The following is a 261,472-nucleotide window of genomic DNA, read 5'->3' on the forward strand; positions in this document are numbered from 1 at the left end:
CAACGAACCAGGGTACAGAGAGGAGGAACACGATGCCACACCCTTCACTCCCTTCCACTAGTTGTTACCACCCGATCACGTATTCCCTCACATCAGACTACCAATCACACAGACTCCTCACAATCTGTGCCCTACTTCTCCTCCCTCCCCCCCCCCCCCGGACGTAACTTGTGTGAGGACATCGGGTAAGGACAGGATGGGGCGTGGGTGCCTCATAGCTTCCTTAAGAAGGAAGTTCAGGATCTGGTGGAACGATGAGAGTCAGAGGAACTGAGGAAGGAAGTCAGCTCCTGCCGGATGACAGATTAGGGCTATATCTGGTGGTTGGATGGAATAGAAGTGGGGGAGGAATATTATTAGTGTGGGAGTTCTTGAGCTGAATTTTCATCTCCAAATCCTGATGGATTGAAGAAAGATGTGAGACTGAAGTTCTTCACAGATTTAGCTAGAAGATCGTTTGTCTTTAAAGTTAAGATCACACAGAATTGTGGAAAATTCTTAAATTCAGTCTTAATTTGGGAGCTGGTTATTATCTGTAGCTCTTAAAAAGAAACTAGCTTTCAAGTTCATAATAAAAATAGTTATATTTGATGCAGCTCCCTTAATGTCAATATATCATAGTAATCACTGTTGTTTGGTGACTATTTTGAGACAAATATTTAAAGGATTGGTCTCGCAAGCAAGAGGACCTGGGTTCAATTTCCAGGGAGGGCGAAGCATTAGGCAAGTTTCCTTACTGCAAATGCAAGGATTATTATTATTATTATTATTATTAAATGCGGCAGCCAATTTGCACACAGCAATCCTACAACCAGCCAGGAGGTGAATGCTCAATTTTTCAGAGAGATTGTTGGCCAGGATATCAGGAGAAACTTCCTTATCTTTTTGAATAGTGCCATGACATTTTAACATCCACCTGAAAAGGTAGATGTGGCCTCAGTTTAACATATCATCTAAAGGATGATACCTGTGTCAATACAGCACTCCTTCCTCTTCCCCCACCCCTCCCCGCCCTCAACACTGCACCAGATTGTTACTGTAAACCAGGGTAGTCCAACCTTTTTGCTGCTGAGGGCTGGACACCCTATTTGACAAACGTTTAGTGGGCCGGATATGCAATCTTTTTGTGTTTCCCTTCCAGAAACATAACATAACATGTTTGGGTTATGAAGGGAGCGGTTGGGCCAGATTATATGGAGGGAGTGGAAGGGAAGCGGACGCGATTTGCCTGGGAACCACCAGTTGAGTTTAAAGGTCACAACAGAGAGCTTGACCTCACAACTTTACAATCCAGAGATGAGAGTGCTGCAAACTGACCCAGGTTCACAATCTAAATTGAGACTGAATAGAGATCTAAAATTTTAAGACAAAATGATCTTATAGGTTAACCCTAGATGGAATTGTGGATCTCCATTATCTAACCAGTGACATCCTGTGCCTCAAATTACTTTTTATACTTATATTCGGTGTCAGCCTGGCTCAGTTGGTAACACTTTTGCTTCTGATTCAGGAGGTTGTGGGTTTAAGCCTCATATCGTCTCATTTGACACTTGAACGCAACACTGCACTGCTGTTCTTCAGAGGAGACGTTAAACAGCGGTCCAGTCTGCCTATGCAGGTGCACATTAAACATCCCATGGCACTATTTCAAATAGGAGGAAGTTTCTCTTGGTGCCCTGGTCAACAATCCTCCGGATAAAAATTGAACATTCGCTTGAAGGCTGTTTGTGTGCAAATTGGCTGCTGTGTTCACCTGTAAAATCCACAGCCATTACACTTTATACTAAAGTGTTATAAAGTGCCTTTTAGACTTCCTCCTGATGCGAAAGGCTCTATATCAAATACAAGGGTCAATATTTTATTTATATCTATCCCACTGAATAGAGTCTGGTGTTAAACAAGTAGCAGGTGGAGCTGGCACCATCAGTGATGAAATCATTGAGTGAGGTAGGGAGGTGGGGTTGCGAGGAGCATCAATTTGACAAGAAAATGTTACATGTGGAACTGGGTTTGCTCATTACAGCACTTGTCAGAATTTAAATTGTTTTGTTTCGGTAATGCTCAGGCTGGGAATTTTGCTTCCCAGCAAATAAATAATTGGATCTCAGATGGCTCAGGTGCTTTTGGCATCAGGCTTGGCAAGAGTAAATATCGGCCATATTCGTGCTATCCATTGCATAGTCAGTAGCACTCTTGCCTCTGAGTCAGATTGGTTGTAGGTATGTTATAGTAACATCTCCTATAGTCCTGTAGTCCTGTGGAGTCCTATAGCTCAGTGGTTAGAGCACTCACTTCGCAAGCGAGAGACCTGCATTCGATTCCTGGCAGGGCAAAATGTTGAGCAAGTTTCCTTACTTACACCTCACAAGTTTCCTTGTTTACGCCCCTGTTTACCTAGCAGTAAGTAGGAACCCAGTTGTTAGTAGATCGGTAGATCGCTTTTCTGAGGTAATAAATTCTTCAAAAAATAATAATAATAATAATAAATTGGTCACTTCAATCCATGACTGTTTGTGGGACACTGCTGTACGCAATTGGCTGATGCATTTCGCCCACAAAATATACAGTCAATTCACTTTACAGTATATTTTGTGAAGCGCTTTGAGACATCTTAAAGATGTGATAAGGCACTATATCAAATGTAAGGACTATTAAGGTAGGTAAGGTGGATAAGTTGCCCGGTCCAGACGGAATGCAACCAAGGTTACTATGGGAGGCACGGGTACAAATAGCGGAGGCTTTGGCTACAATTTTTCAATCTTCGTTGGACACAGGAGTGATGCCAGAGGACTGGAGAGTGGCCAATGTGACTCCCCTGTACAAAAAGAGAGTTGTCGTGAACGGCTGCTTTTCTGACTGGAAAGAAGTGTACAGTGGCGTCCCCCAGGGATCGTTATTAGGACCACTGCTCTTCTTAATATACATAAATGATCTGGACTTGGGTATAGCAAGCACCATTTCCAAGTTTGCGGACAACACAACGTTAGGTAGGGTGGTAAACAGTGAGAAGGATAGGAGCCAACTGCAGGAAGACATAGACAGAATGGTAAAATGGGCAGACACATGGCAGATGAGTTTCAATGTAGAGAAATACGAAGTAATGCATTTTGGTAGAAAGAATGAAGGGAGGCAATACAGTCTAGGTAATACAATCTTAAGGGGGGTAAAAGAACAGAGAGACCTGGGGGTGCAGGTAAATTAATCCTTGAAGGTGGCCGGACAGGTAGATAAGGCTCTAAAAAGGGCAAATGGGATTCAAGGCTTTATAAATAGGGGCATAGAGTACAAGAATCAGGAGGTTATGATTAACCTTTATGAAACACTGGTTAGGCCTCAATTAGAATACTGCGCCCAGTTCTGGGCACCACACTATAGGAAGGATGTTAATGCATTGGAAAGGGTGCAGAGGAGATTTACGAGGATGGTACCAGGAATGAGGGACCTTGATTATGAGGAAAGGCTGGAGAGGCTGGGATTATTCTCATTGGAGCAGAGAAGGTTACGAGGAGACCTAATAGAGGTCTTCAAAATCATGAAGGGATTTGATAGGTTAGAAAGGGAAAAACTGTTTCCACTGGTGGGTGTGTCGGTGACTCGAGGTCACAGATTCAAAATAGTATCTAAAAGAAGCAGAAGGGAAGTGAGAAGAAATTTTTTTCACGCAGCGAGTTGTTCGAATCTGGAACGCATTGCCTGAAAGGGCGGTCGAGGCCGATTCGATAACTACTTTAAAAGCGCGGTGGACGGGTATTTGAGGAGGATGGGTTTGCAGGGTTATGGGGAAAGGGCTGGGGAGTGGGATTGACATTAATTGCTCTATTCAAAGAGCCGGCACAAACTCGATGGGCCGAATGGCCTCTTTTTGTGCTGTACAATTCTATGATTCTATGATTCTCCCGAGGTCCTTTCCTGCTTATTGAGGTGGATGTTAAACACAAGAAAAGGAAAAAATAACTCGTCAGTGCGTGCATTTTAATGGACTCTTTTAAAAGGTTACAACAATTTGCATCCATCAGCTTGTGAGGGGGGTGAGAAGAAGGGAGTGAAAGATTTTTAAAAAAAACCTTTGAAGCCCAAAGTAATGAATGAATGAGATGCTCTGACATTTGCATCTCTCGCCAAGTTCTGAATTGCTGCGGAAAAAAATCATTTTAAAAGCCATTGATTTTAATATCAAAAGGGAATAAAAAGTGACTTCAAGCAATTCATCAAATGCTCTGTGTTCTGGGGAGAAAATTGAATAAGCCATAGTAGTTTAAGATAGGAACATGTAAGCACTTAGAAACTGCACTTTAATTTGATTGTAAAGACGAACCGGGGCGCATTGTTTAACAACAAATGCTCAAGATACAACACTTAATAGCTTTAATGTGCAAGGCACAACGTTCACACTTTCTCACATTTTTATCCTCCGTGGACATACTAACAAAATTATAATAAATAATAATAATCCTCGCTTTTGATATAGGGCCTTATCACGTCGTTGATACGTCTCAAAGCACTTCACAGAATATATTGTAAAGTGAATTGATTATATTTTGTGGAATGAAACACGAGGATTTTGCTTAGTAACTTGCATGTTCATCTGGAATTAGCGTTAAGGTACCCACTGCCAAAACATTCATCAATGGGTGGACTTTTACAAGAAGTGATCATTCAATTCAATGATAGGACCCTAACTGTGGAAAATCTATTGGAAAAATCAATGCAAAATTCACACCGCAGAATGTGAAGCACAAAATAAAGAGCTAAAGGTCAAAGGAGAAGATTAGTCATGGCAAGTGATGAGGCATTCAGCAGTCTTAAGGCTCTATATTGAGTTGTGAGCTCTGGGCTGTGTCCATATGCAGCATTGATGTTTGTGTCACTGACCCCTTATGAAGCAATTGGACTTTGAAATACCCCATCCTCTAATGATGATTTATAATGGAGAAATTCCCACTGAAAGAGCAGTGGTCAAAGTCACTGGATTTCAGGGCAAAAGGACCTTGTCATTTACGTTCAGCCTTTGGGTGTCAGTCTGGCTCAGTTAGCAGCACTCTTGCCTCTGACTGTGGTAGGCTGTGCTTTCAAGCCCATTGTTAGGGACTTTGAACTAACACATCTAGGCAGAGCCCACCAGAAAGCTCGGAGGGTGTTCCTGGTATCTGCCATCCACCTAGTGAGGGCACAAACCTGCACTTCTCGGATGTCAAATAACCTACTTCTGATTATCCTCCTTGTGGGAGGTAAGCAAGGTCGTCTTGGAGCTGAACTGATTCGAAGGTGAAATATTTGGCGATGGAATGACAGAATTGAGCCAGCTCTCTGTGACGGTCTCAGATGTCCAGTCCCTAAGCCAGGAAGTTCCATACTACTCCAGAACAGTGCTGATAGCACAGCCAGCCTGGCTCATCAGCAGGACCTGGAAGGGCAGACCAGGGGCAGATATTCTTCCCACTCAGCTCCTGTTAACCCTGCAAGCCAAAGCTCTAATGGGTAGGGTGGTCCTAGCTGGACAAGCAGCAGGAAAGCTTGGCAGATGGTACCTTGGTTTATTGTCTCAGCCGAAGGGATGACACCACCAACAAAGAAGCGCTCCCCCAGCACTTCAGTATAGTGTCAGCTGAGACAGCATGAGCTCAAAGTTCTGATGTAGCTCTGGAATCCGCAACCTTCTGATTCAGAGGCAAGAGCTCTCCCAACTGAGCTAGGTTGACACTTAAAAGCACAAAGATCTCAATGTATAATGGTAAAGCAAATGAGATTTATTTTCCAAAAAGCTTTTGTTGGATAATTTTCCGTTTCTACCTTCTTTGTATACTTCTGCAATTGGATGTTAGTTCATTCAAGCAATAAACACAGTCACACAGTTCAATCACTAAGAGTACATTTATTCAACTAACTCAGGACCAGTCAGTTCAGTCTGGTACAGAGTTAGGGTCGTAGCTTCACCAAGCTGACGACCCCGTTGTGGGATTCAACAATGGCATTTATACAAGTATGGGGAGGATCCTTCTCCTCCAATCGTTAGATTTGGTCATAGGTGACAATGTGGTCGAGACATAGGATGTGTATTGGGCAACTATCCATTGTCTCATACTCCAAGGCTGCGGTTAGTCTGCGCATATATCTGTTGATTCGGGCCTACTTCCTTCATGGAACCAGTCGTAACTGGCTCCATGCAGTTGAGCTGTACGTTTATAACACAGCCTGCCAAGCTTCTCATTGCAGGGTTTACTAAAGGTTATAACTTTGTGCCTTTTTATCCATCAGCTTTACCTCTGCCTGAAAAGCGACTGCATGATTGGAGCATTAAACAATAGCTGATCTAAGTATTCTTGTATTTTTTAAAATTTCAGTAATATTCTTGAGCTAAACTCTCAGCTTAGTGTTTCACTGCGCTATTATTGGACAGCCAGGTTCATTGACATGCGCTGGCAGGATAGAGCATTGCAGCACAGCTAGCCTTTGATTTACGAGAAGCTGAATTGTCAATCACTAGACCAGTGAGTGGGATCCAGCTCTTTCAACGAGGCTGTTCTCTGCACATAATATAGCTAAAGAGCTTCCATTAATACAATCGGCAATGCACCAAATGTGGGAGAAGCGAAGTCGTGGATTTCTGTACCAAGGCATGGGAGTCTAGGCTGACCCTCCAGTACAGTACTGGGAGAGCGCTGCTTTGTTGGAGATGCTGTCCTTCGGATGAGACATTTGGGTGAGATAAGTTCCTGTTCACTTGTTCAAGTGGCTTGGCTTGCAAGCCGGAAAATTCTTCTTTGCAAACCATCCCTGCCTATTCGTAGTTCAGTATATGACACAGTGGAACGAGATTTTGGAAAGGTTGCTCCAGTGAAAAATATGCCAGGTGTGATTATCAATCTCTATGTAAGAGATTATAACATATCACCACTTCAAAAAAACATGGCAGGAGTCTGGACAACTGTGGTTTTAGACTAAATGAGTATCTCAGGACTAGTGACAGGTCTGCCCTTCATCCGACCTATACTATGCTTGACCAGGAAGTGCTTGCTACTTACTGCTGGGTGCAAACAGCAGGTAAAATGATTTGCTCCCCAGTGCTGACATTCCCTCAATGTAATGAGCATGAGATTGAGGAAACAGAAGCAAACAAAATAACGGGTTTAATTGGCAGTGTTTCTTCTGAGGTTTCTTAACAAGAAATGTGTAATTTCCAAAACATCAAATGTGCTGAATAATAATAATAATAATCCTTGCATTTGATATAGTGCCTTATTGGATCATTGAGATGTCTCAAAGCACTTCACAGAATATACTGTAAAGTGAATTGACTGTAAAGTATATTTTGTGGGTGAAACACGGCAGCCAATTGTGCACAATGAAGATGCATTGGATGTTTCAGAAACTGTATGATCATACTATACATTTCTTATTAAGAAATACTCTAAATTAAATGTTATTTCTTTGATAAAGCAAAATCTGCTTGAACTAAATACTAGCGTATCCCATTTTGACGCTGTTAAAGTTATATATTTGATAACTAATGGTAGATTTAATAGGGAACTTAACAACAACAAATTATATTTGTATAGCGCCTTTCACGTCAGGAGGATGTCCCAAGGTGCTGACATTTTAGGAGTTTAGGAGGAACTTCTACACACAGCAAGTGGTGAGAATATGGATTTCGCTGCTGAGGAGGAGGAGCATCGATCTATGCAAAAGGAATCTTGATGTATACATGAGAGAGAAGGGATTAGAGGGTAAAGGTGAGGAGAATAGGAGGGGTGGGGGCTTCTGTGGTCATGATGTAGGGCTGAAATACACAACCTTCTATTCAGAGGCGTGTATAATTCTGTGTAACTCTGTAGCTCTTCTGTATAGTTTTGATCTATATGTAGCACAGATTCATAGTGGACCTGAAGTGCAATGCACTTTCGATGCTAACTGAATGGCTACGTGCACGTAGTGCCCAAGCACCGGTTCAATTCCCAAGCAGGGCAAAACCTTAGGCAAGTTTCCTTACTCCACACGGCTCTGTTTACCTAGCAGTAAGTAGGAACCCGTTTGTCAGTCAATTCACAAATCATTTTCCAGGGGTAAAAAAACATTTGGGCACTCAATGCACAGCTCTTTGTGGCATACTGCTATGTGAAATTGACTGCCATGTTTCCCCCACAAATACAGAGTCAATTCACTTTACAATATAATCTGTGATGAGGTGCTATACCAAATGTAAGGATTATTATTATCTATTGGTAAAAGCCTTAAAACGGAAGGCAGAGTGTCTGCCGCTGAACATCATTTGCAATGAAGGGGCCGGCCAGTGTAACAATGTGATAGGGCCAGGATGAACCTGTTGCTACCTTAACAAAAAATATATGTGATCGGAAGCAGTGTTGGTGGTTGTGAGTGAGTGAGGAAGGTGGGGATTCTGGTCCGGCTCCGTGAAATGAATCTTTTCAAGTTAATAACAAAGAGCATAAACATGTTAGCCGTGCAGGTACCAAAAGACCATTCCTTACTGCAATATATTGTATGGTACTTAGCCAACTCTGCTCGATCACAGTCACGTTTCAGCTTAGAACACATCCAATTTAGGTATTTGAGTCCCATTAGGTTTCAGGGGTCTTTTCTTTTCTATTTATAATTAGAAAAAACTTTCATTTATTTTTATAATGCTTTTATAATGAGGCCTTGAGGTCCCACAGATAGCCACGAAGTGAGGAATGGGTATTAAACTGGGAGAAATGCCCTTTTTTTTCGAATAATGTCACTATAATAATAATAATTCTTGCGTTTGATATAGCATCTCACGTTGTTGAGATGTCTCAAAGCGTTTCACAGAACATGCTGTAAAGTGAATTGACTGTATTTTGTGGGCGATGTCCAACTGAGGACAGATGAGAGCTTGATTTAATGCCTCAGCTGAAAACTGGAATCTTCGACAATGCTACATTCCCCCAACACTGTGATGATCCTAATAAGTCAAGACCAACTTGGGCTCAGCACCCAGGACTTGTATGTACAGCCCCCCCACCTATCTAAAACACCTGCCCTTGTCCGACAATACAAATGTCTTTAATTTTCTTATAAAGTCCCTTATGTAAAAGCCATTAAGAAAAAAAGATGTATGGTTATAATACAGTTTAATATTGGTCTAAGTACACTACTGCAGACAGGCAGAATGACAGCCTGTCTTATCCTTCCCACTTTGTTTAAATTGTGATGGATGAGTGCATTAAATTTTGAATTTCAATGCACAATCCCAATAACTCTTATTCAATGCAATTACAAATGCACATCCTATCAACAAATGTTCCGAATTTATCTCAATCCAAAACAATTTGACATTTCACATTTAAGATAAAGCACAGACTGTCTCAGACAATTTGTAGCAAGTTCCCCCACGTCCCATTGTACAATTTTGCAGTATTCGTTTCAGATTAACCGGTGATAATTTTTTTCTGCGCATGGAGAGCTCAGGGTGGGGAGGAGGGGGGCACTTGGGGTAAAACCCCAGCTACCTTAGCATTGGGCACAGCACAGGGGTTTCTTTGGTTTCCCTCCACTCCCTTGCCCAACTTTTCCAACCTGCTTTCCCCCCACTCAACTACCCACCACCTCCGAGATGCTACCCATGTGAAGGGCGGTATATAAGTGCTAGTTCTAGCATTGCTCTTCCTCAGAGCTGGCACAGGCACGGAACCAACTGTTCATCTCTTGTGCTGTAAAACTCGATTGTGTGTAGCATTGATTGAGAGTATGTAAACTGTGGATCAGGGAATCACCTGGTGCAGCAAGGATACATGTTTGTGCCGGATTATCTGATCTTAGCAGAAGGAGGACTTGCTTTGGGTGCTAGCCTGTCTCAGTTGGTGGCACCCATTCCTCTGATTTACAATATTGTGGGGCCAAGCCCCATTTTGGGACTTTGAGCTCACAATCTCGGCTGACGGTCCATTGCAATGCTGGGGAGAACGCTGCATGGTTGGAGTTGCCAACACTGGTCCTTCGGATGAGATGTTAAACTGAAGTCCAGTCTGCCTGCTCAGGTGGACGTTAAAGACCTCATTGCTCAATACAACCCTATGCACCTTGCAGAATTCTGTAAGGGCAAAATCATTCGCACAGTTAAACCTTCTTTATCTGGACTTTTGATAAATTCCCCCCTTTATGTTTGTATCTCCCTCTGTTTCGGGTGCCAATTCCTGAGCCCTCCCGTGACAGGATGAACAGCACTGAACATATCCCATGCTCAGCAGACACTGCTGTTTTGTAGACAAGGTGCTCAAGCCATACATCCTCAAACACCCAAACCTTTAACTAGCAACTTACAAGTCACATATCAGCTTTCTAACCATAGTCAGCACACTGTGTTGCGTGTATTTAACAATCAGAGATTGTGGATCTTAAATCTTCTTAAGAAACCTTAAGCATTGGCTTCACATTTAACATTTAAGATTGTAGAATTTGGAAAATTCTTAAATTCAGTTTTAATGTAGAAACCACTTGTCCGCCAGTCTTTAAAAGAGATTGATTTTAGCCCCAACTACTCAGATCAGTTAAACAAGAGACTCAAACCCACAGCTTGCATGGCCTTGTGATGCACTGGCATTGCCTTTACTCACTACCAAATACACAGTCACTACACGTTAATGTAAATCTGTGAAGCATTTTGAGACATCCTTCAGATGTAAACGTCAGATCAAATCCAAGGATTATTATTTTAGTTTTATTAGCACTCTCCAATAGTGGGTCAGTGATAAGGTGTGACATCAAATGTAATTAATTTGTTATTATTCCCTCACTCTTGTCCAGGAAAAGGGAACTGCCCCAACTCCCACTGTGGCCAAGATCAAGCTTTTCACTGCACACCCTCTAGTGTGTACGCTTTTGCAGGCTGGTCCAAACTTTTGGCTGCTGAGGGCCGGATGTCCTATTTGAGAAATGTCTGTGGGTCTCATTAGCAATATTTTTGCCTTTCCCTTCCAGAAACATAACATCATTTACGGGTTATAGAGGGAGTGGGTGGGCCAGGTGAAGGGTGGGGGGTTGGGTGGGGCTGGATGAAAATAGCTTGAGGTGAAGGATTCGATTGTGGAATAGGGGCCATCTGAGAACTTGCCTCTCCCAGCTGGCACTAGCTTAGTACTTCCCTCGTGGAGGGATTGTCGGCTGGAAGATCCTGCATTAAACAAGCCCAGTGGGAGTGCATATTTGGGACTAATTGTGGTGGCAATGAGCCTGGAGTTCATGTTGATCGTTGCCACCTGTGTGGCACAGAATGTGATTTGACAAAAACAAGTGAGAGCCCGAACTGCTGCCTGTGATCAGTCAGCCTTTGTGCGGTGCTAACTTTAGACTGTACTTCCTCCAACCAATGTGATTTCTTATATTAACGCAATTACTCAATGCTGAGAGAAGCTATGCCTGGTGCGGAAAGGTAATTGATTCAGCGTTCAGACTTAATGTCAAGTCATTTAAGCAGTGGCAATTTAAACCAGTATAGTTTAATTCTGCGGATGTCAACCAAAGGACAAGGAAATGGGTGGCAACCTTTTCTTACTATTGTTTTGGAACCTGAGAACCTCTCTCCTGCCACAGTTGTTGAAAGCAGTTGTTGAAAGCAACTATCTATCACAACGTCACTGTTTATTTGTAGGTAAAAGTGTGCCAGAAAATGCAGTCATATACTCCAGCAACTGGGTGTGGATGAACTTTGCTTTCTAAACTCTTTTCCCCCCCATGTATGTTTCTTCAGATTTATTTTAATAGAGTCTCCTTACACCTCACCCCCACCGCTCCCCCCTCGCCTTGGATTATAAATTATAAAGTTTCTTTCCCCTGTTTCTCGTCAAAATTTTCTCCTTTCAAGGCCCGTAACCCCACCTACCTTTAGCCTCAAAGACCACTTCATATTAAAATTAAGATTGTCAGAATTTGGGAGGAATCCTTGCACTCAGTGTCTAACTCCTACCAACGAGCCAAGCTGGCTCGTCTGTCATCAGCAATGCCCTGGAGTACTGTGGACCTGCTTAGCTCAGGAACCAGACTACTGAGACCGCAACAGAGGGTTAATTTGATTTCACCAGCTCATCCACGAGGTGACCCTGCTTACTCCCACACATTCCCTTCCCTCCCTTCCTCCCTCCCCAAGTGTAGTGAAAGTTACTTAGAGCATAAACATGGGTGCAGATCTGACTCTCTCGTCTGCAACACACATGCTTCAGTTGCATTGTAATCATGTTACACGCCAATGACATGCGTTTCAAGGGATTTGCATCTTCACAGTATGGGTTAGTGAAGATGAAAGTGGTTTGCCAAGTGCTACCCCTTTAAGCTCAGAGACTGAGAATGAACCAAAGAATAATTCATTTTCAAGGCTGCAACTGACGTGCTTATTTATAGCCAGCTTCTTTTTTTTAAAGATATCTTCAGCTGAACAAGGCCAGAACAAATTGATGTGATACTGCTGAAATCACTGTCTCTCTTTCCCTGGACCAAACTCCGTACCCACGTCTCACCAAGTCTGGCCCAGCTCCACAGGGTCCCCGTGACCGAACGGATCGACTTCAAGATCCACAACTCATTCAAATCCCTTCACTCTCTGGCACTCCCTACCTCTCCGACCTCCTCACTCCCCAATCCACCACCCAGCACTCCGCTCAACTGGCAGTGGCCTCCTGCGTGAACCTCGCACCCACCGCTCCACCATCAGAGGTTGCACTTTCAGTCACTACCCCCCGAAACTCTGGAACACTCTCCCTTAATCTCTCTGCTTTGCCCCCTCCCCTTTTTTAAGTCCCACCTTCCTCTTCGACCATGCTTACGCCCAACTCCCCAACCCCCCCGGCTTAGGAGTCATGCTCCGCCACTGTTAAGTACTCTGAGATGCTACCCTGTGTGGAGGGTGCTATATAATTGCAAGTTGTTGTTGTACCCTGCGAAATAAACAAACAAACTCGTGAATAACGGCCCACGAGTTGCCAATTGGCAAAATGACAATTGATGGGGTTGGCTGTAACCTACAGCTGTTTTACCAACAGGATTGATTGTCAACATCTCCGAGGTCATGAATCGACTTTACAGTGTATCCTGTGAAGCGCTTTGAGACTTATAGGGATGGGATGGACACTGAGCAAGGGAAGGGGAGTAGGGGGACTACAGGCATGGTTAAAGAGATAGGTTTCAACAACAACACCTTGCATTTATATCGTGCCCTTCATGTGGGCAGCATCTCAGAGCGCTTAATATTATAACTTAGACCCTAATATTATTACGAAAATTCCTGTGAGTCTCTAAGATATCTCGACGATGTTGATAAGGCACCATATCAAATGCAAGTATTATTATTATTAGCATTATTATCTTATTTGACTTCAATTCTGCATTCCTTAGGTCTACAGTTTAATATTTCCTCTGAGGACTGCGGTACCCATTATGATACAAGCCACCATTTAATAATGCACATCTTACAAAGAAAGCCTGACATTTGATATTTTCCAGAAACGTCCATGTTCCTGACGCTTATTGAGAACATTTAATTTTCTTTTTTGAAATTGCACACTGTGCGGTCGAGTTACTACAGAAGCCCTCCTCTGCAATCACACTCAAATTCACTTGCCAACCTTTGAGTGCTGACATTTTTTTTGTTTCTGCGACTTTCACAATACGCCCTGATTTTCTGTCACAACAATTACCTGAGCTGCTGTTGCTTTGAATTGGTAGTGTGGTCTTAGAAATATGGTGAAGCAACAGTCTTATTAATAAGCTGAGAAATGATAATCTTCAGCCTCTTTTAACATTTGCGTGTGCACAATATCTCTTGTCATGGCCAAAGAACACAGTAAGTGCATCTGTGAGCCACCTTCCTTTCATAGCTATACTTTGGCTTCAGTTGCAATACAAGTAGGAACAAATCTTCTGTGTGGTTCCCTCTGTCAGTCAGGGTTATGTCTGCTCAGCTTTGTGGATGGAAGCTCTTTCTTATATTATTTGACTGAAACCAATCGTCACTGCAGCAAAGTGGATTGGTTTATCAGTGACACTCCACTGGCGTAGTGGAAATACACCATGCTCCAATAAGCATTTTAAAAGTACTCTAAGGATGAATCTCAACAAGGAAACCAGGACTGAGGTGAGCGATAGGGGAGCTGAATATTAGTTTTTGCTCTCGGACATGATTTAAGGATGAATTTAGGATTACCAGCAACACAGCTTGCTTGGCCACAGTCACTAGGACAACATCCAATGGGAGCCAAAGCCCTGAAAGATTTGCTCATTATAATGGAGGCCTCCTGGAAAGCTTTTCACTTTAAATGTCAGGGGAGAAAATGTGCCCATTGCTAAATGGTTCGGTCTACATTTATTAGAAGTGGAAGAATCAAACGGAATCATATCAAGTGAAAGTTGGAAAGCCTTTTAGCACACTCCAAGATGTTCCCACTGTAAATGTTTCTTTGCTTGCCAACGAAGTTACTATTAAACTTAAAATCCTTCCAAGCAGGCAGTGTGACATCTGAATATGGTTCACCATGCAAATTCAGATGTGGGACAACAACAACAAAATTACATTTGTATAGCACCTTTCACATCGGGAGGACATCCTAAGGTGCTGGACAGTCAGTGTTTCAGACCCGAGCAGGGAGTCAGGATTGAGGAGGGTGGGGGGGGGCTGAAAAAAGGAAGTGAGGACCAGGATCTTGAACTGTATCCTCTGTGTGATGGGAAGTCAGTAAAGTCGGGCAAGGATGGGGGTGATAGGGTCATGAAGCCTGGTGTGGGAATGGACATGGGCTGCAGAGTTCTGGATGATCTGCAGCCTGGGAGGAAGGAGTTGGAGAGATCAACAAGCAAGGAGTTTACAATAGTCAAGCCTCGATGTTATAAATGATATATATGAGGGTTTCGGCAGCCTGCGTTGTGAGACAGTGGTGGAGCCAGGCGATTTTATGGAGGTGGGGAAGGCAGAGCGGGTCATGGCATGGATGTGGGATAGAAAGGATAATTGAGGGTCAAACAAGACACCAAGATTCCAGACAAAGACGGATGGATACAGAGTGTTCACTCTTTCACACGTAGAGTTACTCCCAAATGCAATTGTGGCTTATTGGGCGATTCTATTGTTCTTGAGATTATCCACAATAGGGGAGGGCTTGGTGCGGGCTGTGGAAAGAGCGGGATTCATGGACTCACGTGAATTGTTCCTTGTGTTTTTTTGCTGGGCTCAGTTGGTAGTTCATTTAGGTTGAAGCCCAACATAGGGACTTTGAGCTCACAGTCTAGGCTGACACTCCAATACAATTTTGCCGGGAGCACTCCATTGTCAGAGGTGCGTCCTTCAGAGGAGACGTTAAACTGAGATCTCGTCTGCCTGTTCAGGTGGATGTTAAAGATCCCATGGCACTGTTCAAAGACAGAAGGGAGTTTTTCCCAGTGTCCAGACCAATAATCCCTCAAATAAAAGTGGCCATTCACTTGTTGGCTGTTTGTGGAACATTGCTGTGTGCAAATTGGCTGATGTGTTGCCCTACAGATATAGCGTTAACCTTATTTCATTGTACTTCACAGTGAAATCTTGTGAAGTGCTTTGAGTTAACTTAATTTAACTTTGAGTGACGTCTCGTTGATGTGATAATGCACTGTATAAAATACAAGGATGACAATTATTAAGTAGATGTACTGTGCTCCGGAAGGGATTATAGTCTTCCGAGTGAGTTGCTCATTTCAGGCAGTGTCTCGAAAGTGTTTGTGCAGATGCACTTCATATTTTAGTCGTTCAGTCATCTTGGGGTAAAGAACAGGACAGCCCAATCATTCAGTTATGAGGATTTATAAATTCTGAATGATGAGATACATAGATTTGAAGCAATGCTTGGGTGGAGTTCCAAAGCATAGTGGCATGCTCGCCTAATGAGCGAGAGGACCTGGATTTGATTCCTGGGCAGGTCGAAACCTTAGGAAGATTTCCTTACTCAACACGCCTCTGCTTACCTCGCAGTAAGTAGGAGCCCAGTTGCTAGTCGGTTGGCAGATCGCTTTCCGGGGGTAAGAATCCCTACCCCACACCACCTCCCCCTCAAAAAAAAAAAATTTGGTTACTCAGTTCATGATTGTTTGTGGGACACTGCTGTGCAAAATTGGCTGCTGCCCTTCGCCCACAAAATACCCAGTCAATTCACCTTACAACATATTCTGTGAAGCGCTTTGAGATGCCTAAACGATGTGAAAAGGTGTTATATCAAAAGGAAGGATTATTATGATTAATTATTATCTCCCTCTTCTGACTCTGCAGGTAGCTGTACCTTTGATACATCTTTCAATGAATGTGGTTACAGTCAGGCAACCGAAGACGATGACCTTGACTGGGACCAGATCAACATGGTTTTGAAACCTTCCACGGACCTATGGCTACCAAAAGGTGTGTTCTGTTACCATAAGAAGCAGTGTTGACCAACTAATGACTGTGCGGGCTTATATTCTTTGCACTATGAAGCCATTCTGTGTACTTTGCTTGTGGTTTGCCTGCTCCCCTCACGACGCTGCCCTTGACACTCAAATCACATGAGTATTGTTACCCAAACACAGGCTGTCACATACACAGTCTCTCTCTCACACACACATAGTCTCTCGCCAGGGAGTGGGGAGTGCTTGACAAGTACAATAACCTGTGTCTGGTGATTCGCTCCTGGAAATAAACAAAGAGATTTTGCCAGGGAAACCCCTGTACACGTGCTTTATCAAAAATATCCTTCTCTGAGCTTGTGAAGAAAAAGGAAAGCACTTCTGACTATGTCCTATAGGGTGTCAGCCTGGCTCAGTTGATGGCACTCTCACCTCTGAGTCAAAAATTTGTTGGTTCAAGCCCCATGTTGGGACTTTGAATTCATAGTCAAGGCTAACACTTCAGTGCAATTCTGGGGGAAAGTTACATTGTCAATGATGCCTTCCTTAGGATGAAGAGTTAAAGCACTGCCCTGTCCAGATGGATGTTAAAGATCCCGCAGGGATGTTTTTGAAAAGAGAAAGGAGTTTCTCCTGGTGTCCTGGCCAACAATCCCCCATGCATCAATCACTTCATGGCTGTTTGGGGGACATTGCTATGCGTAAATTGTCCGCTGCCTTCCTCTACAAATACAGCTGTGAAATGCTTTGAAATGTTTGGTTGATGTGATAAAGGGCTATATCAAATGCAAGAATTACTGGTATTATGACTATCCATCACCAGGTAGAATAAAAACCTTTTGGTATTGCAATGACTTCTATACAGCCACTGCTATGAATCACAATAGCATTCCCAAAACCACCCAAGGACAAATACAAGGCAGTACATTATTGTCTTTAAGCTTACACCCTGAGTTTTGACAGGTATGTGTTTGCAATGCACTTATGTGTGTGTCTGTGGGGTGGGGGATAGTGGGAAGATCAGAAATATTTCCATAATACCTTTTGCAACTTCTTAGCAACACTGTCTCTGGAAACTATGCAAAACTCCACTTGGAGTGAGGTTGTGTTATGAAGAACCTGTGTTACATTATTTATTAGTAATGGGGCTATTAGCAAAGTGTCGCTTGACACACTAGATCATCCCATGGCAAGCCATGTTCTAAGGAGCATTCCACTGCACCTGGACCAGCGAGATAGTTTTATAAGTACAGATCAGCTGCCAAACAATCTGCAATGTTTAAAAGCCAGGATGTTTTGTTAATTCTTTTGCCGCCATTCTCTCTGTTAAGTGCAGGACAATAAATGCAGTATTCTGTCCCTCTTAATGCATGGGTTTAAAGTACTGCAGCACAACACATCGTATTCAACTCACATTGGTAATTCCTAATCTCACAATCATTTATCTAAAGTGGTCATTTTTACACTTTATTTATGTTAAGCACCAGTCACTTTAAACCCTCTCACCTAGTAGTGAAATGCTGCTGTCGCCTTTGTTAAGAAGTGAATTTCTCAGGTGATCTGTGCCAGCAACAATGCAATAATATGATAATGTATGCATTTGCCTGCAAATACACAGTCCCTCCATTTCGCAGAAATTCCTGTGAAGCACTTTGAGACGTCCTTATGACATGATATAGTGCTATGCCAAATGCAAGGATTATTATAAAATATTCAGTTAATTCGATTTTGAGGGCAAATTTAATAATATAGTAATCCTTACATTTGATGCAGAGCCTTATTACGTCGTTGAGACATCTCAAAATGCTGCACAGAATATATTATCAAGTGATTTGACTGTAATTTGATTAAGAGGGGAATCTAACACAGGTTACCTGGGAGAAAGGCTTCATGTTTCTTTGAAATAGTAAAGGCAGGTTGGTCATTTCATGTCCACCTCAATTTAAGATCTGAAATTCTTGTCCTCGCATTCAACTCTCTCCATAGCCTTGCCCCCACTCTACCACCAGCAGTGAGTGAGCTTTCATCCACTATGCCCCCGCTCCTTGAAATTCCATCCCTCCACCTCACCCTCTCCCTCCCCATCTTCAAACCCTCCTGGAGACTTATCTTCTCGATAGCCCTTTTGGCCATTGCCCCCCCCCCCCCCAACTCAGCTCCACTCCCACTTAGTTATATGAAAAATTTTGAGACATCCACTCAACATGAAAAGACTACAGAAATATAAATTGTTGTTGCTGCTGTTTGAATAGCAATAACAGATGGAGTCCGCATTAACCATAATTAAAGAAAATAGGAAGATGATCTGGACATAATTCATAAAATTAGATGTGATCTAGAATTTTCTAATGTGGACAAACACGGCAGATAAATCCCACAAGCAACAAGTCAAATGACTTGAGTAATGACCCAATCTGCCAGATCTCAATTCATTAAACCTCGATGTAGCTCAATGGCCTGGAATAAGTCATTAATGAAACCTAGTCAGTGCGTCAATGTTTTAAGCTCCCTTAATGTTGTAAACATAAACCAGATTTTGTTTAAACAGGATTGTGCACCAGAGCACAACTCCTGCATGTAGACTGTTAGTTCCTTCATTGACACTGACTTACCTCTAGGCCTATACTGTACCTTTTGACGCAAAATGTCCTCCCCTAGGTTTCTGTTTACACTGTTATTTGTTTAAAGGATGAAAAGTGTAATTGTTTGGTGTTTTGTGAAAGAATTGATGCGACTGAATAAATGAAACAGACAGAATCAGTATTCAGAGGTGGAATGTGCAGCAGATGCTTTTTTGTCTCTGGCCATTTTCTTCTCCTCCACCATCCTCCTCATGGTGTTTTTTCTTCATCCACTTTTCCTTCCAATTCACCACAGTTCCTCAGGCTTCTTCCAATGCCTTGTCCAAGCAATGTTTATTAATGTGTGAGTCTTGAGGAGAGTGAGGGCTATGGAGGTGAGGTATCGCAGCCAAATCCGATCCTGTTCTCACTCAGTCTCCCAGCACAGGTTTCTAGATGGTGATCAGGGCCCCACAAAGCCTTGTGTTCTTAGGGCTAAAGATCATTGCCTTAAAATTTAAGATTGAGGGAAATTGTCAAACACGCTTTAAATTTAACCTTAAATTACGAACTGCAGAAACTTGGCTTCCAAATCAAACCTGAATATTAGACTATGTTCAAACATTTCACACACTCTGAAATATTAATCTAGTGATCTCGAGGCTAAGATCTTGAGCAATTTCAGCCCCAGCAGGAGCCGGAAATCTGGCTGTTTTACCCTCTTCAGCCTGGGTGGCATTGAGACCAATTGTCAATTCAACTGCTGGCCAAGCTGATATCAGGGGGTCTGAAATTCCTCCTCATCTTAAAAGGATCATTTTATCTTCAAATATATCATCGCATAGAATTGTGGAAAATCAACAACAAGTTGCATTTATTCAATCCGCTTCGAGGTAGCTTCTCAGAACGCTTAAGTTCAACCAGAAATCAGAAGCCAGATCTTCTTTTTCTAAGAACTGCAGCAAAATGCATTCAAACTGTGGACTGTTTTGTTGTGTGAGTTAGTGCTGCCTTGGGCAGAGTGTATACCTGCAGGCAGCTTGGCGACAATTCCCCTACATATTAGGCTTTACTCATTCTCTTAATTGTTATTTTAGGTGATTGAGGATCCCAAAGACCAATGTTGACATTCCATTTTGCATTTTTCACGCTGAATTCATTTCTCCAGCCAATTCCTCGTGTGTAACTGATTCGATACTATTACACATTGGACTGGAACAAGAGTCTCACACTCACTCATCATCAGTCACAAAATCATCTCCGCAGCTGCGGGAAGCACAGGCCACACCATCATTGCAAACGCAGCACAGGACAAGTTAATTCAGCTCGGCTCCTCGTTGTGTTACACGGGCAGGTGTCAGTCCGGCTCAATCAGTAACGTTCTCGTCTTCACTCTCAGATCAGAAAGTTGTGGATTCCAGGCCTCATATGTGGGACTTTGAGCTTACAATCTAGGCCAATGTTCTGTTCAGTGTTGCTGTTTCTATGATAGATATCACTTCACGACTGTGTGGGACATTGCTGTGCTGCTACCAAAGTGCCTACAAACCCAAAGTCACGCTTTACAGTAAAATGCTGTGAAGCGCTTTGAGATGTTTCAACAATGCGTTAGTTTTATCAAATCCAGCTATTACATTAGTAAATAACAGGTCACCTTTATAATCAATTTTTAATGTTTTTCGCACTGCACACTTAGATTTATTTTGGTGAAAGTTGACCGTGTAAAACATAAATTTCTCCAAAGCCTCCCTGAATTCTCTGACTCATTTTTCATGCTCCAGAATGTACGCACATTGAGGTCCTGTTGACTTGTGCCCAAATCGAGCTCACCAATGTAATCTGCTTCAGGACGAGTGAGTTACTAGTGTAGTGTTTGTTGCTAGTTATCTGAGAGTGAAAGAGCTGTGGGTAGGCTTGCTGTGAAAACCACAGAGTTGTTCAGTCATTCAGCGCTCCAAGACGCTACCCAACTCGCATTTATACTGGAACGGCATGAAGGGTGCTATATATACGCAACTTGTTGTTGCTGGAAAACTGTTGTAGTGTTCTATGACTGCCTTTAACATGGGCATAAATCTGTGGTGATGTTTTTCTGATTTTTCCCAATTTCCTCAATTGTTTTGCATCACGTTCTTTCCCCCTCAGTTTTTCTCCCTCATATTCCCCCACACGATAAATATACATTGAAAACGCTCCAAGTTCCCTGTTTTATATTTTGTGGATTGAAAACAAAACAATGGTGAAGGTCCTTAATTGTAACTTCCTTTTCCTGAGTGATGGCATGTTGTAATTATAATAATAATTGATAACAACACTTGCATTTGATAGTCCATATATGAGCAAAATATCTCAAAGAACGTCACAGATAATTGCTGTCAAGCGTAGTGACTGTATTTGCAAGTGACAACAACAGCAAATTACATTTGTATAATGCCTTTCATGTCAGGAGGACGTCACAAGGCGCTGTACAGACAGGGATTTGGATCGAAGAAGGAGGTGTGAAGGGTAGTGAGGGTAGCGGTAGGAGGGTGGTTGAAGGAGCGGTCGAAGAAGAGTGTTTTCTTGAGACGTGCCTTGAAGGAGGCATGGGAGGAAACAAGCCTATTGCATACAAACAGCCATGAAGTTGAATAACCATTTTATCAGGCGAATTGTCAAAAAATCTTCTCTATTTGTGTCATATCACAGATTCTTTAACATCCTAGGAATCTCGGTTTAAATTCTAATCTGAAATGGCACGTCTGACAGTGCAGGGCTTCCCCACATTAAGATTCCAATGTGGGTCTTGAATCCGCAACTTTCTGGCTCAAACGCAACTACTGAGTGTCATTAACTAAGCCAGGTTGAGGAGAGAGTGGTTTTATACAATATATGGTCATAGTACTGACAAAATATAACAAAACCTTATTTTTGTTATAGCAGCTTATCCTGTCATTGAAACTTCTCAAAGCGCTTTACAGATTTCTTTTAAGAGTAAACTACAAGGACTGTGTATTTGGTAGGCAAAATTGGCAGGCAATTTTGGCCAAACAATGATCCACAAACAACCGTGCAGTGAATGACCAATTTTATCTGGGGTTTGTTGGCTAGGAGCAGCCTCTTTTTAAATAATGCTATGGGATCTATAACATTCAACTGAATAGGCAGAATTTTCATTGCTTGCGCTTGCCTTACTTTGGAAAGATAATGTGCATGTTTTACCTCTGTCAACCTATAAACAAATGAATTGCTTTAAATTGGCCAATTTCCTGACAACGTGGTTTGAAGGCTATTTGACTTCACAGCGACTGAATATGAAGCACATCAATGAAGCTGTGAGAGAGTTTTGACTGTCAGGATTAATTAACTTCCCACCGAGCGGTTATTGTGGTTGATAGATTGAGCTTCATTCCTTGCCCTACTGCCTGGCTGATCATTTGGATTCCATAGATTGTTCAGCACTCCACTTAAGCAAGCTGCATTCTGAGCTGCAACTCTCTAAAAGGTGATGAGGAATATTAACAACTTCCCAGACAACAACCATGAATTTACATTTATATAGAGCTTTTCATGTCGGGAGCACGTCCCAAGGTGCTGGACAGTTGAGGGTTTGCACCTGAGCTGGGGGTGGGAGCTAAGGTGGGTGACCACTAAGGGGTGAAAGATAACCAAAGTCATGGTCTAAGAGGAAGCTCTTGAGGTGGACCTCAAAGGAGGCAAGGGAATACGCGAGCAGTAGGGATTCCGGATGGAGCTTCAGAGAGTGTGGGCAGGTAGGCTGAAAGCCTGAGCACCGATGGTAGGGCAGGTAGGGTGGGGGACATGAAGCAGACTGGGGCTTGCTGAGCATAGGGAACGGGAGGGTTTGTAAGGTTTGAGCCGAGGTAGGACAGGGCAAGACTATGGAGATGAGAAGAGGGAGGGAGGGGGATATTCCACCTGAGACTAGGCTAGACTTTTTTTTAATGAGAGGACATTTGGAAAGATACAGCACCTGGATCTAGATTTCTCTATTCTTTTGGTGTTTTAGATTGTGCAGAATCTCGCAAACTGTTGAACTCAGTCCAAACAGAATCGGCGTTTTGTAGTTGTTGAAAGAAACATGCAGAAAATTAGCTTCAAAATTAAGGCTGAATTTAAGAATTTGCCAAGTTCCAGATCCTCTGGAATGCTGCCTAAATAGAGTACATTTAGCAAGAGGACTTTGATTCCCAGGCAGGGTGAAACTTAGGCAAGTTTCCTTACTCCACATGCCCCTGTTTACCTTGCAGTGAGTAGGAACCCGGTTGTTAGTCGATTGACCGATCACTTTTCCAGGGGTAATAATTCCTTAAAAAAGATTTTTTTTTTTGGCCATTTGGTCACTCAATCCACGACTGTTTGTGGGACACCGCTGTGCTCAATTGGTTGCTGAGTTTCACCCACAAAATACAGTCGATTCCCTTTATAGTTTATTCTGTAGCTTTGAGACGTCTCGAAGACATGATAAGGTGCTATATCAAATACAAGGATTATTATTATTATGTTATTGTTAAATGTAGACCTGGGCGGAATATTTCTCCCAATGCTCTTCTGTCAGGGAAAGATGTCAGAGACTGGGGAAACCCATTGTCATTCTTAAGCGATTAATCAAACCAGACTGAGTGTTTCACCTACATGTGCAAATTTCCCCGCGCCTGGCATGGAGTGCCCACTCTCTCCCCAGGTGAAATTTCTCCCTGATAGTGGCACAAGTGAAATGCGGGTGAGGAAGCAGCTCAAAGAAAAGCATCCAGTCACAGTGAGCAGGAAAGGGAATGGGTGGTGAACTTTTCAGAGTAAAAACACTTGAACTTGGGGTACAACGATAATTTCACCCAGAAAATATACAGTCAATTCACTTTACAGTATGTTCTGTGAAGCGCTTTGCGATGTCTTGACGATGAGATAAGGCGCTCTATCAAATGCAAGGCTTAGAATAATGATAACATTTATTTCTTTGTGCTCTTCACACAGGATAGTGTCTCAGAGCTTTTGTTCTTGGGGAACAAGTGAAGGCTGCAAATGTCAGGATCTGGGGAGGTTGATTCACAATGTATTAGCCTACGTTTCTTTATCAATCACAGTTTGCTTTAAGCTAGCCATGTTTTTGGTGGATTTTTTTCATTTTGCAGGCGCACCCTATATATGTGGTTGTAAAGTTTCATAACTAATTGAACATTCTAAGTGCTTCTGAAGGGTTGTTTGGGGGATTATCTTTTACAACGCTGTAGCTCTTATTTTTTAATATATATTTTTCATATATGTCCACTGCCATATTGCTTTGCACTGAAGTACTCTCAAGGCATTGCGGATCGAACATAACAGGTTGAATTTGAGCAGCAATTTCCTGCAGCTTAAAGTTACCCATTGTCACATGTGTGTTCCACCACAGGAGGAAGAAAGAGTCTGTTCAATAATTAGCCACTGAGCTTATTGTGATTTTACCTTACAAGCTCACACAGGATATACATTACAATTTACAATAACAACTTGTATTTATATGGCGCCAATTACTCAGGATAGTGTCTCGTAGCGCTTAATAATGGTGTAGATTGACGCTGAGCCTGGGAGAGAAGAAAGTCTTGAGGTGTGATCTAAATACCGGCAAGGTGGAGGCATTGAGACAGGCAGTGCTAGAGATTTAAGACTGAAATTTACCTTTGTACAACATCTCTTGAGATGTGCCTTTCCTGAGAATTGATGATCATACTGAGAAAATAAATCAAAACAGAGTTTCTCAGTTTTGTTTGGATCACGCTCTAAAGTTTCCCCTTGTCTTTCAAGCACATCTTAGTAATGTTAGGTAAGTGATATTGTACAAATAAATATATGTTAAAAACAAAGGTGGAAGAGTACAGCTGTTAACCTGTGATATTTTAATTAACAGATTGTTGAAAAACGTGGCCAGTTGATATCTTAATGTAATGACATTAAAGTCCTCGAAGGTGACCCCTCCCCCATGATTCTGTAACAACGATTGGATTAAGCCAGACATGGCATATATTGGGATGCTGATTAGGGGGGATATCCTCTCAAACAGCCAGTTTAAAGAACAAAAGTAAAGAGTTAAAATGATTTGTTGCCAACCGACACTCCAATACACTTCACAATTAGTTTTGAGCCCAACCAGTGTGACAGAGTTGTGTGTGTGTATGTGGGAGAGGAGAGTGGGCTCACACTCAAGGACCAGTTGATAATTAAGACATTGGCTGGCCTCATTTCTCAGTGGAATTTCAGTTACAGTCCTTGCCACACCCTCTCATGGCTCCTGTCTCTATCTTTCAAAGGATGGTACTTGTGACAATGCAAGGCTCCACCAGCATTGCGCTGGAGCATTAGCCAAGAGCGTGAGTTGAAGCCACGCGACATGGAGCTTGAACCCACAACCCTTTTGACCCAAAGACAACATCAATTTAGCCGGGATGACAAGGAAGCAAAATGTGGCACCAATTATTACCCTATGTGCTTCGGGAGTGTGCTGTGAAGCTTTCCAGAGGAAACCTTCTGGCTTGTACAAAGAGTCTTGGAAAGGTTTAGCCCAAAGCGCTGTAGAGGTTTATTTAGTTTTTCTAAACGTAAACATCTGATTCCTCCCACGTACTTTTGTTCGGATCTACAGGCACAAACAATTACCTGGAAATGGAAAGACACATTGTTAAGAAACGGTACGGGGATGAATCTCTGCTTGTCAATAAGTTTGGAGGCGTTGGAGAAGTGTAGGCTTTAACTTTTACTCTTCCCGTTGCAAGCTGACACTAACTGCTAAGGTCAGCAAATTTATCGACAATGGGAAAACTGCCTCAGAATGTCTCCACAACAAAGGATTGTGCAGCCCAGATCACTTGGCGAGGCATTTTGATTCACAAGCCAAGAATTTACATTGGATTTTTAAAAGTGGCCGGGTTCCCATTTTAAATTATTCGCTTTGTCAAAAAAATTGTTCTCTTGTTCATTTATAATTAATTTCCAAGGCTTGCACAAAGCTCATCTCGGAAACTTCTGCCTTTCTGTAACAAATGAAGTAAGTTGAATTAAACAATGCGGTGCCAAGCAGTTCACCCATCGCCTTCAACACTCTTGTCAATTACTTACATTAATAATAGCATTTGAAGGTTACTTCAGAAGAATCAGCAAACAATAAGACTTTTGTGGCTGAAGCGCATTGCTAAATAAATACATCACCAACAGCAATGATCAGAAGCGATTTGAAGAAATATTTTATCCGTTACCACCTCTTTCAAAGCAGCACCAGTGAATGTTTGGGCCATAACAAGTGGGTGTTGGGGCATTCAAATGTAAAGGAAAGGGGGTGAGCGGGATTGGTAATGGAATTAGGGAGAGAGCCTGAGAGTGGGATTAAAAATAAATGTTAAGAAAAAGGGAGGTGGACATACTGGTTGCATGTCTTCCTGTGCTGAAGATGTGACATTGCGGGGTAGAGGGAGGGAATTGGTATCTCTTTGCAAGTGCTAATCTTGTCACAATGTAACTTGCGGAATAAATGTGAACTTCTTCAACTGTGCCTATCCGCCACTGTTAATCGTTCCGAGACGCTAGCCCGCGTGAACTTCTACAGAGGTTTTGGGCTAAACTTTGCTATATAAATGAAAGTTGTTATTGTTGTAATTCTAACATTGGCACAGCCCCTTTCAGGTCAGGAGGATGTCTCAAAGAGCTTCACAGGATATGCTGTAAAGTATAGTAACTGTGTATTTTGTAGGGGAACGCGACGACCAGTTTGCACACAGCAATGTCTCACAAACAACCGTGAAGAGAATGACTGATTTTATCTGGGGGATTGTTGGTCAGGACACCGGGAGAGAAACATCCTTCGTGGCCTTCTTGCTGAAGAGAGCAGGAGAAGGTTGACAGACTTAACCTTTGCTCTATCTCTTCAGCACTCCCAGTCTTGTTCTCATCTCAGTGAAGCTGCTTCCTCCGTGCAGCCACCATTGTTTGAAATGACAGAACCGCTCTGAGGAAAGTGGGTAGTCACTGAAGGGCTTGGAGCTAAAAACTGTGTTTAACTGCTGATAATTAACAGCTGTCATAATTCTAAAGCATTACTTCAAACAATAATGGTAACAGCAGGAGTCCCTTTAAATACTGTACTGCGGCTCACCAGTGTTTTATTTCCACATTTTATGGAGCTTGACCAAGGCAGAACGCAGTGAAGAGGACAGCGATTTTTTTTGTGGAAGGTTATTATAATAATAATATTGTTTGCATGTGATACAATGCTTTATCACAGTGTCAAGACATCTCAAAGCACCTCAAAGGGTTTTACTGTGAGGCCTTAGTCACTGTGCATTTTGTAGGTGAACAGAGCAGCCAATTTGCGCACAGTAATGTCCCACAAACAACCATGAAGTGAATGACCAATTTTATCTGGGGAATTGTTGGCCAGGGCACTGGGAGAAACTCACTTCCCATTTCGAATGGTGCTATGAGATCTCTAACATCTACCTGAACTGGTAGATGGGACTTTATTTATTATTTTGTCCAAGAATGACTCCTCTGACAATACAGCGATTCCCCAACTCCGGCCCCCATTGCATTGGAGTGTCAGCCTGGACTGTGTGAGCTCAAAGCCCAAATTGTGGCTTGAACCCACAACCTCTGACTCCAAAATAAAAGCGTTTCTGTTTCGCAGAAGTAATATATTATAGTCTCAGTTTTGAATCCAGGTTTGCTGATAGCGTAAATAAATAATAATTTGGTCACGGGATCTACAATTGTTTGTGGGACACTGTTGTGCATAATTGGCTACCGCATTTCGCCTACAAAATACACTGTCAATCCACTTAATCGTATATTCTGTGAAATGCTTTGAGACGCCTCAACAACTTGAGAAGGTGCTACATCAAATGCAAGGATTATTATTATTATGCATTTTCAACAAAATCGCTTGGATATTTTTGAAGAAAAAATATAAACTCCCTTTTTGTAGCTGTTTGTCAGACAAATGCCAACAAATACAGTCTCTACATTTGACAGTAAAATGCCTGCAAAGCCCTTTCAGATGTTGCCATGTGAGTTATAGGTGCTATAAGTTTGTTATGAACAAGAGCACTCCATCAGCAAGCAGGAGGAGGCGACTGGCAACACACTCATTTGATTAGCTTCAGATCTGCCTCAAAATAAGTTACGAGTTTAATTTTTATGAGGAAGATTTGGAGCCGGTACATGGGAGCAGTACCGAGAAATTGTAAATTGAAAGCATTTTTTTTAAAAAGGGCAGTTTCTGCGATCAGATCGGAGTTGGGGGTGGAGTGGCTGCAGGGCTGATGACTGAGATACGAGTGGAGATTATTGCCAATTGCAGGCCAGCGAGGAACAAGTAAACATAGCGACTGATAATGTGGTGACTGAGCGCATGAGAGATACGACAGCATCTCGTTGCTGATAGAGAAATAAACAAAGAATGAATTGCTAATTTAGGAGGATCACGCGCTGGAGAGTCCATTCATGCCCAACATGAACTACTGCTTCAGTCAATTTATGTCAATTAATTGACGGTGTCAGAGAAACTGCGGAGCGTTTCAGAGGCATTTAATTCTTTTCTCTCGTCTATTTGATTCATGATCTTCCCCTGCAATAAAAGTCACTGGAGGCTCGAGCATTCGCCTGGGTCTGGGCCATTGAACTGGTCGGCCTGGAATGAAGTGAGGTTCAAACGTTCTGTGTGGTACACTACTGCAAGCTAATAGTGTAACAAGGGCTCAATTTGTAATGTGATGAAATGTTCCATTTTTTCACCTCATGTGTGTTTTTTTGAAAACGTGTTTGTTTTGGATCAGCATTTGGGTCTCTATCTTTCCCTTTTTCTCTCTTTTCCTCCCTTTCAGTCTCTCTCTCTCTCTTGGGCTGTCTCTCCCTGATTCGGTTTAAAGTGTCATCCAAAGGACGGGACCTACAACAATATGCAATGTAGCACTCCCCCAGTGCTACACTGGATTATCAGCCTAGATTTAGGGATTCAAAAACTCAAATATGGAGCTTGAACTCACAGCCTTCTGACCGAGAAGTGTGAGTGGTGCCAACTGAGCTAAAATAACACACAGCTGGATAGTGTAGCAACGGAGCAAGTGTGTCATTGTTTTACAAGGATGTTATCAGGGCTGAGTGGATACAGCTATTAAGAAATATTGAACAGGTTAGAGGTTTGAATTGAGAGGTGAGTTGATAGAGGTGTTTCAAATTAGAGTAGCATATTTGTTAGAGGACTCACCTCGCAAGGAGGAGATCCGAGTTCGATTCCCGGGCAGGGTAAAATCATGGGCAAGTTTCTTTACTCCCTCTGTTTATCTAGTAGCAAGTAGGAACCCGGTTGTTTGTCGATTGGCGGATCGCTTTCTGGCATAATAATCCCTTCAAATCAAATAAATAAATATTTGGTCACTCAATCCCCAGTTGTTTGTGGGACACTGCTGTGTGCAACTAGCTGCCGCATTTCGCCTACAAAATATACAGTCAATTTACTGTACAGTATATTCTGTGAAGCGCTTTGAGATGTCTCAACAACATGATAAGGTGCTACATCAAATGCAAGATAATTATGAAAGAACTTGATAAGGTGGACGTTAATAAGTTGTTTCCACTTGTTGGTGAGTCCAAAACAAGGGACATAAATAGGATAGTCAGTAATTCCAGTCGGGGAGTTAGCAAATGGACCAAATCCATAAACTCTCATAAGAGATCACAAGAAAGGTTTGGATGAGGAAGGCTGTTGGTCCCATCTGATCTCTTCGTAACAGAATTCCCATTCTATCTTCCTCCCATCACCCTATTTTTAAAATAAATCCATTATCCTGGACTTGACCCTCCCTCACCATTCTTCCTGGTAATCAGTTCCAGGTAACGTAAATAACCTCTTGGTCAAAAAAACACTTCCTGGCCTAATATTGTAACCCAAAATAAACCTGCGTCCTATTTTTCTGTTGTCTCATTCCATCTAAAAGTACTGTATTGTTCTGGCTGTGTTTTCTTCCATGTTTTTATTCGAACCACGGCTGGAGCTCAGAAAGTTGGCTTACTTTATATTTTAAAATAAATTGAAATAAGATGGACTGATCTGTGCAGTCTGTTGAGATTTCACAGGCGTCCAGAGCCTGCGTTTCCTGGCTGACTTGTGTCTCTGTTGCAGGTAATTTTGATAAGTTTACATTGACCTTAGGCACAAAGCATGCTCTGGCACTGAAAATACACAGAGATCTTTTGATGAATTTCTTTATACAGACTTGTCTCCTCTATCCACAAAGGCATCATTGATGCTCATATGTGCTCAGTCGAGATCAACCCATTCCTCACTTGGTGTCCATGTACATGTGACCTCCAGCTGGGGTAAAGGGCTCTGAACATCAATCCTGGGGTCCCGGAGTTTCGCATGTTCTTAGCCTTAAGACCATTTTTTTGAAACATAGGATGATTCAGAACTTTGGGAAATTATTGAATTCAGTCTCAATTTCAAAGCCAAGTTTGATTATAGTGTTTTAAAAAGATCTGAGGAAAACTGGCTTCCAAATAAGGCTTTTAAAATTCCAAAGAATTTTCCAAAATATCTCACACCTACAAAATACACAGTCACTAAGCTTTACTGGAAATCCAGTGAAGTATTTTGTAGTGAAAGACACTGTGTCAAATGCAGAGAAAGTAAGTGGAGTTTTTTCAGGACTGAGCAACATCTTAAAGCATTTCATAGGATATGCTGTGTAGTGAATTGACTGTAAAATTTTATGGGAATTGAGTTGATCTTCTGTGATGGTCTCATTTGTGAGCCAGACGGGTCCACAGTACTCCAAAGGCACTTTGGATGACAGAATTGGCGGTTTAGCTCATCTGCAGGACGTGGAGGAACAGACTAGTCACTGAGAGCAAGGATTCTTCCCACTCGATTCTGTTAATCATGGAAGCCAAAGCCCTAGGGTGGTCCTGGCTGGACAACCAGCAGGAAGCTTTCCTGGGTTTGCAACAGTAAATTAAAAGAATTTACAGAAAACTGACTTCAAAATTAAGACTGTATTGAGGAATTTGACACATTCTTGATACTCTAAAATGCTACATAAATAGTGTATATCCAGACCCAGGTGAAATTTCTCCATACTGTTTTTTTAATACACTGAGGTACCAGGATTATGGTAAATAGTTGTTCAAGCCGAGTCTATAATGTATTTAAAAGGCAATTGGATAATTCATTGAAAAATAACACTGGTGGAATTTGGAAAGTAGCAGATGAATGTGATTAGAGTCGATAGCTTCAGTGGAGTGTGCTGACACCAGCACAGACACGATGTGCTGAATGGCCTCTTTCTTTGCTGTAAGCTCTCTGTGATGCTGTGAATACTGCAGACACTGGAATGATGCCTGACTGTGAAGTTTACATGGGCCTCTGGTAGTAAAAGTTTATTATTCTTCGAGTTGGAGTCCCTCCAAGTTAAACATCCAACCGCTGCCAAAGTCTCAATGTGGAACAAAGTGCTGGACTGAATAGTGCTAAGCCTCACAGTGACACATCACAGAGATAAAGTTAATTAGAAATCCACTGATTACATTTAACTGTAAACATCATTAATACAGGTGGAAATCTCCAACACAGATTATTGTGCATGGGGAAGTAAATGTCTGTCAAGTGTCTGAAATCATCGAAATGCTGAACTTTATTTGAAGAACCAGCATGAATAATTGGGTCATCCTTTTGATTCAGAGGTAAGACTGCCAGTGATTTTGCTTTAGGATCAGAAGGAAGTGGGTTCTAGCCCACACTTAATACCTTGAGCTCACAGCCCAGGCTGTCTCCCAGCTCCACTTTCTTGCCCCACATATCACTGACATCATCAACCTGTCCCTCTCCTCTGGCTCTGTCCCCATTCCATTAAAAACTGCCATCATCACGCCCACCCTGAAAAAACCCTCCCTTGATGCGTCGCAGCTATCAAGCTACCGGCCCATCTCCAACCTCCCCTTTCTCTCCAAGGTCTTGGAAAGAGTTGTCGCCTCCCAACTGCGCTCTTTCCTTTCCACCCATTCTCTTTTCGAACCCCTTCAGTCAGGTTTCCATGCTGCCCATAGCACAGAAACTGCCCTGGTCAAGGTCACCAATGATATCCTGACCATTTGTGACCAGGGCTCCCTCTGTCTCCTCGTCCTCCTCGACCTATCGGCAGCATTCGATACGGTCGACCACGCTATCCTACTCCACCGCTTGTCCTCCCACCTCAACCTTCAAGGCACTGTCCTTGAATGGTTTAGGTCGTACCTTTCTCACCGTCTTCACTTTGTCTCGACGAATGGCTTCTCCTCCACCCCCCGCACTGTCTCATGTGGTGTCCCTCAGGGCTCTGTCCTCGGTCCCCTCCTCTTCACCCTCTATATGCTCCCCCTTGGTGACATCATCCGCAGACATGGAGTTAACTTCCACATGTATGCGGATGACACCCAACTCTACCTTTCCTCCTCTACTCTCAACTCCACGACCACCGATGTCCTGACAGCTGCCTGTCCGACATCGAGTCCTGGACGAGAGACAACTTTCTTCAGCTCAACGTGCGAAAAACCGAGGCCCTCCTGATTGGCTCACGTCAGCGCCTCCGCACCTCAGGCGCTGACACCATCAGCATCCAAGGCTGCACTCTCCACCTCTCAAAGCCAGTCAGGAACCTCGGCGTTTTGTTCGACCCTGAGCTGTCCTTTCTCCCTCACATCCGCACCACAACTGGCACCGCCTTCCATCACCTCCGGAACATCGCCAGACTACGGCATTACCTCACCCCTCACGCTGCTGAAACCCTGGTTCACGCCTTTGTCACCTCAAGGCTGGACTATGGGAACTCTCTCCTCGCCGGCCTTCCCGCCACCTCCCTCCACAAGCTGCAGGTCATTCAGAACTCTGCAGCTCGTGTACTGTCCCGCACCAGGCTTCGGGACCACATCACTCCCACCCTCGCTCGCCTCCACTGGCTCCCCATCCCCCAGAGGATTGATTTCAAGATCCTCATCCTCACCTACAAGGCCATTCACGGCCTTGCTCCCTCCTACCTCTCCAACCTACTATCCCCCTACCTACCTGCCCGTACCCTCCGTTCCTCTGGCTCCGGTCTGCTCCACGTCCCCCGCCCCAACCGCCCTACCATCGGTGGTCGGGCCTTCAGCCTCTCAGCCCCCAGGCTCTGGAACTCCATCCCCCAGTGCCTTCGCCTTGCTTCCTCCCTTTCCTCCTTCAAGGCCGGTCTCAAAACCTTTCTCTTTGACCGTGCCTTCAGCTCCCCTCTCGACTCTCTTCCCCCTCCTTGCTCCCTCCCTTCCCTCCCCTCACCCTGACCATTTCCCCCCTCCTTGCTCCCTCCCTTCCCTCCCCTCACCCTGACCATTTCCCCCCTGCTCGGGTCATGACCCAACCGTGCAGCGCCTTGGGACGTCCTCCTGACGTCAAAGGCGCTTTATAAATGGAATGTTGTTGTTGTTGTTGTTGACACTCCATCACAGCACTGACAGGAGTGCTGCAGTGAAAGAGGTGGTGCCTTTAATATTAGATGTTGTATTGAGGTCCTTTGAAGCTACACATTCAGGTGGATGTCATGTGGCACTATTTTGGAAAAGCGCTATTTAGAAGAGCTGGGAGTTTCTCTGTGTGTCATGACCCAATATTCTTCTCTCATCCAAATGTTCACAAGATAATTAGTCATTCATCTATTCACTATTTGTGTCATGTTACTGGTGCACATTAGCTGCTACATTTGCTTATGTAACGATCACTCGACTTCCAAGCCGCTATCACACAACAAAATGTACTGTACTGTTTACCCTCACAAACCTTTCTTCCCAAACAAACATAAACTGGTTCTTGCATTTGATGAAGCACTTATAATGTCAGATAATGTCTCAAAGTGTATCACAAAGTGAACTGGAGTGACTGGGTTTTGAATGCGCACAGAACAGAAGGTTTGCTGGCATTAATGAGAAGCACATCCAGAACTCTGCAGCTCGTGTACTGTCCCGCACCAGGCTTCGGGACCACATCACACCCACCCTCGCTTGCCTCCACTGGCTCCCCATCCCCCAGAGGATCGAATTCAAGATCCTCATCCTCACCTACAAGGCCATTCACGGCCTTGCTCCCTCCTACCTCTCCGACCTACTATCCCCCTACCTACCTGCCCGTACCCTCCGTTCCTCCGGCTCCGGTCTGCTCCACGTCCCCCGCCCAAATCGCCCTACATTCGGTGGTCGGGCCTTCAGCCTCTCAGCCCCCAGGCTCTGGAACTCCATCCCCCAGTGCCTTCGCCGTTCTTCCTCCCTCTCCTCCTTCAAGGCCGGTCTCAAAACCTTTCTCTTTGACCGAGCCTTCAGCTCCCCTCTCGACTCTCTTCCCCCTCCTCGCTCCCTCCCTTCCCTCCCCTCACCCTGACCATTTCCCCCCTCCTCGCTCCCTCCCTCCCTTCCCTCCCCTCACCCTGACCATTTCCCCAATGCTCGGGTCCTGACCCAACTGTGCAGCGCCTTGGGACGTCCTCCTGACGTGAAAGGCGCTTTATAAATGGAATCTTGTTGTTGTTATTGTGTGAAATGCTTTGTAATGTTTTGATGCGCTCAGGTGCTATTCCAGATTACTGAGCGGAAACTGTAACCACGCTGCTCACTGATGTCAGGTCTATTACAATAACGATGATAATATTTCTTGCATTTCATATAGCACCTTATCAGGATTTTATTGTGAAGTGCAGTGACTGTGTATTTTGTAGACGAACGCAGCAGCCAATTTATACACAGCCATGAAGCGAATGACCAATTTTGCAGGTTTTAAATGCATGACAGGTTTTCATAAGGTAAATGGAGAGAGAGAATTTTCCACTTATCGGGGAGTCAGTCACATGAGGGTATGAATTGAGGATTATCACTGGAAGAAAGAAAGCAGGAAATTTGTGCACAGAGGGTGGGCAGGGTATGGAATCCATTAGCACAAATAGCTTTTTAAAGCTGAGTCCACAGCAGTACTGTACTTAACAAGGAATTAGAAACATAATATTAAGGGAGCGCAGAAAAAGAGCAGGTGAACATGATTAGCGTGGATAGGTCCACTAATAGTGCCAGAACTGGCAAAGACTGAATGGCCTCCTTCTGTGCTGTTAATGTTCTATGACTCTATGAACACAAACCTAACGATCCTTGAACTACGATGGAATATTGTACAAGTATTGAATACATTTGGGGCTGCAGCAGTAAGTTATTTAACAGAGGATTTCAGAGACGACTGAGTGTGATAACAATGTTTGAAACTGAGGACTGTGACCATTATACTTGTTCTGTTCTGCAATCACTCAAAGAACAGTGGTTTATCGTAAAGTCTGCAATTAATATTTGGTTTATTATATCTCTTGCTTCAAATTTATCAAGGTCATTTTTCATTCTGTTTTGTGGGGAAGTGGAAAGTTTGTGTGCCTGTGCAGAGTTTTGTAAGGCTGCTCGCATAATCTACAGATTAATTATCTTTTGGCTGAACACGTGGCCAGACTGTGATATCTCATGAAAATGGGCCTCAGTTAATAAGTAACGTCAGGAGCAGATATGCCGACCATTTGGCTTTGTTGCTGATACTTTTTTTTAACACTCATATCTCCGGTACAATGAAAAGTAGAAAACAGTTTAGAAATCTTATAAGGCTCATCAGTTATTCTGACTGCAAGCTAGGTTTGATGACTGAGAAGACATTCTCCATCTACACCTTTGTTTGCCTACAGTCACTCTACTTTACAGTTTAAACTCTCAAGCGCTTTGAGATATCCTTCCCTGCTGAATGGCCCAAAATAAAAAGCAAGGATGATAATAATCCTTTTTTTCAATGAGGGTACTCTTAAAATTCTGTGAAACACAAACAAACAGCTTCACTGAGAGGAGCCATGACTGCCTGAAGTCTGCGCTCAGTTTTGTGTGATTCTTAGATTAAGGTGTTCCTTGTCTCCTGTTGGTAGATTTGCTTTACATCATCAGGTGCTCTGTTGTACCTTGAAGTAATATGATAGTGGTTATTAGTCATTGTGCCCACAAAAATGTACAGACAATTCATTTTACAGTATACTCTGTGAAGCGCTTTGAGACGTGATAAGGCGCGGTCAAATTCAAGGATTATTGTTAGTAGTAATTTCAGATAGAGGTACTGTTAGCGGCAAGTATGTAAGAACAGAACACATGACTGCTTAACAGTCAACATTAAAAGCAACAGACCAATCATGTGTACTTGACAATTTTATAATCATCTTTTTTTAATAAAAAGCTTTTATTGTAAATTCTTTTGAAACCAGTTTAGAAGTTTTTCTTATACAATGAAATAACTCCTTACCTTGTACGTTAACCTATTTCAAATCTTTTGTTCAGCCCACAAAGCCTGTTCGGACAGTTTATTAGACCATGGCGTATGTTGTACTCATTTCCTGGCCTTTTCCCCATACCCCTTGCTCACAGGTATCTGTCCATCTGTCTCCATCCATCATTTTCCTATGACTGTGTGGGAGATGCAGATGTGTTCCTGTGTGTACTCTCTCTCTCTGTATAGTTAACATTGGCTACACTGCTCCTGCTGCCCAATGCTGCTTCATGAAGGTGAGTCATTACTACAATCTAATCAAACCAGATTTGATTTTGCAGCCAAGACCAGCTATGCAGCCTGGCACATAGCTGAGATTGCATGGAAATGTCTGCATCCCAATGGTTGTAGGAATTATTGACTTACCCACGCTTGAGAGTCTAGCTTTAACAATTGTTTGCCGGAGCTTCTCAGTTAATGCGGATCTGTCAGAAGTCAATTTACCTCATCAAGGAACTGCCCAGTGACTGAAAACTATGTATTTGCATGGATTAATACCCAACACGGAGCAGCTGCCACAACTGCATACTAACCCTGTTAGTATGTGCTCAGGTTGGGTATTAGGTTGTGAAGCACGTGCAGATGCTCAGCCAAGATTTTATGCGCAAGTTAGTTCTGTGATTGTGTATATGTGTGTGTGTGTAATGTGTGTGTATTTGTGTGCATGTGTGTTTGTGTGCATGTATGTTTGTGTGTTTGTGTGCATGTGTGTCCGTGTGTGTATGTGTGTGTGCGTGTGTGGGGTTTGGATGAGAAAAATACAACACTTAGCCATCTGGGACAGTAAGAAGGAACTTGCATTTTTATAGCGACCTAACACATTGAAAAGTCTCAAAGTGTTCCACAGTAAATGCTGTCAAAATGCTATCTTTGAATACATCATAAGGTGCCACAGACAGCCATGAAGTGAATGACCAATTATATGTGGGAGATTGTTGACCTGGTCTCTTTTTGAATAGTGCATGAGAATTTTAATATTCACCTGAAGTAATTGCAGATGACAGCTTGTTTTAACATCTCATCCAAAAGATGGCACCTCTTCATTCCTCTTCCCTCCTCTCTCCGAGTTGTGCACTAGAATAGACTGCAAGCTCAAAGTGCCAGCTTTTGACCTAAAAGGCAATGTCGGTACGTTACCAACTGAGCCAAGCTGCTGTCCGACACCAGAATGAAGAGTACACAGGTAGTCAGAATTAAGAGAACATGTAAAGTTAGTAAGAAGTGCTGTTGGTGATGAGAGCTGATGAGAGATGAGAGGTGGTCAGATCTCTGACTGATTAATCTGGGAATTACAGCCATATGGAGAGGTGAAACTCTCAGGGCAAAGGACCTGCTTACTTCACTTTGGTGGTAGATTATAGCATTAAGCTATACAGACTGAAATGTCACTGGTTCTATTCCCAGTCTGTAAAATCTTACCTGTGATATAACAATAATAACAATCCTTGTATTTGATATAGCACCTTATCACATCTTCGAGGCGTCTCAAAGCGCTTCACACAATATACTGTAAAGTGAATTGACTGTTTAACTTCTGGGTGAAACGTGGCAGCAAATTGCGCACTGCAGTGTCCCACAAGCAGTTGTAGATTGAGTGACCAGATTATTATTATTTATTTGTTTGTTTGTTTGTTTATTTATTTATCTGTTTGTCTGTTCGTTTATTTATTTATTTATTTATTTATTTATTTATTTATTTATTTATTTATTTATTTAAAGCGATTATTACCCCCGGAAAATCGATCCGCCAATCGACTAACAACCAATTTCCTACTTACTGCTAGGTAAACAGTGGCGTGTGGGGTAAGGAAACTTGCCCAACGTTTCGTCCTGCCTGGGAATTGAGGATTTCTATGCAATATGGTGTGTCGGGAGGACGTCCTCCCGACGTGAAAGGCGCTCTATAAATGGAATCTTGTTGTTGTTGTTTATTTAACCCTTTCCCACATCAGCAGGAATGCTGATATAATGTAACTTCTTTCTTTCCTCTAACCCTTCACCTAATGAAAAGAACACAACTGTCCTTGTTCAAATGCAAAGGAAAACAAAATCACACTCTGTGCACTGACCGAGCAAACCAACACAACTGTCCCTGAAGACACCAACAACACCCAATACAGCCAGCAATGTTACATTACCCTATTAATTGAGCATTTTCGGTTGCCTCTGTCAAAGAAGCTAAGAGGCTACATTAGAAAAATCGTTACTCAACGTATTTTACAGATTCACAAAGAAAAAAACAATCTTGGGATTCAAACGGATAAATAATGACAATGAGAGACTCAGAGTGTTCTGTTCTTAGCAACCTTGAAGGTTACTTGGCTTTCTGGCATTTTAACTTCCACTTGGTAGTGCTCAGACGGCTTGCTCTCAAAAACCTCTTTAATGATAACTGTTCTCAGCTTTGGAAGAGTTCAAACAGGTCATTTATTTCTTCACACTGTGCCTGATCGCTTAAATGCTTATCCTTGCCTGCTGGAGCTCTCTCCCAGTATCCCTTTCCATTGGCGTCCTCACTCCCTGTCTGCAAATTCATCCTAAAATTCTACCTCAGTTTCACCTCCCTCTACCTACCTTGCTCTGGGATGCACACTTTCCCTTTGATGCACTCTGAGGTGTTATCCTATGTGAAAGATCTATATTCATGCAAATTGTCATTGACCCATGTTGAGGGGTGTCAAAGTGTTTCACACACAACGTAAAGGCAAGTCTATCTGTACGTCCAGTGATCTGTAAGAATGTTGGGAAAAACGTTGTTCATTATGCCCATGTGAACAAATATGTGATTTGATATATGTGCGCGTATATAAGGGTTAGACTCACAAACACAAGTAGTTGGTCACTGAAGCGTATTGAGATGTTTCAATGTTACAGGCATTGCAACAAATTCCAGGATTATTTACTTGAATCAAGCAGTTGCTGTTGGAAAGCAATCAATAACCTCAGCCCATAAATTGATCTATGTCAGTGGTTGCTTTCCATTCTCTCAATGCCTGAACTTTGTTCATTTTTTTCTTTAATTTTTGCCGTCAATAGGAAAGCAGCACTTGAGTGTTTAATGGGCGGTGGGGGGTGGGGTGCAGGAAGAGAGAGAGGAATGAAGAGGGAGTAAGTATGGTTTTGACGTTCGCCTGTTGCACAATCTATTTCTGGAATTGTTTCACGGCCCAGGCTGTGATCAAATAACGAAGGCACTTCCATGGCACAAAAAGACTGCAGCGAAATCACACTGTAAATGAGCTGAAACCACCCTGAGCACCATAGGACAACACATGACGAATGGCAGAGTCAGAGTACGGGGGTGATAAAGAACACAGAGTGTGAGAACTCTGCTTGTGTCGTGAAATTCAGGTTATGCCTTTCGCTCGTCCCCGTTGCGGATATAGTTTCGCTTTTTTTAAAATTTAGACTAATAATATCCCAATGTTTAATTGTTTGTTTTACCTCGATTCCCCGCCACGCCCCCCCACCACCGATTGTTTCGATAGTTACAGAGCTTCACGCTGTATGGAGGAAGTGATATTTATGGTGACACTTAGTGGCGTTTTTGCAGTTTGAAATTATTTTCCAAAAGACAGTGACGATGCATCTCAGTGAGGGTGATTCTGGTGCAGTACTAAACAGTCAAACAGATCGTGTCCAAACTAAAGCAAGAGCTGAACCGTATAGCTTGCCATAAAAAGTACTGTCTGGCAAGCTTTTACACTGCTTGTCCAGCTAGGAACATCCTACCCATTAGGGCTTTGACTTGGAGGGTTAACAGGATCTGAGTAGGAAGATTCCCTGCTCCCAGTGACTAGTCTGCCCTTTCAAATCATGCTGATGAGCCAGGCTGGCTGTGCAGTACCCTGGAATACTGCAGACCCACTTGGCTTAGGAAGAGGATTGCTGAGACTGCCACAGAGGGCCGGCTCGATTCTGACATTCCATTGTCAAACATGTCACCTTGTAGTCAGTTCATCTCCAAGGAGACCTTGCGTACACCTCCTTCGCCCCAGGGATAGTTGATAGCGCTCCCACCTCTGAGTCAGTAGGTTGTGGGTCCATGCCCCAAGCCAAGATCTGAGCTCACAGTCTGACCGGGCAATAAGGTGCAGCAGTAGGTAAATGCTGCATTGCCAGAGGTGCTATGCTTCAGATGAGAATATCCCATCCGCCTGTTCAGGTGTATATTAATAATAATCCATACATTTTTGGTATAGCGTCCTTCACATCAGGAGAACGTTTCAAAATAATAATAATCCTTGCATTTGATATAGCGTCTTATCACATTGTTGAGGCATCTCAAAGCACCTCACAGAATATATTGTAAAATACAGGATTTCACTGTGAAGTGTAGTTACTGTGTATTTGTAGGCAAACTCCATCCCAAGACACTGTTCCAGAAAAGCAACAACAACTTGCATTTATATAGCGCATTTATATAACCTTTATGCCGGACGGTATCTTGCTTATCAGCAAGGATTTTCATCCTGGTCAACAATGATCTGGATAAATGGTGCATTCATTTCACGGTTGTCCGTTGGACTTGCTGTGTGCAAATTGGTTGCTGCGTTCACCCACAAATACACAGTTCCTACACTTGACTGCAATTCCCTGTGAAGCACTTTGAAATGTTTTGACATTATAGGTGAGGAATCGGATGTAACTGTAATTATTAGTATTTATAATGCTTTGCAGCCGCTATTGTCACTGCTTTCTTATTGTGTGTAGCGAGTACAGATTTGATATCTGTCTGGCATTGTGCGAATGCAATTCAAACAAAACGAATTGCACATCAATAGGGTTTGAATGAATAACAAAAAGTGCACTTCAAATGTCATTTCGCATCAAGCCAGAAATTGGTGGTTTCATCAGAAGCTTCTCAACAACCTCAGTGAGTGAGAAAATACCAAGAGTAAAGTGGTAAAGGATCTTGAATTGGAACTGAAGTAAATTCACTAGGTAGCACAACATTATTTGGACTTTCAGCCACTCGCTCGTTCCAGTCTTGGAGCGAATGCCACCTACATTGGGTAGACTTTGCTGCCGAGGTTGCGGGAAATTACATTAGTGACATATTTGTTGGTGAATTGTGTTCGCAACGGTTCTGTTTCTTAGTAACCTGCAGATTCTGCCATTATTTGCAGATGTGTGTGTGTGTGTGCGGGGGCGGTGGGGAGAGGAAAGAGAAAGAGGTCAGGATTGCTTGCACAGACTTGTCTGCTATGAATTTATTGAAAACAATTGTGGCGCTAACGTTCTTGCTTTGTGGTCCTGTACAGTCTTGGATAAGAAATTGCCAGATTAATTTGGCAACAGGCCACAGATGGAGCCTGATCTCATTCATCAGTCTCTGGGCAGCTTTTACTTATAGGAATTGACGAGTTTCTAGCATAACCGATATAGGCGAATTATCAGTGGGGAGCATCGTGAGCTGAGCGGTTGCCATTATCAGGAGGCTGCTAAGCAGGGACACGATCCACAACAGATGTTCACTTAAGTGCCTTGACAGCATGTCAGTAGGGGTCAACCCAGGGGAAATAGTCTGGTCAGCAGCAGGCCTGCAAAGTTAAAGAAAGATTCAAGTCCTAACGAAAGAAGTACACTGTGTGCAGCGTTTTTATCAAGTCGGCAAAGGTGCTGGCCAGAGAATCTAAGGAGGAGGAAAGAGTGATTCACTCATGCTCTCCACTCCCATAGGAAGACATACACCGAGCACAGTTTACGGTCAGACCATATTATTGTATAATGTGCAACCCGTACCTCCATCACCCGATAAGTGTCTACGTGGCCCAGTGCATATCTGCACGGCCCAATGTGTATCTACCAGAACACCGGGAGAAAATCCTCTTTTCGAATAGCGACATTGAATCTTTAACGTCCACCTGAACAGCTCGGCAAGACCTTGGTTTCACATCTGATCTGAAGGACAGTGCATCCAAAAATACAGCACATCCGAAGCAGTGCATTGGAGTGTCAGCTTAGACATGGGGCTTGAACCCACAACCTTCTGATTCAGAGTTAAGAGTGCCACCAACTGAGCTAGCCTGGCACCTCATTCATATAACTGTGTATAAATGCAGGTTGTTTGATGTTGGTGTTTTTCATGGCAAGTCACAACAAGCTGAGCAAAAATAACACATTAATTTGTTGAGCATGATTGAATCGGGCAGTATTCTGGTACAAGCCTGTGCTCGCTTTGCCTGGTAGGTCAAGGATTCTTGGACTGTCAGACTCTGAGCCCCGTCACTTGGCATGTTTTAATTCTGGTAATAATTTCCTCCAAATTCGACAGAGCGTTTCTCAGTTATTACCACCTTGACTCGTATATCTTTTTTAAAAAAAACGAAAATCGAAGTAAATTACTCTTGTAAGTGTGTGTTGCCCGAGGCTATGGTGCTCTCTGAGTTATTGATGTGTCACACAAGCTTTTCACAGAGTTGTGTATCATTTCATGTTTTGTGCCATGGGCTATAAAGGTGTTTTGTTTTCCTCCAACACAAGTCTATGGAACTGCCTGTCAGATGATACATGATAGTGTTGGCCCAAGCTAAAGAGATAAATGCTGTTTTTGCTCGGCGGCTTTAAGAAGCCATCATTGAAAGGCCATCTCTGCCCTCTCCCACTGTGACACTTACCCAATTTATGTGCAGTCTATTATGCTGCCTTTCCTACTCTTATAACACCCAAGGCCCGAAATTCATCCTAGTCTTTAGCCAGTTCAGCCTTTATGTCTAAAAATTTAAGACCGTACAAAACTCTGGAAATCCAACTTGAAAAAATAATCCTTGCATTTGGTACTGCTTTTACTTTGGGAAGCGGTGTCAATGTGCTTTGTAGGATATGCTGTAGAGTGCAATGACTGTGGAATTTGTAGGTAGATAACTTTCATTGTCCCATACACAGCCATGAATTAAATGATCAATTTTATCTGGGGATTGTTGGCCAAGCGCTGAGAGAGAACCTCTCTTCTCTTTTGGAGTAGTGCCAAGGGATCTTTAATGCCCACTTGAACAGGTAGAAGAGACTTCATTTTAACATCGCATCCAAAGGATGGTGTCTATAACCAATGAAGCACTCTCGAGTGTCAGCCTAAACTGTGTGAATTCAAAGTCCCGACATGGAACTTGAACTGTCAGCTTCTGATCCAGAGGCAAGAGTGATACCAACTGAGCAGGGTTGACATTATAAAGAACAAGTAGGTACAAAACAATGCAATCATTTTCCCAAAAGGGATATCAGTTTCCTAGCTGACGTGGATATCATCTGTGGCTTATACTGTATTTCCATTTTGTAAATAAAATAAAGGGTTCTTTAATCTTTAAAGATCCTTTTCTTTAATCTTTCATTCGAAACATCATTTATTAAATTGAGATTGTTTTCCTGTTTCTTGGAAAGCGAATTTCAATGGGATGTTCCCTCATTTTATGATGGAATACTTGACGGATGAATTGCAGATGGGTCATGGGAAGATTATGGAGGGGGCAGGATGGAGAGAGAAAACACAAGCAATTCATTATTGGATATCAAAAATCATACATTCCTCACAATGAACAACAGTTGCAACAAACTGCACACCAGTAAGTGTGAATATTGATTATATAGATATCATTTTAGATCTAATGCCATCCCTGGTGCTTGTGTTGACAATAGTTTTTGGGACATCCTCCTGACGTGAAAGGCGCTTTATAAATGGAATCTTGTTGTTGTTGTTTTTCCATAAAAACAGTAATTTACCCAGTGACTTTCACCTCAGGAACATGTCTCAAAGTGTTTCACACAGCTGACTGGCAGCTTGAACTGGGTTTGGGAACCCAAGGTGGGAGATTGGGAACCCTAGCTGTGTCACTGGGAATCTGAGCTGGGACACTGGGAGCAGAAGTATTTTAAATTCTATTGAAGAGAAACACCTACACACACATGCACACATGCGTGTTTACCCACACAACAGAACAGACTGAGGTGGATTATAATATTAATCCAAATAGAACTCTTAAAGACAGAAATCTGTAAAATAAATTACCAACAATTCTAATAAAACCATGAGTTATTAAAAAATATCTCTAATACATTGCATTAGTCTAATATTGCTGTCAATACCAGACTTAATGCCGCATTGAGCAGCTTAAAAATCATTAGGATGGATCGCAGATGAGCACAGAGGCTTGAACCTTCTTTGCACTATAAGCCTATGTCCGTGTGGGAACAATATGCCTGCTGGACAGCATTAACCTATATTTCCAGTTTTACATATGGTCTTACCTTTATGCAATCAATGAAAATATTCCATTGCGTGACTACCAGCTTAAGTCAGTGCATGCTCTATGACACTATCCTGCATGAAGAGTGCTATATAAATGTAAGTTGTTGTTGTCCGTGCTGGTTACCGGGTGAAAGTTGTCATCTTCTTATAATGGACGATTTAATTGTTACCAAAGGATGGTTTTCACTCCACAGGTTTTCTTCATTAGTAAATGTGACAGATGAGCTGATGAAGGGAAGTTAAGGGAGCAGTTGAGAAGCATTGATGATCTTTGTGAACCAGTGTATGCTCTTGGCTGTGTGGCACCAACCAAAGCCATTTATTAAATTCGTGGCCTCACAAATTGCTTTGACCTGAGCACGGGGCCAATATCCAGCTGAAGTATTGGGAGGACTGGTCCGAATTGGAAGATCATAAACTCACTGTTCAAATCTGCTTCCAATCTGACAGGGTTATTTGAAAGGATGTCCTATAGATCTGCACTTCAGACAAATCACAAGTTGCCTCCTTTGACTCAGGTTTAATCGGCATCTAAAGTTAGACGCGTGTTTCATTTTTTTCATGCAAGTTATTTTTCCAAGTGTCTCTTAGGTCAGAGAAGGCATGTTGGAATCAAGTCATTTATCGCTTCCACTGGTTACACAGCAGAATACCGTTGCTGTGGACTTGTTCACAAATATTTCCTGTAGTTTGGCTTTGTGTTTTGTGATCTTTGCCTGTGCTGCTCCACAGGAACACCATTCAAACTACTCTCAAATAACTTTTCATAAAAGGAAACAAAGAAGGTTGAGAGGTTACAGGATACCATAGTTGTTTTGAATTATGAGGAGCTTCCAGGGTAGTGTAGCAAATAGAGCTGCAGCATACAGATCAGAAACTTTCTGGTTTGAATCCAGGTCCGTGCTGAGTTTGAGGGTCTCAGCTGAGCTGCATGGGAGGTTAAATAAGCCTTCCCAGGCATTTGCTGTGCGCAAATGACTGCTGAGTTTTGCCCACAAAATACCATCAATTCACTTTACAATATATTCTGTACAGCGATTTGAGATGTCTCAACAGAGTAATAAGGCACTAAATCAAATACAAAGATTGGTATTGTTATAAGGAGGAAATAAACAGACAGGATTCCCTCTTCAGCATCCTCTGCTGATAGGGTATATTGGGTGGGAAGAGGTCAGCTCTGATGTACCCTGCGGTTGAGTGACTTGCCAACATTCGCTGCCAAAGGTCACACATGTACAATGATCACATGGGCAGGGCAGGATGAGTCCGGTGGCATCAGGGCCAATTGGTGACCACTCCATGAATAACCCACAATGAGGGAGAGTCTGATTTTACAGACCCCAACAACAGGGTTCATCTGTAGCTTTCTAATTCCTTTCTTAAAATTGAGAGGTTGTGAATGCAATTGCCCCTCAATACGACTTGTCTTCCCGCCACCTCCCTGTGTTACTTATTCCACATATTTACTACTCTCTGTGTAATGCAATTAAATCTTAACTGTCTATTTTTTAACATGAGTGCGTGTCTCTTGTTATTTGAGCCTAATTGACAGCTGGAATTAAGCACCTGAGATCTGAGAAATTTTATAATTTTATCTAAACCACTTAGGATCATGAATACTTCAATACGATTTCCTGCGAGTCTTTCCTTCTCCAATGTGAACATTCCCAACTTCCACAGGCGTTTCTCAGAACTCAGGTGCTTAATTCCAGCTGTCAATTACTTGCCCTAGCAACTATCCTCTCGGGGAGGGAGGTAAGTGAAGTCTCTTTGGGGCTGAGTTTATACTCGGTAGTCTCGCTCCTGAGCCAGACTGCTCCGTAATACTCCAGGGCAGTATTGACTAGGTCTTGGTAGAGCAGTTATTATTTACACTTAGCTCCTGTTAACCCTGGAAGCAAAAACCCAATGAATAAGGTGATCCTAGCTCGAGAAGCAGCAGGAACCTTGATAATGCTCTCAGTAGCAAACCTTGAGATTTTAGTTGGTCAAAATTCATCATTACTTAGATGCATACTCTGGAGGCCCCAACCCTTGGCTCGAGCCAACCTGTATCCTTTACTCTCCAGAATGAGGTGAGCAGGGTACATGTCTTGGGGGAGAGAGTTTAAAAGAGTTTCAATTTCAATCATTTGCCGAATTCTGGATTTTCTGAGATGCTAAGAAAATAGAATAAATGTAGACCCAACAGAATCAACTGAGATGTTTCTAAGTGCTATGATAGTTTTCCTGGTCTTATAGCAAATTCATATTGAGTAAAAGGAGTGTAGTCCTGAGTGCCTAATGTGTATTTACTTCTACACTTAAACAGGGTCATTTATGATGGTGAACACATCTGGACGATATGCGGGGCAGAAAGCACATCTGTTACTGCCGAAGCTAAAGGAAAACGACACGCACTGCATTAACTTCCACTATTCCCTGTCTGCCAAGGAAGGGGTCAAACCAGGCACGCTGAATGTTTACGTGAAGGTCAATGAGGGACTGCTCGGGAACCCGATCTGGAATGTGTCTGGATTGGTCACCACAGGCTGGGCTGAGCTGGCTATAAGTACTTTCTGGCCAAGTCTGTACCAGGTATGGCATGATTAATGCTTATACATCATCAAATAATGGCTTGCATTTGATATGGATACCTTTCACGTCGGAAGGATGTCTCAAACCCCTCACAGGAGTTCAATGTATATGTGCATTTTGTAAGTGAATGCAGTAGCCAATTTGCACAAAGTAATGTTCTACAAACAGCAATGAAGTGAGTGACCAATTTTAGCTGGAGGATTGTTGCCAGGACACCAGGAGTAACTGCTGTTTTTGAATAATGCCTATAATAATAATAATCTAATGCCCACCTGAACAGGCAGATGGCTTTTTGGTTTCATCTGAAGGACGCCATCTCTGACAATGCAGCTCTTCCCCCAACAATGTATTGAAGTATCAACCTGGCTTATGAGTTCAATGTGCCATAACCTTCTGAATGCCATCAAAACAATCTAACCATTTCCTACCCAACATTCAATTGTTGTTAAGTGGGAAAGTTTGGTCATTGAATTAGGTATTTTCAATTGTCTCACTGGATGAAGCTCTATTTATTTAGCTGGCATCTGTCCGTCTTTTTGTCACAGGTTAGTAAGATGACCTCCTCTAGTAGAATGAAAGGTCTCCAAGGAATAGCTCTTACATTTGATGTAGCGGTTTAAGATGTCAAAACTTCCCACAGTACTTTTCGCACAGTGAGTTACTTTGAAGTGTAGTGACTATTATTATCTCAGCAAAAGCAGCAGCTGGTTTGTGCCAGTGACGTTCCACAAACTGCAGGGTGGTGAGTGACCAACATTAATCTGTGTTTCTCTTAGGCTTTGGGATTAGGGAGGAATATAATATAATAATAAAAATAATCCTTGCATTTGATATGGAGCCTTATCACCTCTTTGAGTCGTCTCAAAGGGCTTCACAGAATATACTGTAAAGTGAATTGATTGTATATTTTGTGGGCATTATAAACTGGACCCTGGGAGAAACTCTCTTCCCTTTGAACTTGTGCCATGGGATCCTATAATCAAAGGCCTAACTGCCCATTCAGAGATAGCAATGTTTAATATCTCACTCTAAAGGAGATGAAATGCTCTCCTCCCCAGTATTGCAGTGGACATGTTAGCGTGGACAGGATTTCTGAGCTGAGGGGCTATCCCAGCTTCATCAGTGACTATATCATTGCCTGGTAGAGCCAAGGTCACCCAATGCTTTTGCACCAATTTATCACACACCTGAGACCTAATGTGAAACCATTTTACTGTCTGCAATTTAATTTGCTAACAGTCAAAGATGTTGGCAACAAAAAGAATAGAGTTTGACATTCTCATCAAATCCAGGAAAAATTCAATTCCAAATTGTGAGATAAATGCGGTTTCTGAAGTCTCCAAACTGGAAATAAATTGTGAAATGGTTAGTATAAATAAATCAGCCCTGTGAGTGGCTTTTGGCACCGAATCACAGATCAGGTACATCAGTGTCCACATGAACATTCATTGCCATCGACTGGCGAGGATTGAACCACTTTCAATTAAAGATGATTTGTTCTTTTGAAACAACACTTTATAATAATAAAAAATAATCCTTGCATTTGATACAGCGCCTTTCATGTTGGGAGCATGTCTCAAAGCGTTTACTGTAAGGTGTAATAGCTGTGTCTTGTGCCAATTTACTTACAGCAGAGTCCCACAAACAGCCATGAAGTCAATGACCAATTTACACAGGCGATTGTTAGCCAGGACCCAAAACAGCTACGATCGCAAGCACTTGACAGCAATTACCCATGAGGTGCTTTCAGATGTTTTGATGCAAGGGGTGTGACAAGAGAACATTATTGGGAACTAACGCTATATCACAAAGTTTTTTTTAGATATCTTATCACTACTCAGAAGAAAAAGTACTAATTCTGCTCAATCCTCCAGTCTTTCACTCTGGTATTTTGTAATTTAGCCCATCTCAAGACTTACCCCTTTGATGGCACTTTTGATCATGTTTTCCCCACCACTCTCTCCCCAAAAGCCAATAGTGTAAAGCGCTTTGTGATATCCTTCCAGTGATATATAAATGTATGTTTCATTGTAATTACGCTCTAAGAAGCTTCAGTGCCTGTGTTGTTAAATTACGGGGTGGGCAATTTTTTCCATCGGATTTCTAAGTAGATGCCACAAACCGCTACAAATGCCGGCGATTCATTGGAAGGACGTGCCTGATCAATTGTCATTTAACATGGGGAAGGGGAGGACAAATGGATAACTTTCCAGGCAGTTGGTTCAAATCAATCTGTGAGTGATTTTCCTGCTGCAAAACACAGCAATGCATTGCGGTTGGTCAGTGCCTGGTTGCCGAATTCTTGCTCGCAGCGTCAGCACTGAACAACCCCAAACCAGGTGCAGCTGAATTAACCACGTAAAGTGAGATGATAGAATTACAAATCGTTACATTGTTAAATTGGGAACGTTGGCAGGTCTGAATTTTGTTGGAAATAGCAAGGAAACTCGACTGCGATTAATTATGTTCAGGGGATTTAGGCTAACCAGTTAAAGGATAATAGTGCTACTATTTGATGAAGTGTCTTATTACATTACATCAGTGTCTTGCACACAACTGAATCTCTGTGACAGTGCCGCTTACACACAAACAAATCTCTGTGACTGTGCCTTAATACACACTCACACACACACACACAATTGAATCTGTGTAATAGTGTATCACATACACAGTACTGAATATCTGTGACAGCGTCCCTTACACACACATACACAACTGAATCCCTGTGACGGTGTCACACACACCCAGCTGGATCGCTGACAGTGTCACACACACACACAGCTGGATCGCTGACAGTGTCACACACACACAGCTGGATCGCTGACAGTGTCACACACACACAGCTGGATCGCTGACAGAGCCACACACAAATACACACAACTGGAATCCACATAATCGTCCTGCCCAACGATCCTCCCAAATAAAATTGGTCACTCACTCCATGGTTGTTTGTGGGACACTGCTGTGTGCAACTGGCTGATGCCACAAAATACACGGTTAATCTACTTTTCTGTGAAGCGCTTTGAGACATCTCACCAGCATGAAGGTGCTATATCAAATGCAAGGGTTATTATTATTAACTCCAGTCTGCTACGTGCGTCCATCCCTTGATGGCCAAGTTTTCTGCAGCTACACTCCTAACTTCTGGAATGCTGTCCTTCTATTCTTCCATCTCCCCTAACCCCATCTGTCTGTCTTTGAATCCACCTAAAAATCTAGCACATTGACCCTGCATAACGTCAGCTCCCTTCTCCTGTGGTCGGTATCTCCCTATCTGTGTGAAACACTATGAGACATTATCCTAAGGGCGCTATATAAATGCAAGTTGTTGTTGTTGTCGTCGTTGCAACTCTCCCTGCTCTAATAATACTAAGCACAAGCCATTCTCAGCCCTGTTACCTGCATTGTGTGTTACATTGTGTACATGGCTTGCACACACATTGCAGGTTGACGAGTGGCAAGGAAATCAAATTGCAGGGTCCAGCTTTCGGCATATAAATCCCATCACTTTCACTGGAGCATTGCGACACGGCGTGTTCCTGTACAGGGTATTAATAGCAGAGGAAACATGGCCAATGGGAATAGTGAGTAATAGCAGATCAAAGGTGAGAAGTGGGCCACAAAAAAGCTATTAACCTGCCAAAACCTCGTATTTTTCGACATGAGCTCGGGGTCAGCCTGCTGCATAAAGTCTGGTGTTAAACCTCGGGTCTGAGTTCCAGGCTGTTAGGAAGTATTTATTAACACCAATTTCCTGTTGAATTAATACCCTGTGGCTAGCGAACCTCCGTGAGATGTTAGTAAAACTTCATCTAAGCCATTAGCAGCGTTACAGATGCGAACGTACAATTGGGACTTCATGTTTCCCTCCAACTTCTTCCCCACCACACCTCTCCTTTTTCTCCTACTTCCCTTCACTCCCATCCCCCTCCTCTCCCCCCCCCCCCCACCACTCCACTCCCCCCCCACCCTCCTCTCCCCGCCTCCGCCTCCTCTTGCTCCCTCCTCCCTCCCTCCCCCCATCATCTCCCTCTTCCTCTCACCCCTCCTCCCCCCCCCTTTTCTCTAACCTGTGTGAGGGGGTGCTATATAAATACAAGTTGAAATAAATGAAAAAAAAATTGGGGGTCAGCATGTTTGAAACATGCGGAAACGCATCACCATGCTTAAGAGTATCCAAACCAAACTGAGAATGAAATGGGAATGGGAGATAGGAATAATGGGCAGTTTGGACTATACCAGGGCTCCCAGCCAATCTGATTTGAGTAGCCGGCTCACGTAGCAGGTAGCTGGCACCACAGAGTGCATATTGTACAGAAACAGGCTATTCCACGCCAGAATTCAAACTCTTCTCCCTTATGTATACATATGATAACCAAAGGGGGAAACTAGGCAAAGACCCTTGGGAGAGTTAGGAAGGGGAGAAATAATGGAAGAGGTGAATTTGGTTTATTTTTCAAAAAAAACATAGTTTTGCTTTACAGTGAAGATTGAGGAGTCTGCAATGTGATGTGGAACTGGTTTCCTGTTAGGAAGGGACTTGATGTAAACCAACTCTTGGGCAAATATCCAATGCATTTTCATGAGTAGCTGCAAAGCCTGGAGTTGCTCTGTTGTTTCCTGGCTGATAAACATTGCCAAACATTTCCCCAAAATTGCTTTAACTAACAAAGAGCTATTACAGTGGTCATTTTGAGGGGAAGTGAGGGTGGTGGGGGGTTTGCTGCTTTGAAGGTTTGAATCCTGGAGAAATCAAGCTCCTCGCATGCGTTCTCCAGATGTTGTTGCAGCTGGAAGCTTCAGGTCTGACAGGTCCGGACCTTGGCGCATTTCCTTACGAAATGTAAAACCCTTGGATGTTTCTCAGGCTCCCAAAGGCAATCGACTTTACAAAATGTAACAATAAGATACCACAGCACTGAAATTCCAACCTTTTTTTTAAGCCTGTGAGATGTTCTTCTGCAAAATACTCTTTCTCCTACTAATAATAATCCTTACATTTGATGTAGCACCCTTCACATCAGGAGGATGTTGCAGAGCGTTTCGCAGGACTTGCTACAAGGTATAAAGACTTTGTATTTTGTGGGCAAACATGGCAGCCAATTTACGCACAACAATGTTCCACAAACAGCCATGAAGTGAATGACTAAATGCCCAGCCAGCAGTGTGAAGTGCTTTGGAATGTCTTTCCGACATGTAAGATGCAATATAAATGTAAATTATATTGTATTGTACAATTTGCTTCAACACATAAGTTAGGAGTGCCTGGATGACAACCAGATCAATTCAATACAATATGCAATACAAATTTACATTTATATAGCGCCTTTCATGTCAGGAGGATGTCCCGAGGATCAGGCTCAGCTCAGATGACCCATGAACCCCTTTTCTCCCTTCCACAAGGTGCTCATGCATTTCAAGGCTTGAATCACCATCCCCGCGGGAGATATTTGCGGACAGAGATGCTTGTGAAAACTTTATCCTAGTCGTCAAATTGCAGAGAGAAAAGAATAGAGGATTGTCAGATAGAATGATCAGAAATGTCACGTTAACCTACAAAACAAACAGTCATTACAATTTACAGTAAATCCTTTGAAGCGCTTTGAGACGTCCTCCCAAAGGTATTATTTGTATTATAATTTTATTATTATGTTTAAAAAAAAGTGTTTCTAGTTTTACTGCCTGCAATGACTTATTGAAACAGGATTTTGCTTATTGCAGGTTGTGTTTGAAGCAGTTACCTCAGGCCAGCCAGGGTACGTTGCCATCAGTGAAGTGAAAATCCAGAGACATCCATGCAGTAAGTAGCCAACATATCAACTCACCCAGCATCAACATATCCTAGTGTCAGCCTGACTCAGTTGGTAGCAGTCTGGCCTCTCAGGCAAAAGGTTGCGAATCCCACATCGGGATGATGAATTCATATAGTTTATGCTGACACTCCAATGCAGTGTCCAATGCAGTCTGTGCGCTGTTTTGTCAGAGGTGTCATCCTTCAATGAGATGTTAAACCAAGCTTCCGGCTTCCTGTCTAATTGAACGTGAAAGATTCCATGACACTGTTTCAATAACAACAACAAATTGCATTTCTGTGGTGTCTTTCATGTCAGGATGACGTCCCAATGCGCTGAAATTTGAGAAAGGGAAGGGAGTTTCCAGTGGCTTGGTACCTGGCCACCAATTCTCTTCTCCCTGTGTAGCTAAGACTCAGAGGTTTGGAGAAAGGAGAAGTGGGAGAATTTCCTGTTTAAAAAAAAAAGGTGGAACATTACTTTTAAAACAAGAAACAATTGGCAATAAATTTGTATTATATTGCATTTCCCCTTTCTAACCCAGACGAAAGGGGAATACCTGCTGCAATTGTCTGCTTACCTCAACACTTCCTTCCATTACCCACTTATCCTCCACCAACACTAGTACTCAGCTTTCTCCTCAAACTCTGTGGAAGTCAGCGATTACAGTCCTGTGTGTTTATCTTGTAATAATAATAATAATCCTTGCATTTGATATAGCGCTTTTCACGTCTTCTTGACGTCTCAAAGTATTTCACAGAATATGCTGTAAAGTGAATTGACCGTATATTTGTGGGCGAAACGCAGCAGCCAATTGTGCACAACAGTGTCCCACAAACAGTCGTGGATTGAAAATGACCGATTTATTATTGTTTTGTTTTGGAGGGATTATTATTAGAAAGGGCTTTGGCACCCACATAGCACAAAGCAATTTGAGATGAGTCGACAGCAAGTTTGCAACTCTTCACAATCCAAATTTTGGATGTATCAATAAAGCCCTGTTATATCTACTGCTGCCAGCTCTTTTTTTTGGCAGCCGGGTGTCTGACACTCGCGAAAACCCATCATTCATGCTCAAGAGTATCCAAACCAGACTGAGAGTCCCCACATGTGCAGTGCAATTTCCAGTTGTCTAGAGTGGAGTGTGCAGACTACTGTAAACTGAGGACTTGTTTTCCTTAAATTCTGTTTTCAATGGATGCCCTTTCATTGTGCAAATATATAAATTCACAGCATAGAAAAAGGCCATTTGGACCATTTTGTCTATGCTGCTGCTAGCTCCACACACCCTTAAAATAGTCTTGAAGCTATCTCACTCTTATCTCAGTCCTCTGCTGTGTCACCATATCTATTAATATTATTTGTCCTCAAGTATCAATGAGACCTCACACTCTGGGGTTCCCGATCCTTGCCAACCTGCGTCTAATTCTTTTCGGGATTAGGTGAGCAAGGTGCATCTCTTCAGGGAGTGAGTGCTAAATTCACTTCCAGACAGGAGAACATTTCCATGTGTTATGTGGAACTCTCAGTATCATGGTTTGGGGACTCTTAAGCAAGGCAAAGAGATTCTGATTTCAGACACCCGGCTAACCAAAAAAAGCAATTCCCTTTCAAATGTTGTCATGAATCCACCTACATTCATTTCTGGATATATGTTTTCAGCAAGCAACTTCTGACAATCCTCTGTGTAAAATTAAATTCTTCTAAACTCCCCCCTTTTTTATATTGGTGTTAATCCTTGGTTCATGCTCTCCTGTTACATCAATCTTTTGAAATACTCTCTCATGAGATGATATGATTGCTGTTCCTTGTTCCAGTGTGTATCTATCTGTGGTTACAATCCATTTGTCACTCCCCAGATCATACACACATTGTGTTTGACTGCTTGGGAGATTGCTTGCATGCTTATACATAACTCCACTGGGGGAGGGAGTGGGGGAGCTAGTACCAGCACAGGCATGATGGGTTGAATGGCTTTCTTCCAAACTGTAAACTTTCTGTGATTATTTGGTGCCTCTGAGAGGTCCTACCCTGGAACCCTGGGGAGATAGGAAGTGTGCATCCAGCTAGATTGAATGCATGCCTCTTGTTAGACAATTTGGGAGAATGGACTTGCATATCCATGTGACCACCAGGGAAATCAGATGTGGATATTTTGCTGTACCTCTGGGGAAATCAGACACACACTCACATCTCACTGGGCGGCTCCACATCCATGAGCCATTCTCTGAGGTAATTACAGCAAATGATAAAGAAAGCTGCCCATTCCAGAGGCATAACATGTCTCATGGTCTCAGCCTTCAGACCACAGGCTTAATACAATAATAATAATCCTTAAATTTAAATTTGATACATAGGGAGAATGTTTAAAAGCACTTCACCCGATTTACAGTAAAGTGTAGTTACTCTTATTTTTTAGGTGAATGTGGCAGCTAGTTTGCACACAGCTATGTCTTACAAACAGCCATGAATTGAATGAGCAACTTTATTTGTGAGATTGTTGGCCAGGACACCAGCAGAAATGCCCTTCTCTTTTTGAATAGTGCCACTGAATCTTTAACGTCCACTTGAACAGGTGGACAAGACCTTGGTTTAACATCTTATCCAATGGATGGCACCTCGAACAATGCAGCGCATCCCCAACACTGCACTGGAGCATCAGCCTAGATGGCCTGCATCTTAGGGTTTTAAAAGAGGAGGCTGCTGAGATAATGGATGCCTTGTTTGTAATCTTCCAAAATTCTCTGGATTCTGGAACAGTTCCCATTGATTAGAAGATCGCAAACATAACACTACTATTTAAGAAGGGTGGGAGAGAGAAGATGGGGAACTATAGACCAGTCAGTCTGACATCGGTGGTAGGGAAAATTCTAAAATCCTTAATTAGGGACGTCATAGTAGTGTGCTTAGAAGCCCATAACATGATTAGGCAGAGTCAAAATGACTTTACAAAAGGGAAGTCATGCTTAACAATTCTTTCAGAGTTTTTTTGAGGATGTAACTAGCAGGTTAGATAGGAGGGAACCAGTAGATGTAGTGTATTTAGATTTTCAGAAGGCATTTGACAAGGTGCCACATAAGATTAGGGCCCATGGAATTAAAAGCAATATATTAGCATGGATCGAAAAATGGCTAACAGGAAGAAAACAGAGAGTAGGGATAAACGGGTCCTTCTCAGATTGGCGGGATGTGACTAATGGAGTGCCACAAGAATCAGTGCTTCGGCCTCAGCTATTTACAATCTATATCAATGATCTAGATGAAGACATAGAACTTAAAATATCTAAATTGCGAATGATACTAAGCTAGGTGGGAGAGTAAGCTCTGAGGATGACATAAAAAGATTCCAAAGGGATATAGATAGGCTAGGTGAGTGGATAAGAAGGTGGCAGATGGAATATAATGTGGGGAAGTGTGAAGTTATTCACCAAGGTAGTAAAAACAGAAAAACAGATTATTTTCTGGAAGGGGAGAGATTAGATAGTGTTAGTGTTCAGAGGGATTTGGGTGTCTTTTTACACCAGTCACAAAAAGTTAGCATGCAGGTACAGCAAGCAACTAGGAAGGCTAATGGCATGTTGGTGTTTATTGCAAAAGGGTTAGAATACAAGAGTAGGGAAGTCTTGCTGCAAGTGTATGAGGCCTTGGTGAGACCGCACCTGGAATGTTGTGTGCAGTTTTGGTCTCCTTGTTTAAGAAAGAACATACTCGCCTTAGAGGGGGTGCAGCATAGATTCACTAGGTTAGTTCCTGGGATGAGGGGGTTGACCTATGAGGATAGGTTGAGTAAACTAGGCCTATATTCTCTGGAATATAGAAGAATTATGGGTGATCTTATAGAAACATATAAGATTCTTATGTGGCTTGACAGAGTAGACAGTGTGAGACTGTTTCCGCTGGTAGGAGAATCTATAACTAGGGGTCACAGTCTTAAGATTAAGGGTCAGCCTTTTTGAACAGAGTTGAGGAAACACGTCTTCACTCAGAGGATAGTGAATTTATGGAATTCTCTATCCCAGAAGGCTGCAGATACTCAGTTCTTGAACATATTCAAGACTGAGTATGATATATTTCTAAAGGATAGAAGGATTAAGGGATATGGGGATAAGGCGGGCGAATGCAGTTAGGTTAGAAGATCAGCCATAATCCTATTGAATGGGGGGGCAGGCTCGAGCGGCTGAATGGCCTACTCCTGCTCCTAATTCCTATGTTCCTATAGACATTCCTGACGTCCTGACGAGGGGCTTGAACCCAGAACCTTCTGACTTTAGAGGTGAAAGTACTGCCAACTGAGCAAAGCAGACACCTTGAGAAGGCTTGCTCTACTGTAGCCATTATCTGTGGTGGCGAGACATATGTTGTCTTCAATCAGCATTTATCTTGACAGAGCTTAGAATCATAGAATATTACAGCACAGAAGGAGACCATTCAGCCCATCATGCCTGTGCTGGTCCTTTGGAAGAGCTACCCAATCAGTCCCTTTCCCCTACTCTTTCCTCAAATTTTTCCTCTTAAAACACCTATCTAATTCCTTTTTGAAAATTGTTATTGAATCTGTTTCCACCGTCCTTTCACCCAGCACATTCCAGACTGTAACAACTCTCTGTGTAAAAAAGTGGGCACAGAAATGAAGAGTGCAGCAGGTTTTAGTCATATTTTGTGTTCAGAGCCAATATAATTTGACCTTTGTTTCATAGAAAGCATCCCTTCCGTTTCATCTTTATTTTAGTGAAATCTAAAGAGGCTGACGTTTTCACTCATCTTCATGCAGTATTTCGGCAAAAGTGACAAAGGCTGTAACATTATCCCACTCGCTGTAAGCTTGGTGAATGGATTCTCCCATGCTTTGTGCCTTACAATGGCACTAATATCAATGCCAATGGCTAATCACAAATAGTTTCTTTTATGATTACTCCTCGGACACATTCGTGATTATCCCTCAGTCATACTCCCACCTGTGGTGCTGTAAGTTCTGGCAAAGGGCACTCTTCCAATCTGCAAACCATTCACACAATCTACTGAGTGCACTCAGCACTAAGTCGATTACTGGCAGGGCACTTACTTACTATAAGAACAGATGAAAGCACAGAATGAGAAAAGGGTGTTTAACCCTGGCTCCCCACATCTCTCTTCAGGGAAATGCTCGTCTTCTACCAGGCAATGCAGTTGTGTTGGATTCTTCCATCTCAAGATTCCTACAACACACATCTGAGAGATGCAGTGGAAGGAATAGAGCATTTTGGGAAAGACTGGCGTGGCTCAAACCTACGTTCTACCAACTGTGCTAACTTGGCACCTGAACGACTTGAAATGCACTAAGCTATTCACAAGAAGGTTGCAGGTTGGAATCCCATTTGGCAAGTACTCTTGCATCTGAGTTAGATTATTGTGAGTTCCAACAACAACAACGACTTAGAGTTATATAGCGCTCTCCACTCCGGATGGCATCTCAGAGCGCTTCACAGTAACTGATCCCGGGGCCGAGCCAGGGGGAGGGGGAGGAAGGTGACCAAAGGCGCGGTCGAAAAGAAAGGTCTTCAGCAGAGACCTGAAAATAGGAAGAGAGAGAGCGAGGCGAAGGGAGTGAGGAAGGGAGTTCCAGAACCTCGGAGCATAGTGGCTGAAGGCACAGCCACCGAGGGTGAGGATCTTAAAGTTGATCTTCAAGTCGATCCTCTCGTCTGGCAAGGACTGGGGTGATCAGGGAGCAGAGTTTCGTGCAGGTGAGAATGCGGACGGCAGAGTTTTGAATAATCTGGATTTTGTGGATGGTATTGGATTGGAGACCGGCGAGGAGGGCATTACAATAGTCCAGCTGAGAGATGACAAAGGCATGGACCAGGGTTTCAGCGGCTTTCGGAGAGAGGTATTGGCGGACACGGGTGATCCGTCGGAGGTGGAAGAAAGCGGTGCTGGTGAGGGACCGAATGTGGGGGAGGAAGGATAATTGGGGGTCAAACCTGACACCTAGGTTGCGTACGGGTTTGGAGAGTTTCAGGGGGAGGTCGGGTAGGTGGAGGAGGTGAGAACCGTGAGATTTTAGATGTTGACAAGAGCCAAAGAGTATGGCTTCCGTCTTGTCAACGTTCAGCTGAAGGAAATTTGCGCTCATCCAGCCCCTGAGGTCTGACAGGCAGGCTGACAGAACATCAGGGGACTGGGGGTCGCAAAGAGAGGTGGAAAAATAGAGTTGGGTGTCGTCCGCGTACATGTGGAAATGTACCCCATGTCTGCGGATGACATCCCCAAGAGGGAGCATATAGATCAGAAAGAGGAGGGGGCCAAGGATGGATCCTCAGGATACCCCGCAGGTGACCGGGTGCGACCAGGAGGAAAAGCCGTTTGTGCAGATGTACTGCTGGCAGTTTGTGAGGTAGAACTCGAACCAGGCGAGTGCAGTCCCACTGAGGTGGATGACAGAGGAAAGACGGTGGAGGAGGATGGCATGATCGACTGTGTCAAACGCGGCTGAGAGGTATAGGAGGACAAGAAGGCAGAGGGAGCCCTGGTCACAGATAGAGAGGATGTCGTTTGTGACTTTCACAAGTGCAGTCTCTGTACTGTGGGCAGGGCGGAAACCGGACTGGAGGGGTTCGAAGATGGAGTGGGAGGAGAGGTGTGCATGAAGTTGATTGGCAACGATGCGTTCTAGAACTTTTGAGAGGAAGGGCAGGTTAGATATAGGGTGATAGTGGCTGGGGTTTGAGGGATCTAAGGAGGGTTTTTTCAGGAAGGGGGTGATGGCAGCAGTTTTGAGGGAGGCAGGGACTGATCCGGAGGAGAGGGACTGGTTGATGATGTCAGCCAGTAGTGGGCAGATGAGGGGGAGCTGGGTGACCAGCAAGTTGGTGGGGATGTGGTCAAGGCAGCAGGTGGTGGGTTTCATGGAGGTGATGGTGGGTGAGAGGGAGGAGGGAGAGATGGGGAGGAAGGAATGTAGGATGGGGGTGGTGGTAGGAACAGATGATGGGGAGGGTGAGGGGGACAGAGAGGGTGCGGTGGTGGGTGACAAGCGGCAGGTGATGAGGCTGCCTGGCGGATGTTAAGTATTTTAGAAGAGAAGAAGTCCATGACCTCCTTGTACTTGGCATTTGATATGAAGATTGAGGAGGCCAGAGGGGGGGCACGGAGGAGGTAGTGGGTGGTGGGAAAAAAAGATTTTAGGCTTGTGTTTAGCCTCCAAAATGATGTTGGAGTAGAAGGCTGGTATTGCGCGTGTCAAAGAACGACGGTAACTATGGAGATGCTCGAGCCACCGTTGGCGGTGAACTGTCAGGCCAGTTTTCCGCCATCTGCGCTCGAGCAGCCAGGTTTGGGTTTTTTGGCGGTGGAGATGATTGTTGTACCAGGGGGATCGGGTGGGTTTGGAGCTGGTCCTGGATTACATGGGGACGAGGGAGTTGAAGGTGGAGGAGAGGCGATCGTGGAGCATGTGGAGCAGATGATCAGGAGGATGAGGGGGACAGACAGGGCGTGGTGGTGGGTGACAAGAAGCAGGTGCATGAGGCTGCCTGGCGGCCTTTGTGATGTGAGATGATGTGAGGGCCTTTGTGAGGGTCTCAGGGGGAAGCCTTTTCCAAGGGGGTAGAGGATTGTTGAGGGCTTGGTGGAGGAGAGAGGGATGTGAGAGGAGAAGGAGATGAGGAAGTGGTCCGAGATGGCTTTGTCCACTATGATGTCCACTATCCAGGCCCCACCCCCCAATCTCTGATCTTCTGCTACCCCATTCCTCTGTCCTTCCACTCGACTAACTCAGGAATTGTGTAACCCGCCCCCCACCCACTCAGCAGCCAAACTTTCAGATTCTATGCCCCTAACCTCTGGAATTCCCTCCATCAATCACCTTGCAAGACTCATTTATCTTTTTCTGCCTTTAAGTCCCGCCTTAAAACGTACTTCTTCGAGGGCACTTATTGTCACATCGGCCTTCCCCGCATCCTGCTCAGTCATTGTAAAGCACTCCAAGACATTATGTGCATTTTGGAGTGCATTACAATGACTGTACATAATGACGCTATATAAATGCACATTGTTGTTGTTGCATTGAGGTCTATAAAAAGGGCCCTGATATACCAAATAAGTGACAAGAATGCTGGAAGTTTACAGAATAGTAACTTCACCAGCAATGTCTGTATCACAGTAGTTATGACGGTGGCAGTGGGGTTGACTGGGCAGGTGACCCTCTGAAATGATTCTCATCCGGAATAGGGTGACTAGGCGACTCCAGCTCCACTTCCCTTGCACTTATACAACACCTTTCATATGCGAGAACATCTCAAAATGCTTTACAGAGATTGAGTGAGAGAATGAGCAAAGCAGGACATGGTTGTGATAGGTGCAGATAGGTGCAGTCAAAGAGAGGATTTTTCAATAGGTCTGAAAGCATGTACACATAGGGAAGGAGCAAGGCAGAGAGATTTAGGGAGAGAGAGACAAATAGGGAACTCAAAGTCTCTGAAAGGCTTGTCACCCCCACCGTCCCCTGTCCCCCCACCCTTCCACAAAACAGGTCCGAGTTTGAGGCAGTGGTTGGGGGCAGGGGAGTGGGACCATAGAAGATAGGAGAGCAGCAAGGCATGGAGGGGTTTGAAGATACGGACAAGGGTCTGGAAGTCAATCTGTAAAAATCATCAATTCTCACATTTTTTTCTTAAAAACAAAACTGACAGCAAAAAAATCATATTTAATCTGGAGGCCAATGTAGACATCAATAAAAACCTACAAGCGAGTGGATGAGACCTCCTAGAGTTCAACGGAATATAGATACTGTGCAATGTTGATATATTTGTAAAAATCAATCATCAGTTTGCTGAACAATGCTTCAGTTGGCGGCGACTGTTTGTTATAAAGGGAAAGGTCCTGAGACTAGAAATTAACTTTTTATGTACTGATCTTAATGAAAAACGCATTGATTTCACATTGAACTGAAGAGCAAGCTGAAAGAGAATGTCACTGAAGCATAGTGAGTGATGGCAGATATAATTACCTGCTCCATCAGCAACATAGGGGGACGCATCAGAATGCAGGGCTGGATTTAATCCGTGTGATATGAGAGATGAAAATAAATAATAACCCTCGCCATTTCATGTAGCGCCTTTCATGTCAGGAGGATGTCTCAAAGCGTTTCGCAGGTTTACCGTTACGTGGTGCAGTGGCTGTATTTTGCAGGTGAATGTGGCAGCCAGCCACGTAATGACACGTGACCTCTCCAAGGTCCTGGAACGAGTTGTTGCTTCTCAACTTTGCTCCTTCCTCTCCCGTTACTTCCCTCCTCAAACCCCTCCAATCGGGCTTCCGTGCCGTCCACAGGACAGAAACCGCCCTGGTCAAAGTGACAAATGACATTCTGTCCATCTGCGACCAGGGCTCCCTCTGCCTCCTCACCCTGCTTGACCTCTCTGCTGCTTTCGACACCGTCAACAACAACAACAACAATACAATTACATTTACATTTACAGAGCGCCTTTCATATCGGGAGGATATCCCAAAGCGCTGAACAGTCAGGTGTTGGGGCCTGAGCATGGGGGAGGGATGGTGTAGGGGTGAGGGAAGGCAGAGAGATGGGAGGGTGACCGAAGGCACGATCGAAGAGAAGGGTCTTGAGACCGTCCTTGAAGGAGGCAAGGGAGGAAGCAAGGCAAAGGGACTGTGGGATGGAGTTCTAGAGTGTGGGGGCAAAGAAGCTGAAAGCCCGGCCGATGGTAGGGCGGATCGGGCAGGAGACATGGAGCAGACCGGAGCCCGCTGAGCGGAGGGAGCAGGCAGGTTGGTAGAGAGTTAGCAGGTCAGAGAGGTAGGAGGGGGCAAGGCCATAGATGGCCTTAAAGGTGAGGATGAGGACCTTGAACGCGATCCTCTGGGGGATGGGGAGCCAGTGGAGTCAGGCGAGGATGGGAGTGATGGAGTCACGGAGCCTGTTGCGTGAGAGTACACGAGCTCAGAGTTTTGGATGATCTGCACCTTGTGAAGGGAAGAGTTGGGAAGGCCGATGAGGAGGGAGTTTCCATAATGGAGCCTTGATGTGACGAATGCGTGGGTGAGGGTTTCGGCGATCTGAGGGGTGAGGTAGTGGCGGAGTCTGGTAATGTTGCGGAGATCGTGGTAGGCAGTGCTGGTCATGGCGCAGATGTGGGGGAGAAAGGACAGTTCAGGGTCGAACAAGATACCCAGGTTCCTGACTGGCTTAGTGAGTTTGAGCGTGCAGCCGTGGAGGCCGATGCTGCCAGCGCCTGAGGTGCGGAGGCGCTGGCGCGAGCCAATCAGGGTAGTCAACCACTCTGTCCTCATCCACCACCTCTCCTCTCACCTCAACCTCCATGGCGCTGTCCTTGATTGGTTCAGATCGTACCTCTGACACCGCCTGTGCTGCAACTCCTCAAACGGCTTTTCCTCTAGTCCCTGGACCATCTCGTGTGGCGTTCCTCAGGGCTCTGTCCTTGTTCCCCTCCTCTTCAACATCTGTATGCTTCCTCTCGATGATGTCATCCATGGACATGGGGTCAACTTCCACATGTATGCGGATGATACCTAACTCTACCCCTCTGCCTCCACCCTTGACTCCAGCACCATTGCTGTCCTGACAGAATGTCTGTCAGACATCAAGTTCTGGATGAGAGCTAACTTTCTTCGGTTGAACGTCAACAAGACCGAGGCTCTCCTGATTGGCTGCCGTCAGCGCCTCCTCACCTCAGGCACTGACAGCATCACCATCCATGGTTGCACACTTCACCTTGCTAAGCCAGTCTGGAACCTTGGGGTCTTGTTAGACCCTCAACTATCCTTTCTACCCCACATCTGCACCATGACCCGCTCTGCCTTCCCCCACCTCCGCAACGTCACCCATCTCCGACACTGTCTTATACCACAGGCCGCCGAAACCCTTATGCACGCCTTCATTGCATCGAGGCTCGACTATGCAAACTCACTGCTTGTCGGCCTCCCCAACTTCTCCCTCCACAGGCTGCAGATCATCCAGAACTCTGCAGCCTGTGTCCTCTCCTGCACAAGGCTCTGCGACCCCATCCTTGCCCAACTCCACTGGCTTCCCATCACACAGAGGATACAGTTCAAGATCCTGGTCCTCACCTTCAAAATCCTCACCGACCTCCTAACTCTGTCCGCTCAGCAGGCTCCGGCCTGCTTTACGGCCCCGCCTTGCTTGCCCCACTATCAGCAAGCAGGCCTTCCGCCACTCTGCACCCACCCTTTGGAACTCCGTCCCGCAGTCCCTCTGTCTCGTCCCCTGCCTCGCCACCTTCGAGACCCACCTCAAGACCTTCCTCTTCGACCGTGCTTTTGATCTCCCTGCTTCCCCCCCTTCCCTACCCCGACCCTCAGCTCGGGTCCATAACTCTGTCTGTCCAGCACCTTTGGACGTCCTCCCGATGTGAAAGGCGCTACACAAATGTAATTTTGTTGTTGTTGACACAGTAATGTCAGTGAAGTGAATGACCAATTATTATTGGGGCGATTGTTGGCCAGGACACCGGGGGAAACTGCTTTCTCTTTTCAGGTGGTACCATAGGACCTTTAACATTCACCTGAATAGGTAGACAAGACCTTGGTAATGTCTCATCTGAAAAACGCCACCTGACATGACATTGCATTCACCCACTTGGCCATTCATGGATGGGGGAGCAGCAGTTCTTCAATGAACTGTTAATCCCAGACGACATCTAAGTGTTACAGGTTGAAGCTCAATATAGTTGATTCCTATTTAGTAAATGAGTCACTAGACAATGATTATTATCATTTCCATTCTCCATTATTATTCTCAAGCACTGTAAAAGCTTTTAATGAAATGTCATGATAAAAATGATCAACATAACAAGCAGTACTCCCATCCCCTAGTTGATGTTAGTGCCACAAGCATGCGTGATTTATGCAAATTCTACAAAATGCACAGTAACCAAACTTTAGAGTACATCCTGTGAAGCGTTGTGGGACGTGCTCTTGACGTGAAGGGTACTACGTCAAATGCAAGGATGATTATTATGATTATTATTCTCCATTATTATTCTCAAGCACTGTAAAAGCTTTCAGTGAAATGTCACGATAAAAATGAACAAGATAACCAGCAATACTGTTACTTGCATCCCCAATTTCTGGAATCCTCGAACCTGCCCTTAAAAGCGATTTGCCTGTCTGTCTTTCTTTTGCCTGAGTGTGTGCTTAAGTCTTTTGTATGCCTCTCACCTTTTTTGATTAATTTTTCAAGCCTCCTGTGTGTCTTCAATGTATATTCTATCTTCTGCCTTTCCTGCCTTCTGTCATTCATTTTTGGTTTGTGTCATTTCTGTCTTGCATCTCTATTTCACCCTCACCTTTATCACTTGATGTTTTGCCTTCTATGTCTCAGTTTAACTCAGTTGGTAGCCCTCTCACTTTTGAGTCAAAAGGTTGTGGCTTCAAATCCCATATTGGGCCTTGAGCTGACTAGGGTAACAGTGTTGTGAGAACAACAACAACAAGATTCCATTTATTGAGCTCCTTTCACGTCGGGAGGACGTCCCAAGGCGCTGTACAGTTGGGTCAGGACCCGAGCAGGGGGGAAATGGTCAGGGTGAGGGGAGGGAAGGGAGGGAGTGAGCAGGGGGGAAATAGTCAGGGTGAGGGGAGGGAAGGGAGGGAGCGAAGAGGGGGTAGAGAGTCGAGAGGGGAGCTGAAGGCACGGTCAAAGAGAAAGGTCTTGAGACCGGCCTTGAAGGAGGAAAGGGAGGAGGTGGCGAAGGCACTGGGGGATAGAGTTCCAGAGCCAAGGGGCTGAGAGGCTGAAGGCCCGGCCACCGATAGTAGGGCGGTTGGGGCGGGGGATGTGGAGCAGACCGGAGCCAGAGGAACGGAGGGTACGGGCGGGTAAGTAGGGGGATAGTAGGTCGGAGAGGTAGGAGGGAGCAAGGCCGTGAATGGCCTTGTAGGTGAGGATGAGGATCTTGAATTCGATCCTCTGGGGGATGGGGAGCCAGTGGAGGCGAGCGAGGGTGGGAGTGATGTGGTCCCGAAGCCTGGTGCGGGACAGTACATGAGCTGCAGAGTTCTGAATGACCTGCAGTGTGGAGGGAGGTGCCGGGAAGGCCGGCGAGGAGAGAGTTCCCATAGTCCGGCCTTGAGGTGATGAAGGCGTGGACCAGAGTTTCAGCAGCGTGAGGGGTGAGGTAGTGCCGTAGTCTGGCGATGTTCCGGAGGTGATGGAAGGCGGTGCCAGTTGTGGCGCGGATATGGGGGAGAAAGGACAGCTCAGGGTCGAACAAAACCCCGAGGTTCCTGATTGGCTTTGAGAGGTGGAGAGTGCAGCCTTGGATGCTGATGGTGTCAGCGCCTGATGCTGTCAGAACACTGCATTGCCTGAGATGCCAGCCATCCTTCAGGTGAGAAGTCCAACCAAAGGTCCTGTCTACCTGTTTAGGTGGATGTTAAAGATCCCATTGCACTTTTCAAGGGAAACAAAGTTACTCCCAGTATTCTGGCCAACAATCCTCCAAGTTAATTAGTTATTCACTTCATGGCTGTTGGTGGGATTTGGCTGTCGCAAAATGGCTGCTGAGTCTGTCTCTAAATTACAAGATGTTAAAGGCACGAACATTCTTTCTTATAGAGGGACAGTGGGTACATTACACTTTAAATGAAAAGCACACTTCCAATTGCTCCTGGATTTAATTTCCCCACCATTACTAGAATACGGCTTGCGGATGTGAAATGTTTGACAATGCTGAAATCCCTCCAGTTATTCCAGAATTCTGAGCTTTCGGCGAGATCAACCATCCGAGCCATTGAGAACTGTGGTACTCAATGTTTGTTATCCACCAGACTGCTACTGTGCGTTAGCTGATTAGTAAAAGAATGAATGCTACAAGTGTTTGCCTGATCAGCGAGAATTAGTTTAAATCCTGGAAATGTGGAATCAGCAAGTCCAAAGACAAATTATACATTTGTGTGCAGATTTATTGCAATGTTAAATTAGCAACGTTTTGTCACTTGTGCCATCCTGGCTCAGTTGGTAGTACTTCTCTCCTCTGAGTCTGAAGGTTGCGAGTTCTAGCCCCACCTTCATCTTTAAGCTCACAGGCTGAGTCTTGGCTGACACTCCAATGTACCTCATTGTCGGAGGTGCAGTCATTCAAATGTGATGTTAAACTGGGACCCCATCTACCTTTGGTCTTCAAATTGAAGGTAGTGCAGAACGGTGGTAAATTCTTAAGTATGGTATTGATTTGATTGTCGCTTTCTTATCTTTAAAACTATGGAAAATGATGGCTTCCAAAATTAAAGCTGATTTGAAGAGTTTTTCGCAATCCTGCAGGATGTTAAATTTTAAGACAAAATAAGACACAGGCTGAGATTAGGTGGAATTTCGTGCCTATATCTGTTACTCCAACAGTGATTATTATTGTTAGTCTTTTGGGAGTTTTTTGACTTTGTTTAAGCTACTCGTCCAAAGCGTTTGATTGACTGATGATTGTGGTGCCCACGTAATACTCAATGGAGAAGCATAGATATATTGCCGGACACCTCAGTAATCAGCCCATTCAAGTCTGTTCCACGCCTGTCTTGGTCTGGCCGCTGAAGCTTATTATTATGCACCGAGCTCTGATTCTGTGCTCCTGTCTCTGGATGGCCACATTGCAATTTCTACTGAAGCACTTTGGATGCAACAACAGTAGCAATTGTCAATTACTAAATGGTCCTTCAACCTATCACTGGTTTGAAATTACATTCGGGGTGACAAAAACTAAGTACTGGGAAAGTGGATTTGCATTTAACTTAGTGTTGCTACCTCTTCTCAATCTGCTTTACACTGAGGTGAATGACATGCAGGTGAATAAAGGGAGAATGAGAGAAACTGGGGGATGGGGATAGGGGTGGTGGGGAGAGAGAGCGAGGGGAGATGGTGTGAAGGCAAATAAAATGAATAATAGACAATATCTGGATTTTACCTCCTCCTGAATCCAGATAAGTTAAGGCCAATTATAGAGCCCAAACTATTACCCTAGGGTTGATATTAGATAACTCAGCACAGAACTGGATTCAAATCTGCAGCCATACAGTCAGTGTGACCTTAACATAATAATAAAAATCCTTGTATTTGATACAGCACCTATAATGTCGAAATATCTCAAAGAGCTTTCTGGTAATTGCAGTGACAGTGTATTTTTGTGGGCGAATGAGGCAGCCAATTTGCACACAGCATCGTCCCACACAACAGCCACAAAGTGAATGATTAGTTTTATCTGGGGGATTGTTGGCCAGGATACGGGGAGAAACTCCATTCTCATTTTGACAGGACTCTTAATGTCCACCTGGACAGACAGGTGTATCTCAGTTTAACATCCCATTTAAAGAACAGCACCTCTGACAATTTACTCACCCACCCCTACTCTCTGACACTGAACTGGAATCGACAGTGCTACAAGACCATTGATGCGTAATACAACTTATAATGGTAAAATGTAGATAAAAGTCTCCTATGATTGTTTAATTCTGTCCTGTTCATTTTTCTTCTTTTCTCTTCCAGTCAAAACCCCTCATTTTCTACGCCTCCAGAATGTGGAGGTTAATGCTGGGCAGAACGCCACGTTCCATTGCACGGCCAATGGGCAGACATCGCCGAACGATAAACTCTGGCTGCAGGTAACCAGATAGAGCAATTCACTGAGAATTACCCTGATAACATTATCTCAAAAGAACCTCACAGCTCACCTTATAGACATAGATAAGTTGCTAAATAAGAAAGAAAGCCGAGAACAATGCTTTCAGATACGCCAAGACAACAGGACATAAGACATAGGTCATAATAATAATAATAATCCTTGCATTTGATATAGTGTCTTACCTTATATAGTGCCTCTACAGCTTCACAAGATTTGCTGTAAAGTACAGTGAATCTGTATTTTGTAGGATCAGGTTGCAGGACAGACACTAGGAAATATTTCTTCATAAACAACGTATTAAAAGTTGGGAACGGGATACAAGGACAGTTGAGGACAGGAACGCTGTACTCATTTAAGCTGCTTGATGTTGTAGCGGGAAGATGGTAGGGTGGGATTGAATGGGCCAAAAGATTGTCTGAACCTTTCTTGTGATATTGTAGCTGATTCCAATCAACTATGCATGAAAATCTATGGAAATGTTGCAAAAAATGGCATCTCAAGAGTAGTAACTCTCAGCCCTGCTACATGACTGCATTTGGAGGCCTGTATGTAGCTTAGTGGTTAGAGCACTCGCCTCGCAAGCGAAAGGACCTGGGTTCGATTCCCGGCAGGGCGAAACATTGGGCAAGTTTCTTTACTCCACATGCCTCTGTTTACCTAACAATAAGTAGGAAACTAGTTGTTAGTCGATTGGCAGTTTGCTTTTCCAGGAGTAATCCCATCAAAAAAAAATTTGATCACTTGATTCAGGACTGTTTGTGAGATACTGCTGTGCGAAATTGGCTGCCGTGTTTCACTCACAAAACATAGTCAATTCATTTTACAATATATTTTGTGAAGCCCTTTAAGACGTCTGGAAGACGTGAAAAGCGCTATATCAAATGCAAGGATTATTACTATTATAAGATTTATTGGAAGATTGCTAAGGTTACAACTTATCTTTAGGAGTCTCTGCTCAAAGTGTTAGAGTTCTAAGAACATTTTAATTCACAGACAAAGGAAAGTTTGTGAAAGCGTCCTTTGCCGCATATATACAATGATTGACTGGCTGCCAATTGTTAAAAATCACCACCTGAATCGGGTTCGCAACATTGCTGATTTAAGTAGCTGTTGCTGTTCGGTCCATTAGTGGCACCACAAGCCATCAATCAGGCACTATTCTACAACTGCTGGCAACGTGGCAAGTTTGTCTCCAATAAGAAAGTACAGAAAGCAATGAAGATGTTGGGACTGAGACATACTCGGTGCCTGCCTGTTAAAATAATCTGTCACCCATTACCACTGTGGTTTAGATAGATATTAGCCTTAAAGTTCCTCTTGGTGATCTTCAATGCTCTCCCTGTCCCTTTTCCTGTCCAATCTCCTCAAGCCCCACTCTCTCTCTCCCCCCAGCACTCTGCAAGCTCAGGCCTGTTGATGTTCCCCGCCCCCTCGATTCCACTGCTGGAGGCCAATCTTCAGGTTTTCAGCCACGATTTCCCCTGCTTTGTGAAACTTCCTCCCCAAAGTCTCATCACCTCAAATCCTCTCACCATGCCTTCAAAAATCTTCTAAAACAAAAATATGTTTTTGATCATGTCTTCGGACACTGTCCTCCTACCTCACTTTCCCCCACCTCGGTGGCCCTCACTATCCATGTGAAATGGCAACATCTGATGCTGAGGAGAAAGGGAGAAAGGGGAAATGACAGGAGGCACGGGGGTTGAAGAGGAAAGTCTTCAGGTGCAATAAATCGTGTGTATCTTGGTCTTCTTTCCCCCAGAAAATTGTTATATTCTTATCGGCAAAGATGGAGCTAGGTGAAGGGATTGAGGTAGGGAATTCCAGAGGGTGTGGGCATAGTGGCTGAAAGCACGGATGCTGATTGTGGAACAGAGGGGCGGGGTTGAGATACGTGCAGAAGGCCTTAGCCAGATGAGCAAAAGGAGCGTGTGGAGGAGTGGGGTATGAGCAGGTCAAATAGACATTTGATTTTATTTGCACTATGATATTCTCCCCCTTCCCTGTCCCCCCTCCCTCTCCCTTTCACTCTCAGGGACGTAAAGGAAAGGACACCCCCATAAAAGAGACCAAAGTGTCCAACTCCCGTCGATTTATAGCCACCTTCAATGTGGCTCAGACGGTACGAAGTGATGCTGACCACTACCGCTGTGTGACTCATTCCATCACTGGCTCCGGAGTCTCCAACTATGCAGAGTTAGTAGTGAAAGGTGAGTTTTGCATTCATTCCTTTGCGCTTTTGTATTCCATTCTTCTTTACCTTCCATGTGAATAATGTGATTTTGTCGCTGTCGCCAAAGATTTGACCTTGAGATCTGGCTGTTTGATGGAAACCATGCCACAGTTAATGCTTCTCACAGACTCTGCCCGAGCCTCTCTCTGAGAGGGAAATAAAAACTTTTGTTGTAAGGTAGGAAGAGTGACTCCAACAGATCGCAGTAGTAATTCTATCGTTGCTCTAACCCTCAACCAAGGCTCACTGATGTTTGTGGGACGTTGCTGGGACGCATTAGCAGCACGTTTTACAGAGCAGTCACTAGACCTGGAACAAACTCTTTGTGTCGAGTGTTCTGAGACATTTCAAAGCAATAAGTTGCAATGTCAACATAAGAACATAAGAATTTTCTAGATGAAAGAAGATCAAGGTCCATCCAATTCACCTTCCACCAACCTGGCAGCCACATGCACATGTCACATCCCAAACTATATACTGTATCCCAAGATATTATTTCCTAAAAGAAATCTATCTAATTTGCTTTTGAAAGGATTTGATGATTTGCTTGTCGAGTGCAACAATACAGCAACTTATCAATTCCTCTGCTCCCAGTATTAAAAAAAGGGAGTTTCTCCCAGTGTTCCAGCCAACAATCTTTAAATAAAAACTGGTCATTTACTTCAGGGATTTTTGTGAACATCACTGTTTGCAAATTAGCTGCCGAGTTCACCAACAAAACACAAACTTTACCAAAAATGCTGTGACGCACTTTAAGATATCCTCCTGACATGATAGGTATGATATGAAATGCAATGATTATTATTATTGTTATTATTGATGGAGCTTGAATAATGTAATTCCAGTTAGAGAGCTGTGGGTAATTAGATGAATGTAGAAAGCTTACGAGTTTTGGTGTTGTAATTCTTCCTGAACTTGGCAACTCTCAGCTAGATGCAGAATGAGGGTAGGAACTTTATCTGTTTTGAAGGGCCTGTATTTTATATATTTATGGCAAACGTAACAGTGAATAAACTAACATAAAAATAGCTGTCCTGGCATCATCAAACTTTAGTTGAAGCATACAGAAATGAGAGTGGTATAGGAGGAATAGACTAGTTAGGCTGAATGGTTTGGTTCTGTGCTGTATCAGTTATGCAATATGTAACTTCACTCCCTCCTTTTCCTCTCCCCCAAAACCCCTGCACCTTGCACACACACACTTGCACACTCTCACACATGTGAGTGCAAACACACACATGTGCACTCTTAACAAGTCGCAAACATGAACTCCCATATAACCGCCAGTGTACTCAGGTGGACTCTCTCAGATAATAATAATAATAATCCTTGCATTTGATATAGCGCTTTTCACGTCGGGAGGACGTCCCAAAGCGCTTCACAGAACACACTGTAAAGTGAATTGACTGTATATTTGTGGGCGAACGCGGCAGCCAATTGCGCACAGCAATGTCCCACAAACAGTCGTAGATTGAAAATGAACAATTTTTTTTTATTATTGTTTTTTGGTTTTTTTGGAGGGATTATTATTATCTTGTTGATACTCGTCAACAAGGTGATGACTCACCACTGTAATCATAGACAGACTGCAGACATGGTTGGGAAGAGAGACTGCAGACATGGATGCAATGGGCATGGAGAGAAGGAATAACATGACCAAACCCAGTGGCAGCCGGTTTCATAGCCAAGACCAATAATTTATATTTTGAAATAGACTGAGAACAGGAGAACTGTCTGCCTTCATGCAGATGGGCCTCTTTGTCAAATGCCCTTGCCTAGTTGCGTGCCCACTCGCAACAAGTACAAGCATTTTTCTTTCACAAACAAGCCAGTCAATTGACTGGATTTCAGTCATCATTCGATCCCTGTCATTTGAAAGTTACGTGCTGAAAAGCCTGCCAACATTCAGTGTTAAAGCTGCGCAAAGTGATTTGCTGATTGACAGGGCTAGTCCTAAATGCCATGCTTCATAGACAGGAAACTGACTAGGAGAAGTTTTTAGGAGATGGGATACAATTGGGTAAGGGGATTCTAGGCTCAGGGGCAGATGAATTGTTGGAAGGAAAATATTCTTGACAATGAGCATCTAGGTCCTGCTGCTCCATTAGCCGAGGCAGAGCTGCTCTCTGAAATGCACGCAGCCTTGTACAAAGTGCTCAATTCTCTTTGTTCCCTTTATATTTTTATCCCGGTTCCCCGCCTCCTCCAGTGCTCTGTGCGACCCCTCTCACAGTCAGCCATGCAAGGCTCTTTCAGTGTGAAAGCTAGGACAGCTCCACAGTGTAATTAGCTGACAGGGCAAACGCTTAAAGCCACGGTAGCTTCTATTCACAAAGCTTTTTCCAAGGCCTGGAAACAGTTTTTTACATTACATGTTGTGCAAGGTAGTGATTTGTTGTGAAAAAAAGCAAGCGGAAAGAATGCATTTTTTTCACCTACAGATCCCAAAAGGCTTTGATAACTAAGGATCTATTATCTCCCTTCTCCTCTTTATTCAAGGTGAAAGCCCGACCTTATTTTACTTCATGTACATTCCTCTCACTCATCTACAAATCCGTTTGTGCCTTTGCACCTCCAGAACTCTGCAGCTACCTTTCTGACCTGCTTTTTCCCACTCCACTACCCAGTGTCTCTGCTCGGCTGGCTCTGGCCTCCTGCTTGTCCCTCGTCCCTTCCACTTCATCGTCGGCAACCTCACTTTTGGAGCTCTCTCCCCCAATCACTCCGCCTTTCCTCCCATCTTTTAGATCACGACTGAAGACCTTCCTCTTTGACTGTGCTTACGGTCATCTCCACCCTCCCACCAGCTCAGCATCAGGTTCCATCAAGATGTTCCGAGATACTGCCCTGCGTGAAGGGCACTATTTAAAAACAAATTGTTGTTGTTGTACTATCAGTCAAAAAATATTAGCAGAATAAAACAGTGGGACAGCAGTGGTACAGATTGAGGCAGTGCACCTATTAGATTGACCACGGATAAGATTTTGAAGAAAAAGAACACAGAGGGTGCGGGGAAAGAGGAGGAAATTGGGATTAGTGTAAATTAACTCCTAGTCGGGGCACTTGCACCAGTTTTCATACCTGATGGGCCAAATGACTTCCACCAAACATGCTCTAACTTCAGTGATTCTAAAAACTTTTCCCTGAGTAAAACTTGTCATTATCTCAGGCCTTTGTATTCAAAGCAGGGGAGAAACCAGTGCAAGTTTGGATCACACCTTTCTCCCAGGCACATACGCATTTACCTTTCTGCAACAGGTTCAGAGAGGTGTGAATAACGCATGTTAATCAGCGTGGATCACACGTTCTGCGAGCACTTTCCTTTTTGATAAGTTTCAAGTCTAGCCTTTGCCAGCCCCCTTGTACAATGCTTTATAGATGCCCTGGAAGAAGTCAGCTGAGTGGGGGGGAACGGGTGAGAGAGAAAGTGTTGGTAATTGTGTAACCTTTGCTCATTAGTTTCTGAATTGCTAAACAGCAATCGCTGATCAGCACAGATTAGACTGCTCTGATTTTGCTCGGCTCATTTCCACTCTTGTGCCAAGCAGCACTCGCCCTTCTGTGGAGAGGCCACATGTTGATCTCTTGGTTGCTACGGAGCTTTGTGACTGGATGGCGGTGTATAATTACAGCCTTCAGGAATATCTCCTGGAATTGGTCAAAACATTTGCGCTGGGTGCCTCCACTGATGGAACAGCCCAAGGGTATAATTCCATTAGCGCTTAATGGGACAGCAATATAATTAGCATAATTCCTGCTGGGCCTGCTAGACAGATCCCAAGGCACGAGCCTGCCCTGAGGTGTCCTGTCCCGACTTTAATTTCTTTCCTCAAAGTCTCACGCTGACGGAATCGTTTTTTTCCCCTTCACCCCCCAACCCCCTCAACTCCCCTACTCCCATCACCTCCATTTTTGAATTAATTCTGTACCAAAGGAAGCCAAACAGAAGCAACAACAACTTGCTTCTTTATAGCACCCTTCATGCAGCGCTTAACGGCAGTTTGGTTTGAAAGCAGTGTTTTAACACAGAATGACACAGAATTATTAATAATAATAATCTTTGCATTTGCATTACCCACAGAAAGCGATCCGCCAATCGACTAACAAACGGGTTCCTACTTACTGCTCGGTAAACAGAGGCGGGTAGAGTAAAGGAGACTTGCTTAAGGTTTCGCCCTTAATTACAGTTGATTCACTTTACAGCATAATCTGTGAAGCGCTTTGACGTGATAAGGCGCTATATCAAATGCAAGGTTTATTATTATTAGTACCAAGGAGTTTTCACTAAACATAAAAGATAGATTGTCACTGCTTAATGGCATTAGCACTGGAGAGGTTTTTAGTGTGGGAATCAATCTGCCCCTCTCCAGCCCTCGTAGTATCTGGTTTAAACCCCGAAGGATTAAAACCCAAACTGCTATTAGAAATTCATGCCTCTGCTCAATCCCATAGCTCAGCTAAGTTTGTCCACTGGGTATCAGCACTGCTGTGCTAACTCCTCAATGGAGCCCTCTATTTAATTCTATTTCCCTCCCCTTTTCCTCAACGGAATTGTAGAAGTTCACAGAATAGTTGAACCGCACGTTAGAGCTGTGCTGAGTTTGTTGGCCTCAGCTTTGGCAGGATAGTCCCAGTCGTGCATCAGCCTGGCTCAGTTTATAGAACTCTCATCTCCTGAGTCAGAAGGTTGTGGGTTCAAACTCCACATCAGGGATTTGAACTCACAGTCTTGGCTGACGCTCCAATGCGGTGCTGGAGGTGAAGTGCATTGTTAGCGCTTGGGAAGCACTGCATTGTTGGAGATGCCATCTTTCGGATCAGACATTAAACTGAGGTCCCGTCTGCCTATTTGGGTCGACGTTAAAAATCTAATGCTGCCGTTCAAAAAGAGAAGGGAGTTCCTCCTAGTGTCCTGGCTAACAATCCTCCAGATAAAATTGGCCATGCACTTGTGGCTGTTTGTGGGACATTGCTATGCACAAAACTATCTGCTGCATTGGCCGACAAAACACAGTCGCTGCACTTAACAATATATCCAGTGAAGCACTTTGAGACATATTCCTGACATAAAAGACGCTGTACAAAATTCAAGGATTATTATTACATTTATGAGAGGGGCTACAAATGGCCTCAACACCTCGAGGGTAAGGAAAGGGAACCATTAAATTAAGGTTCCTGCTCCTTATCCCCACTCAGAAACGTTCTTTCTGCAAGGTGCTCGCTCATGAGTTCAGGTTGGGTGATGGCCAGATCGGGCTCGGCTGCACTAAATGACCTGCCAGCCCTTGCAACCAAGGCTCACATGCTTGGGAAAGATACCGAAGGCAATTGGTGTCTGTGGAACCGTATCCCAGTGGGAGGAGGAAAGCGATCAGAGACCTGAAATTCCAGTTCCTCTTCATCCTATAAAACTGGTTTGTCTTCAAGTTGTTCGCTTCACTTTACAGCAAATCCTGTAGTCGAAGAAGCACTTTGGGGCATCCTCCTGATGTGAAAAATGCTATATCAAAATCAAGGATTATTACATTTGAAATTGCGTGGAATTGTGGAAAATTCTTAAACTCAGTATAAATTTGGAAGCTGCTTTTCAGGGGGCTTTCAGGGGCCGAGATGAAGGGTTAATGGAGGTGGGAGGGGGTCAGGTTTTGGGGGTTGGGAGCGCAGTGACTGAAGGCTTGGCCACTAGGGCAGAAGGGATGAGATACAAGAAACAAGGATGAGTTTGCCGAATAGAGGGAGGGTGGTGACCAAGATAGTCAAGCTGGAGAAGGTCACAGCTATGTGAGCGAATGTGAGGATGTTGACATTGATCTGCTGGGAGCCAGGGAGCCAGTGCAGCCTGGAGTGACTGGAGGTGATATGCAAGAGAAGAGGTTAGTACTAGTAAGGGTGCTAGCAATGGAATTGTGGATGAGCTGTAGCCTGTGGATAATAATACTAATTCTTGCATTTGATATAACACCTTATCATCATTCAGACGTCTCAAAGCGCTTCACAGAATATATTGTAAAGTTAATTGACTGTATTTTGTGGGCGAAACACGGCAGCCAATTGCACACAACAACAACACATTACATGTGTATAACGCCTTTCATGTTGGGAGGACATCCCAAGGTGCTGGACAGTCAGGGATTTGGACCTGAGCAGGAGGTTGGGATCGGGAGGGGTGGAAGGTAGGGAGTGTAGGGGTAGGAAAGTGACCGAAGGCACCCTTTTTTTTTACTGTTAACAACCTACTCACTCCAAGGAAAACGAGGTGTGCAGACTAAGGAAACTTGCCTAAGGTTTTGCTCCACCTGGGAATTGAACCCAGGTCCTCTCATTTGTTAGGAGAGTGCACTAACCACTACACTATGGGACTCCAGGGGGATTGAGGGATGATGGAGCTGGGAGGCCAGGGAGAAAGGCGTTGGAGAAGAGTCTGGAGATAATAATGGTTTTACCCACTTTATACGTAAAGCTATCGAAAATAACTTCCCTATTTGTGCGACTCAGATTCCTTATCAAGGAATTTTATAAAGCAATTAGATTCTACAGCACATTCCCCAACCCGGTGAGCAGAGCAAAGCAGATTAGACTCACATTGTTATTGTAAGGTTCTGTTGTCTGCCCACCAACCAGTTTAACCTTTTGTTCGGATCTTGGTAGGAAATTCTTATCTGCTTAAGAATAAAACATTTTATTTCTTAGCCGATCGGGCTGGGAGATTTAGCTGTTTGGTCTGAGATCTGCAGCGAAGATACAGTCAGAATGATTGAATTACCCCTCTGTGGCCTTTCAACGTGACATTTGTGCCTGTCACAATCTTACATCTGAAAAGATGTTTCAGATATTTCTCTCCATTTTTTAACTTATCTCTTGCCACCTCCCATGCTTTCGGTGTATGTTTTTTCACTGCTTTCACTCCCTCTGTTCCTCTCCCACCCCCATCTCTCTGGCCAATTAATTAATAATATAATAATAATAAAATAATAATATCAAATTATATATCAAATAATAATATGAAATAAAATCCTTGCATTTGATGTAGCACTTCTCCGATTGGGAAGACATCTCAAAATGCGTTGCAGGATTCACTGTAAAGTGCAGTGATTGTGTGTTTTGTAGGTGAACGCAGCAAACAATATGCACAAAGCAATGTCCCTCAAACAGCCATGAAATAAGTAACCGACTTTAGCTGGGAGATTGTTGTCCAAGGCACTAGGAAAAACAGCCTTCGCTTTTCCGCATAGTGCATGTAATCTTTAATGTTAATGCACACACACCCCTACAGCACTGTCTTGGAGTCTTAACCTAGAGTATGAGTTCAAAGTCCCTACCTTTAGGCATTGTTTACGCACTGTTAAAAAAACAAGTGTAAAGACATGCTGTAAAGTATGGGCAGTCCATTTTCAGGCATCGCAACCCCAATCAACAGGGAACGAAAAGAAAACCAAGGCAGAAAGACATTGCTGCCAAATATAGCGCTTTTTGTTTTTCTATTACGGCAAGCAAACAGCAGCTGGAACACTCTGTCCATCTTCAGTCTATTCATCGGATATGATTGTCTATAATGTATCTGCCATTCCCATCTCTCCTGCCTAAGTGTTTAATGGGCCGTAAAACTCCCTGCTGAACTGCCTGGATCCCGATATACATGTGCATGTACATCACTGAGATATCACAGTGTTACGTGATTCAGAATTCAAATTGTAGATCTTTAGTTCTCTTGCTCTCTCTCCATTTACAGCTCCTCTTCAGAATAGGAAAATAAAGGATAATCCTTGCATTTGAATACAGCATCTTCAGGCTGAAACTTCTCTAAGTACTTCACGGTTAATTCCTACCAAGTGTAGTGACTGTGTATTTGTAGGCGAATGTGGCAGCCAGTTTGGCTGATAGCATAGTTCTGCAGACAGCCATGAAGTGAATGTATGATTCCGAATGAGTTTGGTTTAGCATCTGATCTGAAGGGTGGCAGGTTTGACCCTGCTGCACTCCCCATGTCCTGCACTGGAGTGTCAGATGAGACTGACACCACAACCACCTAATCCAGGATTGCGCTATCCAATTGAGTCAGGCTAACATCTGGCTTCTCTGTCTAAATTCAATCCAGCTAAATTTATATTTCACTCACAAAATATACAGTCAATTCACTTTGCTGTATCGTGTGTGCAGTGCTTTGAGACGTCTCGAATATGTGATGAGGCGCTATATCAAATGCCAGAGATATTATTAGTGGAGTCCTGTAGCTCAGCGCTTAGAGCGCTCGCCTTGCAAGCGAGAGACCTGAGTTCAATTCCAGGCAGGGCGAAACCTTGGGCAAGTTTCCTTACTCCACACGCCTAATAATAATCCCTCCAAAAAAACAAAAACAGGAATAGATTGGTCATTTTCAATCCACGACTGTTTGTGGGACACTGCTGTGCGCAATTGGCTGCCGCGTTTTGCCCACAAATATACAGTCACTTCACTTTACAGTTTATTCTGTGAAGCGCTTTGAGACGTCTGGAAGACGTGAAAAGCGCTATATCAAATGCAAGGATTATTATCATTATATTTCTTTCAGTTTTTATTTCTTCCTCCATCTGTCACTCTTCATGACATTTCCTGCTCGTCTCTGACTGTCTATATTGCTGTCCACCTTTTTCTCTCTGCTTGTTTGACATTTCCAATGCCCTGCTCGTCAGCCTCCCCAGCTCCATCATCTTCAAACTCCCAATCAACCAGAACATTAAAACAGGGCCCCGTCTGCCTGTTCAGGTGGACGTTAAAAATCCCATAGCACTATTCAAAAAGAGAAGGGAAACTCTCCCTGTGTCCTTGCCAATAATCCCCTAAATAAAATTGTTTACTCACGCCAAGGCTGTTTGTGGGACACTGCTACGTGCAAATTAGCTGCTGAATTCACCCCCAAAAATACAGTCACTCCATTTTACAGTATATTCTGTGAAGAACTTTGAGACGTTTCATACGGATTCCTGTTATAAAACTCCGCATCCTCTCTCACACTAGGCTCCACGAGCCTGTCACTCCCCTTCTTTTCCCAGCTCCCCCCATTTCCTATTCCCTAGCAGATCAGCTTTAAGATCCTCATCCTCACCCTCAAATACCTCCACCGCCTCGGGGGTCTTCATATTTTGTATCTAACTGGAGCCGAGACCAACAGGCACTGCTTTGTGATTAATTGATTGGAATTGGCCACACGCACTATAACTGGAGCTCGGGGAGATCGACTGGCATTTTGTTCTGTTCACAAAATGAACAGTGACTTTGTCTTGACTTTAGACTCAATGGAGCAACAGGAGATCAATGCCCACAAACGCTTGTTTGGCTGAGAGCAGTGTAACTTGTCTGAAAGCAAAACATCAATTTGGAACAGAGAAAGAAAGGGATGATTTCTGATTTTAGTAATATTCTTTCACCCTCTTCCCTCTTCCTCCCCCAATTCTTGCCCAGTTTTCTCCCCCCCCCCCCCCGGAAATCATTCACTGAAGCCTCACTGGGCTATGGAGCCATGGAGCCAGCTGCCCTCTGATACCTACACCAAACGTAATCTTTTTCAATGTTTGTAGTTGGACTGAACATTGACTCTCGCCTTCCAGCTTTGCTGCTTTCTCTGCCACCACTCTCTTCGAGATCCCCCTCCAATCTATTTTCTGTCCCACCCGTAGCACTGAGACTGTTCAAGTCAATGTTACAAATGACATTCTCTCCATCTGCGACCAGGGCTCCCCCTTTGCCTCCTTGTTCTCCATGACCTCTCTGCCACCTTCATTGCCTTTGACCACTTCATTCTTCTCTACCTTGCCCCTCCTCCCCCCACACCTTCAAAACCCATTTTACAACCAATCTTTTCAACCGCATTTCAGTCATCTTTCCCCCACCCTGATCAGTGTCCTCCTGGCATGAAAGGGGCTGTGTGACTCTAAATCACAATTGTTTTCCTGGGTAGTGGGGAGAAGGAGAATGGGGGTGGGGATAACAGGCAGTGGGGCACAGCTGAGACAGATCCTCACACACGTTCCCTTTCCAGGAGGATTTTCTGGACAGCGATTGGAAGCTAGAATGTTAGTTGTGTGTTTTTCTTGTTATTGTTGTTGTTTGTACAAAAATGAGGCATAACTGAGAACTGAAATTCCACTTAGTCTTAGCCTGCAAATCCATTTTGTCTAAAAAATGATGATTGCACAGAATTGTGGAAAGAAACAAAATTGAGTCTTAATTTTGATCACCCTGCTTCGCCCCCTGCCCTCCAGCCTCCGCGATCCTGATCCCCAGCTCGGGTCCGAAACTCTGTCTGTCCAATGCCTTGGGACATCCTCACGACGTGAAAGGCTCTATACAAATATAATTTTGTTGTTGTTTCCTATTTCCCCCCTTCCTTCCCCTCTCACACCCTCCAAGCTCAGGGGACCCTGAGACAAATTTCTGTGTGTAAACTGCAATAAGCTGACTCAGTGTGGGGGTGGGGTGGTAGGGTGGATGAGATCAGATGGGCCAAAGTGTCTTCTTTATCCAAACCGATTTTGGGTTCTTATGACCACAGGATGTTCCAGCCTGGAACCTTCTACAGGTCTGCACGGCTGAACGCAGCCCCAGCTGGTGCCTTTACCCACCAGATTGTCAGAGGAGCAATGTTTCAATTGCTTTTTAATGAGAACTTTAAAATAAAGGACCGAATTGTCCCACAAGCGTAATTGATTCCCCTTTCAAGGTAATGAGTCAAGATACTGGATTTCCTACAGTTACACAATGAAGGAGCAAGCGGAGCAGTGGATTATATAGAGCAGGTGTCGATGTGACAGTAAATCCACAGCAGATTAGGGAACCATTAAGTGTGCTTTTTTTAAAAAAAACTTTTTTTTCCATGGGGATATTTAATCAAGTGTCATTTTACAATATGGTGCTCATCCCAATTAAAAGAGCTTCGGTAAAGATTTCCAACCAGCTGAGAGGCTGGATGGCACAGAGCAAACATCTGGCTTGTTAAAGTTGTGACACCGATCCACCTCTTCAATGCTCCTGTTTCTCTATACTGTGAAGCTCATTGATCTTGTTCAAAGCCTGTGCAATTATTGCTCTTCAGTCTCCAATCCTTTACAGATGTTTTGTTGTTGCTAGAAGCTCAGGTAAGGAAATCTGTTATTGTTTTAATACCTAAAAGAATTGTTTCAGGCTGATAGAGCCTGCTCGGAAGGTAAGTTTAAGGAATGGAATTAGGTAAGCGTTGGTGGGTCCCTCCAGGGAGAGAGGGTGCATTCCATTCCAGACACAGAGAAGTGTCCAGGTGTAGGTGGCGTGCGTACGTGGAATTCTCAGCTTGGTTCGGATGCTCTTAAGCGTGGTGAGGGGTTTCTGTGGATGTCAAATCCCAGAAGATTAAAGAAAAATTAAGAGTGGGTTATCTGGTCTTTCCACCCTCGGCTCCTCAACCTGCAAGGTGTTACTTATTGCAGAATTGCAATGCAGGGTCAAAGTCCAGATGTCACCTGAGTATGGTACAGTATAATGTGTGTTCCTGAGATTGGATTTAATAACAATAATCTTTGCATTTGATATAGCGTCTTATCACATCTTTGAGACGTCTCAAAGCGCTTCACAGGATATACTGCAAAGTGAATTGACTGTATATTTTGTGGGCGAAATTTCACTCCAAAACTTAACAGGGCTGATACTGGGATGAGAGTATAGGCAGTTTGATGGTGAGAGGTCAGAAATTGTCAAGTTTAAAGTCAGAGGTCAGTTTGCAGGTAGATTTGGGGTGAGGGTGTAAATAGGTAGGTTTAGGATCAGATCTACATAACTCACATGTCCATGTCATTCAGTGTCCCCTGTTGGGAAGATTTCGGTATTGCTGACCTGCAAAAGCTTTTACCAAAGAGCAGGCAAGATCTGCAGCTAAAGTAAAGAAAACATAGTCACACATCGCCATCTGGAAACGAGCATACATCAGCCCTGGCTGTGTGGCCTCCACACTCTGGAATTCCTCCCCGAAAAGTAAATGAGGCGGACACCAGCAACCTCAGACTGACTGAGAACTGGAGAGTTGTGCAATCTATCAGTTAAATGGCATCAAATACCCATTAGTGCAACAGATCATTGTGTGTTAACACAAGTTAGCAAGCGCATCACTGTGCAAGGGGTAAGGAACCAGTCAAGCTGTTGTATAATGGGGATTTCTGCAACGTTATCGAATGAGCCTCGATATATTAAGCAGTGAATTATACAGAATTTAGTGGATTGCTGTGTTATAAACGGAATGCAAAGTACAGACTCAGCTTGACAATTGTGCTCTTTCATTTATTTGACTACTGAATTCTTGCCTTTCTGCTGAGCTCAAAGGTTACTCCGGCTCCTTTATCATGCGCATCTCTTGTCAAAAATGCAGAGCGAGTCATTTCATGACTAAACTGCACAATGAGGATGATGCTTAGGCAAGTCACAGTTTAGTAATCTTTGTAATAAGAATCCTTACGTTTGATATAGTGCCTTTCATGTCGGGAGGACGTCTCAAAGCTCCTCCCAGGATTAATTGTAAATTGTAGTGATTGTGTATTTCATAAGTGAATGCGGCAAACAATTTGCATACAGCAATGTGCTACTAAATTTTATCTGGGAGATTGTTGTCCAGGCTACCAGGAGAAACTCCCTTCTCTTTTTGAGTAATGCAATGAGATCTTTAATGTCCACCTGAATGGGCAGGAGGGACTTTGATTTAACTTCTCATCCAAAGAACGGCACCTCCAGCAATACCGCAGTGTTGTGCATTCCAACTCCTGACTTGGGGCTTGAACCCACAACTTCTGATTCGGAGGCAAGAGTGCTCCCAATTGTGCCAGGCTGACACCTATTCATTAGATTTGCTCTATTTGCTTGATGGTCTGGTATATTTATCTGCATTTGGTTTTGTGTGCAAGATTAACTTACAAATAAATAAGTTGTATTTATTGTAAATAATTTATAAATAAATCACCGGGGAGGGGGGAGATAGGATGGGAGTTGGGTAACCAGGAGCGATACACGGCACAGAGGAATTCTTCCAATAATGGAAAAGACAGAAAGGTTTCTTTGAGTTGAAAATTTTTCTACAGTCGTTCCTGCATGTCAGGTAACAAGATTGAAATGTCACTTTATGTTCAATTAAGCTGAGGTATATAATATGATTGAGCTGCCAGTTTAATCATTCATTTCCTGGTAGTGTCTTTTGTCCAATGTGTGCCTACCGCTTTGAGGACTGAGTTTCTGGCCGGCATATTGCGTAGCGACTGTGTACGTTATGTGCTATTTTTGAGGCTGGAATGGAAAATCATCAATAAGGCTTCGAAATAGATCTGCTCTATCTAGCAAGGGGAAAGGTGGGGGTGGAGGAGGGAGAGAATGGAAAAATAAATTGGTCAGTTTGGCTCCTTTGCGTTTATTCCATTTGACAACTTTTGGAAGAATATTTGAAACGCTGGGAGATTATCCACCCTTCAGGGAAACAGAATGGTCTGTCTGAGAAGGGAGCAGATTATTAGACTGATCAGGCTACTTACTGGGTTCACAAGAGGTAAAGTTCGGGATCACACTGTGTAGTCTGGCATTAAAGAAATATTGATGGGGTCAGCTGGGTGGGAACGACTGGTTTGCCATCTGTACTGCTGAGTGACCTCAATTACATCCGTCACTCCAACAGGAGTCTTAACATAAGGAAAGGTGGGAAAGCAGTGAGCTCTGAATTGTGGCTGCCTTATTTGGACAACGAGTCTGGTGACATAGCTTGCGATTGGAGGCCTGATGGCTGAGAGAATAAATGCCTTGCCCAGAGCGCAGAAGAAATTATAACGCTGGCTTGTGCTGAGACGCTGGTTTTGCAGTGAGCTACTCCATATAATAATAATTAATATAAATCTTGCACTTGATATGGCACCTCATGACATCTTCGAAACGTCTCAAAATACTTCCCAGGACTTTACTGTAAAGTATAATAATAATAATCTTTGCATTTGATATAGTGCTTTTCACGTCTTCTAGACGTCTCAAAGCGCTTCACAGAATATGCTGTAATATGTGTAGTCGCTGTGTATTAGTGGGCGATCGATACTTTCATTGCAGCAATGAACTTTTTTATATAGATACATTTAAACCCCAAATAGATTGACAAATGAGGGTGGGATCCGATCTGGTGAGATGGAATTTCTGGCTAAGTGTAATTACTGGTGTTTACCAGGATTTTTCTAAAATGCCAGTTCATGTATTGTAATTTTTTGAATCCCACAAGCAGAATAGAGCGAGTGCTCACATTTTGTGCTCACAGGATTCAGACAATCTGAGTCAAAGACGATATTCCTGGCCGCAGGAATGGAGAGACTGCTCAGTGGGGCATTAACGGGCACTAAGAGAGTTGGGGCTATCAGGAAAATGTAACTCTTCCAGGATATTTTTTTCCTGGCCCCAATTCTACTGGCATCCAATGTAATTAGAGCAGCCTCGGATAATAAATATGTGAATTTCAATATTAATAGTGCAAAAATATACATATTAAAAAAAATTTAATTATTTCAAAAACCATTCTCCGCCAAGCTTTTAAAGCCTGCAGTCACTGGAGCAAGAAGGGATAGTTAATAAAATATTTTCATTAACAGCACCTATTTCCTCGCTCTCTCTGTCTCTCTCTTTCATGGCAAAAGATATCACATTGAAACTGAATTCCTGGAACGTAAATCACTTTATATTTAAGCGAATTTAAACATAATTAGGGATTTGAGAGAGAGAACTAATAATAATAAACAATAGCCCTTGGTATTTAATATAGCTCCATTCACATCAACCAGACGTCTCAAAGCACTTCACAGGATTTACTATAAAGTGTAGTGACTGTGTATTTTGATCAGCAGGAGGTTTGCAGTGTGAGAACCCTGGAATGATCTGAGGCAGAGCAGGGATCGATGGGATAACTGACCTTCTGATACCTTCTAATACTCCTGAGTTCCTACATTGCAAACCTGACTAATTTGGATATGAAGTGCTTCACCTTAATGTGGATTTTACTGTTGTCATCTCTGTGGGTCATTGTGCTGTCACAGTCATCTGTCTCAAAGCAGAGTGGGTTCTCAGGTGCCACATAAAATTTCCCTCCCCATTAAAAAATTATTCCTTCACATCATGGCTGTTTGTAGGACATAGCTTTTCGCAAATTGGTTGCTGTTTTTGCTTATGGTAATGTTACTACCATTTACAGTATATCTCATTAAGTGCTTCGAGGCATTTTCCCGACATGAAAGGCACTAAACCCAAACACAAGGGTTATTGTTATTCTCTCTAATCCCTGTTGCCACAACTCTTTTCCATAACCATTAATGCTATTCGGCCTCAAGCATTTATTTAACTGCCTTCTGAGGGCCACCTGTAGCAAGTTTGGATGCCCAAACTAGCAGTGCCAAGCATTTACATTTACATGGAGTCCTTCCATGATGAAGGGCTCCATGTCAATGTAAATTTGTATTGTATGTTTGCAATGTAAGTGTAGGTTTGTCATTAACATGGTCTCGTCTTTAATGTCACAGACCCACCAACTCCGATTGCACCCCCTCAGCTGAATTCGGTTGGTGCCACGTACCTGTGGGTCCAGCTGAACGCAAATTCCATCAGCGGCGACGGCCCCATCGTCCAGCGAGACATCAACTATCGCAGCACAACCGGGAGCTGGACGGACATCCAGCCAGTGGACAATCACCAGTACAAGATCGGCCACCTGGACCCAGACACAGAGTACGAGATCCGGGTACTGCTCACACGCCCTGGAGAAGGTGGCCGGGGGGCGCCGGGACCTCCACTCATCACAAAAACAAAGTGTGGAGGTAGGACCGAGGCCAAAGCCTGTGCCTGAACTCAAGTCATTTAAAGCGGAGGTGAAAATGCACCAGATATTGCGTGTGTGTGTGTATCTGTCTGTCTGTCTCATTGGGTCCATGGGCTTCAGAAAAGCAGTAGAGCCCGATGCTCCCCCACCTCATCAACGGCAAAGAATTTCAGGTTCCCATCTTGCTCAATAGTCGCAATCACGATCAGTGCTATTGTTATTGGGGTTGGGGAGCTCCCTGTTATTGGGATATGGGAGTTCCTCTGTTATTGGGGTATGAGAGCTCCCTGTTATTGGGGTATGAGAGCTCCCTGTTATTGGGGTATGGGAGTTCCCTGTTATTGGGGTATGGGAGCTCCCTGTTATTGGGGTTTGGTAGATCCCTGTTATTGGGGTATGGCAGATCTTCTACAGAACTTCTATTACTGAAACATCCTAACTTCAAGCAAAGTCTTGGGATTATTTGAAGCCAGGAAAATCACGGCCACTTTAAAGTCCTAGTTACTTCTGGAAACAAGATGAATGCGTTAAAAATGGTGCTGGACACTGAGTATTAATGACTTACACAAAAGACAAGACGAGATCAAACGGGTTGGAAGTCTTCCTTCAATCAAACCTTTCTTGTGATCTAAAGGAAAGTGGGTCAACCCTTCATTTGCAGGGAGTGAACTACTTTAAAACGGTGTGTTAACTGTAGTGGCAAAGGGAAGCATTTCTAGCTCCTAGAGACATTTATTTCTATTCTTTAGTATAGAGTCTGGTCAAACTGTCATGAGTTTGGCTCGAAGACATGTTCCACACAGACAACGAGCTTGAGCCTCGATCGTCCACATCAGTACATAATAATATTATTTAATAATAACAATCATAATAAACCTTGCACTTGTTATTGCCCATTTTCATGTCGTCAAGATGTACTAAAGTGCTGCACAAGATAAAATTGGTCATTCATTTTATGGCTGTTTGTGGGACATTGCTGTGCGTAAATTGGCTCTGACATTTGCTTTCAAAGTACACAGTCACTGCACTTTACAGTAAATCCTGTGAAGCATATTGAGACTTTGCGATGACATAAAAGACACCACATCAGATGCAAGGATTCTTATTTATTGTAAGTCATATTCCCAGTTAAAGGATATGGGCTTTGCACTGAAGGAAGAATGTTTGCTCCCTGTGCGCACATAGCAGTGCCCGTTTCTTGGGTAAAGCAAGAGGTGGGATAATGTTGTGCTTACTGATTCGACAATGATATATGTTGTATTGTTAACCTTGTGAGTTAAATTCAAATCATCGGGGAAAAAATTGAGCAGAACGCAATTTAGAAAGCCCTCTGGTAATGCGAGGAGATTGCTTCGCCGACACTGCTCCACAATTCATTTGGCTTCCAAACTCGAGCCCGTCCGTTGGCACTCATTGGAGGTTGCGGGGGTAGCACATGACGCCTGTTAATAGCTGGCTTGAGGGGGTGATGCACAACGCTGATAAAGTAAAGGCAAAGCAATTATGCTGGGCAGGTGTAAGGCACTGCTTTTATGAATAGCAGCATTTGGAATTTGTGTCAAGTCATTTACAGAGAGAATCATTGCACCTGTTTAATTACCAGCCTAATGGTATGCTGTGAGCCAATTGCTCAAGGGCTCCACACACCCGCTTAGAACCGAAGGCGACCGATCAGACGGTTAATGATCTTAATCTTTCTTGGCAGAGCTGAAATAATCTGCCATTTGCGGCTGGCAATGGTACCCACACACACAATCAGCGCTGTGCAGGTGCTCTGGCAACCTCTCCCTCACCAACCGCCACTCCCCATTCCCCCCCCCCCCCCCACTCTGCCTCCCCCGTCGCCTCCTCTAAATAAGCCTCAATAATTGTGATGCAAGAAAATTACACCAAATTGGTTGCAAATTACGGAAGATGTGTAATAACATGTTGGGATCTAATGGATTGTATTGTCTCGTCGGTATCACAGTCAATGGCACAAGCTTCCTTCTCTGATAATTGTAGTTGGCAGCGTAGCAATTAACCACTTAGTGATTCAGAAAAGGGAACTTTAATGTGTTACAACAGGAATTTGTTCTTTTACCTGAAGTACAAGGAAAGATTGACTGCACAGACATCCAGAACAAGACAGTGAAGCGCAATTTTCAGTTTGGCTTTAGTGGTGACATTTCAGTTCCGGGACGGGTGTTATATAAATGCAAGTTGTTGCAGTTGTTGTTGACTCTATTGGTACAGCGGCCAGATTACACATGCAATGTCCCACAAAAAGTTATGAAATGATCGACCAATGTTACCTGAGGAGGAGGATTGTTGGCCAGGACACTAGGAGTAACTTTTTTCTAGTGCCATGGGATCTTTTGTGGAAGCCTGTAACACAGTGGTTAGAGCACTCGCCTCACAAGTGAGAAACCTGGGTTCGATTCCCAGCAGGGCGAAAAGTTTCCTTACATGCCTCCGTTTACCTAGCAATAAGTAGGAACCGGTTGTTAATCGATTGGCGGATCAAATTTCTGGGGATAATAATCCCTCAAAAAAACAATAAGAATTTGGTCACTCAATCCACGACTGTTTGTTGGACACTGCTGTGCGCAATTCGCTGCCATGTTTCACCCACAAATATACAGTCAAGTCACTTTAGAGCATATTCTGTGAATCACTTTGAGACATCTTGAAGACGTGAAAAGCGCTACAACAAATGCAAAGATTATTATTTATATTATATTAAGGTCTACCAGAATAACAGGCCAACCAAATCTTGGTTTAACATACTTTACTATCCCGGAGTCCCTCTGCCTCACCCCCTCCCTCACCGGCTTAAAACCCGATCTTTTTAACCATCTTTCCCCCACGCTCCTTGACTAGGGTCCACCCCCACACACACCCACACACGCCCCCTGCCAACTCCAGCTTTCAGTCAGTTGTGTGAAGCACTTTGCGATGTGATAGGTGCTGTATACATGTAACTTGTTATCATTGTATACGGAGCCGCAGTTTAAAGTGGTCGAGCAAGGAGCAAGGCAGGAGTCAGGTCTGATAGCTAGGGGGCTATCAGCATGCACGGAGGTGGGGGGGGGGGTGGGTTTCCTCCCCGGCTCTGGCCGCTGTGCAAGGCTGAACAACGTCCCAAAGTGCTGGACAGTTGGGTCAGGACCCAAGCAGGGGGAAAATGGTGAGGGTGAGGGAAGGGAGGGAGCGAGGAGGGGGGAAATGGTCAGGGTGAGGGGAGGGAAGGGAAGGGGTGAGGAAGGGGTAGAGAGTCGAGTGGGGAGCTGAAGGCACGGTCAAAGAGAAAGGTCTTGAGACCGGCCTTGAAGGAGGAAAGGGAGGAGGCGGCGAAGGCACTGGGGGATGGAGTTCCAGAGCCTAGGGGCTGAGAGGCTGAAGGCCCGGCCACCGATGGTAGGGTAGTTGGGGCGGGGGATGTGGAGCAGACCGGAGCCAGGGGAACGGAGGGTACGGGCAGGTAGATAGGGGGATAGTAGGTCGGAGAGGTAAGAGGGAGCAAGGCCGGTAATGGCCTTGTAGGCGAGGATGAGGATCTTAAATTCGATCCTCTGGGGGATGGGGAGCCAGTGGAGGCGAGCGAGGGTGGGAGTGATGTGGGTGGAGCAGTACACAGCAACGCGCTCGGTATGTGTAATCACAGCAGTGTGCGCAGAGATGGGACCGGGGAGAACATGCCAGGATTTATTAGCAGCTGCGATAAATAGCGAGCACTGACCATATGCAGAGAATTAGAAAATATTATAGTTGAAGCAATTTAGACACGCTGTGCTTGTGATAAATCGCAGCCCAGCTACTGACGATCATTAAATTGAACGCCTCGCATAAAATCAACGAAATGGGAAAGCAGAGAAAGTTTATTAAAATGTCTTGTGTAAAAAAAACATGTGTGGTATATAATGCTGGAAATCCCCAGGAGGTCAACCAGCTACTGAAGGCATTTTTGCCCAGCTACCCACTCGTTCTCCAGCCCACCTTTTCAGCCCTAGTTATCCTGTCAAAACCTTTTTGAAGACATCCACTGGATCTCTTCTTAACCCTCTGCACTTCAACGGAAAGAGTTCTGATGGTTTGATCTTATCCTCATAACAAACTCAGTATCCCTTGCACAGTATTCTCTGTGTGAACCTACATTCTAATGTCTCCCATTTTGCTTTTCAAGACCTTTCAGATATTTTTAAGCAATCTATTAAATCCTTCGAGTATAAAAAATGATCATTGCGTTTAATGTAGTGCCTGAACGTCAGTTGTCTCAGTGTTTTTGTGACGAACAGTGACTATGTATTTAGTAGGCAAACTGATGGCCAACTTTACGCACAGCAATGACCCACAAGTAGCCATGAATTGACGGATCAATTTTACCTGGAGGATACTCCTTCCACGTTTCAAATAGTTCCATGAGATCTTTTAAGTTCAGGTGAAACCTCAGTTCTGCATTGAAGTGTTATCCTAGACTAGCAGCTCAAAGACCTCACATGTGACTTGAGCCCACAATCTCTGACCCAGGGTTGACACTTCAAATGAAAAGAGCCCCAATGTTTTCAGTCTGTGCTCATAACCATAAACAACATCAACTTCCATTTATATAGTGCCCTTCAGGCAGGGTAGTGTCTCAGAGTGCTGACAAACCTCTCTCATTCCTGGCCCTATGTTAACTCTAAATGTAAATCCCTAAATGGCCTACAAATACACACAGTGACTCCATTTCACAGTAAATCCTGTGAAGAGCTTTGAGACATCCTTCCAACACGAAGGCTCTATACTAAATGCAAGGATTATTATCATATGCTGTGCTCTCTCCATGGCTCTGATGTGCTTTCTGTAACAGGACACTCAGAACAACACATACTATTCCACCTGCAGCCTCATCAAGGTCTTGTATAAATTCAACAACACTTCCCTGGATTAATTTACCAAGCACAGAAATAGAGGCAATAACACCGGGATGTTGAATTCAATATTCAATCAGATGTGAGAATTAATGTGCTGTAGGGATCAGCCTTTGTAGCTGAATGGCCATTGCCTGACATCTCATGGTCTTATGTCTGTCTGAACTGAAGAATGATTGAAGTGCTTCAAAGGAACACAAAGACAATTCCTGTGTCATTAGCAATTGCCAGCCTTTTTGTCTGTTGGACAACAGGAATTTATTTGCCAGGTCATGTAATTTATGTATATGAATGTTTCATATGGAACAGCTCTAGCTGACCAGGATTCACATCTTACAGCTTGCAACTGGTAAACACATGCCCACTAGTCTTAGCTGCCAGCGAGCCACGAAACAGAGTTGACAGAGCACATCATATCCCTCATTCCTCTCCCCTCCCCCACTCAATGAAAGAAGTGGTGAAGGATGGTAGGAGGCCATGATGGAAGTAAGAGAGGATACACAGTAAAATACTACCTGCCCACCCCTCCCACCAACGACATTTTAAAACACTCATTCTTTGCATGAGCTGGAAAGAAAGAAATTACAGATTTACTGCACCTTCTCACGTCTCTAGCATTTCACAAGCAATTACTGTCAAATGCAGTGACTGATTTTTTGGGGCAAATTCAAAGGCCATTTTGCACCAGCCGGTGTGAAGTGAATGACCAATTCATCTTTTTGGAAGAATATTAATGATATGAATTACATTAGCTATATAGACAGCACACAGAAGCTTTCTGTAAGGGTACCGGGACATATACACACAGCAAGCAGAAGTTTACAGATCCTGTACTATTATAATAATAATAATCCTTGCATTTGACACAAGCGCCTTATCACATCATGGAGATGTCTCAAAGCGCTTCACAGGATATACTGTAAAGTGGATTGACTGTGTGTATGTTGTGGGTTAAATGTGGCAGCCAGTTGCGCACAGCAAAGACCCACAAACAGTTATGGAGTGAGTGACTGATTTTATTTGGGGGACTGTTGGTTAGCTCACCAGGAGAAACTGCCTTTTCTTTTCAAATAGTGCAGTGGGAGCTTTAATGTCCACCTGGACAGCCAGACGAGACCTCGGTTTAACATCTCATCCAAAGGACAGCACCTTCGACAATGCAACACACCCCCAGCACTGCATTGGAGTGTCAGCTTAGAATAGGTGACAGCTTAGTAACTAGTGGTGGAGAGGCCCAGTTGTACCCTAAGAAAAAGAAAAAGGAGTCAAAACATCTTTAGAAGAGAAGCGAAATAAGAAACCTGAATTTGAGCCCTGAAGACAAAATTGTTGACACGGTTGCGGCGTATTTATCAGCGGTGCTTGTTGTACATTGTATTTCCCGTTCATTTAGCAAATCAGACATAAGCTTCAGTCATTTGATGCGGTTGGATCAATGTATTTATTCGAGCATACAAATCAGTTGCTGTAAATGCTGCTCTTGGCGACCGCACTACATTTAAACCCCAAAACCACCCAAGTATCACAAATGTGTTTGACCCAGCACAAAAACAGAAAGTAACCATTTACAACCTCCTCACCTGAAAGATGGTGGCACAAGATTGGATGTTTAACTGTTTGAGGCCCTAGGCGCACTTCTATTACTAAAGCCCCCAAATAAGATAGCAACAAAATCAGGAGCAGAACGTTTGAAAGGGACACAGATAATACAGAGTGGGGTCAATGGCCCAGATTGTCTACTCCTTGCTGAATGTGTTACTATATTAAATAGTGTTTGCTTGATACAATTAAAATATTTCTCGGTGTTCCGGGAGTACCCTGTCCAGAGCAACAACAACAACAAAATTACATTTGTATAGGGCCTTTCACATCGGGAGGACGTCCCAAGGCGCTGGACATATACAAAGCATATAATACATGGGTCTGCTATTCACCTTCCCCTTCAATTTAGACAACGTTACTAAGCAAAGTAAGTCGAAATGGATCTCACCTGGTAGGTAAATTCAGGGCGCTTGTGTAACTAATTGTTAGTTGTCTGCGACTGGTGAATTTCATTCTGGAATCAGATTGCGAAATCTATCAGGTTGGGGACTTCTCTTCGTTTCACAGGAAGACCTGTCAGGTCCCTGCGTATGGGAAGAATCTCCCCGAGCCTTGCAATTAAGGTCAACATAGCTAGTGAACTAGCATACAATAATCCTCCTCTTCGATATAGGACCTTGTCATGTCATCGAGGCATCTCAAAGCGCTTCAGGGTTCTTTCTCCTCATGCTCTCTACCCACCCACTCCAGCAGATCGACAAAATAATAATAATAATAATCCTTGCATTTGATATAGCGCTTTTCACGTCAGGAGAATGTCCCAAAACGCTTCACAGAACACACTGTAAAGTGAATTGACTGTATATTTGTGGACGAACGCGGCAGCCAATTGCGCACAGCAATGTCCCACAAACAGTTGCAGATTGAAAATGACCAATTTATTATTGGTTTTGGTTTTGGAGGGATTATTATTAGGCTCTGTGTGGAGTAAGGAAACTTGCCCAAGGTTTCGCCCTCTGCCTGGAATTGAACTCAGGTCTCTCGCTTGCAAAGCGAGTGCTCTAACCACTGAGGTACAGGACTCCACAAAATACATGACGTTCACACAGTCATCTAGTCACTGATCTACGAGTAACAGGATTCTGTGCAGAAGCGTGGCTTTCTTCCAAATGGTGCGTGTGAAATTAGTCCTGAGTCATTAGAGGTGCAGTCATATTTGTTACTGAGTAATTGTGAATAAAGCATCAATACCTGACTGAGCAATCGCCAGAGCAACTGTTGCAATTCTGGACTGGTTTATAATATGAATGATTCAAATTCATATGGCTTAATTCTGCTTTGTGGTGATTCCCCCCTTCTCTCTCTCTCTCTCTCTCTTGCTATCTCACTCTGGCAAGTATTTTGTGTTTTTTTATTAATGGGGAGTCCTATGAAGTCTTATGAAAAATCCTGGGGAGATGAATTATTGAACAACAACAAGATTCCATTTATAGAGCGCCTTTCACGTCGGGAGGAGGTCCCAAGGCGCTGGACAGTTGGATCAAGTCGGTGACAGACATTTGTTTAACCCTTTGGAGAAACCGTAGAGCTTTGATCAAGTGATCTTCTGACAATGGTGTTTACTCTTCAAAAACATGGCTCAAAAACAAGGGTTTGAGGTTAGAGAACCTCTCATTCCAAAGCTGTTGATTCACGAGGAGCTTGCGCTGAAAAGACTGTGAGCAATACTTGGTTTCAAATCCAGCCCTGACGCGTACATGTATGGCTCAGGCAACGTGGATTCAGGTGTTGACCTAGCTCAGTTAGTAGTGCTCTTGCTTTTGAGTCACAATGTTGTGGGTTCAAGCCTCACATTAGGACTTTGAACTCACACCTTACACTTCAGTACAATGCTGATTGAGTGCTGCATTGTTGGAGCTGTTGCCTTTCGGATGAAATGTTAAACCCATCTGCCTGTTCAGGTAGACTTAAGGATCCCACAGTACCATTTGAAAAGAACAAAGGAGTTTTCTCCCAGGTGTCCTGGCCCAAAATACCCAGAAAAAATTGATCATTCACTTCATGGCTGTTTGTGGGAAATTGCTGTGCCCAAATTGGCTGCCATGTTTGCCACAAGGATTATAGTCACTTCCCAATAAATCCTGCAAAGCGCTTTGAGATATCCTCCTCGATATAAAAGGTGCTATTTCAAATCAACAACAACAACAATTTTACATTAATGTAGCACCTTCTTCAACTCCAAGTGTGAGGGATTTAAAGGTGAGAACAAGGAGCTTGAATTTGAGCTGCTGGTGGAATGGGGAGCCAGTGGAGGGATTACTATTATTATTAGTCCCATGAGTTTGGGATTCATTTGAAAAGCAGGGAAAAGAGTCCCATTGCAGTTTACTCTTTACACTTAGACCACAGAGGCTGGCTGTTTCTGGTGATCCAGAGCATTTATTATTTCAGCTGGGAATGAGGAGCTTGGCTGACATTCTGGAACAGCAATCGGAATCCAGCTGCAGCTCCCAGGTTAACTCTCGACAACGGGATCATTGTTGGACGTGTCAGCCTCACTCAATTGCTAGCATTCTCGCCATTGGGTAACAAACCTGTGGGTTCAAGCCCCACCCCGGGGCTTTGAGCTCTCAGTCTGACATCTGACCTGTACAATGGGAAGATGAAGGGATTGAGGTGCTTTATCCAGTCAATGCAAGTGATTTCTTTCCATCTAATAACACATCTCACCTAAGAGGACTCTGGTCCAGTGCAGGGGAATGGGGAGAATGAGAACTCCTGCACTCTCAGATGTGCTGTGTTTCCAGTCCCACCTGCCTGTTCAGCTGGAAATATAAGATCCCCTTGGCACTATTTGGAAAGAAAGGGGAGTTTGTCCTGATGTCCTGGGTAATAAAATATTGAGTCGTTCACTATATGGTTGCCACACTGCCTACAAATCACTACAATTTTAGCAGCAATGAGCATGTTTTGGCACTACAGGCTCTAAACCTAATGCAAGGCTTAATATTTCCTATTTCTGAGAAAATCTGTTAAAAACAGTCTCAGTACATTCCTAAATTTGTCAGTCTTCTCCAGTGATACCATGAGACTAGAGAGCTGGAAATCAAATAACAATCCTCTAATTCTTACATCTGATACAGCACCTGAGCATGTTGTTGAAACATCTGAAAATGCTTCACTGGATTTACTCTAAGGTACAGTAACTATGTAATTTGCAGGTGAACACGCCAACCTATAAGAACATAGCATTGCCCCCACAAGCAGCCATGAATTGAATGATCAATGTTACCTGTCGTCCAGGACTCATGGAGAAAATCCCTTCTTTTTTCCAATATCCAATAGGGCCTAATGTCCATCTGAGCAGGCAGATGGGACTTCAGTTTAACATCTCATCAAAAGGTTGGCACTCCCGACAATGCAATAGAGTGCAGTTTGCATTTATGTAGTGTGTTTCATGTTGGTTGGATGTCTCAAAGGCCTCAAAACTGCTGTCTGGGCACCAAGCTCAGCACTGGAGTATCGGCTGAGACTGAGCTCAAAGTGGGGCTTGAACTCACAACCTTCTGATGTAGAGGCGAATGTGCTCCCAACTGAGCCAGACTGACATCTGACTTGTACAATGAAGGGGTTGAGATGCTTTATCGAGGCAATGCAAGTGATCTCTTTCCATCTGTTTAATAACCTGACCTAAAAGCACTTGATTCTATTGCCTTCATGCTGTGATGATTACATGAATATATAAAGGACCATCTAAAAAATTGCTTAATATGATATGCAGGTTTGTTAATAACTTTGACCATTAACAAATTCAGACAATCCTTTTTATTGTCTTTAATTCTCTCAAATACCCGGAAGACCCGCGGTTCATTCATCTTAGTGACTTTTTGTTTCATTTTAATTTAATTTATATTTTTAAAACCTCATTACAATTATTTGTAGACATTTTCAGTGAATTTATCAAAAAGCCCAGCAAATGTCAACAAATTGCTTATGTTAAACAAGCAGGACAAGTCAACCTCCTGTCTCACTTGTATCTGTGTGCTTCCTTACTCTCTGTGTCTCTTAGTCTCTCTTCAACTGAGCCACTCTGAAATTTCAGCAGAGCTTATCTTACAAGTCTGATTCCTTGCTTGGCAAATGCGTTTTGTAAGGTATATTTTTTCATCTTCCATTCAGAGTATAAATTGCACAATGAATTATTAAATGGGCCGTTTGCTGCAAACATTTACAAATTGGCTAATTTATCCCTACTTTACATTGAAAAGAATTATGCTCCGAGCATCCTTGTGATTCAAAGGATGAACCTTGCCTTTCAGAACTTAATGTGTATCTATATGAGGTGAACTCATCAGAAAACATCACCTGTTATCACAGTCAAGCCCATTCCTGACCTTACACAGGCTCCATACATCAGGGCAGAACAGGGGGATAGGCCTGTGGACAAGCCTGAGATTTCTCATGACCTGAAATACTGTCTTAAAATGTAGGACCATGTGAGGATTCTTTTTGGAAAAATTCCTAAATTTAGCCTTAAGTCAGGAGCTGGCAATTTCAAAATTCTAAGCATAATCAACAACAACGTGCATTTATTTAGCGCCCTTCACTCGGGCAGCGTATCGGACCGTTAAATAGGGGTGCAGGCTAACACCAAGCCAGGGAGAGCGAGGAAGTGACTGTAAGCAATAAGCAATGTGGATTCAAGCCCTATTTTGGGACTTTGAAATCATGTAGTCTAGGCTGACACTCCAGTGCAGTGCTGGGGAAGCGTTTCATTGGAAGAGATTTGCGTGCTTCTTTGCGTGATACTGAGGGCCCATTTGCCCATTCAGGTGGACGTTAAAGATCCCACAGCACTATTTGAAAAGAGAAGGGAGTTTCTCTCGGAGTCCTGGCCAACAGATAAAATTGGTCATTCACTTCATGCCTGTTTGCAAATTGGTTGTCCCGATCGACTACAAAATACACTGTCACTACACTTTACAATAAATCCTGTGAAGCGCTTGAAACATCCTCCCAACATTAAAGGTACTGTATCAAATGGAAGAATTCTTAATATTATCAAATGAATTTTCATTATTTTGACGTGTTCTGTGTCATTCAAGTCTGATAGTCGGTCAGTTTTGCTCATATGCTTCCCTGTATATTACCATAACATCATGACTCATTACAGTAAATAGATTAAAGTATTATCCACAATCACACACTCTGGAGGCTGGAATACTTTGCAGCTCAAAATAGTGTGTCAAGTGCTGACAATGCTTGTACTTGTATTGATAGGAGATAGGTTTTGTGTTCAATGGGATGGCACTGATGGTGGTTACGGCAAATATACCATAAAGTGCAGTTTCCCATTATTTCTGTTAAGCAGCCTTTACTTTATAGAGCAGGGGCGGCTGCATTTTGTGACTTTGCTAGCGCTTGAAATTAGGCTCTGATGGGACATCTCCAAGTAACCCCGGTTTCACTAACGGATATGATGGCAACAAAACCTTTTGCAACTGGGATCCGAAATCTTTTGAGTGTTCACTTTGGCTACACCAGCGTAGGCTTCACAAAGTGAATCAACAACAGCAACTTGGATTTATATAGCGCCCTTCATGCTATCTCGGCGTTTCGGAGCCAATGTGACCTTAATGGGAAGATCGCAGAGCATATAGACAAGATTGATGGAGTGCAGGACAATAGTATGCAAGCTTGATATCTGCGTGTCTATGCGCAATATCATGCGTTTGATCTACTGTGGAAAATAAATGTCATGCACTCTTGACTATTCATCACTTACATGAAATCATAGTAATTTATTGGTACAAATCAGGAGGAATTTTGTCAGCAGCAGAGCTTCCTGCAATGCTTCTGCTGTCAGACAGCAGGTTGCTCACCTATGTCAGGCTCTTTAGATGCACACCAGGCATTTTTTTTCCTCAATGAGTAGAAGTGATGAGTAAAACTGTTTGTTGTCGGCTCACTGACCTGCAAAGCCCATCTCCTCTCAACCAGTTTGTTGCAGATGTTCTGCTGAGCGGGCAGCAACCAGCAGGCAGATGGGAAAGCCCAAAGGGTGTAAAATTCATCATGATACTCCTCAGCCCTTTTTTTTTAACAACACTGACCCTGATTGTTGCCGTAAGGTGTAATACTAGCCTGATACGTTATGCTTTCAAGAGAAATGGAAAGCCTTACAGCTTGCAGAAAGAGCTATTTTATTTTCTCTTTCTCTCTCTCTCTCGCTCAATTTAATTTTGTACCCTTTATGGGCGCGGAGATTGAGCTAACGGCCAGCTGGGTGAACGTCTATAATAGTCAACTAGCTGTTACAAGCTCCATGTCTGGACTTGGAACTCATATAGTCTAAGCTGACACTCCAGTGTAGTACGTGGAAGCACTGCATTGCAGGAGATGCCGTCCTTCCGATGAGACATTAAACAGAGGGCCTGACAGCCTCTTCAGGTGGACGTTTAAGATCTCATCTTAGAAAAGAGAACAGAGTTTCTTGTGGTGTCCTTGATTGTTCACTTCATGGCTGTTTGGGGAACATTTCAGTGTGTAAATAGACTGCCACGTTTGCCTACAAATACAGTAACTACACATTGAGATGTCATCAACATTATAGGCATTATATCAAATGCAAGGATTATTATTGTGGTATTGCATCCAGAATTTGCTGAATGACAATGATGTTGGAATGTCTAGTGTTGTTTTGTATTGTCCTGTTGTACCGGATTGCCCCTCTATTGCACTGAGCCTGAATATCTCTTCTTTGTTATATCGACAGTCTTTTACCTTAGTTACCTTTCTAGAACATTCCTATATTGTGTAAATATACGTTGCTGTACTGGGTATGGAGTCACGTGTATGGCATCCATCCAAACGTACTGTGGAGCAGCAGCCTGGAGTGTAATCATGAAGGGCCTGAAATCACCACCCACTGAATCAGCGGAGTGACTCCAATGCTGAGCCAGGCTGATACAATATAAAATTACATTTGTATTGCGCCTTTCACGTCGGGAAGATGATACACAGCAAGTTCCTCTTCTGATGCTCCCCTTTCATCTCATCTCCTTTCCAGAGGTGATGCTGAGCACCAATCACTGACGTTGAAGAGAGCATGGGGAGAGGTTTGGGTATGTCAGGGACAGTGCACAGAGCAGCATGTGGGCTCCAATGTGTAGTTATAGTATACAATTATTCTTTAAAAGCCAATACGGTGTATAATGGCTGGTGTAACACAGAGAACCCCCATGCCTAATACTGCAGTGAATGATAATCTACTTCAGTCAGAACCAGCATGGATCCTGGCAGTCGGTGGTAGTGAGGAAACATCGGTTGCTTTAGTTTTCCTTTGTCACAGATCATTGAGCTATCCCCGTGCCTCAGGCAAACTGTACATCTGCCGCAGCACAAGACGCAGATGTACGTTCGTTTATTCATTCATTCATTTATTCGTTCATTTCTTCGTTCGTTCTTTCTGGGCTTTGTTTCCATAGCAAAGAGATTGCTTTTTACCAAACCGGCATAAATGGTTGCTTTACCAATTTTGTACAGAAATGGCTATACGTTCCCTACCCCCCACCACCCTCCATCCCTTTTGCAAGGGATGTGGATGGGGTCAGGCAAGTGGTGGAGAGTAGCGATTGCTGGGGAAGGGGAGGAGTGGGAAAGAGGCAAATGGCATCCAACCAAAGTAAGATACCATCCTCCTCTTACCCAGTGATGATTGTTCAAGAGGATTGAAGGCCCCAGAATTTCGCATGGTCTCAGCTGTAAGACCATCAACTTTTAGATTTAAGATTTTTGTGTGTAATCCTTATATTAAAAAAAAGCTTCCTAAACAAGACCGAATTGAAGGGTTTTCATGAATTCAACATAACGTTAAATTTTGAGACAAAATTACGTGAAATTACGGCCTCACAAAGTCTTGGCCGTGATTCCAGAGCAGTGCAAAGGGAGGTGGTTCTGCATCATTGTGTGATGGATGCTCTCGATCAGGGAATCAAAGCAACAAACAGCTCCAATATTTCACTCAACAGCAACAACTTGCACTTATATAGCGCCCTCCATCCAGGCTAGTGTCATGGAGCAACTTAACAGGGGCAGAGCCTGACTCTGCCTGTTCAGGTGGCTGATAAAAATCCCCGAGCCCGGGGGGAGGTGGCTGTAAGCACGGTCGAAGAGCAAAGCTTATGGCGGTACTTGCAAGAGGGGGCAAGGCGGAGGGATTAAGGAAGAGTGTTCCAGAGTTTTAGGGGCCAGTGCCAGTCGAGCGAAGGCGCCAGGTGATGGACTGAGGAGTGAGAAGGACAGAGAGGTAGGGAGGTGCCAGGGGGTGAATGGATTTGAACACGAGTGTGAGGAAATTGAAGTCGAATTTCCACCCACCGTGGAAGTGTCCAGCCTAGCTCAGTTGATAGCACGCTCACCTCTGAGTCAGAAGTTTGTTGGTTCAAGCACCACACTGGGACTTTGAGCTCATATATTCTAGCCTGATCCTCCAATGCAGTGCTGGGGTTGTGTTTCATTGTCAGACTGCGGTCCTTCGAATGAGATGTTAAACCGAGGTCTGCCGGTTCAGGTGGCTGATAAAGATCCCCGTGGCATTATTCAAAAAGAGAAGGGAATTTCTCCCAGTCTCATAGCCAACAATCCCCCAGATATAATTGGTCATTCCCTTGATGGCTGTTTGCAGGGCATTGTTGTGTGCAAATTGGCTGCCACATTGACCTACAAAATACATGGTCACTACACTTTACATTGAGTCCTTTGCGACATCCTCCTGACGTGAAAGGCGCAATATCAAGCACAAGAATTGTTATTATTATTGAAAGGATTAGCCGCAGCTCATCCCTGGTTCTGCTGCTCCCCAAGGTGCCGGGACTTGAAAGGGAAGGGCAGCTGAGGAAGCGGAAACTCTGCCCGCTTTGTGTTTACTGGATCTTTGCTCTCACAGCTACGCCCAATTTACTGTACCTCACCCGCGATTAATGCCTTTTATCTCTTTCCCTCTGCTGAGCATCTCTGAGTGTGTTCCCTGGTGGGTTATGTAGCCACATGGAGTTCACAGCCTGTAACCCGAGATCCAGCGCAGTGAGCCGTGGCTGTGATAACACTTGGAATACTCGACATTGTTTGGGTACTTTTGTCACAGATCATAGGAAGTTTATAGCACAAATAATTTCCCTTCAGACCATTGTGTTTGTGCTGATGGTGACTCTTGAACGGGAGCTCTCTTCTCTAAACCCATTCCCTTGCTCTTTCTTGATCATGTCTGTGCTGGAGCAATCTACTCTTATGACCTACTCCTGTTCTTTCTCGATCATCTCTGTGTTTGGAGCTTTCTTCTCTCGTCCCATTCATCTAGTCTTTCCCAATTATGAACTGAAATCTGATTTGCTCACTTGTACTCCTTCTCCCTCCTACCTACCTACCACCTCCTACCCAAAGATACTATCTCCTTCCTTCCAATTCCTATTCCCACTACCTCCCTCCTATTCGCATTTCTCCTCCAACCAACGCTATAACCAATAGAGTCTAGATTTCACCCTCTACTCAGCAGATCAACCCCAGGAAAAAAAACGGATAACATTTTACAATTACTCTCACCTCCACCTTCGCTTTGACACAAATGGGAGCAAACCAGGTCTGAAGAGTAACAGGCCACTTCCCGGGAAGAGAGCTCTGCCATCTAGTGGCTGTTTACATGTAAATGAACACAACATTGGGTATTTAAAACACTGCAAACTTTACTCCAATATAATAATACTAACTATAATACTTTGATATTTGCGTTTGATATAGCACCTTATCATGTCGTTGAGACGTCTCAAAGCACTTCACAGAATATATTGTAGAGTGGAGTGACTGGGTATTTTGTGGGCAAAAATATAACAGCTTCAGGCATGGGTAAGCCCTTGATATAATAATAATCATAACAATAATAATAATAATAATTCTTGCATTTGATATAGCATCTTATTTTGTTGTTGAGACACCTCAAAGTGCATCACAGGATACACTGTAAAGTGTTGTATCTGGTGTATTTTGATCCCTCTAAGTTTACCCATCTAACATTCCAAAAATTCATTCAGCGCATCCATCCATTTCATCACTTAATAGCTACAAATCCACTCAACTTCCAGGAATGTGTTTGTTTCCTTTTCAAAACCCTTTGTAGTTCCTTAAATGAGATTAAGCTGAAGCAAAGTGACTGCTCGATTGGTGGAGTGGAATGGGAGGGCTCTCAACACTCCCCACTGCTAACAATGGGACACGTCAGGGAGAAAGGATGCACCTGCCCCCATTCAATACACGCAGTGGATGCAGGACCACATCTCTTTCTTCAATTCAAATAAACAGATGTATTTTTAGATTGAATAGGCTGCTTTGTCTCGGTCCACTGTATGCTCGGGGGAGAGAATCCAACCAGGGTTCCAGCGTTTCAGCCGAGAGGTACAATCCAGGCATTTTACTGACAGGACTGAGATTTCTTTAGATTCAACGGTAACGAAGCTCTGAGCCAAGAAGTAGAAAAGGCTTGAGAGCAGTGCCTTTAAGCCTTACTATCTGGTGAGAATAATAATAACAATAATAATAATAATAAAACTTGAATTTGGTATAGTGGCTTTCTTGTAAGGAGGGATGTCCCAAAGCGCTTCATAGGATTCACTCTAAAGTGTAGTGACTCTGTATTTTGTTGGCGAACACAGCAGCCGTTTTGTGTATAGCAAATGTCCCATAAAACAGACATGAAGTGAAGCACCAATTGTTGGCCAGGATGTTGAGAGAAACTCCCTTCTCTGTTCATCCACTTGAAAAGATCTTAGTTTAACATCTTGTCTGAAGACAAAGGAAAAGAAGCATTGAGTTCATAGAAATTTATAACACATCAGCACCTGATCTCAGAGCAAGGTGTTGATTCAATCCCACTGCCTTGCCCTATCCCCATACCCTTCAAGCCCCTAACTTTCACATACCTGTCTACTTTCTCCTTTACTATCCACAAAAGCCTCCTCCCCCGTCCAGCCCGCCCCACCATCAGCAGTCAGGCCTTCAACTTTTCTGCCCCCACCCTATGGAACTCAATCCCATATTCCCTTTGCCTTGCTCCCTCACTTGCCACCTTCAAGCCACGTCTCAAAACCCTCCTCTTCAACTGAGCCTTCAGGCACCTCCTACCCTCCCTGTCCTCCACCCTCCCCGATCCTGACCCCCAACTAGAATCCCTGACTATCCAGCACCTTGGGACGTCCTCCCGACGTGAAAGAAGCTATACAAATGTAATTTTGTATTGTATTATACCACCTTACGTGTCAAGCCATTCCACCTCTTAACAACTGCTAAGCTCTCCTTTTATTCTTCTTGCAACCACTTATAACTATATCCCGAAGTCAGTGACTCCCTGACTGAGGTTTTGTTTGGTGGGGAAAGGGAAGGAAGTGAGTGGCTGAGTCTCTGGTGACACAAGTTGATCCCTGGCTTGGAAGTGAGGATGTCAGTCACCAGCACTCTGGGCCAAGGATGTAGCGTCTACAGTAGCAGGAAGTCTATCACTCTGAGGCCCTGTGTCAGTGCCCTGATCAGTGCTATTTTTATGCTGCGTGAACCTGAACCCCCGGTGCATTGTTGTGCAGAAACACCAGTCCGATTGTCTACAGCGAGTTAATAACCTGCTGCTTTCCCCTCGCAACCCGGCTCACATGGGCAACTGCGTCATGGGAAACAGATGGGGAAGATGGCTATTGTGAGGAGAGCAGGATTAAAGCCCCAGAAATGCCCTGCTCTGAGGTCAGGGTTAAGTCTCACAACAACACTCACCATGGTTTCTTCACACAATCAAGCATCTGAGGTCCTCCTAAAAATCCTCACTATTTTACAAATATATATAAATTAATAAACAATCCTTGCACTTGATAGAGCACCTTTCACATTTGGAGGAAATCTCAAAGTGCTTCACAGGGTTTTACTGTAAAATGTAGTGACTGAGTATTTTTGCAGGCAAACGGGCAGCAGTGTCCCACATTGGGAATATGGGAATAAGAAGCTATTTCGGCTCTTCGTGTTGGCTCTTCCGGTTGCACATGTCATTACCTGGCTGTGGAAGTTGGCAAGTAACTGTCAACCGGGGAATGCCATGCATAGGAGTTAACATTTATACCGGGTAATAAAGGCCTGAAATTAATCCAGTAAGAATGTAGTGAGAAGAAGAACGAGGTTCTGCTATTAAGTGCAGTGGCTGTTATTGTAGGTGGATGCGGCAACTATTTTGTACACAGCAAGGGCCCACAAACAACTGCTAGGGTTGTTGAAATTCCATTTTCTCTTCAAATAGGTGGATCTTTCAAGGACAGGCAAACACAGATTTTGGGTCTGGCTTCTTATCTGAAAGGCAATACATCTGACAATACAATGTTCCCCTTCCCCACAGAACCACACTGGAGCATTAACAACAACTTGCATTTATATAGCGCTGATAATAATAATAAATAATCCTTGCATTTGATATAGCGCCTTTTCATGTCGTTGAGACGTCTCAAAGCGCTTCACAGAATACATTGTATATACTCTTCACTCAGTGTAGCATCTCAGAGCTCTGAAAAAGCCCAGACCACGACCTCAAAGGCCCAATGTGGGGCTTGAATCCGCAGTTTTCTGACTCAGAGATGAGGGGGCTGCCAACCAAGCCAGGCTGGACACCTGAAGGATAGGGAATGGTCGCACATTATTTTCGCTTGACCAGCAGCCAGTTACCAGACGTATTACTGTTTTTTTTTAGTTCAAGCCTGAGCATACTTTAGATTGTAGAGATCTAACACTATTTGTCATACTCTGACAGCTGGAACCACATGTGTTTATCATTGTCTACTCTCCCCAGGTGATTTGTCACATTCTCCAACACTGTCACTGGGTGATGTGCTCATCTCTGGCTCTCTGTAGCGATCCAAGGAATCTCAGCCTTGCACACCGACTCACTTACTGAATAAGAAGAGGGGCTATTGGACGTGATAAAATGTCAGGAAGGAATCAGGGGAGCTTTATTTATAATAATAATAATAATAATCCTTGCATTTGATATAGCGCTTTTCACGTCGGGAGGACGTCCCAAAGCGCTTCACAGAACACACTGTAAAGTGAATTGACTGTATATTTGTGGGCGAACGCGCAGCCAATTGCGCACAGCAATGTCCCACAAACAGTCGTAGATTGAAAATGACCAATTTAATTATTTTTTTTTTTGGAGGGATTATTATTAGGCGTGTGGAGTAAGGAAACTTGCCCAAGGTTTCGCCCTGCCTGGAATTGAACTCAGGTCTCTCACTTGCAAAGCGAGTGCTCTAACCACTGAGCTACAGGACTCCACAGGACTCCAAAATAATTCTTTCCATTTGTTGTAACATGAGTAAGATCGGACTCCTTTATAGAAAGGTGAATCATTTTACTTTGAGTTCCATTGCTTTGGCTTGCCAGTGCTTGCCCAGGACTTCCATTCAAACCAATCCAACACACACCTCACTTCTATCTTGTCAGGAACACACTGGCCATCGATTTTTGTTTGGTCAGCCGGGTGTCTGACACAGGCTTAAAAAAACATTACCGCGATTAGGGGACTCCAAACCAAATTACTTGTGTATCAGCCTGGTTTAGTCAGGAGCACTCTTACCTCTGAGCTGGAAGGTTAATCATTCAAACCCCATGTCAGGTCCTTGAACTCATATAGTCCAGGCTGACACTTCATTGTAATCCTGGGAATGTGCCCTATTGTTGGTGCTCAACCCTTCTAATGAGACATTAAACCAAGGTCCCATCCATCTATTCATCTGGATGTTAAAGATCCCACTGTACTATTTGAAAAGAGAAGGGACTTTCTTCTAGTCAACAATCCTCCAGATAAAATTGGTCAATCGTTTCATGGCTGTTTTGTGAGAGTTTGCTGTGTGCAAACAGGCTGCTGTGTTTGCCTACAAAATACACAGTACCTACACTTTACAGTTAAGTGGAGTCCTGTAGCTCAGTGGTTAGAGCACTCGCTTTGCAAGCGAGAGACCTGAGTTCAATTCCAGGCAGGGCGAAACCTTGGGCAAGTTTCCTTACTCCACACGCCTAATAATAATCCCTCCAAAAAACAAAAACAATAATAAATTGGTCATTTTCAATCTACGACTGTTTGTGGGACATTGTTGTGCGCAATTGGCTGCCGCGTTTGCCCACAAATATATACAGTCAATTCACTTTACAGTGTGTTCTGTGAAGCGCTTTGGGACGTCCTCCCGACGTGAAAAGCGCTATATCAAATGCAAGGATTATTATTATTATTATTATTATTAATCCCGTGAAGAGCTTTGAGATGTCCTTCTGACGTGAAAGGCTTCATATCAAATTAAGGGATTATAATTATTAGTTGGATTTCAACATAGAGTTTGTGTTTGTTTGTTGTGGAGTGCTCATTAGCTCAGGTTACCTAACTCAGTATGGAACCAAGATAAAACCTAGAAGGTGCCTTTTAGTTTGTGTAGGACTGATGTGGATTGGCAAGATGAAACTATTTTGTTGAGACTAAAGAAGAGGGAAAGATTATTTTACCTTGAACGTTCCCCTTACAAAATACACAGTTACTACAGTTTACAGTAAAACCCTGTGGAGAATCTTAGATCATCAACAACAACTTGCAGTTATATAACCCCCTTCACACAAGGTACCGCTGAAATCAATGCAAGGATTATCATTATTAAATCTTCAACATAGAAATTAATGTAATCATTTACACAGGGGATCGAAGGGAGAGAGAGAATGCAAGAAAGATGCAAGAAAGAAAGAAACAAATGAACAAACAAAATACATTTTTCTAGCATCTTGTAACATCAAAACATCTCCAAGCACTTTAAAGAAACTACTATCAAGTGTACTGCCTCTTTATGCAGGCTACCTGGTGGAATTGATGCCAGAATTAGATAAGAAATGCGACAAATTTTATCCCAATCTCTTTAGGTTGAGATGTTAATCTGAGGTCCCATCTGACTGTTCTGTTGGCTCATTTGGAGCCTTAGGATCCCATGGCACTCTTTTGAAGAAAAGGAAGGCTTTCACACCATGTTGTGGCCAACACAATTCTCCTCTCACTCAAATTGACGAATGAATACGTTATTCCTCACCCCCGCTTGTCCCATAGCTGTTTATAGGACATTGTGGGAGATTAGCTGCCACATTTGACCATTTAAAAAAAGTCATAGCACAAAATGCCAGCCTGTGTGCTGTGTTTGGAGACAGGTTGATGTGATAAGGCGCTGTATCAAATGCAAGCATTATAATTAAGTATTATTACTATTATTAATAGGAATTGTCCCTGGTGGGAGTGACACCATCAACCTCATTGTGCCCTGTACATCATCCAAATGTTATTGGAATATTAATTCCACACGAGTATGTGGCGAGGGGTCCATAGAACCACAGAAATGTACAGTACCCAAAGGTGGCCCTTTCAGACCCTCCTACCTGTGCTGGCTCTCTGAAAGATCTACCCATTTAGTCACATTCTGTACTGTGTGCAGTAACATTTATAGACCCCAGTCTTGTCTCTGACCTTTTGGCATTTGGTTTCCATGTGTGTCAGACACCCGGCTAACCAGGTCAACAATCAACCATAAACTGATTCCAGTTCCAGAGCACGGAGCCACCTTTGACCGTCTCCTCACAGGATACCAGTCGAGTTTAGCTGGTGTCTCCTGAACCCACACTGAAATCAGGCGTCAGAATCAGCATTGATGGCTCACAGATCACAGAGGCCAACAAAAGTAAAGGGGAAAGCACAATGCTTCTCATTGACACGTCTGATAATTATCAGTCCAGAAAAATCTCAATCCTCACCCTGTAAATTTTCACACAGATGGGCCTTATTACAGAGAGACTGTATCCAAAATGTAATGTAACCCAACACACTGCCTGATTCAATTCAGTTCTCTTCAATTAATTGTAAATGACCCAGGTCTTGTTGCACTTAATGTAGATGGATATAATAAAGGTCCTTATTCAAATCAACGCAATTTACATTTATAAAGCGCCTTTCACGTTGGGAGAACGTCTCAAAGGGTTCAAAGCTTCTTTTGTGATCTCTTTACACACTTTGTTGATAAACTGATTCCTCGTTCACTCAGGCACGTGGGGGGCTTAAATCCTGATCACAGTTTGGCAGGCCCTGTTCTCTCACTCATTCCCTTCTTTTTCATTGCCTGTCCTCACCCCCTCTATCAGTAGGCAAGATTTCAGCCACTCACCCCCTCCCTCTGCCCCAATAGAGCTCAGTCCCCAAATCCCTTCATCTTTCTCTCTTCTCTCTCTCTCTCTACTTGTCTTCAAAATGCTCTTACAAAACTTCTTCGTACTTCTTCGGTCAACTTGCTCACACTCCACCTCCTTCCCACCCTGCTTGATGATCCCCATCATCTCTATATAAAGTGATGCATGATGTTTATCTTACACGAAAGGCGCGGGATAAGCACAAGTTGCTGCTGTGATGAAGTTGTTGAAAAGTTCCTTTCACAAAACCCAGTCATCCTTCAGCAGTGTTCTGCCCGGTGCCAGCTCCTCGCTCGCTGTGTTGACGTAACGATGCCTCAGCAGATGGAAAGATAAACAACATAAAGTTGGAGGAATGGAAAAGCAGAACATTTCAAACCAGTTTCCAGTGTCAATGCTTGAAAGATCTTCCCACTTCTTTCTCTGGCCTACGCCCATCCCACGACCTCCCCACCACCACCAACAACAACAGATACCTTCACACACACAATCACAAACATACCTTCACTCACAAGCAGACACTCATGGGCACATTTGCTAACAGGTAAACACTTATGCAAACACACACACACACAAGCTGTTATTGTGTTCTGTCCACAAAAGACCAGTCCATCAACGTCTGGTGATTACTTATGAGCTATTTTGAGCTGTTTCGTAGCAACAAAGTACCAGGAGGAGCTGGCTTCACCCCTCGAGCCAGATCGCTGATGTATCAGGTCAAAGCCAAACTTTAATCCCTTTTATCCACTTTTATTCCATATCCCTTTTTTCCCCCAAATAAAATAGATGATTTGTTTCATGGTTGTTTGTTTAATATTATCTATATCCCTTTTAAGCATCCCAATTGATTATGTAGCTAAAGCCTTATGGGGCAGTGTTTTTTCAATGAAACATCTCATTGCTGAAGCTTTGAAATGAAAATGGACGTGGTGTGAATAAGATCAGATACGTGACTGAGGGATAAGCGGGCAGTCCAGTGGGCAACTTGTCTGAGAAACATGTGGCAGACAAACTTGTACAGCATCAAAACCAGAGACAGCTTCTGCGAACCATTTTATTACATTTGTCTCTGATACCGTGATTGATGAAATAAAAGATTGCAAATTACTGCCACTTTGTATAACACAAGATCTTTAAGAGATGTAGCTTTCAGACAGTCCAGATCTTCAAAGGTGTCTGCCTCCAAATGAGCTCCCATTTTCTTAATTTTATGGCACCTCTTTACCAGCGTCTTAATTGCAGCCACCCTTGTAAATGGCCTGAAAAATGAGCTGTGCAGATGTTTGCCAAACCTTCTGCGTCAGGATTCGAGGAGATTTACACGGGTGCATCCGTGCGTGCAGTGCTGCGAGATTGTGAATGTATAAACATATGCAGTTGATAAAAACAGGGAGAAGGCCGCTGGTGCAGGCATCGCCTTTCAGAGTCAGGCTGTGCTCATAAAACAACACTTTGGTTTTTATCCAAGAACTTCAAGCTGTGATTGTTTACAGCATGTCTGAATTTTTTTGGGTGGGTGAAGTTCCATGGTAACAATCTTGGAATGATGTTTGTTTGTAATCCAGCATTAAACGGCACCAAAGCCCATGCAGTGAATGAAAGCTTCCCTCCACCCTTTATTGTATCTCACAGAGTGAGGATAGTGACCCATCATGTTTGGCTCCAGTTTGCAAAGAAAGACTTGAAAGATTTGAAAGACTTTTAGGATAATTCCAGAATTTAGGGATCCAGGTTATCAAGCAAAGCTACAACAATAATAATCCTTGTATTTGATATAGTGCCATGGTTTATTATCTCATCCGAAGGATATCACCTATGACAATGCTGCGATCACTGTGATTATAATTGTGCTCTGACTTTCTCTGTTGACTAGTGTTTGGGGTGGAATTCCCATGTGTCAACATTACGCAGATCGAGATTTATAAGTGCTGTTGCGAAATGTCACATTTCAGAGCCCTACCTAAGCAAGTTCTTTAACTTGTCCTGTGACTGGAATTTACAGATATCCAGCCATACCATTGACAAACCTTAAGAGACACTGGAGATTGGAACATGAGACGATAGGAGTAAGAGTAGACCTTTCAGCCCGTCAATCCTACTCCACCATTTTATTAGATCGTGGGTGATCTGCAACTCAATACCATTTCTCTGCCCTTTCATCATGGAGCCGTGTAGTTCAGTGGTTAGAGCACTCGCTTCGCAAGCGAGAGACCTGAGTTCGATTCCCAGCAGGACAAAATGTTGGGCAAATTTCTTTACTCCACACTCCTCTGTTTACCTAGCAGTAAGGAGAAACCTAGTTGTTAGTAGATTGGCAGATTGCTTTTCTGGGGGTAATAATTCCTTCAAAACAAAATAACAATAATAATAAATTGGTCACTTCAATCCACAACTTTTTGTGGGACACTGCTTTGCGCAATTGGCTGCCGTGTTTCACCCGCAAAGTATACAGTCAATTCATTTTACAGTATGTTCTGTGAAACGCTTTGAGACGTCTCGAAGACGTGATAATGTTCTATATCAAATGCAAGGAATATTATTATTATTACCATATGCCTCGATACCCACAGCCTATGAGACATTAAACCAAGGTCTGTCTGGCACTGTACAAAAACAGAAGAGTTTTTCCTGGTGTCCTGGCCAACAATCCACCAAATAAATTTGGTCATTCACTTGTGGCTGTTACTGTGGGAAAATCGGCTTTCACGTTTACAAATGCACAGTCACTACCCTTCACACTAAATCCTGTGAAGTATTTTGAGATGTTTTCCCGATGTGAAACATTCTATATCAAATGCAAGGATTATTGTTATTTTTATTATTCATTTACAGCTGACTTAAATATTTTAATTGACCCCAGCATTCACAACCTAAAATGAATTCCACATTTCCACAGCCCTTTGTGTGCAAAAATGTGCGAAGGCACATTTTTTATTCATTTAAAATAGTACTTGCAACAGACTCCCAAAGGGAGTATCTGAGGCTGCGTGCGTTCACTCTGTCAAAAAATAATTGGATGGCTGTGCGATTGGGAACAAGATTGGAGGTTTAATGCAGAGGTCTAGACTGAGATGAACAAATGCTCCACAGGGCATGAGATTTATTATGTATGTTTCCTGGGGCCAAAAATGATACATCTGTGGAGGATAGCAAGGCAGGTCTGAATAGTAGGGATGTGCAGTGAGAGGAGGATCTAGAAATTAGAATGGATATTTAGAGTTTTGATTGATTTATAATAATAATCCTTACAATTGTCTCAGGCTAACAATCCCTTACATAAAATTGGTTATTTCCTTCAATGATGTTTGTTAGACATTGCTGTACGCAAATTGGCTGTAAATCCTGTGAAGTGCTTTGGGGCGATGAAGACTTTGAGTGCTTTGAGACGCTGTTTCAAATGCAAAGATTGTTACTATTAATTATTGTTAAAGGCACGTTAAAAAGTATAAAAAATCTGAAATTTCACCAAGTCTTAGCCTGCTTTTGTATTAAAATTTTATCTTAATTTTGTCTAAAAATTTGAGGTGTTTCAACATTGTGGAGAACACTTCATTGCGGCTTTAACTTGGAAGGCAGGTTTCTGAAGTTCTTACAAAGTAAGAATGAGTTTGGCGCAATCATTAATAATGATAATAATATTTAGCACAATCTTACATTTAAAGGTTAAGTGCTCTTCCAGGTGAAGACGAGTTGGAATTTTAAGTCCTTGTCTGTTCATGCTCCTCTCCCAATCTGGCCTAACATCGGTGGGTGAGCTTTGAGCTACTCTGCCTCCGCTGTCTGGAACCCCATCCCAGAGTTTGTCTGCCACACTCCTCACTTTTAAAGCCCACCATATGACCTACCTCTTTGGCTGTAGTGTCAGTCATCTCTGTCCCCACCCCAAGCTGGTGTCCAGTTGTCCACATGACGTCCCAAGGCTGTGTATACTGATTCTAAGCTACCAACTGAACCAGGCTGACACTGCAGAAGTACCATCAGCTGTTTGGTGGAGTTGCAGCAAAGGGCTCGCTGCTGAAAGGAGGAGATTTGAGACGTGACACTTATGGTGCCACTGGGTTATTAGGGCAAGGTGTGTCATGAGCTGTTGTCTCAGAATTAGGCTGTCAGTGGATATGAAGCTAATATATACTTGCAAATGGACTTGTCAAATGTCAGGAAATGCAGGAGGGGTATTATCAGAAGAGAACCATATAATTACTGACATGTATGTATTCTCTGGCTTCGGTTGGAATACTTTTGTTTTCCACGTCAAACGTTTGTGCCTTGAACTCAGTGAAAAGATCACGTCATGTGATTGCATCAATTCTGCAATTGAGGACAGCTCCTCACTTTGCATTCTTCCCAGTATCATTATTATTATTATAATTATAATAGTAATAATGAAAAAAATCTTGTCAATCACGTCCGATAACCCGTGGAGTTTATCCAATGAAGGAGTTTGAGCCGTGCCAAGGCTTCTGTCGAGGTCTGGCCTACTATTGTGGCTTAACCCGGGACACTGTCTTAACATTTACCCAGAGGGTAATTAACAACTGGAAGAGGTTGCCATCATGGGTGGTTGAGGCCAGGACACTGAACTCATTTCAAAAGCAACTTGATGCTCTGATGGGAGGACAGCAGAATGGAGGGGTGAGATCAGATGGGCTGTAGGAAGTCATGTGCAGAGGAAACCTAGAGCCTGGGAACGTCTCTTTGCAAACTGTTCCTCCATCTTGCAAGCGAGACAGCTGGGTTCAATTCCAACCTTGGGCAAGTTTCCTTACTCCACACGCCTAATAATAATCCCTCCAAAACAAAACAATAATAATTTGGTCACTTCAATCCACGACTGTTTGTGGGACACTGCCTTGCGCAATTGGCTGCTGCGTTTCGCCCACAAATATACAGTCAATTCACTTTACAGCATATTCTGTGAAGCACTTTGAGACAACAAGATTACATTTGTATAGCGCCTTTCATGTCGAGAAGACATCCCAAGGCGCTGAACAGAGTACAGGATTTCAGACCCGAGCTGGGGTCGGGAGGGGAAAGGAAGGGAGGGGGAGGAGGGTGGCCGATGGCATGGTCGAGGAGGAGGGTCTTGAGGCGGGACTTGAAGGAGGCTAAGGAGGGGGGAGGGGGAGTGACTGGGGGCTGGATTTCCAGAGGTTGGGGGCAGAGTGGCTGAAGGCTCTCCCACCATTGGTGGGGCGGGTGGGTCGGGGAACATGGAGCAGGCCAGAGCCGGCTGAGCGGAGGGAACAGGCAGGTTGGTAGGGGGTTAGGAGGTCGCAGAGGTAGGGTGGGGCGAGGCTATGGAGGGCTTTGTATGTGAGGACCAGGATCTTGAACTGGATCCTCTGAAGGAAAGGGAGCCAGTGGAGTCGGGCGAGAATGGGGGAGATGGGGTCACTGAGTTTGGTGCGGGAAAGGACACGGGCTGCAGAGTTCCCGATTATCTGCAGCCTGTAGAGGGAGGAGTTGGGAAGGCCGACAAGCAGGACGTCTAGAAGACGTGAAAAGCGCTGTATCAAATGCAAGGATTACTATTATTATTATCATCGCATTAGCAGGACCTAATATGTTCCTCTTCACCTGAAGAGATTTGTAAAGGCTTTTGATACAAGGTGTTTTTTTTAAAAAAAAGTGGGATCTAACGAAAGGTGTAGCAACTGGCAGAGTAAAAGCAGAAATCAGAATGCTAGCAATCTGCGGGAGCTTCACGATGATTTAATCTATTTCTTAGCTATTGAGCACAGTACCTGGAAATCACACCCAATTGTCTCATGGGCCTTTAAAATCGAGTTTCCAAAATAGCCCCACTTGCTGTAATGGAACTTAAAGTACAAAGTTACCTTAGATTGTGCTGCGAATCGAAGCTGAAATGAGAATTGATCCAATTGTTACTTTACGTTCTAGTTCTACGTTTATTTTCTCCCCTCCAATCACCCACCCCGCCTCCCCCACTTCTCCCCATCCCCCCTTATCCTCCAACCCCCCTTCTCCCCCCACCCCCTCTTCTCCCCCCCTTCTCCCCATCCCCCCTTCTCCCCCCACCCCCTCTTCTCCCCCCCTTCTCCCTCCACCCGCTCTCCAAGAAAACAAAGCTCGATTTACTGCAATATGGATTCCAGATGAAAATGGGATGGGATGAAAAGTGAGGAGGGCCTGCAACCAGCTTGAAAGAAACCCATTTGTTGCACAACTGCCAGAGTATTCAAGCTGGAAATAGAGTTGAGGTTACCATGGAGGAACAATTACTGATAAACTATGGAGGCTGCCAAGGGAACTAGGAAGAACTTGCGTCTGACTTACAAAGAGACAGTTTTTGTGGGTTTCACTGATACCGGATTCCTGTGAGTCAAACCAGGTCAGTTAGCAGCATTCTCTGACCCTGAGTCAGAAAGTTGTGGGTTCAAACCCCACATCAGGACTTGGAATCATATCCTCTGAGACAATACTCCAATGCAGTGCTGGCTCCTTTTCACGCCTTGGGACTTCCTCCCGATGTGAAAGGCGCTCTATAAATGTAATTTTATTGTAGTTGTTGGCGGTGAGTTGCATTGTTGAAGGTGAGTTGCATTGTTGAAGGTGCCGTCCTTTGAATGAGACGTTAAACCGAGTTCCCATCTGCCCATTCAGGTGGACATTAAAAATCCCACGGCACTATTTGAAAAAATAGGGGAGTTACTTCCAGGATCCTGGCCAACAAATCCCCCAAATAAAATTGGTCACTCACTCCACGGCTGTTTATGTGACATTGCTGTGTGTAAATTGGCTGCTTTGTTTGCCCAGTAAATATACAGTCAATTCACTTTATATTATATCCTGTGAAATGCTTTATATTATATCCTCGACAATGTGATAAGGCTCTTTATCAAATGCAAGGATTATTATGATGATTATTATTATCATTATTCTATATTGATCATCGATTTCATGGCTGTATTGACTGTAACGTAATAATAATCCTTACATTTTGATACATCGACTGTGACGCGAAAACACCTCAAAGCACTTCATAGGCAATTGCTGTGAAATAGAATAACTGAAGTTTGTTGCTCCAGTGAGTTATAGGAGCTTCAATAACAACACCTTTTTTATTTAATACAGAGCTTATAAACACTTCACCGATAACTGCTGTCAAGTAAAGAAACTGTTTATTTAAGGCAATAGGGGGTAATAGATTTCACACACAGCATTATCCTCCAAACAGCCATGAGGCTAATGACCAATACATCTGAAGGATTGTTAGTCAGGACAATCTTCTCTTTGAATACAGTCACGGGATTATTGTCCACCTGAAGAACAGACAGATAAAAGCCTCCCGGCCGAATCAAGTTAATAATAATCCTTGCATTTGATATAGCGCCTTATCACATCATCAAGATGTCTCAAAGTACTTCACAAAATATACTATCAAGTAAATTGTTGTACTGATGTGAATTGTGTATCAATCTGAAGCACTTTACAACGTTCCGACATGATAGGCCTGCTATTAAAAATTTAATATTTATTATTCCTTAGATGAAATAAGAATGATATTGACTGCATGATTTCACTCAAGCTCTGACTTATAATAATAATAATAATAATACCTTTGATATGGCTGCTTTCATGTCGGGAGGACTTCTCAAAACAGAGTTTAATGTGAAGTGTAGTGACTGTGTATTTTGTAGGTGAATGCAGCAGCATAATCCCACAAACAGCCATGGCGTGAGTGACCAATTTTATTTGGGGGATTGTTGGCCAGGACACCGGGAGAAAGAAACTCCCTTCTCTTTCCGAAAGTGGGATTTTTTACATCCACCCGAACAAGCACATGGGACCTTGTTTTAATGTCTCATCCAGGGGGCACTTCCAACAATTTAGCTCTTCCCCCACTCACCCAGCACCTAATTGGAGTTGAGGTATAGATCAGCCATGATCTAATAAAATGGTCTAACAGGCTTGAGGGGCTGAATGGCCTATACCTGTTCCTATGTTCCTATCAGAGTCTAAGCCTTACAGCCATTCATCCTTATACTTGATGCAAACTCAGTTTTGTGAAACAAACTTGGGTACAGAGGGGATGGCAAAGAAGGGGGAAACAGACTGGACTAGTGAGGCAGCTGGTGTGTCTAAAGCCTCCTTATTGTGCAGGCTGAAAGGCAGCGTACAAGTAGGTCATAATAACAAGGGAGATATCAATAAAAACAATTTACACAGCAGAAAGAAAACTGTTCTGATATCAATATTTTCACGCTTAATGATGGTGCCGTTCAAACTATCCTCCTGGAACCTTAGCCTTAGAAATGTGGTGATCGATTCCCTTTACTGGGCTGTTTGTTTTAAATTAGCTGACGGAATGTAGCATCGAATAGTCTGAGCTGCCAGTCACATGGTAAAAGAGCATTTATTTTTCTAGAGTATTGGCAATCACACTGAGAGACTAAGTAATGATACAATTACCCAGTGTTAATTGTGACTGTGCCTACTGAGGGTTATGCAAAAATGTTTGGCTAGAAATGCTCATTTAGAAATCATTGCTTCAAAGTAAATTTAAGCCCTCGCTGGAGCTAGCGTTCGATGAAATGTGCCTGTGGTTGACTCCCCAAGGTGACAAAACACAATTCCTGCCTGAGCTCAGAAGGTTGTGGCTTCAACTACCCTAAGATGGGACGGCAGCTCAGAGTCTAGGCTGACAATCCAGTCCAGCATCGGAGTATGGCTGCACTGACAGCACTGGTGCTCTGAGTTGTGAGCCTGGTTGAGGGGACACTATATAAATACAAGTTGTTGTTGACAAAACGTTTCGCCCTTCGATGAGAGTTGAACAAAATCAAAGTTCTTACTGCCGTATTCTTTGGGTGGAGAAAGATCCCATGAGACTATTTTGAGAAGAGGAAAGATACTGTCCCAGTATCCTGGCTAAATATCCTTCAGATGCATTGATCATTCACTTCCTGTGTGTTTGTGGGATCCTGCTGCGTGCAAAATAACTGCCCTGTTTAGCCTTCAAGCAAACAGTCATTACACTCGTCAGCAATTAACTGTGAAAGAGATTGCCAGGGGATGGAATACCTAGCCGGGTGCAGTGGTCGAGACAGAATCCATATTAGCTTTAAAAGGGAACGAGATAGAGATCTAAAAGGTGTACGAAGAACCTCCTATCAACTCGACCCTGGCTTAGCTTGTCACAAACATTTAAGTCCTCATGTCTTCAATATCGTGGCCACATTTATTTGTGTATTTTTACATATGCCTAACTCACCATTCCGGATTACTGAGCCATTTTCCCTTGGAGGGATGAGTTATCAGGAATTTACTGTAATTTGCAAGAGTGCGGGGGTGGGGAGGGGGAAATTCCCCATTGTGACCTGGGGCAGGTGGCAACTCTGTGCAGCAGTAGACATCCTGTGTGAACAGGAATGGATCTGGCTGTGAGATTACCTGTTGCTGGACTCGCACAAAACAAAAAAATTATAATAATTCTTGCATTTGATTTAGCTCATTATCACATCTTCGAGTCTCAAATATATATTTTGTGGACGAAACGCGGCAGCCAATTGCTCACAGCAGTGTCCCGCAAACAGTCGAGGATTGAGTGATCAAATTATTATGATTTATTATATTTTTTGAAGGGATTATTACCCCCGGAGAAGTGATACAACCATCAACAAAAAAACTGGTTAACATTTTAAAATGTATGGTCATGAGGGAAAAGTACTGGAGAGCAACCAGCGCCCGTGGAGATGTACATCCCAGTGAGACAGCAACTCCAGGGCAGACAGTGTTAGAAAGAAATCCTGAAGCAAAAGTTTAAATAACAACAGCTTGTATTTATATAGAGCCCTTCATGTGGGGTGGCGTCTTGGAGCACTGGACAGGCAACAGTCTAGTAACAGTCGACAGTGGCAGAAATAAAGTGTTTCTTTAAATTTAACAGTAATAGATCTTAAACGGCTTCTCACAGATCAACTGGCCCAAAAAAAAACTTACTTTTTTGTTGTGCAGCTACGAACGGTTTAAAAATAGATCATATAGTTGAGGCACGCAGAATAATGAGCTGAGCCATTAGTGAATGTGCATTGGAGAGTGCCGTGTGATCGTCAGCATTTAGAGAAAGATAATATTCTTACAGTTACGCTAACAATGATAAAGTGCACTAATTACACAAACACCTACACCACAAGCTCTTCCCATCGCAGGATTCATTTTACTCCTCTGGTGATCGTTCCTCATGACCGTGAGAGCCAGTGTCACTGCTGTCCTCAGATCTCCAACGGGATGTGGCAATGGAGCTCCTTACACTCTTGTCATTTGACCATTGTGCTGCAGAAATTCCTGTACTGTTGTCACTCGCAAGAACGGCTCATTCCTCCCAGAGTAGCGAGTGTGCCAGCGACAGAACCAAGCAGACATACACTGGAAGACAATCCGAACAGTGCTTTACCTTTCTTTGTATGTATATGTTTCAAAAGAATATGTTGGGCCCATTTATTCAGCTTAGGCAAGTATGTGTCATGGCTCACTTACCCCATTATTATTTCCAGTGCCTGAGGCAATGGCATAATAGCGGTCACTGTGCCCAGCACATTAATTAAGCCCGTGCACCGTCAGGACTAGCAAATGAACATACTTTGCAAGTCGAGTTTTTGCGCCTTGTTTATTAATTGAAACATCCCACAACTCTCTACGGATGCAAAAAAGGTCTGCCGTGCTTTCAAATCTCATAAGGAACTAAAGGCTAGTTAATGCGATGGATGGAAAGGAAGAGTATTAACTGTGAAGCTTCAAATAAGCAATAAGCTTTCGCAGATAAGACCAGCAAATATAAGCAATGTAATCAGTATTTAAGACTCTGAATGCTGCATTGTCACTAGCTCGAATGAATGGCTCATTGTTAGCACTTGAACGAAGTGCCGCGCAAACACAAAGGGCAAATCACATCTTTCTGAAATGCAATTTATTTTCGAAAAAAAGAGATAAAACCCCACACAGAATGGCACATTGACTGTGAATGTAGTGGCCGCTATCAAGCATTAAAAAGTCGCAATTTTGTGTTTTTTTCTGGGGTGAAGGCTAAGGATGAAGCAAGGTGGTTTAAACATTGCTTAGAATAAAATGCACAAAGTTACTGCTCCTGTTAATTTCCTCATAGGTTTAAAATAACAATCCTTTGCAATTGACACAGTATCTTATCACATCATTATTATTAAAAATAATAATAATAATAATAAGCCTTACATTTGATATAGTTCCTTATCATGTCTTCCAAGAAGTCTCAAAGCGCTTCTTGGTGAAACATCTCAAAGGATTTCAAAGGATTTACTGTAAAGTGCAGTGATTGGATATTCTGTAGATGAATACGGCAGAAAATTTGCACTCAACCAAACACCTAGGATGTGAATGATTAACTTTATCTGGAGGAGTGTTGACCAGGGCACTGAGAGAAACTCCCTTCTCATTTTGAACAGTGTTATGGGATCTTTAAAGTTTACCTGAATAGGCAGATGGGACCTCAGTTTTAACATCTCATCTGTAGAACAGAACTTCCAACAGTGCAAAGCTCCCCTATGCCACTGTTCTGGAATTGCTAACACAATCTGCTACCCCTACCTTCCTGGCCGGTCTACGCACTTGCATTGCTAGGCAGCACAAATGCTTTTCTATTCAAAGAACAACTCTGCTGAGCTTCCTAAACAGATTTCCTTTCTCATTTACTGCCACTTTCCCCTCAGTCTCAAGGTGATCAGGTTCCTCCCAGCAAAACGCTGCAATCTAACACACCGAAGCGATAGACTCGCAGACACTTTCTTGCAAATGAATGTTCTCCGAGCCTTTTAATTTCCCTGCAGATACATTTTTACCAGGTCAATGGAAATGTAAAATGAATGTTTGCACAAAAACACACTATATGCTCCACTAGGACTGTGCATTGATCAGGACCATTTAGCTGATGTATTTCCCACACAAATAGGCTGTTTTTCGGTGCATGGTTCATTGCAAATGATTGCTGTCTGTCTTTGTCACAGAGAGGAAATGGTTTTGATGCCCTGAAGCTGACTTCCTTAAAATAAGATGAGGTTAAGATGTTTGAATTTATTTATGCTAGGATCCTATTTCCCCTTCGGTTATGAAGTTCAAAGCAGAATCAGTGAATGGTAGAATATTTGTAAGTTTAATTTTTGTATTGTTTCTTTGACTCATCATTTGGAATCATCATATGCATTGCATATTTCAGGTGTCTTCATATGGCTGATAATTAATAAAGGTTGTATATTTTCTTAAGTAGGAGTGTGAAATGCTGGAATACTTTATAACTGCCAAATGTGATGTACCTCCTTAGTTCAGACTTGAATGAAGCTGTAGTGTTAAAGATACCATGACACTATCCAAAAAGAGAAGGGAGTTTCTCCCGGTGTCCTGACTCACAGTCCTCCAGACAAAAAACTTGGTCATTCACTTCATGGCTGTTTGCGGGACTTTGCTGTATGCAAATTGACTGCCACATTCACCTACAAAATATACAGTCACTAATACTTTACAGTATATCCTGTGAAGTGCTTTGAGATGTCTCAAAGAAGTGATAAGGCGCAATATCAAATGTAAATATTATTATTAACAATCCATCTGAGAGAGAGCTGAGAGGGTGGTTGTCATATCAGCAATGGAGAATATGACTGAATTGAAAGAATATATTATTGTAAATATTTCATGCTGTTGATGATAATAAATAATATTCCTAGCATTTGCTATAGCATTTATCACATCATTCAGACGTCTCAAAGGATATACTACTGTAGAGTGGTTTGACAGTTTATTTTATGGGCAAAACACATATTCAGTATATTGATATTCAGGATTGTCAAAACACATTTTAATATAATGGTGAATATCTTAGAATACAGGTGGATATTCTGGGATGGAGGTGGATTATTTGGGATGGGGTGGATTATTTGGGATGGAGATGAATATTCTGGAATTCTAATTAACATCACCTCCAGAGAAGCCTGGATTCCTCCTTGTTTAAAACCACGCTCATAACTCCTTAACATAGCGACAAATTTTCTCATCCCCTTTTAACAGATCCCATGCACGGACCGAAGAATCTGGAGGTCATGGAGATCAAGTCCAGAGAGCTCACGATTCGCTGGGAGCCGTTCGGTTACAATGTAACTCGCTGCCACCGCTACAACCTGACAGCCCACTACCGCTACATGGTGGGAGACTTGGAGCGTGTGGGCGAGGAGGTCTGCTGGAAAACCGAGTCCGTCAAGCCCCAATCCAGCCTGCGGGAGCTGCCCCCCTACACCAACATCAGTGTTAAACTGGTCCTGATGAACTCGGAGGGCAAAAAAGGAAAGCGAGGAGCTTGTGGTCCAAACAGATGAAGACGGTACGTTTAACATCACCTCCAGAGGAGCCTGGATTCCTCCTTGTTTAAAACCACTGTCATAACTCCTTAACATAGTGCCGAATTTTGCAACAAAAAAAACCCTCTTAAATCCAGTCTTACTTATGTTTGCCTACAAAATACACATTACAGTAAATCCTGTGAAATGCTTCGAGACATCCTCCCGATGTGAAGGGAAATGTATAAAATGCAATTGTTATTATGCTTCTCATTTACTTTGGGAGACGGTTTTCTCCCAAAGAAGAAAAGACTGGACTTAAGATTGTGGGCTTGGAATTCTTCTAAAGACAGCGTCTTCGATCGCTTTCTCTCTGTTCCCCCCCCACCCCCCGCACTCCCCACTAGACCTTCCGAGTTCCAAAAAGCGCTTTCAGAATTTTCAAAAACTCAGCAGACAATTAAATATTAAGGTATCGGAGTCGAGGCTGAGACTATGAGAAATTGTACGGTTGTGTTTCATGAAGGTTTGTATTGATGCCAATCAGCAGGGAAGGGATGTGATGTTGAAAGGTAATGGTACGGTTGTGTGGATTAACCAGCACTGGATGTCGGTGAGGTTTTCTATCAAAGCCAGTCTCCCCGTCATCGATTGGAAAGATTACACTTATCTACTGCAAGCACGTTGAAACTTTCTTTTTTATTCTTGCACAAAAGCTTCTTCTGGCGGAGGTAAAAGTATTCAGTGGCAGAGTTTCCCCAGGTGCAAAAACAAACCAACAAAAGGAAACAAAACCGAGAATGCTTTAACCTGTGAAGCCAGCATTGGTTAAAATATTGTACCTAAATCCATGCTCTCACTTTGACAAATTGCTTTGTATCACGGTTCTGCTCTTTTGGCATTAAGCTGGAAAGCTTCACTCACCTGATGGTTTAGGTTGTTACTCAGTGCATCTGAGCCCTGTCAGTTCTCATGGCCCCAGACTTAAGACCAGTGCGTCAGCCTGGCTCAGTGAGGAGCACTCTCACTCCTGAGTCAGAAGGTTGTGGGGTCAAGCCCAACACCGGGACTTTGAACCGGTTTCAAGGCCCTGTGTGGGACATTGCTGTGTGCAAATTGGCTGCATCATTTTACCTAGAGAATACATAGTCACAACAGCAACTTGCATTTATATGGCACCCTCACACAGGGTAGTGCTTCAGAGCGCTGAATGTCCTGTGAAGCACTTAGAGGTATCCTCCCAATGTGAAAGTTGCTGTATCAAATGCAATATTATTATTATTATTATATATGCACAGCCAAAGAAATAGTAATATGTATACAGTCACACAGTATTTAAGAGAAAAACCTGTGGCATACATGAGGGAGAAGGGAATAAAGGGTTTTAGGTGAATGGCTGAATGACCTGTTTCCGTTCCGTATCACTCGATGTAACTCAATGAAATTGAGTGCTGGTGTACACAAGCCAAGATCTGCCAGGAGTGAACCAAATCTGAGGATGAGAGCAACAGGATCAGAATGTCCTACTGGGCTCAAAAGGAGGAGCAATGTGCAGGGAGGATAAGTCTCTCCAAGGTCTCAATGCACTCGTTTAATCACTTGATAGTGCAATCGGAGGACAATGGAATGGGTATCCTGGGAGGAGAAGATTAGATGAGCCAAAAGATGGACTTGCGTTATCCAAACATCTCTTGTGAGCCTATGATGCCTTTTGACACTTCCCCTTTACATTTGCCCCCCAGTGCCTGGTGCAGTGCCCATGGATTCGGTGCAGGGCCGCACCTTTGCAGAGAAGATCTACCTCCAGTGGAAGGAGCCGACCGAAACGTTTGGAATCATCACACTGTATGAGGTAACAGTCAATGGTTTTATTCCCAGAGTTGCCCATTACACTAAACAGGGTTTCCCTATCCTGTCTTTCACACTCGGCCCGTTATTCTAAAATATATCGGGACTTAACTTTCCTCACGATAATCAGCAGGGCACTTTTCTCCCCCATATCCGTGTCAAGAGCCATTCTGCCTTCCCCCCCACCTCCGCAACATTGCCCGACTCCGCCACTACCTCACCCCTCAGGCCGCTAAAACCCTCATACACACATTCGTCACCTCAAGGCTCGACTACAGAAACTTCCTCCTTGTGGGCCTCCCAAACTCATCCCTCCACAAGTTGCAGATCATCCAGAACTCTGCAGCTCGTGTCCTTTCCCGTATCAGTCTCCGTGACCCCATCAGCCCCACCCTCGCCCGGCTCCACTGGCTCCCATCCCTCAGAGAATAGAATCCAAAATCCTTGTCCTCACTTTCAAGGCCCTCCACGCCTTGCTGACCCGCTGACCCCAATCAATGTGTCTGCTCCTTCCGTTCACCAGGCTCCGGCCTGCTCCATGTCTCCTGCCCGCCCTGCCCCACCATTGGCAGCCACGCTTTCAGCCTATCTCCCCCATCCTTTGGAACTCCATCCCACAATCCCACGCCTTGCTCCCTCCATTGCCTCCTTTTCGACCGTGCCTTCAGCTGCCCTCCTATCTCTCTGCCCTCCCTCACACCAACCCTGTCCCCCACCACCACTCTCGGGTCCAGAATCCCGAATGTTCAGCACCTTGGGACCTCCCCCCAAAGGGCAAATGTGCAAACAGTTGGTGCCTTCATCAAGTCCTGCCATTGTTAAGCCCTCCGAGAGACTACCCCTCATGATGGGTACTAGTGGTCATCACCCACTAATCCCATACACCAGCTATCTTTTTATTAGTTGCTTATATCCCCATTCTCACCTACAAAATACACAGTCACTACACTGTGAAAATATCCTACAGTAAAACTATCCTGTGAAACACTTTGAGATGTTTCAACGACATGATAAGGGGTATAATAATACTATCAATAATACTTGCATTTGGCGTAGCGCCTTTTGTGTTGGGAAGACATCTATAATAATAATACTTGCATTTGATATAGCGCTTTTCACGTCTTCTCGACATCTCAAAGCGCTTCACAGAATAGACTGTAAAGTGAATTGACTGTATATTTGTGGGCGAAAATCTCAAAGCATTTCATAGGATTCATTGTAAAATACATATTTGTATTGGTGGCAGCTATATCAAGTGCAAGTATTGTAATTTTATTACTGTTGTCATATTCCATGTGAACACAGAATGTTAGTGTTAGTGATCAGTGAGCGATAGTCAGGGATATAATGAACAAGATCAGGAGCCTGTCAGTTTTCTCAGCTTCCAGGATAGCAAAGGATTTTACAACTCGGGACTGAACCACTTGTCAGACTTGAAAACTATAATCCTACTCTCGTGAGCTAAAACATCTCCGTTTCGTATTTCTTTTTCAAATAAGACAAATGACCCCAAATTTCTCATGTTCTTAAAGACTTAATTGTCTTATAATTTAAAATCATGTGGAATTTCAGAAAATTCTTCAATCCCTTCCTGGTTTGAAAGCTGTGAGAGAGAGTGTGAGGCAGCAAGTCACAGACTGACAGAGTCCGAGAGAGAGAGAGAGAGAGAGAGAGAGAAAAAGAGACAGAGAGAGACAGAATCAGAGACATGCAGAGTCAGAGAAATACAGAGCCACAAAGACAACAAGAACAACAAAATAACATTTATAGAGCGCCTTTCACATTGGGAGGACGATTCAAAGAGCTGGACAGTTAGGGGTCAGGACCCGAGCATTGGGGAGGGATGGGGTAGGGGTGAGGGAAGGCAGAGAGGTGAGAGGGCGACTGAATGCACGATCGAAGAGGGTCTTGAGACCGGCCTTGAAGGAGGAAGCGAGGCAAAGGGACTGTGGGATGGAGTTCCAGAGTGTGGGGGCAGAGAGGTTGAAAGCCCAGCCACCAATGGTAGGGCGGGTTGTGCGGGAGACACGGAGCAGAGAAAGAAAAAATAGACAGAGTGAGTGTGAGAGAAAGACAGGGAGAGAATCAGACAGCCAGAGACTAAGACAAGTCAGAGAGAGAGAGAGAAAATCAGCGACCAAGTTAATGGAGAGAGGCACACACACAGTCCGAGATAGAAAGAGACAAAATAATAATAAGAATAATAATAATCCTTGCATTTGATATAGCGCTTTTCATGTCGGGAGGACGTCCCAAAGCGCTTCACAGAACACACTGTAAAGTGAATTGACTGTATATTTGTGGGCGAACGTGACAGCCAATTGCGCACAGCAGTGTTCCACAAACAGTCATGTTTGACCCTTGGAAAAACGATCCGCCAATCGACTAACAACCAGGTTCCTATTTACTGCTAAGTAAATAGGGGTATGTGGGGAAAGGTAACTTGCCCAACGTTTCACCCTGCCAGGAATCAAACCTAGGTCTCTCACTTGCTAGTGCTCTAACCACTGAATTACAGTGGTTAAGTTAGGAACAAAATCACTTAGAAGTGTCCCTAGGCCCATAACAATAATAATCCTTGCATTTGATATAATGCTTTTCACGTCTTCTAGACGTCTCAAAGCGCTTCACTGAATATGAGGTAGAGAAAGAAGGAAAGAGAGAAAAACAAAGACAGAGAAACAGGGAAAGAGAGAGATAAACAAGGACACGGAGAGACAGGAAAAGAGAGAGAGAAACAAGGGCAGAGAGACCAGGAAAACGGAGGTGGAGCGAGAGAAAGAGAAGTGGATGTCGAAGTTAATGATGATTCGGTGTAATTTTTGCTTCGCTCTCTCTTTAATTATAAATGCAGGTTTCTGGGCTCCTGTGAATAACCGGTGTAATTTCCCATTGCTTTGCGAACACTTCTCAATCAGAAGCACATTTGCTGTAATTCCTGCGGGAAATGCCACTCTGCCTCTGCCAGAGCCCAGACTTCTTGAAGAAGTGGTCGCTTGATTATAAATTGTTGCGGATTGATTTATGTTTGGAATAAATGAGAGCAGTGATTTCATCTCTTCCCAAACCTGATTAAACGAAAATACCCCGCCCCCCCACACCCCAACAACTTAACACAGATAATTAATTTGTGCCTCAGTACCTTCCTATCTCTGTGACCTTCTCCTATTCCACTGTCTGCTCACTCTCCTCTCCGCAGGAAACTCTCTCTATCTGCTGCTGCTACGCTTCTCCCGCTCCCTCTGTCCTGCCATCAGTGTCTGGACCTTCAGCCTTTGGAACTCCCTCCTTACCCCTCCATCTCGCTCTCCCTCCCCCACCCCCACCTAAAACCCCAGCTCTTCAACCACGTTCACCTCACGTCCTCCTCTCTTGCACAGCATCCGACCCCTTCCCAGTGAAGCACTCTTGATATGCTATACTATGTGAAGGACGCTATATAAATGCAAGTCGCTGTTGTTATCTTTGGAAGAAGTTGAGCCTTCCTTTGATATCCAGGAATATTCACTTGTACTTTTAGTGTTTCACTTTTATCTCCCTACTCCAATTTTCCCTCTTCCTGTCGTGTCTTTTGAACGAGACATTAATCCGAGGGCCCGCCTGCCTTTACAGCTGGATATTAACAATCTGTGACAGTGTTATTTGAAAACGAGAAGGGAGTTTCTCCTGGTGTCCTGGCCGATAAACCTTCAGATAACTTGCTCATTCATGGGACCTTGCTGTGAAAGCTAGCTGCTACACTTGCCTGCAGTAACAATTACTATACTTGCAATAACAGTAACTACTCTCAAAGAACTTTGAGACGTTTTGACGACGCTATAGGCAAGGATTATTATCACCCTCAAGAATCTACAGTAAATAATAATCCTTGAGTTTTGATGAGTTTTCCTTGGATGAAGACTGCTGAGCACAATATTGGCTAGACCAAGTCCATTTATCTACTTTAACAATACGGCGCCTTTTTAAAACCACATTATCTGAATGTGAAAACTCATACAAAGCTTTTTTCCCCCCTTCTTAAATTGAATATTTCCACCTCTATAAGCCACTATATTTTGAACAAAACACAGAAACTTATAGCACATACTTTCTGAATCCTGCCCAAAGCAGAGAGGATGTTACAAAGAAGCTGCAGACAACACACAAAATAAAAATATCACTGACAAGATCACATATAAATGAATGATTCTTACCTTTATTAGAACATGTTCACCTTCAAACCCTTATCAGGAGATAGGAATCTTTCTATTATATTCCTATCTTTGTCAATTTGTCTTTCTGCCACGTGTACTATCTAAGCCATCAGCTGCGCTATGCATTCTATAAGTGCTTCAAATGTGTTGGTGTACTTACAAATCAGTGTGTGTTTTAATGCTTTGAGGCCCTATCTTGCATGAAGGGCAGTGTATGTAAATGCAAGTTCGTGGAGTCTTGTAGCTCAGTAGTTAGAGCACAGAGAGACCTGGGTTCAATTCCCAGCAGGGCAAAATGTTGGTCAAGTTTCCTTACTCCACACAGCTCCGTACCTAGCAGTAAATAGGAATCCGGTTGTTAGTCGATTGGGGGGGTTCGCTCTTCCAGGGGTAATAATTCCTTCAAAAAATAATAATAATAATAAATCGGTTACTTCAATCCACAACTATTTGTGGGACACTGCTGTGTGCAATTGGCTGCCGTGTTTTGTCCACAAAATATACAGTCAATTCACTTTACAGTATATTCTGTGAAGCGCTTTGAGACATCTCGAAGACGTGATAAGGCGCAATATCAAATGCACGGCTTATTTTTATTATTATCATTGTGCTTGTAAACCGCTGAGCTATACCACTTTGCATTTGCCCCAATTGCATCCAGAAATCACTAATGTTTTAAGGTGGGATTTAAAGACTGAGAGACAGTGCCGAACTGCCAGGGGGAGAGATCAGTTCCAGCTAAGAAGCCCAAAATCTGGAGCCCCCAAATTCCATGTAGTGTTAGCCTGTAATACCATTTTGTCTTAAAATTTAGAATGGGGCAGAGTTCGGGAAATAGACAGTTCTCAAATGTTGGCAAGCCGGTACCTCTTTTAGAGCTTGCAATTGCAAAGGAGTAGAGCAGACACAACCACACAGGCGCAATGTAATGATGATTGAGTCTAATTTGCTGTAATAATAACCTTTCGGCGGTGTCAGATAAATAATATTCCACAGGATATGCTCTGATCAGCTGCAAAACTGCTCATTGGGTGCTAACTCGGATTTAATTATTGAATAATTCTGTGCATTTCACTTTACAAATTTGAGGGGAGTGTAAATTATACGCCATTTGTCTAGTTTTATCCAAAGTTGTGCACAGGCAGTAAATTCTGAAAGCAGTTATAAAGAAATATAGTCTAAATAAAACCCTGTTTTATCAGGGAGCCTCAAATTGGATTATTCTGTACATTTCACTGTACAAATTTGCCGGTTAGTCTCAATTGTGTGCTAATTCATGGCTGTGATGTGGGGCATTGCTGTGCGCAATTTGAATGTCAAGCCTACCTTACGAAATACAAAGTCACTACACTTCACAATAAAAATTCTGTGGAGCACATTGACACAACCCCCTGCCACGAAAGGCAGTGTATCAAGTGCGACGATTGTTATATTATTATAAGTTAACTTGTTTTGTTCAAAGTTGTTGTAGTTTGCCTACAAATAGAGAGTGACCACACTTTACAATAAATTGTGTGAAATGCTTTGAGTCGTTTGTCAATGTGATACGGCGTTCTATCACATGCCAGGATTATTGTTATTAATAATAATAATAATATTGTCTAAACATGTAAGATTGTGATGAAATTTGGAAGGCTCGTCAGTTTAGGATATATAAAATCTTTCTGAGATTGCAGGGCGTGTTAACTTTTAAGACAAAGTGGGTTTCCAGGATGAGATGAAGTAAACTACAATGTTTCTGAAGCTGCCAGCTGCACAGTGGTGCAATTTTCCTGTGTCTTTAAAGCTGATAAAATGCAAACCATTTACTGAGAGGAGGCTGCCCCTGCAAGACAGAGTATTTCCATTAGATGTGAAAATGAGTGCCTAGAAAGTCAGTCTGACACGCTTTAGAGATGAAGCCACATAGAAAGAATCTGCAATCAATCTTTTCCTTTCCGTAGTGAGGTGCAAAGGCGCAAACAGAATTCTGCTCTGTAATAGACTGAAGGTAAAAAAATACACACAAACAACAGTGAATGCTTGTGGTTGCTTTGCTCAGATTTAAAAGATACTCTGCTGATATGAGCGTCCAGCTCTAACCCTTGTCTTGCTCTCTCTTCTCTTCTCTCTCTCTCTCTTAGTCCCTATAGTCAGTGTAGGGAAAATCAGCCAAATTTCCTGCTTTCTGAGCCCTATCCGTCATCCAGCTGATGAAATGATCTCTACTGATCATCTTTTTCATCTGCATCCAATGAGGAGAGAAAAAAAAACACACACATCAGACAATGAGCTTCTAACATTAAACAATGTGTGTCTGACATTAGCCAGTTGGTGTCTGACATTAGAAACTCATATAATCGCAAATAAACCACGAATAAAGAAAACCTAACTTTACTGTGGGGTGGGATAGAGAAATGGGAGGCAGGGGCTGAGAAAGACATGAGCACATATTAGTGGCAGGTCATTCAATCTAATATTCAAACCGGTGTGGCTTGGCTTTGACCTCATCATGGTCTGTGCCGGGTTTGGGATGTACTGGCCCACATTCTATCCTGGAGCACCATTCCTCCCCTCCTCTTTCCTTGCATCACACACACCCCTGTTTACCTAGCAGTAAGTAGGAACCCGGTTGTTAGGTAATTGTTAGTTCGCTTTCCAAGGGGCAATAATCACTTCAAATTTTTTTTTAAATTGGTCACTCAATCCACGGCTGTTTGTGGGACATTGCTATGCGCAATTGGCCTCCGTGTTTCGCCCACAAATATACAGTCAGTTCACTTTACAGTATTCTGTGAAGCGCTTTGAGGTCTCTGAATGGCATGATAAGGCACTATATCAAATGCAAGGATTATTATTGTTATTTTCTCTTTGAACCTTTTCCTGAACAGGTCCACTACAAGGGTGTTGGATCCTTTGATCCTAAAATTGACTTGTCCAACCAAAGTGGCCGAGTGTTCAAGCTAGGAAATGAGACACATCACCTGTTTGTTGGGCTGTACCCGGGTACCACATACTCCTTTACCATCAGGGCCAGCACCGTCAAAGGCTGTGGAGTCCCCATCATCACACAGTTTACCACCAAGATATCAGGTAAGGACGAGACAATATAGGAGGTCACTTCACTTCTTAGAATGATTTTGAAATGCTCCTAACTTGTGTTTGACTCCCGCGCAGTGGTGAGGGAGCACCGCATTATTGGAGGTGTCTTCCTTTAGATGAGACATTAAACCCAAATGCCAGTTCAGGTGGATATTTAAAGATCTTATGGCACTACTCAAAAAGAGAAGGGACATTGCACAAATCATAGAATCTTACAGCACGGAAGGCAGCCATTCCGTCCATCATGCCTGTGCCAGCTCTTTGAGCTATCCAACTAGTCCAACTAGTCCCACTTCCCCACTCTTACCCTATAGCCCTGTAAATGTTTCCTTTTTAAGTACCTATCCAATTCCCTTTTGAAAGCTATTATCTAATCTGCTTCCACCACCCTTTCAGGAAGTGCATTCCAGACTGCAACAACTCTCCAGATTTAAAAAAAGTCTCTTCGTCTCCCCTCTGGTTCTTTTGCCAATTATCTTAAATCTGTTTCCTCTGGTTACGGAACCACCCGACAACAGTTTCTTCCTATCTACTCTATCGAAACCCATTGAATTTAATTTTGAACACCTCTATTAAAAATGGCTGCCGCGTTTCCCCACAAAACACACATTGTACATTATAATGTGTGAAACGCTTTGAGACGTCCTCCTGACACATTAGGTGATATACCAAAAGTAAGGATAGTTCATATTAATTATTAATATTATTATTTTGAAGAAAGGAATGGGGGTAATTAATCTCACGATTGTCTGACTTTCTGTCTCCATTTTGTAGCACCGTCCATGCCCGCCTATGATTACGACACGCCTTTGAACCAGACTGACAGCACAGTGACCATCCTGCTGAAGCCTGCTCAGAGCAGAGGAGCTCCCGTGAGGTAGAAGCCAACATTCTGAGGTTGGGAGTGGGGTGGGTGGGGAGAGGAGAGGAGGGTCAAAATACGCTATGTGATAATTAACATGTTTTGCACAGAACACTGTTATATTGTGACCTTAATCAGCCGTTCCTCCTAACCCACCCCCCAGTTTAGTTGACTCATTAGTTGTGTGAAATTTGAGACGTTCTCCCAACAGGAAAGGCACTGTGTAAATAATCGTTGGTGCTATGGCTTGTGGTTTGATATCTGAAGAACTCTTCCTTGCTCATCTCTGGGCAACACCCTTTTTACTTTGACAAGGTGTCAGCCTTAGCTAATTGCTCTGGAGCTTGGAGGTGTGTTAACACCTATGTGGGCTCCTTCCGTTGTGAACCCTATAGTGATCTGTGCTCTTGCTTTAACATTGATAGCTCCTATGTGAGAGGCGATGATCCAGCTGATTATGTGTGGGCGTTGCAATGCAAACCTTTGCTGCCCATTGGAAACCATCTGATGTGAAGTGCTACGTGTCTGTGAAGCACCAGTCAGCGCCAAAGCTGAAGTGAACCACCCGTGTGTCCACGGTGCACACACGTTAACACATGGGATTGGTGGTACAAGCTAGTCAGACGGTATTGTGCTTTGCTCCTAGTTGTTATCTCTGCACCTGTTAAATTATGGAATTGATGAACCATTCAGTCTCCACGAGTTAGTTTCAGTCAGGAAGCTTGTTTGTCTGGTATTGATCAGTGTATCAGTGTATTTGCTTTTTCTAAAGCCAGTTACTCTTCCCTCACATCTACTGATTCTGTACTCTTGGAGGGAGGGAGGGCAAGCAGCTCCTATTGGTTTTCTCCTCCCTCCACATGTGTGGCCATCCTTTAGTCCCATTCTGTGGAGCCTCAAAATAAGTTGTGATTGCTGACATTTTGTGGATTGGATGCCAGCGTCTCACTACGGAACGTCATGCCGAGTAAAGAGAAGAGAGAAATGGGAAAAAAAGACACCAGGGATCTCAGGGACAGCACAGAGCAAGTCATGGAACGTCATGCTCCACACAAGGCAGGCAGAAGAAAACAGCTATTAACCTTGTCACTGCAGAGCCATGCAGGGCTCCCATTATTCAGAATAAGAAAAGAGAGTGTCTCCTGGGGACCCAGCCCAATGCTTTGAGACGTGTTCCCGCTGTGAAAGTCGCAAATGTCAAATGCAAGGATGAAGATTATTATTAATATTATTAACGCTGCCCAATTTTAGAAACGCAACAACGCTACCCACCTGAACTGATGACTGTCAAATGAAGTTAAAGACAGATAAATGCAAGACATTGCACATAGGAAGTATGTAGGAATAGTAACCACATGTACTTCATGGATGAGATGAGACTGGAATAGGAGAACCTGAAAGACACCTATTGGTAGTTGACTCATTACACACCCTGTCAAAACAATGTCAGGCAACAATAAACAAGGCAGCTGAAGTCATAATGCACACCATTCAGCTGTGTTTAGATCCCCAGAAGTTATGTTCAAGTGTACAGTGCTCTCTCTGGTAGGCGACATTTGGGGTAGTATTGTGAACAATTCTGCTCAGGACCTAAAGGCAGAGCAGAGCAACGAGGGTGATCTCTAGGTTAAGAGGGATGAGCTATGAGGAATGATAAGCTAATCTCTTCGGCTTTGAAAAGAGACATTTAGAGAGAACCTTATAAAGGATATAATAATAATAATAATCCTTGCATTTGACATAGCGCCTTATCATGTCTTCAAGACGTCTCAAAGCGCTTCACAGAATATACTGTAAAATAAATTGACTGAATATTTTGTGGGCGAAATGCAGCACCAATTGGACAGTAGTATCCCACAAACTGTCATGGATTGAAGTGACCAATTCATTATTTTTTTGAAGGAATTATTACCCCTGGAAAAGCGATCCGCCAATCGACTAACAACCGGGTTCATACTTATGCTAGGTAAAGAGAGGCGTGTGGAGTAAGAAAATTTGCCCAACATTTGGCCCTGCCGGGAATCTAACCCAGATCTCTTGCTTGTGAGGCGAGTGCTTTAACCACTGATAACATAGGGAAAAAAATATAAGAAATGTCTTGAGTTTTGACCAAAATCTCATTGTATTATTTCAAATATTTAAGCGAACATAAAAGTTCCCTCTGCTACTTACATTTCAAGTAATGCTGGTATCTAGAAAGTTGAACAACAGCAAGAACTTGCACTTATAGAGGGGCCTCATGCAGGATAGCGTCTCAGAGCACTTAAGCATAAATTGGTGAAATCTGATTCACATCTTTTACAGAAATGCCATTTATGGATATCTTTTAAAATCTCCCTTTGCAAAAAAGCAGCTGAATAATTAGAAATTATTAAAACATTTGTAGCAGCTTTATACATACATTTTCTTTAGATTTGAAAATCAAATTTACCAGCGTAATGCAGAATATTATATTACCCCTCAATTTCAACAGCTTTTGGAATGTATAAGTTTCATAAAGTTAATGTTATAGAATTATACAGAAGTTTGTAAAAAATTCCATCCTAAAATATGGCTGTGACATGGCTGTGCATCCTAAATAAATTCACACAAGCCAAAGATTTCAAATTTTTTAGACCATTCAAAGTAAAATCCACAATTAAGCTGCATTTGCGTTTATTATATTTACTGCAAAGATGACCTTACGTAAACTCTAAATGAAAAGGGGAGCACACTCTGGTTATACTTTAACTCAACTTAGATGTTACTATAGTTTGTCACAAATGCTTTCACAGAGGAAAGACTGCCACAATTGAAAAGAGTTGCTGTGGTTAAACAGTCCTAAGATCATGCCATTTACTGTGTCCCTAAATAAAGGAGGCACTCCATTAAAAATCTAACAATCCATAATATGAATCTTCCACAAGGTAGTCTTATAAACCTGACTGCTCTTTCACTAAATAATGTGAGTTTCCTTACAGTTTTTAAATCAAGTCTAACATGAAGTTTCAGATGACTTCCAGAACTTGTGACAAAACCGCAGATATCTCGCATTTCTCGGTCATCAGGGTCAGCAATGGTGAAGCCATTGGAAGCCAATAATGCACAGACAATTAATTTAGCTAGAATGTCCATGATATATAGTGAATATTATTGAGAAAACAAAAGTAGAATAATATGTTCCGAAACACTTAGGCAGCAGAACAAGAGGACATATGTTCAGAGTTGTGATTTCAGGACAGACACTAGAAAGTATTTCTTTACCTAGAGGATAATTAATGACTGGAACAAGTTATCAGGAAGGGTAGTTGAGCCCAGGATATTTAAGAAACAGCCCAATGCCATGATGAGAGGACAGGTAGGATGAGTATTTGGGAAGGATAAGGCAAACCTCTCGCATGATCTTGTGATATTTTGTGCTTGAATCAGTAGTCCCATAAACTGCATTCCATTTCATCGCTCGTTCACTAATTCAATTTGCACTGAAGCCAACCAACCAAAAACAATTGATCTTTAAAAAAATACATTTTACTACAAATCAATTAAAAGTTCTCATTTGCTCTAACTGATGTCTCTAGCCACCGTTTGGCAATGCATTGACTCTGTCCAGTGAATCTACCATCCCCAAAAAGAGCTCTAATGAGTGGAGAATGTATTACGTGTGTGGCAGGATTTTATTTCACTACAAAGGAGCCTGGTGACATTCACCAATAAAGGTCACACATGAATAATGATCACTTGAGCCAGGTAATGATAATTTTTGCATTTGATACAGCTCCTTATCCTGTCTTATCAGGTAGGTATTCTTCAGATGTATTGGTGGTATACTGCAACCATTTGCTTGGGTTAGTTATGTTAGTTATGTGCTCATCCATTGTAGGCCTCCAAATAATAATGATGACAGTCATAATCCTTGCATTTGACATTGCGCGTATAATATGATCAGAATATTTTTGTGACTGTATTTGCAGGCGAACCCCAATTTGTGCACAGCAATGTCCCGCTAACAGCCATGAAATGAATAACTGATTTTTTTCTGGAGGTTATGGTGTCCGTGTCACTGGGAGAAACACAATGCCGTAATTCCATCCCATAGTGTCTAAAAGGGCTAATATTACCTTAGTTGAATGTTACCTCCGAAGGATGGCACCTCCAACAATGCAATGCTCCCCCAGAACCACACTGGAGCGTCAGCCTTAACTGTGAGTTCAATGTCCTGATGTGGGGCTTGAACCCACAACCTTCTGTTCCAGAGGCGAGAGTGCTACCAACTGAGCTAGGCTGGCCTCAAAAGTTTGTTAATTTATAATGGTGGGTAAAAATATGATACCATTAGCAGTGGCATTATCACCATCATAAAATGCAGAGGAGGAGAATGAGGGGAAGAAGGGAGGAATGGCTTCCCTATTATCGATATCACAACCCTGCATTTCCTCTCTGCCCACCCTCCCCCCTCCTGCCCCCCACCATACACCCAGGAATTCTAGTCATTGTTTCAGTGTTGAATTACTTAGAGAAAGCACAAAGCTGTCCTTATACCAACTTCCACATATATAGTGCCCTCCACTTGGGAAAACACCTTAGAGTGCTTTGCAGAGACCGAGTGAGTTTAGTAAATTTATCGTGTTTTGCAATTAAGAAATCCCATTAAGAAATATTGCAAAATTGACCCCCTCCAGGCCGTGATCACTCACTCGGATCCATTCTGTTATATACAGTAATATGGATTTTTCTATAGATTTGTTGGGTTAAAATATAGCTGTGCTGTAGAGTTTCCCATTGATCAACTGCAGATTATTTATCGATGAATTTGTAGCTACAAAGTGACCATTCTTAATAATCCAAGATGAATGACGACACATATCAGGGCTTCACATAGCTCTCAATTGATTTCTTCGCCAAATAACTACTTATTTCCCTCTGTTCTAAAGCCCGCTCACTCTCACCATTATTGCTTTTATTTTCAACACATACATTGGAAATTTTTCGCTGGGTTAAACCTGGTTTATACAAGCTGACATTGGTTATAATGTCTTTCGATGTAGTACCTGAGCTCTAGTGAAATCCACTGTTTATCCCTCACACACTCATACATACAATATATATATATATACTCATTTTCACACATGCTCCCATATGCTTACACACATATAAACACACACTTTAGTATAAACACACTGCTCGATATAAATCTCATTCAGAATTAGACATAACATAATTGGAGAAGTCTATAATGGGAGACTATAATGGGAGATCCCATTAAAGCCCAACGAGGCCAAAGCCAATGGACGTAATGCTGAACAGAGTTTTTACCCCCACATACTCACACTGCTCAGACCCAGAGCACACAATGAATATAACAGGTTAGATTTCTTATTCCATTTTCTTGAAAGCTGGGGAGAGAGGAGACAGGCGGGTGTGTGGGAAAGTTGAGAGAATTAAGAAGCACTAAAAACCCTGCAAATCCTGACCCTACTCAAACAGAAACACAGCGTAGTGTTCAGCCAGTCCTCAGAGTGGCATTTGTGTGATATTAGGAAACGGTTCTTTAATTGGGCGACATTGTACCTTTCGCAATCCATTTAAATCTTAAAAATACTGTGAAGGCTGAAGGAAAGACATTGGGCCAGGCAGCACCCACCTTGCAAGAGCTTTTTAAATTAAGTCAGACAGTGGATGTGAGTGATAGTGGCTGTTGAAGTGGGAATGGGGAGCGGGAGAGAAATGGAACTTTAACATTCTCTCCAGAGAGTCAATGTTAGTATATTTTAAATGTTTCAATGACTTCTCAACTTATCATTACCAGGTGTTCAATCCATAACAATAATCCTTGCATTGGACATAAGATCTACAACATTGAAAGAAAGGTTAGACAAAAATTACTGTATTCGTAGGCAGCCAATTTGCACACACCAGTGTCCCACAAAGAGGCATGAAGTGAACGACCAATTTATCTGGGAATTGTTGGTCAGGACACCGGGAGGAATTCTCTTTTTTGAATAGCGCCACAGGATCTTTAACATTAATCTGAAGAGGCAGACGTCGTCTCAGTTTAGCATCTCATCCAAAAGGCAGCACCTCTAACAATGCAGCCCTCCTCCAGGATTGCACTGCATTGGAGAGTCAGCCTGTGCTGTGAGCTTACAGTCCTGACAGATTGCCTTCATAGCTTGTGGTTACACTTGGGTCAATGTAGAAAAGGCAAAAAAACATAAATTTCATGGAGCAAATTGGCTAAATATCATTTGTGTGTGTTGAGGGTGCAGGAGGCGGGGGCAAGAATGAAAATTTGGTTCAGAATTTGACAGGAGCAGCAGAAATATACAGTTCACTCTCAAAGTACTTAAAGAAGGTGATAAATCTGATCCTAATCTTCTAGGGCTCTTTTATATGTTGAGTCCTTCATAACCTTAAGGTTTGATCTCTCCCGCCCTCTCTCTCTCTCCCTCTGCCCTTTGTTCACAATATGTGAACACAATTGAGTTAATATATCTATTGCAGCCTTTCAGCTGTAATTAATATTTTATTACATCTGATTTTATCACTAAATAGCACACAACGCAGGGCATTGAGCTGAACAGAAAGTGTGATGGTGAGTTATTGATGCTTTCAAAGTTCCCTGTAATGAGTTATGGTTGATGGAACGCAAAGCACATTTACAATATCTCGCTCATACAACGGTGCAATTGAAAACAGATCTAATCCCAATAATACAAGAACAATGAGAAATTAAAGCTACCAACACTGAATACTCAATGTGAGATCCCTTTTCTTTTTTTAACAAGTGTCGCAGTTTTATAGATGAGCAAAAGAGCTACAAATTGCCGTTGGAAAATCGCTAATAGGCTCATTAAAAGATCATATTTCAAGGATTTAGGTTCTATGGTCCTACCATGTTGTGCTTGGAGCCCATTAGGACACTTCAAATTGCACCCTTCTGATAATGTTGGTGTACAATCAAGGCCTGTAACCTTTTCTAACTGTTTCTATTGACCTATGGGGAAAGCACAAGACTGGAAAAACGTCCCTGTAGTTCACTTACTTTCAGGTATGTCATTGCAGCCGCATAAGAGGTCACCAGCTCAGGGCTGTGAAGGGCAAGTTCATGGCAGGCACCAGGAAGTATTTCTGTACACAGAGTGTAATTGACAGGATAGGGAAGTAGAGCGACCAGGATACTTGTTTAAGAAACAGACTATGGTGGGCTGGGCTAAAGGCTCTTCTTACAGTTGTACGTGTCCCTGTTCCTGGCTCTTTCAACTGTCCAGGATCGGTTAACCTATCACCATCCCACCCATTTGTTTACCTGAATGTTTCCACACTTTTAGCACTGTTACTGACAACAGTGGTCAGCGGTGAATGTTGAAGTCAATCAAAGTCACATGGAGCCACGTACAGTGATACAGAAACAGGCCATCGCCACCAACCAGTTAACACACAAGCCCCAACCCCTCCTATTCCACTCTACCATACCCCCCTATGTCTTTGTCCCTCATGCGTGAATCAGGTTTTCTCTTAAACACATGCAAAAGTTGCAGCAAGTTGGCATGATTGATTCCTTCAGTCTTCCAATCTACTTAATAATAATCTTTACATTTGGTGGAGTCCTGAAGCTCAGTGGTTAGAGCACTCGCCTCGCAAGCAGAGGGTTCAATTCCTGGCAGGGCGAAATGTTTCCTTAATCCACACACCTCTGTTTACCTAGCAGTAAGTAGGAACCCGGCTGTTAGTGGATTGCCGGATCGCTTTTCCGGAGGTAATAATTCCTTCAAAAAAAAATAATATTAATTCAATCCACGACTGTTTGTGGGACATGACTGTGCGCAATTGGCTGCCGAGTTTCGCTCACAAAATATACAGTCAATTCACTTCACAGTTTATTCTGTGAAGCTCTTTGAGACATCTAGAAGACGTGATAAGGCGCTATATCAAATGCAAGGATTATTATTATTATAAAACACATTTCATGTTTGGAAGACCTCTCAAAGAGGATTTCACAGGATATACTGCAAAGTCCAGTGACTGTATTTTTTGTAGGTGAAACTTAATGACTCCTCCTCTGTTTTTGACTTCATATAATCCTTCTGTGTAAATGAATAGCCTGATGTCAGAGCGTGTTGAGGTATCCGCGGCAGAGTTATTAACATCTTCTTACGTCAAATGTTTTAATCAAATAGTTTCACTAAAAGCCTTCTTCAGAAATTCATCTGAGTGAAAATAATTCTTGCATTTAATGTAGCATCTCTAAAGCCGAAACATTTCAAAGCACTTCACAGGAATTGATGTCAAGTGAAGTGACTGTATTTTGATCAAATGTTGGAAGAGCCATGAAGTGAATGATCAATTTTATCTGGAGGATTTTGGGCTAAATATCAGGAGAAACTTACAATAATAATAATCATAATACTAATAATCTTTGCATTTTATATAGCGCCTTATCATGTCATTGAGACGTCTCAAAGCATTAGTGCCACAGGATTTTTTAACATCCATCTAAAAAGGTAGACAGGACCTTGGATTAGCACCTTATCCGAAGGACGGCACCTCTGCCAATGCAGATCTCCCCCAGTACTATATTGGAGAGTAGACTTAGACCTATAGCTCAAATCCCAGCATTGAGTTTTAACCCACAAAGTAGAGCTGAGAGCTGAGCCAGGTTGACACTTTCCATTTACTCATTGAGATCCAACCCACTCATGTGTGCAGGGTATAATTGTTACAGCATTCAGTAATATACAAGTAAAAAGGATAATCTAATATTAATTAGATTGTACCCAGCTCTAAATTAATCAAAGAGGAACTCATCATATCATGGCAATGTTATTAGAGGCAGTATTTAAGTGTCAACCTGGCTCTGAAAACTCTCATTGCTGAGTCAGAAATTTGTGGGTTCAAGCACCATGTCGGAACTATGAATTCACATCAGAATTATGAATTCACATAATCTCAGCTGAAATTCCAGTTCAGTGCTGGAGATGTGCTGCATTGTTGAAGGTGCCATCCTTCAGATAAGAGATTAAACTTGAGGTCTCATCTGCATTGTTATTATTGTGCCTTTTCATAAAGTATTGGGGCAAAATTTGTGCTTAGTTCTATGCCTGTCACACTGATTTACAGGAATGCCATTTCAAAAATGGACTGCCTCACAGTGTGTCATGCTTTGCCTCATAGTGTGTCATGCTTCTCGCTTCTGTACTGATCAATCTGGTTAGAAATCACGGCTTTTTTCTCAGTAAACGCAGTATTCTCAGTAACCACAGTATGTGCAGTAAAGTGGCTGGGTGGCAGAGAGCTTAGATTCTATTATTCTGGTCGGCAGTAGACGGAGAGAATGATAAAGGAAGAGGGAGAGAGGGAGAGAGAGTTTATCCTTTCATTCCGTAATCACAACACGTCCGGTGCCTCAAAATAATGACATTCCCTCAGCTTTCAAACAGTCCGTTCCAGGGAGCTAGACGCTGAATGCAATTCTGATTTCAGTCTACACTTGAAGTACAGAGATAAGAAGCTAAAGCACTGGGTGTACTGAAACTTAGGACTTAATAAGCCCTGCCTTGACATTCTCTTCCAAATGACATAACCGTTTTGGCTTTGCTAATCCGTTCGGTGGAGGTTTCATCAACAGATCGTCTGTGACACATGACTGCTGCTCCTCATTACTTATCACCGCTGCTGACAATGGCACACTGAAGGTGTGCAGACCTTTTCTGAACTGCCTGAGAAAAGTGCCACGTTCCAATTCTCTGGTGATTTACAGTGGGTTGGGGGGGGAGATGCAATGTCCATCTGTTAAAGCTCATGCAACCATTGTGTGGAACAGCACTCATGTACCCTCAGACCTAACGTTGAAACGTCTTGGAGCTGAAACATGTTGTGACTGTTTTATCTGCAGTCAAACGTGGCAGCCCTTTGACAAACGGTCACTAATAATAATAATACTTGCATTTGATATAGTGCCTTATTATGTTGTTGAGACATCTGAAAGCCTTCACAGGATATTCTGTCACCAACAACAACAACAACAGCAAAATTACATTTATAGAGCAAGTGTATATTTTGTGGAGGAACACTAGGAGCAGGGATTCTTCCCACTCAGCTCCTGTGAACCCTACAAGCCAAAGCCCTAACTTTTGGGTGGTCCTTGCTGGACAAGCAGCAGGAAACTTGTCAGTGCTTTTATAGCAAACCAAGCAATTGTTTTGTTAAACTTCAGCAGTTACCCCAATGCACACTCTAGGGTCCTCAAGGCTTGGCTCTTGCCAACCTCCACTTAACTCCATCCCTCCCTCCCTTGCCTCCCTCAAGACCGTCTCAAGACCCTCTTCTTCAACTGTGCCTTTAATCACCCCTCTGCCCTCCACCCTCCCCGATCCCGACACCCAGCTTGGATCCGAAACACTGATTGTCCAGTGCATTGGGACGTCCTCCCAACGTGAAAGGCACTAAACACATATAATTTTGTTGTTGTTGTTAACACTCTCTGGAATTTAGGTAAGCAAGATGCTTTCCTCCAGGGATGGATTGCGCATTTCATTCAAGACCCAGAGAAATTTCCATACAAATTATTCAAGTTTCTTTTTACCTCTTAGTCTGGTAGGTTGGTAGAATCTGTCAATTCTAAACAGCTGGCATTCATAATTTTAGGATGTATATTTTTAAAAGTCAGCAGAAATATATTTTCCTTCCTCTTTCCCTCCCTCTCCCCTCACTTACTCACTCACTCATTTTACTCACTCGCTCACTCACTCACTCACTCACTCACTCACTCACTCACTCACTCACTCACTCACTCACTCACTCACTCACTCACTCACTCACTCAGTTACTCCCTAATTCACTGTCTCTGGGCTCAGATCACAAGGTTCAGATTTTCAGATAAAGAAGTCCCTTCGCTACACTAAGTCCTTCGCTTTGCTGTCATTTTACTAGAACAATTGTTTGACATGTTTTGCATCCACTGCTGTGGCCTGAGGAAAGTGTCCCCCTCAGAGAAGCTATCAAAGCGCTCCTGGTAACCTCAGTGTCCTCTGAGAGAGAATGAAAATAGGATAATACAGTCAGGGACAATTCTTTCATGATCATTTGATGTTCCAGAGAATAGTGAGGGTGTCACTGTTTAAATATGGTAAATGTGAACAGAGATCCCAGGCGTAGCTGGTCCCTTTGTTATCGTTTCCCTATCTCTGTTTAGCATGGAGTGGGGGAGGGAAATAACACAAGGCTGACCTTTGTGTCTTCAAATTATCAAATGATAAAGAGATAATAATAATCCTTGCATTTGATATAGCACCTTATCGTGTCTTCGGGACGTCTCAAAGCGCTTCACAGAATATACTGTATATTCTGTGAACGAAACGCGGCAGTCAATTGCTCACAACAGTGTCCCATAAACAGTCGTGGATTAAGTGACCAATTTATGATTGTTATCTTTTTTTTATTGTTTATTTATTTATATATTTATCCATTCATTCATTCATTCATTCATTTGGAGTCCTGTAGCTCAGTGGTTAGAGCACTCGCTTTGCAAGCAAGAGACCTGAGTTCAATTCCAGGCACAGGGCGAAACCTTGGGCAAGTTTCCTTACTCCACACACCTAATAATAATCCCTCCAAAACCAAAAACAATAATAAAATTGGTCTACGACTGTGGGACATTGCTGTGCGCAATTGGCTGCCGCGTTCACCCACAAATATACAGTCAATTTACTTTACAGTGTGTTCTGTGAAGCGCTTTGGGACGTCCTCCCGACGTGAAAAGCGCTATATCAAATGCAAGGATTATTATTATTATTATTCATTCTGAGGTCTGAATGGATGAGGATAGGAGGGGTTTGGTTTTACTGGGTTGCAGAATATAGCAAAACTAGGAATAATAATAATCATCATCATCCTTACATTTGGTACAGTGCCTTCCAGGGAAGATTGTCTCAAACAGGGAGGGCTGTCTCAAAGCTCCTCATAGCAAGGTATACTGTAAAGTCCAGCGACTGCGTATTGTGGTTAAACACGCCAGCCTACCTGCGCACAGCAATATCCCGATAAACATCCAAACAGGGATAACAACAACAAAATTACATTTATATAGCGCCTTTCACGAAGCTGGGCAGACAGAGTTACGGACCCGAGCTGAGGGTCGGGATGGGGGAGGGTGGAGGGCAGATGGGAAAGCAGGAAGATCGAAAGCAAGGTCGAAGAGGAGGGGCTTCAGGTGGTCTTGAAGGTGGCAAGGGAGGGGGCGAGGCGGAGGGATTGCGGGATGGAGTTTCAAAGGGTGGGTGCAAAGTGGCGGAAGGCCCAGCCGCCAATAGTGGGACGAGCAAGGCAGGGGACGTGAAGCAGGCCAGAGGCCGCTGAGCCGAGGGAGCGAACAGGGTGGTAGGGAGTTAGGAGATTGGAGTGGTAGTGGGGAACAAGACCACGCAGGGCTTTGAAGGTGATGACCAGGATCTTGAACTGTATCCTCTGTGAGTTGGGCAAGGATGGGGTTGATAGGGTCACAGAGCCTAGTGCAGGAGAGGACACGGGCTCAGATTTCTTAATGATTTGCAGCCTGTGGAGGGAAGAGTTGGGGAGGCCGACAAGCAGTGAGTTTGCGTGGTCAAACCTCGATGCGATGAAGGCATGTATAAGGGTTTCGGCCCTGTGGTGTGAGACAGTGGTGGAGCCGGGCAATGTTGTGGAGGTGGGGGAAGGCAGAGCGGGTCATGGTGCAGATGTAGGGTACAAAGGATAGTTGAGGGTCAAACAAGACCCCAAGGTTCCGGACTGGCTTATAGCAAGGTGGAGTATGCAACCATGGATGGTGATGCTGTCAGCTCCTGAGGTGAGAACGCGCTGACGGGAGCTAATCAGGAAGAACTCAGTCTTGTTGACTTTCAACTGAAGAAAGTTAGCTCTCATCCAGGACTTGATGTCTGACAAACATTCTGTCAGGACAGCAGTGGTCCTCGAGTCAAGTGTGGAGGCAGAGAGGTAGAGTTGGGTGTCATCCGCATACATGTGGAAGTTGACCTCATGTCTGCGGGTGATGTCACCAAGAGGGGGCATATAGATATTGAAGAGGAGGGGAACAAGGACAGAGCCCTGAGGAACGCCACACAAGATGGTCCGGGTGCTAGAGGAGAAGCCGTTTGAGGAGATGTATAGTGAACACTTATATGTGCACTTATATAGTGCCCTCCATGCAGGTAGAGTCTCAGAGTGCTTAAATCCGTGAGATATCTGTGTGAAGGAAAAACACTGGGAAATGAAGTTCCGAGATGAAAGCTATTGTTTTTCTCTGACTGAAAGTTGCAGTTGAAGAGGCCTCTGGCTGTCATTGGAGCTGTGCCAGGAATCACCGCAGTACCTTTTACACATCAAGTGATAGAAAGTGATTAGAAATTAAAGGAGCAGACCGTTCAGTGTAAAACAAATGCAGCAGAAGAATAAAGCGCATATTTATAGGACTTATCACGTTGAAACAGCTTGGAAGCACAATAATTCTTGTCAAGCCTAGCATAGGCAAACGCAGCAGCCATTTTGCACCCAGCAAGTTCCCATAAACACAGAAGGGAATAATAATAATCATTACATTTGATATCATGCCTTATCATGTCGTTGAGACAGCTCAAAGCGCTTCACAGGATAATAATAATAATCATTGCATTTGATATTGCGCCTTATCACGTTTTCAAAATGTTTCAAAGCACTTCACAGAATATACTGTAAAGTGAATTGACTTTATACTTGTGGGTGAAACGCGGCAGCCAAATGTGCACAGCAGTGTCCCACAAATAGTCGTGGATTGAAGTGACCAATTTATTATTATTATTTTTTGAAGGAATTATTACCCCCGGAAAAGCAATCTGCCAAACAACCGGATTCCTACTTACTGCTAGGTAAACAGAAGTGTGTGAAGTAAGGAAACTTGCCCAACATTTCAACCTGCCAGGAATCAAACCCAGGTCACTTGCGAGGCGAATGCTATAACCACTGAGCTACAGGACTCTACAGGATCCTCTGTAAAGTAGTGTGACCATATGTATTTTGTGGGAGAACAAAGCAGATACCATATGCTAATAGATGTCCCACAACAGCCATGTAGTGAGTGACTAATTGTATCTGGGTGATTGTTAGCCTGGACACCAGGAGAAACTCCCTTTTTGTTTTGAATAGTGCTATGAGATCTTTATCTTCCACCGGGACAGGCAGATGAGGCCTTGACAAAGTCTGAACGGAAGGACTGTAACCTCTGATTGTAACCTTTGTATCCTTCCCCTCTCGTCTCCCCCCTACCCCTACACCACCACCCCTCCACCACCACCAACTTGTAAAGCCCTTTGAGACGTCCTCCCGAAGTGAAAGGCACTGTATCGATGTAAATCATATGGTGTTTGTAAGAGAGTAAAGTCTGTCCAGACTATGACTCGTGTTCTGCCCCCCCTTCTCTCTCAGCGCCTACCAGGTCATCGTAGAGGAAGAGCGGCAACGCAGATTCAAGAAAATGTCTGATGCCACCTGCTACCAGGTCCCCATTACCTACCAGAACGCCTCCAGTGGAAACTTCCCTCATTACTTTGCGGCAGAGTTTCCCCCGAGCGCTCTTCAGGAATCCCACCCTTTCACCGTGGGCGACAACAAGACCTACAGAGGCTACTGGAACGCTCCACTCCTCCCTCACAAGAGCTACAGCATCTACTTCCAGGCTGTGAGCCGAGCAAACGGGGTAAGTGTGGCTCCCATTTGCACTGCCTGCTTTTATTGCTTCAGAGGCCTGAAATCCCTTTGTGGGACGACTGAGCCTCAAGGCTACTGCGTTACAAAGGATTTATGAATGTGCAGGATATTTTTTTGAAAAATGTTTTGAACTCTGTCTCAAATTTCATAGCTCAAAAGTAAAAGAAGCCCCACGGCAACATTCAAAATTCGCAGAGTGAAAGATTGTGCATAAACTTGGAGGAATGATGATGTTAGTTGGAAGCCAGTGTCATGAAGTTTGTCATGTGTTACCACTGAGTTACATGTTATTCCATGTTAGGTGAGTCCTGTAGTGTATTGGTTGGAGCACTCACCTCGCAAGTGAAAGACCTGGGTTCGATTCCCAGGCAAGGCGAAACGTTACGCAAATTTCCTCGGTCCACACGGCTCTATTTACCTAGCAGTAAGTAGAAACACAGTTGCTAGTCGATTGGGGGATCACTTTACAGTATATTCTGTGAAGCTCTTCGCGACATCTCAACGATGTGATAAGGCGCTATATCAAATGCAAGAATTATTATTATTATTCCCTCCCCTACTCCTCCGTCCCACCATCTGTCATTAAATCCAGTTGCAGAAACCCGCCTTTTCGACCATGCCTACGGTCACCTCCCCCTCGCTCCCCCTTTCTCCCTTGCTCAGTGTCCGACCCCTGTCTTTGTGAAGTGCTTCTGAGACTTGAAACACAGGACCCGACGTGAAAAGCGCTATACAAATGTAATCTTGTTGTTGTTGATAATCCTATACGAAGTGTGTATGTTGTTGTTGTAAATCCAAGTTGTTGTTGACTTAACACAACATTCCCCACGTCAGCTGCCAATCACCGTGCAGTTGAAAATAAAAACCTTTCGAGGAAATATCCTGCTTCACATTAAGTGCAGACTTTTCCTCTTTTCTCCCTTTATCAGTAAAGTAAATATACCTTCAGAAGTAGTGCAAACTTGAAAGTAATTGCCTGTCAGGAATTAGGAGATCGAAAGAGACTCAGAAGGGAAGCAATGTTCTTTTTGATGTGGTTTGTGTGTATGTCTCTCTCTCTCGCTTTGTCTAAATCCTCCAGAGTTCCTACCTTTAGGAGCTGATTAAATTACCCATTTTAATAATCCTGGTGGTAAGGTTAATTCACATTTATAATTTGCAGTTCTTGTGGGTGGGTTTTGTTTTAAACACCTTCCGATAACACTGATCTGCCTCGCTGCTCTTTCCCCTCAGTACCTGCTGTGCTCAGTGCCGGGTTGGGAAACGTTGCCAACTTTGCCTGCAGCAGATCAGCGGAATGACAGGAGCTTGTTTCGGCAAGGCCTTTTGTCGTTGTTGTTGGGAACATGAGGAGGCCAACAACATCAACAGACTGTTCCCCGCTGTTTAATTAGATGGTGTTAAAATATTTCAGACCCTGCCTTTTCCCATGTTAACCGGCAGCAGGTGTTAAACTTGTTCTCTTCTCAAAAAGAAGTAAGCTGGTAAGTGCTAGGTGATCTCCACTACTGACAACTTAATAAAAACGCAATGCTCTTGAGGGTTGCAGAATCGATTGGCTTATCCCACATTCCTCAGCCCAATTCCCACCAGATCCCGCTGCCACAGTTGTGAGGTGAAAGGCTAATTGTATCTTGAGGTTTGTCGGCCGGGAACTCCCTTCTCTTTTCAAATAGATTCATGGGCTCTATAGCCCATGGGGTCAGGCAGATGTCCAGTGACCCCCTGGTTTAACGTCGCAACCAAAGGACGGCATCTCTGACACAGGATTTTAACCCAAAATCTTCAGTTCCAGAGGCAGACGGACAGGCCACCAACTAAACTAGGCTGGCACTGGGAGACCACAGTCACTAAATTACCCATTGTAATAATCTCTTGGGGAGTCCTGTAGAGTTTTAGTTAGAGTGCACCCCTCGCAAGTAAGAGGATCCGGGTTCGATTCCTGGGCAGAGCAAAACATTAGGCAAGTCTTCTTATTCCAATAGCCTCTTGTTTACTTAGCAGTATGTAGGAACCCGGTTGTTAATCAATCGGCGGATTGCTTTCCGTGGGTAATAATCCCTCCCAAAATAAATTGGGTCACTTAATCCATAACTGTCTGGAGGACACTGCTGTGCGCAATTGGCTGCCGTGCTTCGCCCACACAATGCACAGTCAATCCACTTTACAGTATATTCTGTGAAGCATTTTGAGACATCTCTAATCATGTGATAAGGCGCTATATCAATTGCAATAATTTTTACTTATTATTATTATTAAACCAGTCGGAGGTGCCGCACTCAATCCCCAACGACTCTCCTGTGAGTCTGTGAGTATCCCGCACAGACAGATGATAGACTGAGCAACAGAGGTTCAGTGACAGGCTGCAGATGTTCCTGCCAGCTACCCTTTTTACACTGCATTGACAATGCCAAACCCCAGAGCAGCATTGATTTTATTTTAAATTGTCAGATATGATGTTGAAGTCTTTCCTCCACAGCGCTCACTGTCAGCAAGTCGCTGCTCGAGACGGCTGTTCACTGCCTTGCTCAATTAATCTCTTTGGCTGTACAGATAAATGTTAACTGAAGTATTTATCTGAAATGCCAAGTGCATTTCATTTCCAATTGTCAAAAGCCAAGTGAGATGCGCCAGGTCCCTGTTTGTGGGGACATGTGTTTCCACTCCTCTTATGAGTCAATCTTTACGGTGGAGTTTAAATAAAATTGGCAATGATGTTACGTTTGTTTTTGCTCCGGGACCAGAAATGACATTCATTTTTGTTTCTTTCCTCTTAACACAGGAGACCAAAATTGACTGCGTCCGGGTGGCCACCAAAGGTACGGCTGATTTCTGCCCTCTTCCCTCACTGCCTCGTAATGCTGTCATGAGTGACCAACCCCTTTGTCTGTGTCAAATCAAGTCAGATCCATCTCATCCAGGGGGTGGTTAGAAAGGTTTGCTCTGTCATGCCACAAGCTGTGCCCAGACTCGATCGAAGTGCGTGAGCAAAATCAGTCGCATTTGCCCTGTACTCGGCAGCTACCCCACTCCGCTCACTAGGGCTTTGTGATGGTCACCCGTGTCTAGGGCAAGACTCACTAATGCTTTCTTTGGTCAGGCGGGTGTCTGACACATTCGGAAACCCGTCACCATGATTAAGAGTATTGAAACCAGACTGAGAGTTCCACATATATCTGTGTCGCCTACACGTAGAAATTTCCCTGAAATGCGCATGTATGTACCCTACTCACTTAATTCAGGAGAATGTAAGACGCAGATTGGCAAGATCCAAGGCTTGGGGTCCCCAGAGTCTGTCTCACCAGCTAAAACTGCATAGCTTGTCATTAACTGCCCAACCCTTGAGGACTTTGCAAGGTTAACAAGAGGTGAGTAGGAAAAATCACCGCCCTTCAAATCCCAGATAAACTCGTCCACTAATTATCCAAAGAGGAGTTCCTCTTCCCCCCAATCCATCTTGCCCAATTCCTCTCCCCATTCCCCTATCCTCTCCACTGCCCCAGTCTTTTCCCTATTATCCACTTTCCCTCAATCTTTCCTCCATTCCTCTGCCTATTCCATCTATTCCTTCTCCAAATTTCCCCATTCCTCCCCCCATTTCCTCCTCTCGATCACAATTCCTACCAGCTGGTCAGTGTGCGGCGATGTTCCTGTTTACCTGGTGGCTCTGCTTCACCCAGACTTACAAAGGAGTAATACTCGTGTGACTTTATTGACCCTCGAAGGATTGCTGTGCAGTTTAAAGCAATCCTATCCTTTCTCGGTTCCAAAGCGATTTGGTTGGAAAGGTGACATCAGGTGATTGGCAAACGCTGCTTATTTTCCAACATGGCATCTCCCCACTCCCCCTCCTTGTGTTGACGATGATAAGAGTTGACTTTTGTTTAATGACTGTCTTTCCTCTGTGATTGGCACTTGCTTGTGATTTCCGTCATGTGGCAAAATCACTCCAAAAATGCTTTTTAAACCAAGGTGATTAATAAGGAAATTGTGCCCATTAACAATTCCTTATCGTATTTGAAGTGTCTCGAGTTGGGGGGTTAGTAGGGAAACTTGGATACCACAAGAAATTCCCTTCTCTTTTCCATTTGTGTGGTGGGATCTCCAAAATCAATGATAACAGACAGGTGGGAACTTGGTTTACCATCCCATCTGAAAGACAGCACCCCCAGTAATGCAGTATAACCCTGTCCTCTCCTCTCCTCTCCCATCTCCTATTCCCCTCCATCCAGTGGAGTCCTGTAGCTCAGTGGTTAGAGCACTCGCTTTGCAAGCGAGAGACCTGAGTTCAATTCCAGGCAGGGCGAAACCTTGGGCAAGTTTCCTTACTCCACACGCCTAATAATAACAATAATAAATTGGTCATTTTCAATCTATGACTGTTTGTGTGACATTGCTGTGCGCAATTGACTGCCACGTTCGCCCACAAATATACAGTCAATTCACTTTACAGTGTGTTCTGTGAAGCACTTTGGGACGTCCCCCCGACGTGAAAAGCGCTACATCAAATGCAAGGATTATTATTATTATTATTATTATTATTATTATCCCCATTCCTTGATCCATGCTGTCAGAGTTGCAGAATCAATTGCCCTAATTAATACTGGGTTGAATCAAATGAGCACTTTTTTCAACTCTCTAAACTATTTTTTGTCAAAGTAAGAGTAACGCACATTTTTTAAAAAAAATTCACACACACACACAAACAAATATATACACACACACACATCCAATACACTTTCTGAAGATAATGGATTTCTGGCACAAACCTGCGTGAAGTGCTAGAGATTGTTTGAGAGCTGCCTGATTTTAAAGGTTTGTATTGAGGTGTCCGGCCGCTGTAACAATGGGGTGTCTGAGCTCACTGGGCTCCCGGCCTGATGGGGGTGGTTTTGGATTGTGGGGACGTTAGACGTTGCGATGCTGAAAAACAGCAGGTTTGCCTCCTGAGCTATCAATCACAGCGTAACATTAATATTGGCAGCAATCGTGAGCTAGTTGCTTGCTTGGAGCAACAGTCCTCCCAGCAGAAGGGAGCTGGTATAAGGCAAGTTCCTTTACTAGGAGATAAGAATGTGTGTGTATCTTTGTGCATGCATGCGTATGTGTACGTTTACATGTGTGTATATGTTTGTGTTTGTATGTGTATGGTACCTGCATATTTGTGTGTTTGAATGGGTACATATGTGTGTGTACATGCATGTGTATATGTGTGTGTGTGTGTGTATAGCCTGACAGCACTCACTGACTAGACTCACACATGAAGAATGCTCACAAGCCAACGCTCAGCCTGTACTGAACTACCCCTCAGGAGAGTTGGGGCAAAAATGTGAAACTCTTGGGGGAAAAAAAAGTAATTAATTTGTTTTTATTGCCTTCAGGAATGGTGGATGCAGTCCCTTATGGCTTAATACGTTGCCTCAGTAGTTTGCATTCATTCTGTGTCCGAAACAACACGAGTTATTAACAAACACTGTGGTACTTCATTGCAGTTATTGTATTTAATGTTCACTTTCTTAACAGGTAGCTAAATGGTGTTGAAGTGCGGAGCGATAAAATAATTCTTGTTGCTAATCTAGCTTCAGTCCGGCTTCTTTCTCATGCATGCTGACCTGGAAATCTTCCTTTGCCTTAGCTGCAATAATCGTGACTCAGCTTACAACACCATACATACGCATCGTCCCCGCTGCAGGCGACAACCAACTAACAGGTCAGACGTTCAAGTACAGACATGCCCATCTCTTCACCACCTGTTTTTTCACTCGTTTCTGTCTCCTCACTTCATTCACTTCTGGTTGCTCCCTCACGTCCAACTGATTTTGTTCTGACACCCCTCTCTCTTTTCCTTTGCCCCAGTTCCCCTCCTCCTTCCCTGCCCCCTTCTCTTTCCCCTCCCCCTTCCCTCCCAACCCAACACTTAGCTGATGTTTTACGTAGTGTGAAATGCTTGTGACTAACCCATGCACTTAACGCTCCATCGCATGCTTGCATTCACGTTGCATTTTGTATGTGAAGGGTTCTTTCGGCTAACTATGCCTTACCTTAGACAAGAGGTCTAACATTTTTTATGGTCTTAGTGTTAAAAGCTTTACCTTAAAGTTTAGGATTGTGATAGAATTTTAGAAAATTGCTCAACTCAGTTTTGATTTTGGGACTTCCAAATCAAGACCGAATTTTACGAATTTTCCACAATTCTGCATAGCCTTAAATTTCTAGACAATGGTCTTCAAACTAAGACCGTAAAGAGGATTTCTGAGTGACTTTTGCCTGGTGACTGGGTAGAGAGTTACTGTCTTGGTTTGTGTGTTAGATGTTTGGTGTTAACTATCCAATTGGGAAACATTTATCTTTTTAAAGTACAACCCACTCTGGCCTTTTGAGCACTTGGTGAACCTCTTATTCCAAACCAGAGCCAAATAGAGAAGTCTTGGATGTATTAAAACAGGGAAAGAAATCACTTGGGTCTGAGTTAAAGTTGAAACGGAAATCTACATTTATACACCCCGCTTGGTGGGACTGAGGGGTTCTTAGCCAGACTGCTGATCGCAGGCGGCAGATGGGCAACTGGCAATGATTACGTGGCAACTCTCGGGTAATGGGCAGGTGGGTGGGGGTCAAAGGGAAATTCACCATGTGTTTGTGGTGCCAAATGCTAAACCTGGAGAAGCCAGATTTGCAGATCATAGAATCATATCATTGAATTATACAGCACAGAAGGAGACCATTCGGCCTATTATGTCTGTGCCGTCTCTTTGAAAAGAGCTATCCAAATCAATCCCACTCCCCCGCTCTCTCCCCATAGCCTTGCAAACTTGTCCTCCCCAAGATGTGACCACTTCACTTAGGAACAAGGCTTCAGCAAAACAAACCCAGAGACTAATGTTTGCATCTGTTAGTCAGTGTTAGCTGGTTAGTTAGTTATGTCTGTTAGACAATGTTAGTGTCCTTTAATGTAGAGATATTGGGATAAAGATTGTGGCGTTTACAGAGTACCTCGGGTGTTGACTTTTTCCCACTGGGTGGCATGCAGCTGGCTCTGAAAAGGAAGAAACCACTTACCAGGAACTTACCAGGAGCTTCTCAGGAGATAGGGTTGCTAGTCTTGAAACATTGAGGCTTCACCCCTTTAAATTAGATATCAACTCCAAAGGTAACACGCTAAAATGAATACATCAAGATGTTTCTTTTATTAAAACTCTATGGCAATTGCGATTCTCTTTACATCACGTAGACTGAACTACTTTTGTATTTTACTTTTGTACTACATTACAACAGAGACTTAGAGGCTCAACTCCATCCTTGGGGCCTGATGTAAAATGAAGCAGAGTTTTACGCTTTGTGCAACACAAACCAAATGCATTTTAATGCTCTATGGTGTCACTTATGATTTATTGCCCTATTTCTTTGCCTTGGTGTATTGGTAAGATAAATCAGTCACTTTAGCCATGCCTGCCCGTACCCTCCGTTCCTCTGGCTCTGGTCTGCTCCACGTCCCCCGCCCCAACCGCCCTACCATCGGTGGTCGGGCCTTCAGCCATCCCCCAGTGCCTTCGCCTTGCTTCCTCCCTTTCCTCCTTCAAGGCCGGTCTCAAAACCTTTCTCTTTGACCGTGCCTTCAGCTCCCCTCTCGACTCTCTTCCCCCTCCTCGCTCCCTCCCTTCCCCCCTCACCCTGACCATTTCCCCCCTCCTTGCTCCCTCCCTTCCCTCACCCTGACCATTTCCCCCCTCCTCGCTCCCTCCCATCCCTCCCCTCACCCTGACCATTTCCCCCTGCTCGGGTCATGACCCAACTGTGCAGCGCCTTGGGACGTCCTCCTGACGTGAAAGGCGCTTTATAAATGGAATCTTGTTGTTGTTGTTGTTGTTGTTGTTGTCCAAGCTTCAGCAAAGCAACATAGTCCCTTTAAACAGCCTCGGCACCATACCCTGTGTGCGAGTGTTTCACATTACTGTATTGAAATAGACAACCAGTAATTTCACTTTACCTTATCCACATTATAACTTAAACAATAAGACGAATGAGGGTCTATTTTTCAGCAAATTCAATATGTATCACTCACAATGGGTGAATTTAGGCCCGTCTCTCTCCCCCACCTCCTGTGATTTTGGTTGGTTAAATCCATTGCTTCAGGGAAGTTATCATTGAGAACGGTGTCAATTGGGAAAGTGGGGCATTGTCCACCTCAAGCACATTTGATGTGATTGACAATGGAACGCACCTCTGTCTTAACCCCATTAACCCAGGCCTCGATATGAAGAAGTTAAACCATCACATAATGACAAATTTCCTTTTTGCCTTTTGTGTAAATGGTGCTGCTCTTTGTTAGAAACAGTACAATACAACACAGATTTACATTTATATAGCACCTTTCACATCAGAAGGACATCCCAAGGTGAGTGGCGATCCTGGCCTGGCACCTGAGCTGGGAGTGAGAACCAAGGAGGGTGGCAGGGAAAAAAATGACCGAAGACGCGGTCAAAGGGGAAGGTTTTGAGACACACCTTGAAAAAGATAAGGGAGGGAGAGATTTGGAGGGACTCCAGGTAGATTGAGAAGTGATCAAAAGCAGCAGTAGGAGATGAAGCCCAGAATCCGAGGCCATCAGTCACGTTGCGCACAGAGATAAGTTGCTCTTTGCGTGATAGGGCACCTTAACATTAAACGGAAATAAAGTGGATGCGGGAGAGGACGTGGATTGTAATTGTGGATAGTCTGCATCTTGTGGAGGGAGTCGAGCGAGGAAGGCTTTGTAAAGGGGAGCCTGGAGGTGACAAAGGCGTGGATCAGAGGTTACACTGTTCCTTGTGAGAGAGCAGAATATATTGACAAACCCGAGCCCTGACATTCCATCACATTATACTGTGTGCAATGCAAATGGCGGCTGATAAAAGGGAACGGCTGAGCTGGAGACATTCAACACTGGTTATCTCTTTCAAACAGATATTGTGAACGTTCGTGCCAGCACTGCGATCATTCAGGGGGTGCCCAGTTTCCCGAACAAATTGCAAGGAAGTAGCTGTTCATTTTACTAGATGCTGCCAAGATTTTGGGTGGTTAAAGGGAGGAAGGTCTATAATGTGTGTGCAGAGAAAACAACGGAAGGGAAATGCATACCAAATGAGCTTATCTCACTCTTTCAGGTGCCACAGCAACAAGTAGGAAAGTTATTACATTTTAATGGCAATATTACAGGGAGAAGGTCTAGCTAATCAAGAGTGGATAGAGGTGTTTTTCAGGGCAAGTCCCCTTTTCAGTGTTCAGCTTCAGAAATGACAGATGACTCGGCATGGAGCTTTTGAAGGTTACGATATTTTTAAATTGATAACAGCGTTTTATGTGTGTTGGGGGGGGGGTGGGTGGGGGTAGGTGACAAGCTTTATCAGGAGCAGGTTACTTTGTCAACTTCGCCTTGTAGCGGACTGTGGTACTGAATTTCTAAACAACTCAGGAAAGTTCAGTCTCCAAACTGCACACTGAAACACAATTTGCTTACAACTCCCATGCCTGGAATTTCTCACAGCCTTAGCCTTAAGGACCATTTCATTTGTCTTCAAATTTATGATCAGGCTGAATTCCTTAAATCCAGTCTTAAATTGGAAGCCGGTTCTTCTTGACAACTAGGTGAGGCAGTGCAATGGATAGAGCTGCAGCTTACTGAACACAACTTTGTTGGTTCAATCCCACTGCTAAGTCTACTGGTCTCAGCCAGGGCTACACATGGCTTCCCAGGGTGAGGTGACAAGAAAAGCAGCCAGGATTGCTGTTTCCAGCCCCTGTAGAGCACCCTCTATTGCTTGTGCTGTGTCCATGTGTGTATGTGGCAGCCGGGTGGGAAGAGGTCAGGCTCGGTTGCGACACCCTCTAAAACTGGGTGGCCTGCCAACACTCACTGCCCTGGGCTCAGATATGGACAATGACCTCTTAGGGATCTTGAATAGGGATCTGCCTATTATACTGCACCCCAACAAGAGGAGGCCCACCAGCAACAGAGAGAAAACTAGAAAACAATAATTGGACTGACGACATTTACAAACAAATAAGCTTGTGAAACTCGGCTTCCAAAGTAAAACTGGATTTTCCACAATTCTGCGCCAACTTAAATTTTAAGATGGTTCAAGGTAGTCTCGATGCTCAGACTATGAGAATTTTTCAGCCGGTAATTTTGATTTCTGCATTTTCAATGAAAGGTTCAAAGATTTCTCTCTCGCTCTCAGGGAACATCTCCTTAATGTTGCCATTTTTTGACCTCACTGACCTCCAGGGGGTGCCACTCGGAAGCCCAACACTGAAGAGCCTGAGAAGCAGACGGACCACACGGTGAAGATTGCTGGGGTCATCGCTGGCATCCTGCTCTTTGTCATCATCTTCCTCGGTGTTGTCCTGCTCATGAAGAAAAGGTAAGCGAGGGGAGGGGGGAGGAGGGGGAGGGCCAACTGAGCCCAGCAAGGCTGGAGAGTTTACCTCTCCACCAAGAGCAGCCCAGTGCTTTCCTGAGCGAAGGGCATGGGGGAAGGGGAACGAGCACACAAAAATTTTGTTGTTTGCTAAATAACCACAACTAGCATTTATATAGTGCCCCTCACGCAGGCCAGTGGCTCAGAGTGCTTGATAGTGGGGGAGCACAACTCCGAACAGGGGGGAAGTGCCCATAAGCACGGTCAAAGAGGAAGGTCTTCAGGTGTGACCTGATGATGGGGAAGGAGGTGGCAAGGCAGAGGGATCGAGGGAGAGTGTTCTAGAGTTTCAGCGACAATCTGGATCCCAAGAACTGAAAGTTTGAGATTGGTGACACGTGAGACCCGTCCAGCCATCTGTGACACCCGCCACGCAAAGCCTTCCGTGAATCCTCAAAAAATGTGCACATCGGGGTCATCGGAGAGAGGAATTTCAAAAGGCGCTTTGATGCCATTCCTTGAATAAGGAATGAATGTATTTAGGATTCCACAATTTTAACCCTATCATAACTGTGTTCCCATCCTCTCCCATAACACCCCTCTTCCCCCCACCTCACCACCGTCACCGTGTATGATGTACATACTAACTGCAGCTTGGTCCATGTTCCACCACCTCTGCAGATGCGTCACAGTTAAGACCTCCACATTTTATAGGAAACATCTGTGGGATAAAGATTTAACACTGGCCGAGTAGATAGGAAAGGCTGAAAAATGTGAATAAGGAGATGGTTGGTGGGAGCAACAGGGCGGGGGAGGGGGCGGGTGATGAACGGGATAAATACTTCAGGAGTGACTGTGTTGTCTGTGTCCGATTCCACCCCAGATTGCACTCCAAGGTGACTGATGTAGAATATCTGTTCCTAACACTGGGCTACTTTCATGAGAAGGCAAAAGGAATAAGTCTATAAAGTACAGTGGACGTTTCATAAATGTGATTTGAAGATAACACCCTGAGCATCATGTAATATATCCACTGATGCCAACCTCAAGGCATCAGCATTATACACATTGTTCTCTTCAGTGATTTCGTCAATGTCCATCTAGGGTTTTGTGTTCATTCCTAACCTGAGTCCGGCACAATTTAGATTAAATGTGAGTGGTTCTATGCACAAACATATCAGGGCAACTGCATACAATAAGATATTAAAGAACTTCCACCAGCTCCTCTCTGCATCAGGCTCGTCACAGTCCTCTCTGGGTTGCAGCCTGGAAGGTGACACAGAAAAATAGTCCCCAGGCTAAGGTTGTGATACGTCACAGATAGCAAAGAGAAATTGATGAAAGGGAAAGTTTGTGAAGGAGCAACCAGTTCTGTGTATGTATGTGTGTGTGTATGTGTGCTATCTGCCCAAGAGTGGTCTGCAGTCTTTTTGCAAGAGGTGTTTGCACATTTTGTGAAATAATGATTAGCGCTGAGGCACATCTCACTGAAAGCCAGTCCACTGAAAGCCTGAGGGCTAATTTGTGGTATTTCTTAAGGGGGATTTCTTAATTAGTAATTGGGGACTCACAAACAGAGACGCCTTTAGGTAATCGACCTACTCCAATTAGTTCCACTTACGCAACAAAGATGGGAATGGGAATTCTAGACAATTTCCTGTAGAGGAATGCTGCAAATCAGATGTTAATCCCCACTATCTGGGCAACAGGTGGAGGCACTGGCTGAAAAGGCACCGGCACGCTTCAGTGTAGTTGTCCAGCTAAGTCCACTTGGCCTGTTACGGCTTTGTCTGATGGGGTGAGAACATGCCTATAGCTCCATGTCTAATTAGTGAGCCACAGTTGTAAACTGTGAACAGCGTACAAGATTACTGCAGGAACTTGACCTGGTATGATTCTTTGGAGCCAGTCGAAGCTCATAGCTTGACTTCAACTACTCCCCTGCCCCAACTCCCTCCCGTACCTCTTTAATAACGATAATTGTATTGATTTGAATACGGTTAGCAAACCCAGTCTCATCTGGCTCTCAGGTCCAGTGCTCAACCAAATGAGCAACTCAGAACATCTGGTTAAGTGAAATAGATTGGCCTTTGTGAAGATTTACTCATTTATATTATATAAAATAAATAGAACAAAGGCATAGCGGGGGCAGCGTAATCCCAGCTTTTATTTTATTCATGGCGAGACCTCGGGTGAGATTCTGAAAACATGCCTCCTGGGATCACTGGCTGTCACTTTCCACAGTCAGTCTCCGATTGGTGTCGGTGATGCTTTGAACTGATGCCGATACATCTCCGTTGCCGAGGTTCATTTGTGAATTATTGATGGTGAAAACAGGCTGCTTGCAAAAGGGTTATTTGGCATTTCCGTAGCATTAAGAAGCTTAAGGAGTGATGCTGAGATTTGGGTTGTGGTTGGGAATGGGATGTCATTGGATGGCAGCTGAAAAACAACAACAACTTGCATTTATATAATGCCCTTCATGGCGGGCAGCGTCTTGGAACGCTTAACAGTGGTGGAGCCTGACACCGAGCCGGGAGGAGGTGAAGTGGGGGGAGGTGACGGTGGAAAAATGGAATTAATAAAGAATCCACACATTGGGCCAAATAATCTTCTTCTGTGTTAAACTGCTAGGCTTTTTGATGGTGCATTAGCATGGCATGTAATTGGGTTGGAGTTGGGTGATGGATCGACAGAGCTGTCCTTTAGCCTTCCCAGGGGACAGCACTCTGGAGGCCAAAGGGCAGGCTCCCCTCCGTTTGGCTCAATTAAGCAGCGACGCATTAATAAACCATGAAAGAAATGTAAAAACACAGGTAGAAAATAAACGATTCAGTAAGGAACCAAAACATGGTGTTAAAAAAAATTCCTCTGCGGGGCCGTGGATTGCATGATACAGAATCTGAGATAAAAACTGGGAATGCTGATAGCTGACATGGAGGTTAGTGTGCATCTGGAAGAGAAAGGTTTAAGTTTACTAACAGAAATAACGGCTCTGCTGACACTTCAGAATTGGATTCCCACAAAAACCCACATGCTAGCGGTTCTGTTGGTCGTGCATTAAGACAGTCCCAGAATAAACTGTTTGTCCCATTTTCCGTGCTTCCACCATTGCCTTTCACAAATTGCCTTTCACGGGAGCAGTGCAGGCCTCTCTTTTATCATCACCCCTTCCATTCCAACCAGCCTTTGATCCATCAGTTCCACCACTCACAACATAACGTTAGCGACCTGAAATTCTTGCTATTCTTAACCTACGTACCATTGTCTCGACATTTAAACATCAGATTGCACAGAAATGCAATCAATTCTTAAATGTTCTCTCTGAGGACTGTGGAAAGCCCGGCTCCCAAATTAAGATTTACATATTTTCCACAATTCTGGATGATATTAAATATTAAGGCAGTTGTCATTATCCCAAAGACCATGGGGGATTTTCGAGCCTCAGATACAGGTGTCCATCCTTCCCACCAACCTCTTTTCAGAAGGGACCATTTCCTCATTTATTCTTCCCTTTCTCCCCAGTACATATTGGGGTAAAAATTCCATTCATCATTGCCCTGTGGGACTATAATGGGGGCATCGGGGGGATCCCATTAGTGGCAGGCATCGCCAAAGGTACTGTGCATAACCCTCAATGGAATTTCTACGCACTGTGATCTTTCCCTGCTTCCCGCAACGACACTCCCACGATTCTCGTACACCTGGTCCATCTCCCTGCGATTCATCATTTCCACTTCCTTCCATTCTGAGCTCCTGCTTCACTGCTGATCCAGCCAATGGCAATGACAACTCCAGAAGCAGCGAAGCATCCTTTTTGGGGGCATCTTTTGCCATTTGCTGGCCCGACTAAAGTGTTTTTAATGATCGTCAGATGGGACCGACCCAACACTCTGATGGATGGTTCCCAAACGCAAGAGGAAAGTGGTCCTAAAATCAGGGGTGATCTGGTTAGAAGTGAAATCAGAAAACATTTCCTCACACGGAGGATTGTGGGAATGGCCTTATTGTAGATGTAGAATTGATTAGCGTTTGTAAAAGTTACACTGGGGAATTAAGAGTTTTACAGGATTTGGAGAAATAGCAAGGAAAATGGGATTGAAAGATTTGCTAAGTTCTAAGAAAATGACCCAAAAAGATCCAGTGGGGCTGAATAGCCTCCTTCTGTTCCTATAAACATCAACTCTAACATCTTCACACATAAGCTCCATGCTCCCTCTCCATCCGCAGGTTATTTTTCCTCTCCCCTTTCTGTGTGTGTAAAACAAACCTAAACTGTGCCATTGATTCCTGACTTTCTTATTGCTGTTTACCAGTGCTTCTTTTCTACGGCAAGCTTGTGATTACGTCTCACAATCTCCTGAGGGCCCATCAGATGCCTCCTTGTGTGTGGAATCATTTTCCGAATTCTTTACCAACTTTGGGGGCTTGGCTGGCCTTCTCTCTCCTACGTCAGGGCTCTCTTCCCCATTTCCTACCAATTGTTGTTACAATAATGCCAGAATAATCACCTGTGAGGATTTCCCCATCAATCATTCCCCCCCCACCCCCCGCTTTGTCCTCACAGCTTTGTGTATTTGCTCTGACTTTAGCAATCACAGTCTCTCCATTTGCTTTTCTGGAGTGGGGAAGAGGGTGATTGAGGTGGGGGTGGGGTGAGGGGTGTGGGCACTGGGCGAAGGGAAAAAATTTCAATTTTCTTACCTTTTTTGATACATTAATATTTTGCTTTTCTTTCCTCCCATTTCCATCCTTTCCCACCACCGCCCAAACCCTCCAATCATCCTACCTGACAGAAGAAGCTATCAGTCCTACACTTATTATCTGTAAGTAGCTGCTTTGAGAATGAACCGCTCCATGCTTTTTCCATGCTTTTTCCATGCTCAAACGTTTGTCTTATTTGTTTGTTCTATTATGTGTGTGTCTGTGTTTTATCCCAGATGTGGCGTTATTAGCATTAAAGTAACTGAAAATGCAATGGTTAATAATAATATAATATATAATGATAATCCTTGCATTTGATATAGCGCCTTTTCGCATCTTCGAGACGTCTCAAAGCGCTTCATGGAATATACTGTAAAGTGAATTGACTGTATATTTTGTGGGCGAAACATGGCAGCTAATTGCGCACAGCAGTGTCCCACAAAGTCATGGATTGAAGTGACCAATTTATTATTATTTTTATTGAAGGAATTATTATCCCCAGAAAAGCAATCCGACTAACAACCAGGTTCCTACTTACTGTTAGGTAAACAGAGGCATGTGGAGTAAGGAAACTTGCCCAACATTTCGCCCTGCCCGGGATCAAATGCAAGTCTCTTGCTTGCGAGGCGAGTGCTCTAACCACTGAGCTACAGGTTAAGCCAGTAACTTAACTGGCAATGGTTAACCTGAATATATTCTACAGTGTTGCATTAGTCAAAGATGTTGCCAAAACAGTGTGGTTTTAAAGAGAAGCAAATCTCTTAGCGACAGGAAGGGCAGATCTGAAATAACATACATGCAGCAAAGAAAGAACTGCAGAATGTAAGCAATGTTGAAAACAGTCTAATTTTAATCACTGAAAACCAGGAAATTGCTTCTGTTTTGAGTGAGTCGCAGCTGTAAGGGATGACAGCCAAATGTAGCAAGAAAAGAGCCGCTGAACAAAAAGCCAAAGTCCTGTAGTACGGCAGGTTGTAGAGCCTTATTTTCACTCTGTTGGGCAACTCCAGTAGTGCACTTGCATAAAATCTGACTGTTCACCTCTGGGAGCCGAATCCTGCTCAGATTGGTGAGAAGAATGCTTACTCTCTGTGTTGGTTGTTAAGGAACCCGCATGAGATGCTTGAGCCATCTCAGTCCATTTCCTAGTAAGTGCAGGTCTACATGATAAAACATTCTTACCTAGAAACATTTGCAAGGCCATGGGGTAAGAACGGGGAGGCGGGATGAGTTGGATAGCTCTTTCAAAGAGTCGGCACAGGCACAACAGGCTGATTGGCCTCCTTCTGTGCTGTGCTATGATTCTGTGAGTAGCCACATGGATTGTTGCAGACAGTGGAACTGCCCCTTTGGGGCAGGAGTGGGTGTTGTTTGGGGATTAAAGTGTATTATTGGAGCAGAATAAGAGACAGCTTTACTTTGCAGGTGACTGTAACCACACTTGTCATGGGAGAACGTGATACGACCACAAATTGGGAATCAGCCCCCCTCCCTCCCCCGAACCTCCTTTCATAGCCAGTGGGATCTAATGCGTGCTCAATGATGAAAGTAGCAATAAGGGATGATAAATTATCCTGAAAAGATCTGCTGTTCTTTAGAGATTGAAGCATGAACGAGCCCAGCGAGGGGCATCGTCCCACAGGGTGGCGAGATGTTCTCTTCCCAGGCCTGACACCTGTCACTTTGATGAGTACAAAGAAAATGTTCCTTATGAAAAAAAATCCAGATAAAATTGTGATGGATAAAGTGCTGTGTAATTTGCAGGACATGGTTCAAAATAGACTTTAGAGAGGCTTAGCCTAGAACTCTTAGCTTTTTATGTCCTTAAGAACTTGGTTTGATAAAGCTGACGGTATCATTAAACTAAATGTTGTGTTATCTGCTCCGTACATCCTAGTCTAACATTGTGTAATCCTGTTTTCAAATTGTTCCTCGATCCACTTTCCTCCTCCCCCAGCTTTACAAAATGCGTTGCTTGTAGCTTGCAAAGGAGTTGTCTATTTTTCATGCAGAAATTGGCACAGAGATGTTGGAACTGACAGCAGCCAAATATCTGAAAGAGAAAGCTGGGTTAGTGTTTTGGGTGTGACTCACTTTCAGTCTTCTTTTTCCCCTCTACCTCCCTCCCCTCGCAACACCCATAGATTCTCTTCAATCCTCACTCTCTATTCCACCAAACCCATTTGCCAAAAAAAAATTCCGTCAGTCGGGTGTCTGACAGATGTGGAAACCAATCACCATGCTGAAGAGTATCCAAACCAAACTGAGAGTTCCATGCATCCATCTAAACATGGAAATAAATGTGCTTGATTGTTTTAAATGCCATTGGGACTATCACCAATAATCTACCGCCAGTTAGTTACCCATTGAGTCTACCATGTGCCTATCGATAAACATAGAAATCACTTTGAGACTTGTTTCTACTGGGATCAGCCACATCATGAACTCCAGGGTGGCTTTGCTTGAGGTCTGGACAGATGTATTCATGAAATCAACTGAAAGAGTTAAAGTAGCAAACAAAGGTCTCTTAAAGCTGATATTAAGCCCTTGATCCCTTTCAATTTGATGGTAAAAAAGTACTGCGGCATTCCCTCTACCCATTATTAACTCCATCTTGGAGTCCTGTAGCTCAGTGGTTAGAGCACTCGCTTTGCAAGTGAGAGTCCTGAGTTCAATTCCAGGCAGAGGGCGAAACCTTGGGCAAGTTTCCTTACTCCACACACCTAATAATAATCCCTCCAAAAAACTAACAAAACAATAATAAATTGGTCATTTTCAATCTACGACTGTTTGTGGGACATTGCTGTGCGCAATTGGCTGCCACGTTCGCCCACAAATATACAGTCAATTCACTTTACAGTGTGTTCTGTGAAGCGCTTTGGGACGTCCTCCCGACATGAAAAGCGCTGTATCAAATGCAAGGATTGTTATTATTATAATCTTGATCTGAGCTGTGATTTTGATCCAGGCCATTACCTCCCTCAAACAGGTCTCTATTGAATGTGGACGGTTATAATGAAAACCCTAATATCCAATTGTTTAGCATGTGTTCCATCACCGTGTGCTGTGTGCCTGCACATAATTTCAGTTGTAATAGTGAGGAGCATTACCTGTTCTGTAGATACAGCATGTGTAATGCACAAGAGCTTCTGTGTGGATGCTCTGTATGTATGATACAGATCCCCTCAGATATTCCTTGCGCTCATTTTCAAATCTGAAGTGGTGTAAAACACGAAATGATTAACTATGAATTCAGGCCCTCGCCTCTGGTCCCTATCAGTTGCCCTTCCCCCTGTTATCCGTTCAGTGCTTTGGAGTAAGGCAGCAAGGTAATTTATGGGGTTGTGAAAGTGAAGTTATAATTGGATTGAGCTGTTGGTCAGGATGATCTAATGAAGTATTGAACCAATGCCTTTGGTCTTTCAGAGTTAAGACTGTGAAATGACGGAATGATTTTTTTTGTAAACAGCAACAGCTTGGATTAATCTTACCTCCAGGATATATTAAATGGAAAAACCATTGCTGGTACTCTTAAGAGGAACATAAGAACACGGGAACAGGAGGAGGGCGTTCAGCACTTCAAGCCCGTTCTGCCATTTAATTAGATCATGGCTGATCTGTACCTGAACTAATCCTTTCAATTCCAATTTCCTGCTTTCTCCCCATATCCCTTAATACCCTGACCTACCAAAAATATATCAACCTCACTCTTGAAGGTATGGCTGAATCCAGCATCCACAACCTTTTGGGGGAGAGAATTCCAGATCTCTATCACCCTTTGAGTGAAAAAATGCTTCCTGATTTCACTCTTAAATGGCCTGGTTCTACTTTTAAGACTATGCCCTCTTGTTTTGGAGTGTCCCACCAGAGGAAATAGCTTCTCGGTATCTACCCTATCAAATCCCTTTATCATTTTAAACACCTCAATCAAATCACCCCTCAACCTTCTAAACTCAAGGGAATATAATCCAAGTTTACACAGCCTTTCCTCGTAACTTAACCCTTTAAGGCCTGGTAACATTCTGGTGAACCTGCGCTGCACCCCCTCTCAGGGCCAATATATCTTTCCTGAGGTGTGGTGCCCGAAACTGAACGCAGTCTCCAGATGGGGTCTGACTAATGCTCTATAAAGCTGAAGCATCATTTCTTCCCACTTTGTATTCCAGACCCCTCGAGATAAAGGCCCACATTCCATTCACCTTTTTGATTACTTTTTGCACCTGAGAACTAGTTTTTAGTGCTTTGTGGATATGGACACCCAAATCTCTTTGCTCCTCCACAGTTCTTAATTTCTCCCCATTAAGAAAATATTCTGCTTTATCTTTTTCAGTCCATTATGGATCACCTTACACTTCCCTACACTGAACTCCATCTGCCTACTCCCATCTACACAACTTACTGAGCCTCCGAGCTTAGTGTTGTCTGCAAACTTGGATATAAAACTTGCTGTTCCTTCACCCAAGTCATTTATATATATGGCGAATAGCTGGGGTCCCAGTACAGACCCTTGGAGGACACCACTTGTCAAGTACCACCAATCAGAGAACGTTCCCTTTATCGCTACTCTCTGCTTTCTGCCTCCCAACCAATTACCAAGCCAATTCACAAGGCTACCTCCGACTCCATGCGCTTCCATTTTCGCTAATAATCTTTTGTGTCGAACTTTTATCAAATATCCTCTGAAAGTCCACATAAACGACTTCCATAGACACTCTCTTATCCACCATTTTAGTGACCTCCTCAAAAATTTCAACTGGATTAGTCAGACACAACCTACCCTTCACAAACCTATGCTGACTCTCTTTGACGAGCTCATACCTGTCCATGTATTCAGTCACTCTGTCCCTGATGATGGATTTTTCCTATAACTCATGTTAAGCTGACAGGTCTGTAGTTTCCTGGGTTCTCCCTCACTCCCTTCTTAAATAAAGAGATGACATTCGCCATTTTCCAATCTAAGGGCAAGTTTCCTTACTCCACACAGAGCCTAATAATAATCCCTCCAAAACCAAAAACAATAATAAATTGGTCATTTTCAATCTACGACTGTTTGTGGGACATTGCTGTGCGCAATTGGCTGCCGCGTTCGCCCACAAATATATACAGTCAATTCACTTTACAGTGTGTTCTGTGAAGCGCTTTGGGACGTCCTCCCGACGTGAAAAGCGCTACATCAAATGCAAGGATTATTATTATTATAATTCCTGAATCTAGTGAGCTTTCCAAAATTATGACAACTACATCTGCAATTTCCTCTCCTATTTCCTTTAACCCCTCGGATGGAACCTATCAGATCCTGGAGATTTGTCTATCTTGAGTCTCATTATTTTCTCCTTTACCATTTTTTTATTTATATTAATTTTATTTCTCTTTGACTTATTTTTAGGTTTCCCTATACGGCTGATATTTTATCCTCATCCTCTACTGTAAAAACGGTAGCAAAGTATTCCTCATCCCCAGTATCATCCTCCACATTTATATAGCACCCGTCACATGAAGTAGTGTCTCAGAATGTTTATATCTTCCTTGATCCTATCTAACTCTCTGCTATCCTTCCTAAAGTGAGATGACCAGAACTAGCAGAACTAGACACAAGACTCTTAATTAGGATCTAACTAATGATTGATTACAGGTTAAGTATCACCAGGCCAAGAAGAAGTAGCTCTTTGGTGAATAAATGAACTTGCAACTTTGCAGACACACAGTTCCGGTTCAGACAAGCGCTCACAATTCAGAGCAGTTTGGGAGGGGGGAAAAAAATCTACTCATCATGAGAAAATAAATCAATGTACAGCAAAATATTAATGAGTAGCTTGAGCTGAAAACTCTTCACAAAAGTTTGAGTGATGCACTAAAAGCAATAAGGGGACAGTAACTTAAACAAAATAAAATACGTTGTTGTTCTCTGTCAGGACAAGTTAGCAACTAAATTGATAACCATGGCCATTTGGATGCTATTTTCACAGGAAAGACAAGACTATTATAGCCAGGGATTTTCTCACTGCACCTGTCGGTTGAAAACATCCTATTAAATTCTACACTTGTGGGTTTCAGAGAAGAATGCCGTTAATTGAAACAAGGGTCATTTAGTGGTTTTCCAATAAAGCCTTCAAATCGGGAGGAAAAGACAATCTGTCCACCCATCTCTTCACCCCCCCACTTCTCCTTCTCCATGTCCCCACCCAAATCATGCCCCCCCCACAATTTACTATAACAAATGCAAGGATTATTATTAGGTCAACAACAATTTACACTGATATGGCACCTCTCAGATTAGGAGAATGTCTCAAAGCTCTTCACATTGGGACCTCAAAAAGGTGGGTTTTAAAGTGGACTTGAAAGGTGGGGAGTGAGAGAGTGAGGTGGAGGGACTCTGGATTGGAGTTCAAGAGAGCAGGGGTTTAAGGGCTTGTTGGGACTGTGAGCTTTGTTTTGCTCCTTTCCGGCCATGTACACTATCTGTATCTAAAAAAAGATTCTTTAACTGCAGCTTTGATCACTACCCTCCTTGTAGAATCCCCTCCCCATATCTTCCACCCTACTCGGGCTCCTACTCTGGGTTTGTAAAGCCATTGATACTCTGCCAGTGTCAAGCGCTCTGGGACGCTACCCCGCGTGAAGGGCGCTATATAAATGCAAGTTGTTTGCGGCATTTTCCTTCATGTGAAGTACTAGTTAAATCCAAGTTATTGATGTTGAGTATCAGCTGACTCTGCATCGACTTTCTGCTTCCCATTTTCGGGACCAGGAAATTAAATATCTAAAGTTTTTTCGCTTGGAAGCACATCACTGTCCAGCTGCTCCAGTACAGATCCTTTTCAATCTGGGGGTCAGACGCAACAACAAAAACTTGCATTTATAACTTCATGCGGTGTAGGGTCTCGGAGCACTCAACAGTGGAGGTTGGGGGAGAGGGAAAAGGATGTGTGTACGTCTGTGTGGGTGGGGGGGGGGAGTTGGGAATCCAACTCCTGAATGAGTCTGGGGGAATGCAGGACCGAGATATGTTGCTGCTTTAATAACAAGAACTTGCATTTCTATAGCGCCCCTCACGCATGGTTGAGTCTTAAAATAAATAATAATAATAATCCTTACATTTTACAGTGCCTTTCACGTTAGGACCGTCACAGGATTGTATTGTAACACAAAGTGACTGTGTACTTTCTAGGCGCACATAGTAGTCAATTTGCGCACAGCCATTTTCCACAAACAGTCATTAGGTGAATGACCAATTTTATCTGAGGAATTGTTGGCCAAGACACCGAGAGAAACTCCCTTCTCTTTTCGATCAGTGCCATGGGATCTTTAATGTCCATCTGTTAAAGGTGGACATTTGCTCGGTTAGGCTGTCAGTGCAGACGAGCTCTGCGTGCAAATGCTAATGTGACATTAATAAAGTAAAGTATGGCTTTGTAAAAGCAATTGATGCTGTCTGTGTGACAGGTCTTCTTGTGACTTAGTAAACAAAGCCCTGGGAAGGACAGTGCAGCGCAGCCCTTTGCTTTATAAATATTCACAGTGGTAGGGGATATGTTGTTAGCGGCTCTTGGTGACATTTCAATTGCTCTGTTCTCATGCAAAGTAGCTGAGCAATCAAGCTAACATCGACAAGGCAGCGTAGCGTGTCTCTGCGAGACATCTCCACTTAATGTTAGCTGGCAATGTGATTAAGGACCTTTAACCCTCGAGGTGGGGAAACGACTAAATTGGTGTGCTTAAGTATTTACGTGCACATTTCATTGAAGAGATGTTTAACTTGTTGAATCCACATATAGAAAGGCATCATCTCCAATACTGTCACCTTTTGCACCTTTCCCAAAGAGACAGCTACAATTATTCACAGAACGCTACAGCACAAAAACAGGTCTGCTCTGTAGTTTTCTCCACCTCTCCCATCTAATCCTCACTCTCCACACCTTTTAATACTTCATCTTTCAAGCCTTTTAAAAGAATTGATACATTCAAAGGTTTGCGGTAAAGAATTTCACATTCCGCCCACTTTCTGCGCAAATAATTTTTTCCTAACCTCCCCTTTAATTCTTTCGTACTGACCAGCAATTACTGCAAAAAAGGGCTTAAACAAGGTCCCAATAGATAATAATACAATAATAATAATCCTTACATTTGGTACAGCGCCTTTCACATCAAGAGGACGTCCCAAATCACTTTGGAGGATATACTGTAAAATGCAGTGAGTGTACATTTTGTGGTTGAATACCATCTGTACTTTCCCAGTTTTGCCTAGTCCTTGAAAAGGTTGGTGACTTTGTTGTCGTGTCTCTTCTGAGTTCTTGCCCCTGTATGTGTTCACTCAGAATGAAACAACTGGTAGTCTTAACCTTGGGTGCCGATTATACCCAAACGCTACAAATAGCAACCTCATTATTATGTCTTTATAATGGCTGATTTGGCCCATAGTGGAGTAACTTATTCACTGCCAGTGTTTTTATAATATTAATAAAAATAATAATCCCTGCATTTATGTAGCACCTTTCATAGTGGGAGGATGCCTTGAATCGCTTCACAGGATTTATTGCAAAGTGAAGTGACTATATTTTGCAGTTGAACGCAGGAGCCAATTGACACAGCAATGTCACATAAACAGCCATGAAGTGAACGACCAATTTTATTTGTGGGGATGGGGGAAGAGTTGTTGGCCAGGATACTGGGAGAAACTCCCTTCACTTTGCAAATAGTGCCATGGGATGTTTAACATCCACCTGAAAATGCTGGGACTTTGGTTTAACGTCTCATCCAAAGGACAACACCTCTGACAATGCAAAGCTCCTCCTTGAAGTCCCAACATAATAATACAATAATCTTTGCATTTGATACAGCGCCTTATCACGTCTTCGAGACGTCTCAAAGCGCTTCACAGAATATACTGTAAAGTGAATTGACTGTAACATGGGGGCTTGAACGCACAACCTTCGGAATTCGGAGGCGAGAGTGCTACCAACTGAGCCAGACTGACACCTAACTCAGCTACTTGACTGTGGGATAGCAGGACGGCCTTGGAACTGTACTCCAATGAAATAAAAAGTAAAGGCACTAAACGCCTTCCAGGAGGGAAAGGGAAAGAAATTGGTGAGACGCAGAGGCCATTTATCATGTCAGTCTCACTTGTGCCTCTTTTCTTAGATGTTGAGGCGATTCCTCCACTGGTACTGTGCACAGAAAGCAAGCAGGTGGACAGCTATAAATAGCCCCTGTTGGTATTTTGCCTGAGCAGCTGTGGATTTTTGATGAGTTATGGAAAGAATTATGCTAAATGCCTTTGCCATGAGGCACTGCTATCTTCTGCTCCATTGTTTGCTCTGGCCTCTCTTGTTATGTTTTCCTTCCCAATGGAGCTCTGGAGTTTTCTGGAAAGAGCTTGGTTTCCTGAGTTGATGAAGACAACAGCTTGCAGTGCAGGAGGAAGCTGTGAAGTGGGTGTAACCTTGCGGGGAGACAGCTGCAGTGCAGAACCCTGAATCAGTCCCAGAAGCTAGCATGATTCTGCTCAAGCTCCAGTCAGTCTTTCACTTAATACTGCTAACAGTTTGGGCATTTTTTTTTAATATCCCCTACAGTCAGATACAATTTATACTTATACAGCGCCTTCCACGTTGGGAGGTTGTCCCAAAGCGCTTGACAATTCCAGTGGAGCACTGGAGCTGGGAGGAGGGGAGGGATGGGAAAGATGACTAAAATCCTGTAACTTCACAACCTCTCAAAGCACTTCACAGGTAATTTCTTATAAGGTATAGGAACTGTGTATTTGCAAGCAAATTCTACTTTTCACACAGCAATGCCCTAGAAAACGCCATCAACAACAACAAAATTACATTTATAGAGCACCTTTCACATCAGGAGGACATCCCAAAGCACTGAACAGTCAGATGTCGGGGCCCGAGCATGGGGGAGGGGTGGTATAGGGATGAGGGAAAGCAGAGAGGTGGGAGGGAGACCAAAGGCACGGTCAAAGAAAAGGGTCTTGGGACCAGCCTTGAAAGATGCAAGGGAGGAAGTGAGGCAAAGGGACCGTAGGATGGAGATCCAGAGTTTGGGGGCAGAGAGGCTGAAAGCCCGGCCACCGATGGTAGGGCGGGTTGGGCGGGAGACATGGAGCAGGCCGGAGCCTAATGAACGGAGGGAGCGGGCAGTTTGGTTGGGAGTGAAAGGCCATTTTTATCTGGGGGATTGTAGGGCAGAAACACTGGGAGAATCTCCCTTCTCTTTATGTCCTTGCATGGGATCTTTATTGTCCACCTGAACAGACAGATAGGACCTTGGTTTTAACATCTCATCCAAAGGACAGCACCTCCAATAATGCAGTGCTCTCCTAGCACTGCACTGGATTGTCAGCTTAGACCATATGCAGTCCCAAATGTGGGGTTTTACTCTATGGTTGGTTGTGGGACATGGCTGTTCACTACCACATTTCGCCCACAAAAAGTACAGTCATTATAATTGTTATTAAACTCACAACCTTCTGACTCAAAGGGGAGAATGTTACCACTGAGCCAGCCTGACACACATATTACACATTTTAACACATTTCTAAGCATAAGATTTTTCCCCATACATTTAATGCCTAGCGCACTAAATCCAGAGTTTACTTTGAAACATTATTTATACGTTTAATCAGTTTTCATGAAATAAAGTCATAAGTAAACAAGAAAAACAAATCTTAATGGAAAACCCTAGAGCATTATAGCACTGTGTGATCACAATTGGTTGAAATTACTTCCTAATACAGCGTGTAAAAACCATAAGGGAAAAAGGAACCTATCTCCTAGATTGGCAGCACTGGTCTCGTATTTATAGTGTAATATTATAAGAGCTGATTCCTTCAGTGCAGGAGCCAGCACTAGCCAGGAACAGTGGGGGAGATAGCCTGCCCTTGTGCTGTGAGCTCCTTTGTTGCAAGGAGCAATGTGTCTGTCTCCACTCTCTGCTGTTTATGGCAGTCTAAGTTCCAATACCCCACTCCCCGCCACCTCACTCTCTTCCCTGGCTGTGACCTTCTAGGTCTGTGTGACTCCGTTTCTTACTTGGCTTTGGGTTTGACCAATTGAGCCATTGCTGAAGTTACCTGTAGATATAGTTTTAGGTTTCATAATACTGTTACTTTGCTTGTAAACACACAGTCGAGACTGACATTCCAGTGCCGTGCTGGAGGAGCGCTGTACTGTCCTTCAGACGAGACAGTAAACCAAAGTCCCGTCTTCCTGTTCAGGTGGATGTTAATACCTCAATGGCGCTCTTCAAATAGCCAAGAGAGTTTCTCCTGGTGGCCTAGTCAGCAGCCCTCCCGATTAATTGATCATTCACCTCATGCCTCTTTGTGGGATGTTTCTGTGCAGAAACTGGCGGTTGTGGCATTTGCCTACAATAAGAAAGAAAAAATGTTTGGTTTTTTTATAACGTCAAAACATCTCAAAGCTCTTCACATGTCAGAAATTCCCTGTGAAGACCTTTGAGATTCAAATTATTTCTCCGTAAACCTCATTAACTCGTTTAATCTTTTCTGCTTTCATTTTCCTTATTACTAACTGATTTTTTAACATCCACCAAAGAAGTTTATTGCACTCCTGGATCATCTGTTGCTCAAGTCTTCCTCTGATAGCTTTGTGTTAAAGGGCTGGAATTATGTATTTACATGTCATTCAGACTCAGTTGATTGCACTCTCACCTAATAAGACGTTTGTAGGTTCAAGCCCCACATAAGCACTTTGAACTCATGCAGTCCAGGCTGATGCTCCAGTGTCACAGGTGCCTTCCTTCAGTTGAAACGTTTAACCGAGGTCCTGGCTGAGCCAGGATGGACGTTAAAGATCCTGTGGCGCTATTCAAAAAGAGAAGGGAGTTTACCCTGGCTCCTGGACAACAATCTCCTGAATAAAATTGGTTATGGCTGTTTGTGGCATATTGCTGTGTGCATATTGACTGCTGCGTTCGCCTACAAACACGCAGTCACTACACTTCACAGAAAATTGTGTGAAGCACTTTCAGACGTCTCGACAACTCAATAAAGCGCTGCAAGGATTATTTTTATGCATTAATTTTGGATGAGCTCTTCTTTGCTTCCAGTAATGAAGAAAAGGCAATTTGTTTATATTTAGGCTTTGAAGTTGTAATAAGATGTGCACAGAGCAATACTTTGAAGGGAGCAATAAAAAGTGCCACATAAAGGCTTGCTGCCGAGGTACAATTACTGGGCTGTCATATTTCATCAGTAATTGAGTTGGTGTCTGGTTGGGAGACCTGCCTTGTCTCAATGATTTTAATAGCCAATATGCAGACTTAGAAACCATCATTCACCAAGGTCTTTCAATGACCACCCAGTCAAGCAAGACGTGCTGAGATCTGTGACCCTACACGATGCATTAGCCTTTTGTGACGAAATGGAGTTCTGTTAGTCACCGGTAATCGAAATGAATAGGTTCGAACTAGTCTCATGTTTTTTTTTGTGGTAAAGCAGCTTCAGGAGATTACTCTCCAACAGATAGGATTAGTTTCGGGTCAGCTCACACATTGGCATGCGGACCGATTATTCATGCTTACAAAAGGTCTGTTGATTAAATAACCGCAAACCATAAATATCTATATAAAATATAAAGTGCGCATGCTCCACATTTGCTCCCTCTTTTTTCAATTAGGCCTTACCAATATTTTGGCAGCGAGTTGGCTGATATCCAGAAGGATTGATGGCTTGGATGCACCCTGGAAAGCCATCACTTTCCAAGGCCTCTCAGAGTCGACAGAGCATCCAGTGAGATGAGTTGTTACTGCATGCTTACTTTAGATGTAATAGATGTCAGGAATCGCCAGGTGTACTGCTGACAGTTAAAGAGACTAGGGCTGGGAGGTAAAACCTCCTCAAGCAGGTATATCAGTCTCATTCACCATTCGCAAAAGGGATTCATGAGCAGCTGTTCGGAGCTGACACGTCATTCGAGCTATTTGCATGCTGATAATAATAATAATCCTTGCATTTGTTACAGTGCCTTTCACACCATTGACACATCTCAAAGCGCTTCACAGAATATATTATAAAGTGAATTGACTGTGTAATTGTGGGTGAAATGCAGCAGTCAATTGTGCACAGCAGTGCCCCACAAACAGTTGTGGATTGAGTTACCACATTTTTTTTTGAGCAATTATTACCCCCAGAAAGTAATCCACCATTCGATTAACAACCGTGTTTTTACTTACTGCGAGGTAAACCGATCTCTGATTCCACCAAAACTGCAAAATAGAAAAGTCCGAAAAGTAAACTAGGCAGAAAGCACACATCAAGACTTTATGTGTGTTTGGTCACAAAATATACAGACAATCCATTTTATAGTATATCCTGTGAAGCTCTTTGAGACGATGTGATACAGTGCTATATCAAATGCAAGGATGATTATTATCATTATTGTTTTACAAATCAAGCTTTTTACAAAGATCACAAGTTACCCCCTCCCACTCTATCCCCATGGCTTCTATGAATGGAAGACCACTTAGTGCTCAAGGTGCATATCATCATCCTTAATAATAAGGCACTGAAAACACACCCAACCAGAACAGAGTAGTTGGGCTGAAATGGCCTGTTTCTGTGCTTCCCCCAGCACTGAATTAACAGGAGTGTCAGCCTAGTCTGTGAGATCAAGTTCCCGATATGGGCCCTGAACCCATAGCCCATAGTCCACAAGACAAGAGTGCTCCAGCAGAACCAGGCTGACTTTGGGACTGGCAGGATTGACGATAGAGTTTTTCTTTCCCCATCCAGTTTCTGCCTACAGTCCCGTGTAATGAAGGAAAAAAATATATAGATGCTTCGTCCTCTGATGGACCTTTCCAAGCAAGAAGGGTGTGTAACTGGCTAGCTTGTAAATGCTGTGTAATTGGATTTTTTTTTCTCTAGCAGCAAATTTTCAGTGTATGTTTTAAAATTGCCTTTTTGTGTCAAATTATTTTTCAGCTGATCAGTGTTTACAACAACAAACAACAAATTACATTTCTGTAGCGCCTTTCACGTCAGGAGGATGTCCCAAGGCGTTTACTGCAATACCAGCACAAAGTGATTTCCCCTGTAATTCATTTATTATTAAAAATAATTCCTCCTAGTTTTCTTTCCATTCGCTCCAAAAGGTTTGGGCTCAGTGCTGGAGCAGAGTGCCACGGGCTGTGGTCGTGCTTCATGTGTGAGAGTCTGTTTAACTTTGGAGCTTGAGCTCACAGTCTAGGCTAATACTTCAGTGCAGTGCTAAGGCAACAGTGCAATGTTGGAGGTGCCGTCTTCAGATGAGACTGTAAACCCAAGTCCCGTTTGCTTATTCACAAAGATCCCATGGTGCTGTTGCTGTTTCCAGAAATGCAAGACATTGCTACAAAATGTGTAATCATGAAACTTTACAGTAAATCCTGTGAAGCGCTTTGAGACGTCCTCCCAATGTGAAGGGCACAATTATTATTATTATTTGAAAAAGAGAAAGAAGTTTCTCCCTGTGTCCTGGCCAACAATCCTGAAGATAATAATAAAAAAATCATTCACTTTATGGTTGTTTATGGGATATTGCTGTTTGCAAATTGGCTTCTGTGTTCCATTACAAAATACAGTGACATTTTCAATTACAGTACTGTGGAGTTAGACATTCTGGACATTATAGGTACTAAACTAAATTCAAGAATAATGATCACACCTGAGGCTGATCCAGTTCTCACTGAAACCCACTGTCCACCAGGAGTCACTGAATAGCGAGTCTGGGGCCTGAAATTCCACCTGGTCTTAGCCTTCCTCCCGACGTGAAAGGCGCTATACAAATGCAATTAGTTGTTGTTGTTTTATGTTAAAACAAGAATTTTGGAACATTCCTAAATTCAGTTATAATTTGCAAACCACCTCTTGTTAATAACTCCAAAACAAAATCAGAAAAAATGAAGGATGAGTTTAAGAAACCTTCACTTAAAAAAAATTCTCACAGGCTCAGATTAGGTGGAATTTTAGGTCTCAGCAGGAATCCTGGCTGACCATTCCCAACCCCCACTCCCACACCCCCAGAATCATTTGAGTCCATGGTTAACCTCTCAATGCTGCTCCTGCTGAGCTCAGCTATCTCAGCACAGACAGGAGATCAAATCTTGGTTCAGTAAAAAAATAACATGCAATGTGGGCATAAGCATAAGGTCTGTTAGTGAGTGCATGTCTGTATTCATATAATAATAAACCTTATATTTGATATAGTGCCTTATCACATCATCGAGACATCTCAAAATGCTTCACAGGATGTAAAGTGATGTGACAGTGTGTATGTCTTGGGTGATTATTTTGTGCTATTAGGTCTTTGCCTAAAGGTTTGTCTATGAATGTATGTCTTGTCTCCATCTCTGGGTTGTTTGTGAGCTATTGGCTATATGTCTATCTATGAATGTATGTGTCTGTGTATGTCTCCAGGTCTGTTTGTGAGTGTGTATGCATATTTGTCGATCTGCCTCTGCTGAAACAAAGCATTCGCTCCGATGATGTAAGGAATTCATTGACTGACTTTCAGATTGTCTTTCAACAAACATGTAATAATAACGTTTCCACAATTTTCTGTCAAATATTCCGTAACAAAAAAAATGATATGCCAGTGAAGTACATAACAGTTTTTCATTACTTATCAGTGGCTCTATGGGGTGCTTTTGATAGGTACATTTATTTGTTTTATGGCCATGCTGGAATGATTTATTACGCAACTCGCCGGGAATAACAGGAGGAGGAAGCAAGCCAGCAAAATTCAACTTTTTGCAATGTGTTCCAGCTGTTCTTCTTAAGCAGAAAACACTGGCAGCAGTAAATTCACCCCTGGTGCAATCTTAATAGCATTGAAATGGGCTCAGGTTTCTTTGAACCATCATATATCTGGCTGTTAATGTTATTATCTACATTACAGCTACCCGCCCTCCCCCCTCTCTCTCCTGGGTTTTGAAAATCTGCAAATATTTTCAATTTTTATAATAACAGCAACAACTTGCACATAGAGTAATACCTTGGAGCACTTTACAGGGATGGAGTTATTATAATAATATTAATCCTTGCATTTGATATGGCGCCTTATCACCTCATTGAGATATCACAAAGCATTTTACCGGATATACTGGAAAGTGGGTTGGCTGTGTATTTTGTGGGTGAAACGCAGCTGCCATTAGTGCCATTATGTCTCACAAACAGCCTTGGAGTGAATGACCAATGTTTATTGGATGACAAGTGAGGGAGAGGGTGCAGAGGGAGGGGGCCGTAGGTGTGTTGAAAGAGATAGGAGTTGAAGTGGAATGAAAATGTCAGTAAGGAATGAGAACATCTACCAAAAAAAATGTATCACGATGATCTTTACATTTGATACAGACTCTTTCAAGAGAATATCTCAAAGATATATGTACAAGCCATATGTATTGTAAAGTGTAGTGACTGTGGATTTTGCAGGTGAACATGGCAGCCAATTTACGCACGGCAAACAGCCAAAAATTGAATCACTAATTCTATTTGAGGGATTGATGGCCAGGACACCAGGAGAAACTCCCTTCACTTTTCAAATAGTACCAGGGGATCTGCCTGGACAGGTAGACAAAACCTGGGTTTAACGTCTCGGATGGCGCTTTCAATAATACAACACTCCCACAGCACTGCATTGGAGTGTCAGCCTAAGCTGTTCAAAGTCCCTGTTGTAATTGCGGAGACTAGTGTAATAGTACGCTTGAAATCTTCTCAAGACTTTCTCTCTCTCCCCTCCTCCACCTCTCTCACTGGAAGATTCTGTCCAGCGTCCTAAAGATTTTATTAGGAATGATTAAAGGTAGAAATATGAGCAGTTACAATTCCGACAGCCGTATATTTTAATAACCTGTCACAGACCTAGCGTGAATTTGCAGCTCTCTGGCTTTACAATATAAGAATATAATTAAACTTTTACAAGTGTTTGCGTGCAGACTTACCCTTTGATAACCTCCTGCTACCAGCTCTCAGTCCCGTAACAAATTGCCAATTTAAAAAATTCATTTACATTTACACTGCTAGCAAGCAGAAGAGATAGGGGCCAGGTTAAAACGCTTCACAAATTGATAGACCACACTTAGAGCAGGGGATGAATAGAGGAATAGTTTGCTGAGGAAATTCAGACGTCACAAATTTCATGAGATCACAAGAATTATAAATTTGGATGAAGAAGGCCCTTCAGGCCATTTGGTCTCATCCCTTCAGAGTAGCCATCCTACCATCTACCCATTATAGCAACAAGCTGATTTAGAAATGAGTCCAGTGTCCTAACCTTAACCACCCTTCCCTAGTAACCTGTCCAGTCACTAACCTCCCTCTGAATAAAGAGGGTGATGTCTAGTCTTCTTTGCAACTTTAAATCTGTGTCCTCTTTTTCTGCTGTCGAGGTGCAACCCAGAGAATTTCTCCGAGTTTACTTTTTCAATCCCATTTACAATTGTATACACCTTTATATCATCCCCCCTGAGTCATCTTCTCTCAAAACTGAAGAGCCATGTAATCATTGCTCATAGCTCATTCCTCCAACACCCTCGTTGCTATTGTCGATGCTGTTCTGGAGCCTGGTTTCCACTCCAAACCTGCAGAATGACGTTTCATCCAAAGGATGACATCTCCAACAATGCAGCACTCCTCCAGCACTGCATTGGAGGGTCAACCGATATATTGTGAGTTCAAAGTCCAGGAGTGGGGCTTGAAACCACAACGTTATGACTCAGAGACAAAAGTGCCACCGACTGAGCCAGTCTGACACCTAAAATATAACCTGTGGCATATGTGATCTGTGATCTATTCTCTGGGGTTGTTTTAGAATTTGATGTGTGAAAGCTGAATTGAATCCCAATGTCTACGGTCTGTGGGTCTTCGCTTCTGTGTGTGTGTGTGTTTGTTCCAAATTAGTTGTTGTTCAGACAGAAATGGCACCAGTGTTGCGTAACATACAAACAGAAACCGACATTCCTGCTTTACACCAAATGTTCGCCTCGTCGAATTCAACAGAGAAGGTTATTATCCCCGAGGTACACAGTGATCGGCCACGGTCCCCTGGGATATATTTCAAAGCTATGTAAAAGTGGCCTCCAGTTTAATAGCTTCCACAGTGAAACGTGGCAGTGCCTCGTGAATTTTTAAAAATGGTGATAAAGATTCGCCGTTTATTTCACTTGGGTCGACTTATCTGTGAGGACGATAGTGTGGAAACCACATTGGCAGCCGCTTTATCTTTTCCAGAAAATATATCTGTCTGAAAGCTTTGTCGGATTTACATATGGTTACATGGAATGGAAACATTCCATTCGGACCAACTAGTCCATGCCGGTATTTATACTCCACCCAAGCCCCTACCCCTCCTATTCCCCTCTATTCCCTTCTCGCTCATGTGTGCATCAAGTTTTGTCTAAATACCTCGATGTTATTTACTTCAACTGTAGCTTCTGACAATGAGTTTCATAATCTCACCATCCTCTTAGAAGTTTCTCTCTATTAGATCCTCTACTGGTTATCTTATATTTATGCCTGCTAGTTTTGGTCTAATTCAGCAAGTATCACGATACTCCTGGGAGAAGTTCCTCCTGGTCTAGATTTTACTCGATTGGAACAGCATTTCACAACATCCTTAAATTTTTAAGCCATTTCTCCTTCAAGTTTTTTTAAGAAACTACACAAATCAGGCGTCCAAGTTAAAACAGAACTCAACAATTTGCCACCACTCTGCACACTTGCCCTAATGATAATAATAATCCTTGCATTGATATAACACATTATCACATCATCGAGGCATCTCAAAGCGCTTCACAGAATATAATTGCTGTGCGCAATTGGCTGCCGCGTTCGCCCACACATATACAGTCAATTCACTTTACAGTGTGTTCTGTGAAGCGCTTTGGGACCTCCTCCCGACGTGAAAAGCGCTATATCAAATGCAAGGATTATTATAATGTAAAGTGAATTGACTGTATATTTTGTGGGTGAAATGATGGAATTTGGTTGGCATGATATTAATTTATGGGTAAGAAAATATTCCAGTAAATACAGGGATCTTTGCACCTGGAAGCTAATCACCTACTTTGTTTTCTTCCTCCTCCTCCTTCTCCCTGCACACTCATCGCCTCAAGAAAACTAGCAAAGAAGCGGAAAGAGACACTGAGCAGCACAAGGCAGGAGATGACTGTCATGGTCAACTCCATGGACAAGAGTTACACTGAGCAAGGCACCAATTGCGATGAAGCGTTCTCCTTTGTGGACACCCACAATCTCAATGGTCGGGGTGAGTCACCGAGACATCTGTTGCTATGACCAGGACTGAATCATTCCCTTATGCAACCCCAGGTTACATTTACACAGTGCTTCTCACATCAGGAGAATGTCTCAAAGGGCTTCACATAGTTGACCGGGAGCTCGAGCTGAGGAAGGAGGGTGGTTGGGAAGTGCGGGTGGGGGTGAGAAGGTGATCAAAATTGCAGTTGAAAAGATCTTTGGGTCTTAAAGGATGGAGGCAGTGTGGGGATGGGGGGGGTAATGTGGTCCAGGTGGAGGACAGAATGGCTAAAAGCTCACCCACTGACGATGGGGTGGGTGAGGGACATGAAGCAGATCAGTGTTCTCTGAATAGAGGGAGCGACTGACGAGGTAGGAGTGTACGAGGTTGCAAAGGTAGGGTTGGGCAAAGCCTTGGAGGCACTTAATCGTGAGGACAATGATCTTAATTTTGAACTGATTTCCTCCTCCTTCCCCGGCCTGGTCAGTGGGTAGTGCTCTCGATTCTTGGTCAGCAAATCGTGGGTTCAAACTCCACTTTGGGAACTTTGAGCTCACAGTATGACCCTTCAGTGCAGTGCTGGGTACGTGTGTGTGTTGGTGGGGGTTGGGAAAGGAAGCTCTGTGTCAGAGGCGTCATCATTTCTCAGGTCGACATTAGCAATCCCATTTTGAAAGGTGAAAAGAGATTCTCACGGTGACTTGGTCAACAATCCTCCAGGTAAAATTAGTCATTCACTTCATGGCTGTTTGTGGCAAAAAAAACAGTAACTGTACTCAATAGCAATTGCTTGTGAAGCACTTTTTAATGTGATGAGACCCTATTGAAGTTCTTTTCTCCTTATCAGCCATATCTTCACCCTCCTCATTTACCATGAAGTCAAGCACCCTGAAGAGCTCATCAGTACAGAACTACTACCCAGGTAGGGAAGGTGCTTTTACTCCGATTTCATATCTTTGTTTCACATCACAGCTTCTGTCTTTTGCTCGATTGGGTGGGGAGGGCTTTACTGTTGAATTGAGGCTTTGCGCTTTGGTAGTGCGGTTGTAATTGGTTTCAGGATCTGCATTGGCCATGGGATGTAAGGACAGACTTCTGTGAGGACTGTTTCTGTCTGAACGGCACTGAGGACTTTTCCCAGGCACTGACCCTTTATCACCCCCGCATTTCACCAGCAATGTGACGTGGGATTCGTTGAGATACGATCAGGGAACAGAAAACTCAAGCTGCCAATTCATTCGCACGCAGCAGACTAGCGAGTGCGTTATAGTTGGTCTTCTGAGTCTCTGATGAGCTCAATGTATTATTGCGTTTTGACATGTGGAGCCGTAAAATAACCCGGCCTTTCATAATGTGCCTCACTTATTAATTAACTTCTCGTCAATTGTGATAATTAAACGCCAGTAAACAGGTTGTGAAGAGTTGGAAATTGAGCCACAGGAATTTAAAACGTCCTCGAGTTTCACTGATATCACACGGGGTGGGGAGGCAAGCTCACTACCCAAGCTGTTAGGCCACATGTAAAGCCTGAATTAAGGAGAGCGCAGCCCAGAATCATGGCCCCGCTGCTGCCGATTCGCTTAGAACCGTATTACATCTTAGCGCTGTGGCTATCAGGATTAAGCATGTGGCTGCACCTCCTCGTCAAGTTGACGGGCCAAGCTGGCTGGTTTAGCCATCGGCAAAGGTTTAAATTAATACTGTTTTTTTCCAGAGATGGTCCATTTGCACTCATCGTTCTCTTCTCCTCCCTCCCCCCCACCTCGTTGATTAGGTTGAGACCTGAATTCACACTGTAATTGCCAATCGACGAGCCAAGTTATACAATGTTGACCCCCCCCCTCCCCTTCCCAGCCAAGTCAGGAACGCCCATCACTTTCCTGTCAGCTTTCACTGCTTGTGTTCCCAGCACTGGAGGGAATAAGTATAAGGTTCACCTGATAGGAACCTCTTTAGGAGGCAGGGAGTGGGGGTGTGGGCCTGAATTCACTGAGGTTTTTTGGGGGGAAGGTGGCAGTGAAGTTGATGTGAAGGGAGTATATATTCTTTGGGGTTTTTTTGGTCTGCCGAGTGACTGACACACTAACACACAGTGACTGAAACATGACCGTTCGTCATGCTTAAGAGGATCCGAACCTCACGTACACCTACACACGGAGAAATAAAATGCCGCCAAGTGTGTGAATGTATTTTCTTTAATCTCCAGCCCAGATAGCCTTCACTTCACACTGAACAGAGCAAATCTGTCGCTGACGGCAGGGCTTTTTAAAAGCTGCTTTCACACTTTCTCCGTCTTCTCTTTTGTGCTTCCCCTTAAACGATATAAGCCTGTCTCCAGGATACAAGCCTACTTTGATTTCACACACCGCAGCCAGTCACGTGTGTGTCAGCCTCACCGCATGCCAATCCTTGCACAAGCCAAGAGCTCGCTCACTCATTCGCTCGCTCGCCAATCCAGTGTTTATCTGCTTCTCCATTTATGCATATCCCAGTTTGGGGGGAGGTGGGCAGAGTGGGAGAGGGGGGAGTGAGAGACATGAGAGAGAGTGGGAGAGGGTGGAAGAAAGGGACAATCTTGTGGTATTTCTTAACAGATGTAGATAATCTGATAATCAGAAGGTCGCCTCACTCACTTGGTGGAGCCCTTTCCCCTCCCTCCACCACCACTAAAAGTGGGTTGAGTTAGCACCACAGACATCCAGGTTTCTTAATTTAATTAAGAATTTAATTAAGAAACCCATTCAGAAATATTGCAAACTAGACCCCAGTGTTTGTTACCATCCTGCTCCAGCACATATTTTTATTAGAAAAATAAACATTGCTTTTTTTTATTGTTCCATTCTAACACACTGTGCGTTAATGTAAGTGCCTTCACAACTGGAAGCAGCTTTCTGTCCTCTGGTTCCCACTTGAATCAGAGTCTCAATTGCAGTGAGCAATGGGGAAATGGCACCAAGCCAGGAACCATTGGGATAGAGTATAGTGGGTAGTTTGGCTGGGTAGAGATATGGATTGCAGTGAGATGCCGTTTTGCCCGCATCTCAGCCAAGTTAACTTCCTTTTTTGGTCAGACAAGTGTCTGACACACGCGGAACCCCATCACCATGTTTATGAGTAGTCAAGCCAAACTGAGAGCTCCATGCATCCCATCTATACACTGAAGTCCCTGTGTATTGGAATAGAATGCACACTTTGTCCCCAGAATGATGCACCCTGCTTACCCAATTCCAGAGAGTATTAGGCACAAGTTGGTAAAAGCCAAGGCTTGGAGACCCCAGAGTGTGCATTGGGGTAACTGCTGAATTTTAACCATGTACAACTGCAAAGCTTGCCATTGAAAGCACTATCTGACAAGCTTCCTGCTGCTTGTTCAACTACATTAACAACTTGCATTTATATAGCACTCTTCACAAGAGTCTCAGAGCACTTAACAGTGGTGGAGCTTGATACTGGTGCCAAATTTAATTATCAGAGAGAGGTCCTTTATTAGAGGGAAGAGAGGAGGCCTTGCAGGTTAATGACATCCAGGTAATACGATCGGTAACTCAGCAAATGACGGACATGTTTTGAGAGACACATTTCCTGCGTCGTTAGGGATTTAGCAAAAGCGTAACAAAAAAAGGCCATTTGACCTATCACACTCATCCCTTCTCCATGCACTGGGCTTGTAATGCCATCTGGGTCTAGGTGAATTCTGTTTTTGTAGCATTTACAGTGTCCAGAATTCTGCAAATTCTTAAACTATGAAGTTTCTTTTAAGAAACTACAGAAAACTGGCTTTGAAGCTTTGAGACTGAACTCAACAATTCAACAAATTCTGGACACTCTGAAGCCTAGTCCCAGGTGGGATCTCGACCCCACTACGCAGCCCGCCCTTTGTGGACTTTGCTTTGCCTAATCAGTTTCCTGTGAGGGTTTTACTTCATAAGTAATCCTGACCTGCTGGAACAAACATAGACTATTCAGCCCATCAAGCCTGCTCCACTTTTTGTTGTTGGTTTTTTCTAATCCCATTTCTCCACTTTTCCTCCATATCCCTCAATACCCTTACTTCTCAAATACCTACCTCTCTTCCTCCTAAACTCCTCGATTGACTCTGGCTCTCTGCACCCATGACCCATTTAGAGTTTTTTTTTCGCAACAAACCTCACAAACTCTGGGTTTGAAGAAATCAGTGAATCGAATTCGAGATCCTTGTCCTCACGCTCAAATCTCTTAAATCTCACCCCTAGCTCTGCGACCTCCTGCAACCTTACCACCCTTTGCTTTGCGAACACCAGCCTGCTTCATCTCCCCTGCTCAATCAACCCCCACCCCACTATTGCAGGCGAGTTTTCAGCCATTCTGCCCTGCTCTCTGGAGCTCTATTCTGAAATCTTACCAACTCACCCCCTCCCTTCCCACTTTTACAGCTTACCTTAAGGCTTACCTCTTTGACGGTGCTTTTGGCCAACTTTGCCATCCCTCCACCCTCTTCAACCCCCCCCACCCACACACACAAAGACACACACACACACATAGACACCTGACTCGGGTGCCAAGCCAGTTGTGTGAAATGCTTTGAGATGTCATCCTGATGTGAAAGCTGCTATATAAATGTAAATTGCATTGGATTGTGAATGTTTCCTCGGATTCATTTTTAAACCAGCTCAGATCTAATTTCTTAAGATTTTGAAAATAAAACTGCAGAATATCTGTCCCTATGTCTTAATTTAACTATCCAGACAGGCTTTATAGTTGTATATAGTTATAATTTATAGTTACCCCCTCTTCCACGAGACCAGAAGACCCATCCCATGACTGTTGAATCCCTTTCCAATGGGTCAGACCTGAAAGAACTGGATAAGCACTTGAGGGAAACTAATATTATAAGGTATGGGGAAGTAGCATGGGCTGAGATTAGAGCAGAGAGCATCAGTGCAGAAATTATTTTCACTGGTCAGTGACTCAGTGACTGGAGGGCATCAATTTAAGATAGCTTGCAAGATAGCAAAGAGGGAGATTAGGAGGATTTGCTCTCGTAAGGTAAAGTGGATTCTGCCTCGACTACCACACCACTGTCAGATCAAGGCAGAATCCACATTATCTTTCGAGATCTAAAAAGGAATAAATTGCAGGTGTGTGTGTGGCGGGGGGATGGGGGTGGATGGAAGGTGATGCAAAATGAGACTGAATGGATTGTTCTTTCAAAGAGCCAACACAGACAAGATAGGCCATACGGCCTTCTTCTGTGCTATAAATATCTAAGGCTAGAATCAGAACAGACAATATGTGCTGCAAATATTCTCTGCCTCTAGTACATTCAATGAATTTCTTACAACAAAGTATATTGTTAACTTAGTGCCAGGTTAATCTGAAGTAAGCGCAGTTGTTAATACACTGAACTGATTCTCTTCACTCCAAATACCTTGGATGCCATTTGTTGGCATCTTCCATTGCATTGTCACTTCTTGCTTATTTCAATAGATTTGTTTTCATTGTTTCCCACTGGTTGGTTGGCACTGTATTTCATTCCCAGTTCCTCTCACTCACTGTCTCAGTCTCACCTGACATCAACCATGCACATGTGCACATTTTAGATCATTTTGCCGCCACACACGTCAGGCACCCTCTGAACGGACAGACAGCAGAGCCCTCTGGTAACCTCACCCGTTCTCGTGTTTGAGCCCGGCATTCGAGGGCGGAGGTCATCACAACCTAACCTGATACTGCCCTTGCCCAACATTCACATGTGCTCACGTATCACCTGAGTTGACTTTTTTAGTCCCATTTAAAATTATATAGAGTTAGGGTTAGGGTTTGTTGAAAGGCAGCAGGCACTGCCCCCAATCATTAGACTAATGCCCCAGCCCCAACAATCTTGTTAATGGAGAGGTTAGACAAAATGTCTCACCAAAGGGTATTAAAACATCGTACTCTTAATGTATAAGGGAATTGGATAAGCATTTGAAGACAAATGATGTACAAGGCTGTAGAATTATGTTTTGGTCAGCTGGACGTCTGGCATATGCAGAAACCTGTCACCATGCATAACACTATCGAAACCAAACTGAGAGTTCCACATATGTATGCCACGTACACATAGAAAGTAAATGGAATGGCTCACTCCCTCTAGAGGGATATACCATTTTTATCTAATTCAGAGAGTATTCGGGGCAGGTTGGCAAGAGCTAAGGATTGGGTAAGCTCTGAGTAAGCGCTGGGGCAACTGCTGGAATTTAACCAGCCGAAACTATATAGTTTGCCATTGAGAGTAATGTCTAGCAAGCCTCCTGCAACTTATCCAGCTGGGTCCACATTACCCATTGGGGCTTTAGCTTGCAGAGATAATAGGAACTGAATGGGAAATCCAATTCAGGAAGTGATACATTTGAGACCTAAATATTTCTAGCCAGGTGATGAAATGCCTCCTGCCTCTGGGTTGGATGGTTGTGTGTTCAAGTCCTCGCTTGGAGCTCCTGGTCATCATTCCCCCAGCGCTGCAATGTCAGAGGTGCTGTCATTCAGACAAGTCATTAAACCGAGGTCCTGTCTGCATATGCAGGTGGATGTTAAAGATCCAGTGACACTATTAGAAAAGAGAAGGGGATTTCTCCTGATGTCTTGGCCAACAGTGTGCTAGACTAATTGGTCGTTCACCTCATGTCTGGTTGTGGCAATTTGTTATGTGCAAATTGGCTGCTGCGTTTGCCTACAAAAAGAAGTCACTTTGGAAGATGTCAGGCACGGAAAACATGCCTGACATCAGAGCCGTTATTCTACAAAAGGATATAAAAGCTTGAAATGGAAAAAGGCCATTATAATAATAATCCTTGCTTTTGATGTAGTGCCTTATAATGTCATTGATGCTACAAAACAATAACAGCTTCCATTTATATAGCGCCCCCTCATGCCAGGTAGGGTCCCCTTTATGCAGGATGCACTGTAAACCGATGTGTCAGTGTCTATTTTGTGGTTGAACCCAGCAGCCAATTTCGTGCACAGCAATTTCTGCATACAGCCATTGAGTGTGTGGTTATTTGGGGGATTGTTGGGAGAGAGAAATTCGCAGGAGCAACTCACAAAAACAACAGAAACAAAAGGCCATTGGACCACTTAAACAGCTTCCTCCATAGACCAGGCACAATCTTCCGTAGTAGACTCTATTTCACTTCTTGAGCAAGATTTCCAAGGTTCTTCTCTGTACTCCCCCTTTTCTCCGCTAGTCCGTGCAGTCCCCTCCCACCTTCCCGGTCAATCCAGTCTTAATCTGGAAACTGAATGAATCAGCTTCCGAACCATCTTGAAGAACTTTCGCTGGCTCTTAAATTTGAAGACAAAAATGGTCTCCGGGAAGAGAGTGCCTGGAGTTATCTGGCCTCAAGGTTTCCAATATTCTTCACGTCAATCTATGATATCCTCAATTCTTTCTGCAGCTGGTCCCTCTACAGCACCCGCTATTGGTTCTGAGTGGGTGTGTCAGCCGGGTGAGAAGAGGTCAGGCTCGGCTGTGACACTGTCTACAATTGAGTGGCCCAGAAGGCTCACTTGGGTGGACAATGGCCAGTCCGAGCGGGGGGGGGTAATCAAAGAGCAACCAGCGCCCATAGAATCTCACCTCAGCGATGAGGGAGGGGGGAAGGGAGAAGACCAGGAGCAAAGAGGCGTACTCGGATGGGGTGAGGACTAGAGAAAAAAAAAATGATTGGACATAGAAAAACTTACATAGAAAGAATCCCTGAATCATATGATTACCTTCCAGTTCTGTGCAAGTAATAATAAATAATAACAGTAATCCTTACACTTGATATAGCGCCTTATCACGTCTTCACGACGTCTCAAAGCGCTTCAAAGAATATACTGTAAAGTGAATCGACTGTATGTTGTGTGGGTGAAACGCGGCAGCCAATTGCACACAGCAGTGTCCCACAAACAGTCGTGGATTGAGTGACCAATTTATTATTATTTTCTTTAAGGAATGATTACCCTCGGAAAAGCAATCCGCCAATTGACTAACAGCTGGGTTCCGACTTACTGCTAGGTAAACAGAGGTGTGTGGAGTAAGGAAACTTGCCCAACATTTCGCCTTGCCCGGGAATCGAACCCAAGTCTCCCGCTTGCGAGGCGAGTGCTCTAACCACTGAGCTACAGGACTCCACATAATTATTATCCTCAACAGACACAACATGAACTCTGCAATTGCAATTCCACCTTGTCATCATTGGCAAGAATATGTTCTTCTCCACGTAAAGGTGTGGTAACATTCCCCTATCGAGTCCAGGGACCCTCCAGCCTGGGGGTAGGGGGTGGGGGTGGTGGGGGGGAAAGGGGCTTAAAGGTTCATCGGAAACAGCGTCTCAGTGTTGGGCTGGTAATGAATCAAGGTTGTTAAAGATGTAAATACTGTGGCCAGTGAATCAAGATTGGAAACTAACTGCAGCTTTTTTCTCTGGTGCCATTCTCATGTCTTGCTCCTTCTTAATGGCCGGTCCGCAGATCCATTTGTGCCAACTGCAATATTAGGTGAGGCTCTTTCTTTCTCTCCCACTTACCGTAGGTCAGGCAGGGGAGGTCGGCTAGTAAATACAGCGGCTCACGGCTATTGTACTTTATTAATTGGAAAGAGTGGAAATAGAGTGACATCTCTTTAAAATAGTGCATCATTTTGCCACATTGCACTTCACATGACCAGAGCCCGAAATTCCCCCTAGCTTTAGCTTGTGAGAACCATCTTGCCTTAAAATTTTCAGCGATGCATTAAACAACTTCTAACTTAAGACTGGACTGAGGAATTTTCCAAAGTTATAACAACAACAATAATAACATACATTTGATACAGGATGGTCCACTACCTTTGAAGCAGGATAGTCTCTCAAAGCGCTTCACAGTGTTTATTGTAAAGTGTAGCCACTCTGTATTTTTAAGCAAGTTCTCAAATTTTATTACTAACAGTAATAATCCTTGCATTTGATACAGCGCCTTTCACGTCAGGAGGATGTCTCAAAGCGCTTCACAGGATTTAATGTAAAGTGTAGCCATTGTAGGAGTTCTGGAAGATTTCAAATTTTAAGACTCACAGGCTAAGACTAGGTAGAATTTCGGGCCTTTGCGGATCTCAGTGAAACGTCCACACCGGCACCCGATCGTCAATGTCACTCCAGTTGATTTTTTTGGAGGGTGGGGGGGAGGGGGGCTTAGCTCACTTTTTCTTTGGTGCCTTTTGTTTTTCTCTTAACTGTAAAGTTGATGAAACTGGGCACCTAAAAAACGCTGGAGGAGAGAATTGAGCATGACCTGGCTATTGTAATTGTAATGCAGTGTCCTGTTCTCTTAACCTCCCCTACAACCCTCCACCCCTCGTCCTAACTCTCACCATCCCCATCCAAACACACACACACAAAGACATACACACACGCACCTTTTCCCTGATCAGGCCCCCCCCCCCCACCAGCCATTCCATACATACTTCCAGTTCCAGTCATTGGAGCTGCGATCGAGATGAAATTGAAATTGACACTGATATCTACAAATGTGTAGGATTTAAAGGACTCACCTCGTTTCTGTCACGTTTTGTGGTGGAAATCCCCAATAGCCTTGTAAGCAAGTCAATTTGTGGCTGCAAAATCACTACACTCGCAAGGGGCACCAGCACAACACACATCAAGAAACCAAATAAGATCACAACAACATCCACAATAACGTGCCTTTACACAGCGCCCTTCACGCAGGCTAGCACCTCAGAGCGCTGGATAAAACACACCAATGCATCTCTCCATGATTGTTATAATTACTATTACTTTTTGAACTGAGCTAAGTTTAAAAATTGTTGGAAACTCGAGAAAGAAATCAAAATTTTATCTTTTTTTTTACAACAAAACAAATATACGCCGTTCACGATATTGTTCTTGCTTATGCCCTGTTTCCTTTTCTCCTTTTTTTTCTCCACGTTAACCTGTTTATGTATCTTTTTGTATTTAAAAAAAGTGCCAATAAATGGTAAGTTCCTCTGTTTTGCCCTAGTTCGGAGACGGTTTGTACGACTTTCAACCCCGCTCTGGCCAGCTCTGTTGTGTGTTGACTTGCATGGCAGTTGACATATAACATTTCATGCCCTGTGTGACAACCCCATGTCCCGCTGTAAAGCCATTCGGTTACTGGCATGCAAAGCGACTTTTCAGAACATTATCCCTTTCCCCTCCCCTCACTTCCTCTCGCTCTTCCCTCCCCACACACACACAGACCTTCCTCCCACAAAGAATCACCTCTCACGTTTGCCATTGTGGTATTCAGTTGGCATGTTTTTGCACTCGCCCCTTCCATCATCACTATTTATTTGTAGCTGTCTCTGTCTTTCTTTCTCTCTCTCTCTCTCTCTCTCTCGAAGTCACCATCCACCGTTCCATCTTCATTTCTAGATGTGAAGTATTGCGGCTTGCTGTGAATTGTTTATTCCCACCACCACAACCATGAAATCAAGGCTGGAAATTAAATTGCAGATTTAAAGCGCTCCGGCAGTTTGGGTAAAAAAAAAATAAAGAAAGCAAAATATATATGCATATATAAAAAAATGAAACCTCCCCCCAAAAATTGCAGTTGAAGTATTTGCAGGAATAATATTAAGTGTACAGACAGACCCTGTTATAATGCACTTCAGTTTAGAGGGGTTATGTTTATAGTGCGATCGCACAATGGACATACTGAAGTATGGGAAATTTCCGCCTGACCAGCTTCCTGCATATAGCGCACAGGAAATTATGTCTGCAGCAACCTGACGAACTTGAATCACTAACCAACTGCCATTTTTCCGGAACCCCTCCCCATATAACTCCAAACTACTGCGTTATAACTGCGGTCAGCCTGTGTATATATTGCTGTATCTCCTTCTCACTTCCAAAACTGAGGGAATTTCTACAAACCATTACTTGAGCTTGGTTTATTCAGGAGTTGGGGGTGGGGGGGGGGGAGCTGCGGGTGGGGGGGAAGAGGGAGAAGAGGAGGCGGGGAGTGGGAAACAAATCAGTTCAGGTGAAATTTTAAAAAAGCTTTGACGTTAATTTCTGGACCTAGATTTCATTTCCAGTGAATGAGTGTATCATTGTCACAGTGTTTGCTTGTCTGTGGGAGGATTCGGAATGCTGGCCACTTGCTGGTTAGTTTGTAGGGTGATTCATTCTGTTACCAGGGATGGGTTTAGGTCAGCATTGGGAAGAGAAGGAAGCCTCCCTCTCCATCCTGTCCCACTATTTTATTCTTCACCTAAAATCTACAGAGCTTCAAGGCATTTTACAGCTGTAGGGTAAGGTCGGACCAGGATAAGACACTAAACTGAGATCCCGCCCGCCTGTTCACCAGGTGAACGTTAAGGATCCCCTGACATTAATATTTGTTACATTTGATTTTTTTCACGTCGGGAGGACATCTCAAAGCACTTCACAGGATTCACTGTAAAGTGCAGTGACTGTTATTCTGTAGACACACATGATAGCCAACTTGTGCACAGTACAAACAGCCATGGAGTGAATGATGAATTTAATTGTTGGCCAGGAAACCGGGAGAAACTCCCTTCCCTTTTCAAATAGTGTCATGAGGTTCTTTGACGTGCACCTGAACAGACACACGGTACCTCAGTTTAACATCTCAGCCGAAGGAACAGCACCTCTGATAATGCAGTGCTCCCCCAGCACTGTATTGGAATGTCAGCCGAGACAATGTGAGTTTAAAGTCCCCCAGCGGGGCTTGAACCCACAACCTTCTGTCTCAGAGGCGAGAGTGCTACCAATAGAGTCAGGCTGATACCTAGCTCGTCTGGAGCTCACCTGGCACTTTTAGAAAAGAGCAGAGAGTTTGTCCCAGCTAACAATCTACCAGACAGTACTGGCCATCCACCTCATGGCTGCTTGCGGGATGTTGCTATGCACAAAACGAATGACGTGTTCGCTCACCAGCCAAGACAGTCACCACATTTGACAGCAATTATCCATGAAGAGCTTTGAACCACCGTTAAGACGTGATAAGGGGCTCTTTAAAAAAAGAATATTCATGCTTCCTTTAAAGCAACGTCCTGAACAAGCCAAAAAATAACTCTCTCTCGACAAAAGCGCTGTTTCTGTCGGCAATTAACTCACTCGGTCATTAAAATAATTTTTAGAAATTGCCTGTAGCCTTTTGTCTTATCCACATGAGTGATTTCGCCAATTTATCTCATGCCGTCTCTGAGGGATTGTGTTTTAACCTCGGTAAGAAAGCAATGCTGCATTAAACCATCGCTTTACGCAGCTGTAAAACGGTGGTCCAACACAATAGATACCCGTACATTAAAGAGGCTTCAGTCAAGATAGTAACAAGAGGTTTTCAATCTGATTATTGCAATTTTTTGGGGGGATGGGGGAAGAGGAGAGAGAGGTAGCACCGGAGGGAGGAGGTAGAGAAGTAGTGCCGGGAAGGGGGCATGGGATGGTCTGAGAGTAAGGGTTGTAGAGAAAATACATTTTTAACAAAGCTATCTGGGGAGCTGAGAAAGCGTTGGGTTTGCATGTGTTTAATCCCCTCCTGTCTGTCTGTGTAGATGAAAACCACACAATTGCCAACGAGGCCAACAGCCTGGTGCAGCCGCACAGCTACAAGAAGCGTGAGGCTGTGGACGTGCCCTATCAGACAGGCCAGCTCCACCCGGCCATCCGCGTGGCAGATCTGCTACAGCACATCACACAGATGAAATGCTCCGAAGGCTATGGCTTCAAAGAGGAGTACGAGGTGAGCCAAGAGCCCGGGAAGGCAATGGTCACTCCGCTGATGGACACATCATCATCATAATAATAATAATCTTTACATTTGATAGAGAGCCTGATCTCATCATTGAGATATCTCAAAGGGCTTCACACAATGTGTTGGGTATTTTGTGCCAATTGGGCACAAGCAGTGACACACAGACAATCGTGACTGACCTCAAAACCAGACATAGAGCTTCAATCCGCAACTGTCTGAATCAGAGACGAGAGTGAAACCAACTGAGGTAAATAGGTGTTTGGGGGTGTTTGAATGAAGGGAGAGAGGGGCACAAATCAATGGGATTTGGGGAGAGATTTCCAGACAGCAGAGAGTTAGGGTTAGGCATAGTGGCTGAACCACACAACTACAGGAAAACTCCATTGAAGTTATAACTCGTCGTTGCTCCTCAGGGAGATTGGAGGTCGTTCCTAGCGGGGGAGTTGGTGATTAGCTGGCGATGATCGCAATGCAGCTGTTACCCTGACACTGAAAGATGATTTTCATTCAACATACATGGCAGGCAGCACGTAAAAAAATAGTGAGGTTTCAGCTCCAGTCTGGCACTGAGCCATGGGAACACAGCAGGTCATTTTCAGGCAGGTGTAAGTGTGCAGAACACGAAGACTCAGACCCAGAGAGGGGCGTCAGGGGAAAGGACTGAAATGAGCCAGAAGCAGAAATATTTTAATATTGTTACTGAGGTTTCGCTTGGCCTCTACATGAAGTGATTCTTTAAATGACGCATATATGAATTAGTTAAAATGTGACCAGTTCTCTCTCACACACACACACTCATACTTACACACACACAAATATATTGTATATATAATATTATATATATATATATTCACACTCATACTTACACACATGCTCATGCACACACACACACAAACATACACACTCACAAGTGTATACAAACACACATGCTCACATAATAATAATAATAATCCTTGCATTTGATATAGCGCTTTTCACGTCAGGAGGACGTCCCAAAGCGCTGCACAGAACACACTGTAAAGTGAATTCACTGTATATTTGTGGGCGAACGCGGCAGCCAATTGCGCACAGCAGTGTCCCACAAACAGTCGTAGATTAAAAACGACCAATTTATTATTGTTTGGGTTTTGGAGGGATTATTATTAGGCGTGTGAAGTAAGGAAACTTGCCCAAGGTTTTGCCCTGCCTGGAATTGAACTCGGGTCTCTCACTTGCAAAGCGAGTGCTCTAACCACTGAGCTACAGGACTCCATAGACAGCCACATACACATAAACAATGGTATTTACCAGTTGAGGGAGTGAGGAACTGGCAGAGAGTAATCCGAAAAAGAATAGCCAAGAAAATAGGGCTAGACGAGAATTGTATAGTGCGCAAGAGATCACAAGAGAAGTTTGGATGGAGAAGGCCTTTTGGCCCATTTGCTTTCATCCTTTCCAAAATACCCAACTGACCACCTGCCTATTGTACCATCTCCCTATTGTACTGTTGTTCCTACTATTTGTGAAGGAATCCAGCTCCTGGCCTCAACAATCCTACCCAGTAACCTCATTTTGGTTGTTAATTACCTACTAATTTGGTGGTGGTTGTTGTTACCTATGAACAAAAACACTTCCTGGTGTCTGTCCTAAAATTGCTCTTCACACCCTTGAACCTGTGACCACTTGTGCAGGTGCCTTTGCGTTGTATTGGGGAGAGGTTCAGTGAAGAAGGAGAGAGAGGGAGAGGAAGATACAAGGATTGTGATATCAAGTGGTTTCACAAAGTTAGTGAGTAAACTTAAATTAGATGGTGTAACCATGGTAACTGACAGACACAGAATTCTCTGAATTTTATAACATTAAACTATTTTATTGGGGGTTTAATGCAGCATGATATTTGCATGCTTTCAGCCTTCCTGAGATTGGAAGATTCACACACATAAACATGCACATAAACAAACACACGTATAGATTAATAATATTCAACTCAAGAAATCACATTAAAAGTCGCTTGGGTCAGAAGTGTCAGACAAAGGGAGATTAGTTTGGCAGTCTCTCAGGAGCACAGTTTTATCTGTGCTAATTAAAATAATTGTTGCAAATGACTTCCGGCTTTAAACGAAATGAGATTATCATTACAACAATAGGTTGATAGAGAGTTATTGTCATTAATAAGCTCTTGATAGACATTGCAAATGTAAGCAAGGAGAGGTGATAACGCAATGAGAGAAGAGCTCATGACGCCATATGACATTCAGCAGTGAAGATGTTTTTGGGTTGTGCTGTGACGAGGTGAACCCTTGGCTCTCGCTGAGACCACTCCCTCGTGATTTAGTCAGCGTTCTTTTTGTCGGGGAATAATGGCAAAGGGTTAGTTGTAATGTTTACAGTGCAGAGTGATGTCATTCAGCTCTCTGTGCCCGTACTAATGCTCGTTCCTCTACTATCGCCTGCTCGAATCCCATTCCTCAACTAGTTAAAAATTATGAGCTGCCAAAGGATTGTATTTGTCAGCAATTTAGGTGTCATTCTGGCTCAGTTAGTAGCGCTCTCGCCTCTGAGTCAGAAGGCCATGGGCTTCAAGCCCTACATTAAGGCTTTGAACTTATAATCTTTCTGACATTCCAATTCAGTGCTGTGGGAGTACTGCATGTCAAAGGTTGCCAACCTTCAGGTGAGACATTAAACTGAGGTCCCATCTGATTATTCAAGTGAACGTTAAAGATCCCATGGCACTATTTGAGATTAAGAGAAAAGGAGTTTCGCCCAGATAGAATTCGTCACTCACCTCTTGGCTGTGGGACATTTTGGGTCATTACTGTCTGCAAATGGCTAGTACTGAATCTCCTTTCTCCCTTCTCTTATTCAGGGCCCAACCCTGTAATTGTGAAGCCCTCCGAGGCATTATCCTCCGTGAAGGGCTTTGTATAAATGCAACTTGTTGTCCTTGTTGAGTCACACTGGTAGTCGTCAATCTGAGAACGAAAAGAGTCCTCATTTCAGGAGAGACAGAAACGATGGCTCAGGATATCATGAGCTATTTCTCAATATGAGCAGCGCAATAGGAAACTGGTACTCACAGTCCACGCCCATACCCAAACTCCCCTCCCACCCAGCAGGTGTTTTGTGGAATAATTGGGATGGAGTTGTGAGGATGGTCTTTGGATGTCCTGAGATTTCTGTAATTCAAGGATTCTGGTGGAAGGGTTAAGGATCAGAAGATAATGAGATAAGGTCGAAAACTCAAATCTAAAAAAGCCCTTATCTCGTCATACCACTTCCCGAATCCAAGCTCCTCAGGGATACTCACTGCTCAAGCCTCATTTCCCGGGGGAGTAGAGTGGTTGGGGGGAATTGTTATTGTAAGCTGTTGAAAATAATTGTTTCTGTGAGAGTTGGAATGATGCTGCGTGCAGGAATGCAATGAGATCGCGAGCTCGATAGTGTATAGCAAGCGTGAGGAAAAATGTAGCATCTGTAAGATGACTCTGTGCTAAGTGCAATTTATCCTGAACTACCTTCGGCAATTTGAGGTTTTCAACCATATCTTGCACTCGCACCAACCCATTGTTGGTTTTAGAATTAACATCTCGAAGCACGTGTCGATAGGGAGAAGGAAGGGAGAATTAGAACAACAATAACTTGAACTGAGTGCCCTTTTATGCAAGGTAGTGTCTCGGAGACAGTATCAAATATATTGACGGAAAATAAGGTCGAAACAATATTTTATTTTCGCAGTGTTTTGAAGGCAGGGAAAATTAAGGAGCGAGAGAGAGAGAAAGCTGGTGGGGGTTGCAAGAGACTTTGGGAGAGTTTCAAAGGGCAAGGGGATAATTGCTGAAGGCTCGGCTGCCGTTGATGGGGTGGAGGGTGTGAGGACGTAAGGGCAAGAGGATTCCAGAGGAAGTTGCAGAAGAAAACAGTGGATTCTTCCGAATTCATCTGCTTGTGCTCTCTACCCGACTGCTCAACTGCTCATTCCTCAACCTTTCTGCCCTGCCCTGCCATCAGTGCTTGAGCTTTCAGTCTCTATGGCACATCCCACTGCCTGGTAGTCTCTCACAAAAGCTTTGCTCCTTCTCTTCCTGTCTTCGAAACCATCCTAAGTTACCTTTAGCCGTACTTCTGGTCTATATCTTCGAATAAATAAAATAATAATAATGTTTACATTTGACACAATGCCTTCCACGTCAGGAGGATGTCTCAAAGTGCTTCACAGAATATACTGTAAAGTTAGCCTACAAAATGCAGTCAGAAACCTTTATAGTAAATCCTATGAAGCGCTATGAGATGACCTCCTGACGTGAAAGAAGCTATATCATATTAACATGATTATTAATGTGAGGATATCACAAACCATATTCTCCCCCATTCTCCAACCTCCTCCTCCCTCTGACCCTGCTCTGCAATCCCGATCCTCTTTTTAAAGCACTCTGAGAACGGTCATTCCAAGTGAAAGGAGCTGTACAACCGCAACTTCAATCTCCACTTCACCCCGCCTGCTCCATATCCTCAGACTTCTCCTCTCTTCTCTCTCCACCTCTCCCTCCCACATCCACTCTGCTACCCACACCCACGGTCATCCGCTCGACCTGGTGATCACCCAAGGCGTCAGCGTCTCGGATGTCACCATCACTGACAAGGCCATCTCTGACCACTATTTCATCTCCCTCAATTCCCATATCCCTCTCCCCGTTACCTCCAAACCTACCACCATCTTCTACCGTCCGAGGAAGAAGATCTCCCCACAATCCCTCTATGCTGCCCTGGAGTCCTCTGATCTCCTCTCCCTCTGGCCCACCTCTCACAACAATCCACTGCACTCACTCTTCTCCACAGCACCCTCTCCACCACACTCGACGTCCTTGCCCCCTTCATCTCCCTAACTGCCTCCTATTCCTGATCCTCACCCTGGTTCTCCAGCCACCTCCGCTTGCTTAAGGGCCAGGTGCGGGTTGCCAAATGCACTTGGCCCAAATTCGGCCTAATGGTCCACCGGCACATCTGGCTGGACCTCATCAAGAACTACCGCTGCGCTCTCGCCTCAGCCAAATCATCCTCTACTCCAGGTTAATCCTGGAGGAGAAAGGCAATCCCAGGCTCCTGTTCTCCACCACTAACCGGCTTCTCCATTCTCCCAGACACGCCTTGCAGATACTTACCTCCGATTCACACTGTGAGAAAATGCTGGACTTCCTTGAGTTCAAAATCAAGGAAATCCACACAGCTGCCACTGCCCTCCCAACTTCCAACCCCTCCCTATCCCCACCCCACACAATTACCCATCCGACAATTACCCATCCCTCCTTCCACACCTTCGAACCTGTCACCCCCTCCTCTGTCTTCAACACGGTAACCTCCATGAAGTCCACTACCTGCTCCCTCGACCCCATCCCCACCCCTCTCCTTCAATCCCAGCTCCACCTCCTGCCCCACTACTCGCCGACATCATTAACCTCTCCATTTGGCACTGTTCCTTCCCCCCTCAAAACAGCCACTATCACCCACACCTTGAAGGAACCTTCCCTCGAGCCATCACAGCTATCCAGCTACCAGCCCATCTCAAATCTCCCCTTCCTATCCAAGGTCCTTGAGAGAGCCATTGCCTCCCAGCTTTGCTCTTTCTTCTCCTTTCACTCCCTCCATGAACCCCTCCATGAGGGCACAGCACGGAAACTGCTCTGGTCAAGGTCACAAATTACATCCTGACCATGTGTGACTAGGGCTCCCTCTGCCTCCTCGTCCTCCTTGACTTCTCCGCTGCCTTTGACACCGTGGACCTCTCAATCCTCCTCCACTGCCTCTCCTCCCACCTCAACCTTCAAGGTTCTGTCCTTGACTGGTTCAGGTCCTACCTTTCACACTGCCCCCACTTCGTCGCGGCAAACGGTTTCTTCTCCAGCCCACGCACTGTCTTGTGCGGTGTTCCTCAGGACTCTGTCCTTGATGCCCTCCTCCTCACCCTCTACGCGCTCCCCCTTGGTGACGTCATCCGCAAACATGGGGTAAATTTCCACGCGTATGCGGATGGCACCCAACTCTACATCTCTGCCTCCACCCTGAACTCCAGAACTACTGAGATCCTGACCGACTGCCTGTCTGACATCAAGTCCTGGACAAAGGCCAACTTTCTCCAACTCAATGTCAGCAAGACCGAGGCACTCTTGATTGGCTCGCGCCAGCGCCTCCGCACCTCAGGCGCTGGCAGCATCAGCCTCCATGGCTGCACACTCAACCTCACTAAGCCAGTCAGGAACCTGGGTGTCTTGTTTGACCCTGAACTGTCCTTTGTCCCCCACATCCGCGCCATGACCGGCACTGCCTACCACCACCTCTGCAACATTGCCAGACCCCTCCACTGCCTCACCCCTCAGGCTGCTGAAACCCTCACCCACGTATTTGTCACCTCAAGGCTTGATTATGGGAACTTCCTCCTCATCGGCCTTCCCAACTATTCCCTTCACAAGGTGCAGATCATCCAAAACTCTGCAGCTCGTGTACTCTCGTGCACCAGGCTCTGTGACCCCATCATTCCCACCCTCACCCGACTCCACTGGCTCCCCATCCCCCAGAGGATCGAGTTCAAGATCTTCGTCCTCACCTTTAAGGCCATCCATGGCCTTGCCCCTTCCTACCTCTCTGACCTGCTGACTCCCTACCAACCTGCCCGCTCCCTCTGTTCACCGGGCTCCGGCCTGCTCCATGTCTCCCACCCGACCCGCCCTACCATCGGGGGCCGGGCTTTTAGCCTCTTTGCCCCCACACTCTGGAACTCCATCCCACGGTCCCTTTGCCTCGCTTCCTCCCTTGCCTTCTTCAAGGCCGGTCTCAAGACCTTTATCTTCGACTGTGCCTTTGGTCTCCCTCCCACCTCTCTGCCTTCCCTCACCCCTACACCACCCCTCCCCCATGCTCGGACCCCGACAGCTAACTGTTCAGCGCTTTGGGACGTCCTCCCGACGTGAAAGGCGCTCTGTAAATGCAATTTTGTTGTTGTTGTTGTACAAGTGCAAATGGAATAGTTACAGACAGAGAGCAGCAATACTGTGTTGACTGATTGGATCAGTGCGTTGCTGCGTCAGGAAGGGGATGATCATTATTATTGTCACGTGTAACCTCTAGATCCGAAGGGCAGTGACCGAGCGAACTGTTCTTGGCACTGAGATAAGAATGGACCTGATCAGAAAATGCTGGGTACCTTAATGAAATTGCAGTGCACGGTTGAGTGAGCTCCGGGCAGGAACTGAGGCAGAGAGTTGGTTAATCAGATGGAAGAAGCCTATTCTGGAGCCTCAGTAAATGTCAAGAGCTTTCAAACAGGTACAGAGTTCAGGAAAGGACAAGGAGTCAAGGACTCACCATGGCAGAGAGGGAGCCAGGTTGTGAGGGGCATGGGGGGTGGGGGGGAGTGAGTGGAATGCAATTAGTGATAGAATCCCACAGAATTGACATGCAGAAACCCAGCACCATGCTTAAGAGTGTCCAAACCAGACTGAGAATTCCTATAGACATGGAAATATCCGTTTACAATTCTGTCGATGGTGATAATTATCACATTGAGCAAAAATGCGATCAGAAGCGACCAATAGTTATCACTGAACTGAGGCGGGGTTTCTCCCCTCTGTTCCACCGTGCCTCCTTCCCCAAAGCTATTGGTAACTATTGCTGCTTTTGATCATATTTTTGGTCAATGTGATCATTATCACTGGTGATAATTAGTAGTTTTGCCCTGGACCTTACACCTCCCTGTGTAATGATATCAGTTGCGAAGAGCAATGTTCCAAACAGTCATTGAATGACCATTAGGGAGATAATTTCCCCGGAAAGCGATCCACCAATCAAGTAACAATTGGATTCCTACTTACTTACCTTTCGCCCACAAAAATGTAGTCAATTCACTTCACAGGATATTCTGTGAAGCGCTTTGAGACGTCTCGAAGACATGATAAGGCGCTATATCGAATTCAAAGATTATTATTATTATTACTGCTAGGTAAACAGAGGTGTGTGGAGTATGGAAGTTTGTCTAAGGTTTCCATTGTCCATTAAATCAATATCCCTGTATCCTGGCCAACAATCCTCCAGATAAAATTTATCATTCACTTCATGGCTGTTTATGGAACATTGCTGTGTGCAAATTGGCTGTCGCATTTGCCTACAAAATGTCCGGTCACTACACCTTATAATATATCCTGTGAAGCTCTTTTTGATGTCTTCTTCATGTGAAAGGTGGTATATCAAATGAAGGATTATCATTATTTTATTTTGGGCTCAGACTACGCCTTCTCATCCATCTCGCCTTTAACCTGTAAATCCTTCCGACTTGTAGCGGTAGTTGGTGACCGGAGGCCAGACACTCAACAATGTTTGAGATTGCTCAAGCGCCTGTTAATTTTCGTTCTAAAAGATCGGGGCATTAAATGTCAAAGGAGCCGATTGAGATGTCTTAGTTGTCACTGTAGATAAATCCCAGTGAATCGTGGTGACATTCTGGTTTGAACGGATGGTTCTGATGTTCGACCAGGCGCAGTCACATTCTCATCAACATCCTGAAAGAGAATTGAGTTTGTCCGGGTGTACTTCCTGGCCAACAATCCTCCAGATTAGATAGCCATTTGTCTCATGGCAGTTTGTGGGATCTTTGCCATTGCACACAACAGCCCCTGCCTATGCCTGCTTAAAATAGTCGCTGTACCTGACGGTGAAATGCTTTGAGATGTCTCCGTGTGATAAATGAGTTTTTTTCTTGGTAAACTAAAAAGCGGCACTACTTGAAAAGAGAAGCGAGTTTCTACCCGCGTCGTGGCCAACAATCCCCCAGATAAAATTGGCCACTCACTCCATGGACCGTTTGTGGGACACTGCTGTGCGCAATTGTCTGCCACATTTCTACCACAAAATACACAGCCAATCCACTTTACAGTATGTATTGTGAAGCGCTTTGAGACGTCTCGACGATGTGATCAGGCGCAGTATCAAATGCAGAGATTATTATCATCATTATTATTATGATGATGCTGTTTTGTTTGCTTGTTTCTTTCTTTGTTTAAAGCGCGTATGGGATTTGCTGATGCCTGAGCGCACCCCTCTCGGGAAGGGAGGGACCTTGCCCTTTAAAAATGCCCCTGTTGAGGGGCTGCTTGTGGTGGCAGGGTGACCGGTGGTTTGTGGTCGGTCATGAGTGAAATGATAAGTGATCTGAGAGGAGCTTCAACAGAGCCGAGCGGTGAGTGCTCTGAGCAACGGTGTGAACTACATGGCTACATAGCGTGACAACAGAGACACTTTAAGCAAAGGCAGTAAAAGATTGTAATAAGCATTTTTTGAGTCACTGCAAAGCACATTCAGGAGGTAACGAAGAGCAGCACAGGCTGCTTGTGCTTTCTTGAACCTCAATCTACCCGGCGAGAACATCTTTTATTGTCAATCAGCACCACCATCACTCAGGTTTTATCAGCACTATACAGGACAGTTCACTCCTGTTGTGTGTTATTTTAATTTCAGGGACATTTCTATTCGTTGCTGCTGCAATTTGAAAGCAAAAGCATAGAAAAAATTGTTTAATTCGTACAGAGTGGGACTAATTGGATAGCTCTTTCAAAAAGCCGGCACAGACACGATGGGCTGAATGGCCTCCTTCTGTGTTGTAGGATTCTATGATTATATGATTTATAAAAAAAAGCAAGAGGGATTGTTATCAGATAAGTGAGCTTAGAGCAGCTCGTGTGAGCCAGTCAGCAGGTGCTGAGGTGAGTTTCGCCAACAAAATATACACACTACACATCCTGTAAAGCGCTTTGAGACGTCTCGAAGATGTGATAAGGTGTTATATCAAATGCAAGGATTATTATTATTATTACCTCCCACGCCACCTCTCTTCCCGTCGTTCTCCACACTGCCTTGTGTCTCGTACACTCTTGTGAGAGGCTGTGTGGAGAACGACGGGAAGAGACTGGAACAGGAAATATGAGGCAGCGCAGAGAGCAGCAGGAAGGTGGCGCCACTAATGATCCATCGCCTCTCCCTCACCCTATTGCAAAACCTGGCTCGGTGGGGGGTAGGGCGAGGAGGGGGCACCAGGAACTTATCCTGAATCAGATTTATATACGTACAGAAACTCCTCAGACCGTTGCATAGAGGTCAGAGGACGTTAGTGGAGTCCTGGAGTCCTGTAGCTCAGCGCTTAGAGCAGTCGCCTCGCAAACATGAGACCTAGGCCTTCGAGACGCGATACAAGAGAAAATTGTAGCAGAATTAGAGGCCATTGAAGGCATTTTGCTATTGAACTGTTGACACCAGATCCTTTATGATTGCTTTGATGCAAGAAATGTTTTGTCCTCTTGTACAAAAGGAAATGGATGAGTCCTGACTGCATACTTTTGTGTATGTCGAGGCGTTTTTGTATGTGTGAAAGGGCTAACTTATTTACTCTTATCCTTCTGTCTGTGTTTGTGTTTGGTGTAAATTGATAGACTCATTCGTATTCCACTGACACCAATAGACTCCTGTCAAAACGTTGGACCGTTTAATTTGCCATTAAGTCTGCTCTCATAATCCCACTGACACCAATACACTACTGTCAAAATGTTGGAGCATTCAACTTGGCATTAGTCCAGCCATCGGGGAAGTGGACAACTTTTTATCTTCCTCCTATCCTGGGACAATGGCTCAATGCTGGGTATGAAAAGGACTATTAAGCTGAAACATCTCAAAGCTCTTCACAGCAATTAACGCAGTGACATTCATTTTCAGTGAAATGAAGAGCTGTGTTGACGCGAGACGAACTTAGCAATTTATCACAAGAGAATTCTTAGGAAACTCTTCCAATAACATCACAGGATCCACCTGAACGGGCAAAAGAGTTTGGTTTAATTTCTCTTCATATGACAGAAACTCTGACAAAGCAGTGCTCTCCCACCCAGTACTGGCGAGAGCGCAACCGTTCTGCATTGGCAGCGCAACCATTCTGCATTGGCAGCGCTAGAATAATAACAAGGCAATATAATAAGAATCGTAACAGGATATACTGTAAAGTGGATTGACTGTGTATTTTGTGGGTGAAATGCGACGGCAATGTCCCACAAACAGCCATGGAGTGAGTGACCAATTTTATTTGGGGGATTGGTGGCCAGTATTCTCTTAGTGTGGGCCAGGGAACACAAGGTGAGAACAAATGAGTCAAGAGCCTTCAGAGGTCCAAATTTCCACCCAGCCTTAGCCTGTGAGACCACTTGTTCTTAAAGTTTAGGAAAAGATTGGGAAAATTCTTCATTTGGAAGCCAGTTTTCCCCTAGCCCTCAAAAAAGGAACTGGCTCCCAAATAAAGATTGAAAACGCGTCTGCCATCCTGCAGCATCTTAAATTTTAAGTAGCTAAAACTAGGGGGATTTCTGGGCCTTGGGGATTTATTTTGAAATAGAAAAATGTAAAGAGAGAGAGAAAGTGAGTGGAGAGAGTGGGTGGGGTAGGGGGGGTGGAGAGAGAAGCAAATGTGTTCTGTTTTCGCATTCCCTTTCCCATGATGGGATGTGCAGTGACACTCCAGCCGTGTTTCCTGGCCCACATGCCAAGCTGCACAGTCTATTCAGACAGAGTCTTGACGTGGAAGATTCGCTTTGTGGTTTCTCGGTGTGTGGTCGGGCAGGCTGACAGAGTCAATCACTGTGACTGTATTACCCTGTCACCACACAAGGTTGTATCTAGCTTCCCGGCACTGCTTTCCAGATGGCATTAATCTACATTTACCTGTTTTCGCTTTTGCATCTCGCATTTTTTTTTGCTGAAACAATGGTTTTCACACTGAGGAAACATTTTGCAAATTCAGTGGAAATGCAAAAAATAATTAATTATTTACTCGAGTAAAATGAAAAAATAACTTGCCAGGATTTAATGGGGAGACTTTTTTTTGTAAAGTTGCACAACTCAAGAGACTTAGAGACGTCTCCAAAACTGTCTGTTGAAAGAAACAAAGGAAACCTGTGAGTTTAGCTGCTATTAGCAAGTCTATTCTTAACCAGCTTCCGATTGAAGAGTAAAAGTTTTCCCAAGTCCATGTTTTTCTCACAAAATATACAGTCATTTCACTTTAGAATATATTCTGTGAAGCGCATTGAGACATCTCGATGACTTGATAAGGCACTATATTAAATGCAAGGATTATTATTAAATTTTAAGAGAATAGTTTGTTAATGTGGCCCAGGGAACAACAAGGCAAGCACGACCATCTTAATGGATAGAACCATAGAACATTACGTTTCGTTGCCAATACATGCAGCTGCTCACTATTATCTATCTGTCCATTCTTACTCTCTTATCAAAAGTCCCCAATGATTGAAAACAGTGACAGTTTTTAAAGAAAATAAGTGAAGAGATTTGACATAGAAAAAACAAAGGATTGGATCACAATCGACCACAGCATTGACGCACCGATAGTGCGTTTCCCTTTGGCTTAACCTTTCAAAGTTTGTTTCAAACCTTTGTGGAGTCCTATAGCTCAGTGGTTAGAGCACTCGCTTTGCAAGTGAGAGACCTGAGTTCAATTCCAGGCAGAGGGCGAAACCTTGGGCAAGTTTCCTTACTCCACACGCCTAATAATAATCCCTCCAAAACCAAAAACAATAATAAATTGGTCATTTTAAATCTACGACTGTTTGTGGGACATTGCTGTGCGCAATTGGCTGCCGCGTTCACCCACAAATATACAGTCAATTCACTTTACAGTGTGTTCTGTGAAGCGCTTTGGGACGTCCTCCCGACGTGAAAAGCGCTATATCAAATGCAAGGATTATTATTATTATTAAAGCACTTTACAGGGTAATGTGCAATCACCAAGCAAGGTAGAATGGGAACTTGTGTGGCAATAACACCAATAGGGCAAAATCAACCTGGCTGACAGTGGTTGAAACCCAGCTCACGCTCCTTATTAGCGGGTGAACAATTCAACACTCAGTGAAATCTGCTTTACAGCGATAGGACGAACCGACATGCAAGGATGTGGAAAGTAGTTGAGGATGTTGAATGACGGCACAATCACAAGGTGTAAGAATGTTTTAAAGACAAGGAGGTCAGGATAAAGGGGATTTGGAAGAAAGTTCCAGAGAGCTGGGGCAAATCCTTACACTTGACATACACAGTCAATTCATTTTACAGTATATTCTCTGAAGGGTGTGGATTGAAGACTTGATAAGGTGCTATATCAAATGCAAGGATATCAAAATGTAAGGATATAGCATCTTATCACGTCATCAAGAGGGTGAGAGCAGCAGAATGGGGCTGGAGGAGATTCGGTCGTGCCGACTGCCACAGTTTAAAATTGACTCTCATACACACACGCTGGCATCACAGTATATGTTCTTTGCTCATTTCAATCAATCATAGCCTCTCGCATCCAGTAATTAAGTGTGAAATTTAGCAGCTTTTATCCGTGTAAACACCCGACTACACAACGCAGAATGACAACACAATCCGTCTTATTTCAGCAGTTTTTTCCTTCCACTCCGTGCTCGCTACTAATAAATGCCACAGCCCAGGGACATGTCAATTAACTGCGCTGGGTGAAACATTGATAACTTAACTGCGGTTAATTATCACCTCACAGTCTGCACCCCATGACGCATTTACCCACTGGTGATTGGAATACATAGAGACTGAATACTGGCAGCGATTTACAGATGGGGCTGCTGTTTAGTTGCAATTGGCTGATATTCCAGTGCACTACTGGGGGGGCACTATATTGTCGGAGGTGCCTTTTCAGTGGATAATAAAGAACCCATGGTACCACTAGAATTTGTTGGCTTTGTGTGTGCAAATTGTCTGCCACGTTTGCCTACAAATTCACAGTCACTACCCTTCATGGTAAAAACCTGTGAAGCTCTTTTAGATGTCTGGACGGTGTGATAAGACGCTATATCAAGTGTAAGGATTTATACAATTATAGTATAATTGTAACCTAAATCGCCCTCAAATATCTATCACACACTAACCACTAAAGAGGGACCTTTGCATTGGAATGGGATTTAATAATAATCCTTGCAGTTGATACAATGCCTATGACATTGCTACGTCTCAAAACACACGAAAGGCAAATTGCTGTCAGGTGTATCTGTAAACAAAACCGGCAGCTGATTTCTGCACATCAAGATCCCAGAAACAGCCCCAAAGTGAATGATCAATTTTATCTGGGGGATTGTTATCCAGTACATTGGGAGAAACTCACTTCTCCCATCAGAAATGTGCCATTCACCTTTAATGCGTTCGTGCACAAATACAGAGTTACTCCACTTCACAGTAATTCCTGTGAAGTGCTTTGGGACATCCTCCTGATGTGAAGGTGTTATACTAAATAAATTATCCACTGGCGGGTGGGTCGGTAACCTGAGGACACTGATTTAAAATAGTTGTTAAAAGAAACAGAGGGGAGGTGAGGAGAAATGTTTTCACACAGCGAGTTGTTCCAGTTGCATCTGGAATGCATTGCCTGAAAGGGTGGTGAAAGCCAATTCGATCACAACTTTTAAGAGAGAAGTAGATAATTATTTGGGGAGGACAAGTTTGTCGGGCTAAGGGGAGAGAGCGGGGGAGTGGGATTGAATTGGATAGCTCGTATCAAAGATGCGCCAAATGGCCTCCTTTTGTGCTGTATAATTCTATGATTCTGTGAAATGCAGGAATTATGCATTGCTTACGTGCACCTGAATAGGCAGACGGGACATCACTTCAACATCTCATCCGAAGCACCGCACCTCTGACAATGCAAGGTTTCCCTTTTCTAGTAACTCACTGGGAACTCACTGGGCTATAAGATACTATGTGGGCTCTAAAAATTTCCAACTTGGAGTTGAACCCACGCTCAAGTGCCCTGATCTGGAGGCAAAAACGTATTACAATTGAGCCAAGTGGGGTAGGTGAAGAATATTCCCAACGTCCCGGACATGAGGATTTTCGAGTTGAATTGCATCTCCAAGAAAAAAACAAAGTGCATAGAATTTTATTCTGGAAACTCTCCAGCTAGAGTTTTGAATTGTTGGGAAAGGGTAAAATATCGAGATCCATGAGATGAAAGTTCAGTCTGAAATAATTGCTTGTGATTTGTTTAGTATTAAGCGGATGGAATTGGAAATAATTGCCAGCGCTGACTGTGCAAGGAAGACATGAATATTCAATCTCCGCTCAGTACTGAAGCGCTCAGTAGCAGCCTCGATATGCCCTGAGGGTCTTTTTTTCTCATCACCGGCTCTTACTGAAAGGCCATCACGATGCCTTTTGGTCCGAATCAAGCGAGGGCTTTGATCACTTTGCAACCGAAGACAAGTTGCGTTTCTCTAAACTCCACATTCTTGCACGGGAAGAAACCAACGGGGCACTGACGGCTGGCATTCACTTTACAGCCTGCGACGGGAGCTTTGAATCACTCATTTTGTTAAGACAGTATGCAATGATTTTCCATCTGCTTTTCGGCACCTGCCTGTGTTTGGGCGATGCAGCAAAACCCCAGCGTTAAAGCAAGATTGTTCCAGGAATGAGCATCAGTGCTGGCTGGCTGGTGTCAGCTGGGCTCAGCTGGTCGCCCACCTGCCTCTGGGTCAGAAGGCTATGAGTCAAGCACCTGATGAAGGGAATCGGAGCTCATTTCTGCCTATTCAGATATTGGTTAAAAGTCTCAGGCACTGTTCGAAAACAGAGGGGAGTTTCAACTCGTGTCCTGCTCATCAATTCCCCCAAATAAAATTGGTCACTCACTTCATGGCTGTTTGAGCAAATTGGCCGCCATGTTTATCTACTAATTACAAAGTCACTGCACTTTACATTGAAGCATTTTGGGACAACCTCACAATGTGAAAGGCACTGTATAAAATGCAAGGATTATTGTTATTATTACAGTATAAATTACTCTGGAGGTTTTTTTAAATGGATTTCAGTGATGGGTCAGCCAGTCCAATACACTGCCACATTACATATGAATGGATGTTACTTTTCTTAATATATTTGAGAATCTAAAATAGCTACTTTTTTGCAGGAGGATATTTTGTGCACCAGGTATTTTGTCAAGCCATTTCTCAATAGTGTTATTAACAGTCCCAGTTGCACCGATGATTGTAGGAACTATGTTTTACATTGCCACATACATCCGCAATCAATTTGTATATTGATATATTTCCTGATCTTGATTATAATAACAATTATTATTATTGTTTAGAGTTGCACTCCAGTGCAGTTCTACAGGAGCACTGTATTGATGGAGGTCCTGTCCTTCCGACATGACTTAACAAGTTGCCTGTTCAGATGGGGGGTGTTAAACATTTCCTCTGGCCTGCCACACCTTGTAATCTTCATTCTCCATTATCTCTCCTCCCAGAGCTTTTATGAAGGACAGTCCGCGCCTTGGGAATGTGCCAAGAAGGATGAAAACCGAGTCAAGAACAGATACGGGAATATCATTGCCTGTGAGTAGCCTTCCTCCTGTAGAGAAGGCCCCCATACTCAAGTAAAAGATCAGTTATATTCTTAATACAGTGGAGTCCTGATTAACGTTAGAGCACTCGCCTTGCAAGCAAGAGGACCTGGGTTCGATTCCCAGGTAAGGTTAAAGATTACGTAAGTTTCCTTACTCCACACGCCTCTGTTTATCTACTAGTAAGTAGGAACCCGGTTGTTAGTCGATTGGTGGATCGCTTTTCCGTGGGTAATAATCGCTAACATTTTTTTAAAATATAAACAATAATAATAATTTGGTCACTGAATCCACGACTGTTTGTAGGACATGCTGTGCGCATTTGGCTGTCGCATTTAGCCCCCCAGAAATACAGTCACACTTTGCCGTATATCCTGTGAAGTGCTTTGAGACTTCTCAAAGATGTGATAAGTCGCTATATCAAATGCAAGGATTATTATCCCAGGGGAGAATATTAAAAAAAAGGAAGAATGCAAGAATTATTATTATTATTAACCCTTTGCTTCCCACCCCCATCCTTTTGTGGTACAAAGTGCTCCTGGTAACTGAGCAGAAACATTGCTCCAATGATGGATGTTTGGCATTAGATTGAAGTCTGCTCTCCTCTTCCCTGTTGACAATGTCATTGTCACATTTGCGCAATTGCTGTTCTGAGTGGTTTATCTGTGCACATCGTTGGCTTCCAGCTTCTCATTAACAAGCTTCCCCATCCCGGCCTAGCGAGGGACTGGTCTAACCACTATTTTTACCAGAGCCAGGTTAGCGATGCTCGCAACACAGCCATTTGACATTTCCAAATGTCATCTTAAGAGTGAGTGTCTGTGTGTGTGTGCGTGTGTCGGTGTGTTTATATGTGTATGTATAGGTGTGTGTATGTTTGGGTGCGTGTATGTGTTGGTTACGTGGATATGTATGTATTGTGTGTGTGTGTATGTATGGGTATGTGCGTCAGTGTATATGTTTTATCAGGGAGGCTTTAACGTTTCACCTGAGAATGCAGCACCGCCGCACTGTATTAGGGTGTCAGCCTGGACTGTGAGTTCAAAGTCCTGATATGGGGCTTGAACATGTAACCCTCTAACTCAGAGGTGAGAGAGCTGATACTGAGCCAGGTGTCACTGATGTCCATGTTGTTCTTCCTTTCCAGACGATCACTCTCGGGTCAGGCTGCAGGCTCTGGATGGAGACCCGAACTCCGAATACATCAACGCAAACTACGTAGATGTGAGTCACCAACACTTTAAACTCCTCGTTAATCTCCAGTGTGGCTTGTGTTTGTTTTTGCTTCACATTTAAAAGTACTGTATCGAGATGCGGAGGAAGGGCCAGACCTGTGTTTTACAACAACAACAGCTTGCATTTATATAGCGTTCTTCACATGGGCTAGCGTCCCGGGGCATTTAAGGGAGCAGTGAGACAGGGCGTTGGGGGCGGAGAAAAGACACAATGCACCCTTTAGTGACGCCGAGCCCAGCTTTTTGAGGATAAACAACGTACCACTTTAGTACACCAAAACAACTCAGAGAGCTTACAGCATTACAGTAATTACTGCATTAAGTGTAAGTGCCTCTTTTTGAAGGGAAGCATTACGTCCACAGACAGTCTATAAGATGAACGGTCACTTTACCCAGGGGATTGTTAACCAAGACACCAGGAGAAATTCCCTTCTTTTGAATAGCGATATGGGATTTTTAACTTCCAAATTGACAGGCAAACTGAACCTGAGTTTTGCCTCATTCTCATCACCCACTATGCAGCACAACTCTACCCACACTCCCCACCCCCACATCTCCACACACCACTCCTCCACCCCCCACACCCACCCCCAGTCCAGACTGAACTCAAAGACCCCAATTCGGGGCTTGAACCAGCAATCATCTGACCCAGAGGCAAGAGCGCAATCATCTGAGCCAGGCTATCACCTACAAACCTCTAGCGGTCCGAGACACCGTTCAACATGAAAGGCACTATAAATGCGAGTTGTTATATTAGGCAAGGGTTATAACAGTAAAACTAAACCTTGCATTGGATTTAGCACCTTTCACAGCAGGAGTAATGATAAATAATAGTTATTTTTGATATAGCGTCTTTGAGACGTCTCAAAACGCTTCACAGAATGAGGGTGAAATGACAACCACACCCCCTGTGTGGTGACCCCCTTGAATTGCAGAATTCCTTCTATTGTGTGGAAACCTCCTTATCATGGGGAAATGTCTTGCTTAAGGGAACCTTATTGTAGGGAACATCCTATTATGGCAAGATAATAATAAGAGTGATAAGAAGCTAAAAGATCGCATGAGAAGAGGTTAGCGGGTAACATAAAGGGGAATCCTAAAATATTTTACAAGCACATAAAGGAAAAAAGGTTAGTTAAAGGTAGGGTGGGGCCAATCAAAGACAATGACGGCAATCTTGTTGTGGAGACAGAGGACATGGCTGATGTACTGAACGAGTGCTTTGCATCTGTCTTCACAACGGAAATGGATGCCCCAAATGCCGCAGTATTGGATGAGAGGGTAGAGGAAATAGATCAGATTACTATAGACAGAGAGGAAGTTCTGAAAAGATTGACTGGGCTCAAAATTGATAAGTCACCAGGACCAGATGGGTTTCACCCAAGGTTGCTGTGGGAGATACGGGTTCAAATAGCGGAGGCTTTGGCCATTATATTTCAATCTTCATTGGACACAGGAGTGGTGCCAAGAGACTGGAGAGTGGCTAATGTTACCCCCTCTACAAAAAGGGGCAGAAAGACAAACCCGGAAATTACAGGCCAGTCAGCCTAACTTCGGTAATAGGAAAACTACTGGAGACCATAATCCGGGACAGAATAAATCTCTACTTAGAGGAACATGAGGTAATTAGAGACAGCCAACATGGATTTGTTAAAGGCAAATCTTGCCTAACAAATCTAATAGAATTTTTTGAAGAGGTGACTGCGAGGGTTGATGAGGGAAATGCGGTGGATGTTATTTACATGGATTTCAAAAAGGCTTTTGACACAGTACCGCATAAGAGATTAATAAAAAAATTAGAGGCCCACGGTATTAAGGGGACAGTGGCAGTTTGGATTAAGAACTGGCTGAGTGACAGAAAGCAGAGGGTGGTGGTTAATGGGTGTTTCTCGAAATGGAAGGAGGTGTGCAGCGGTGTCCCCCAGGGATCGGTATTGGGACCACTGCTCTTTCTAATATATATTAATGATCTGGACTTGGGCATAGAGAGCACTATTTCCAAGTTTGCAGATGATACAAAGTTAGGTAGGGTAGTAAATAGTGAGGAGGACTGTAACCAACTGCAAGCAGACATACACAGAATGGTGGAATGGGCTGACATGTGGCAGATGGATTTCAATGTGGATAAGTGTGAGGTGATACACTTAGGTAGGAAAAATGATAGGAGGCAATATAGACTTGGTAGCTCAATCTTAAGGGGGGTGAACATACAGAGAGATCTGGGTGTTCAAGTAAGCGAATCATTAAAGGTAGCGGGGCAGGTAGATAAGGCAGTAAAAAAGGCATTTGGTGTACTGAGCTTTATTAGTAGGGGCATAGAGTATAAGAGTAGGGAGGTTATGGTTAATCTATACAAAACACTGGTTAGGCCTCAGCTGGAGTACTGCGTCCAGTTCTGGGCACCTTACTTCAGGAAGGCACTGGAAAGGGTGCAGAGGAGATTCACGAGAATGATACCAGGAATGGGGAACCTTAGCTATGAGGACAGGCTGGAGAAGTTAGGACTTTTCCCATTAGAGCAGAGAAGGTTATGCGGGGACCTGATAGAGGTCTTCAAGATCATGAAAGGTTTCGACAGGCTAGATAAGGAAAAGCTGTTTCCGCTGGTAGGTGTGTCTGTGACCCATGGTCACAGTCTTCAGATATCTACCAAAAGAAGCAGAGGGGAGGTTAGAAGAAATGTTTTCACTCAGCGAGTTGTTCGAATTTGGAATGATCTGCCTGAAAGGGTAGTGAAGTCCGATTCGATAATAGCTTTTAAGAGAGAACTGGATAGGTATCTGGGGAAGACGGGTTTGCAGGGTTATGGGGAGAAAGCTGGTGATTGGGGTTAGTGAAAGTGACTTGCTCTGTCAAAGAGCCAGCACAGACTCGATGGGCCAAATGGCTTCCTTCTGTGCCATAACATTCTATGAATCTATGAATTCTATGAATCTATGAATAATCCTTGCATTTGATATAGTGCCTTATCACGTCTTGGAAATGTCACCAAGCGCTTCACAGGATATTCTGTAAAGTGAATTGACTATATATTTTGTGGGCAAAACATGGCGGGCAATTGCACATAGCAGTGTCCCACAAACAGTCGTAGATCGAATGACCAAATTATTATTATTTTATTTATTTTATTAGAAGGAATTATTTATTATAGAGTACATCTCAAAGCGCTTCATAGGATTTATTGTAAAGTGTAGTGACTGGGTAGTGTATCAACAACTACAGCAGCCAATTTTCTCACAGCAATATCCTACAAACAGCCATGAATTGAATGGCCAATTTTATCTGGGGGATTGTTGGCCAAGACCCCAGAAAAAAAAAACCTTCTCTTTTGAAATAGCGCTACAAGACTTTTAACGTCTACCGGAAAAGGCAGACAGGCTCAGTTTAATGTCTCATCTGAAGGACTGCACCTCTGAGAATGCAGCACTCCCCCTCAGCACTGTATTAGAATATCAGTCTGGACAATATACAAGTTCAAAGTCCTGACGTAGAATCCGCAACCGTCTGAAGCATGAGAACTACCAGCTGAGCCGGGCTGACACACAGGCTTGGGGAGTTTTGTGACCTTGAGGTGCTGGAAAACAATCCACAGTTAATTATTTAGATTTATCGATTCCCACACTTCTCCTTTAGATAATTTCAGAAAATTAAGACAATTTACTCCTGCTAGTGGGACTATTCCATCTTCCTGATATGGCACAAATTAATGGTCTTATTTTCTCTCTTCAGGGCTACCACAGGCCAAACTATTACATTGCCACACAAGGTAAGCAAGCCTGCTTTCTAACCTAAACCCCTGACAATCCCCACCCACCACCGAGACTGTCACAGAAGATCAACTCCAAACTTCAGCTGCCAAGCACAACACCTTGGAGTCAGATCAACCTCACTTACCTTAACCTCTCCTCCCCCCATACCCCAACACAAGGAGGATCGTGGTCAGAAGGTTATGGAATCAAGCCCCTGTTTGAGCTTCTAGTGATGTATTGAAATCTAATAGTTTCTTAACTTCACTGACTGACAAACACCATCCTCAAGCAAACGGTACAAGATCCTCTCCCCCCATCAAACTGTACTCACCGACGTCTAAATGTTTTGAAAATGTTTCCATGTTCCTTTATAAACACGCCTAATAATAATCCCTCCAAAAACAAAACAATAATAAATTGGTCATTTTCAATCTACGACTGTTTGTGGGACATTGCTGTGCGCAATTGGCTGCCGCGTTCGCCCACAAATATACAGTCAATTCACTTTACAGTATATTCTGTGAAGCACTTTGAGACGTCAAGAAGACGTGAAAAGCGCTATATCAAATGCAAGGATTATTATTATAAATGCATTAAAAAGTGTTGATGCAGGAATGTAAATGTCTGGAGCTGCAATTGATCGGCAAATGTAATGAGCCTGTAATAGACCTGCAATCTGCCTTTAATAGACTGGGGAGTTCTATAATTACCTGTTCATTAGAGTGTTGCCATCCTCACAGCGTGCCAGGTTTAATCAGAAACCCCTGTAGTCTCCATCTCTGTCTCTCACTCTCTCTCGCTCCCCGCTTAGTACCAGAAGCAGAGTGAAGGTTTAATTTAATCTGCCATCAAGATATCTTTTTTTCTCCTTTGGGAGCTGGTTACATTCAATGTGATTTTTCTACTATTTTCTCTCCCTCACTATCACTCTCTTTCTCTCTCTCTTTCTCTCTATTTCCCTCTCTCTATCTATCCATCTATCTCTCTCTCTTTCTTTGTGTTTATCCAATGCTCTTCCCAATGATAGGAATAATGTAATTGTTTTACGGAATTAGTGGGCCCCCCCCCCCCCCCGGGATATGTGAAAGAGTCACAAACAATAACCGTCTTCAGAGGGTGTCGTAGAGGTTGTTAAGTAAAGGTTGTTAAGAGCGGTTATTGCAGATTGAGATGGGCAGACTCCTGTGAGCAGATGCAGAGCCGTGTTTACTTACCAGCAAGAAATAAAGCTCTCTCGAAGTGGTGAAGGGCACTTTCAGGGCAGAGCAGACGCCACACAGTGTTTCTGTAATCGACAGCTGGAACAGGGGTCACGGGGATGGGTGGCTGAGGCCAAGATAACGGACTCACCAGAAACAGCTTGAAGCAGGAATGAGATGCCTTGAAATTGCTCTGTTCCAACAGAGTAACAGGGTGGGGTGAGGGGAGATGTTAGCAGGGTCTCCTTGAAGTTGACCTGGCAACAGAACAATGAAGTTTGAGCAAATACTCTGTGAGGGTCTCGGTAGTATCATCAGCAGTGCCCTTCAGTACTCCAGAGAAACTAATGGTGATAGATCAGCCAACCTGGCTCATAGGCAGGACTTGGAGATGCAGACTGGGAGCACAGAATCTTGGCATTCATTCAGCTCCTGTTAAGTCTCCGAAAGGAGAAATACATAAAAGGGCATGAGGGTAGGAGTTGTGGGGAAGTGGGGGAATAGGACTAACTGTAGTGTAACAGTAACGCTCACCTACAAAATACACAGTCACTACACTTTACAGTATGTTCTGTGAAGTGCTTTCAGAAGCCCTCCCAATGTGAAAGGCACTATCAAGTGCAACAATTATTATTATTGTGGAGTCCTGTAACTCAGTGGTTAGAGCACTCACTTTGCAAGCAAGAGACAAGTTTGATTCCCAGCAGGGTGAAACCTTGGGCAAGTTTCCTTACTCCACACGCCTAATAATAATCCCTCAAAAAAAAACAATAAATTGGTCATTTCAATCCACGACTGTTTGTGGGACACTGCTGTGCGCAATTGGCTGCTGCGTTTTGCCCACAAATATACAGTCAATTCACTTTATAGTCTATTCTGTGAAGCGCTTTGAGACTTCTAGAAGACGTGAAAAGTGCTATATCAAATGCAAGGATTATTATTATTATCAAACATGCAAATGTCACCCCAGAATAGATGAAGCATGGATACAACTCTGATAAATCTTTGTCCTCGAAGCCCCTTAGGCATTTTTCAGTAGCGTTGACATAGTCGCCAATCAATGAGACAAACAGTGCGTCCATTACTGTGATTGAGCAGCTTGCATGCGGAGGTCCCAAGGCACTAATGTTTAACTGAACAGGCAGTGCATTTAAACACTTAACGTCCAAATAAATTGATCATTCATTTGACAGTGACTTAGGAAGTGGGGGTGTTGGAGAGCATGGAGAGGCTCAAGGAAGTGGGACTGAAGAATCTGCTGCGATAATAATAATAATATTAATATCAATATCCCCCAGCACTGCACTGGAGGTCAGCCTATTCTGTGAGCTCAAAGACATAACATGGGCTTGCATTACAGTTATGTTCAGCCTTATTCTCCAGTCTTCACCCCACCATAGCCTTTGATATATTTTTCATATATTTATCTACCTCCCTCCAGGGGAATTCTGCGTCCTGTTCTGAATTATCACCTAAACCCCCCCAGTCGCACTGTCCATTCTCAGAGCAGGAGTTGTTTTATTTATCATTGAGGCCTGCGGTGTCTAACTAATAGAGTGTAGGGCTAACATTTGGGTTGTCTATTATTACAGCCACTCAGCTGAGTGTATAGCTGGCTATTAGCACCAGGTTAAACCTATAATTAAAAATACAATTATTGAGATGGTGGGTTTCGCACATCCGGAAATCGCCATTCTTATTTATCTTATACTTATTCCTGATGCATTTGTGCCTATGTAATAATCCTTGTGTTTAATATAATATCTTTTACGTCAGGAGGACATCTCAAAGTCGCAAAGCACTTCAAAGGATTAACAACAACAAATTGCATTTATATAGCACCTTTCACATTGTTAGGATGTTTCAAGGCGCTGATTAAATGTAAAGTGTAGTGACTGTATATTTTGTAGGCAAACCCGGCTTTGCACAAATAGCCATGAAGTGAATGATCAATTTTATCTGATGGATCATTGGTCAGGACACCGGGAGAAACTCCCTTTTTTTGATTAGTGCAGACAGGGCCTTAATTTAATGTCTCATCTGAAGGACATCCAACAAGGCAATAGAGTATTAGTTCAAGCCTGTGATTCAGAGTACTACGAACTGAGCCAAGCTGACACCCAGCATTCACAATTCCAGCCAGTTTTTCAAAGACTTCCTTTTTTCATTCAAAACTTATGGTGAACTAATTCCTCAAAACTCACTGAACAGTAAAATGCATTGCTCAGGGTTTGTTGTGTGGCTCCAACTGTGAGTTTCCTCTAATATTCTGTAGCCTGTGATTATGTGCCCGCACCCAGAGATGCTCAAACCAGGCGTGTATATCACTTAACGAGTACTGTGGCATCATTAGTTTGTTGATAGTAATTTAAGCCAAATAGTTCTTAAAACCACCAGCGCCTCATAACACAGGAACCGGTAATTTGCGTATGTAAAGTCAGCAAAAAAAATTGTCATTGTAGCAAATCCATCAGTCTAAAGCGAATAAAATTATCCTCCAGGGCACTTCTGATGACACACTAGCCTGGCTCATCAGTCGGACTTGGGGGGGATGGACTGGCAACAGGGATTCTTCCCACTCAGCCCCTGCAAGCCAAAGCTCGGGAGGTCCTAGCTGGACAAGCAGCAGAAAGCTCGCCAGACAATGTTGTCAATTGCAAGCTATGTAGTCTTAGCTGGGTGATGGCAGCTCAGTTCACTTCATGGTGATATGGGAATAATGGGAAATTCGACAAAAGCCCAACCTTGGCAAAAAACAACTTGCATTTATTCAGTGCCTTTCAAGACAGACGGATGTCTCAAAGAGCCTCACAGTGCTGGCTGGGCACCCGAGCTGGGGGTGGGAGTTGAGAGAGGTGGGGAGGAGAAAGAATTACAAAAGCGCTGACAAAGCAGGAGGTCTTGAGACATGCCTTCAAAGAGTCGAGGGAGGGAAAATGCCATTTTCTCTTTATTCTCTTCCTTCTCAAATGCCAGTCTATTCCCTGCTTCCAACTTTAGAATCGTTTCTGTATTCCCAGGAGGGCCGTCCACGGACTCACCAATCTGTGTGTAAGGATTAATTCTTTAAAAGAGACGGCACTTTCAATACCGTCCATTTTACATCTCGCCCATAAGCCTCCCTTTATCACTTTTCCACCTGGAATGAACGCTCCACAATGAGAGGCAAATCCTTCTCTAACGATATGGTTGGAAGCTGTTCAGAGGAAAGTGGAACAGGAGATTCAGAGAGAAAATATACTCTTTGTAAACGGATTGAGATTATTGCCGTCTGTTGTACAGAAATTTCAAACGCTGATCTGGGACTTCATAAGAACATAACAAAATGCTGGACGAAAAAAAGACCAAGGTCCATCTAGGTCGTCTTCCACCTTCCTGGCGGTCGCATGGCTTCAAGCTGGCTCAGCCCATGGCATTCTTGCCTCTGGTCAGAAAGTCGGGTCTTGAGCTCTTAGCTTCAGTGACACGTCCTTGAGATAATACATTAAATCAAAAGTCCCATTGACCTATCCTCAGGCAGATGTTCAAGATCCCACAAGATAATGATAAAGCTCTTTCCCTCACCTGGTTCAAAATTTATCCCAAGACCTAACTCTTCGAGAATGCTTTTGGTCATCATTTCTCATCCCACACCTTCGGCTCCTACCCCAGCTCGGGGCACTGTTAAGTTCCTTGGGAAGCCCTCCTGATGTGAGAGGCACTGTATAAATGTAAATTTGTATTGAGTTTCTGATTGATAGGACTCCGTACTAATGGGTCATCGCCTCATGGTTGTTTGTGAGACATTGCCACAGACAAAATAGGTTTGCTTATCGTAAAGCTGGCCACTGTTTGACTTTGAGGATGTTTTGCCGTATTTGGTGCTGTGAAGATACTTTCATTCTTACCACTGTGTCCTCTCGTCCCTGCACAGGAGCCATGCAAGAAACGGTGTACGATTTCTGGAGGATGGTCTGGCAAGAAAACACAGCCAGCATCATCATGGTGACCAACCTGGTGGAAGTCGGAAGGGTGAGTCAGTCCCAGGCAAATGCAAAGACTTATTGCATGTAACAGATCAACCCCAAGCACCACAACAATGCAGCACATTCTCCACACTCTCACCCCCACCCAGTCCTTATCACTGCACTGAAAAGTCCATCTCTGCATTCCAGTAAGTTATAGTTAGTTAATATCCAGCAGTAATTCCAATCCACTCTCTATGCTCCCACAAGCTTGAGCTCCTGCCAACCTGGAATGAACGCTCCACAATGAGAGGCAAATCCTTCTCAGAGGTACAGAGCGCTCAGTACCAGCCAAACCCAAATCAGACATACGAGGAACACTCAGTAGTCTAGTTTGGAGACTGACTCACAGTGATGGGTTAGGGTTTATGCCATGAATCAAAAAATATTCAATCAAGAAAAAAATGGAACCACATTAACGATCGAACATAGACTTACCTATTCACTTTCACTTTACAGTGTGTTCTGTGAAGTGCTTTGGGACGTCCTCCCGACGTGAAAAGCACTATATAAAATGCAAGGATTATTATTATTATTACCTAAACTTGGGCAAGTGTTGGGGGGTGGTGGGGTGGGGGGGCGTGGTGGACACACTTCTTGATAGCCCCCCAGGCCACAGGTTGGCCACTAACCACTAGATTAGGATAATCAACGACTGTAACAGGTCGACAGGAACGGTAGTAGAGGCTAGAACACTGGACTCATTTAAAAAGTGGCTTGATGCTGTGATTCGGGGGGACGGAATGGTAGGGTGAGTGTATTGGAGGGATGACATTGGATGGGCCAAAGGGCCTTCTTCATCCAGACTGATCTTGGTGTGTGAAACACCCAGCCAACCACAACAAAGTATAATCTTAGGCTTTGTATGGTGGTGGTTGGGGGGGGGACAGCAATACAACAACGACTTGCATTTATATAGTGCCCCAATGCTGGCTTACATCCCAGAGAGCTTGACCAAATGTAATATTAACGGTAGAACTGAGGGGGACACGGGGTAGACCGGGGCTGGCTTGAATATCACCGCTGCCATCTGCCGCTCTCAAAGTGAGCAGCTAACGGAAGGGGCTTCCCTCCTCTCCCCTCTGCTTGCCTGGCCCTCCCCAACATGGCGAGATCCAACAGCCTGTTAGATCTGGAGCACGCCTCTGCTGTAAGTCTCACCAAAAGCCTTGGCTTTGATTGCTTTCCTGTAAATGAGGCCACACGGGGCGTCGCGAGGCATTTCCGAAGCCCAGCGCGCTGCCCAGTCGCTCTTTCTCTCGCTCGAGCCCGCTCTGCTTGCTCTGGGATTGCAACCTCTTAAGTGCTATTATCACAAGCCATCTGCCTTTTACCAACAATGCTCTGGCTTAAACAGTGGGACCTCAGGGGAGCCTTTCAGAGTGCCAATTTTACTTAATGATTTTTCAATATGTTTAGCAGTAAAACGTATTTAGTTTAATGTGGCACTCATCAGTCGATGACTGTTTGTTCAGAGACTGGAAATGGCAGATTTCGGGGACTGGGAGAACAAAGCCAGTGATTACCGACAGAAAAATCACTTGTGCCTGAGTCCGCAGAGGGACCCGGGGTGCTTGATGCTTAATAAAGACTTATTCGATTTTACAGCTTCATTCCCTGTTTAATTACTCGACTGCCTACGATGCTGAGTGACAGTAGTGCTGATAGAAACCAACCATCGCTTACCTATGTGCTGCTCCGATACAGAGTGTATTCACAGGACTGACACTGTATGTCCAGGAGCTAATCCCCATAATTAACCCCGTTGATCTACTACCACCCCCCCCCAACCCCACTCTCCCATCACCCCCCACCCCAACAAGCAACCCCCACTTTCCCTTCCTGATAACCAGCTCGTGCCCCACAGCAACCTGCCCCTCCCCCACAACAACTAGCCCCCTCTACAACAATCAGCCCCCTCTACAACAACCAGCCCTACAACAACCACCCCCCCTACAACCAGCCCCCTCTACAACAACCAGCCCCCCCCCTACAATAACCAGTCCCCCTAAAACAACCAGCCCCCCCTACAATAACCAGCCCCCTTACAACAATCAGCACCCCCCACAATAACCAACCCCCCCACAACACCCATCTCCCCCCTACAATAACCAGCCCCCCCTACAACAACCAGCACCCCCACAATAACCAGCCCCCCCCACAACAACCATCTCCACCCCTACAATAACCAGCACCCCCCACTACAACAACCATCTCCGCCCCCACAATAACCAGCCCCCCCAATAACCAGCCCCCACCACAACAATCATCTCCCCCACGTACAATCACCAGCCCCCCACAATAACCAGCCCCCCCCACAGTAACCAGCCCCCCCCACACACAATAACCAGCCTCCATTGGCTGCCACATTTGCCCACAAAAATACACAGTCAACTCACTTTACTATACATTCTGGGAAGCGCTTTGAGACAACTTAACAACATAATAAGGCACTACATCAAATGCAAGGATTATTATTTTTAACCAGGCCGCCCTCTTGAGGCATGCAAGGGTTTGGTAATCCATTGATGGACCATCTACACCTACAGGATAATTGGTGGCGGTGGTGGTTGGGGAAGACAAAGCAATTTTACGGCTTAATTAGAGATGTGTTATTTGTTTGCAGTGTGGGCCAGCCAAGCAGCTCAGCAATGACAGATTTAGAGCAAGAGAAGTATAACTGAGAGCCAGAGTGTCCCATCCATCTTACTAGAGTGCGCTTATTGGCAAAGTAATAAAGATAACAAAGGCACTCTGTCACTTTGTAAATTAACGGCTGTAATTTATTCAGAATTAAAGTCAATCACCGAACGAGGAACGAGCGACACTGGCTGCTTCATTGGCTGAGCCACCTCGTGGGGCTGCTAATGAGATTTAAATACAATCGGCAAATGGCTCCTTTAACCAGCGGCTCCCAGAGAGCTTACCGGTTGCACCCCCCCCACCCCAGCTGCTTAAAGAGGAAGAGCACTTAATTGAAGGAAAAGTTATACAGATACCGATCAACACCATATACCTACATATCATATAGAATATTGTAATATATTTTCAGCATCTTTCAGGGGTAATAATCCCTAACAAAATATTGGGTTATTAAATCCATAACTGTTCATGGGACCCTGCTGTCCGCAGTTGCCTGCATACGATTCACCCACAAAATACGCCGTCAATCCACTTTACAATATATTCTGTGAAGCATTTTGAGTGGAGTCCAGTAGCCTGTTTACCCAGCAGTAAGTAGAACCGGATTGTTAGTCGATTGGTGAATCGCTTTCCAGGGGTAATAATCCTTTTAAAAAAATTGGGTGATTCAATCCACGACTGTTTGTTGGACACCGCTGTGCGCAATTGACCACTGCGTTTCACCCACTAAGTATACAGTCCATTCAATTTACTTCATATTCTGTGAAGCGCTTTGAGTCGTCTCAACAATATGATAAGGCGCTATATCAAAGGCAAGGATGATTATCTTGAAACTCCTGAAAAAATATCATGGCAATTAAGAATTACTGCAAAATTGATCCTTTTATTAGTTCCAATATAAGGTGAGCACTTGTACTATGTGAGTCAATACTGAGAGCTTAAAGGGTTTCACAGTTCAATTCTTTGAAAACATCGCTTTCCAGGTCAGCAAAATTTAGGGACAATCACAGGAATACTAATGAGAGAACGTCTCCATCTGAATAATGTCAGCATTTAAGACAAATCACAGGAAAGGGAGATCATTTCCTGTAAGAGAGCAGTGTGCAATACTAGCCCAGGTATCCAGTGAGTTAGATAGAGGCTAGAGCTCTCTTCATAAAACTCTGCTCCTTCTCCAGAACATCTTCACTAACTTTACTACACCAGCCTGACATTCTTCACCCCCAACAGCACTGAGAGATATCCAGGAACAGGATTAGAGAGAGATACAAAGAGAGAGAGTTGCAATGAACTCTGAAATTTATGGGGATATCAATGGAGTCTGAGAAACAAGCCCTTGTGATAGTTGAGCCCGAGGACTATTTAAGTGCTCAATAAGTGGCTGGAATCAAGGTGGGAGCCCCTCACGCTTATTTTAGCTGAGATAAAATGAACACTTTATTACAATAACAACTTGCACTTATATAGCGCCCTCCAACAGGGTAGCGTCTCAGAGCGCTTAACAGTAGTGGAGCCTGACTCCAAGGCTGTGGAGGGGGTGAGAAGGGAGGCGGCCATAAGCACAGTCGCAGAGGAAGGTCTTCAGGCGGGACTTGGAAAAGGGGAGAGAGGGGGCAAGGTTGAAGGAATGAGGGAGAGTGTTCCAGAGTTTAGTGGCTGAAAGCGCGATTTCCGATGGTGGGGCGGAGGGCGCGACGGAGAGCAGGAGGCTGGTGCCAGTCGAGCAGAGGCGCCGGGTGGTGGATTCGGGAGTGAGGAGGTTGGAGAGGTGGGGAGGTGCCAAAGAGCAAAGGGATTTGAACACGAGTGTGAGGATCTTGAAGTCGATCCTTTCAGTGATGGGGAGCCAGTGGAGCCTGGCCAGAACTAGTGAGATTTAGGTACTGAGTTTGGTCCAGGTCAGTATGCGAGCAGCAGAGTTCTGAATGAGCTGGATCTTTTGAATAGTGGATAATTACCTTTACTCGGTGTGTGGATTAATTCCTTATACCAATAGGGTCATTGACGAGAACCCTTTCCTCACTTGGGAGAAATATTATAACAGAGAAAGACGGCAGAAGAGAGAGATACAAACAGAGATATAGTTAAGGAGGCAGAGGTATACAAAATATATGTAAGATTTTAAATGGGATTGAAACTCAGAACAATACTTTCAGATGCAACAAGACAGAATAAGAGAAGACAGGCACAGGATGGCAAAGGACAATGACAGCATGGTCACAGGGAGATACAGTCCTGTATTTCTTTACCCAGAGGGTAATTTTAATGACTGTAAAAGGTGATCTACAGAGAAGGTAGTTGAGACTAGGACGCTGGAATTTCTGGCCTAAAATCCTTTCCTTGCTGGTGAGCAGAGGAGACAGTCAGGTCGTATTCAATACCCACAAAAAATAGAATAATGGAAATAAATTTACAGCACAGAAGAAGGCCTTTTGGGCCATTGTGTCTGTGCTGGCTCTTTTTAAAAAGAAATCCTTTCAATCCAATTTACCTGCTCTTTCCCCCCATAGCCCTGTAGTTCACTCCTGTTTTGATATTTACCCAAAATGCTTTCTTCTAATGTTGGTCCCTTTCTGTCTTTTCCAAACCCATGAAACAGGTGAAGTGCTGCAAATACTGGCCCGATGACACAGAGATCTACAGAGACATTAAAGTGACTCTGATTGAGACAGAACTGCTGGCTGAATATGTCATAAGGACATTTGCAGTAGAGAAGGTAAGCAAGGTTTCTGTATGAGGTGCTGGAATCCTCAATCAAAGATCTCAATGGCCGCAGAGATCCGCATTATCTGGCACTATGTTTGACCCCAAAGTGCGGTCATTTCACACCATTGACAGCTGTTTGTGACCAGTGCTGTCATCAGTCTAGGTTGTTGACCACGGAGTTATCTGAAGCTCCAGAGGCCGAAATTCCTCACGATCTGAGACTCAATTTGGAAACTGGTTCTTCCATTACTGTGGAATTTTCTCAGTGAAAATTCCTCCCATCTCCAAGTGATTTCCCTATAACTCAGTGTATTCCTGTCATCCCCGAGTGATTTCCTCCTGTTTCTGAATGTATTCCCGCTATCTGAGCGATTTGCCCCTGTGTCTGTGTATTCCTGCTATCTCTGAATGTTTCCTCCTGCCTCAATATGAATTCCTGTTATCCTGACTTTGCTTTGGCTCAGTGTGAATTCTACTACTTCAGTGTGATTTCCTGCTATCTCATTGTGATTTCCTGCTATCTCAGTGTGAATTTCTGCTATCTCTGTGTGAATTCCTGCTATCTCAGTGTGAATTCCTGTTATCTCAGTGTGATTTCCTTCTGTCCAAGTTATACGATGTTTCTGTGGTGTTTGTTAGCATTGCTTGATGATGGCTGCTCGTTGTATTTCTTTGACCTGAAATGACACCCAGTGAGTATCGGGAGACAAATATCTCTTCCCTTTCCCCCATCACAGCGAGGAGCTCATGAGATCCGGGAGATCAGGCAGTTCCACTTCACGAGCTGGCCGGACCACGGAGTTCCTTACCACGCCACAGGACTTCTGGGCTTTGTAAGACGCGTTAAGTCAAAGAACCCAGCAGGGGCAGGATCCATAGTGGTGCATTGCAGGTAAGCAGAATAATTACTGCCATTTGATCTGAGCCAGACAAAAAGGGGTTCACTCTACAGAATACAAATCCATTCACTACAACAGTACCATGCAAACAGGGCAACTCCTGTCTTTTCTCCACACCCCTGTGAAGGAGAATACAGGCAGGAGCCAGGCAGATAGGTTCACTGGGTTCCCAGCTGGCGCCCAGTTTCTGACGGACATTGTGGTTGCTTCCCTGCATTCTAGGCAGCTTGTAGGGGGTGGCACCAGGCAGCTTGTGGGGGGGGGGGGTGGCTCCAGGCAGCTTGTGGGGAATGACTGTGTTAATGTTGTCTGATTCCTTCCCAGCGCCGGAGCAGGAAGGACAGGCTGTTTCATGGTCATCGACATCATGCTGGACATGGCAGAGAGGGAAGGAGTCGTGGATATCTACAACTGCGTTCGTGAACTGCGCTCCCGCCGAGTCAACATGGTGCAGACTGAGGTATCCTTCCCCATCACTCTCTATAACATGTGTCTGGTGGTGACCTTTAACATGAGCAAGACTTAAAGGCTGGAATCCTGAAATTTTCCCTTATCCTAGAATATGACCACTTTATCTTGAAGTTTAAGATTGCACAGAATTGTGGAAAATTCTTCAATCCAGGCTTAATTTAGAAGCCAGATTTCCACAGATTTATATTAAAAAAAACGTTTCCTAATAAAACAAGGCGTCATCTTGACTCAGTCGTGGCACTCTCTCCTGAGTCAGAAGATTGTGGGTTCAAGCCCCAAGTCGGGACTTTGAACTCACACTCCAGTGAGATACTGGGAGACCACTTCTCTGTCACAGGTGCCGTTCTTCAAATGAGACGTTAAACCAAGGTCTCGTCTGCCGGTTCAGGTGGACGATAAAGATCCCATAGCAGTAATCAAAAAGAGGAGGGAGTTTTTCCTGGTGTCCTGTCCAACACTCCCCCAAATAAAATTAGTCACTCACTTCACAGCTGTTTGTGGGACATTTCTGCACACAAATTGACTGCTGCATTCACCTTCAAAATATACAATCATTGTACTTTACAGTAAATCCTGTGAGCGGTTTGAGACATTTCCCGCCAAGGTGAAAGGCGCTGTATCAAATCTAAGCATTATTATTATTAAGACCAAATTTAAGAATTTTCCCTACCTTAAATTTTTAAGACAAAATGATCTCAGGGGTTAAAACAAGGTGGAATTTCAGATCTTGGGTGGGATTCCCGGCAATCCCGGGGGTTGAACAGTTAAAGGAGTTTGAAACCGATGCCACATGAGTGATTAATAATACGCTGTATATTTGAGGATATTGCCATACAGCAGTTTATTCCTTAATGTGCAATGAAAAAACCTTTCCAGACCATTTGTTGTGAAATGAATTGCGTCTCACTCACCAACACAACATTAAAAACTTGTTCAGAAATTTTTTTTTGGTCGACCGGGTGTCTGACACATGCTTAAGAGTATCCAAACCAAACTGAATATTCCATGCATTCCACCTACACATGGAACGGAATGTGCGTTCCCTTTCCCAGAGATATGCACCTGCTTACTTAATTCCGGAGAGTACTAGGCACAGGTTGGCAAGAGCCAAGCCTTGGACACCCTAGAGTGTGTCATTGGGGTAACTGCTGGCGATTAACAAGTTATCAACATATTTCTGAAATGGAGCAATTATTATTGTTATTATTGCAGTGAAATTCAGATAACTCGCCCCTGGGATAAGTCATCAACCCCACATAACTTGTGACTTACTCAAAATTCCAAGCTATTGGAGCTATTGGAGATACTGTATTTTGAATAATGAGTTAACTGTGATAATAATCATTTTACAGTATATGCTGTGAAGCACTTTGAGATGTCTCAACGACATGATAGCACGCTGTATCAAATACAAGGATTATTATTATTATTATTTAAGCTCCTTCCCTTGGGGTGACGAGTTATCTACAGTTTCACTGTATTTTGAAGCATTAATTTCCATGCGTAAAAGGAGTTTCCGCTCTTCAATGGTGAAATTGTCTGATTGGTCTCTTCCCCTCCCGGCCGGTCAGGAGCAGTATGTCTTTATCCACGATGCCATCCTGGAGGCCTGCCTGTGCGGGGACACCACCATCCCAGACTCACAGCTCAGGTCAGCCTACTATGAGATGAACAAGCTGGAGCCTCAGACCAACTCCTCGCAGATGAAGGAAGAGTACAGGGTAAGCACGGGAATAGGCAGAGAAAACCCACCTGACATCCTCTGAGATCCTGAAGCAGCGGAACGAGAGGGGCGATTTCAGCTCAGGCAGCAGGAAGCAGCTCAGTGCAACTTCAATATACTTCGGATGAGATGTTAAACCAATGTTCCGCCCACCTGCGCCTGTTCAGCTACTTGAAAAGAGGAGGGAGTTTCGCCCAGTGTCCTGGCCAACAATCTTCCCACCCCCAACCCCACCCCCCGCCCCCACCGCCCTCCATTCACCCATTCATGTTTGTGGGACAATGCTGCGCATAATTTGGCTGCCGTGTTCACACACAAAACACTTTACAAAAACTTTTGGGTCATCTAGACACTACATCAAATGCAAAGATAATGACTGCATTAATATTATTATTAAACTGTTATTGTTAAGTGGTTTCAGGGTTTGTAAATGTTAGCTTTAGGGCAGGCACCACAAAGCAGTTTAGGCAATAACTCACTTTAGTATTTATATTACGTTAAATAAATAAACAATGGGGTCAAAAGTGCAACAACAACAATTTTCATTTATATAGGCCTTTCACGCACGGATATGTTGGGATATCGTAAACTACCCACCACCCTGTCTTTTTCTTCCTGTTCCTTCAAGACTCTGAACATGGTGACCCCTACCCTCCGAGTGGAGGACTGCAGCATCGCCCTGTTACCACGCAACCACGAGAAGAACCGCTGCATGGACATCCTGCCCCCGGACCGGTGTCTGCCCTTTCTCATTACAATAGACGGCGAAAGTAGCAACTACATCAACGCAGCCCTCATGGATGTGAGTAGCTCTCGCCGCAGCTTGCTGGAAAGTTGGATCAATTGGCTGCTGTGTTTCGCCTTCAAAACACAGTCAATTCACTTTATGGCATATTCTGTGAAGCGCTTTGATACGTCTCGAAAATGTGATAAGGCATTATATTAAATGCAAGGAGTATTATTATTACAGTGGGATTCCCCACTATAGCTTCCCTTCCCCCCAAAATACACACTGTAAGGACTACACAGCATCAAGGTCGATAATTGACTCCCATGAGGGAGCCTGAGACTGAAAGCTCAATTCTCCAACTCTTGTTCACACCCGTTTAAAAAAAAAAGGGGCGGGAATTGAAACTTTGTTCGTTGCTTGTCTACTCTCACGGTTACTCTTTAACATTGCTGATCGCTCACGAGGACTCTGAAACCTGTCCTCTATTTTCAGAGTTATAAACAGCCGTCAGCATTCATTGTTACTCAGCACCCGTTGCCCAACACTGTAAAGGATTTCTGGAGGCTGGTCCTGGACTATCACTGCACATCTGTCGTCATGCTCAACGATGTGGATCCTGCACAGGTAGGTGCCCAGAGTAGGTTCAGCCCCACATTACAAGGACTTCTCCACTATAGGGGGTTCCCCTGCTTTGGGGTCCTCCACAACACAGGTTTCCCTGCATTGTAACCCCAGTGTAGACACACTACACACTGTCAGCGGGATTTGCAATAGGTTATTTTTTATTGAATAGTACAATGTTGTTGGGTTTGAATCGTGATGTATCGCACATCACATGTGTAGGAGTATGACTGTAATGACTGCAGGTAATTGTGTATGACTACAGTGCTTCACTCAACTCAGGTGGATAGCTATTTGTTAGGTCAGGGTATTAAGGGATACAGAGCAAGGGAGGGTAATTGGAGTTGAGGTATGGATCTTATAGAACGGCGAAACAGACTCAAGGGGCTGAATGGCCTACTCCTGTTTCTATGTTTCTATTAACTGGGGATCAACCAGACGACTGAAGGCTGATAGCCTGAACCCAGCATTGTCTCAGTCAATCCATACACTCTGGCACCACAGCCTACTTGTACATTAACCCTTGAATGTGTTATTCACTGCCAGATCTCCTAACAATAAATCATCTTTGCGCCTGTAACACTGACACATCCTCCAAGGGCAATCATATGTAGTGACTGAGTATTTTCTGGACGAATGTCACCATCAATTTGCACACACACAGCAATGTCCCACAAACAGCCTTGAAGTGAACAGAGGATTCTTGGCCAGATCAATGGGAGAAGCTACCTTTTCTTTTTGAATAGAAAGATAAGAGTTTGGAGGTACTGTCCTTTCGATGAGACGTTAAACTGAGGTCCCGCCTGCCTGTTCAGGTGGACGTTAAAGATCGCATAATGGGTGGCAATGGACATTGGCCAGGACTGGAGGGATAGATTAATGGCAGGCAATGTTGTTTTGGATGAAATACGGCCCCCAACACCCCCACCTCCTCCACCGCCACACACATCCTCATCAGAGCGCCCACTGTAGATTGCCTGGCAACACTTGTCATCAAGCATCATACCCGAGTAATGCCAACATGGAAGAGGTCACGGAGCGATAAAAGGAGTCAATGTATCATCTTGGGAGTGGGGGGCGTGAGGAGGGGGGCTAGGAGGAGGAGGAGATGGGGGAAGGAGGAGCGATAATTGGGAGGAAGATTATATATAAAAAATAACCTACACATGTACCAAATGTCCTTTTTCTTCCTGTTTGAACCCAGCTGTGTCCTCAGTACTGGCCTGAGAATGGAGTGCACCGACACGGCCCCCTCCAGGTGGAGTTTGTGTCAGCCGATCTGGAGGAAGACATCATCAGCAGAATATTCCGAATTTACAATGCGTCCAGGGTAAGGTAGCCAGCGGCCAGGGTAAGGCTTCCAGGGGCCAGGGCAAGGTAGCCAGCATCCGGGGTTGGATAGAAACCGGATGGGGGAGAATCTCAGATCTGGGTTACTGCAAGTACGTCAGGCTGATGCTCGGGACCATCGCTCCATCATTGCCTGATTCCAGCAAGGAGGGTGATGGGGATGAGGATTCCTCATTAAGAAACTCCAGCTTGAAATCCTGTGGGAAAACCGGCAAGGGGAGTCCAGAGGGTTGTTGTTAAATTTTCCCTTCTGGCTATTCATGCCCCTTGTCTCCCTCTCTCTCTCTCTCTCTCTCTCTTCCCCCCTCCGCACTCCCCCTGTGAACGCCCCTCTCTCTTGACAGCCTCAGGACGGGTATCGGATGGTGCAGCAGTTCCAGTTCCTCGGCTGGCCCACCTACCGGGACACACCCATGTCCAAGCGCTCCTTCCTCAAGCTGATCCGGCAGGTGGAGAAGTGGCAAGAGGAGTACGACGGGGGGGAGGGGCGCACCGTGGTGCACTGCCTGTAAGTATTGTCAATGGGGGCGTTGGGGTGGTGGGGCTCCTTTGCACCCCAACCCATCTCGTGATCCAAATAGGAACAGGAGGAGGCCATTCAACCCATCGAGTCTGAGCCTTGTGCCACTCTGCCCCCACCCTCTGGAACTCCAACCCGCAGTCCCTCCGCCTCACCCCCTTCTTTGCCTCCTTCAAGACCCATCTCAAGACCCTCCTCTTCGACTGTGCTTTCGATCACCCTGCTTCCCCCCCTGCCCTCCCCCTTGCCTGATCCCGACCCTCAGCTCGGGTCCAAAACTCTGTCTGTCCAGTGCCTTGGGACGTCCTCCCAACATGAAAGGCATTACAGAAATGTAATTTTGTTGTTGTTGTTCCGTCAGTTCATTAGATCGTGGGGATTTGTTTTAACCCTGTTTCCCCGCCTTTTCCATTTCTTCCCAAGAATATTAGAGATTACTGTATTTGCGGAGTATTTCTATAGCTGCCCCCTCACATTGGGACAGTCTAGGTTGACGCTCCAATACAGTGCTGGGGGGAGCACTGCACTGTCAGAGGTGTTGTCATTTGGATAAGCTGTTAAACTGAAGTTCCGTCTGCCTGTTCGGTTGGATGTGAAAGAGCCCATGGTACTCCTAGAAAAGAGAAGGGAGTTTCTCCCGGTGTCTGGACCAACAATCCTCCAAATAAAATTCATCATGTTATTATTATATAGGCTGCATTGCTCCCAATTATCCTGTGAACAGCAAGGTCTACAGTGCCCCTCAGTGGATACTTGGTATATTTCTTTTTTGTGGTTTGGTTCAGAAAACTGTTTTTGTATCTCCAATGTTTAAACGTCTGACAGTAATCACTGGCACGGGGCGGTGACTATTTTTATTGTAGAGGAAAGCGATGGCCATTTTGCACATGGCAAGGGCCCACAGACAAACACCCAATTGATTTGATCACCAGGACAATGGTGAAGCTCCCAGCACATAGGAGCATAGGAGTTGCTAGACGGAAAAAAGACCATGGTCCATCTCGTTCACTTTCTACCAACCTGGTAGTCGCATGCTCCAATAAAGGAGGTATTGATAGCAATTAATTCTGTATGGATTAGTCTACTGCAGAATAGAAAGCTGTGGGAACCTTAGATCCAGAGTTGCCTGGTTCTTCCAAGCCATGCTGCACAGAGCAGACAGGAGCTAGGCTCAACGTCTCATCCAATGGAAGCCATCTCCAACCTACAGTGCTTCTTTCTACCCACCAACCCCCACCCCGCACCCTTACCACCATCCCTCTCTCACATTGGATCTCGTGAGACTTAAACCCGCAATGGTCAGACCTTGAGGTGAGAGTGTGACAGGCTGAGCCAACCTGACACACAGCACAGTGTTAAATTTGCAGCACTGCACTAACAAGCTCTGCAGCCACGGCCTGTGATGTTCGCTCAAGGCCTTCAAAGAACAAACGAGGCTGACCTGAGGCAGCCTCCTCACACACTGGAGGTCACCCCGACAGCACCACCTCCAGGGCAGGAGCTTGTCGATTAGAGCTTCCAACCTGGTCTCAGCCTTTTATTCTAACCCTAGTCAGTTATTAAATGGGAATGTGTTGGATTTCGCTCACTGTGTTACTGGTGGGAAAGTGCTGTCTTTTATTGTCCTCTGGGCTCAGACTGTGCTGTCAATTCTGGGAGCCTGGTGATAGCGCTGAGCTGAGGCTGTGTTGAGCAATGCTGGGCAGCTACACCCGTGACTCCACCACCGCCTGGTGTGGGACTGAGCCAGCCAGAACCCAGGCTCCGACCCCATCAATTTAGCCGATCTCAGCCCAGGCAGCAACCTGGAACAGAGTGAGACAATGCCAACCTGGGACAAATGCCAACTGTGGTTCTAGCTACCTAGTGACCTCTGTTCCATATGTGTATGTTTGTGTTTGACATAGAATAATAATCCTTGCATTAGTTTTGTGTGCGTCTGCTTGTGTTTTGTATGCACGCTTATTCTTGCATGTATTTGCGTGCCCATGCACACGTATGTGTGTGTGTTGTGCATATAGAGGGAGGATGTATCTTTGTATGTGTGTGTCGAGGCAGAGTGGCCCTGAGCAGAGAGTAATTCTCAAATTGTGTGTTAGGAAGTGTGTATTTGTGTGTGTGTGTGTCTGGAGGAGGGTGTATATGTGTAAGGAGTGTGTGTGTGTGTGTGTATGGAGGGAAGGAGGGTGTGTGTGGAGCCAGCATTACCCTGAGTAGAGAGTAATTCTCAAATTGTGTGTGTTAGGGAGAGTGTCTGTGTATGTGTGGGGGTGGGGTCTGTATTTGTATGTGTGTCTGGAGGAGGGTGTGTATGTTTCTGTGTGTTGGGGTAGCATAGCCCTGAGCAGAGATTAACTCCTCGGCCTTTCCCTGCAGGAACGGTGGAGGCCGTAGCGGGGCATTCTGTGCCATCAGCATCATCTGTGAGATGCTGCGGCACCAGCGGGCGGTGGACGTTTTCCACGCCGTGAAGACACTGAGGAACAATAAACCCAACATGGTGGACCTGCTGGTACGTCCTCCTGCTCACACACACAGCGTCCCTCACTGGTCTAATAATAATAATAATAATAATAATAATCCTTGCATTTGATATAGCGCTTTTCATGTCAGGACGACATCCCAAAGCACTTCACAGAACACACTGTAAAGTGAATTGACTGTATATTTGTGGGCGAACGCGGCAGCCAATTGCGCACAGCAATGTCCCACAAACAGTCGTAGATTGAAAATGACCAATTTATTATTGGTTTTGGTTTTGGAGGGATTATTATTATTATTAGGCGTGTGGAGTAAGGAAACTTGCCCAAGGTTTCGCCCTCTGCCTGGAATTGAACTCAGGTCTCTCACTTGCAAAGCGAGTGCTCTAACCACTGAGCTACAGGACAGAAACCCGACACACTCGCTCTCAGCCCTAAGATCCTTTGGCCCATCTGATCTCATCCTTCCTCAATACCCATCCCATCGTCCTCTATTACAGCTTCGAGCTGTTTCGTGCATGAGTCCAGAGTCTGGCCTCAACCACCCTCCCGAGTAAAACTGATCCAGTTGCTGATCCGTACTGGGTAAAGACAAATGGTCTCGCAGGCTAATACTGGGTGGACCTTTGATGAGGACAAGGTAGGTCTGGGCTGCAGTGCTTCCCCGCAGTTGTATGAGCTGCCAACATGCACTGTGAGGGCTCACACTCTAGGAATGCCCCACTTCGTGGGATGAGGTGTTCGATGACACCTGTTAATGCTGCTCGGGCTGGCATCGTGCCACACTGAGCGACACTCTCACACAGTGAGGCTACAAGCAAGGGAGGCAACCAACTCCTCTCTGCTCTTACTCCCCTCCGAGTGGATAGCTTAGCTTCTATATCCCACATCAGGGCAGGTAACCAGCCAGTCAGCGCAGGAAGCGAGTGGTGCTGCACAGTCCCAGTCCACAGTGTTACACGGGAGCTAAGGTATAACTGTGTTATGCCATGAGGTGCTGTCATAGGTTAAAGTCGCCGGCACAGTGTCACTAAAAGCTTTCAATGACTTTGCCATTTTTCAGGAACAGTACAAGTTCTGCTACGAGGTGGCGATCGAGTGCTTCAATTTGGGCTGACAGAGATTCTGTGGCAGCCGATGAACCAGATGACCACCCACCCCTTCCTCACTCTCCCCTCCCCCCCACCGTGTCCCATCCCAACCGCATCCGGACCGCAACTCCATGACGTCCAGTAAAACTGTGACAAGAAAATAATTTGTTTTTCTTCAATGGAAATCCATCGTCCGAGCGAGACAACTCTGATTTCCTCTTCTGCGTTTCGTCTTTTCTCCCTCCTGGATCTTCTTCCTGAGCCGAGAAAGCGAGCGAGCAAGCGAGAGAGAGAGCAAGCGAGAGAGCGAGCAACAGACGGACACAGACAGAAAGACTGGAAATGTTGCACTGCCGAACATTTTAACAGAGAGCAGCTCCATATACTGTGGATGTTTGATATTTAAAACGAAACCTGTATTCACATTAAACTGTAATGCGCATTTATTCACGGCCTTTGATGTAGTTATCTGATGTACAGTAATTAAACAGCACGTTTTTTTTCGGGGGGGGATTGTTTTTAATGGCAGAAAACAAAAAAAATGCCCAAGTGGAGTTGAGGAATGCCGTTTCAGCATCCATCTTGTAGAAAGTCAGAGAGCGATGATGGCAACCGGCCTTTGCGATGTTCTTCTTGACACAATGTTCCATTTGAAACCTTCCTTGTTTCCCCCCCACTCGCCCCATTCCGATTTTGTTTAATTCCCCAGGATCTCCCTCCCTCCCTCCCTAGCTCCTCGGCCCCCCTCCCTTCCTCCTCCTGCCCTCACAATCATAATGGTAAACTTGTCTGTTTGAATCCGGAGATTAACATTAATAATATTTCACCAGCATATCTGGAGGCATGCAAATCCTTTTAAGGTCATTCCCTTCCTCGCTTTTCCCTTCCAACCTCTTCCCTTTGTTTCTCTCTCCTCTTCCCTTTGTCTCTCGTCCTCCCACTCTCCTTTCTTCCTTCCTTCCCTCCTCTTCCTTCCTCTCTCATTCCCTTTCTCTTTCCCCTTCTCTTTTGCCTTCTCTCCTTTCCCATCGCTCTTCTTCCCCTTTCCTCGTTCCCTCCCTCTCTCCCCCCCTTACTCCCTTCATTGCTCTCTCTCGTTTCCCCTCTCCCTCATTCTTTCTCTCTTCTTACCTATACCTGAACACTTGTCATAGCGCAACTGACATTTTATTGTTCGAGTTTGCACCTTCAAGTAAGAACACAAAAAGGTTTCTATGTTCCCATACAGATTAAGGAGGTGAGAGTTGTGATGTGTGTTGTATTTAACAAGTGCACCGAAATCAGTGACGTAACATAATTATCACACCATCTAGTGTCCTAACTATCCCCCCAATCCGGGTGAACCCAGCTGGTGTACCCAGAGGAACCCCCACCTCAGCTCTCAGCTCTCTGAGAGTCAATCCTGTGTGAAGGGCGCCATATAAATGCATGTTATTGTTGTGTGTCCTTCCTGAACACCCACCCTAGCGTCCCCCCATCCAAGCATCAAATTGATACTCAATTGAGTCTTTTGCTCAGCCACTCTTCCTGGCAACCTATTCCAGTGGTTAATTACCCACTTTGTAAAGAAATACTTCCTGGTGTTTGTCCTGAAATTGCTTTCCACTCACCCTGAACCCATGCCCTGCTTATTTGACGTATCAGGAAGTATCGTTCTGGATTTATTTCCTCACACTTTTCATTTAAGGTTCCCCTCTGCAACTTCTCTTTTGAAAACTGTGTACATGTGAATTCAAGTGGGCGCCAGCCATGGGTGAAGCCTTGCTGTTGCCCCCATCATCAGTTGATGGCAATAGTCAACTCCTAATGTGGTCCTGGTTTATTGAGGTGGTCTATGTCCGAGGCACAGTGCATGTCTCTACAGTGTGGAGAATACACTGGCACTGGCCAGCGGCTAACACTGGCACTGGCTGCACACTCCTTCCTTTGCAATCACAACGCTGCACAAAAGAACAGTGTAGGTGACCAACGTGGAATTGAATGACCACTTGTAGGCAGGAAAAGTTAACTGTCTCTCCTCCTGAAATCAACCCCCTTATTATTTCCCTGGGGAAGGAGCTACACCTGTCAAGATAGTTTCATCACGATACGTGATGCAGTTGTAAAAAAATATGGAAAGCCAGAAATATCAATGTCCTAAATGAAAGAGCCAAAGCTTTCTTCCTTCCGTCTCCCTCCCTTTAACCTTCTTTTCCTCCCTTCCTCCCTCCCTCCTCTCTCCTCTCATTTGTTTATATTGTAAATATTTATGAATTTCATCAATTAATTTATTCATGAAGATTCTTTTTGTGAAGCGCACAGTGAGTGACAATCATGTTTCCGAGACCTTAGCATTGTCCACAGGATGATATTGTCAAAACTCTTGGTTTATCTTGTATTGATTCATAGTTCAATAATAATAAAAAAAAATCGATCATACCACTGGGTGGCGGTGATGTCTACTGTAAACATATAATCCTTGCGTTCGCCTTTCATGTTCGGGAGGACATCTCAAAGCATTTCACCAGATATACTGTAAAAAGGAGTGACTGCGTATTCTGTAAGCAAGTGTTTCAACCCAGATTTGCACACCAACAGTCACCAATTGAATAACCAATCCAAATACGCGACTTAGCAAAACAGGCATTTGGAATACGTCCACTATTAAAAAAAATAAACTTACTTCCTGATTAGCAGGTTTTGATCAGATATCTTTCAGACAATCTAAGCCTACTGTTTTCTTGGATAGTTAAAACTCCTTAAGGTCTTATTACTATTTCCTACCACTCGCCTTCATTCTCCCCCACCCCCAAACACACACATTATTTTATTACTGCCACATTATTTTATTACTGTTCCCACCCCTGAAAAACATTGGTCATCACCCCTATCCTCAAAAACACCTTCCCTGGACCCATCCCTGCTCTCAAATTACTGCCCCATTTACAATCTCCCTTTCCTTTCCAAGGTCCTTGACTGTGTTGTTTCCTAACTTCGCTCCTTCCCCTCCACCATTCCCTATACAAAACCCTCTAATTGGGTTTCCATGCTGCACAAAGCAAAGAAACATCTCTGGTCAAAGTGAGAAATGACATTCTGTCCATCTGTGACCAGGGCTCTGTCTGTCTTCTCATCCTCCTTGACCTCCTGCCTTTGATACAGTTGACCACTGTATCCTCCATCACCTCTCCTCTCACCTCAACCTTCATGGTTCTGTCCTTGAATGGTTCAGATCCTACCTCTCACAGCACTTTGTCTCTACAAACAACTTCTCCTCCAGCCCTGCACTGTCTCATGCAATGTTTCTCAGAGCTCTGTCCTTGGTCCTTTCCTCTTCAACCTGTACATGCTCCGTCTTGGTAACATGATCTGTAGATACCGGGTCAAGTTCCACATGTATGCAGATGCAACCAACTCTTATCTCCCTGCCTCCACCCTCAACTCCAGGATCATTGCTGTCTTGACAGAATGTCTGTCAGACATCAAGTCCTGGATGAGAGCTAACTTTCTACAATTGAACATCAACAAGACCGAGGCTCTCCTGATTGGCTCCTGTCAGCGCCTCCACACCTCAGGCACTGACAGCATCACCATCCATGGGTGCACACTCCACCTTACAAAGCCAGTCCAAAACGTAGTCGTCTTGTTTGATCCTAAACCATCCTTTCTCCCACACAGCCGTACCATAATAATATAAAAATAATCCTTGCATTTGATATAGCGCTTTTCACGTCTTCTAGACGTCCCAAAGCGCTTCACAGAATATACTGTAAAGTGAATTGACTGTATATTTGTGGGCAAACGCGGCAGCCAATTGCGCACAGTAGTGTCCCACAAACAGTCATGGATTGAAAATGACCAATTTATGATTGTTTTTGTTTTGGAGGGATTATTATCAGGCGTGTGGAGTAAGGAAACTTGCCCAAGGTTTCGCCCTGACCTGCCTGGAATTGAACTCAGGTCTCTCGCTTGCAAGGCGAGTGCTCTAAATACTGAGCTACAGGACTCCACCATGACCCGCTCTGCCTTCCCCCACCTCCGCAACATTGCCCGGCTCTACCAATGCCTCACTCTTCAGGCTGCAGAAACCCTCATTCACGTGTTCATCACATCTATGTCAACCTTCATGGTTCTGTCCTTGAATGGTTCAGATCCTACCTCTCATAGCACTTTATCTCCACAAACAACTTCTCCTCCAGCCCCGCACTGTCGCATGCAGTGTTCCTCAGGGCTCTGTCCTTGGTCGACTATGCTCCGACCTCTCGACTATGCCAACTCCCTGCTTGTCAGCCTTCCCACCTCTTCACTCCACAAGCTGCAGATCATCCATGATCGTGTCCTCTCCCACACCAGCTCTGTGACCCTATCACCCCCACCCTCGCAGGGTTCCACTGGCTCCCCATCCCTCAGAGAAATGTATTGTGTATCGTATTATCTTTCGTTCTTGTTTTTCTTGCTCTTGGCCCCTAACAACTGTCTGTGATTATGCAAGACATGTCTCTCCGGGGAGTGTACATTCCATACCAAACAATTCTCCCTCTTGGATGTTTGATATCCTTTTACTTCCCTGTACATTTAACTGTGAAAATAGACTTGGGGAGCGGAGTGGGGAATGGGTCTGACTTACAGAGGGGTTCCATTTGCTCCTTAAATATCGCAGTGTAAACTATCACCCACCAGATTTCAGCACATCCCTCCATGTAAGTGGTTTCCAGATCCGAGTGTCAGCCATTTTAGTGGCCTTCGAAAGGAGGCGATTTTTTTATTGTAAAATTGTTATGTAAATTTCTGTAGATTTTGTTTTGTAAATTTTAGGCCTTATAGTGTGCTCTCAGCACTTTTTGGATTGAATATTTATTTCCCAGATCTACCAGGGGTGGGGGTGAGCATCCACAGGCAACAATTATATCTTTACCGATTGGGCAAGGTAGGCTCGAAGTCTCCATGGTGCTTGGTAAACATGAGCTAAATGGAGGGTGGGCAAGGGTTTGCTGCCTGCTTTATTATTACTGGTGATAATTATTATATCATCCAATTGTCTTACAAAATAATAATAATCCTTATATTTGATATTGCATATGTAACATCATAACTTCTCAGACAGCTTCCCAGTATTTTGCGGGGGAACTGCAATTTGCACATAACCATCATTCCACAAGGTGCCATGAAGTGAGCGGCCAATTTTATTTGGGGGATTGTTGGCTGAGACACCAGGAAAAACTTCCCTCTTAAGGCAATTTCCTTCTCTTTTCGAATTGTGCCTTTAACGCTCACCTGAACGGACAGACGGGATCTTGGCTTAATGTCTCATCTGAAGGACGGCACCTCCGTACCCTTCTCATTTTCCTATTCCAAAACAAATGGGAGTTTATCTCAGTATCTTGGCCAACAATCCCCCAGATAAAATTGGTCACTATCTTCATGGTTGTTTGTGGGACATTGCTGTGTGCAAATTTTGCTGCCACGTTCACCTCCAAAATACACAGTCACTAGGACTTCAGAGTAAATTCTGGGAAGTGCTTTGAGACATCCTCCCAATATGAAATGAGTTTTGATTTGTCATTGAAACCATAAAGACTGGAAGTGCACAGCCTGAGACAGAGAGAGATTTGTTATGGTTTTAGGCGTGACTCTTCATTGGCCATAACCCAATTGCAGGGAGTTAAAGGTGAATCACAAGCATCAGGTGATCAGTAAATAGTTTACCAGGTCTCAGCAAATGTTTGCGTTTCCTTATTTTCTGAACCTTGTCCAATGCTTCAAACTCAAGACTCCCCATTTTCGAGTTAAAAGAATTCCAATTTTCCTTTGTTCAACAACCATCACACACATACACCCTCCCGCGAGGAGGAGTGGGAGGAGGAGGCAACATGGAAGGCAGCAGAACGACAGCAGTCCAGTCCTGGCATTCCTTCATCAATTCCCTGAGTCCCAACAGTGTACAGCGGACGGTAAAGGTGGTCAGTGGAGTGTATTTACAAGGTAAATAATATTATTATTTAATATTATTATTATAAGGTAACATCAATGTGCAAAGATTTCCCATTTCCAGCTGCGCAGTGTAATATATGTGTGTTTTGTCTCTCTGTATTTTGCATACATGAGGGGGAAGGGAATCAAGGGGAATGGAAGAGGGGATTTGGGGTGTTGGAGGCTCGTGTGGACTATAAACACTGATTAGTTGGCACAGACTGCTTAAGTCGAATGCTGTGTTGCTATGCTGTACAGTCTGTGTAATTCCATATCTGTCCTGAAGATACTGGGCTGCAATTTCAAAATGCCTTGCCCAAGCAGGCAAATCCTGTGTATTTGAGGGCAAATTCAGCAGCCGCTTTGCGAAGCACAATATCACACAAACAGCCAAGAAGTAAATGACCAATTTTTACTCTGGGGGATGGTCAGCCAGGAGACTGGGAGAAAGAAACTCCAATTCAAAATCCCATCTCGAACGTCCACCTGAACATATAGACGGGACAACAACAATTGCATTTATATAGCGCCTTTCATGCGGGGGAGCATCTTGGAGCGCTTAATGGTGGCAGAGCCTGACATCGAGCCGGCGGGAGGAGGTGACCGTAAGCATGGTCAAAGTGGAGGATCTTTAGGCATGATCTGAAAAAAGGGAAGGAGGGGGCAAAGCAGAGGGATTGAAGCAGTTCAAAGTTTTGGGGCATAGTGGCTGAAAGCACGGCCGCCAATGGTGGAGCGGAGGGGACAAGCGACAAGCAGGAGGCCAGAGCCAGCTGAGTGGAGGAGTTGCGTGGTGGAATTAGGAATAGACAGGTTGGCGAATAGGGAAGTGCTAGGGCGTGAAATGATTTGTAGATGTGTGTGACGATCTTGAAGTCGATTTATTCTGCCATTGGAGCCTGGCGAAAACTGATGTGATGGGCGTACAGAGATTATAGTGGGTGAGAATACGTGCATCGGAGTTTTGGATCAGTAGGATTTTGTAGGTAGTGGAGCTGGGGAGACTGGTGAGTAGGGCTTTGGAATAATTGGAATAATTGAGGCCGGAGGTGACAACAACAACAACAACAACAACAAGATTCCATTTATAAAGCGCCTTTCACGTCAGGAGGACGTCCCAAGGCGCTGCACAGTTGGGTCGGTATGGAATCGGTATGGGTCTTGACTGCATTTGGTATGAGGTACGGTCAGAGGCGGGCAATGTGACAGCGGTGGAGGAAAGCAACAACAACAACAACTTGGATTTATATAGCGCCCTCCACGCCGGACGGCGTCTCAGAGCGCTTTACAGTAACGGATCCCGGGACCGAGCCAGGGGGAGGGGGAGGAAGGTGACCAAAGGCGCGGTCAAAAAGAAAGGTCTTCAGCGGAGACCTGAAAATGGGAAGGGAGGGAACGAGATGAAGGGAGTGAGGAAGGCAGTTCCAGAGCCTCGGGGCATAGTGGCTGAAGGCACGGCTGCCAAGGGTGGAGCGGAGGACTCGGGGGACAAGGAGGAGGCCAGACCCGGAGGAACAAAGGCAACGGGTACTGTTTTGAGGAGAGAGGAGGTCAGAGAGGTAGGGGGTGCAGAGGAGTGCAGGGACTTGAATACAAGGGTGAGGATCTTGAAATCGATCCTCTCTGGGATAGGCAGCCAGTGCAGTCTGGCAAGGACTGGGGTGATCGGGGAGCGGAGTTTCGTGCGGGTGAGAATGCGGGCGGCAGAGTTTTGAATGATTTGGATTTTATGAATGGTAGTGGATGGAAGACCGGTGAGGAGGGCATTAGAGTAGTCCAGCTGAGAGGTGACAAAGGCATGGACCAGGGTTTCAGCGGCTTTTGGAGAGAGGTATTGGTGGAAACAGGCGATGCGTCGGAGGTGATAGAAGGCGGTGCTGGTGAGGGACTGGATGTGGGGGAGGAAGGATAATTGGGGGTCGAACCTGACGCCTAGGTTGCGTATGGGTTCGGAGAGTTTTAGGGGGAGGTTGGGTAGGTGGAGGAGGTGAAAGATGTGAAATTTTAGACGTTGACGAGAGCCAAAGAGTGTGGCTTCCATCTTGTCAATGTTCAGCTGAAGGAAGTTTGCCCTCATCCAGCCCCTGAGGTCTGACAGGCAGGCTGACAGATCATCAGGGGACTGGGGGTCGCAAAGAAAGGTGGAAAAATAGAGTTGGGTGTCGTTCGCATACATGTGGAAATGTACCCCATGTCTATGGAAGACATCCCCAAGAGGGAGGATGTAGATCAGAAAGAGGAGGGGGCCAAGGATGGATCCTCAGGATAACCCGCAGGTGACCGGGTGAGAGCGGGAGGAGAAGCTGTTTGTGCAGATGTACTGCTGGCGGTTTGTGAGGTAGGACTCGAACCAGGCGAGTGCGGTCCCACTGAGGTGGATGACGGAGGAAAGGCGGTGGAGGAGAATGGCCTGATCGACTGTGTTGAACACCGCGGAGAGGTCCAGGAGGACAAAGAGGCAGAGGGAGCCCTGGTCACAGATAGAGAGGATGTCGTTTGTGACTTTCACAAGTGCAGTCTCTGTCCTGTGGGCAGGGCGGAAACCGGACTGGAGGGGTTCGAAGACGGAGTCGGAGGAGAGGTGTGCGTGAAGTTGATTGGCAACGATGCGTTCTAGAACTTTTGAGAGGAAGGGCAGATTAGATATAGGGTGATAGTGGCTGGGGTTTGAGGGATCTAAGGAGGTTTTTTCAGGAGGGGGGTGATGGCAGCAGTTTTGAGGGAGGCAGGGACTGATCCGGAGGAGAGGGATTGGTTGATGACGTCAGCCAGTAGTGAGCAGAGGAGGGGGTGCTGGGTGACCAGCAAGTTGGTGGGAAGGGGGTCGAGGCAGCAGGTGGTGGGTTTCATGGAGGAGATGGTGGGTGAGAGGGATGAGGGAGAGATGGGGAGGAAGGAATGTAGGATGGGGGAGGTGGTAGTAGCATATGATGGAGAGGGTGAGGGGGACAGAGAGGGCGTGGTGGTGGGTGACAAGGTACAGGTGGATGAGGCTGCCTGGCGGATGTTAAGTATTTTAGATGAAAATAAGTCCATGACCTCCTCGTACTTGGCATTTGATACGAAGATTGAGGAGGCCTGAGGGGGGCCACGGAGGAGGTAGTGGGTGGTGGAAAAAAGGATTTTTGGGTTGTGTTTAGCCTCCAAGATGATGTTGGAGTAGAAGGCCGTTTTTACACAAGTCAAAGAACGGTGGTAGCTGTGTCGATGCTCGAGCCACAGTTGGCGGTGAACTGTCAGGCCAGTTTTCCGTCATCTGCGCTCGAGCAAACAGGTTTGGGTTTTTTGGTGGCGGAGATTGCTGTTGTACCAGGGGATCGGGTGGGTTTGCAGATGGTCCTAGATTTCAGGGGCACGAGGGAGTGAAGGTGGAGGAGAGGCGATCGTGGAGCAACTGGATGGCTGCTTCAGGATCTCCGCGGGTGGAAGGCCAGAGGGATAAGATGTTTGATGATGAGAGGGTCTTTGTGAGGGTCTCAGGGGGTAGCCTTTTCCAAGGGCGGTAGAGGATGGTTGAGGGCTTGGTGGAGGAGAGAGGGATGTGAGAGGAGAAGGAGATGAAAAAGTGGTCCGAGATGGCCTTGTCCACTATGCTGAGGTCGGAAATGTCAAGGCCATGGTTGATGATGAGGTCAAATGCATTACCGCGGTTGTGGGTGGGTGCATTTATATGGAGGGTAAGGTTTAGGGAGGAGAGGAGGGCAGAAGTGGTGCAGGGGGAGTTTAGGTGGAGGTTGAAATCGCCCATTATGAGCAGACGCTCGGAGCAGAGGGACAGGGAAGAGAGGAGAGTAGAGATGTCTGTGTGGAAGGAGCCGGGGGGTTTGGGGGGGGCGGTAGACAAGGAGGATTTTCAATGGGAGAGAAGGGTGGAAGAGGTTGAGGTGCTTGAAGGAGGGGAAGCAGCCAGATGAGTAGGGGATGAGACCAAGAGAGGCTTTGGAAATGAGGGCCACTCCGCCGCCACGTTGGTTTGGACGGGGGGTGTGGTGGTAGGTGTAGCCTGTAGGGGAGGCTTCCACTAAGGGTACAGGGTCATTGGGGGAGACCCAGGCATCAGCCCTCAGGCTTAGCCTCCCAGGTCATGGCCGAGTGGCAGTGGCTGCCAGGCCATTGTTGTTGTTGTTGTTGCTGGTTTTTTTTACTAACTGTGACGTCACGCTGACGTCACTTTGTGAAACGCGCCCGCCCCACCCCCTCACTTACCTCAGCTCCTACCTCCGCTCCCGACTGAGTGGCTCCTCACCTCCTCATGGCTAGGCCTCGGCTCCGCCCTGCGCTCTCCTACCTTAGAAGATATACTACAACCTTATACCTACTTCCCCCTCTGCACCTAATTCCCACTCTCACCTAATTCCTTTTCACTCTGGCCTCACCTCACTCCAAACGTAGCTCACTCTGGGCCCTCTGCTCGAGCAATCCTGGTTAGGGACCAAATGTGGGGAGGAAGAACAGCTGTGGATCGAACCTGACACCTAGATTATGTACAGGTTCAGTAAGTCTTACGGAAAGGCCGGGGAGGCTGAGGAGGTCAGAGCTGCAGGAAAGAAGACGGGAGCCAAGGAGTATGGCTTCCATCTTGTCAATATTCAGCTGCAAGAAGTTTGCACTCATCCAGGCCTTGATTTCTGACAAACAAGCTGACTGAACATCAGCTGGACAGGACCTGGAATCATAGCTGGAGGAGGATAAGTAGATTTGGGTGTCATCCACATACATATGAAAGTTTACCCCATGTCTGCAGATGACATTGCCGAGAGGGAGCCTGTAGATGAAGAGGGCCAAGGCTGGAGCTTCAGGAACATCAGTTTAATGTCTCATCCAAAGGACGGCATAACCATTTTGATCTGGAGAATTGATGGCTAGGACATCGGGAAAAACTCACTTCTCGTTTCAAATAGTGTTACAGGATCTTTAAAATCCCCTGAACAGACAGACAGGACATCGGTTTAAGGTCTCATTATGAAAGACAGCACTTCCAACAAAGTCCTGACATGGACTTGAACCCACAACCTTCTGACTCAGTGGCAAGAGTGCTACCAACTGAGCCAGATTGACACACACCAGGGTTAAACCGATTCCAAGGTGACTTGGAGATGTAGATATACCCCCAACCTGGAACCCAAATTCTTAACAGGTAGGTCCAAGCTGGGCTGCAGTTGCTAACTTTTTAATTACTGTGTTACTGTCCACAGGATCCTTGTATAAGCTGTCCTTTTCTGAAGGCGATGTTATAAAGATTATAGATGTGATTCCAACTGAACTCAAAGCAATTATGTTGCAAAGGGATACCAAGGAAGAGAGAGTGTTGGACTTGCCACTTTTCTATGAAGGTAAGTGGCTTGTCAGCTCACGTTAAGACTTACCTCTTCGGTCGCACCTATGGCCTACTATGATGCGCTCGAGACGCTATGCTGCATGAAGTGTGCTACATAAAGGGAAACCGTTGTTGTTTGAAATGGTCAGGGCCTGAAAAATGCAGCCAGGGGGCCCTGAAATTCCATCCACCCCTAGTTGAGACCATTATTTTTTTTGCTTAAAATGTAAGATGGCGTGGGATGGAGAATCAGTGGAGCCGGGAGAGGGTGGGGTTGATGGGATCACGGAGCCTTGGGCGGGAAAGGACACAAGCTGCAGAGTTCTGGATGATCTTTAGCTTGTGGAGGGAAAGAGTTAGGAAGGCCAACAAGTAGCACTCAAAGCGTCTCAAAAGATGTACTGTAAAGTGAATTGACTGTATATTTTTTGGGAGAAGGTAGTCGTGGAAAGGGTACCTGCCTCTTCTTAACTTTCACCTTGACAAAAAAATAAAGCTCACTACAGACAGTGAAGAGCGAGCCTGGTTACACTGTGCACGGAAGCTATCGTGTGGAGTTGTCAGGTCACAGTGACAAGGAAGTGCCAAGTCACTGCTGGAATTTTCTCCATTATCTCAGCTGCTGGTGCCTTCAACCTCTATGACCAGAGAGACAGAGGCTGCTCGCTTCCAAATTAACCTTCCAGGACACTGGCGAGATTGATTGAACTGTCCAAGAAAAACAGTGTCAGCAGATTCTTCGCCAATACTTGGCGGTCAACTAGACGTTACAGCTGCAGGCGTGTATTGGAAGTAATAATAATAATAATCCTCACATTTGATATATCGCTTTGTCAACATTGAGACGTCTCAAAACGCTTCTCAGAATATATGGTTAAGTGGATTGACTGTATTTTGTGGGCGAAACGAGACAACCATTTGCAGAAGTAGTGTTCCAAAAACAGTTATGGATTGAGTGACCACATTTCTTTTGAGGTTTGGGGGGAGGGATTATTACCCCTGGTAAATTTTTAAATTCAGTCTCGATTTGGGATTCTTTTTCTCATTACAACAAAAAACATTTGCCAATCGACTAAGTGGGAATTCACTGTAAGGAAATAGAAAGTTCTTTCAGTGACTGTTTGCACATGCAAGTCATATGTAAAATCGTTAACATTAAAGGAGACACGGCCAGTAGTTTAGCAGAATGAGATAATCCCAACCAAAACATTTCCTGCGCTGTGTTGTCTTTGAGGGAGTTTGCATCACACTGAGTCATTTCCCCACAGAGCAGGTTTTGACAAATCTGATCAGCGGGACAGTGCACAGAACAGCTGTTTCACAGGCTTCAAAGCTCCTGTAATAGAAGCACACACACCAGTGTCTTTCTGCTCCGTAACAGTCAGAGGCCTACCTGACATTCAAAATCCTTTTCAAAGACATTTTCCTCACTCGCTGCTGAAGCCCGAGACCGCAAGTTCTCAGATTTAACATTATACAGTACTTTGGGAAAGTCTTAAATTCTGGTGTTAATTTATTTCCAAGAATTGCTTAAAACCAATTCTCAAAGTATGACCTTTTAACATAAGAATTTCAAATTGAGACAGAATTTAAGAACTTTCCACAATTTAACAACAGCCATTAACATTTGTATAGTGCCTTTTGCTTCAGGAGGATGGCCTAAGGCACTGGGCAGTCAGAGATCCACACCTAAGATGGTGGCTGGGATCAGGAGGGGTGGAGGGAGGGTAGGTGTGGGAGAGTGACCGAAGGCACAGTCGAAGAGGATGGTCTTGACACAGGTCTTCAAGGAGACAAGGGAGGGTCGAGGCAAATGGACTGTGGGATGGAGTTCCAGAAGGTTGGAGCAGAGAGGCTGAAGGCCTATCCACCAATGGTGGGGTCGGCAAAGTGGGGGAGATGAAGCAGGCCTGAGCCCACTGAGCAGAGGGAGCGAACAGGTTGGAACGAGGTTAGGAGGTCACAGAGGTAGGAAGAAGCAAGGCCATGGAGGGCTTTGATGGTGAGGACCAGGATCTTGAACTGTATCCTCAGAGTGTTTGGGAGCCAGTGGAACCGGGAGAGGGTGAGGGAAAATGTAAGACCTTTTCACATAAATGTGACTTCCCCCCAAGAATTGCGTAAAACCGACTTTGACCTCAATGTTACTTTTCGGTTCACTGTGGTAACTGTTCTCACTGACCCTCAGTACAAATCCCACCCGTCTGGGCCAATGAGACCATTCGTATTAAAATTTAAGATCTTCGAAGATTTGGTTTAAAAAAAAATCTTCAATTCAGGATTAATGTTTTTTTGTTGCGACAAGAAAAAGAATTCCAAATCGAGATTGAATTAAAAAATTTACCATAATTCCGCCCTTGAACGTTAGACTTTAAGGGTCTTAACAGGCTAAGATTAGGTGGAATTTCAGGCCTGCACCGTTTGCATATAATTGTGGTCGTGCTTCCCTGTCATGGAACTCTGCACATCAGGGCAACCCGGAACTGTAGAGGGTCTTCTCTTTGTGTCCTTGTTACACAGAGTGCAAAGTGTTGACTGACTTAGTGGTGAGGATGGTTCAGAAACCACAAGCATGGCACTAATACTGATCCATGCAGACAAAGTGAGTGATCACCCAGGGAGATCATAAAGAATAATTAGATCCGCACTCCGTGATGCGTTCCACATTAAGAGCAGAGGGAAGCGAGGCTGCTTTCACATGAGCATATTTCTCAGGCTGATTTTCACATACAACGAAATTCACCCTGCGAGGTCATTTTACCTTACGATGAAACATCGCGTACAATACTGAGAGGAGAATTCTCAAATTCAGTCTTAATTCACAAATCGGTTTTCCACTGTCCGCCTTCCAAATTAAGACGGAATTTAAATTTTCCATAGTTCTCCATAATCTTAAATTCTGAGACAAACATTACACTCTAGTCTTAGGGCTGAGTAAAATTTCAGGGTCAATGTGTCCTCATGATTAGTTTTATCTGTGGAATTTCCTTGGCCAGGACACTGATAGAAACTTCCTCAACCTTGTAGGTTAATGACTCAGCTGCTAACAGCCTCCATTAGGAACTTATCTCTTCACCTAATGTTCATTCCAGCTCAATTGACTCATACAGTACAACCTCAGAAGATCGAGTTTAAGATCCATCTCCAGGTCTTCAAATCAGTTAACCCAGATGAAATTGATCACTCACTCCATGGCTGTTTGTGGGATATTGCTGTGCACAAATTGGCTGCTGCGTTCGCCAACAAAATAAAATTTAAAATAAAATCCACAGTAAATCCATGTGAAAGTGCTTTGCAAAATTGACGGCGTGATAAGGTGCTTTATCAAATGTAAGGATTATTATCGTATCGTAAATTAGACCTCAATGACATTGGAACCATGTGTCTCAGTTTACTGCAACTAATCTCTTCTGTTTGCACGCTTCTCGATCTAGACAAGTGTTTGTTAGGAGGTTGAATTCCATCAGGTACCCCCAAAGTACACTCTAGAGTCTCCAAGCCTTGGTACTTGCCAACCTACGTCTAAGACTTTCAGCGATAATATGAGCAGGGAGGGTGTGTCCCTCTGGGGAGGAGTGTGGGCATGCTGCCTTCCAGACAAAGGGAAATGTCCGTGTTATGTAGAATTTCAGTAGTTTGGTTTGGACGCTCTTACAACAGGTTTCCGGTTATGTTCGACCACCGGCTGGCCTGTCAGGGAAAAATTGATCGTGACAAGCCGAACTTTATTTTTTTAAAAAAAGCGTGTCTCATTTTATTTGTGATGAAAGAACTTTGGTGTCTGAGGAGATAGGCTGTAACAGCACCGACCCATCTAAGTCACTCGGGTTCTGGTCTACCTGCGGCTCTTGCCTACAGACAGTGAGCAGGGAGCTGGTGCATGAGCAGAAAGCTAATTCTTTAAGACAGCCTTCATTTTCAAGCCAAGTTTCCCCACCCTGCTCGTAAGTTTATTTTTAAAGAGCAGCAGAGAAAAAAACAGCTTCACGGTTATGACTGAATTTTGCCAAATCTCTGGATTCCCTGAACTGCTACATTAACAAAGTTTCTCCCCTTGGAATTCCCTACCAAGTAAAGTGTCAGCCTGGTGCAGTGTCCCTCACTCTCACCTCTGTTGTGGGTTCAAGCCCCAGGTCAGGACTTGGAATCACAGTCTCGGTTCACACTACAATGCAGCGTTTGGGGTGCATTCCATTGTCGGAGGTGCTGTACTTCTGATGAGACGTTACACTGAGGTCCCATCTGCCGGTTCATGTCACTATTCGAAAACAGAAGGAAGTTTCTCCTGGTGTCCTGGCTAACAATCCCCCGAAATAATTGATCACTTACTTTTGGGGTGTTTGTGTGATCTTGCTGTATGCAACTGGCTGCCATGTTTTGCCCACAAAATATGCAGTCAATCCACTTTACAGTATAATAATAATCCTTGCATTTGATATAGCCCTAATCACACCTTTGAGTATCAAAGCCCTTCACAGAATATCCTGTGTTAAGTCGCTACCTCAAATGCAAGGAATATTATTTTTTTGAAATCAAATGGATAATGTTTTTTTGGAAGCAATTTAGACATGTGTTTAAAAAGGAAGTACAAAAGGGGGGGGTTGTGGAGGGGGGGGGGGGGGCTGGGTGGAGGAGGGGCAGGAAAGAGAAGGGGATTGGAGTGAATGGATCGTTCTCTCAGAGCCAGCACAGGTACAATGGGCATTTTACATTTAAACAACGCCTTTCACATCAAGACGGATGTCCCAGAGTGCTTAACAGAGCTGACTGGGAGCCTGATCTTGTGGGGGAGGGGGGGATAGGAAAGGTAACCAAAAGCACGATTTAAAAGTAGAGTCTAAAGAGGTAGGCTTCAAAGGTGGTTTAGGAGGGGGGGCGAGTCAGAGGGACTCTAGAGTTCCGGAGAACAGGGGTAGAGTGGCTGAAAGCCTGTCCACAGAGGGAGCGGTCGGAGTGGTGGAGGGGAGATGGTTGGGAAGCAGGAGGTTGTAGAGATAGGTTAGGGATGAGGCCTTGGAAGGATTATAAGGGGATGAGAATCCTGCATTTGATGCACTGGGGGATGGGGAGGCAGCGGAGCTGAGGGAGGGTTGGGGTGAGCTCTTCGCAGAAGAGAAGGTGGAGAGCTCTGGGCAGAGAGAAGAGCAATGAGAGATTAAAGGTGTAGAACAAAAATGGCAGTCAAAGAGGCAGGTTTTGAAAAGGGTTTGTTAAAGCCGGGGGAGAAAGGAGATTGGGAGAGTACAACAGAGACTGGACTGGAGGAGTGAAACTTGCTCATCAATGGTATTATAACTAAGAAACAATTGGATATTTACTTGAAAAAAATTGCAAGAGCAGGGAAGTGGGACTAATTGGATAGCTCTTTCAAAGAGACTGAATGGCTTCCTTCTGTTTTGTAGGATTCTATGATTCTGGACAGTTGAGTCCAGCTCAGTGTCTCTTAGATAAGACAATCTAGATAAAATCAGTCACCGGCCTCAAGCTGTTTGTGGAGGGATTTTTTGGTGTTGGTAAACCCAATGCAAAAGGGCTCCATCGGAAGCCATTCTGACATACAAGCAGGTCATTGATACAAGCCCAGCCCATGGGAGAATGAGGGGTTAAAGAATGGGAACAAGCAATGAAGAAATTGGGAAACATTGCAAAGCGCTGGCTGACTGTCGGTTAAACAAAAGCTGACATTTTTTGGCAAACCCCAGAATCGATCGATTCATGTCGAATGGCCCCTCATGTCAGGAACTTATCTCAGTTCTGCAGCGTTGATTGTCCTTTGTTCTTTATTTACATTTTTTTGCATTATTCAAGAATACACGTATTGTATGAATTGCATTGCATCCGCGTGTTAAGTGGTCTGTTCACCTTGAACTGGGATCCCATCTGCCTTATCAAGTGGACTTTAAAGATCCTGTGGAACTATTTGGAAGTTTCACCTGATCGGTGTCCTGGCCAAGAATTCCCCCACATAAAATGTCTGGATATCTTAACTAAACACCGAGCTCCCAATGAGACTAGGGAACTTGTACCAGTCCCCAAGACCAGAAGCTTGGGATCTTGTTTGACCCTCAACTATCCTTTCTATCATCTGTACCATGACTCGGTCTGCCTTCCCCCACCACCACAACGTCGCTCGCCTCCGCCACTGTCTCACACCGCAGGCTGTCGAAACTCTCATACATGCTTTCATTATACCGAGGCTCGACTATGAAAACTCATTGCTTGTCGGCCTCCCCAACTCCTCCCTCCATAGGCTGCAAATCATCATCCAGAACTCTGCATCCTCTCCCACACTAGGCTCCACGACCATATCACCCACATCCTTGCCCAACTCCACTGGCTTCCCACCACAGAGGATACAGTTCAAGATTCTGGTCCTCACCTTCAAAGCCCTCTATGGTCTTGCTCCCCCCTACCTCTGCAACCTCCTAACCCCCTCCTATCCTGCTCGATCCCTCCACTCAGCGGGCTCCGGCCTGCTTCACATCCCCCGCCTCACTCGCCCCACTATTGATGGGCAGGCCTTCTGCCACTCCCCCCCCCCCCCCCCCACCATCTGGAACTCCATCCCGTAGTTCCTCCGCCTCGCCCCCTCCTTTGCCACTTTCAAGACCCATCTCAAGACCCTCCTCTTCGACCGTGCTTTCTATCTCCCTACTTCCCCCCTTTCCCTCCATCCTCCCTGACCCCAACCCCCAGCTTGGGTCCGTAACTCTGTCTATCTAGCACCTTGGGACCTCCTCCCAACGTGAAAGGTGCTTTACAAGCGTAATTTTGTCGCCGTTGTTGCTGTTGTAGCATTCACTGTGTTTGTGGTTCCTGGGAATTTCACCCCATGTAATTCAGTGTCCAGTCAGCTGATGTGCTGATAAGATCTATTTTAATCTGCCTCCCACTGGGTTATTTCAAATTTGCTTCATGACCTCTGATAAGTGTATTGTGTAACACGGCACTTTCTCTGTACCTTTTACAAGTGCACTGTTAACAAAGACTTCACTGTTTCCAAAGCAACCTGGACACACAGAATACTCCCAGAGCTGTCTCTCGACTGCAATACTTTGGCACCACCTGCTGAAAATCTGCTTCCTTGCACTGTTCTGTACACACAACTACATAACCCTTATCTTATCTTATCCACGTGCCTGATAATAACCCCTCAAAAAAAAATTGGTCATTTCAATCCACGACTGTTTGTGGGACACTGCTGTGCGCTATTGGCTGGCGCATTTCGCCCACAAATATACAGTCAATTCAATTTACAGTCTATTCTGTGAAGCACTTTGAGACGTTCTAGAAGATGTGAACAGCACTATATCAAATGCAAGGATTATTATTATTATTATTATTATTATCACCTTTATACTAATAAAGACAAAATGTCTGTCAGTCCACCAATAATGCAATAACCGATTGAGGTAGAGACATGATTTATACATCAACAGAGAGGTCTTGATGGGGGAGTGTCATGGGTATACCTTTTCGGGGGGTGGGGGGGGGAATCTATCGTTCATGAGCTTTGACATAAACAAGCTCATTACATATGTATGGCAGTCTTGCTAAAGGTGTACACACACTGTTTATGGCATGTTAAATGGTTTGCGAGTGGTATCACTGAAATCTACATTCCATATTGGATCCTTTGGTTGCAGGCGTAGCTGCAATGGTTACAGCTAGTTTGTAATAATAATAATAATCCTTGCTTTTGATCTAGTTAGCACCTTATGACATCACTGAGACGTCTTCACAGTATTTCAAAGCACGTTACAGAATATATTGTAGTGGATTGACTGTGTATTTTGAGATTGACTGCTTGCATTTGATATACACGGGGAAGCTTTACTGTCACGTGTTAATGTAGTGACTGTGTATTTGTAGACAAACATATCAGATAATCTGTGCATGGTAAGGTCCCACAAACAAGTGGAAACATGAAACGTAAAGTTAATTACCTATTTTATTTGGGGGAATTCTTGGCGAGGACACTGATTGGGTGAAACTTCCTTCTCTTTCCAAATAGTTCCACGGGATCTTTAAAGTCCACTTGATTAGGCAGATGGGACCCCATTTCAAGGTCAACGGAATTCACTTAGCACGTAGATACAATGCAATTCATACAATACAATTTATATTGTAGTGTTGGGAAAACGCCTCAAACGCTTTATACAGAAGAGGGGAGAGAGAGTGAGAGGAGGGGAGCTGGAATTGGTGTGCAGAAGATGACCAAATCTGTGGTCAAAGAGGAAAGCTTTTATGTGGGAGGGAGGGAGGGAGGGAGGGAAGGGAAGGAAGGAAGCAGTTGTCTGTTATGTGTCTGGGTTTTCTCTAGGGGATTTCCTGTTGGTGCCGGAGCCCGATGTGTACGAGACGGTGGCCAGCCTCCTGCACAGCAACAGGATTGGCCCCGAGAGGGAGGGGCAGCCCAGGTTCCAGAACAACATCAACATCGTGCTGGACAACGGCACCGTGATCATGCGAGGAGAGAAGCTGGCCCTGCTGGGCATCGAGGAGGTGGGCGGCGTGAAGGGGCTCAGGTGCAAGCTGCTGAAGAGAAAGGCCAACTCGATGGTCTGGCTCCCAGTGACCTGCAGGGGTTTGTTCCAGGAATGCCACGACGACCATTACTATACCATCAGCCAGATCGTCAAGTGGAAAATACCAGCCGGACGCAGGCGTAACGTGAAGCCTGTGGTGGGCACTCCAACCAGATCCACGGGCTTTTCCATCCTTCCCCACAATTTCACTGGCCAACTTCAGCTATTGCCCTACTATTCCGTCAAGGCACTGATTGTAGGTCAGTGGTTGAGCTTCGGACAAATGTTGGAGGTTTTTTTTCTTTAACACCTTACAAAAAGGAATAAAAACAGAAGTCTCTGGGATCACTCAGCAGGTCAGGCAGCATCTATGGAGAGAGGTGCAACTCCATAGATGCTGCCTGACCTGCTGAGTGTTCCCAGCAACATTTGTTTTGATTTCAGTTTTTCAGCGTCTGCAGTATTTTGACTTAAGAAAGGAGCCACTTGAAATGTTTTTTTTGTTTGTTTTTTATTTTGATCTGACGAGAAGTAATAAAACCTCTCTCTGTCTCATGCTCTCACTCTCTCTTTCTATCTTTCTCCTTTTCTCTCTTTTGCTCTTTCTCTATCTTTTTGCTCGCTATTTATCTTCCTCTCTCTCTCTCACAGACTCTCCCTTTCACTCTCTCCTTTCTCTCTCTCTCTCGCGCACTTTCTCTGACCAGCCCCCAAAGAGGTTTTACCAAAAGATCTGGAAGTCCAGCCCACCCAATCAATGCAAACTTCTACTTTCTCCATATGGGCTTCCAAGTCGAATCTCACTCCCTGTTCGCTCCCTCATTGCCGCCAGTGGTTCCTCTTTTTCAACCATCTTTCCAATCCAGCACTGGGAACTCGCTTTGAGATGTGCTCCTGACGTGAAAGGCTCTGTATGAATGTAAACTGTTGGTATAATTGCCTTGTTTTCCCCAGGACGTCCTCCTGACATGAAAGACGATATACAAACGTAATTTGTTGTTGTTGTCTAGGAGGAGGTGAGCAGTTTCTGCCGGCAGACCTGGAACTGCAGGTGATGGATGTGACAGACTTGGTGGCTGATCAGCCTTTCCTCGTGCCCGTCTCACTGGAAACACTTTACCACCTGCCGAGCAACAGCTTCCCCGTCACCGTGAAGGTCATTGACGTGAAGGACAACTACGGTGGTCTGGCCAGGGGCTTCGAGGTGGGATCGTGCCTGACGATCCTGGGAAAGAAAGAGATGAAGAAGGTCCTGGTCACCGAACTTTCCAACAGTTTGGTCCGACAGCACTTTCTGGTCCCCCGGAGCTATGAAGGCCAGCTGCTGAGGATTCCCAGGACCTTCCAAACTGTCTATGACCTGGAGCTGGCCAGGATGGCAGGCGGAGTGGCCTGGGTGGTCGCCACCACGAGCTACAATCGTGACGCCGAGTGTCTGTCGTCGTTCGGCATCGGGGAGCAGTTCCGCGCTCTGCACCCGGCGACTGTCTTCACCCGGCTGGGGGTGGGGGGGCAGGCGGAGGTGAAGGTCCTGACATGCGAGAAGGCGGACTCGGCGGAAACAGTCAACCTGCCCATGTACGCCGAGGGCAAATTCATCGAGATATTAATGGACGGGGAGCGATACACGATGGAGGGCCTCCTGGCCCAGCACATGGCTCCCTTTCACGTGCGGGTGGTTACTGCGGACTTGGCCCTCACCGCCGACCCTCTGCCGGGCCTGAAAGAGCTGAGGGTGGACGGAGAGGTCCGGATGGAGTGTCTGGTGGCTCGGCGTCAAGAGGGTTTGGCCTTCGAGGTTCCTGTGGAACTGGTGACGGCACTGGTGGAGGTGGTGAACCAGGTGAGAACGTCCCCTCATCAGGCACAAGATCCCAGCCCGCAGTTTGTCCAGACTGTTTGGCTCCTGTCAGCTGAAGACTACCTGCGTTTGAGAGACTACGAAGACCTCTCTCCTCCACCTCCCCCGCGGCCACCCAAGCCCAAGAGCTGCAGTGCTGCTGGGGTCACAGGCCAGCTCGCTAAACCCCTCCTCACGTGCTCAAACACAAACACCAGCACTCCGAGTCCCGCTCTGAATCAGGTAATGTGAGAGTTAAGCCACCAATGTGGGGGGTTTTGTGGTGGGGGAATGGGTTAACCGGGTGTCTGATACATGCAGAAACCCATCACCATGCTTAAGAGTATCCAAACCAAGCTGAAATTTCAATGCATCCCACCTATACGTAGAAATCACAGGTAGATTTACAATGGAATGTGCACTCTCTCCCTGGAGGGACCCATCCTGCTTACCTAATTCCGGAAAGTAATAGGCGCAGATTGGCAAAAAACGAGGCTTGGGGACCCCAGAGTATGTGTTGGGGTAACTGCTGGAGTCTAACCAGCTAAAACTGCATCACTTGCCGTCGATAGCACTGTATGGCAAACTTTCCCGCTAGGACCACCCTACCTGTTAGGAGATTGGCTTGCAGGGTTAACAGGAGCTAAATGGCTGGATTACCTACCCCCGTTGACTGATCTGCGGCTCCAAGTCCTGCCAATGTGCCCGGCTGGCTGTGCTGTCATCAGTAGTGCCTTGGAGTACTGCAAACCTGCCTGGCTCAGGAACTGGATGGCTGAGACCATCGCAGAGGGCTGGCTTAATTCTGACATTACGTTGCCAAGCATATCACCTCGGAGCCAGTTCAGAGACTTTGGTTATTTTGGAAACAACACCTTGTAATATCCTGGATGTTCTCTTTTTCTTTTTTTTTCTTTTGCGTCTCTTCCGACTTTCACGACAATGGGACTTCACAAATACATGAAGCAAACAGAAAAATGATAACAGTAAAGATTTCCGAGATCTGTTTTCTTCTTGTAGTTTTCAGTTTGCAACTGCGAGGGGAGGTCACGTGGCCCGATTGAATCACTTTTACCATTTAGTGTTGCGTACAATCATAGGGTCATCTTAACTTCAATCTAAAGCAAAGCTGTAGGTTGTGCAAGGAAAAGCATACAGTTGAACCCCATCATGACTTTAGTATGTGATGGGATCTCCTTATAGCGCAGTCACACCAGCAGATGGCCAGCTTCCTGTCCACAACTCGGGGAAGGTCTCCTGGCATCTGGTGGTGTCTACGCAAACCCTGGAAACCCTCGGTAGAGTGGTTGCTTGCTTCCCGTGAGCAAGCACTGTACATAACGGAAATGACATCAGCAGTGACCTGAAGACCTGGAAGCTCTGACCAATGGCCATTTTTATAGCATGCCCTGATATAACCTGATTTCGGTTCTTATCCAGACCACCTCCCATGAGAACCTGTCCAGTTATTTAGCAAGGTCACTGAACAAGCTGGCATTTTTATCTTTCAGGAATGTGAAATCCTATCGAAATTAACTTTGGATGTCACAAACAATTCAAGGAACGTTTATCACAAGCCACCTGTATGAATGGAACGCTGCTTCAAGAAAACAAGAAGTAAAGCTTTCTTCCTAGATAATAAACCTTGAGGTTGACATTGCCATATTAATGCATCCTCCCAACATGAAAGGTGCTATACAAATGTAATTTGTTGTTTTTGATTCTCAAAGTACTTTACTAGACTAATATCTGGACTAACAGGTCTTAGAATCCTACAATCATAGAATATTACAGCACAAGGAGGACACTTGGCCCATCGTGTCTATGCTGGTTCTTTGGAAGAGCTCCTCAATCAGTCCCACTCCCCAGCCCTTTGCCCATATCCAAACCCCTCAGTGATGAGAGTTGGGTAGACCTCCTAGAGGTGTATACAATTTTAAATGGGATTGAAAAATAAACACAGAACAATATTTTCAGATAGTAGAACAAGAGGACATGGGTTTAGAGTTTCAAAGGGAAATGTCAAGACAGGTACTGTGATGTTTTGGTTTACACAGAGGGTAATTAACAACTGGAACAGGTTGCCAGGAAAGGTGGTTGGGGCCAGGTGTGACTGCGCTATAAGGAGATCCCATCAAATACTCAAGTCATGATGGGGTCATTTAAAAAGCAGCTTGATGTTGTGATGGAGGGACAGCAGGGTGGATGATTTGGAGAGATGAGATCAGATGGGCAGAAGGGCCTTCTTCATCCGAACCAATCGGGCGAGCTATATTTCTCCAAGGTGAGGAGGCTAAGGGGTGAATTGATTGAGGTATTTAAGATAATGAAAAGAATTGACAGGTTACATAGTGGACAACTCTACTCTCTGGTGAAAAGATCCATTACAAGGGGGAAGTAGCCTTAAAATCAGAGCCACGACAGTCAGAAATAAGCTCAGGTACCATTTCTTCACACGGATTGTAAAAATGTGGAATGCTCTATCCCAGAGAACTGTAGAATCTGTAGAACCCTGAGGTGGAATCAAAAGGCTCTATACAAATTAAATTTGAATTGTATTGTAATATGGAAGTTTAAAGAGATCGACAGATAATAATAATAATAAAGCTTGTTTTTCACACACCACTGTCATGGCAAAATATTTCAAAGCATTTCATGGATAGCTGTTAACAAATTTATATTTATGTAGTACCTTTCACATCAGGAGGAAGTCTGAAAATGCTTTACACAACTGACTTGAGAGCCTGAGCTGCAGGGCAGCTGAAGAGGGGAAGAGAAATCAGTCAGGGCTAGGTCTTAACGTGGGAGGAAGGGGCAGGGCAGCGAAACTCCAGGATAGAGTTAGAGTTATAATAATCCTTGCATTTGATATAACACCTTTTGTTGTCAGGAGGACATCTCAAAGTGGTTCACTGAAAAGTGCAGTGTCTGTTTACTTTGTAGGTGAGTTCTAGAGAACGGGGACAGAATAGCAGAATAGTTGAAAGTTGGCCAACTGATACGGGGCATGAAGCAGGCCAGTATTTGCCGTGCGGAGACAACGGCTGATGCAGAACGGACAGTGGAGGTCGCAGAAGTAGAGTTGGACGAGGCCATGGGAGCATTTGAAAGTGAGGATCAAATGCAAGTATTATTATTACTATTACTATTAATGTGAAGATGTGAAAGATGTAAGCCAGACATGAAAGGTGTTAGCTCGAAATTTGTGAATAAAGAATGACACCAATGAACAGGAAGAATGATCATGGATTTCAGAAGACTGACTCTGCAGCTACAGAGGGAGAAAAGACAAGAGTTGGTTTGATGCACTCTACCCCTCTCTCTCCTCAAAGAGGTTATAAATTTGAGAATTATTCACATGTGCCAGATTGCTCCAATGTCGGCCGATCTTGTAAAGCTAAATTTGCCAAGCGCAAACTGTAATCTTGACAATTGATTCTTACCATTGCTGTGCTCATCTGAATCCAGTTAACAGTGCTTCTGTAACATTGAGAGTGAGTTGTGTGATATTAAACCGAACCCAGCTAACGCTGAACTATAACTATAACCTTGGGGAAGTCC

The 261,472-nt window shown here is 44.2% G+C and overlaps 2 protein-coding genes across 2 annotated transcripts; both read left to right on the top strand.

Moving 5' to 3' along the window:
* The first annotated feature begins 16,308 nt into the window (after positions 1-16,308).
* On the top strand, positions 16,309-237,185 carry LOC103181055 (protein tyrosine phosphatase receptor type M). Its single transcript, XM_007897258.2, is given in 33 exon segments — positions 16,309-16,384; positions 46,842-47,107; positions 52,829-52,907; positions 68,411-68,526; positions 70,582-70,756; positions 86,307-86,600; positions 122,374-122,639; positions 122,641-122,683; positions 124,382-124,491; positions 131,551-131,752; positions 132,536-132,638; positions 147,039-147,309; positions 150,103-150,139; positions 152,956-153,030; positions 157,585-157,720; positions 162,517-162,543; positions 181,541-181,692; positions 182,531-182,605; positions 194,228-194,415; positions 210,761-210,848; positions 212,004-212,080; positions 215,821-215,857; positions 220,953-221,050; positions 226,286-226,402; positions 227,130-227,284; positions 227,616-227,751; positions 229,334-229,483; positions 230,114-230,287; positions 230,708-230,839; positions 232,041-232,166; positions 232,531-232,694; positions 235,083-235,218; positions 236,250-237,185. Coding segments are annotated over 33 exon segments (4,299 nt in total). The 5' UTR covers positions 16,309-16,344; the 3' UTR covers positions 236,304-237,185.
* Positions 237,186-242,004: 4,819 nt separating this feature from the next.
* LOC103181054 (protein THEMIS3-like) lies at positions 242,005-259,737 on the top strand. The gene is made up of 5 exons (XM_007897257.2): positions 242,005-242,238; positions 247,422-247,559; positions 255,867-256,331; positions 257,082-258,154; positions 259,423-259,737. Exons 1-5 carry the CDS (start codon positions 242,127-242,129, stop codon positions 259,498-259,500), a joined length of 1,866 nt encoding a protein of 621 aa, XP_007895448.1. The 5' UTR covers positions 242,005-242,126; the 3' UTR covers positions 259,501-259,737.
* Positions 259,738-261,472: the final 1,735 nt, after the last annotated feature.

The sequence above is a fragment of the Callorhinchus milii genome, unplaced genomic scaffold (genome assembly GCF_018977255.1).
Source record: "Callorhinchus milii isolate IMCB2004 unplaced genomic scaffold, IMCB_Cmil_1.0 Scaffold2, whole genome shotgun sequence".
In the NCBI taxonomy this organism is placed as follows: domain Eukaryota; kingdom Metazoa; phylum Chordata; class Chondrichthyes; order Chimaeriformes; family Callorhinchidae; genus Callorhinchus; species Callorhinchus milii.

Coding starts and splice junctions, on each gene's coding strand:
- LOC103181054 (XM_007897257.2), top strand. CDS start 242,127: ATGGAAGGCAGCAGAACGACAGCAGTCCAGTCCTGGCATTCCTTCATC. Junction 256,332..257,081: donor CGTCAAGGCACTGATTGTAG/GTCAGTGGTTGA, acceptor GTTGTTGTCTAG/GAGGAGGTGAGCAGTTTCTG. Junction 258,155..259,422: donor CGAGTCCCGCTCTGAATCAG/GTAATGTGAGAG, acceptor TTTATCTTTCAG/GAATGTGAAATCCTATCGAA.